This window comes from Phacochoerus africanus, chromosome 8 (assembly GCF_016906955.1).
Source record: "Phacochoerus africanus isolate WHEZ1 chromosome 8, ROS_Pafr_v1, whole genome shotgun sequence".
Taxonomy (NCBI): Eukaryota; Metazoa; Chordata; class Mammalia; order Artiodactyla; family Suidae; genus Phacochoerus; species Phacochoerus africanus.
The window spans coordinates 104971238-105215030 of NC_062551.1; the positions used below are offsets into that span (position 1 = coordinate 104971238).

Below are 243793 nucleotides of genomic sequence, written 5' to 3' on the forward strand. Positions count from 1 at the left end.
GGGCACCAAGTCCTTACTACAGGAGCCCCGGGTGGAGGTGTGGGCCAAAAGCAAGCGATTTAAGCCTAACCTCTCTCCAAAAGCTGCCCCCTGAGATTGACCATCCGTGCTTTTGCCCTCAATTGTGCTGTTCCCGTCATACCCCGCCCCCCATAGAGAAAATAACCAAAGAGCCCTAAATGCCACGTTGGCTACTGCTGCGGAGTTTACACCGATCCCGCAATTCCTAGTCAGACATGAGCACTCCTCTCCAGCACGCTAAGTTGAAAAACGTGATAATAATATAAGTCGACAGGCTATAGGCAATATTTTTTCATGGCATGAATTATTCATTGCTGAAAATGTAATCTGTCGTCCCATGGGCTTTATTAAAACGTTGCCTTCTGCAGAGAGATGCTCCGCGCAAGCCCTATGCGCTGGGTTTGTTTGGCACAAGCAAAAACTGTTTCCTTAAATGTCTAAATTTGAGGATTTGTTTGTTTCTATTTGAATTTACAGTGAAAGAAATATGACGAACGAAAAAGTCATGCTTTGAGGATGTTCTAGCCGTCGTCCCATGAAGGTTTTGAAGGCTGGTGGAGGAGGGGACTTTTTTTTTAATTATTCAAAACGGATCAGCCTCCCCGGTTTAACTGCCACTTCCCTTCCTCTTCCCATTTCCGAGCTTTCTGGCTAAACTTAAGGCGAGAACTCCGAACCTTCGCCTGAAGTAGCGGGACTGACCTCCGAAGACCCTGCGGCGCAGACGCACCTTCGGCCCCATGTGTACGCACGGACGTAGAAGCTGCGCCGCCCGCCCCACGCGCACTATCACCGACATTCACCCCGGTGCGCGCGCGCGAGCGCGATCACGCGCCGGTTAACCCTTTCGCAAACTCTTACCCCACGCTCTTGGCCATGAGCGTCTGCAGGTATTTCCTGGCGGACAGCTGGTCCAGCACCTTGCGGTAGGCCTTGTTAAGGATCCCGTGGGCGACATCTCTAATAGGAAGGCAAAGTGCGCGCCCGTCCGGGGTCACTGACTCTGTCCCAGGTGGCAGCCCCAGGCCCAAAGCTGGACATGCACGCCCCCCGGTGCTCCGGGAGACTGACTTGGGGCGGGGGCAGTTGGGGGGAGGACTTCAGAGGCAAGGTACTCCGGAATTACTCTTGGAATGTTCCCGTTAGTAACTGCCGGGACCGCAGGTGTGGAGGCCGGCCGGGGCGCGCACTCACAGCCACTTCTTGGGCTACAGACCTTTCAATCCCCACTCATCCTTATGTCCATACAGACCGGCCCGCTAACTTTCTATCACTCTCGTGGGTACCAGCCCGGAAGAAGAAAGACTTGAGGGTTTTTTTAAAAAGAACCTACTGGATGGGCCACCCCCGCCTGTCCCGCCCTCTCAGTCCAGGTGCAGCGCGGGGCGTGGCGGTACCTTTCTTCCGCTGGGTAGTAGAGCGCGTAGGCGTCGCTCAGCGTGGAGGCGGGGCCCCCCACCCCAGGCGGGTCCGAGTCATAGAAGTCCTGCAGCGGGTTTCCGTCCTCGTCGTACGCCTCGTCCTCCGGCCTGCCGGAGTAGCCGGGGGCAGAAGGAGTGGTCAGTACACGTCCGTCCCGGTCTCTGCAGGGCCGAAAACCCCAAGGGGCCCCACGATTTTTCTTCTTCCTAAAGATGCCCCTCGGAGAACTGCCTCTTCCTCTAGGGCGTGGCGGGGGTAGAGGTATGTGGGGAAAGCTAGACTCAGCAGAAATTCCTACTCCTCTCGCGGGTGAAGTGTCGCCCCGCCCGGGTCCGAGCCTCCAGTGGCACTGGGAAGCCCATGCATCTCCGCCGGCCTCACACCCCTGACCACCGAGGAGGACCGCTCCGCTGCTAGCCTGGCTTTTGAACTTCCCCCACAAGCAGCTGCGGGCGGGGGCTAAAACGGCCCTAGAAGACGAGACGCTGGCCACGCGAAGACCAGATGGGGGAGGCCCGGAGCCAGATAGGATGGATGGATGGGAAGTCCGGCGGCCAACGCCGGCAGCCACCCCCACCCAGCCTCCGAGCCCAGGGGAGCCCTTCCCCGCGCAGATGTAGGTCACGGAGAACCTCCGGCTTCTATTTTGGGCGGGAGAGGATCTGGCAGGAACATGAATAATAGATGCCCCTAAACTTAGCCTTTTGGGCAGCAGCTCATTCTGTGGCTAGTCCGCGCCCTCCGGTGCCTCTCGCCCAGAGAAAGTGACAGGCACACGGGACTTTGAAAATAGCTGGGGGTGAAATGGGACTTTTAAGTCCAGTAGGTAAATAGTTCGCACTAATCTGTTAGCGGTGGCCGGACCTCATCTCAACCTCCAGGCCAAGGGAACGGGTCAACGGGGGACTGACAGCAAACAGGAACGCAGCGATCTCGCTGTAACCCTAGCCTACAGCCTCAATCCCTGATATAGAACCCGAAAGGTGGGTTAAAATAGAAAACCACCTCGCTTTCGGCCGCTTTAGAGATTCAGAAAGCGGCCAAGACAAGTAGCGCTCGTTAGGAGGGTTCATCAGTCATACGTCCCTGAAGAGGTAAGGGCAAAGCCAGCACACGACTGCGCCCGCCCCACACCCAGCCTGTACTCGGCGACACGCCTCTCTGCCCTGGCCCGGCTGCCCGGTGTCTTTCTGGGTACTTCCACCCCTGCCCAGGTGCTTAGAATACTAATACCGAAGCCAGAACCCGTCTCTCCGGCTAAATTAATGGTCACAGACCCCTAAGGCAAGCATTCTTAGGCGCGGCTCGGAGGAGCAGCTTTGCAGGCAAAACGCGCGCCCTAGCAGCCAGGAGCCCGGTGCACCTCTGAGCGCCGCTGCTGCGCTGCGCCGCGAGCTTCCACTCTCTAGCCGACAGGCCCGGAACTCTGGGACTGCGGCGGGGAACCCGGGCAGCGCTGACCGATTAGAGACCAGAAATGAAGAAAAAAATAAGCCAGGGTTACTCCATCCTGGGGTGGGCAGGGTTGCCTTCCCGGTACAGCCTGCCAATTTGCTTTCTTTTCCTCCTTCCTTGCTCCGTTTCATCTGTATTTCCCCCTCCCTCATCCTTGTTTTTCCTTCTCTCAAATCACTTCTTTTCAACTCTACGCGGCCAACACTACCCCTCTTCAAGGCTCAAAATGCAGTTGGAAAACCTATCACTTGAGAGAAAGCTCTTCTAGCGGAAAAGAATTCGAATCGAGGTAAGAGGGAGAGGAGAGGATAAAGAAGGAGACACCGCCCCGATAGTCCGAAACATGCTGTAACAAAGCAAAGTCCACGGAAGCCTTAGTCTCAACCCCGCAACCTGGCTCCGGGAGCCCGAAGTTCTCCTTACTCAAGCTGAGAATAGGGAAAAGAAGTCAAGTTCGGTGGCCCTGCCCTGCCCCCACTCCCACGGGCGGGGCTGGGGGAGGGGAGATTGCAACACCTCACGAAGTGCGCTCCCTCCACCCTGGCCCCTCGGCAGCGGCGGGCTGGGGGAGGGGTACCCAGCCCTAGTGGAGCCTGACGCGGTCCTCCCGCTGAACCAGGGTTGGGACCCGCCGCCGGACCCAGGCTGGCGGCGGTGCAATGGGGGCGCGTAGGGGAGATGATCGTAGCCGGGACCGAGGAACTGCAAGAGGGCTACCACGACGAAGTGTCGAGGGAAGAGACGCCCCAGTCCCAGCGTAGCCGGGGTGGCTGGCACCTACCTGATCCCAGGGAATCGGAGTCCCGCGGCGGCAGGTGAGCAGTAGACGCTGCTGTGCATTATTATCCCGTAGACCAGCAGAGCCAGCCTTGCTCCGCTACACATGATCATTCTGCGCAGGACTGGAAAGAGGGCACCTAGCAGTTAGAACGCCCCTGGCCTTCCACCCTCCAACCCCTAGAAACTCTCCAGAACTGGGGGAGGGACAGAACTCACCTCCCGGTGTTGAATATGGCTTAATGGTAGCCAGGGAGCCTTGCCACTTCCCTCTCGCTATAGTTAGAAAATACGTATGTATATGCCCAGTGCCCAGTAACTCGCCAGATCTGGGCGAAGGAAAGCTAACTCGTACCCTGATGCTAGCGAAAGAATTAGCAGTCAAGGGACTTGTTTGGTTTGGTAAGATTTTTTTTTCCCCTTACCCTTCAACTCTTACCGCTGCTAGGAGAGGGTTTGCTGCCAAGTAGGACGGCGGGCAAAGGGCTTCTCCAAGTTTCTGCGCTGGAGTCACAAACCAAGGGACATCACCGTCTGGTGTTAGTATCTAAGCAGAAGCCGCAGGAACGAGCAGGAGCAGCAGGAGGAGCTGAAGGACTTGTTTGCTGAGGCCGGTATTCTGTTCAAAAGTTTGTAGACGCTCAGAACTAGGAGAGAGCGTGACACCGAGAGAAGGGGGCGAGGAGAGAGATGTGGAAGGAAGAAAGAGGAGGAGGCGAGCTAAGTGGGGGTGGGGGAGAAAGTGGCCTTAAGTCCACCCAGAGAAAGAAGTAGTAGGGAAAGTCGTAGAAGGAGAAGAAAGAAGGAGGGCCGCGGCAAAGCCGGCGTCTGTGGGAGCCGCCCGGTCAAGCAGCTGCGAGAGTCCGCAGCGCCTTCTCTGCTCAGGGATTCCTCTGGCTGCGTCTGAAGCTGCGGCTTCTTCTGCTGCTGCCGGTGGTTACAGAGGTGACCGGCCCTCTGCTCCTATTTATATGTGCAGTTAGCAGAAATCTATCCGACCATGGTTTTAGAAGAGGCTTCCTTGTCAACATCTGTCTGCCTATGGCCTTTAAGTACAGAATATTTTGTTGCACTGTTGCGCTCCGATTTTTATTCATGGAATGACTTCCTCTTTTTTTTTTTTCAGTCACGTAATGATCGGGTATCAGAAAAAGACGTCAGCATCCTAGTCCCTCAAGGAACATATTAACTATTCTGTGCTGTCCTCTTGGATGATAAGATCCGGAGTCATCGACTTCTCATAAACACCTTTCACTCATACAATACAATTTTAAAGAAGTTTAATTATTTTGATGTTTTTCAATTTTACCCATTTCTCAAGAATGAGTAAAGAATTCATAGAATTCTGAGAATGGTGAAAATCGTGTTTTTAACTGTGTCCTTCTTACTTCTTTTTGCTTTTTCAAGCCCCAACAATCAGAGCTCTGGTCTCTGGTATTAAGCGCCATCAAGGTCTCCTATTAATAAATTTAATTTAGCTCTCCTAATTTCTTGCGTATGTTCTTTTAGATAGACAATTAAATGTGGAAGTCGTTTTGTTTTTAAAGGGAAGTCTTGGAGGATTTTCAGTAAATCGCTAATGAGTCTGGCTGTCTTGACAGTCTGGCCCTGAGTAGATTGATTAGAGTTAAAGCTGCATCCTGAGAGCGGCCTGTGGAGCTGTCCAGGCTTGGAGTGCTGAACTCTTTGATCGCAGATGTTGTAAACATTGAAAATTGCCATTAGTTTAATTTTTCACCAGAGCCTCTAAATCTGAAGATTTAGTAGTGATGTCCTTAATGTGGCAATTCATTGTCCAAGCCCCCCTGCCGTTCAGATATGTTCCTTCCTTGCAGTGTCCACGAATGCCCTTAATGGTGAGCATTGCCTGACCCTCTTTTCACTCTCTGAGTAAAGAACATTTTGTGTCTTCCCTTAATCTTGGCTTTGGGAATCTCTAGATGGCCTGTTGGGGTATCTTCACACTTTCTGTGGCTCTTTCTAATTTTAAACACTGAAACTGTGAAATTGTATTTTCCACAAAAACTGAAGTTTTAAGAATTTGGGAGTAAAGAAATGCTTTCCCCCTTTATTTGCAACTTGAGTTCTGTTTGGGGAAATACCGACAGATTGGGAAAGCATGAGGATTCCCAGTACAAATTCACTTGCTGATGGTTTCTAACAGGAATCCTTCCATTGAGGATGGTTAATTTTTTTTTAATTGAAAATGACCTGGAAAGAGGAAAGCAATAAAGGAAGACCACATCCATCCCCAAGGCTTTCCAAGCCCTGAGGTTATTTAAGAAGATTCGTAAGTTTCTACTCCAGTAAGAGAAACGCTGGTCTATTTCTTTTAAAAAGGAAACAGAGCCATCAATAACCATTAGTGTGCATTTTAATTATTTGGATCTTAAAAATTAGAGGAAATGGCAATTTAGTGGGAGTATTTCCTGTTACTATGATTTAGATCTAACATTTAAACAAGCTATCTGCATGCTTTTTCTAAGATAAAATTATAATGCTTCTCATTCTCAATGCCTTTCCCGCTCTCTTATTTGAGATGTAATACTTCCTCCAAGAAGACAAAGTTTTGCTTCGTCCTGGCCATGAATGCACCAGAAATGGCCACTTCCTCTGAGTTCATTCCTGAGGATGCTCCAGATTGCCTATCTGCAATAAAGATTTAAACACCTCAACATGGAGATGTATCTCTTTGTCTCCACTGCATATGTTCACTGACTTATGTTGGAGTATTTACATGCCTGTGTTCAGCGTTCAGCTCTGCCTCTGGAGTAAGCTCACACACAAAGAGCTGGGGTTGAACACGACCAGATAATCAAGCAGAGAGAGCTTTCTTACAAAAGCGCCCAAAGCTATTACCGACTGTGGCTTTCCTGTCTTCCGCCTCGCTTCACGTCAAAGGTGAACCCGATTAAAATCCTTACTCTTTTCTCCCACGCGAATTCTGAAATGAGTTCCATCTGTAGAAATATTTGAAAATTTCCAAGACTCCTTGTACAAATTCATTACTCAACTTTAGTAAAGGGAGCCACCATGTGGGGAGTTTGTTGACTTCATGGCTTATTAGAGGGGGAAAATCACAAACACCATTAATTTTGTGAGGAGGATGATGGAACTGCTTGCTCTACCAACCCCCAGAATCTGAACTACGTCTCTGGTTTACAAAGGCTGCGCCCCTCCACTCTTCTCAGCACGCGCACTATGAGTGAGGATCTCAGGGGCCTGCACGTCAGAATCACCTGCCTCGAGGCCAGAACCCATTCACTGAAGTTAAAGACTAAGCAGAGAATTTAATTTGAGATTACTGAACTTCAAAGAAAGCAAGCTTCCAAGACCTATGCATTGCTCAGCACAATCCAAAAACCCACCCAGCCCTGACCCGTAGCTGCCTAAGGGAATGGAACCCGAGTCCCATAGAACTATCTGGCCACTGGCCTTCTCGATTAGGTGAGTTTGGTGTCCCATGAGCAAGGATGCTATCCTGTTAATGAAAGTTCTGGTCCTGGAGTTCCCGTCATGGCTCGTGGGAAACGAAATCTGACTGGGAACCATGGGGTTGCAGGTTCGATCCCTGGCTTAGCTCAGGGGGTTAAGGATCCAGCGCTGCTTTGAGGTGTGGTGTAGGTCACAGACGCGGCTCCGATCTGGCGTTGCTGTGGTTGTGTTGAAGCCCAGCAGCTGTATCTCCGATTAGACCCCCCCCCCCCACCCAGCCTGGGAACCTCCATTTGCCGCGGGTGCGGATCCAAAAAAAAGAAAGAAAGAAAGAAAGAAAAAAGGAAAAAAAAGTTCTGACCCTGGATGAGGAAAGAGAGGAACTAGAAGCTGAGGACCGGCCCGATTCAAAAATCTGAAGCTGCGCCCCTGCCTCGACAGACCCTTGGCTTGAGCGCAGGCCCTTTCTGCTCTGTATTCCATCGAGGGGAATATGGGGTGAACGATGTCTCAAAGACGAAACTACACTCAAGTGCCCTGAGAATGGTAATTTGCTTCTAACCTCAGAGGCATTCTAACTGGAGCGCGTTAACGCTGCTTTCAAGGAGCCTTTGTGTCTGGAGGCTTGGAGGAGGGGGAGGGGGAAGGCGCGCATCAAGCAGAAAGGCCAAACTGGAGAGGCCTGGCCTCCCTGCAGCGCAAGCTGACAGGGGATCCCGGTGAGGGTCGCTCGAGATACCAAGGCGGCAGATCTGGACTTGTTCACTCAATACAAATGCAAATGAGAAAGACACCTGACAATGACACAGGAAGAGGAGGGAGGGAATGAAGAAAGGACCCAAGAGTTAGAGCTTCCTATTTACTGATAACCCAAAGAAATTTCAAGTCTCCTTTCCCATAGCCCCACCCACTCACCCCCAATGTTCAACAGAAATCCCAGGAGCAAAGTTTCTTTCCCGACTGTGGAACCCAAGAATGGCATGTAACGGGAACCATGCTCTGTTAGAAAAGCTAGTCCTACCACAACCATGGCAATCATAGTGGAAGGTCTCACCTGGGTCCTCTGTGAGGCAGAGGGACAAAAAGCAGGCAGTTTCACTAAGCTGTGACCTACCCAGAAGAGACTGTTTGGAAATATTTGTTGGAAATGATCAAAGACACTGAATTTCAAACCTGCAATGTATCGACTCCTTTTATCCCATTGGTCTTTAAGATGTGAAAACATAACTCTTGGAAATGGTGTGTGCTAGCTACAAGTCAGTACTTTTCTGAATTGTTTTTCCTGGACACAGACACATCTGTCTCTTTGAAATATCAAACCTTGACCCCTCAAACAACACTTAATTTTCAAGAAGTCCTTAGCCCTTGAAAAAAGTGTTTTTTCTATTCAAACAGGAAGAATATGTCTAGAATATTTACTAAAGATGGTTTTACAGCATTAGCAAGTATCTGGCATAGATAAGACTCCATTTTCTAGGGTAAGAAGATTTCCATTACTTTCCTTCAGGCCTACCCACTCCTCCTACACAGTTTCCATGTATTTATTTTTCCTTTCTTTGGCTCTGTAGCTCTCCCATTGTCCTGTACTATCACCATCGCCATACCCTACCCCATGGGTTTTTTTTTTTTTTAACCACAAGAAAGGACTAGTTTGCACACAGCATCTCCATACTTTCCTAGTATAAATAACATTAAATCAGATTAGCAAAGTCTTATGTTTTTGTTCTATTAATTTCTAGTTAGTGCTTAGCATAAAAACAAGGTTACAGTAAGCTTTGTCAGTAAACAAGCTCAATGCAAAAAACATCATCCTTACATATAAGTGACAAACATAAATTGTAACAGTGTATTCAATTTCACTCTAAACTTTTTCGCTTCTGACTCTTCCAGAAAATATGACTAATGACTGACTTCATACCGATTACACCTGTAGGGAAACCCAAATGTTCTGCAGCAGAACATCATGGCCATCATTTACTGGTCTGCCTGCATCATGTCCTTCTGAACTCAGGATGAAGTGAGGAGCTGATGAGCTTACCCAGAATGTGTCATGGCTTCTCTGACCTTCAGAATTTAGTGCTTCACACACTCTGAAATCAATCAGCAAAGGAAGGCTTTCCAAACATATGAGCAAAAGCATCCCTCTCTGATTCAAGAACAGAATTGCATGTTCAAGGGCCAAAACATTTTGCCAGTTGTTTTAAGATGAAGCAGACACTCAAGAAGAAAAACTAGGGTGGGAGTTCCCTGGTAACCTAGTGGTTAAGGATTAAAAAAAAAAATAGGATGGAACCTTTGCTGCAGGTTTGGGTGATTTCAACTATCTCACATACATGGCTCGTCTAAGGCCTGGTTCTCTGAGCCTTAGTTTATTGGTGATGGGGTTCAGGGCAGGCTGCCCCAAATATGCCACTTTGACATATTGATTATTTTGAATTAAAACTACTTAAGAAACAGGTGGTGCAAGAAAGACACTCTGACACTCTTTGGTCTCCCTGAAAGTGGGAAATAAATTTCCCGTGTAAAAGGTACTCTCCCTGACCCAGGATATAGAAGGGGCTGCAGTATATGGAAGTTCCCAGGCTCAGGGTCGAATCAGAGCTATAGCTGAGGTCTACTCCACAGTCATGGCAACACAAGTTCTGAGCCACATCTGTGACCTAAGCCACAGCTTTAGGCAATGGTGAATCCTTAACACACTGAGCAAGGCCAGGGATTGAATCCACATCCTCATGGACACTATGTCGGGTTCTTAACCCACTGAGCCACAATGGGAACTCCTGAAGGGGTATTCCTGCCACCAAAGATAGAGAATTTAGGGCCAAGAAGTTTATATAATAAACCTTGCTACTTCTACACTAATTTACTACCCAAGGCCAAACTTCCTTTTTTTAAATCAATTCCTCACAAGTTTATTTTTTCTTTGTCCAGAAGATATAAAAACTGCCTGCTTTTGTCTTTCTTGAAGTCTTATATTTCTGTGGGCTTCTATACAGGTGAATTAAATTTGGTTTTTCTTATGTTAATTTCTCTTATGTCAAAGAACTTAGAAGGGAAGAGAGGAAAAAAAATTCCTCCCCTACCCTGGGTACAAAAAATCTATGCCTCATACTTTGCTGTGAAGAATCTTCTGGAATCTCCTGAGATTTCCAAAACATGTCCTTTTAAAAGCCAAGGAGAAGAAAGTCTTCTCTCTACTTCAGTCTAAATCTTCTGCGCATATAAGTCTTAAATGCACAAAGAAAAGCTTGGAGAGAATCCAAGAAACCCAATATCTTAATGAGTTTTTGTGACAGCCTCTGGAAAAGTTGGAAGGAAGATCTATTTGCAAAATAAAACAAAGCTTTTATGCATAAATCAAAAAAGGGATATTTCTCTATGAGCTCATAGCCTCCCACACCTCTGTCCTTTGGTTCAGACTTAGCCTTATCCACCTGTGAATATAGGTCAGTTTGTAATAATTTTGGAGCCTATGTTTTTCATTCTTCTTATTACTAGCATTTTGTGTTAACAGTTATAGCTCTGATACCTTTTTTTTTTTTTAATGGCTGCACCCATGGCGTACGGAATTTCCCAGGCCAGGGGCTGAATCTGAGCCACAGCTGTGACCTCTGCTGCATCTTTAACTCATTGCATCATGCCAGGGATCAAATGCATCCTGAAGAGACCTGAGCTATGGATTCTTAACCCACTGTGCCACATTGGGAATTTCAGCTCTGATAGTTTTTAACTAACTCTTCTCTCCACTCAAATATACACAGGCATGATTTAATTTTTTAAAAAGCTGGATACCCTGGTGGCCTAATGGTTAATGATTCGGTGTTGTCACTGCTGTAGCTTGGGTTTGATCCCTGGCCTGGGAACTTTTGCATGCTGTGGGCATGCCCTAAATAAAAAACACGTAAATTAATAAAATAAAAAGCTATCATCTGCTTCAAATCACATTTTTTTCTTCTTCTTTTTAAGATCACACTTGCAGCATATGGAAGTTTCCAGGCTTGGGGTTAAATGGAGCTGCAGCTACCGGCCTGCACCTCAGCCACAGCAACAGCAACACTGCATCCAAGCTGTATCTGCCACCTACACCACAGCTTGCAGCAACACTCTATCCTTAACCTACTGAGTGAGGCCAGGGATCAAATCCACATCCTCACAGACACTATGTCAGGTTCCTAACCCACTGAGCCACAACAGGAATTCTGAAATACAATTACATTTGCCACGAGTTTACTATTGAAAACATCAGTTATTATTTCTTTAAATTCTCTTAAGTCCTTCCTTCTAGTGGGGCTGCACCATTTTGTTACTCACAAGGCAATAACATCAATAACAACAGCAAAAATAACTATCTGTAGTATTGGAGTTCCTTTGTGGTACAGCGAGTCAAAGATGAAACATTGTCACTGCAATGGCCCAGGTCGATGCTGTGGCACAGGTCAATCCTGGCCCAGGAACTTCCACCAAAAACAAAAACAAAAACAAAACAAATAACCTATTGAACACTTACTATGATTAATGCTTGATTAGAGTTATTTCCTTTACCCTCAAATAATCTTATTTCTAGGTAATATTATAGTTCCATTTTACAGATGAGAGACTAAAACTCCAAGTGGTTAGGTAATTTGCCCAAAGTAAGTTACACAGCTGCTACTTTGTAAAGAAGAGATTCAAATTCAAGTCTCAGTGACATCAGATCAGAGAGTTGTTTTTTGTTTTTGTTTTTGTTTTTTGCCACACCCGAGGCATACAAAAGTTCCTGGGCCAGGGATAGAATCCAAGCCACTGCTATGGCAACAACAGATCCTTAACCCACTGAGCCACAGTGTGAACTCCCATATAGTCTTAATGACAGTAGTATATTCTACTAGTTAACATACTTATTTATTTCAGAGTTGTTATAAGTACAAATTACTAAGAGTTCCCGTCGTGGTGCAGTGGTTAACAAACCCCTACTAGGAACTATGAGGTTTCGGGTTCGACCCCTGGCCTCGCTCAGTGGGTTAAGGATCCAGCGTTGCCGTGAGCTGCGGTGTAGGTCACAGATGCGGCTCAGATCTGGCATTGCTGTGGCTGTGGTGTAGGTTGGCAGTTATAGCTCCAATTCGACCCTTAGCCTGGGAACCTCCATATGCCACGGGTGCGACTCTATATAAAAAAAAGACAACAAACAAATAAATATGAATTACTAATACAATATGAGCTTTAATCTATGATTTGATTTTTGATTCAAATGAGAAGAAATAGTTTTGTGTTTTGTTTGTTTTTTTTTTTTTTTTTTTTTTTTTTGGCCACACATGCAGCATGCGGAGATTCCTGGGCCAGGGATCAAACTCGAACCACTGCATTGACTAGAGCCACAGCAGTGACTATGCTAGATTCTTAACCTGCTGAGCCACAAAGGAACTCCAAAAAATAATTTTCTTTTCTTATTAATTTTTAAATTAAAAATTATATTTAATGAGAATCAAATGCTATTAATACAGCAGGAACTGTTGTGTTAAATGTATCGTGTACTTATGGGCTTTGCTTTATAGAACAGACATGCTTCTAAAAATATGTGCATTAATGGTGTACATATTCTTATTTATACATACCAAATTGTTGAAAAGGTAGAAAGCATTGCCCTCTCGAGTCATTATTTTAAATGATTTCATACTGAAAAGTCTCAGTAATGTGTTTAAGTAAAAAAAATTTTTTGTAAGATCACCATTTAATAGCCTTATATCGTCATCATAACTCATTAAATCATCAGGTAATTCAATACCACATAAATCATATGATTGCCAATGAGTCAAGACTTTTATGAGTCAAATGAGATGATGTATGTAATAATATTTTAAAACAATAGATCCTCAACCAGTATAAGGGAAGAGAAATTAACACTTACTGGGCTCCATCTTTGTCAGCAGTGACTTGCTCTTTGTTGGCAGAGTCCCATTTAACCCTCTTATTGCCCTGGGAGGTAGATTTGGTACATTTATTCTTTTTTTACTAATGGATAACCTGAGACTCTTAAAGGTGAACTAACTTGACCAAGGCACACAGCTAACAAATATGTGAGGTTACCAGGATTGGCTGTTTCTAAAATTACTATGCTTTCTCCTACCCTGTGGTCTCCCCGTTATTACTGTATAATTATGTCATTACTAAAGGAGAAGAAAGCATCAGCTTTCATAAAAGCGCATGATTATTTAAGAAAGCATAATTTTAAGGCAGTAATTGAACAATTCTTCTTGCTTTTTCTTGACATTTTAAAATAAATGAAGAAACCCAATACCCGCAGTCAATTAATCTTCGACAAAGGAGGCAAGAATATAAAATGGAGAAAAGACGGTCTTTTAGCAAGTGGTGCTGGGAACACTGGACAGCCGCATGTAAATCAATGAAACTGGTACACGTCCTCACACCATGCACAAAAATAAACTCAAAATGGCTTAAAGACTTAAACATAAGACAAGACACCATCAAGCTCCTAGAAGAGAACATAGGCAAAACATTCTCTAACATCAACTGTACAAATGTTTTCTTAGGTCAGTCTCTCAAGGCAACAGAAATAAAAACAAAATAAGCCAATGGGACATAATCAAACTGAAAGCTTTTGCACAGCAAAGGAAACCATAAAAAAAAATACAGCTTACAGAATGGGAGAAAATAGTTTCACATGATGCAACTGGCAAAGGCTTCATACTTAAAATATACAAACACCTTATACAACTCAACATCAAAACAACCAACAACCCAATTGAAAAATGGGCAAAAGACCCAAATAGACATTTCTCCAAAGAAAAATACAGATGGCCAATAAGCACATGAAAAATCCTCAACATCCCTGATTATTAGAGAAATGCAAATCAAAACTACTATGAGTTACTACCTCATAACTTTCAGAATGGCCATCACTAATAAGTCCACAAATAACAAATGCTGGAGATGGTTGGAGAAAAGGGAACCCTCCTGCACTGTTGGTGGGAGTGTAAAATGGCACAACCACTGTGGAAAACAGTATGGAGGTTCCTCAGAAAATGAACTATAGAACTACCATATGACCCAGCAATCCCACTCTTGGGCATACATCTGGACAAAACTTTCCTTGGAAAAGATACACGCACCTGTATGTTCATTGCAGCACTACTCGCAATACCAAGATATGGAAACCACCTAAATGCCCATCACAGACAAATGGATTAAGAAGGTGTGGTATGCATACACAATGGAATACTACTCAGACAGAAAAAGAACAAATAATGCCATTTGCAGCAACATGGATGGAACTAGAGACTCTCATACTAAGTGAAGTAAGTCAGAAAGAGAAAGACAAAATACCATATGATACCACTTATATCTGGAATCTAATATAGGGTGCAAATGAAACTTTCCACAGAAAAGAAACTCCAAGCACAAAAATAAACTCAAAATGGCTTAAAGACTTAAACATAAGACAAGACACCATCTAACTTCTAGAAGGGAACATAGGCAACATAGAACATAGGCATTGGAGAACAGACTTGTGGTTGCCAAGGGGGAGGGGGAGGGAGCTGGATGGACTGGGAGTCTGGGGTTAATGGGTACAAACTGCTGCCTTTGGAATGGATAAGCAATGGGATCCTGCTGGATAGCACTGGGAACTATATCTAGTCACTTAGGATGGAACATGATGGAGGATAATGTGAAAAAGAACATATATATTTATGGCTGGGTCACTTTGCTATACCGTAGAAATTGGCAGAACACCATAAATCAACCATAATGGAAAAACTGAAATCATTATAAATTAAAAAAAAACTTTAGGAAGAAACAAATAAGCATTAAAAGAAAATAAAAAGAATTTATGACCTTCCTTCACAGTTCTAACACTGGCAATAATCTTTATTAATGTTTTGGTAGATTCCTTCCAGATGCACATGTAGAGACATTTTGTTTTTAGAAAGTTGGAATTGTACACGTGTTTATAATCTGTTCTCTGTCTCTTTTTTTGCCTTGTATTTTTAATATTTTTATTAGAATATATTTGAATTATAGCATTGTGTCAATTCCTGCTGTACAGCATAGTGATCCAGTCATACATATATACATTATTTTCCTCATACTATCTTCCATATCATGTTCTGTCTTAAGAGATTGGATATATTTCCTTGTGCTCTACGGTAAAACCTATTGCTTATCAACATATTTTAAGCATCTTGTGTCACTAAAGTTTTTTCTATACCAACATTGCATTTCATCATTCTACAGTAGAATGATGTCCCATTGGAGGGATGTACTAAAAAAATTAATCAACCCCCTGCTATGGGACATTTTATGGTTGTCTTCAAATGTTTCTTATTATAATCAGTGGTGCTATGAATAGGGTTGTAGTTACTCTTTTGATACATCTATGCTTATTTCCTTAGCATAAATTCATAGAAGTAAAATCAGTGGGTCACATTTATGCATAGTTGACAAACTGCTCTCTGGAAGAGATGGATCAGTTTACACTCCTGTCAGTAGTGTTTGAGAACACGTATTTCCTGGCATGTTTGACAATACAGCATAGTAGAATACATTTTAAAAAATCATTCCAATTTGGTAAATTGGAAAAAAAAAAAAAAAAAAACCAGGAGTTCCCATTGTAGCACAGCGGAAACGAATCCAAGTAGTTACCATGAGGATACAGGTTTGATCCCTGGCCTCTCTCAGTGGGTCTGGGTTCTGGTGTTGCCTAGAGCTGTGGTTTAGGTTGCAAAGGCTGCTCAGATCCCATGTTGCTGTGGCTGTGATGTAGGCTGGTAGCTGTAGCTCTGATTCACCCCTAGCCTGTGAAGCCAAGAGTGTGGCCCTACAAAGCAAAAACAAAAACAAACCCCCCCCAGAACCCCACATTTTAATTTGCATTTGTATGACCTTTTATGCTACATAGAATAGATCAAAGGAAAAAATATAAAATATATAAATGTAAGGAAATGAACACTATTATGTACTTTCCAATGGAAAAAGATACTGGACAACTGACTATCCATTTGGAAAAACAAATATTTTGTGCAAATTTATTGGCCACATATATTTCTAATTTTTTCAATTGCCTGATTATGCCCTTCCCCAACTTTGCATTTAGATGTGTTGTCTTTTCTTTGTAGATTCATAACTTTTCTTTGTACAAGTTTATTTTTCATAAGCAATGGCAGAATTTCCCCAGACCATCTAGCTTTATTTATAAATTTAATTTAATTTTTTTTTGTCTTTTTGTCTATTTAGGGCAGCATTTGCAGCATACAGAGGTTCCCAGGAGGGGAGTCAAATCGCAGCTGCAGCTGCTGGCCTATGCCACAGCCACAGCAATGCCAGATCCAAGCTGTAATCTATGCCACAACTCAGGGCAATGCTTGATCCTTAACCCCCTGATGGAGGCCAGGGATCAAACCTGCAACCTCATGGTTCCTAGTCAGATTCCTTTCTACTGCGCCATGATGGGAATTCCATAAATTTTATTTTAACACAGAGAAATTTAAAAAATATTTTAGTCAACTTTTCAGTCTCTTACTTTTTGGTTTCTTTTAAATTGCCAGTCTTAAATTTTTCTCTCCAATGCTAAAAGCATTTCTATGTTTTTAATAGAATTTTTGTGATTTTATTTTATGTTTTAAATTTTAATCCACTGGAAGATGTTTGATATATATTTGGGGGGGGTAAATGAGAAAAAATAGCTTTATTGCCTTGCCAAGCAAAGGAGGCCACAGCAGACCAATGGCCTAAAGACTTTGCCCTCCTTTGGGAGAGAATAAGGAGGAGGTTTTATGGTTTGGGAGTGGGAAATAGAGCTACAGATAAGGATCAGGGTAGATGCAAGCTTTCATTCTTCAAAGGTGATCTTTAGTGATCCTGGGACTGGTTCTGGTGGTCCTGGAGTGAAGAAGGCTTCTTCAAGTAGTTAACATCTTCTTTTTCTTAGGGGTTTAGTTTTGGTGTCTGGACTCATTGAGATTCAGGTTCTTCATGCCTCTGTGCAGAAGGAATCATCGAGAGACAAAGTCATAGGCATGAAATAGATTTATTAGGATAAGACATTTGCGAGAAATGCAAGTGAGCAGGCAAGGAGGCTCTGCCTGAATATGTTTGATATTAGTGTAGGACATGAAAGAGTGATCTAATTTTTATTTTTTCCAAATAGATAATTGCCCTAGAATTTGATTATTTCCATTGGAAATTACATAGTAGTGTTTATTTATTTATATTTATATACTTGATATTTATTACTGATATATTATTTCATCAAAACCATACTATTTTAATTGTTGCAACTTTATCAAATTTTTAATACCTGTGAGTGCAACATTATTCACTACTTATCTTTTTTTTTTTTTTTTGTCTTTTCACCATTTCTAGGGCCGCTCCCGTGGCATATGGAGGTTCCCAGGCTAGGGGTCGAATCAGAGCTGTAGCCGGCCTACACCAGAGCTACAGCAACACCAGATCTGAGCCGCATCTGTAACCTATACCACAGCTCAGGACAATGCCAGATCCTTAACCCACTGAGCAGAGCCAGGGATCGAACTTGCAACCTCATGGTTCTTAGTCAGATTTGTTAACCACTGAGCCATGATGGGAACTCCACTACTTATCTCTTTTTAAATGTCTTTAAAATACTTACATCTAACCTCTTCATTTTATTTATTTATTTATTTTAATGATTTTCAGTTTTTCCATTATGGTTGATTTATGGTGTTCTGCCAATTTCTACGGTATAGCAAAGTGACCCAGCCATAAATATATATGTTCTTTTTCACATTATCCTCCATCATGTTCCATCCTAAGTGACTAGATATAGTTCCCAGTGCTATCCAGCAGGATCCCATTGCTTATCCATTCCAAAGGCAGCAGTTTGTACCCATTAACCCCAGACTCCCAGTCCATCCAGCTCCCTCCCCCTCCCCCTTGGCAACCACAAGTCTGTTCTCCAATGCCTATGTTCTATGTTGCCTATGTTCCCTTCTAGAAGTTAGATGGTGTCTGTCTTATGTTTAAGTCTTTAAGCCATTTTGAGTTTATTTTTGTGCTTGGAGTTTCTTTTCTGTGGAAAGTTTCATTTGCACCCTATATTAGATTCCAGATATAAGTGGTATCATATGGTATTTTGTCTTTCTCTTTCTGACTTACTTCACTTAGTATGAGAGTCTCTAGTTCCATCCATGTTGCTGCAAATGGCATTATTTTGTTCTTTTTTCTGTCTGAGTAGTATTCCATTGTGTATGCATACCACACCTTCTTAATCCATTTGTCTGTGATGGGCATTTAGGTGGTTTCCATATCTTGGTATTGCGAGTAGTGCTGCAATGAACATACAGGTGCGTGTATCTTTTCCAAGGAAAGTTTTGTCCAGATGTATGCCCAAGAGTGGGATTGCTGGGTCATATGGTAGTTCTATAGTTCATTTTCTGAGGAACCTCCATACTGTTTTCCACAGTGGTTGTGCCATTTTACACTCCCACCAACAGTGCAGGAGGGTACATTCTTCCTAAAGTTTTCTAATGAGTATATATAAGATGAGAAATAAATACAATGTTTATTTCTTAAATATAATTCATGGCTTTTCTTTATTACATTTCCAATAAATGTGTACCTCATATTTGTTGAAATTTCTTTTGTCTTATATTGAGCTAAACATTTATTTGATTTTTCTCAACAGGAAATTCTGATCTATGACTTCCACTTGGAAGGAAAGCTAAAGGCAAACCCCAACAAAAGAAGGAATAGCACCAAGGCAACACATTTAGAAAGACAGTGTAGCGAAGGCAAGTGGGAGAAGAAACACAACAGAGGAGAGAACCGGGCAATGCAGTCATCAACAGTCGCCACAGCCAGTATATGTATCAAATCCTCTCGTGTTAAGTTATCACTGGTAAGATTAATTGCATGTTTTAAATCTGTGCTGAATAAGATTGACTGTTCCTTGGAAGTATAGTTTATCTTATATTATCCAGAAGTGGATCATCTAACTCTTTTTTTTTTTTTTTTGTCTTTTTAGGGCTGCACCTGCAACATATGGAGGTTCCCAGGCTAGGGGTCAAATAGGAGCTGTAGCTGATGCCCTACACCACAGCCATAGCAACTCGGGAACTGAGCCGCCTCTGCAAACTACACCACAGCTCATAGCCATGATGGATCCTTAACCCACTAAGCAAGGCCAGGGATAGAGCCTGCATCCTCATGGATGCTAGTCGGGTTTGTTAACCACTGAGCCACGATGGGAACTCCCCAGAATTTGGATCCTTTATAATACAAGTTTGTTGTCATGTTTTATGAGACCAAGGAGGTCCAGATATCTGATTAGTGTCTCTTGACCCCCACCTCTCCTTCATAAAATACGTGGTTTCCATGCCAGGTTTCAAGGATAGATGTTATTCAGGGCCAAACATTATCTAGTGAGCAGGCTTGGTGAAGAGCCATATCTGAAGTCATTAGTCAGAATTTTCAAGAGGTGGTATTATGAATTGAACTGTGTCTTCCAAAAATATATGTCAAAGCCCTAACCTCCCAGCACCTCAGAATCTTATTTGAAATTAGGGTCTTTGCAGATGTGGAGTTCCAGTTCCTAGTCAGAAATGAATCCGAGTAGGAACCATGAGGTTGCGAGTTTGATCCCTGGCCTCAAAATCTGAGGGTTAAGGATCCGGCGTTGCCGTGAGCTGTGGTGTAGGTTGCAGACGCAGCTGGGATCTGGGGTTGCTGTGGCTCTGGCGTAGGCCAGCAGCAACAGCTCCGATTAGGCCCCTAGCCTGGGAACCTCCATATGCCTCGGGTTTGGCCCTAAAAGACAAAAGACCAAAAAAAAAAAGAAAGAAAATAGGGTCTTTGCAGATGTTTTCAAGTTAAGATGAGGTCATTAGGGTGTGCCCTAACCTAATGAAACTATTAGATATTAGATTTACAGATGTTATATTAGATTCTATAGCTCTTATATAATATGGGGAAATTTGGACCTAGACACACATATACATGACAGCAAGATTAGATGAAGAGTCATAGGGATAATGCCGAGTGAAGATGAGCATGTACAGTTACAAGCCAAGGAATGTCTGGGGCTTCCAGAAGTTGGAAGAGGCAAGGAAATTTCTTTCCCCAAAGGTTTCAGCAGGAAGATGGCCTCACAAGCCCTTGACTTGGACTTGGATTTCTAACTCTTGGAACTATGAGACAATAAATTTCTGTTGTTCTTTTTCTTTTTTTCCTTTTTCTTTTCTTTTTCTTTCTTTCTTTTTTTAATTTAATTTAATTTAATTTAATTTTGCTTTTTGGGGCCACACTTGCAGCATATGGAGTTTCCCAGGCTAGGAGTTAAATTAGAGCTGTGGCTGCTGGCCTACACCAGAGCAATGCAGGATCCTAACCACGTCTGTGACCTACACCACAGCTTACAGCAATGCCGGATCCCACACCCACTGAGCGAGGCCAGGGATGGAACCCACAGTCTCATGGTTCCTAGTCATATTTGTTACCACTGCACCAAGACGGGAATTCCAATTTCTGTTATTCTGAGCCACCTGGTTTACGACACTTTGTTATAGCAGCTCTAGGAAACTAACATAGGTGGAATAATCCTTCCCCCAAAAAAGGTGCAGGTAATTCCCAGAGCATGCTGGGAAATATTGAGGAATGCTCTGATGCACAACTGTGAAGCTAATCCTGGAGCTTAAGGACTGAGGACAGCCCCTGCCTACAAATGTAAGTAAAACCTCCACCTGTTTTATACATCTACCCTCACCCTCAACTTCCTTTTTGCCATAATTTTTCATCTTTAAATTGAGATAAAAGCCTGGTGCCCTCACAGGACTCCTGCGCAGAATTAATATCTTGTTGGGAAGCACTTTGAAAAGAAAGGGAAGGAGTTCCCTGGTGGCCTATAGGTTAAGGATCTGGCTTTTTCACTGCTGTGGCTCAGGAACTTCTGCATGCTATAGACAAGGCCAAAAGAGAAGTACATGGGAGTTCCCATTGTGGCTCAGTGGAATTGAGTCTGACTAGTATCCACGAGGATGCAAGTTCAATCCCTGGCCTCACTCAGTGGGTTAAGGATCTGGCACTGCCTTGAGCTGTGGTGTAGGTCACAGATGTGGCTCCAATCCTGTGTTGCTGTGGCTGTGGCATAGGCCAGTAGCTACAGCTCTGATTTGACCCCTAGCCTAGGAACCTCCATATGCCATGGGTGTAGCTCTAAAAAGACAAAAAAAAAAAAAAAAATAGGAAGAAAGAAAGGAAAAGGAGTACATAAATACAACAGAACCAGGTAAAGTGATAACCATAATAAACACACTGAACAGAAGAGGCTACCCTTGTAGGTTAAGGCAATTGTTAACTGGGCCTAATGCTTTTTAAATGGCTTGCAATCTCATGATACATCACTAGAGTGTTAAAACAAAGAGCTTCTGGGCCAGTTCAGTGCATAGTGTACAGACAGACTGGTCTGGGTAGAGCTGTCTGTATGGTTTATGTGCACGTGGGCAACAGTGCGTGATGGCCATTCTCTGGAAGGTCACACAAAGAAAACCTCATAAATAAAGCTGTCCCAGAAAGGCAAATGTTTTGCTGAATTAATAAAATCTCTTTAGGAAAACTGCATGACTCAGAGTGCCAGGCAGAGGACAAAAGAAGAGGCCACTGGGCCTTTTGGATGGAGCACCTGCATACCTTGATACATACAGGTCCTGAATTTAGTGAAAGATACCCTAAAATGTCTGTCTCACTGTGAAGGCAGGACCACTCATCTTCCCTCTCCAAATACCTCTGCTGTAGGAATACACACATGTTCTAGAGCCAAAGGGTTTTTTTGGGGGGGCGGGGGGGGAGTTCCCAGGCCAGGGATCAAAACCAAGCCACAGCAGTGACAATGCCAGAGCTTTAACCCACTGGGCCACCAAGGAACTCCTACCTGTTTTCTTTTATTGTAACCTAATCCTGAGCAAACTTTACATTTGGAGGCAAGCCCCTTCAAAATGTGAAGCAAATGTCCCAACAGAATTACATAAAGATTTCAACACAGTTAAAAAAAAAAAAAAAAAGATTTAAACATAGTAATACTATGTATAGCCATACACAAAGCAGCAAGAGCCTTGAGATTCACAGTGTAGCTCTCTAAGGCAACCACATAACCCTGCAGTCAGCAGATGTCTACCACACCTACTGAAGCCTAATCAAAATCAAAATATCAGCGAGTTTTTGTCAGTTAACCACATCATGTGTTGGAGAGAATAAAGAAGAAGCATAAGACATCTAAATTCTCTGCCACCAATGAAGTTTACAGTCAAAATAACTGGAATTAAAATTCATTTTTATGAGTTGTCTATTGAATTCCTGCTATGGACTGAATGTTTGGGTCCCCTCAAAATTCATATGTTGAAACCCCAATTCCCAACTGTGATGGTATTTGAAAATGAGGTCTTTGGGAAGTAATTAAGTCATGAGGGTGGAGCCCTCGTGAATGGGATTAGTGCCATTTTAAGGAGACGCAGGAGAGATCATGTCTTTTTTTTTGTTTTTTTTTTCCAGCTTTTTTAGGGCCACACTCAAGGCATATGGAGGTTCTCAGGCTAGGGGTAAAATCAGAGCTGTAGCTGTCAGCCTACACCACAGCTCACAGCAATGCCAGATCCTTTATCCACTGAGCAAGGCCAGAGATTGAACCCACGTCCTCATGGATACTAGTCAGATTCACTACTGCTAAGCCACAGTGGAAACTCCCAATCATCTCTTGCAGCTATCTGCAAACTAGGAAGAGAGCCCTCCCAGACACTGATTCAGCCAGCACCTTGATCTTGGACTCCCCAGCCTTCAGAATTGTGAGAAATAAATGTCTGTTGTTTAAGCCACACAGTTTATAGTATTCTGTTAGAGCAGCTTGAGCTAAGAGAGTTCCTTAAGTCAAATCCCCTCTACTCCTCTGCTGCTGCCCTTATCAAAAAAAATATCTGTAGATGCACACAACTGCCACAAATGTTTTTTTAAATATCCAGTAAATATTTCAGTTAAAGAAGATGAGTACAGCAGGTAAGGCATTGCCACTTAAAAGGATAACTGTTCTTTTAAAATGGCAGAGTTAGAAAATTATAAATAATAAATAAATAAATGGTAAAGTTATGTTACTGTTGGAGTGATTTTTGCAGTTTCAAGCTTCTGCTAGTCTAATTAGATGGCCTTGTGTAAAAGAAAAAAATCATTGAGCCTACAAAGACTGTACTTGGCCTACAAAATTTATATTTTCTTAGCACAGATTTTACCTAGGCTAGTCTCTCTTCCTATCCAACAACAGAGATAACAGAATAGATACATCTTTCTGTTAAAAATATCATACAACACACATGCGCTCGCGCGCGTGCGTACACACACACACACACACACACACACACACACACCTCATTTACATTGCTCTCATATCACATCAGATTCTGCCCAGGAGATGAACAATTAAATTAGAATACATAGAAGAGGCAAAATTTAAAAAGGCACTATAATTGCAACTTGATTTCTTTTCTTTTCTTTTTTTTCTTTTTGCTTTTTAGGGCCATACCTGAGGCATATGGAAGTTCCCAGGCTAGGGATCAAATCAGAGCTATAGCTGCCAGTCTACACCACAGGTCACAGCAATGCCAGACTTTAACCCACCAAACAAGACCAGGGATTGAACATACATCCTCATGGATCCTAGTCAGGTTGGTTAACCACTGAGCCAGGAAGGGAACTCCCGCAACTTGATTTCTTTTAGATATTCCTCCAAGGTCCTGTGGGGCATAAAGGCATAAACTGAAGAAAACATTTAAGTATGCTGTTTCCTCGCTTTCATGGGCTTTTGTTTTTGTTTTGTTTTGATCTTTTAAAATCTTTTTCCTTTTTACTGAGATCTAGTTGATATACTCAAAACCTTTTATGAAAGCCACATCACTCTGACATAAAAACATACAAGTGGCCAGATACAGAGATATCTGTGATGCTTAAAAAGTCGTTACGGGAGTTCCTGCTGTGGTACAATGGGATCGGTGGCATCTCTGGGAGCACTGGGATGCAGGTTTGATCCCCAGCCTGGCCCAGTGGGTTAAGAATCCAGCTTTGCCACAGCTTCAGTGTAGGTCGCAACTGTGGCTAGGATCTGATCTCTGGCCCGGGAACGCCATATCCTGCAGGGCAGCCAGAAAAAAAAAAAAAAAAAATTCGTTAAGGACTTCCCTGGTGGCTCAGAAGGTTAAGGATCTGGCATTGTTGCCAATGTGGCTTAGGTTCATTCCCTGGCTCCAGAACTTCCTCATGCCTTGGGCATGGATTAAAAAAAAAAAAAAAGTCATTAATATTGTGCCTGATACTGACCTATGATGGCAGTATAGTGGTTATGTTTAGAAGAAGGTATTGACAAGGTAGTTGCAGGAGACATTCTTCTGGAAACCTGCTACGCCTTAACCTGGGAGATGGTTACATGGATCTATAGGTAGGTTAAAATTCTCAAGTTGTAAACTTAAAATTTGTGTACGTTACTATTAGTTATACCATAGGAAACTGTTTTATTTCTACCTGTAAAGCATATTCATAACCTGCTCAAAATCAGAGAAAGCAATAACCTATTTGTTTATAATTTAATAAGAGCTAATAAAATTATTATATCTTTTTAAGTCATGAGATCCCTTGAAGCATGCAGGTAATTGCTAAATATATACCACATAGCCGTGAATATGGATTATCCATGAACCAAGGCTATTTGTTGGCAGGAGTAGAATCTGAAAGACCAATGTTTAAAAACAAACAAACAAACAAACAAACTGTTTCCTGGAGTTCTCATTGTAGTGCAGCAGAAACGATTCCAACTAGTGTCTATGAGGATGCAGGTTCCATCCCTGGACTCACTCAGTGGGTCAGAGGATCGGGTGTTGCATGAACTGTGGTATATGAAGGTCACAGACGCCGCTCAGATCTGGAGTTGCTATGGCTGTGGTGAAGGCCAGCAGCTACAGCTCTGATTTAACTCCTAGCCTAGGAACTTTCTTTTGGTTTTTTGTGGGTTTTTTGGTTTTGTTTTGTTTTGTTTTGTTTGCCATTTCTTGGGCCACTCCTGCGGCATATGGAGTTTCCCAGGCTAGGGATCTAATCAGAGCTGTAGCCGCCAGCCTACACCACAGCCACAGCAATGTGGGATCTGAGCCACGTCTGCAACCTACACACAGCTCATGGCAACGCAGGATTCTTAACCCACTGAGCACCGCCAGGGATCGAACGAACCCTCATGGTTCCCAGTCGGATTCATTAACCACTGAGCCACGACGGGAACTCCGCCTGGGAACTTTCAAATGCCACTGTTGTGGCCCTAAAAAGTAGCACGAAAAAAAAAAAAAAAAAAGTTTCCTGAAGCCTAACTCCTTTCAGTTGCATAAACACAATAAGCACAGGTAGACCGAGGCCATCCAGCTGAGCACCAGACTTCCCTCACTTCTAATTCACCCATACCAGGTTCCAGAGAGCTGACGCACGGACAGTTATGCTGCCTCCGCTGAAAACTGAGTGCAATTTCTCAGTCCCATTCAGGGCCTGAATACTGATTTCAGCAGCAGAACACACCAAGAAAACTATCCATCCCAGGAGCCAAAAAGAGAGACCAGCATATAAGAGAATATAATTCTGACTTCTGGCCAACAGAAGAAAAGTATAGAAAACCAACCCAACTTCCAGGGCCCGATTCACTCCATTCTTCCCACTATAAACCTGGAAAGGAGCATTTCTACAGCAGAAACTAACAGAACATTGTAAACCAACTATACTTCATAAAAAAAAATTTTTTTAAGAGAACTTCCTTGAAGTTGGTCCACTGCTGTGAAATAACAATGGCCCATTTATAGCTGAACTCACTCCTGTAGTGTGGCCTAGGAAAATTGAACTTTCAATCTAAATATAATCTGAAATTTTCAGAGACACTATATTAGGTTTCTAGAGCTCCTGAAACAAAGTACCATGGTCTGGAGTACTTAACAGAAAATTAGTGTCTCACAGGTATGGGGGCCAGAGTCCAAACCAAGGCAGTGCCGGGGCTAGTTCCTTCTGAGCTTCTATGGTTTGCCAGCTGTCTTCAGCAGTTCCTTGGCTTGGAGACATATCACCCGGATCTATGACATTCCCCTGTGTGTGTGTCTAAATTTCCCCTTTTTATAAGGAAACCAGTCATGTTGAATTATGGGCCACCTATATAAACACCTATATAAACTCAGCTTAACTAATTACACCTGCAATGACCTATTTCCCAATAGGGTTCCAATTCTAGGATTTAGGGCTTCAACATACACACTTTTGAAGGCTCTGACTCAGCCCAGAGCAGACTCCTGTCCTGCTAGATCTTTTCACCCTCCACTCCACCCCCAGCTCAGCTAAGGCTCTATTCCTCCTTCTCCTGGCCTCCTGCAGTGCGCTGTAACCACCTGCAGTCCCAGTTCCCTCCATGACACTCCACACGACCCCCCACATCAGCTGCCAAATCCAGATCTAGTCGTGGTACTGCTTTGGTTTCAGCCATTAAAGGGCTCCCATGGCTCACAGGACAAAGGCTATACCGATGTAGCCATGATCTAGCCCAGCAGTGTCAAATAGAAATATAATGCAACCCACAAATGGGAGCCCCATGTGTAATTTTATTTTTATCTATTTTTTTTGGCTGTGTCTGGCATGCAGAAGCTCCCAGGCCAGGGGTTGAACCTGAGCCATAGCAATTACCTGAGCCATAGCAATTACCTGAGCCATAGCAATGACAATGCCAGATCCTCAACCCACTAGGCCACCAGGGATCCCCTACATATGTAATATTAAATATACTATTCTTTTTTGTTTTTTCAGGGCCACACCTGCAGCATATGGAAGGTCCAGGCTAGGAGTCGAATTGGAGCTATAGCTGCCAGCCTGTGCCACAGCCACAGCAATAGCAACACAGGATCCAAGCCTCATCTGTGACCTACACCACAGCACACGGCAATGCCAGATCCCCAACCCACTGAGTGAGGCCAGGGATGGAACAAGCATCCTCATGGATACTAGTTGGTTTCTTAACCAGCTGAGCCACAATAGGAACTCCTGTTGGAGCCCATTTTAACCCCATGGGCTATGATATTGAGTCCAGAACCTGTACTTAGAGGACCTCTAATAGTAAATTCAGCCTTATCCAACTTTATGTTCTTTCCACTATTATCCCACAACTTTAATATCCATTCCTATGCATATTCTCCTGATTTCTGCCAGTATAAATTAGAACAATTGTTCAAGAGAATCAGCAGTGTTTTCAAGGTAGCTACCTCAGGGGAGGCCATTACAGGTTCTCCAGGCAAAGCAGGATTAACCTCCTCAGGCAGGATGGAAGCTCTGCTTCTCTTGTCAAAGCAAATTTGACAGAATGTGGTGATTAAAGATCCTCAGCTTTGGAGTTCCCGTCGTGGCTCAGTAGTTAGCAAACCTGACTAGGAACCATGAGGTTGCAAGTTCGATCCCTGGCCTTGATCAGTGGGTTGAGGATCCAGCATTGCCATGAGCTGTGGTGTAGGTTACAGACACGGCTCGGATCCCATGTTGCTGTGGCTCTGATGTAGACCGGCGGCTGCAGCTCTGATTCGACCCCTAGCCTGGGAACCTCCATATGCCGTGGGAGCGGCCCAAGAAATGGCAAAAAAGACAAAAAAATAAAAAAATTTAAAAAATAAAGATTCTCAGCTTCATTAGGATCCCCCATATGTCTTCTTCTAATTGTTAGGATCCTGGAGTTCCCATCGTGGCTCATTGGTATCAAACCCAACTAGTATCCATGAGGAAGTATGTTCTATCCCTGGCTTCACTCAGTGGGTTAAGGATCCAGCCTTGCCACAAGCTGTTGTGTAGTTGCAGATGTGGCTCAGATTTGATGTTGCAGTGGCTGTGGTGTAGGCCTGAAGCTGCAGTTCTGATTCAGCCCCTAGCCTGGGAACATCCATATGCTGTGGGTGTGGCCCTAAAAAGACAAAAAACAAACAGTCAGAAAAATTGTTGGGATCCCATTCCTTCCCAGTCAGTCTTCACTTTAAAGGGAGACACTGTGCAAGGTTGAGAACTCAATTAGAGTTGTAATTCAGCTATTTCCAGGATGATACTCTCAGCTGGTTCTCAGAAACCTCAGCTCTCAAACTGTGGGAGATAAGGGTTTCTTTCAGGGTAGACATGGAAACTTTCAGGTCATTGATGCCAAGCTTGAGCTGAGAATGTGAAGCCATGAGTTCACTTTTTTTTCCTTCCCCACTTTCTCCAGTACAGTTAGGAGCAACTAGTCAATCTCATTATATTCATCAGTTTGATAACAGTGTTCTAAGATTTCAAGTACATGGTTACCAGAACCTTACCTCTTATAGCTATTTGATTAGGAGTATCTAGTGGTATTTTGCATACCTCTATTGCTGCATCATGTCATGAACTACATGCCCTTAAAATAGTCATCCATGCCTCTAAATCTGATCTTATAGGATAGCTGGTTCCAGAAAACTCAGAAGCAGTTCAGAAAACTCATCCTTAAGATTTTGTGCCTGAGCTCCCTGGTGGCTCAGCAGGTTAAGGATCAGCCATGCCACTGTTGTGACGTGGGTTCAATCTATGGCCCGGGAATTTTCACATGCCATGGATGCAGATAAAAAAAAAAAAAAGATTTTGTTCCTCTCAAACCTCACTCAGTACCAAAATCTGTATCAGTTAAGGAAATCAGAACCAGTCATACTGTTTTCCTTGATGGATACAGATTTGGGTACCAAAAGTTGTTCTAGAGGTCCTAATATATTATTTATTAGAAACCCAGAGTCAGAGACAAAGGCAGAGACAGATACACAGAGATGTCAAGGAATGGGCTTACAGGATTGTATGAGCTGGTAAGTCAGAAATCCATAGGGGAAACTGGAATTCTCAAGCAGGAGCTGATGCCACCATCTGAAGACAGCATTTCTTCTTCCTCAGAGAAATCTGTTTTGTTCTTAAGGCCTTACAACTGATTGAATGAGGTCTGCTCACATTACCAAGAATAATCTCCTTTACTGAAAGTCAACTAATTGTGTATGTTAACCACATTCACAAAATACCTTCACAGAGACTTAGTGTTTGATTGGATAACTGGCAACCACTAGCCTCCCTAAGTTGACCCATAAAATTAACCATCACAGAATTTCCTGCCCTTCGTGTCTCAGCAGAAACAAATCTGATGCAGGTTCGATCCCTGGCCTCGCTCAGTTGGTTAAGATCCAGTGTTGCTGTGAGCTGTGGTATAGGTCACAGTCGCAGCTTGGATGTGGCATTGCTGTGGCTATGGCATAGGCTGGCAGCTACAACTCGGCTTCAACCCCTAGCCTGAGAACCTCCATATGCAGCAGGTTCTGCCCTAAAAAGACAAAAAAAAAAACCCACCTATCTATCACAATCTCTATTAGTGACTTATTTTCATTATAATTAGCAAATCACATTTGGTCATCCAATCACAATAAGACCATGCAAGTTTTGTCTAAATTGTATTCTTTGTTCTCAGTCCTTCCAAAATCATGAAGAAATTATTTCAATTTAATTGACATTGATTGTATTTGTTCTTGGTTAAACACTACTTATAGAGTCAACACTGTCAAATATAACAGCTCTACCAAGAGGGAAAAAACCCTTAGTGGTTTGTGGGTAAGATTTTGAAAATATTTATTTATAGCCAAGAATTGCCAGAAATAACGGCCAAATTAATAATTAAATAGAAAGCTTTTATTGCAAAAGGAACAAAGCTAAAATAAATAGGAACCATCTGAAATTTTTCAATATACAAATTCATAGGGCTTTTATTTAACCAAACAGTTATTACAGTAATAACTAACAACCTGACATCTTCCAAGTGCCCTGCCATTCTTGGCCTCTAAATCCGAGAAAGCTGACAGGGATAGCCTAACAATTCAGCCTGCGTGGGAGGAATAGGAGAGGAATCAATAAAAAAGTATGGAAATCCATGGGGACGGGTGGGAAATATTCTAATTCGTTTTGTGTTATTGCATAGAGAAGAATGGATTTTTACAGTCATAAAATTCAAATATGCAGGAGTTCCCACTGTGGTGCAGTGGGAACGCATCCGACTAGTATCCACGAGGATGCAGTTTGATCCCTGACCTTGCTTGGTGGGTTAAGGATCTGGCGTTGCCATGAGCTCTGGTATAGGTTGCAGACGAGTCTCATCCAACTGTTTCAGTGGGTGAGGTGTACGGTTCTTCCTTTTTTTTTTTTAATGGCCACACCCGAAGTATATGGAAATTCCTGAGCTAGGGGTCAAATCAGAGCTACAGCTGCCAGACACAGCAAGGCCAGATCTGAGCCGCATCTGCAGCCTCACAGCAATGTGGATCCTGAACCCACTGAGAGAGGCCAGGGATCGAATCCATGTCCTCATGAATAGTAGTCAGGTTCGTTACCACTGAGCCACAATGGGAATTTCCTACTATGACTTTTATCTTTAATATTGGGAGATATTTTACCCAAGCTTCATGGACCAGTATCTACAGATGGGCTCTAGGGTTTCTGTGAAGATCTGGAAGTGATACATAAAATGTTGGGCATTTTTAAGGAGAATACATCACTTTCATCAGATTTCTAAAAGTCATGACCATTGACCCTTAAAATCCTAAGAATCACTTTTGTAAAGGAGCCCTTCTCTAGGAACAGACCAGCCCTCAAGCCATTTTCCTAATTCCTCCAGAATTTATAATTCCTGCCATCATCACCCAGACTGCCTCGGTTAGCTGTTTCCACCTCCTACAGGCTTCCTGAAGCATTTATTTTTCAAAGATGTTGACTCGAGCCTCCATTCCACATGATGTCCACAGCCTCCCTCAGTGTTTCTGAGAATTCTTGGTGGGAATGCTTATGTTTCTTCTGATCACCTCCCACGCTGACTTCCCACTCCATTCACTCTCTGTGCCAATAGCGGCAACGTGGAAGAGTCCCGTCTCCTGTATTCCCCAAAGTACCATGAACATAATACAATTGCATATAACAAAACTTTGCTGAAGGTTTAGAAAAACAGAATTATGTATTAAGCATTTTCTAGCTTCTGTAAACTCAGTGCTTTAATATCTGCCCTACATGCCTTGTTCTGTACAACCCAACTATATTCGTGGGTTACCTTGTCTTGGCATCCTGTCTCCCTCAACACCCCTGCCCCAAGAGGTGACATCTGCTTGGTATCATGCCTTTAAAATACCAAGTAGCCAATAGAGTCCACACCCTCAACCACTTTTTTTGTAGGGCACTCCTTTTCTTGGCCATTGTCTACCTGCCCTAACCACCCCAGACAACTAGGGACAGTCCCTATATCCCAGAGCCTGCTAAAATTATTCGAACTAGCAAACCAGCCTCTTTACCACTTCTAAATTTCTCCTTTCCAAAGAAACCATAATAAGCACCTACCTACATTTCCTCCACCTTCTGCTTCATGACCAACCCTGGTGCTTCCTCATGTGGCCCCAGGTGGCAAAGCACTTCTCTCAGAAACTGTGAGAAATAAACTCTCTTTTCATTGGCAGTTGTTTGCTATCTGTTGGCTTTACTATATCTCAAGTTTTCTATGACTATTTTATACTTTAGAACAATATACAATGGCACATACATGTGCCAACAGTAGGCAGCAGAAAATAAAATGAAACTATCCCACTAAGGAGTTCCCATTGTGGCTCAATGAGTTACAAACCTGACTAGTATCCATGAGGATGTGGGTTTGATCCCTGGCCTCGCCCAGTGGGTTAAGAATCCAGCATTGCCACAAGCTGCAGTGTATCTCGCAGATGTGGCTGGTATCGTGCTTTGCTGTGGCTGAGTTGGAGGCTGGCAGCTGCAGCCCCCATTTGACCCCTAGCCTGGGAACTTCCATATACTATAGGTGTGGCCCTAAAAAGACAAAAGAAAATTTTTTTTGCCAAATCTGAACCACATCTGTGACCTACGCCACAGCTCACAACAACGCCACACCAGGGATTGAACCTGCCTCCTCATGGATACTAGTCAGATTCATTTCCAATGAACCACAACGGGAACTCCAAAATATGTGGGTTGCTTTTCTAGCCTTAACCTCTTCACCTAAAAATAAGGATTTGCTCATGATATAAGATTATTGTAAGGACTGAAATTAAATAAAGTGAGTCCACAGCTATCACGGTAGATTCTTCGTACATACACATTCTTTCCAACTTTGTCCTCTCTGAGTTCACATTGGAGCTCCTCAGCCTATCAGGTATGTAACAAAACTTCTCAAGACTTCATTTTTCAGGGAGTGAGCGCCAGGCCCGCTTCAGCCACTGCTGCCACTGCCACAGGGGAATAATCTGGGCGGCAGCTTGGCGCCCCAGCTAGCAGCCACGAGCCACTTCTGCAGCTGCCGAGAAGAGCAAAGGTCACCAGTCCCTTGGGGTCCCCCTTTGTGCCTGATGTCAGAAATACATTTTCAGGAAATGGCTTCTAAATCTTGGCTGAATTTTTTAACCTTCCTCTGTGGATCAGCAATCAGATTTGTTTTATGGTCTCAGCTACTTAGTATTTTGTTGGGTGAACAGAATGACGTCCAGCCTAATATTCTTCATAATGATCCTCATGCTGGGCATTGAGATGATAATGGACAGAATCATCTGGAAGGACAGATGACCTTTGGTGCAGATACTAGCCAATATAACCTCTATCAGAAGGTTAAAATTTCTTGCTAGGTAATGACAAGGCCTCACAATCTAGAGAAAAAGGCCAAACATGTCAAAGCTACATGGGCCCAGCAATGTAATAAGGTGTTGTTTATGAGTTCAGAAGAAAATAAAGACTTTCCTGCTGTGGGATTAAAAACCAGAGAAGGCGGAGACCAACTGTACTGGAAAACAATTAAAGCTTTTCAGTATGTTCATGATCACTATTTAGAAGATGCCGATTGGTTTGTTTGTTTGGTCTTTTTGCCATTTCTTGGGCCGCTCCCGCGGCATATGGAGGTTCCCAGGCTAGGGGTTGAATCGGAGCTGCAGCCACCGGCCTTCACCAGAGCCGCAGCAACACGGGATCCGAGACGCGTCTGCAACCTACACCACAGCTCACGGCAACACCAGATCCTTAACCCACCGAGCAAGGCAAGGGATCGAACCCGAAACCTCATGGTTCCTAGTCGGATTTGTTAACCACTGAGCCACGACGGGAACTCCGCCAATTGGTTTTTGAAAGCAGATGATGATACATATGTTATACTAGATAACTTGAGACGGCTCCTCTCAAAATACAACCCTGAAGAACCCATTAACTTTGGGAGAAGATTTAAGCCCTAGGTAAAGCAGGGCTACATGAGCAGAGGTGCAGGGTATGTACTGAGCAAAGAAGACTTGAAGAGATTTTTTTATGCATTTAAAACAGACAGATGTACACATAGTTCCTCCACAAAGATTTAGCCCTGGGGAGATGCCTGGAAATTATAAATGTAGAAGCAGGAGATTCCAGAGACACCACTGGAAAAGAAACTTTTCATCCCTTTGTACCAGAACACCCCTTAATCAAGGGTTATCTGCCTAGAACTTTTTGGTACTGGAACTATAAGTATTATCCTCCTGTAGAAGGTCCTGGTTGCTGTTCTGATCTTGCAGTTTCTTGTCACTATGTTGATCCGACAACTATGTATGAGTTAGAATACCTCATTTATCATCTTTGTCCATATGGTTATTCGTACAGATATTAACCTGCCTTACCTGAAAAGATGCTAAAGGAAATAAGTCAAGCATAAAAAATGAAGATCCAAAAGGAAAGTGAGAACTCTTGAAAGAAAAACATAACTGAACAGAGGTAAAATGTCTAGCACTGCACTGAAGAACTTCTCCATTTCTGGCATACAACACTGGAATCCCAGTGAGGAACTCACTTAGAAAAGTGAGCATTCCATGTTAGAAATATTTCATACGAATGACTGTAAACTGAAGCTTTAAATGAGCTGTGAAGTCTGTTAAAATGTTTTTTGATATGGATATATGTATATATGAAAAACTTTTGTTTTTAAAATGTGGCCAGGCAAGAGTTCCCTGGTGGCTCAGCAGGTTAAAGATCCAGCATTGTCACTGCTGTGGTATGGGTTCGATCCTTGGCACAGGAACTTCTACTTGCCGTGACATGGCCAAAATAAAATAAATAAATAAAATAAAATAAACTCTGGTCAGGCAAAGGGACTAGAAAAAGAGGTCTTGTAGCCTGGTTCCTGACCACATGAATTATTTTCACTGAGAAACTTAAAACAGTTAAATTTACTAAAACTACACTGCACCATGTTAGTAACCCACACAATGCTAAACAGATTTGCCTTAAAAAAAATTTAGAAGGGAACATTGTTGCCCAGTGTTGTTTATAAACTCAAAATGTGACTTTATGTTTGCAGTATGATATAGATTGAACTGAACTCTCCCCACCAACCCATACACGTGCAGGTTTTTTTTTCTTTCTTTGTTTTTAGCTTTTTTTAGGGCCACACATGCAGCATATGGAAGTTCTCAGGCTAGAGGTTGAATAGGAACTGCACCTGCCAGCCTATACCACAGTCACAACAATGCCAGATCTGAACCTCATCTGTGACCTACACCACAGCTCACAGCAACCCTGGATCCTTAACAGACAATTCTCCAAAGAAGACATATGAACGGCCAAAAAACACATGAAAAGATGTTCAACATCACTAATTATTAGGAAAATGCAAATCAAAACCACTATGAGGTACCACCTTACACCAGCCAGAATGGCCATCATCAAAAACTCTACAAACAGGGGTACTCATCATGGCTCAGTGGTTAATGAATCCGACTAGGAACCATGAGGTTGCGGGTTTGATCCCTGGCCTTGCTCAGTGGGTTAAGGATCTGGTGTTGCCGTGAGCTGTGGTGTAGGTTGCAGACGCAGCTTGGATCCCGAGTTGCTGTGGCTGTGGCGTAGGCTGGTGGCTACAGCTCCAATTAGACCCCTAGCCAGGGAACATCCATCTGCCTCAGGAGTAACCCTAGAAAAGGCAAAAAGACAAAAAAAAAAAAACCTCTACAAACAATAAGTGCTGGGGAGGGTGTGGAGAAAAAGGAATCCTATAATACTGCTGGTGGGATTGTAAACTGGTTCAACCACTTTGGAAAACAGTATGGAGATTCCTCAGAAAACTAAACATAGAACTATCATTTGATCCAGCAATCCCACTCCTGGGCATCTATCCAGAGAAAACCATGACTCGAAAAAGACATATGTACTCCAATGTTCATTGCAGCACTATTTTCAATAGCCAAGACATGGAAACAACCTAAATGTCCATCGATAGAGGAGTGGATCAAGAAGATGTGATACATATACACAATGGAATATTACTCAGCCATTAAAAGGAACGAAATACTGGCATTTTTAGCAACATGGATGCACCTAGAAATTATCATGCTAAGTGAAGTGAGTTGGACAATGAGATACCAACATCAAATGCTTTCGCTAACATGTGAAATCTGAAAAAAGGACAGAATGAACTTCTTTGCAGAACAGATACTGACTCACAGACTTTGAAAAACTTATGGTTTCCAAAGGAGACAGTTCGGGGGATGGTGGGGGGATGTGCTGGGGGTGTGGGATGGAAATCCTATAAAATGATCAATGATGATGATCATTGTACAACTGTAAATGTAATAAATTCATTGAGTAATAAAAAAAAAACAAAAGGTCATGAGTAAAATAAGATTACTCATCAGCAAGGATTAGGGTATTATAAATGTAATATTTCAATTGCATCAAAACTGTCCTTGTAAAAAAAATTTTTTCTTCCTCCATGAAGTGTAGCTTGTGTCATCCAACACACTATGGTGTTTGTTCATTGAACCATTGTCCTTCTCAAGAGATGGTTTTTCACCCCAACAAAAATAACTGTGAATCATTGATTCTATGAATATTCTCTCCCTTGTTTTGTTCACAGTATGAATGACAAATTTCAGTGTATTTCTTGCATAAGCAAAAGCTGCCATTAACCTGAAATGATCTATAGTACCAATGCAAACAGCTGCCTTTTAATTTTAAATTTAGCATAACTATTCAGTTTTAATTAGGAGTTCACAATTCTCCTAAAGGAAGGATACGAATAACAAGAGGAAAAAAAGACATTTCACAAAGAATAGAAAGCCTACTGATACTTAATGTTTTTTTCCAGATTCAGTTGTCTGTGACTTGAAATATAAGAGAAAAATATTCCTTTTGTATTTAGTATTTCCCTCAGCATTTAGTATTCTCTTAGTATTTAGTGTTAGTATTTCATATTAGTACTTGGCTTTTCTATGGCATTTATAATCAAGGGGTCAAAGAATTTTATATATGTTTCCAGGTTTTCATTTAAAAAAAAAGCATTTAACAAATCAAAACTACAAAGAGATAGCATCTCACACCAGTCAGAATGGCCATCATCAAAAAGTCTACAAAGAATAAATGCTGGAGAGAGTATAGAGAAAAGGGAACACATCTACACTGCTGGTGGGGATGTAAATTGAGGCAAACACTGTGGAAAATAATATGGAAGTCACTCAGAAAACTAAATATATAGAGTGTGATCCAGCATTCCCACTCCTGGGCATCTATCCAGAGAAAACCATAATTCAAAAGGATACATGCACCCCAATGTTCATTGCAGCACTGAAGCAACCTAAGTGTCCAGTAACAGAAGATTGGATAAAGAAGATGTGGTGTGTATATATATATATGGAATATTACTGGGCCATAAAAAGAATGAAATAATGCCATTTGCAACAACAAGGATGGACCTAGAGATTATCATACTAAGTGAAGTATTTCAGACAGAGAAAGGCAAATATCATATGAGATCTCTAATATGCAGAATCTAATAAAAAATGATACAAAAGAATTTATTCACAAAACAGAAACAGACTCAAAGATCTCAAACCAATCTTATGGTTACCAAAGGGGAAATGTTGAGGGGCGAGATGGATTGGGAGGTTGGGATTGGCATATACATACTGCTAATACATACTACTGTATACAAACGATTGATAACAAGGACCTATTATATGACTCAAGGAAATCTAGTCAATACTGTGGTATATTCACTTTGTCATATACCTGAAACTAAAACATCGTTAGTGACCTATATGCCAATAAGTTATTTAAAATAACACAAAAGAAAAGAAAAGAAAAAAGCATTTACCACAAACACACAATGCTTTTTTGTTTCCTCTGCTAAAGGATTTTTTTTTTTATAAATACCCCTGTACAATCTAATGTAACAATCAGCTTTTCCTGTGAAGCTACCACAGATAGTAATCTTTATCTCCCTGCTGCTTCAGTCTTTCAAAGAATCTTATATTTCTCTATTTAGATCGCTTACCACACATTCTTAGAATTGCATGCCCAATTCATTATCTGGCCAGAAAAGTCCCATCGCCTTGAAGGCAGATCCCATTACTGGTTCCCTCAATAAATAAACAAATTATTTAAAAGAAAATTAATAAGGAGTTTCCTTGTGGCATAGCAGGATCTGGGGTTGTCACTGCAGCAGCTTAGGTCACTGCTGTGGCATGAGTTCAGTTCCTGGCCCAGGAACTTCCACTTGCCATGAGCATGGCCAAAAAAAAAAAAAAAAGGAAAATTAATGAGGAAGTTAATTCAAGGAGAATATATATATATATATATATATATATATATATATATATATATATATTAGTTTGCATCTGCTAATCCTAAACTCCCAGTCCATCCCTTCCACACATCCCTCCTCCTTGGCAACCACAACTCTGTTCTCTATGTTTGTGTGTCTATTTCTGCTTCATAGATAAGTTCATTTGTGTCATATTTTAACAGCGATTGGTTTTAGAGTAGGACAGACCTGGCTGATTCCAAGCTTCAAAACTTACTCTGGGACAAAAGACTTAATTTGTCCTGAGCCTTGACTTCCAATTTTGTAAAGTGAAGAGAATCATCCTTGGCTTGAACATAATTATGAGGAATAGTGCCCAGCTGTCTCCTTGATCACCTCTGGAAGGGAGACCTTTCCTCTATTCCTCTTGCAAACCATCACCTTCCCAATTAAACATGGTCATGGTACTTCTCTGTCAAAGCACCCATCATAGATATAATTCTGTATTTAAAAAAAAACAACAAAGAGAATGTATATATTATATTCTTTAAATTATATGGTCTTTAATAGGATTATGACTTTAAAATTCCAATGTAACTTTTTTCAACTTTAAGATATTATTGACATATAAGATATGTAAGTTTAAGATGTAAAATGTGATGATTCGATACACATATAGATTGTGAAATGACACCACAGTAGAGTTAGTTAACACTTCATCCCTCACATTTTTTGTGTGGTGGTAAGTTTTAAGATCTACTCTCTTAACTTTCAAGTATATAATGCAATGTTTGCAATTATAGTCTTCATGCCATACCTTAGATCCCCAGACCTATTCATCTTACAGCTAGAAGTTTTTACCCTTTGGCCAACATCTTTCCATCACCACCTCCTACCCCCAGTCCCAGCAACCACCATTCCAACCCCCTATTCCTTTGAGTTCAGCTGTTTTAGATTCCACACAAGGGTGAAGACACACAGTACTTGTCTTTTTCTGTCTGATTTCCTAATGAAATTTTAAATGTAGCAAAGAGAAGGCCAGTAGTTTCTAAAACTTTTAGATCAAATGATAAAGCGCAAAGATAATATTGTTATAGACAATTCCATTATCTCCTCAACTAAAACTTCAAAGTTTTCATTCCCTATCTTGGAATTCCAGGAATGAACATCACTTCTGACCTGAAATAAGAGCACTGTTCATACATATACCATATTAGAAATATTCATATGCTTTTACAGTAAATCAGAATCAAGTTAAATGGCTTTCAGGAGCTCCTCTACTTTGCAACTGCTTAAAATCAGATCATCACAGACTGTTAGCATTTGAAAGGACTTTTGTGGTCTCCAGTCCAGCTGAGAACAGGCCAGGAAGTAGCTGCCTCACTAGTAACCTTCTAGCTTCTTCTTCAGGACCCAAGGTAGCCTTCCCACCCCCAGTTGCCAGCTCTTTACTTTTCCAGTCAATTGTCCAAAGTCTTCAGTCTCAGGAAAATTTTTATCATCCAACGGAAAACATGTATTAATATAAAATGTAAAATTTTACTTATAATCTTGACACATTCTGAATTTTTTCTTACATTTCCTTTCCAACTGTTCAAAAAAAAAAGTCTGTCCCTGTTTAGACAGACAAACAATGGCTTGTTGATATAACAAGTCATAACGTTAGCAAATGCTTAACAAAAATTCAATTGCCAGATATATAACCTATAAGGACCACCTCTGCTTGGACTGACAATGCTTCAGGGCACAAACATCAATGATCAGAGTTGTCAGCACAGAAACCCTCACAGCCCCGGAAACACACAGGGACCCAGTCTTCTGGCACTTACGGTGCAGCACCGCCGCCCAGTGGTCCTTTTGGTGTACTTTCTCTTCCAAAACTACTGCCCTTGGCTTTTCTGGCTTGGTGATGCTTTTTCCAAAGCATGGGGACCAAGATAGGGCCCTGAAATGACTTCTGCATTATGACAGGAAACCCTCTGATGCAGTTGATAGATTGCAATCTATCAAACAAATAGGAACCATCTATCATAAAGCCAGCAGAGACCAGAAACAATTTAGAGCAGAAACCTCAGTCTTCATATCTTTCACTTTAAATAAATATCTGCATTATTTAAATTGCACTTCTTCTCCCCGACTGCTCCCTGAGTAAAAGGAGGCAAAACCGGAATTGACAGCAGTGATTTGAAGTTTCACAGAAACCCTCAATGAAACAGAAAGAAGCATGCAAAAGTGAAGGAGAAAATATATAACATTTATGTGTTTGTCAAAGTTAGCGTCTTGAGTCAAGGGAGCACTTGATTATCTCTGAATGTAGTTAGGAAAGAGAAAATCAGAATTTTTTTCCAGGTTTACTTGGCTGTTAATGGAATCCTGATTTTGAACTTGAACACCCTTTCTTGTGCTATGTGTTTGTTTTCATGTTCTTTTAATGTAAAGCAAAATAGCAATTTCTTTTTGGCTGTACCCATGGCAGGTGGAAGTACCTGGGCCAGGAAGCCAACTCATACAATAGCAGTGACCCAAGCTGCAGCAGTGACAATGTTGGATCCTTAACCCGCTGAGCCACCATGGAACTCCAAAATAACATTTTTAAAAAGCCAGTACCCTCCCCCTTCAGGACACTTTGATTATTGAGGGATCGATCAAGCCTGAAGGAGCTTTCACTGGATGGAAGGTCCCAAGTCCACAGCCAAACATCTTGCTTTGCATGCCTCATCACCTGGGTAGTACATACATTCTAGCCCACATAAAAATTTGCTATCTTCTAAGGGGTCATTTCCCCCGAGGAAGACTGCGAAGAAAACTTACTTGATTAATGTAAGAGTGAATTTTGTCATTTCAGAAAAAAAAAAAAATAGAACTGCTCAACTTGGTACCTTAAAGAAGACTCAGTGATAAAAGGAAACCCAGGAGTTCCCATCATGGCTCAGTGGTTAATGAATCCGACTAGGAACCATAAGGTTGCGGGTTCCATCCCTGGCCTTGCTCAGTGGGTTAAGGATCCGGTGTTGCCATGAGCTGTGGTGTAGGTTGCAGACGCAGCTTGAATCCCAAGTTGCTGTGGCTGTGGTGTAGACTGGTGGCTACAGCTCCAATTGGACCCCCGGCCTGGGAACCTCCATATCCCCAGAGTTCGGCCCTATAAAGTGAAAATAAAAGAAAAAAGAAAGAAAAGAAAAGGAAACCCAGGAGTTCCCATCGTGGCTCAGAGGGCTAAAAACCCTACTAGTATCCATGAGGATGTGACAGGGATGGAGTAGGATAGTTCCATGGGTGGTTGTTGAGGTCCCAGTGGGCGACCATGAATGGAGAGGGGGGCTTGGGGAGTTTGGGGAGATCACTTGTGTTGGTGATTGCTTGGGAGGGCCATCAGAACAGGCAGGCTTGCCTGACTATTGGAGGCCTGAGATATGCCTCAGGTCATTGGGTGGGGGTTGGGGTGAGGCCTACATTCAGGTTCAGACCAAGGGCAGGAGTGTAAGGGCCGTCCTTCTGCTGATTTGAATACAGTCCTGGTTTGACCATATCGGGTCAAATACTCTCTTACCGGATACAGAGGAGGAGCTATTACTCAAAGAAAGAGGAAGAGGTGGTCTTTTCCTACCCCCATTTCCCTTGGATTATAAAAATGTAGCCCAGCTAATCCTCATGGCAGAGCCTCCTTGCCTGCTTGCTTGCATCTCTCACAAGCGTCTCATCTTCTCCCACAAGTGTCTTATCTTAATAAATCTATTTCTTGCCTATCACTTTGTCTCTAGCTGAATTCCTTCTGCGCTGAGGCACAAAGAACCTGAACATCAGTAAATCCAGATGCTGGGTGAGTGATTCTAATTTAAAAACCTTGGTTTCAAGTCCCAATCTGGGTTTAGGCTGGGTTCAGGCTGTGCTCGAGTCCTGGCATGTGGGTTCAAGTCCCGGTCTGAGTTCTAAATAGATTCAAATCATAAGTCTGTCAGTTTCGGATGCAGGTTCAATCCCTGGTCTCTCTCAGTGAGTTAAGGATCCTGCCTTGCTATGAGCTGCAGTGTAGTTCATAGATGCGGCTCAGGTCCCTCATTGCTGTGGCTGTGGTATAGGCCAGCAACAGTAGATCCCATTCTACCCCTAGCCTGGGAACTTCCATATGCCACGGGTGTGGCCCTAAAAAGAAAAAAGAAAAAAAAAAAAAAAAGAAGGAAACCCAATGAGTCTTGTCTGGGTTTAAATAACAAAACTATGGCTGCAAGCAAAACTGGCACAATCAGATGGTCTCCTGCTTCCCCTGACTCCTCAGTAATTATTCAGTTATGCCCAGGTGCCTCATGTTGAACTTCACCTTGGGTTTTCAGATACTGCAGGATTATGAAACCAGATCAGAATCCCACAGGAGGAGAGGGTCTGAACAATTCCTCTGCACCACCTGCGCTAATTCTTTATTTCTGCATTTCAGGAAGGAACACAGGGTTCCCTGTGGGCCTGGGTAGCCTTGTTCCGAATGAAATGCCCCAAGCTGCTCGTCCTTATTCCCCCTAGAAAGGGGTAGAGCAGAAGCACAAAGCACTGCCTGAACTGTGAGCATCACTTAGTGATCAGACAACCACGAAAAGGTGAAAAAAATCTCAAAGTTTGGTCAGTGTAGAGGTTACTCCTCTAAGAGGCCAATTCTAGGAAATTTTTCTGCAGTCAGACAGGAGCTAAAGAGAACCAAAACAGAGGCTGAAAAAAGGCTACCAAACTAGGAGAGCCAAAAAAGAAAGGGTTTGGTTTTTATCACAAGCTCCTTCTCTCACTTTTCTTAGTCACAAAATGAGAAGATAGCTCTGACCTATTGGGAATTAACTCCTGTCAAAGCTATATCTAGGAGTGCCCGTTATGGCTCAGTGGTAACGAACCCAGCTAGGATCCGTGAGGACTTGGTGTTCCATCCCAGGCCTCACTCAGTGGGTTAAGGATTTGGCATTGCTCAGAGCTGCACTGTAGGTCAAAGATGTGGCACAGATCCCATGTTGCTGTGGCTGTGGTGTAGGCTGATAGCTGCAGGCTGATTCAACCCCTAGCCTGGAACGTCCATATGCCACGTCTCTAGTCAGGAAGACCTCGCTTCTTTCATGGCCTCAAATCCAGACAGCCATCTATGGCAATTTCCTCCAGGAGAAAACGGTTGTGTCTCAAAGGAATTCGAAGGTAATGCCCTCTTCTGAATATTTTCCCCAAGCTGGTTTGGTAGCTTCCGGTCTATTTTGTTGATGGTTGTTCAGCAGTTAGTTGTAATTTTGTTGCTTTCCTGAGAGGAGGTGATCGGCCAGCTCTACTCCACCATCTTGTCTGGAATCATCCTGTTTTGTTTTGGCTTTTGACTGCAGAGTCCACCAGGAGATTGTCTGGTCCAGAAATTGGATTTCAAAATGCTTCTCTTTTCCCAACCTAGTCTGAACCACTACAGAAACAGAACTCCTTTTTTTGGTTGTTGTTGTTGTTGTTTTGCTTTTTAGGGCCATACCTGCTGCATATGGAGGTTCCCAGGCTAGGGATCAAATCGAAGCTGCAGCCGGCGGCCACAGCCACGGCCACAGCAACACAGGATCTGAGCGGCGTCTGCAAACTACACCACAGCTCACGGCAACGCCAGATCCGCAACCCACTGAGCAAGACCAGGAATCAAACCTCATGGAAGCTAGTCAGATTCATTAACCACTGAGCCACAACAGGAACTCCAGAAGAACTCCCTTTGATTGGAGAAATCACCACAGAATAAAAATTAGAAAAAAGCTTCCTCCATGTTATTACTTCTCCTTTTTCTCATTCTTCTTCTTTTTTTCAATAACTACAATTTGTAATAATATACATTTGGGGAGTTCCTTGGTGGTCTAGTAATTAGGTCTCAGTGCTTCCACTGCCCTGGCCTGGGTTCGATTCCTGGTCTGGGAACTAAGATCCTACATTAAGTCCCTGCACAAGAGTTCTTGCTGTGGCTCAGTGGGTTAAGAACCTGATTAGTATTATGAGGATGCAGGTTCCACCCCTGGCCTCACTCAGTGGGTTAAGGATCCGGTGTTGCCATGAGCTGTGGTGGTCACAGACTCAGCTGGGATCTGGCATTGCTATGGCTGTGGCGTAGGTCGGCAGCTGCAACTCCAATTTGACCCCTAGCCTAGGAATTTTCACATTCCACAAGTACACTATGGCCAAAAAATAAAATAAGATTTTCTACAAAAATTTAAAAAATAAAAAAGAATATTTATTTTGGTTTCAGGTTGAACTCATCTATTTACATTTTGAAGTTTTTTAATGCTTCATGAGCATTTTATTTTCCCTTGGTTGTCCCTGGTACCATAATGAAATGCCAGACTTTGTTGGGCAGCCTGGCTAGAAGAGGCTCTGATGAAAGATACGAAGAGAGGGGACTGTGAAGGGGAGGCCATGAGGGCACATGACTTAAAGCACATCCCACTTTTTATTCAAATGCTGTGGCCTGTGTGTTTTTGCTGTCAGGTCTTGCCACCTGGGTGCTTATTATCATTAGGAAGGAAGAGCAAATCCAGTGTCAAGCAGTTGAATCTTAGATGTTGGAAGAATGATCTGGGGTCTCTTTTACATAGCAAGCCAAAGATCTTGGTTGCTAAGGATACCTTTTCACAACAAATATGTAAAGCAGAGAGACCTTGACAAAAGGTTCAACAGGCTGAATAGAATTTTACATCAGAACGCCTATTCCTTATTATTTCTCTTAGACCTGAGAGTGCTTTTTTTTAAATGGTATAATGCTGTTAGATGGCATAACACATCCAGATTGGACAAAAATAATTCCAGGAAATTGAAGTAATCAATCATAATAAAAATCAAATTCTGCAGCCTAACCTGCAAAATTGAAATTGCTACAGCTAGTGCCAGAATTTGTACACTGTTAAAAGTGAAGTAGAAACTAGAACTGAAATCAACCAGATTGACTGCCTGCAAAGCTAAAATTCACTAAATATCTGCTAAATTTAGCTTTATTTTCTGCTGCATATTGTGGCCCAAAAGATAATTCCACACAAAGTGAAAAGGAAGGGAGGAGAGAGTAAAATAACTATAATGCTAATTTTCTTTATAAATATATTAGATGGGCTTTATTTCTTGAGCTATCCATGAAGAAATTAATCATTGAAAAGTCCAAAATGTCAAAACAAAAGCGTGATAAGCTACAACTGGTCCAGAGCATGCTACTGCTCAGAGAACATCAAGGTGAAAGATAGGGGACATAAGAAAAATAAATGAAGGAGTTCCCGTGGTGTCAGCAGAAACGAATCTGACTAGTATCCATGAGGACGAAGGTTCCATCCCTGGCCTTGCTCAGTGGGTTAAGGATCCGGCTTTGCCTTGAGCTGTGGTGTGGTTCGCAGACGCAGCTCCGATCTGGCTGTGGCATAGGCCAGTGGCTACAGCTCCAGATTAGATCCCTAGCCTGGAAACCTCCATATGCCAGGGGTGCAGCCCTAAAAAGACAAAAAGAAAAAAGAAAAAGAAATGAAAATACAAGTAACTCATGAATTTCATGAATTAAATGGAAGATTTATCAAAAAAAACACTGAACAGCATGCCGCTGGTACAAAATAGAAGAAGCAGTTCTTCAAGAGTTTCATACAGCATTGACGCAATATTGTAAATCAATATACTTTAATTTTTTAATTAAAAATTTAAAAATCGTGTTTTCTAAAAAAAGGTTTTGGGAGGGTTTGAGATCATGTCATCTGATCCCCCCTCATTTTTTTTAGTTTAACTGAGATACATTTGACATACAGCACTGTATTAAGCTTAAGGTGTACAGTATAGTGATTTGACTTACCTATATTGCGAAATGATTACCACAAGAAGAAAGAAAAAAAGAAAAGAAATTGATTTTTTTCTTGTGATGAGAACTTTTTTTTTTGCTTTTTTTTTAGGGCAGTACCCGTGCATGTGGAAGTTATCCAGGCTAGGGGTCGAATCTGAGCTACAGCTGCTGGCCTATGCCACAGCCACAGCAACACAGGATCCCAGCTGCATCTGCGACCTACACCACAGCTCACGGCAAAGCTGGATCCTTAACCCACTGAGCGAGGCCAGGGATCGACCTGCATCCCCTTGGTCCCTAGTCTGGTTCGCTAACCACTCAGCCATGAGGAGAACTCCCTTGTGATGAAAACCCTTAAGACTATAGTTAACAATGGTTAACTCTAGTCATCATTTGTGCTTTACATAGCTAGTACTTATTTATCTTATTACTGGAGCTTTGTGCCTTTTGACCACCTTTAACCAATTCCCCCTCCCTACACCCCCTACCATCTTCTTGAGAAACCACAAATCTGCAGATCCCCTCTTGCATAAACGGAAGCTAGGGTGTAGAAGATGCCTAGGCTTCCCTAAGGGGCCAAGCACAGAGGCCCTGAACCCATTCTCTGTCAATTTTATATCAATTTCAATGCCCCACATAGATCTCTCTCTCTAGTGGGCCACACATGAGGTTTTTTTAAAGCCAAAAAGTACTTTTCGTGAAGAGTGAGCCATTGTGAAAAATTGGAAAATCTCATACAAAAACAGAGCCTAGATTTCCTGCTTCTATTAGAGATCTGAAAAGACATACAGATGGCCAACAGGTACATGAAAAGGTGCTCAACATCACCAATCCTAAGGGACATGCAAATCAAGCCACAAAGAGGTACCATCTCACACCTGGTAGAATGGCAGTCATCAAGATGACCAGTGATATGGAGTTCCCGTTGTGGCTCAGGGGAAACAAATCTGACTAGCATCCATGAGGATGCTGGTTCGATCCCTGGCCTCGTTCAGTGGGTTAAGGATCCATGAGCTGTGGTGTAGATTGCAGATGTGGCTCAGATCCTGAGTTGCTATGGCTGTGGTATAGGCCGGCAGCTACAGCTCCAGTTCAACCCCTAGCCTGGGAACCTCCATGCTGCAGGTTCAGCCCTAAAAAGACAAAAAAGACAACAATAACAAAAAAGATGGCCAGTGATAACAGGTCCTCGGGAGGATGGGGAGGGTGGGGAGGGTGGGGAGAAAAAACTTGTACATTGTTGGTAGGAATGTAAATTGGAAAACAGTGTGGAGATTCCTCAGAAAATTAAAAACAGAACAGCCATATGATCCAGCAAATCCACTTCTGGGTGTTTATCCAAAGGTAATAAAATCACTAACTCAAAAAGATACCTACACCCCCAAGTTCAGTGCCACTTTATTTACAACAGCTAGGAAATGGAAGAAACCTAAGGGTCCATTGATGGATGAATGGATGAAGACATTTTGAGCCATTTAAAAGAAAAAAAAAATGGGAGAAGAAAATCCTGCTATCTGTGACAACACAGACAAAACTTGAGGGTGTCATGCTAGGTGAAATAAGTCACACAGGCTCTGGCAGTGATTGCCAAGGATAGGAAATGGGGGATGGGCAATATGGGAGGAGGTAGTCAAAAGGTCCATATTTCCAATTATAAGACAAAGAAGTTCTGGGGAATAGGAGTTTCCATCGTGGCGCAGCAGAAATGAATCCAACTAGGAACCATGAAGTTGCAGGTTTGATCCCTGGCCTCGCTCAGTGGGTTAAGGATCCGGCGTTGCCCTGAGCTGTGGTGTAGGTCGCAGATGCGGCTCGGATTCCGAGTTGCTACAGCTCTGGCTCTGGCGTAGGCCAATGCCTTTAGCTCCAATTAGACCCCTAGCCTGGGAACCTCCATATGCCTCGGTTGCAGCCCTAAAAAGACAAAAAAGTAAAAAATAAGAAAAAAAATAAAAAACGAGAAAAAAATAAAGAAGTTCTGGGGATACAATGTAGAGCACAATGACTGTAATTAACAATACTGTATATACAATATACAGTATATATTTCAATATACAACTTGAAAATCGCAGGTGGGAGTTTGAGTGAAATGAGTAAAGAAGATCAGGAGGTACAAACCTTAGTTATAAAAGGCTGTAAACCAACTATAATGGAAAAAATAAAAATCATTAAAAAATAAGTCACGGGGATATAATGTACGGAATAGGGAATGTAGTCAATAATATTGTGATAACTTTGTATGGTGACAAATGGTTACTAGATTTATCATGGTGACCAATTCATAATGTACATAAATGTCAAATCAAGAAGTCATACAGCTGAAACTAATGTATGTCAACTATACTTCAATTTAAAAAAAAAGAAAGTTGCTAAGGGAGAAAAAATTAAGTTCTCATCACAAGAAAAAAATGTGTGGGAGTTCCTGTTGTGATTCAAGTGGTTAATGAACCTGACAAGGATCCAGGAGGACTCGGGTTCAATCCCTGGCCTTGCAAGTGGGTTAAGGATCCGGGGTTGCCCTGAGCTGTGGTATAGTTTGCCGACATGGCTTGGATCTAATGTTGCTGTGTCTGTGGTGTAGTTCAGCAGCTGTAGCTCAGATTTGAGCCCTAGCCTGGGAACTTCCATATGCCAAGATGAAAAGACAAAAAAAAAAGGAAAAAGTGTGTGGTGATTTATGTTAACTAAATTACTATGGCAATCATAGTATATTGAGGGTTTTTTTGTCTTTTGGGGGGGTTGCTTTTTTTCTTTTTTCTTTTTTTTTTTTTGCCACACCCATTGCATGTAGACTCCTGGGCCAGGGATCAAACACACGCCACAGCAGTGACAACACCAGCTCCCTAACCCACGAGATCACGAGGGAATTCCTCAAGTCCTTTTTTTTCTTTCTTTTTCTTTTTATGACCCAGACCTGTGGCATATGAAAGTTCCCAGGGGGGTCAAATCAGAGCTGCAGCTGCCGGCCTATACCACAGCCACAGCAACACAGGCAGAATCCAAGCCAGGTCTATTACCTACACCACCGCTCATGGCAGTACCAGATCCTTAACCCACTGATCGAGGCCAGGGATCAAACCCTCATCCTCACTGATATTAGTCAAATTTATTATCACTTAGCCATGACGGGAACTCCAGTTTTTATGTTTTGATGATATTAGTTCCTATTCTTACAAATTGAGAAAAAATATTTTCTTTCTTTTTTTTTTTTTTTTCCATTTCCAGTTACCTTACAAATTCTTAGAAGGTAGCTGGTTCAGTCCCTAAAATTTTCTGGGTTTTTTCTAAATTACTACTTTCAGCCAAACACAAAGATGTTTCTTCTTTAACAAACCATTCTGATAAGCTCTCTGGGCAAATACAGGAAACTTGTTGGCACTTAGTTCAGTCTCCCTACATATGGTCTAATGCTCTAAGTTATGAAAGGTGTTCTCACTTAACCCAGGATGGATATGTCTGCCTCATTCTTACTACCATGGTATTACTCACAATATTAAATCTCACTTTGAAAAATTGTGTTCACTAAATTAATAAGTGAGAAAATGAATCACCAAGAAATGTTCATCTAATGCATAATTTATGGTATTACAAATAAAATTGAACTCTCCTTGTGCCTTAGGTATATGAAATGCAAACACAAAAAATCAGCAAATCTTTCTTCTTTTAGCTCAGGTTCATATTTGAAGTTATAATCACAGGGACTCTATGAATAACTTTTGCCCAAAAAGTGCTCCCCCAAAAGAATACAGAAATGACTTTTCCCATAAAAAAAAGTCTGTAAATGATGACCTCTCTTTCTTCTTCCAGTCATCATTAAAATAATTTAAATTTTTATAAAATGACTCAGAAACCTAATTTGCCAAAGATTCTAAAGGGATTGAAGACATACTCAAATCTGAATGAGGAAACCTAATGAAAAGTTATTCATTTGTGTAATTAATAGGGTCATCAACAGTGGAACACAAGATGTGTCACTGGCCTCCACTGTCAGTCCCACCTGGGAAGAAGGCACAAATCTCCTTGGCTTTGTCCTGATCCTCCCTGCCTTCTCTGGGTGAGGTTCCTCCCCATTACTCATACTCTTACTTTCTATTCTGTTTGAGACTTCCCTTCCCCAAAGGGCCGGGATAGGAAAGTCCACCAGAAAGTTCTAAGCACAAATGTGTTTATGGAATAGACAGAACCCTAGTGTGGGTTAACCAGCGAGAAGCGTAGAAGTGTAAGGTGGCCCCCGTGATTTCTGTCCCCTATTGTACACACTTTGGACAGTTCCCTCCCCTTGAGTATGGATGTGACTTGTGACTATGATGGGATAGTTGCTCCCATGGTTATATTATATCACAGGGCAGAAGGGATGTTGCAGATGTAATTAAGTTCCCTTATCACTGGACTCTGAGTTCATCAAAAGTGAATCCTTTACTATATCCTTTCATAAGAAACTGGTAAGCAATAAGTAAAGCATTTTCCTGAGTTCTGTGTGCCTCTAGCAAATGAATCAAATCCAAAGAGGGGTTCATGGGAACCTCCCATTTATACCCTTCAGGTCAGAAGCACAGGTGACAACCCGGATTTGTGGTTGGCATCTAAAAGTGGGAGAGGAGTTCCCGTCGTGGCTCAGTGGTTAACGAATCTGACTAGGAATCATGAGGTTGTAGGTTCAATCCCTGGCCTTTCTCAGTGGGTTAAGGATCTGGCATTGCGTGAGCTGTGCTGCAGTTCACAGACACGGCTCAGATCTGGTGTTGCTGTGGCTCTGGCGAAGGCCGGCAGCTGCAGCTCCGATCAGACCCCTAGCCTGGGAAACTCCATGTCCTGCGGGTGCGGCCCTAGAAAATACAAAAATAAATAAATAAATAAAAGGGGGATAGTGGGAGGAGCAGTCTTGTGAGAGTGAGCCCTCAACCTGTGAGATCTGACTCTATCCAGGTAGATAGTGTCAGAACTGAGTTATATTGTAGGATACCCAACTGGTGTCACAAAGAATTGCTTGGTGGAGAGAAAGTCCCACACATAAAATACAAATAGAGATACAGATACATCCTATAAAGAAACAGATATAGTCTCCTGTATCTGAAAAGAAAGACTTTCAGAGTTCCTGTCCTGGCTCTTTGGAAACAAAACTAAAATCCATGAAGACACAGGTTCGATCCCTGGCCTCGCTCAGTGGGCTAAGGATCCAGCATTGCCATGAGCTGTGGTATAGGTCGCAAACGCGGCTGGGATCTGGTGTTGCTGTGGCTCTGGCAAAGGCCAGCAACTGCAGCTCCAATCAGACCCCTAGCCTGGGAACTTCCATGTGCCACGGGTGTGGCCCTAAAAAAGACTAAAATAAAATAAAAGTAAAAATGAAAAGAAAGACTTCCCCCAGCAAACATCCAATTTTGTGAAACAGACCCTAAACAATGAGAAAAGAAAGGAATACCTGTTATTAATGCAAGATCAATTAAAGCAGCGCTAGAAATTAGTAAAATGGCAGATTAGCCTAACAGCATTGTTTTGTCACTCCTGTAAAGCTATTTTTAATTACACATACACACAGAGTCAAGAACCTAACATAATACAGGCCAATAACTTGGAGACCTGGGAAGAAGAGATAACCATAATTCCCAGAAATTTTTTTCGAACTCTCCCTTTTTCTCTCTCTCTTATCAGATGTCACAAGCAAACTTCTGGCACGGGCTGAATTGCAATCAATTCATAGTGACAAATGACTAAAATGCCAGTCTTCTGTGTTGATGCATGGAGGAAAATACATATGCTTTGGATCCCAGATGGGCAGATGGCACAGTTGAAAGTGTTGGGAAAATTTAGGAACCTGATTTATATTCTTGCCAGAGACAGAGCATCCTGCTTTCTCAGGGAAGCTCTCGGAAACCACATTTTTCCCCCCTCAAAATACAGCTTTGGATTGTAAAGGAGAAAAATGTTGCCTGCCATTCCAGTTCTACAAGGATCAAGACTTTAGTCACTGCAGTTGCACCAACAGTGCCCCCGAGGGGAATTCAGGATGAAGGAAAACAGGAGGCAGGCTGCACCTTGGCTATGCTGGTCTCCAGGTAGATAAGATACATATCTAAGGAAATTTTCAGTGACTCCAGATTCTTGCATCTTCCCATACTTAGAAAATCACTCAAATCATTAACTTGAGAGGTCTGTTCTTTGGAATTAGCAATAAGAGCAAATGAGTTCATCTGTATCCTGGCTCCCCCCTACCTCTTCAGAGAAGATCCTTGGGGCTCTCTGAGAGGTGGTGTCCTGGACTATCATCCTCAGTTAGGTCCCCAGATATAACCTAATTCACATTTTTTTTTTTTTTTTGGCTGTCTCAAAGTATATGGAGTTTCCTGGCCAGGGATAAGATCTGAGCTGCAGTTGGGACCTATACCACAGCTGGGGCAACACTGGATCCTTAACCCACTGTGCTGGGCTGGGGATGAAACCTGTGTCCCAACACTCCAGAGAGGATGCAGATCCTTTTGCACCACAGAGGGAACTCCTTAATTCACAAATTGCACATCATGTGTTTTTATTTCAGTCAATGGGATAAACTCAAGAAAAAAAAAGTGTTGACAAATCAGTATCATAAAACATGGAAGGGAGTTCCTGCTGTGGCACAGCAGGTTAAGGATTCCCGTCATCTTTGCAGTGGCAGACGTTCAATTCCCAGCCTGGCCAGGTGCAGTGGATTAAAATATCGCCCAGCAACAGCAGCTCAGATCTGATCCTTGGCCTGGGAACTTCCATATGCCGTGGATGCCCCCCAAAAAATAAAGAATGAAAATAATAACTAAGTCATGGAAAAATTGCTATGTCTCAAAATGTCTAACATCTTTGGAGTACAGAAAACTATTTTAATTCCAGCTCTAGTATCTACTAATTAAGTAGCCCTGAACACGTCCCTAATGTCTCAAAGTTTCTCCTTCCATATTAGGGAGCACACCTACCAGAGCTGTTGTGGGTAAAGAAAATAACCTCAATAAAAGTGCTCAGAGCTGGGTAAGCCCTTCGACCCTGCAACTGGGTTCAAGGTTCAGTGGTCCAACCACACCAACCCTGAAGCTGTGCTCTCTCTCTAGCTTCTCTCTTCCAGATTCCCCCTTCCCCCCTCCCCACCCCACCCCACCCCAATCCTCTCTGCAGGCTGCCTGAGGAGCATACCAAGTGGGAAGGAACACCCCAGGGTGGGGGGAAAGACAGTGGCTCTTTGTTAACAGCTGAGCAAACCCTTAGTATACATTCTGTTAAAGTGGGCCTGGAGAAGGGCTTAGGTCTGAGGGTAAAGGGGAGCTTCTGTCTGCTCTCCCCATACAGATCTGCCCATTTCTCTTGCAAATCCAAGGGCAGATGGAACTATTGCGGTGCCAGGAAAGGCCAACTGGGAACACCTGCATTCCAGGTGCCAGAGCAACCTGCAAATCTGCACGAGGCTCCGTCACTTTCAGCTGCCCCAGATGCTGCTGACTTTGGCCCTCTAGCCTGGGGCTCAGGCAGGCGCTCTTGCAGTAGGAAGTGAAGGAGGAAGGGTGAGCTCCAGCACGTGACCCACCTGCTGGAAAATCCTGCCCCGGTGGGATGCGAGGCTCACACAGACTGCTCTCTCCTCGTCCCAGGAATAGGTTTCTCCAACACCGGCCAGGGTGGCGAGGAAGTCAAGGTCTCCTGTCTGAGAGCGGCGGTGGAATCTAGGTAGGGGGAGAAGAGCTTTATCCTCAGAGGCCCTCTGACCACTGAAGGATTTCTGATGGCTTCCATGCCTCCAGGTTTTCAGTACATCTCTGTCCTTGCGGGTTCATCATAATGACTTGGTAGTGGAACGTGTTAGGTCTTTGGGAACGGAAATATCGAATCGTGTTTTATAAAAGCAAAAATGTGGCAAAACTCTCCATCCTTCAAAGAGGGTACAAGTGGCGTTTGGAGAGGGAGGGTATTTGGTTGTTCTGGGATCCCATGCTTGGCAGAGTCTTTAGCATCCCCCATCCCAAGACACTAAATGTCAGCTGTACCTCCCATTCACTGTGACAATCTTAAAGGGCCCTCACGTCCCATGTGGTTCCAAAGGTCCCTTGGCCAGCGCCCCATACCTGACTAGGAGTCACTGGCTGATGGTCAAATGGTCTTGTTGATAACAGTTAATCAAGTTATCATTCCTTCTTTTAACTTAAGTTTGTAAAATAAGCCGAGTGCTTTCATGATATTTGTCTACTTGTCGAAGAGAATAAATGCCATTTATATAATAGTTTTACATAGATAAGTTAAAGCACTTAGTATAGTGCTTAGCAAATTGTGAACACTCGGCAAATAGTTACAATTTTCTTTATTAGCCCTATTGTTAGCTTTTTATTATTAAATATTAGTTATAAGGAAAGTCAATGTTATAAGACTTAAATGAGACTGTGTTTATGAGTATTGATGAGTGATAGCAACTACACAGTTTTTTTATTGTTGTTATTATTTTAACAGATGAGGAGAAAAAATGGGGGAGGTGGACAGAGGAGGAAGACCCCAGATAGCTTCCAAAATCTCTCTGTAATCGAATTTCAAACATTAATGGGCATGCTACACACCAAGGACTCTTGTTAAAATACAGATTTTGATGCAACAGGTGAGGGTGGGGGAGGGGCCCTGAGATTCTGCATCCAACAAGCTTCCTGAAAGAGACTTTAGAAGCTGGACAGGGAGTTCCCTTCGTGGCTCAGTGGTTAACCAACCCGACTAGGATCCATGAGGACTCAGGTTCGATCCCTGGCCTCACTTAGTGGGTTAAGGATCCGGCGTTGCCCTGAACTGTGGTGTAGTTTGCAGACTCAGCTAGGATCTGGCATTGCTGTGGCTGTGGCATAGGCTGGCAGCTATGGCTCCAATTCAACCCCTAGCCTGGGAACCTCCACATGCCATGGTGTGGTCTTAAAAAGACTGAAAAAAAAAAAAAAAGAATCTTGACAGATCTGGGTTTGCATCTGATTCCACTGATGACTGTGTGATAAGTTATCTGTGAAATTTGTTCCCTATCTGTAAAATGGTCATAATAATACACACCTTACATACTGTAAGCATGATAATTATATAATACAGCGTACATACAAAGCAAGTGCCATATTGTAGGCACTTGGTATCGTCTGCTTTCCTACCCAGAACTTGTAGAGAGTTTGGGAAAGACTGATCAAGCTAACAAACTTTCATTTCAGTGGTACAGATTTACCTTTCTATAAAGGAGGTTGTCATTTATTGGACTATCTGTTCAAAATATTCACTGCCCCTCCCTGTGGGAGGGTTACTTCTCCCCCCTTCAGTGAGACCAGACTTGGCCACGTGATGGATGTGAGCCAAGGAGGTGTGAAGAGAAGTAATTACTCCATTGCTTCAGAGCCCACATGAAGTTTCCCCCCCACCCCCACTTCCATCACTCTTTCCCTCTCTCACTTTTCCTTCAGCCTTCGTCCTAGACTGAAGGCGGGGTGTAAGAAAGAATTGGTCTGGGTTTTGTCCAGGGTGCCTGGCACAGGGCTTCTAAAACCCTTGGGATTTCCTGGGTGACAGGAGTGTCTTTATTATGCTAAGGATGTGACTTGGGCAGCCCCTAAAGAGCTCCAGAGTGGAGCCTGGGCACCAAAATTTTCAACCATGTGGTTAGAGAGTTTGGACCAGCCTGACCTGAGGAGTAGATGGGGCCTGGAGATTGAGTTGAATCATGTGGCTGTCGTGGTCTGTGCACACGGGTTGGAAAGAATTTTCTGGCATGACAAGGTGAAGAGAAAGAAAAAATTTATTGAGATGAGAGATGCTGCTGGCACAGCAGGATGACTTCCTGACAATCAGAGAGAGAGGACCCTGGGCGAGTGGTCATTTGCTTTTATAGCCCAGGGAGAAAGGAGAGGTCTTACAATACACCTGCTGAGCTGCTGATTGGTTGAGGAGAGAGGGGTCTTAGGACACATTTGCTGATTGGTTGGGGGTATCTAAGGGCCTGCGGGCTACATGCCTTTCCTAGTAGAGGGGGCAGGGAGGAGTAGGTCAGGTTGTTCAAAGTGGGTGAAGGGGCATTACAATGAGATGGGTGGGGCAATGATAAAGATCTGGTAATGCTTTTTTTTTTTTTTTCCTGCTTTTTTAGAGCTGCACTCGTGCCATATGGAGGTTCCCAGGCTAGGGGTTCAATTGGAGCTACAGCTGCCAGCTTACACCACAGCCACAGCAACGCCAGATCTGAACTTCGCCTGTGACCTATGCCACAGCTCACAGCAACACCGGATCCTTAACCCACTGAGCGAGGCCAGGGATTGAACCTGCATCCTCACAGATCCTAGTCAGGTCCTTTAACCACTGAGCCATGACAGGAACTCCTGGTCTGGTAATTCTTATCTTAGCCAGAGGCTTTGAGTTCATTCTTCTAGAAGGGGCCTTAAAGCCCACCAGTAGCCAATGCCTTAGTCATGGCTCTGTATCAAAACCCCAGTAAAAACTCAAGATACCAGGGCTCGGTGGAACTTGGTGGCTGTGGCCATGGGGAAGTGGCAGGAGCGAGCTGCACATGGCCTCCTCCAGGAGAGAGTACGGAAGCTCTGCCTTCTCCCAGACGTCGCCCTGTGTGCACCCTCTGTTCTACCCTCTGTGGTAGAACTGTTGCCATCAGAATAGTACTTTCTTGAGTCCCGTGAATCCTTTTAGCAAGTTATCAAATCTGAGAGAGCTGTGGAAACCTCCGAATTGGCAGCCAGTCGGTCAGAAGAGTGGGTGGTGGCCTTGGGGCCCCTGAAGTCTGTCCAGTGTCTGAAATAAGAACAGTCTTGTGGAGAAATGAGAACTTATGAGGTCTGACCCTAATGTGGGGGCGGGGGGGAGTGAGACAGGTGTGCAGTCCCCTCCCCTGAGGGTGAAGCAGAACAGGAGGGACCCAGAGCTGAGCTCACCAGCATCAGTGTGACAGAGGATAAGGCTTCCATGTTGTTAGTCACGGAGATCTTGGAGTTGTTTCTTTGGGAACAGCATGTCACCTCATCTGACTGTATTTAGATTCTATTCCTAAGGGATTACATCTGATTAACTAACTCGGTAAGGAATGCAGTGCCCCATACAGGGCCTGCAGGGGGCTATGGTCCATCTTGCATGTTTTCCCCCCATTCCTCTGTGTCCAGTAACTGTGCTCAGTCCATCTTGGGACCAATTGTTCTGCAAGCTTGGCCAATCTTAGTCCCTGCACACGAAGATGGGAAGGGATCCACACGAGCCATGTCAGGATATTTCCCTGGGCTGCTAAGCTGGGAGGCAGCAGAGACCCTCATGGACCCCCTTTCTCAGCCTGGGAGAGAGCCTGTCTGCAGAAGGAAGCTGAGCAGAGATGGCAGAGAAGGAAGACAGGCATCCATGAAGAGTGACCTCGTGGCATTGAACCTCCACTTCAGGGCTCAAAGCCCTGGTTCCTGCAGCTCTGCCTTTAATTCCAGGAGTCAGTCCAGCACCCCCCACACACACACACACACAACAGCTGCCTAAGCCTTGCAGTGATCATTTTTCTTTAAGCTGATTTGAGCTGGGTATTTGTTGCAAGAATTGAAAGAGCCCAGACTAATATAAGCTATGACTGAAATGCCCCTGGCTGTAAGAGAGCTCTTTTCTAAAAAATTAAAATATAGTTGATTTATAGTAGTGTGCCAATTTCTGCTGTACAGCAAAGTGACCCAGTCATACATATGTATTCATTCCCTTTCTTATATTATCTTCCATCATGGTCTATCCTAAGAGACTGGATATAGTTCCCTGTGCTGTACAGCAGGACCTCATTGCTTATCCATTCTAAATGTAATAGTTTGCATCTACTAACCCCAAACTTCCAGTCCACCCCATTTCCTCCCCACTTCCCCTTGGCAACCACAAGTCTGTTTCTCTATGTAAGATAATTTTTTGATGGGCTTTGTATTGTATTTTGCTTTAATTGATTGAATTACTATACTGCTGGGTTTTCTGAATTCTAGCTAACCAGAACCTTGGCATCTACCAAAGGAAGAGAGAGAGAGACAAAGAAATCGGACTCTTTTTTAATTTTTTATTTATATATATATTTTTAGGGCTGTACCTGTGGCACATAGAAGTTCCCAGGCTAGGGTTTGAATCAGAGCTACAGCTGCTAGCCTATACCACAGCTACAGCTACACCAGATCTGAGCTGTGTCAGTGACCTGCACCACAGTTCACAGCAACTCCGGATCCTTAACTCCCTGAGCAGGGCTAGGGATTGAACCTGCATCCTTATGGACACTAGTCAGGTTTACTTCCACTGAGCCACTGTGGAAACTCCAGTAGAACTCTAAAGTGAATGAAAAGATTGTCTCTCAAATTCCTCCTGGTTAGGCATGGCCATGAGTGACAGTCATCTAAACATGCAAATAGCATTACCCCAACAGCTAAGCCCCAATCATCTGATGACAAGTCTCATTTTCCAGAAGAATTTGCTTTTAAAGGACTAGAACTTAATAAGTTTGTGTTTGGAGTTCCCCTATGGAGCAACAGGTTCAAGATCTGGTGTTGTCCCTGCAGCAGCTCAGGTCATTGCTGTGGCATGGGTTCAATCCCTGGCCTGGGAATTTCCATATGCCACAGACGTGGCCAAAAAAATGTGAGTTTGTGACTTTATCTAATTTCCATTTGAGGAATTATTTCACAAGCTTGGGATTTATTTTAACTCCTTGGCAGTTCTTTTTTTTTTTTTTTTCTTTAAATTATAGTTGATTTATCCTTGGCAGTTCTGAGTCAAGAAAAAACAAGCACAATTATCCATAATGTCCAAGGCAGGCAGAATACATGTTTAAAGCTAGACAGACCTTGGTCCAGGTCCCACATTCCTGCTTTCTGCCTGTTGGGCCTGAGGCAAGTTACTTGCTCCTCTGAGTTTCAGTTTCTTTACCTGTAAAGTAAAACTGGAAACTACCCTGTATTTACAGCATACAGATTACATGAGCCACAGCTCATGTAAAGTACTTAGCACATATATTTAGCAGCACATGTGTTGTGTTCTATGCTTAACAACTGACAGTTGTTATTGCTACTACATCAAATAATCTAGGCTGCTTCCTGACTGTCTAAATGTTGTGACCGTATAAAATGGAATCCTTTGCCAGAAATACTTTGGGTGGAAAGTTATTCATGGAACTGGAAAGATGCCTACGTCTTCCTAACATTTTTATCATCCTTATCTTACTATTTGGGTTACGGATGGTCAGATGCACTTTTGTCCGCTGATGCCAAATAGAAACATGGAGACAGAGTTTTGGGCAAAGGAGAAAAAAATAGCCTGAATTGCTTTGCCAGGCAAAGGAGGCCACTGCAGGCTAATGCCCTAAAGACTGTTCCCCCCTTGGAAGAGATTAGGAAACGGTTTTATACTTTGGGAGTAGAAAATAGGGCCACAGATAAAAATCAGTGTAGATGGAAGCTTTCGTTCTTCTTCAAAGCTGCTGTTTAGTGGTGTTTAGTGTTCTGGTGGTCCTCCTACTGTCTGGAATGAAGAATGCTTCATAACATCTTTCACTTGTTGGGGGTTTGAGTTCTGCAGAAGAGCTCAAAATGCTATGTTTATCCCTGGAGGAAGAACCAGGTCCCTGCCCCAAGGCTACACTGTTGCTTCAGGACTGTTCCTCCCCTCCCTGATGAGCAACTCTTTGAACCTGCCCTTTGGGAGGTCTTGGAGGTTGAATGAGGCCAATTTCTTACAGAAAAGAAATGGGAACACAAAAACTTTGGTGCCCCAGAAGCCCTACAGGGCCCTGCTTGATTTCAAAAGCAACAATATTAAGGGGTAGAATATATTTTAAAAGGAAAATGATCACTTATAACTTGATCTAAAATATCTACCTCAGGGACTTCCCATTGTGGCTCAGCAGTTAACGAACCTGACTAGCATCCATGAGGATGCGGGTTCCATCCCTGGCCTCACTCAGTGGGTTAGGGATCCAGCATTGCCGTGAACTGTGGTGTAGGTTGCAGACATGGCTCGGATCCTACATTGCTGTGGCTGTGTATAGGCTGGCAGCTACACCTCAAATTGGACCCCTAGCCTGAGAACCTCCATATGCCACTGGTGCAGCCCTAAGAAGACAAAAATAAATGAATAAATAAATAAAAATTTAAAAAATATCTATCTCAAATTCCCATTGTGGTTCAGCAGTAACGAACCCAACTAGTATCCATGAGGATGCGGTTCAATCCCTAGCCTCACTCAGTGGGCCCTAAAAAGAAGATAGATAGATAGATAGATAGATAGATAGATAGATAGATAGATAGATAGATAGATCTATATACCTAAAACTGAAATAAGTTAAAAATGCCTTCAATGGACTAAAGTGAAATTTTTTCCCAAAATCCTAGCCCTTTAAATCTACATGAAAATATACAATGATACACCAGACATTAGAATAACACTGTAGGAGTTCCCATCATGGCACAGTGGTTAACGAATCCGACTAAGAACCATGAGGTTGCGGGTTTGATCCCTGGCCTGGCTCAGTGGGTTAAGGATCTAGTGTTGCCATGAGCTGTGGTGTGGGTCACAGACACGGTTCAGATCCCATATTGCTGTGGCTGTGGTGTAGGCCAGCGGCTACAGCTCCGATTAGACCCTTAGCCTGGGAACCTCTATATGCCGTGGGTACAGCCATCAAAAAGACACACACACACACACACACACACACACACACACAAATCATGTGAAATGTTAACATTGTAAATCAACTGTGGTTTAATTTTTAAAAATGAAATAGAATCCCCCCCCAAAAATGGACAAAAATTTGAATAGACATCTCACCATAAACAATAAACAAATGGCTGATAAGCACACACACAAAAATACAATGTTATTAGCTCATGACAATAAAGTCACTTGGCCAGATGATTTCCATTTGCTTCAGGCAAGTATTCCCTGAGGAATGGCCCTCATGCCATGGTTGAGGCTTAGAGCCAGCCAGGGCACATCCCAGCGCCAAAAGTTATTGAGCAAGCAAATGAGGGCTTAGGAGACTGTTTGATTTGTTCCAAAGTTCTGAAGTTCTAAATGCATAGCAGTAAGAGGCGTGTGTATTTTCAGGCAGGACTAAGCAGAAATATGGACTGGAGAAATCACATGTTCTTGGTGTTAATTAAGACCATCCTGGCCATGCCAACCACCATCACCACGGACTTTTCCACATGAGCGAACAAGGAAAAATCCAAAACTTTGGGCTTGGGATTTTGTTTGGCTTGGTTTGGTGTCCTTAAATTGTTCCTTAAGCCCATCTCATTAAAGACCCAGAGGGAGTTTAGAGACTGGGAGGTTTGACTTCCCCTCCTATCACAAAAGAGGAAACTAATCATTAGGCAATGACTTCCCAGTCACCTTCAGAATCAGAAAAAACCTCATCCTCACCTCTGTCAGGCAGGGATTTGCTGTGTTACTGTTACTGCCAGGATCAGAGGTCTGCCCTGCACTGGTGGGCAAGACTTATAGAAATGCCGAGGAGCAAGGCAGCCAGAAGTGTCATGGTCTGTGCACGTAGGTTGGAAAGAATTTTCCAGATCCAAAGCAAGGTGAGGAAAAGACAAGTTTATTGAGGTGAGAGATGCTGTTAACACAGGGGGCTGATTTACTGATGATCACAGAGAGAAGACACCAGCATGTGGTCCTGTCTGTTTTTACAGCCCAGGGAGAGGATGGAAGCTCCCTGGCCATGGGTTGAACCCATGCCACAGTGGTGACCTGGGCCACTGCAGTGACAATGCTGGATCTTTAACCTGCTGCATCAAAGGGAACTCCAGAGTTTGATTATCAAAAGATACCTAGAAGGTTGTCTTTTTTTTTTTTTTTTTTTTTTTGAGCTGTACCCACTGGCCTATGCCATAGCCACAGCAACACAGGATCCAAGCCATATCTGCAACCTACACCAAAGCTCACAGCAATGCTGGATCCGTAACCCACTGAGCAAGGCCAAGGATCAAACCTGCATCCTCATGGATACTAGTCAGATTCATTTCCAGGTAGAGCACAGAGGCAAGGCATGCCCAGCTCAGTGAGCCAGACAAAGAATGTTGATTTTATTCTACATATAATGAAATCCATTGGAAGATTTTTTAACTTATTCAGGATTCCTTGGTTGCTTTCTGGTATAAACCAGTCTTGCAGCTACATTACTCCCTTTCATTAAATATTTTATGAGAGTCTAATATACACTAGTCACTGTTCTAGGCTCTTCAAGTTAACTGTTGAACAAGATAGACAAAAATCATTTCCACGACCAGTGTGGATGATATCTTTGGACAATTTTTTTTTAAGACAACCCTTCAAGTGGGTAAGTAGAAGCAGATTTTAGCCAATTCAGTCACCTCAACCAGGCAACCTTGTACAGTGCACAACCCATACAAATGTTCATGGTGACCCTGGGCAAGTGACTTGACTTCAATAGCCTTTTTCCTTTTTTTTTTTTTTGCTCACACCCACAGCATGTGGAAGTTCCTGGGGCCAGGGATCAAACCTGTACCACAGTAACAACCCAATATCAGATCCTTAACCCATTGTAGCTGAGGAAACTCCTCAATGGCCTTATTTCTTAAGTGTGGGGTGTGGGCAGACAGGCAATAACCAATAAAACACAAAATAATTACAGAGGATGGTGTGATGGAGAAAAACTAAAGAGAAAAAGACTTCTACAGATAGGATGATCAGGAAGGTTTTCTGAAGAGAAGGCAATTAGGCTGAAGCGTCATCTGAGGAGGAGCCTTCTGTGGTAAGAACATTGCAGTAAAAGAGAACAGCATTGAGAGTTCCTGTTGTGGTGCAGTGGAAATAAATCTGACCAGTATCCATGATGATGAGGGTTTGATCCCTGGTCTTGCTTAGTGGGTTAAGGATCCAGCATTACCGTGACCTGTGGTGTAGGTTTCAGACGTGGCTGGGATCTGGTGTTGCTTTGGCTGTGGTATAGGCCAGCAGCTGCAGCTCCAACTCCACCCCTAGCCTGGGAACTTCCATATGCTGCGGGTGTGGCTGCAAAAAGTGGAAAAAAAAAAGAGAGAGAACAGCATGTGTGATGGTCTTCAGGCTGGTGAAGGTTTAAGAGGTGTGACGAGGAAGAGGTGCTATAACGTCAGAGGGTAACAGCTTAACCTGAAGACAGATGACCCTGGGTTTGAATACATTATTTAACCTCTCCAAGTCTCAGGTTCCTCACATAAAATGGGGATGAAAAACACCTACCCTATGGAGTTCCCTTGTGGCTCAGTGGGTTAAGGATCTGGTGTTGTCATTGCTATGGCTCAGGTTCAGTCCCTGGCCCTGGAACAGCCACATGCTGTGGGATATGTGGCCAAAAAAAATAAGTACAATTACTACAAACTTTAACTTACCTTATAAGGTTATTTGAGGGTTGAATGAGCTAATGTGTGCAAATTATTACAGTGCCTGGCATTTAGTTAGAGGTCTGATAAATCACAAGCATTACACGCACCCATAAGCCTAAGAAAGAAACTGAGAAGGAATTTCTAAAGAGGAAGAGTCTGGGAGAGTGGTATCACCAGAGTCAGGAGGAGACAGTTAAAAGATGGAGTTCCTACTGTGGTTCAGTGAGTTGAGAATCTGGTGTCTCTGCAGCAGAGAAAAAGAATGCGTATATGTATGTGTGACTGGGTCACCTTGCTATACAGTAGAAAATTGACAGAACACTGTACACCAGCTGTAATGGAAAAAATAAAAGTCATTTAAAAGAAAAAAAAGAAATGTCATTAGAGATATCAGTCTTACCCCTGTGAGACATGTAATCAGTAGAGAGAATGTCCTCAGGATGTTCAGGAGAGAAAATCCCAGCATGAAGATCTGATTGTTCTGGCATCTTGACATGCAGATATGTAAGTGGGGCCAGAAAAGCAGCCACTGAATCTGGCTATGGTAACTTTGGCAGTACTTTCACCAGTATGGTTGAATTGAAGCCTTGTTACTATCATGAGGAATTATTATGCCATGTGGGGAATGTGGAAAGACAACATACCTACCCTGTCAAGACAGTCAGTCAGATCCGGATGGCACCTAAGACAGTAACCAAAGAGCTGAGGACAGGATGAGTTTGCATCTGTTTAAAGATGTGAATCACATGTCATTACATATGCTCAGGAGGAGATGCTAGAAACACAGAAGAATATGATAGTTGATGTGGAGGGAGAGGTAAGAGCTCACAGGATGCACACCTTTTGTGAAATGAGAAGGAAAAATGAATGAGTATAAATATCGTAAATATTAAAGATGGGAGGAGAGTGTTTCCATTCCTCACGGGGTACCCTGGGTGACTGGGAAGTTAGATCTGAGACTGAGGGGCAAGGGGAGGATCACAGGATGGACCTGCAGAACTACAAAAGGGGGTGATTGGTGTTTGTATCAGCCTACAACAGTTTTAGATGCTATAGTTTCTCATCCACAGATTTCTTCATAAAGCAAATAAATACTCTCCCCAGAGACCTTCTGAGCAAATTTTTGAAGCCAGCTCTTTGTTGTTGTTGTTTTCTCTTTTTTTATGGTATTTTTTGTATTATAGTTAATTACAATTTGTGCCAATTTCTGCTATACAGCAATGTGACCTAGCCATATGTATATACATATACATTCTTTTTCTCATATTCTTTTCCAAGCCAGTTCTTTGGAGGGTAAAATTCAGTCTGAAGTTTCTCTGAGAAAATAAAGGAAAAAAAAGTGGGATTAAACCTAGGGAGAGGGTATGAGCAGTCCCAAACCAGGGGCATGGCTCTCATTCCTCCAGAGTCCAAGAATCTGTGAAATGACAGACTCCCTCTGACTTCCGCTGTATTATCATATTATTGTATTTGTTTCCTGACTGCCTTTGTTGCAGACACTCTCTCTGCCCATGTAGGAAATTTCATAAGCCAAGGCCATTCCCAGAAGCTTTTGTCCCAATAACTTTTCTGAATCATACACCAGGCTCTCCAATATTACTAATATATCATTTAAAAAATCCTTCAGAGACAGAAGAGGCTGTTGTGTGTTAGACCCTGACTTCCTCTCAGCAAATGCCATGACATAAACAGCACACATACAGAGCAGTTTTATAACTATACTGGGAAGCTCGTGAGACAGGCCTGACTGTTAAAACTGAGTCATTTTCAAGGTCACTGTTTCAATAAATAAAAGCCTAACCGAAGTAAGCAGGTTCCAAGTTTTGGCCAGTGTCCTTGGCCTCTCCAACAGGCTAAACAAGCCTTAAATTATTCACGTGTGTTGATGAATTAGTCCGGTTGCCGTGATGAGATTCTGGCTACTGTGTCACATCCAGCTCATGCTCCATTTATTCTAACAAGAGAGCACTCCCACCCTGGATAGGGACCCCGTCCCGGGAGAGCTTTTTCTGTCTGTACCTAAAAACTGCAAAGCTGGGTCCCAGGGTCTTAGCCTTCCGGAGCCTGCGGACAGCACTATCGATTTATACCACAAGGTGGCGCCAGAGCGCCTAGGAAAGGCTAAGAGCGGCTGTGCTTCTGATTTCCAGCCTCCCAGAGCTTGAACCAGAGGTTGTCAGAGCAGACAGACCTGTCATTCTACAGTATCTCTATGTTTAAGATAACTTTTGGAAACCAGTATTTTAAATATTGAGGTAGGAAAGGAAAAGCTTAATGATACGTTTTAAAATGATACCTTTTAAAATCGCACCCCCCAAAATTAAATACCTTAGGTATAAACGTAACCAAGGAGGTGAAAAACATATGCTGAGAACCGTAAAACATTAATCAAGAAAGTCAAAGAGGATTCACAGAAATGGAAAGATATTCCATGCTCCTGGATTGGAAGAATTAATATCGTTGAAATGGCCATACTACCCAAAGCAATCTACAGATTCAATGCAAGCACTATCAAATTGCCCATAACATTTTTCACAGAACTAGAGCAAACAATCCAAAAGTTTATATGAAACCATAAAAGACCCATAATTGCCAAAGCAATCCTGAGTAAAACAAACAAAAAAACAAGCAGGAGACATAACTCTCGCAGAATTCAGGCAATATTACAAAGCTACAGTAATCAAGACAGTGTGGTACTGGCACAAAAACAGACATTCAGACCAACAGAATAGAGAATCCAGAAATAAACCCCAACAGCTATGGTCAATTACTCTTCAACAAAGGATGCAAGAATAAAAAATGGGGAAAAGACAGTCTCTTCAGCAAGGGGTGCTGGCAAAACTGGACAGCTGCATGTAAATCACTGAAACTAGAACACACCCTCACACCATGCACGAAAATAAACTCAAAATGGCTTAAAGACTTAAACATAAGACAAGACACCATCAACCTCCTAGAAGAGAACATAGGCACAACATTCTCTGACATCCACCTTACAAATATTTTCTTAGGTCAGTCTCCAAAGGCAACAGAAATAAAAATAAACCAATGGGACCTAATCAAACTTACAAACTTTTGCACAGTAAAGGAAAGCATAAAAAAAATAAAAAGACAACCTAAGGAATGGGAGAAAATAGTTTCAAATGAGGCAACCAGCCAGGACTTAATCTCCAAAATATACAAACAATTTATACAATTCAACACCAAAAAAACCCAAAAACATGAGAGTGGCTCAGTGGATCAACCATGAGGTTGCAGGTTCGATCCCTGGCCTTGCTCAGTGGGTTAAGGGTCTGGTGTTGCTGTGAGCTGTGGTATAGGCCAGTGGCTACAGCTCCGATTAGACCCCTAGCCTGGGAACCTCCATATGCCATGGGTGTGTCCCTAAAGAGACAAAAGACAAAAAAAAAAATGCTGGAAAGGGTGTGGAGAAAAGGGAACCCTCCTACACTGTTGGTGAGAATGTAAACTGATACAACCACTATGGAAAACAGTATGGAAGTACCTTAGAAAATAAATATAGAACTACCATATGATCTAGCAGTCCCACTCCTGAGTGTATATCCAGACAAACCTTTCATTCAAAAAGATACATGCACCCCTATGTTCACTGCAGCACTATTCACAATAGCCAAGACATGGAAATAACCTAAATGTCCATTGACAGATGAATGGATTATGAAGATGTGGTACACATACACAATGGAATACTACTCAGCCATAAAAAAGAACAAAATAATGCCATTTGCAGCAACATGGATGGAACTAGACATTCATACTAAGTCAGAAAGAGAAAGGCAAATACCATATGGTATCACTTATATCTGGAATCTAATATATATGTCTGAAACTATCTTCAGAAAAGAAACACACTCATGGACATGGAGAATAAACTTGTGGTTGCCAAGGGGGAGGGGAAGGGAGTGGGATGGACTGGAAGTCTGGGGGTAGTAGATGCAAACTATTGTATTTGGAGTGGATAAGCAATGAGGTCCTGCCGTATAGCCCAGGGAACTATATCCAGTCACTTGTGGTGGAACACGATGGAGGATAATGTGAGAAAAAGAATGTATATATATATATGTATAACTGGGTCACTTTGCTGTTCAGCAGAAATCTACAGAACAATTTAAATCAACTATAACAAAAAAAATTTTTTTTTAAAGTGGGAGTTCCCGTGGTGGCTCAGTGGTTAACGAATCCAACTAGGAACCATGAGGTTTCGGGTTTGATCCCTGGCCTCGCTCGGTGGGTTAAGGATCCAGTGTTGCCATGAGCTGTGGTGTAGGTTGAACACGTGGCCAGGATCCCTGTTGCTGTGGCTCTGGCGTAGGCTGGCAGTTACAGCTCAGATTAGACCCCTAGCCTGGGAACCTCCGTATGCCACAGGTGCTGCCCTAGAAAAACACACACACAAATAACTTGGAGTTCCCCTTGTGGCTCAGCAGAAATGAACCGACTAATATCAATGAGGATTTGGGTTCAATCCCTGGCCTCACTCAGTGGGTTAAGGATCCAGCGTGGCCGTGAGCTGTGGTGTAGTTCGCAAATGCGGCTTGGATCTGATGTTGCTGTGGCTGTACTGTAGGCCAGTGTCTACAGCTCCGATTAGACCCCTAGCCAGGGAACTTCCATATGTCGCAGGTGCGGCTCTAAAAACACAAAAAAGAAAAGAGGAAAAAAAAAAAAAAGAAGACTGGGTTCCTGGGTCTTAGTCTTGAGGAACCTTTGGGCAGCACTATCTGTTTATACCACAAGGTGGAGCAAGAGAGCCTCGAAAGGCTCAAGCAGCTGTGCTGCTGAACCCCAGAGCCTGAACCAGGGGCTGTCGAAACAGACAGACCTGTTACAGCATCTCTTTACTTAAGATAACTTTTAAAAGCTAGTCTTTTAAATATTGTTGTAGGAAAGGAAAAGCTTAATGGTGGAACATGCTCATACTGGAGGCCAGAAACTACAGTTGATTATCCCCACAACACCATTAGGTACAGGGGAAAAAACTTCCTTTGAAAAGTGGAGCTTTGCCAGACTTAATGAAAGGTATACATGACAAGATATAGTGGATATATAGGCTGAGGACACAGATGACCAAGGGTTTGAACAATTCTCTGTCTCTCTAATCTAGATGTGCTAGAGGAGTTCCTGCTGTGGTGCAACAGAATCAGTGGCATCTTGGGACCATTGGGACACAGGTTCCATCCTTGGCCAGGCACAGTGGGTTAAGGATCCAGTGTTGCTGCAGCTGAGGCTTAGGTCGCAACTATGGCTCAGATCTGATTCCTGGCTGGTAACGCAATATGCGGGGGGGGGGAGGGGGGCTGCCAAAAAAAGAAACAATTTTAAAAAGAATGTGCTAAAGATTGTAGAAGGCTCTCAAAACATGTATTAATTGGAGTTCCCGTTGTGGTACAGTGGAAACGAATCTAGCTATGAACCATGAAGTTCCGGGTTCGATCCCTGGCCTCGCTCAGTGGGATTAAGGATCTGGTGTTGCCTTGAGCTGTGGTGTAGGCCAAAGACATGCCTCAGATCTAGCATTGCTGTGGCTATGGCATAGATCAGCAGTTGTAGCGCCGACTGGACCCCTAGCCTGGGAACCTCCACATGCTGTAGGTGCAGCCCTAAAAGGCACAAAAAAAAATTAATTACTGAAGAAAATTAATGGAATATTGTCAAAGATAAGCCATTATGAATGGATAAACAAAATGTGGTATAAACATACAACGGGATATTATTCAGCCTTAAAAAGAATGAAGTACTGACACATGCCACAGCATGGATGAATCTTGAAAACATGCTAAGTGAAATAAGCCAGACACAGAAGGACAATATTGTATGATTCCACTTATGTAAGGGACATAGACTCATTAAAATCATAGAGACAGGAAATAGAATGCTTGTTGCCAGGGGCTGGGGAGAGGGGACATGGGGAGTTAGTGTTTAATGGATACAGAGCTTGAGGTCAGGATGATGAAGAAGTTCCCAAGAATATACTTAGTGCCTCTGAACTATACACTTAAAAATGGTTAAAGTGGTAAATTTTCTGTTTTATATATATATATATATATATATATATATAACTGTAAAGTTTCCTTAAATCATTATTTTTCCTGACAATAGATAAAATTTGCAAAATTTCATGAGTAAATGCAATATACATCTCCAACATGGAACATAAGTAAGCAGAACAATGTGGGGAATAGTTTTCAAATATATCCAAATTAAAATTGGAAAGAAGTCATTAAAAAGGAAAAATTGTAGGGGGAGTTCCCATCATGGCACAGTGGAACGAATCCGACCAGCATCTATGAGGATGCGGGTTTGATCCCTGGCCTCCCTCAGTGGGTTAAGGATCCAGCATTGCCATGAGCCATGGTATAGGTCACAGATGCAGCTCAGATCTGGTATTGCTGTGGCTGAGGTGTAGGCCAGCAGCTGCAGCTCTGATTCCACCCCTAGCCTAGGAATTTCCATATGCCATGGTGCAGCCCTAAAAAGACCAAGAAAAGAAAAGAAAAAGAAAAAAAACAGAATATAAAAGTCTGTCCCCACTTTTCTGTAATTTTGAGTGTCATGTTGAAAAATGAAGAATTAGGAAAATTAGAATTGCTCTTGTTATTCTCTTTTCAACTGAATAATCTCCTTCAGGGAAACCTCAAATCAAAAGTATTTCCCAAAACAATACAGCTAAAACATCTAAGATGTTCGTTCCCAGCTGTTCTCAAGACCTTTAGCAGAGGCAGCTGGTCCATCAAGAAATCTCTGTGCCTCTCCACGTCTTCCAGCTTCCCTGCCACTGGGGTGGGGCCAGGGGACTAATTCCAGTCAGTAGGAGATGGCAGGGTGACATGAATCATTTCCTTAAAAACCAGGCTGCCTCCTATCTCTGTCCCACTGTCCCACTATGTCTGGCAGCTGACACGGTGGCAAGCGTTTAAAAGATCAGGGAGCATGGCTCCCTAAGGTGCTGCTTGTAGACAGGCAGGGTTAGCCTGCACTGGACATTCTGGGAGAAAAAGGAAAAAAAACTTGTTTTTTTCAGCCACTGAGATTTGGGGGTTTATTTGTTATCACAACATCGCCACCCTTCTACTGACTGATACAGATGATAAAGTGGGAATCCTTATTATCTTCCCTACTCATTGAATCAGTTCTGTGACTTTTTAACTACGAAGTAGCCGTCATTAAATAGGAAGGAACACTAGAGGGCGCAATTGCGTTGTGGAAAACTTGGGCCAGTGCTGTAAATGAAACAAGGTATAGAATCCGGCAAAAATTAAAGGCAACAGAAAAAAACCATTTGCGCCCGTTTTCTTGGCAAATCTTAGCTACATTTCGCCATATGAGATCATTGAATTAAAAGGGAATTTACAACACTTTCATCTTAATGCAAAACCCAATACCAAAAAAGGACGTCACGCAGATACTTTCCAAACGTGAATACTTAGAACAGAAAACTAGTGGACGTGGTCTCAGTGTAAGAGATGCCTTTGTTTTCCATCTGTAATTTTTTTCCTTCATCAGATGTGCCCGCCTGCCGTCATGGACTGTTAGGCCATGGAATCCTTACAGACTCTAACCTGGTTGCTTGAGAAAGCTGATTTCTAAGTCTCATCCTTCTAAGAGGTGACCAGATGTTGCAAACATCAAGCTGGGACAGGAAGCTCCCCGCCCTCTGCAATGTCATCCTGCGTGCAGAGCAGACTTCCTTTCCCGTTTCCTTTTTCCCCTCTCTCTCGTTTTTTTTTTTCTTCAAAGTCTATTCAAAAAACTCCTGCCAAAATTCTCTTCCCCTGCTGTTGTTCTGGTGACATCATTCCCTTCCTTGTCTTTGGTTTCCTTGACCTGCTTCATGCCCGCCCCCTACTGCCTTCCTCTGCTGTCTGGGGCTTCTGGCCACCTCTACAGGGGGCGGTCAGTCTTTGTGGGTGGGTGTGTGTCTTTTTAGGCCCACACCCGAGGCATATGCATGTTCCTAGGCTCAGGCTACGTGTCCAATCAGCAACGCCAGATCTGAGCCACATCTGTGACCAACACCTCAGCTCACAGCAATGCCCAATCCTTAACCCACTGACTGAGGCCAGGGATTGAACCTGCGTCCTTATGGATATCAGTCAGATTCATTTCTGCTGAGCCACGCTGAGGAATTCCCCAGGATGGTCACTCTTGATGTCCCAGTCTTAGTGTATCTATTCATCTTTACTTCTAACAAAGACGATATCCCCAGATCTCTTTCAAACTAACTACCTTTATGTATTCATTACTCATGCACATATGAAGCGCCTTCTGCATGCATGGCCTGGGTCTACGTACTTTAAGAGGGTCTAGGAAAGAAGTGAAAGACGTGGCCCTAAAACTCAGAACTACCAGGAAGCCTTTCAGAGAGGGGCTTTGGGAAACCAAATTGGGGCTTAAATAGCAGGAGAAAATGAGGCAGCAATTCCAAATAACTGCCCCATCAGAGTGGTCGACTTGGGGTCATGCTAATTATTTTATCACCTTGTCAATATTATAGTTACAACTAAAAAAGATTTGAATCTTAAATTGCCATTAAGGATATGACGCTTACACCAGAACACAAAAACTATTATGTCCACTGCATATCATGCTCCTATTAAAAAATTCTTGCCATGGCTCAGCAGTTAATGAACCTAGCTAGCATCTATGAGGACTCAGGTTCAATCCCTGGCCTTGAGCAGTGGGTTAAGGTCTGGCTTTGCCACAAGCAGCATAGGCAGCAGATGCAGCTCAGATCCAGAGTTGCCATGGCTGTGGCATAAGCCTGCAGCTACAGCTCCAATTCAGACCTTAGCCTGGGAACTTCTATATACCGCAGGTACCATCCTTAAAAAAAGAAAGAAAAATACAGTTGTGTCAAACCCAAAACTCTAATGTGAGAAAAGTTATCATCTAGAACATACGATATTATTTAGGGAAGAAAACTACCTTAAATAATAGTCAAGAGTAATAAATTAGTTACTATGATTATAATTTCCTGGTATTGATGTGATGTGTAGAAGATCTACTTTAGGTTTGTATTAAAATAAAAATTTGATGGAGTTCCCGTCGTGGCGCAGTGGTTAACGAATCCGACTAGGAACCATGCGGTTGCGGGTTCGGTCCCTGCCCTTGCTCAGTGGGTTAACGATCTGGCGTTGCCGTGAGCTGTGGTGTAGGTTGCAGACGCAGCTCAGATCTGGCATTGCTGTGGCTGTGGTGTAGGCTGGCGGCTACAGCTCCGATTCGACCCCTAGCCTGGGAACCTCCATATGCCGTGGGAACAGCCCAAAGAAATAGCAAAAAAAAATAAAAATAAAAATAAAATAAATAAAATAAAAATTTGAGATTTTAGCATAGGATAAACAATGCCTAATAATCATTAATTGAAGGAAAATCACTTCTAAACTGAAGACCTTGCTACCTAGGAGAGTGGAATTTAATTTAATGAGCTTTTGTGTATTAGAATGCATGCTAAGTTAAAAGCTTCTAGTTTAGCCCTTAATTTGATGCTTTGCATTAGGTACACTAATTTGAAGTTCTCATTTCTAGTTTCCTCATCTGTGAAATGAGGATAATAACATCTACTTACCCACTTTACAAAATTGTTTTAAGAATCAAATGTGAGACCAAGGAGGTAAAGGACCTATATGCCCAGAACTATAAAACTTTAATCAAAGAAATCAAAGATGATGTAAAGAAATGGAAAGATATTCCATGTTCCTGGATTGGGAAAATCAATATTGTAAAAATGGCCATACTACCCAAAGCAATCTACAGATTCAATGCAATCCCTATCAAATTACCCATGACATTTTTCACAGAACTAGAACAAACAATCCAAAAATTTATATGGGACAACAAAAGACCCAGAATCGCCAAAGCAATCCTCAGAAACAAAAACCAAGCAGGAGGTATAACTCTCCCAGACTTCAAGAAATACTACAAAGCCACAGTCATCAAAACAGTGTGGTACTGGTATCAAAACAGACAGACAGACCAACGGAACAGAATAGAGAACCCGGAAATAAACCCTGACACCTATGGTCAATTAATCTTTGACAAGGGAGGCAAGAACATCAAATGGGAAAAAGAAAGTCTATTCAGCAAGCATTGCTGGGAAACCTGGACAACTGCATGCAAAGCAATGAAACTGGAACACACCCTCACACCATGCACAACAATAAACTCCAAATGGCTGAAAGACTTAAATATACGACAGGACACCATCAAACTCCTAGAAGAAAACATAGGCAAAACACTCTCTGACATCAACATCATGAATATTTTCTCAGGTCAGTCTCCCAAAGCAATAGAAATGAGAGCAAAACTAAACCCATGGGACCTCATCAAACTGAAAAGCTTTTGCACAGCAAAGGAAACCCAAAAGAAAACAAAAAGACAACTTACAGAATGGGAGAAAACAGTTTCAAATGATGCCAACCGACAAGGGCTTAATCTCTAGAATATATAAACAACTTATACAACCCAACAGCAAAAAAGCCAATCAATCAATGGAAAAATGGGCAAAAGACCTGAATAGACATTTCTCCAAAGAAGATATACAGATGGCCAACAAACACATGAAAAAATGCTCAACATCGCTGGTTATAAGAGAAATGCAAATCAAAACTACCATGAGATACCACCTCACACCAGTCAGAATGGCCATCATTAATAAATCCACAGATAACAAGTGCTGGAGGGGCTGTGGAGAAAAGGGAACCCTCCTGCACTGTTGGTGGGAATGGAAACTGGTACAGCCACGATGGAGAACAGTTTGGAGATACCTTAGAAATCTATACATAGAACTTCCATATGACCCCGCAATCCCACTCTTGGGCATCTATCCGGACAAAACTCTACTTAAAAGAGACACGTGCACCCGCATGTTCATTGCAGCACTATTCACAATAGCCAGGACATGGAAACAACCCAAATGTCCATCGACAGAGGATTGGATTCGGAAGATGTGGTATATATACACAATGGAATACTACTCAGCTGTAAAAAAGAATGACATCATGGCATTTGCAGCAACATGGATGGAGCTAGAGAATCTCATCCTGAGTGAAATGAGCCAGAAAGACAAAGACAAATCCCATATGATATCACTTATAACTGGAATCTAATATCCAGCACAAATGAACATCTCCTCAGAAAAGAAAATCATGGACTTGGAGAAGAGACTTGTGGCTGCCTGATGGGAGGGGGAGGGAGTGGGAGGCATCGGGAGCTTGGGCTTATCAGACACAACTTAGAATAGATTTACAAGGAGATCCTGCTGAATAGCATTGAGAACTTTGTCTAGATACTCATGTTGCAACAGAACAAAGGGTGGGGGAAAAAATGTAATTGTAATGTATACATGTAAGGATAACCTGACCCCCTTGCTGTACAGTGGGAAAATAAAAAATAAATAAATAAAATAAAATAAAATAAAATAAAAAGAATCAAATGTGAGGGAATTCCCATTGTGGCTCAGCAGCTTAAGAACCTGAGTACTATCCATTAGGATGCAGGTTCAATCCCTGACCTTGCTCAGTAGGTCAATGATCTGGCATTGCTGTGAGCTGTGGTGTAGGTCACAGATGCAACTCAGATCCTATGTTGCTGTGGTTGTGGTGTGGGCCAGCAACTGTAGCTACAATTCAACCCCCAGCCTGAGAACTTCCATATGCTGCAGGTATGGCCCTAAAAACCAAAAAAAAAAAAGAGTCAAATGTGATAGTGTATTTGAATAATTTGAAAATTATAAAGTATTATTCAAAGAGTTCCCTGGTGTTGTCACTGCTGTGACGCGGGTTCAACAGGTTCAGTCCCTGGCCCAGGAACTTCCACAGGCCATGGATGCTGCCAAAAAAGAAAAAGTATTATTCAATGTAAGGTACCATTATCATTATATTTATGCTACTGAGATTTTAAAATGTAATGCAGGGAGTTCCCTGGTGGTCTAACGGTTAGGATTGGACACTTTCACTGCTATGGCCTGGGTTCAATCCCTGATCTGGGAACTGAGATCCCAGATTGAGCCACTGCACGCTATAGCAAAAAAAAAAAAAAAAAAAAAAAAAAGGTGATGCAAACAAATCATTTACCTTAGTGACTGAGTGAACTAAAAGTTCATGTCATTTATGTTGTTTATGGAAACATAGACTCTTGGGGTTTATAACACAATGTAATTAACACATATTAAATAAATGAAAAAACCTGGCCCCACTCAGTGGGTTAAGGATCCAGCATTGCTGTGAGCTGGAGTGTAGGTCTCAGACGTGGCTCAGATCCCTTGTCGCTGTGGCTGTGGTGTAGGCTGGCAGCTGTAGCTCCAATTTGACTCCTAGCCTGAGAACTTCCATATGCCACAGGTGCAGCCCTAAAAAAAAAAACAAAAAACAAAAAAAGAAAGAAAGAAAGAAAAAAAAGCTGACCTTTCCCCCAAGTAAGGGCAAATTCCTCCAGGAGTGCCTTCAAACTGGCATTTTCGTTTTTGTTTTTGTTTTTGCTGTCCTCAAATTCGAACTGAAACAGCTCTTTCTGTTCTCAGGTCTTCCCACTTGAACAAGAACCTACACCATTGGTTCTTCTAGGTCTCCAGCTCTCTGACTCACTTTGCAGACCTTGGGACTTGTGAGCCAATTCCTTATAATCTCTCTCTCTCCAAACACACACACAAACATATCCCATTGGTTCTGTTTCTCTGGAGAACCTTGAGTAATATAACATTCTTAAGGTCCACTCAAGAAAATTTCCAAAAAAGACAAGGAGAATGGGAAAATGATGATTCTGTAACGTTTTATAGTTCATGTCTGAATAGAGTAAAAACAAATGGTTTGCGTCACCCATAGCTCACTCTCTAGTTGTTTAACCTTGAGTGATTCGTTAAATCTGAGAGCATTCATTCATTCATTCATCCACTCAACAAATGCTTGTGGAAGGCCTTTTCTGAGCCAGGCACCAAAAGTGCTGGGTTAGCACTGAAAACAGCAGGGTAGATAAGATAAAAGCCCCACCCTGGGAAAGTTCAGTAGTGTGAGAGCTGGAAGCATTTGATAGGAAAATTCCTGTTTAAAGTCAAATGTGGGAGTTTCCATTGTGGCTTAGTGGTAATGAACCCGACCAGTATCCCTGAGGAAACAGCTTCGATCCCTGGCCCCTCTCAGTGGATTAAGGATCCAATGTTGCTGTGAGCTAGTGTAGGTTGCAAATGCGGCTTGGATCTGGTGTTGCTGTGGCTGTGGTGTTGGCAGGCAACCGCAGCTCCGGTTTGACACCCAGCCTGGGAACTTCCGTATACCGTGGGTGCAGCTCTAAAAAAGACCGGAAAAAAAAAAAAAAGTCAAAAGTTGTAGGAGTTCCTGCTATAGCACAGTGGGTTAAGAATCCAACTGCAGGGGCTCAGGTCACTGTGGAGGCAGGTGTTCAATCCCCAGCCTGATACAGTGGGTTAAAAGATCTGGCATTGCCACAGCTGTGGTATAGGTCATGGCTTCGGCTTGGATTCAGCCCCTGGCATGGGACCTTCCATATGCCGTGGGTATGGCTGTATAATAAATAAATAAGTAAAGTCAAAAGTTGTAAATGTTATCAATGGAGTGGATAAACAACAAGGTCCTATCCTATCACACATAGAACTATATTCAGTGTCCTATGATAAACCACAATGGGAGAAAATATTTTTTAAAAAGTATATATGCATAACTGAATGCCTTGCCGCACAGCAGAAATTAACACAACATTGTAAATCAACTGTAATTCAATTTTAAAAAGGGTTTTTTTTAAAAAAGCTGTAAATGTTGGATCATCAGGGACCTTTATCTCCGTGCTACACAAACCCTCTGCTTTTGGCACTGGCCGCATTCTATCTTAACACATGTTTTGGGCTCTGAAACTCTGCTTAAGCCCTCATCTGTCCTTTGAGGAATGACTTTATAGAATTGTCTTTCCTAATTATGTACCACTACCTTTTCAAAGCTTTTTTTTGTCTTTTGTCCTTTTAGGGCCGTACCCGAGGCATATGGAGGTTCCCAGGCTAGGAGTCTAATCAGAACTGTTGCTGCTGGCCTACACCACAGCTCACAGCAATACTGGATCCTTAACCCACTGATCGAGGCCAGGGATCAAACCTGCAGCCTCATGCTTCCTATGCAGATTCGTTTCTGCTGTGCCATGACGGGAACTTCTCAAAGCTCTTTTTAACTGCCTTGCCCAACTCAGATTTTCTTTTTTTTCTTTTTTTGTCTTTTTTTTTTTTTTTTTGGTCTTTTTTGCCGTTTCTTCTGCTGCTTCCACAGCATATGGAGGTTCCCAGGCTAGGGGTCTAATCTGAGCTGTAGGAGCCTAGCCGCATCTGCATACAACCTACACCACAGCTCACGGCAACACCAGATCCTTAACCCACTGAGCAAGGCCAGGGATTGAACCTGCAACCTCATGGTTCCTAGTCGGATTCGTTAACCACTGAGCTCCCCAATTTAGATTTTCTAACTTTAAATTCCCAAAGGTTTTCTTCTCTATGAGGTAGGGGTGGGTGTGTGTGTGTGTGTGTGTGTGTGTTTAGGGCCACACCGGTGGCATATGTATTGAAGTTCCCAGGCTAGGGGTAGAATCAGAGCTGCAGTTGCCAGCCTATGCCACAGCCACAGCAACTCGGGATCTGAGCCACGTCTGGGACCTACACCACAGCTCAGCTCATGGCAAAGCCAGATCCTTAACCCACTGAGCAGAGCCAGGGATTGAACACACGTCTTTAAGGATATTGGTTGGGTTTGTTACCGCTGAGCCTCAACGGGAACTCCCCTTTTCTGTGTTCTTCAATAGCATGTATCAAATATGAGCTGTTATTCATCTTTGTATATGTTATTCTAATTGTTAAGCTTCTAAAACCAGAATATAATTTTATATTTCTTTGTTTCATTCAGTACAATAAGCATTTCTTGAGTAACAATAATGATTTTCTACTGTTGACTCAGTAAAAGAAACTGGGAAATCATTTCGATGTCCTTATTTTTCATAAGCTACACAGTGAGGGAAATACTTGATAGGGGTTTTGAAGTTTATAATGTGATTTTTCTAAAATATGTTTTATAACCTATCAAAGGGCTAAAGTTCATGTCTTATTTTAGGCTTTATACAAATGCTTTTTCTTTACATCACTTCTTTGTGGAGAGCATTATCTCAAGCATGGTTCCAAGAATAGGATTATAGTTGGGTTGTTGTTTTTTGGTTTTAACTCAACCTGGGGTCTCCTTTCTCTTGAAGTTTCAGGATGAATTTACAAAATTCTGTCTAAATAGCTACTTTATTCCTGGCCCATTAGGCATTAGCTTCAGGATTTAAATTTAACAATTTGTAGCAAAGGATTAAAAAAGAAATGTGAAAATCTGCAAATAAGGAAATGGTGAAGATGAGCTGAACCATACAAGGTAAAAGAATAAAAGTTGCTGTGTTAAATCTTCTAAATAGTCTATATTAGTAAAGCAGATTCTATAGCAGATGGAAGCTAAAAAATAGAAATGTCTGGTAAATAATTTATTTCAAACAATCATAACAACAGAAACCATACTAAATACACGTATATACTAAATGCTGTGAGGGAAATGCACTGGGGGAGGGGCAACACTTCAGAGCCAAACAGTAGGAAAAACTACCAGGCGTGGCTCAGAGAAACTGGGGCTTAGCTTAAGCTAGTTCATTTTTTGTTAGTTTCTTTGTTTATATATTGATTTTTTTTTCATTATAGCTAGTTTACACTGTTGTGTCAATTTTCTACTATACAGCATGGTGACCCAGTTACACATACATGTATACATTCTTTTTTCTCACATTATCATGCTCCATCATAAGTGACCAGACATGGTTCCCAGTGCTACACAGCAGGATCAAGCTAGATCATTTAATACTGAATTATTTTAACTGAGTTGCAGATTTTAAAAAGGAGAATGGGAGTTCCTGTTCCGGTGTAGCAGATAAAAGATCTAGCATTGTCTCTACTGCAGCTCAGGTCACTGCTGAGATGCAGGTTCGACCCCACCCTGGTGCCATGGGTCAATGATCCAGTATTGGTACAGCTGTGGCATAGGTCACATCTGTGCCTCGGACCTGTTATTATTATAATCATAATTATTATTATTTTTTTTTTTAGGGCTGCACCCACGGCATATGGAGGTTCCCAAGCTAGGGGTCCAATTAGAGTCACAGCTACTGGCCTACACCATAGCCACAGCAATGCCAGAGTCCACTGAGAAAAGCCAGGGATAGAACCTGCAACCTCATGGTTCCTAGTCAGATTTGTTTCCCCTGTGCCACGATAGGAACTCCTATCATTATAATAATTAGTTTGCTTTTTTTTTTAGGGCCGCACCTATAGCATATGGAAGTTCCTGGGTTATGGTGGAATCTAAGCTGCAGCCCTGGCTTAGGCCACAGCCACAGCCATGCCAGATTCAGCTGCATCTGCAACCTATGCAGCAGCTCACAGCAATGCAGGATCTTTAACCCAGTGAGTAAGGCCAGGAATTGAATCCGAATCCTCAAGGATACTAGTCAATTTCTTAACCCAAGCTGCAATGGGAACTCGCTGGTGCTCAGATTTGATTCCTGGCCCAGCAGCTTCCATATGACACGGGTGCAGCCAAAAAAACTTAAAAATATAAATAAACAACAGTTATCATCATGGTGCCCCAGAAACAAATCCAACTAGGAAACATGAGGTTGCGGGTTTGATCCCTGGCCTCACTCAGTGGGTTAAGGATCCAGTGTTGCCCTGGAGCTGTGGTGTAGGTCGCAGACGTGGCATGGATCTGGCACTGCTGTGGCTGTGGCATAGGCCAGCAGCTATAGCTCCAACTAGACCCTAGCCTGGCAACCTCCGAATGTTGTGAGTCTGGCCCTAAAAAGCAAAAAAGAAAAGAAAAAAAAAAGGTATATTTATATATACACAAATAAATAAATAATTTTAAAAGGGAGTAATCTCACAGATTGCGATGGAAAACAATTAAATAGTTACCATATAAATCAGGGCAAGTGCCCAGTAAAAACACTTAACAAATGATAGTTTCCAGTTTTTCTTGCCAAGAGATTGGAATCTCCTTGAGAAGCATGTCAAAAATATTTTGTGTTTGTTGAATTAGCAGAAGAGGGAGTATGTGTGTGTGTTACAGAATACAGTTATCATCAAAAAGAAAAAAGATAGGAAGACAGTGAATTCAGCCTTTTGTTGCTCTTGTTTTAAGTTATTGCATTGACTTCAGTGCTTAGTCTAAATTCTGCTTCTTATTTCTCAGGCTTCTTATTGTTTGCTTTCCTTAGAAGCTGATTGGAACGATTCTGATCTAAGGAAAAACACTAGACAACTTTGTGGCCAAATTCAACTGAACTAAAATTGAAGAAATCTTTAATAGAATGAAACAAACTACAGACAAAAGTGCCCACTTACAATCCTTATTCAACATAGTATGGCAGTCCTAGACAGATCAGGCAAGAAAAAAAAATTAATGTAATTCTCAATGGAAAGAACAGAATACTGGGACAACTGATTACCCATTTGGAAAACAAGAAAAATAAGTTCAATGCTTCATGTCCTACAACATCAAACATACACAAGTGGACTAAATTTCTTAATGTAAAAGAAAATTAGAAAAGTGCTAGGAAAAAAATGCAAATAATTTTAGGATTGGAAAGGACATTTTTAAGATTGGTGATTTAAAAGGGGAGTTCCCCTGTGGCTCAGCAGTTACAAACCCGACTAGCATCCATGAGGACCTGGATTGGATCCCTGGCTTCACTCATTGGGTTAAGGATCCGGTGTTGCCATGAGCTGTAGTGTAGGTTGCAGATGTGGCTCGGATCTGGCATTGCTGTGGCTGTGGAGTAGGCTGGTGGCTACAGCTCCGATTTGACTCCTAGCCTGGAAACTTCCATGTGCTGTGGGTGTGGCCCTAAAAAGACCAAAAAAGAAAGGAAGGAAACAAAAAGGATGAAATTGATAAATTGACTAAAATATTTCTCAATTTTCTCTGTATTAAAAGAAAATCTACAAATAAAGTTAAATGGCGTGTCAAAACTGGGGAGAAATGTTGCTATGGTTTATAAAAAATAAAGAATTCAAAACAGAACTCTTAGAAATTCATAAAAAAAGACAGGGAATTCCCATTGTGGCTCAGTGGTAATGAACCCGACTAGTATCCATGAGGATGTGGGTTCAATCCCTGCCCTTGCTCAGGGGGTTAAGGATCTGGTGTTGCTGTGAGCTGTGGTGTAGGTCACATACTCAGCTCAGATCTGGCGAACTGTTTTGGCTATGGTGTAGGCCAGGAGCTGCAACTCTGATTCAACATATACCCTGGGAACTTCTGCACATATACCATGGGTGTGGCCCTAAAAAAGAAAAAAAAAAAGAAAAGACACTCACACCTAAATGCATAGTTGGTAAAGGACAATTCACAAAATGAAAAATGTGAATGGCCAGGAGTTCCCTTTGTGGCTCAGCAGTTAACAAACTCGACTAGGATCCATGAGGATGTGGATTCAATCCCCAGCCTCACTCAGTGGGTTAAGGATCTGGCATTGCTGTGAGCTGTGGCTATAGGTCGAAGATGCGGCTCAGATCTGCGGCTGTGATGTAGGCCGGCAGCTGCAGCTCCGATTCAACCCCTAGCCTAGGAACCTCCATATGCCGCGAGTACAGCCCTAACAACCAAAAAAATAAATAAAAATATGAATGGCCAATAAATTTGCACCAAATCTTCAAAAGAAATTTTTCTTTCTCCAAATAGATAGTCATCCCAGTATCCTTCTCTTTCCATTGGAAAGTACATTACAGCACTTGTTTCCTTACATATATGTACTTTAATCTTATCCTTTTCATCTACTCTGTGTAGCATAAATGGTGTTGGATGTGCTAACTAACCTTATTGTGGTAATCATTTCACTATATATATGTGTGTGTATCAAATTTTCATATTGTGTACCTTAAACTTACACAATGTTATCTGTCAGTTTTATCCCAATAAAGCTGTGGAGCAGGGGAGGCTGGAGATTACATACTTAGAGAGGGGTATACAATTCTGGGACCAGAATTTCTTCCAATCAAGATATAATTTACATGACATAAAATTCAATCTTTAAAGTATAACAGTGCAGTGATTTTTTAGTATATTCACAAAATTATACAACCATTACTACTGTCCAGTTACAGGATATTTTCATCACCTCTAAATAAACCCCATACCCACTATCAGTTGCAGCAGAATTAATATTTACTCCCAGTCCAAACATCTTTCCACTGTTGTAGCTTTATAGGGGTTTTCAAACTGATTGTATAAGGTAAGTAAAGTTTAAGAAGTGCTTATATGCCCAATGACCAAATTTATCAAATATTTGCTAGGACTTTGCATAATTCTGTGCTGTTAACAATCTCAAGATTTTATATACATTTCTGTATTCTTTCTGTTTTTGGGTGTTTTGTTTTGTTTTTAATATTTACCAGATTCTTGAGGGTACATGACAAACACTTAGAAACTGATCCTATGTACTCTAAACAGACTCAGGAAATGTTTTGTTCTTTGAATGTATAGCTCATCATCTCAAAGGAAATGAGACTGGTGATTTTTAAAGAGAATATGTGAGGCTTGGAGACTTTAACAAAAGGAGGATTTTTTTTTTTTCTCTTTCAAGGTTTTCAAATAAAATCAACTAGACAATAGGTTCTTAAAGACGTCTTAGGAGAATCTAAATATTTTCCCGAACACAAGTTCAAATAAATTTTAAAAGGACCTCACTATAATATAACCAAAATTTCCATTCTGGTCTTCAAAACATCCGTTCCTTGGTTTCCAACTCTGCTTCTACTCTATCTCGTTGGAATTAATTTTACGTAAAACAAGCATGAGGGCCTATTTTCTACTTTATGCCAAAATTACCAGGTGTCCAAAAAGAAAGTCTCTACTTTAAAGTTAGTCATATTTGGATTATTTAAATATCCTCTAAAGTGCGAATCACTGTATACTCTTTTATTCTTCAGTGCATGGCTGTTGATTCTTTAGAAAACACAGTTTCGAGTATTCAAAAGGACACAGGCCCACAGGAATTAATGACCAGAACTCAGGGCTCAAATTTTTTTTTTTATTTTTCTACTTTCCCAACACATTATTTTTTTCCCTACTGTACTGCATGGTGAACCTAGTTATACATACATGTATACATTCTTTTTTCTCACATTATCTTGCTCCATCATAAGTAGCTAGACATAGTTCCCAGTGCTACACAGCAGGATCTCATTGCTAATCCACTCCAAAGGCAATAGTCTGCATCTATTAACCCCAACCAAAATTTTGAAATGGTTGTAGATTTAGTCCTCTATAAAGAAATGAAAATGACAATAAAGCTAAAAAATAATTTTTAAAATAGTAGTTAGCTCTTTAAAGCAAAACAAATATTATTACAAATTAAATTAGGTATAAAAAAGTAAAAACTGATTTTACTAGTGTCTAATGAAAAGGTCCAAAAGAAAACTATGTATTTTTACATTAAATCTGATAGGCTATTAATTCCTTTGTCTACGTTAAAAAAAAAAAAATCCACATAGGAGTTCCCCTGTGGCACAGTGGGTTAATGATCCAGGGTGATTCTGATGATTTGGTAAATGATGCAGGTAAAGCACCTAGCATATGGTGAGGCCTCAGTAAGAAACAGTCAGTTGTTGTTATCAATCCTAGGCTCTGTACTGCCAATCACATTAATTCATTGACATGACCTAAGATATTTCATCAAAGCATGGATGTTATATTAGATATTTGTTGTGTACTTTATTCCCTTAAAAAGAAGAGCAATTAAGTAACTATTTCAAGTATTCAAAAGCCCTCTTCATAGACAAGTAAAGAAGCATAAATACACTTTTCTAAAGGATTAAATGAATTATGGTTCACATCCCATAATAAGATCTTGTCAGATTTTAATTGCTGCAACACAAATGCAGAAAATAATGATCTTTACCACTGAAAATACAAAAAGAAGGCCTAACTTTAAAAAATATATTAAATGGGTTTTCAAAAACAAAGATTTATTCTTTTTTTGGGTGTGTTTTTAGGGCCGCACTGGAGGCACATGGAAGTTCCCAGGCTAGGGGTTAAATCAGAGCTGTAGCTGCCAGCCTAGACCACAATGCCACTGCAACGCCAGATCCTTAACCCACTGTGTGAGGCTAGGGGTCGAACCCACTGTGTGAGGCTAGGGGTCGAACCCACATCCTCATGGATGCTAGTCGGGTTCATTGCTGCTGAGCCATGACGGGAACTCCCCTGATTCTAATTCTTTGTTTCTTGATCTGATATCTAAACCTAGAAAGTATGTAAACATTCTAACTTTAACTTCTTGCCTTCCAGCAAAGTTATGTTCTACTTTTTATAACCCATTTGTAAAGAGTTCCAGGAAGCAGCAATCTGGTAGCAATTTCAGTCTTGTTCAAACTCAGTGTCAGAGACCTTGACTTATTATGACCACATATCAGCTTAATGTATCAGGTTAAACACTTGGTAATGGCTACAGGAATTGCAAATATAGATCTTGGGAGGAAATTACAAGCCTCTCTGCCTTAGCAGAGAGATCAAATTGGTTTCAACTATCAATTTCGGGTGTTTGCTGCCTGAATTGTTGAGAAGATTTTGAGGATAGAGTTAGTGCTCTGGGAGAAAGGGTGTGTGCTGTGCTGGGGTCGAAAGGCAGCAGGTGGAGGGGCTTGTTTGCTAGCTCTACTTTTGGGGTCTTATATATGGCTTACATGTGGCTCAAGGCAACTAGTTTCCATTGGGGTCCTATAGTCTCTCATCTCCAATTCTCATGGTGCTTCTGCTTCATCCTCTGTCTGAAAACCAGCACCCCCACCCCTCGCCCACCCCCGCTATGTGCAGGGAGCAGGAAGTACTGCCCTCACAGCATGAGTAAGTAGCAGAAACTAATAGTGGCTCTGATTTGCAAAGAACAGGTCTCTCTCTTTTTTTTTTTGGTCTTGCCCACAGCATGCAGAAGTTCCCAGGTCAGGGATCAAACCCATACCACGGCAATAACCACAGCCCCAGCAGTGGCAATGCTGGACCCTTAAACTGCTAAGCCACCAGGGAACTCCAAGGTTTTTTAATTTAAGCAGAAAGAAAATTTAAAAAAAAAAATTTTTTTTTTTTGGCCACACTCGTGGCATGGAGAAGTTCCCCAGCCAGGGATCAAATTGATGGTTGAAACCAATTTGATATCTCTGCCTTATAGGCTTGTAATTTCCTCCCAACAGCTGTGGCAATGCCAGATCCTTAACCCACCACACCACGTGGGAACTTCCAAGAGAATTTAAGTTTGGAAGTTCAAAGAATGGACAGGAAGATTGGTGGAGCAGCCTCAGACAGGAACCAAGGAAGGTGGAGTCAAGTTCAGATCCTGGCATAGGGATGGTCCCCTTGGGATGTAGGAACCAGCAGCACTGGACATTTGTTGCCTACTGCTACTGGACTCCCCTACCCCTGAACACTCACCTTCTGCCACTGGACCTCTCAGTCACCTTTGTGTCACTCCCTTAAAATTAAAAAATTCCAAGCTGGAGTCTGAGAGAAGTGGCGCTCAGACCAAAGCGCTACACTCTGGCTATTGGGGAGGACTGGTTTTCAAAGAAGAGGAACTTGGGTTAAACAGACACCCTCAAAAGGTATCCACTGCATTCGATATTCTGCCAGGCAGGGGGTGTGCATGTGAGAAAATGCCAACTGCCATCTAGCTTAGAAACTACTTTCACAGAACAGAGCGAGGAACTGAGTTGAGAGCATGAAAGTTTGCAGTTAATGGCTAAGGCTAAGAGCAGGCAGAGTGGTTCCAGGAGGAGCTAGAGTTGCTGACACTAACTAGTAGGGACTTTGCTGGATATAACACACCTGGGACCAAACTGCAGGAGAATTAGGAAGTCAGAGAAATAAACTGAAATGACCCTGAAATATATTCCAACAGCAAAGACTAGATTTCCAAAAAATAGTCCTCAAGCTGAGGAGGCACACCAGGTACAGGTTGGAATTCTAAGACTGTAGATCAGGTAGCCAAGGAGTTGGATACTGGAGAGAGCAATGAAACAGCAAAAAGATGGGCTGGATTTGCTGAAGCTCATACAGGATCGCCATTTCTTTTATTTGTTCACTGTAGAAAGTGTCCTTACACATCCAATAAATTCATTCTCTGGTTTTTGTTTGTTTTGGCCACACCTATGGCACATGGAGATTCCCAGGCCAGGGTCTGAACCTGCCCCGCAGCTGCCACAATGCCGGATCCTTAACCTGATTCATCAAAAGGGAACTTCCTGAATTGGTTCTCTTAGACCTTGCCTAGTTGAACACCAATCCTTGAGGCGATGCAGGCATCAGGGACATCACAAGTTGATGGGTTATTGCTCTTCTCCACAAGGGTTGGCAAAATGAGCCTACCATTTGAGGGTGAATACTTTCCACTTACCTGATTTTTCAAATCTTTGCTTAGAGGGCTCTTCACATTTGCCCTAATTGGGCTTAGGAATAGTTTTGGCCCGGTGTAGATAATCTGAAGCACTGACTGGACTTGAGGAGATACAAGTTTGGGTGGTTGGGTGGTTAGTTCAAGTCTGGTGGAAGGTATTTGCGGGGAGGGGTTGGCAGCAGAGATTGTTATTAAAGAGCGGAGACCAAGGCGGCTCCTCTAGTTACCAGGAAGAGAAATCATCATCACAGCCTCGGTGACGGAAGCTGCAGCAGATGATTGACAGCAGAGAGGTTTCTTCCAAACAAACACTTCCTGGCAAAATCGTAAGTTCCAGGGTTGAGGGAGTGGCCCTAGCTAAACTCCAAATCCTTTAAACTTTCCATCAGCCAAATAATTGTAGGCATTAATAAACTTAAATGATGAATTTCACTTTTGTAGGGACTTATATTTCATTAATTTATTTCAAGCTGTCCCCTAGCTTTCTCATGTAGCAGACTGGCCCAGAGATTCCATGATTTAGGTTCCTCATCACTCAACACATATGTACCAGATATCTATGCCGTGGGGGAGGGACACTGGGTGTGGGGGGTGAGGGGGCTTCTTCATTTGTCCTTTTCACAAATGAAGAGATTGTCACTTGAAAGCAATTTTTATTATACCAAACTCAGTGAGACTTTGGAGATTTTTTGTCTCTTTTGTTTTTATTTTTTGCTTTTTAGGGCCATACCCATGGCATATGGAGGTTCCCAGGCTAGGCGTCTAATCGGAGCTGTAGCTCCCAGCCTACATCAGAGGCACAGCAACGTGGGATCCGAGCTGCGTCTGTGACCTACACCACAACTCAGAGAAACGCCAGATCTTTAACCCAATGAGCGAGGCCAGGGACTGAACCTGCGCCCTCAAGGATTCTAATCGAGTTAACCACCGAGCCAGGACGGGGAACTCCTGTCTCGTTTGTTTTTAATATCCGTGGGAGTCAGTGAACTACTGAGTTTAAGACTGAAGCTTAACATTTGTACCTAGATGAATATTCCAAAAGGGAAAACAGGGTACCTTTTATGAGGTAACAAAAATAATCAAAATGAGGGTTAAGAGAAGAAAATTCAGTGATAAATAACAAAATACTTTATAGATTTTGACACACACCTCCTCTTCCCTTTAAACCTTTGTACCGAATATCTTTAAAGTCACTTCACCCCTTAAACTGAGGTAAACAAGTATTTTAGCATTGATTTTTTTTTTTGAGGCTGTGAGTTTAGGACAAGAAAAATATCTCAGGAGTCCCCACCATGGGACAGTGGGTTAAGAATCTGACTGCAAAAAAAAAAAAAGAAGAATCTGACTGCAGTAGTTTGGCATCCGTCACCACAGAGGTCCAGGTGTGATCCATTTGGGGTGCAGAGGTTAAATGATCTGGCATTGCTGCAGCTGTGGCGTAGGTTGCAGCTGTGACTCTGATACAGTCCCTGGCCTGGGAAATTCCATATGCTGGCCATACAATTGAAAAAATTTATCTCAGAATTCCCTGTGGCTTCTGTGTTAAGTATCCAATGCTGTTACTGCTGTGGCTTGGGTCACTGTTGTGGCTTGGATTTGATTCCCCCACGGGTGAACTTCCAAATGCCACCAGCATGGCCAAAAACAAATCTATATGAAATTTTTTTTTACATGAAAATTTTATTGCCCAAGACAATTAAGGGCAAATGATGTTTCAGAAGCTAAATCAAATAATAAAGCACCATGTTATATGTACCTTTTAATGTGAATGCCTATGCTTATCTTTGGTACATTTAATGAGCTGAAATTTTTTTTTCAAACCCTTATATGCATTTACTAAGTTCCTAGAATATCAGAATACTGACACGTGATGGTACTACTTCATATTTGTCGAAGATGATTTTGAATTTCGCTAAAAACCACAAAGGAAACCAACAGTCCCAACATTAATTGTTGTGATAACCCCACCAAAGAGGAAATACGAAGAGGAAGTTAATCTGAGTCTGAGAGGGCAGAAGTGATTTTAGCAGAAGATTCAGCCCTTTCAGACACTGACTGACCCTCACTTTTAATCTCAGCTTCTTCGGGACCCTCTCCTTTTCTTCTCCATCGGAGACTCACTACAAGGCCAGTAGGAAAAGGTGCTTGGATGCAGGTGAGCAGGATTACAGTTGGGGCTGCTCCGCGTTCGTCGGGGTGGCAGTCTCAGTTTCCACAACTGTCGAACAGGACAATACCTGTCCCGTTCCTTCGTTGGAATCTTGCCACGATCGCCTAAGAATACGGTCTCCTAAAACAAGCCAAAGCCACCATTACTGGGAGAGTCGCCAACAGAACTCGGCTTGGGTTCCCTCTCTCCGCAAGGCTGGTTCGACCAATAGTCAACAGGAAGCTCCTGGGGCTGGGACAGGATCCCTGGATCGGAAGGAGGCCAGACGCGAACGTTTTTTGGACGGCAGTCAGGACCGTGATGAGGGTGTTAGTAACGCCCCTCTGGCTCACGCGGCTGGCTGAGATTTTACTACCAACGACAAAGGGTGCGGAAGCATAGCGCTGAGGGGCAAGCACCCAACTCACCATTTCCCACCCCCTACCCCCGTGCCTACCCCGCAAAGACAAAGCCCCCGGCAACTATAGAGAGTCTGGCGAAGATAAGGGGAAACGACGACGGGGTGGAAGCGAACCCCCGCTCCATCTCCCGCCGCAGCCGAGCGGGCTGCCACAAGGTCCGCGGGTGGGGAGGGGGCGCTGTGGGACTGTGCTCCTCGTGGAGAAGCGCCTCCTCCTCACGCCCCCTTAGCCTGCGCCGCCTCGGGAATCCGCCCCGGACCCCGCCGCCATGTTGGGTCGGGAGAAGTAACTCGGACTCGCCGCTGACCCCGACCGCCGGAGGGCGGCCAACAGCCCAGGAGGGGCGCGTGCGGAGTCCGGAAGGCGGGGTCGCTGGAGCTCCGCGCCGCGCGAGTTCCGGTGACCCGTCGGCAGTGCAGGTAGCCCTCGCCCCCGCCCCCGCGCAGGGGGCGGAGCCTGGAGTGAGGGCGGGCCCCGCACGGGGAGGAGGCGGAGCGTGAGGCCGAGGGGTGGGAGAGCCCGGGAATTCCCTCCTCCTGAAGTAGCAAGTCCTCCGCTGGCTGTGCAGTCGTTCCTGCCGCCGGGCGCCTGGGACGAGGAGGTGGAGGAGGGAGAGGGCCCCGCGGGCCTCGCCTCCGCCCGCCGCCCCCTCCCCGCCAGCCCTCCACGCCGTCGCGGCGACTCATGCGAGCGCAGCTGGAGGGCAGGTAAGGACCTTTCGGGGCCCCGCAGGGGGAGGTGGCCGACCCCGGCCCACAGCACTAGGCCCCGGCGCCCGGAGGCGCCGCCGCTCCCCGCCCCCGCCCGCTCCGAGTCGGGAAGTTGGGGAGAAACTTCTCCCCTCCCCCGGCCCCGCTAGCCCGGCGGGTGTGTCTACTTCCCGGCGCTACCTGCTTGCCCCCTGCCTGGGTCTCCGCCCCGTCCAGCCCTTCTCCATCCCGCCCTAGTCCGCCCTAAGGTCCTCGCTGCGCTGGGAGACCCGCACCCGCGTCTATAAGGTCGTGCGGGCCGTCCGCCAAGGGGGCAGCGAGGTTTATTTTGGCCGAAGTTAGGGGTGAGGGCTATGGCCTCTTTCCGACCCAGGGGTCGGGGGTCTGCGCGTTGGCGGACGCCGGGTGGCAACTATGCCGGGAGAGCGGGCGTGGTTGGGGGGAGCGAGTGGGTGAGCCTCTCGCTGCACTTGGTTTGATTGAAAACCGCAACATGTTAAAGTTTTCCTTTGTTTTGGGTTGGGGGTTGGGAAATATGCCGTTCTGCGGGCACTTTTACATTGTTTTGCAGTTCTGCTTCCCATTTGGTTCGGTTCTCTGTCCGCATGTGTTAAAGAAAATTTTGTTTTTAATATGTTTTTCTTTTTGGTGATTGCTTTCCGCTTTTGCTTCATTGGACATGGGGCAGCGTTGTTTTAAGAAGCTCTTCGAAAATCAAGTCCGATGTAGAGACTGCTTTAATTTTTGCTGTGTGGTGGGTGGGAGCCAACATAGTTTGGATGTGGTTGAATTATTTTCTGCTTAATTAAAACAGGCATGGAATGACAATTCATAAATTATTAAAGAAATGAAAAGTTGAGTCTCCATTCGAATAAAACTTTATGTTCATGCCATTATTATGGGAACATACATAGTTTCCACTGGTATGTGTGTTCACATAGATGATTTCACATATACCTATATGTGATTGTAGTATATTCCTGTATTGCAGCTGCAGGATTGCAGTACCAAAGTTATCTTGATAATTCTAGTGTGTTTAAACCATCCTGTTAAATGTTTATAGTTAAATTACATGATGAGGAAAATATTACTATATATGTACATGTGACTGCATTTAAAGCAAAGAAAGTATGTGGCAAATCTAATATCTTAGCTAGCACAATGGTTGGCACACAGTGGACAGGAAACAACATTTTGAATGGACAGGTAATGGAGTGTCTTGTATTAGAAGCCAAGGATCTTGTATGTGTCACACATGATTTTCATATATTGGTCTAATATTGTATGTCAGCCATATTTCTGTTTTGTTAATACTCTAGACTTCTGCCATAGCTGACCCTTTAATAAAAGAAAATTTAATTGTACTTTAATTTTTGGACATTAGCTAAACCTCAGTGGAGATTTTGAATGCTGGTTGAAAATTCATTGGTTCCTAAACTTGGGGAGAAAAAAAAAGACTGCGATCTGATTCCAAGTACAAGACAGTACAGTTCATATCTATGTTTCCAGGATAAAATATGAAAGCGCTCTTAAAATATGTATTCTGCTGTAACCACCATAATGTTATAATAGCTTTAATTTTGCAGTATGCTTTTGCTGACTTCATAAACCACAAAATTGACTCCTTTCTGTTCAACCAAAAGTGAAATTACAGCTTTGACCTATCTTCTGGGATAGGTGGAATTTGTCTTACAGCTGATGTATAATATTAATGTATGGTTCAAGTTTTTTTTTTTAAATCAGTAAATCCTCAAATTGAAAAATAATCGTCTATACAAATCAGTCTCCTTCATGTTATGTAACGTTAAAAGAATAAATATCCTAAAGGAATAGTAATGACCCATTGTAATGAAATATTACCAACACATGGTGTAAGACTTGTTTATATAGAGTTGAAATTTGCATCTTTTTAGGCAGTAAATAATTTATTAATGTGAGTAATTTTTCTTAATATATTTAGCTCTTAACCTAGTGATTCTGTTTAGCATAGATATCATTAGTTCCTATTAGCATTATATTTAAAAAAAGCCTAATATAAAAAAGTTTTGGTACTATTTCTTTTTATAAAAAACTTTTAAAGAGAGCGGTATTAAGGTTTGAGGTCTAGGAATGCAAACTTGGGTGATAAAGCTATGTATTTTTTAAGAATCTGCAAAGAAGTGATTTCTGTAAAAAGTACTGATAAGAGAGGAAGGAGGAAGTTGTGATTGGGACCTGGCTCCTGAAGTGGTGGCAAAGTTCTACCTGATGGTGGTTGCAAGGGTGTTGGCTTTCGTGTGTAATTCATTAAGCCGTATGTTTATTCTGAGTGCCTTTCTGTGTCTGTGGTTTAGTTTATATAAAACTGCCCCCCCCCCTTTCAAGACGCCTATGTATAATGTACTTTGTAAGGTTCTTCCACTAAAGGACTTAATATTTGGTGACCGACTTAAGAACACTGCCTGGGCTGCCCTTTGCCAACAGGATTAGACCTGTTAAATCACAACTAGCATATGCCAGTAGTTAGTGTATGTAACTACTTTCACATGTGAATAGCGTGTTAATTATGTTAATATTTTGAGGGAAGACTCCAGGTTTTACTAACTTTAATTTCAATTTTTGTATGTTGTGACAAATGGTAATCAAAAAATGTTTATTAAACTAGTGGACACTGTTCTGTCATCAAGTATAAAATATCCCCTATTTTTCTGAGGATTGTGTATGGTAACATGACAGTTAAAACCTACAACTTAACTGTGGCATCAGAGTAGTAATTCTTTCATTTGTTTTCAGTTTCCTGACACAGTAATTGTTCAGGTCAATAATTGCAGCCTGTGTTTTGATATTCTTAAGGGTGTCTTAAAGTTCTCAGCATAAAATAAGTTTTCGTGTACCTAAAGGAATAGTATGTTTTGTTTCAAGTGACAAAAATGCTGTGAATCATTGCCTTATGCTACTTTACTTGCTTTATGTAATGGCTTGCTGTTTTAGTTGTTGATGTTGCTTTGCATTGTTGTAGAGTTGAAGAAGAAATCGTTTTGTGCCAAATTCTTACACTGCAGGAACTTTCAGTCATGTTATAAAGGTGATGTTTGTGGCCCTGGCTTTGTTGTGTGAATATTTACAGGAAGTTTTAGTTAAGATCTTCCATTGTTCAGAAACTTACATGGCTTAGGTCACCTTCAGTTCACATTTAAACAGGTCTGTAATACAAATGCAAGTTCTTCCAGCGAGGTGAAACTGCTTTTTAAAGGAAATCATCTGTTCCTGTTAAAGTATCTTGGTATCTCATTGGTAGTGTGTGTGGCAGTTTGTGTGGCCGTGGCGGGGTACGTATTAGCTCTTTTCTTCCTCTCAGCTGCTCCAGCGCCACAATTAGGCTGCCTATTGCTCAGCTGCAGCTGCTGGGTGATTATGATCCATCCAGCTCCTGTCTAAACTCAGAGGCAGATTTAGCAAAAGGAGCTATAGTAACAGCAGAGGGTGAAAGAGAAGAGCCGGTGCCTCTGCCAGTATCATTTTAACAAGTCTGTGTGCCAAGGAATCGTTGGCTGCAGCAGCACTACTGTTGTCTTGGAACTGGCAGACTTGATAGCAACACATCCTGGTCTGGGTTGGGTTTACCTGGTGTTGTTCTTTAAGATCTTAATGCTCATTCTGGGAAAGAGAGGGAATCTTGTAATTTCAGAGTACAGGATAATGTACCTGAGATTACTGATGAGCCAGGCTATGCCTCTGCTCCCCCTTTCCCCCATCAGTGCCCTTCACTTTTCCTTGTTTGAGTATATATGTGATTTCAGGTTCTCTGAACCATATATATTCTGCGATGCTTTAAGCTGTGTCTCCTAGAAGTGCTGCTCTGTTACTGTTATCTGGTGGGTGACAGAGCTGATGTACAGATTCTTTGGACTCCCTACTTTTCTTCCAGGAAGTGGAAGACCTTTAGGAGGGAGTATTCTAGAACTAGCTGCACATGACATAGCCCGTGGCTGCTTGAGTTTTGTAAGTAGGAACTCTAGATTACTTTTCCTATTGTTCTTTCTTCATTCCTGGGGTATGAGAAGATGGATATCAACGAACACAGATACAGCATCAGCAGCAAGCCCCAGACTGGAAGGTGCTATAGGCAAATTTTGTTTCTTCTGAAATGTTGTTCAGTTTATAGTCATGGCAAGTGAAGAGCAGCAGCATCTCGTTGTCTTTTTACCACTAGAAAATCTGGACAGTTCTCCTGCTAATTCTGGCTTTGGAATTTAGTGGTTCAGGATTTAGTTAATTTGGGAATAAGAGAGTATTGGGAGAAGTAGCTCTCAGACTTGTGTAACCGGAAGGAAGAAAGAAGCCCAGAAGACTACACTTAAACATTGCAAGTACACAGTCATCGCGGCACATACCTAACAAGACAGTGGTGTATTGACCCCCTTCCTTTTTTTTTTTTTTTTTTTGCTTTTTAGGGCTGCACCCATGGCGTATGGAAATTCCCAGGCTAGGGGTTGAATCAGAGCTGTAGCTGCCAGCCTGCGCCACAGCCACTGAAACATGGGATCCGAGCCTCGTCTGTGACCTACATCATAGTTCTTGGCAATGCCAGATCCTTAACCCACCAAGCGAGGTGGCTGGGGATCCAACCTGCATTCTCAAGAATGCTAGTCAGATGCATTTCCCCTGTGCCACAGCAAGAACTCCTGATCCCTTTCTTTGTGATCCCACAAAACCCTGGTATCTAAGCACATTTCTCTCTCTCTGTATTCCAATTATTTCTTCCTGTGACTGTGATATATTTGACACTGTGTCAAGGAAATGTTTTATATGAATTTTTGAGAACAGTTCCTAGTATAATAAACCCTTAATAAAATTTGAATTATATACAGAGATGTGGTTCTGTATATATTTATGAGTTTATATATATAGACTTTCTCCACACACAACATGTTTTTAAGGAATACCTGTACTAAAATTTGACAAAAGTAGCTAAATGCTACTTTAAATGTGAACTTAAAAGTCATTTTGATACTTCTGACACAAACCGGAAACTCTTTGTAGTCGAAATGAAGCTAGTCTCTAGTAAAAATTTATTTTCAATAAATGTTTTTTAAAATTAGTGCATATAGAAAGCCCAAGAGCCTAGATTTTAAAAAATACATTTAGTATCCTGTCATGTTATTAGTGACAGTCATTATCATAATTATGACATAATTTTCACATATTCCAAAGACAGAAAGTAGTCTTGATTTTCTTGATACAACGTGTGAAAAAAAATGCATAGTTCACAGGGTATATCTGCCGAATTGTTGGGGGTGGAGACAAAGTACTGGGAGGAAAGACTGACCACTGAAACTTAAAGATTGGTTTCAGCCTCTGTTTCTAGCAGTGTGTAGACCTCAGGTTTGTTTTCTTTCTTTCTTCCTTTCTTCCTTACCACACCATGGTAGTGACACGAGCCACTGCAGTGACAGTGATCCTTAACCTGCTGAGCCACACGGGAACTCCAGGTTTTCTTAAACTGATTACAGAGGCTAGTCACTTCTCTAATTTTTTTAATAGACCTTTTAGTTTCTTAGCATTAAGTAGAAATTGGGGTGGAGTGGAGAAAATTGGTGGCTTTTGCTGCATAAGTTAATATAACTCTTCCATGGCAAGTTTATTGATTTCTTGATTCTAATGCAATTAATATTTTCCACATTAAGGATACTGTTAAAATAGTGGGAAGTTCCTGTGATGGTGCAGCAGAAATGAGTCCGAATAATATCCATGAGGATGTGGGTTGGATCCCTGGCCTCGCTGAGTTGGTTAATGATCTGGCATTGCTGTGAGCTGTGGTATAGAATGCAGACGTGGCTCGGATCCCACGTTGCTGTGGTTGTGATATAGGCCAGCAGCTACAGCTCCGATGGTAGACCCCTAGCCTGGGAACTTCCATATATCGCCGATGTGGCTCTAAAAAAAGAAAAAAGAAAAGGCAGTCAGGCATTTGAAAAGCAACAAAGAGGGTAACATGGAGCAGTAAAGACAGGACTAAAAGGTAGAAGAAAACCATCTGGATTTTAATTCCACTTCTGACAGTGAAGAGCTATGTAGCCTTGGTCAATTCATTGAACTCCTTAGGCCTCCGTCTCACCATTTAAGACAGGAGGTTGGGCCAGATGTTTTTTTAATATCCTTTCATAAATGTGTGAATTTTATATAAATGTGTGTTTTTACTACAGCTGAAGTCTTTATATTGATAAAATTTTAAGGAAATGTTTTAGAGTCTAGAATTTGAAATAGAATTAGATATCAATAGGAGTTCCTGTCATGACTCAGTGGTTAACGAATCTGACTAGGAACTATGAGGTTGCGGTTCGGTCCCTGGCCTTGCTCAGTCGATTGAGATTGCTGTGAGCTGTGGTGTAGGTCACAGATGTGGCTAGGATCCTGCGCTGTTGTGGCTGCGATTAGACCCCAGCCTGGGAATCTCCATATGCTGTGGGTGCGGCCCTAGAAAAGACCAATACATAAATAAATAAATAAAGACATAGAACTAGATATCAATAAGTAAAAGAGTAAAAAACTGACTGCATAGACTTGACACTGGACTTTTAGTGTTATTCCATTCGTTAAGTGGACATTTTTTTTCTTTTTTTTTAGGGCTATACCTGCGGCATATGGAAGTTCCCAGGCTAGGGGTCTAATCGGAGCTATAGCTGCTGGCCTACACCATAGCTCATGGCAATGCTGGATCCTTAACCCACTGAGTGAGGCCAGGGATCGAACCTGCAACCTCATGGTTCCTAGTCGGATTTGTTTCTGCTGCGCCATGATGGGAACTCCCTAAGTGGACATTTTTTTAATTCTAAATTTTATTGTATTTATAGTTGTACAGTGATCAAGTGAACTTTTTAAAATTTTTTATAATTTTTATTTTTTCCATTATGGTTTATAGTGTTCTGTCAATTTCTACTGTACAGCAAAGTGACCCAGTCACACACATACATTCTTTTTCTCACATTATTCTCCTTCATGTTCCATCTTAAGTGACTAAATGTAGTTCTCTGTGTTATGCAGCAGGATCTCACTGCTTATGCACTCCAAATGCAATAGTTTGCATCCATTAACCCCAGATTCCCAGTCCATTCCCCCCTCCACTTGGCAACCATAGGTCTATTCTCCAAGTCCATGAGTTTCTTTTCTCTGGAAAGGTTCATTTGTTATATATATTAGATTCTAGATATAAGTGATATCAGATGGTATTTTTGTTTCTCTTTCTGACTGACTTCACTTAGTATGAGAAATCTCTAGTTCCATCATGTTGCTACAAATGGCATTATTTTGTTCTTGTTTATGGCTGAGTAGTATTCCATTGTGTATATATACCACATCTTCTTAATCCGTTCATCTGTTGATGGACATTTAGGTTATTTCTATGTCTTGGCTATTGTGAATAGTGCTACAGTGAACATATGGGTGCATGTGGCTTTTTCAAGGAAAGTTTTGTCCAGATATATGCCCAAGAGTGGGATTGCTGGGTCATATGATAGTTCTATATTTAGTTTTCTGAGGTACCTCCATACTGATTTCCATAGTGGTTGTACCAGTTTAAATTCCCATCGACAGTGTAGGAGGGTACCCTTTTCTTCAAGTGGACATTTATTAAACTGGTGGCCAAGTACTATGGCAGTTTTTGATATTATAAAAATGATTGTAGCATGACTGCTGCCTTCTAGGAATCCACTGTTGGGTGGAACTGTCTATAATTAGGAGTCTGTTGTAAATTTTTAGATTGATCTTTTCAGTGTGATAATCCATTAGAATACTTCCCTGGTTTTTGGTAATATTAGTGTGCAGTACATCCAAAACTTTAATAAACCTCTTTGCACTGGATGGATTTAGCTTCAAGTAAACCAATTCAGTTCTCCAGGCAGGAAGACTTAATTTGGTGTTTTTTCAGATACTCATTTCAGATATTTGTGATTCACAAACACAGGCTCCACACATCTGTATAGAAGTTTTACCATAAGAAGACACGTTTGAAAGCAAGGGATTAAGTTTTTTTTTTTTTTTCAGATTTATTTTGCAATAAAATTAGAAAAGTAAGGAGGTAATTATTCATTAAAGCACATGACTGTGATGTCACTTAAAAAGTAATCATGCCTGGATGACAGCTTTGCCACATTGTATCAAGAAAATAGCCATTAACATTAAATAAAACAGGAGTTTCTTCCCTGGCCCAATGGGGCTGGGAACTGTGAGGTTGCAGGTTCGATCCCTGGCTTCCCTAAGTGGATTAAGGATCTGGCGTTGCTGTGAGCTGTGGTGTAGATTGCAGATGCAGCTCGGATCTGGCGTTGCTGTGGCTGTGGTGTGGGCCAGCGGCTACAGCTCCGATTAGACTCCAAACCTGGGAACCTCCATATACTGTGGGTGCGGCCCTAAAAAGTAAAAAAAAAAAAAAAAAAAAGTAAGTAAAACATGTACTTTTTAAATTGACAAAAACTCAGACTAATTGTTTTGGCATTAAAAAATGGTTAGCTTTTTAAGGTTTGAAAACTAGATTTTGTGGAAGGAAGAAAAAGAAATTAAAATTATAAGGTTGAAAATAAAAATCTTTTTCCCTTGGAGTTCCCGTCGTGGCACAGTGGTTAACAAATCCAACTAGGAACCATGAGGTTGCGTGTTTGATCCCTGCCCTTGCTCAGTGGTTTAATGATCCAGCGTTGCCGAGAGCTGTGGTGTAGGTTGCAGACGCAGCTTGGATCCAGCGTTGCTGTGGCTCTGGTGTAAACTGGTGGCTGCAGCTCCGATTCCACCCCTGGCCTGGGAACCTCCATATGCCGCAGGAGCGGCCCAAGAAATAGCAAAAAGACAAAAAAAAAATCTTTTTGGGAAAAAGATTTTTTTTTTTTTTGCTTTTTAGCATATGGAAATTCTCAGGCTAGGGGTTGAATCAGAGCTTCAGCTGCCAGCTTACATCACAGCAACATTGGATCTGAGCTGCATCTGTGACCTACACCACAGCTCACGGCAATGCCAGATCTTTAATCCACTAAGCGAGGCTGGGGATCAAACCTGTATCCCCATGGATACTGGTCAGATTTGTTGCTGCTGAGCCACATCGGACCTCCATGATTAACCTTTTTTGGTTAGATTTCTAGACAGCCATTGAAGTTTACCTGTAAAAACCCAACATACAGATATTACAGTGTTTCAGTGGTAAATATCTTCTGATTATTTCAGGTTTGGGAGTTTGTTTTTTTAACTCTTCTGAGTTCTTTGAACAAATGAAATACTTGGCCTACTAAATGCTGTGATTATTCAGTGGATGATCCTGTAACCTTGTCAGTTACCATCCCTCCCCACCTTCCCAGCTCCTCCTTAGTTAAAAATCACTGTTGTAATTAGAATGCTAGGACTCTCTCTTGCTGTTAAGCTTAATTTAAGGACAGAAGCTTCCCACCTGCTTGCTCGGCACTGTGAAACTTGCCTCCTACTCTGACCCTGTAGGACACTGTGAGGAATAGAAGCATTTCAAAAGATGGAGATTGAGAAACCAAAAAAAAAAAAAAGTAAAGTAGAGAGGGAAAATGAGGAGTGGATGTAATATGGAATTTATGGTTTTCTTTTTTTGCAACTTTTTTTCCTATTTCCCACTCGTTCAATTCCTTCTCTTAGGCATTGGGTAAGGAAAGTTTATGACAGATGCTTTGCTGTATGTATATATGCATCATCACATTTAGTTTAAATCTTTGAACTGTCTTTCTAAAATACACAGAAAAATCATGTGTAAGATAGGTTTTTTGTTTTACACACAAAATGAGGATCAGGGAGTATATGTAATTAGCTAAGGTCACATGACTGGTTGATATGGTAGAACTGATTGACAGCAAGACTGTTCTCTAAGACGGCTTCCTTAGGGATGGCGGCAGTGATGGAAAGGGGGATTTCTTTAAACTACATTTGCGTTGGGGCTGAGAATTTTCAACCCTTAATACTTTTCCTTTTAATGGAAGTAACTATGTGGTGCCTATTTCAAAATAGGTGTCAGGGTCAGATATGGTATGATGGATTATTACAGTAACTAAATGTAGCAAATGCTTTCCTTTTGTTAGTTTGGCTTTGTAATAGAAAATTAATACACAATTTTCAAAGCATTCTTTATCTTTTTGTAAAATGAGATGTATGGCCCAGATTAACAAGGAGGCAGTGTTCACATGTTTTTCCAATCAAGTTTTTTTCTATCTAAATTTATCAGAAGAACAAAGAAGCATGGAAACATACTAACTAAACTGTAGTAATGCTATTCTGAGTTTGGGTTTGTGAAGTGTATATATAATCTCTGTATGTAGTCAACCTCTCCCTCTCTCTCTTTCCCCCCTTCCTCTCCCTCTCTCGCAGTCTATTTATCTGTCTGTCTGCAGTTTGTGCTCAAATCAAAAGCTGGGTCAAACTGTACAATATTGTCTTCTAATGTGTATATAATTTATTCCTAGGTGAGTCAGTAGAAATAGCTGGAAGGTTTACATTGTGTAAATTGTCCTCCATCACATTTCAGGCACATGGTGCAGAATGAGAGCATACTTTCCAGTTTGCCCCGTCAGTAGGATGGTGGTTTCCTGCACCTTGGTACAGACTTACCAACAGTCAGAGCTGCACTTCCTTCTAGAGGAAATCCAGTAGGATTCTTCCATACTGACTTGTTCCTTTAAATCTTACTGTTCCATGAATTCCTCACTCTGGATGGAGAGTCTCATCTAAAGCTCCAAATGGAAACTTTGCTCCTCTTTTGCCACTATGTTGAGTTCCATTGACAATGATTTCCTTCACCACCTTAGAAGCCTTTTCTTTTTTAGCTGCCTTTTATTTCTTCCATTGTGTCTAAGAATGTATTCTTTGTCCTCTCTAATAAGCTGGAGCATTGTTTTCTGGTGGGAATACAGCTTGATTTTGTAGTATTATTATCCCACATAGAACATTTACAGTACAACTCCATCACGTATCACTCCCAACAGTTCCGTCACTGCTTGTGTTTATTGAGTCTACATAATGGTTGGCAGATAGGTTTTAAACTATAGCGCCACCTCTAAATGGTTGGAATGACTGCCACTATAATGTAAGTTCTGTGAGGGTAGACATCTTTATTTACTGAAGTTATCCCAAGCATCTAGAATAATAACACATAGTAGGCACATATTATGTTTTTTAATTAAATTTCTTAAATTTAATTAAAAAAATTTTAAACGTGGGAAAGTACAGCAGTCCACTGGCAGTTTTGCGTACCGTGGCTATGGGAGGAAGAAATGTCAACAACTAGTGAGCTCCTCACTGAAAACTCATGCAGTAATCACTGATGTTTTTCATTGAGGTGCTAAACTATGGCATTAGTGCTCAGGATGGAGCAAATAAACATTCTTTACTAGAATCTAATGAAGAAACTGAGGTTTGATTTAGCAGTGACTTTGTTTTTTTAATTTTTTAATTTATTTTGCTTTTTAGGGCCATACCCATGGCATATGGAAGGTCTCAAGCTAGTGGTCTAATTGGAGCTGCAGCTGCCAGCCTACACCACAGCCACAGCAACTCAGGATCTGCCTGCATCCTCATGGATACTCATTTTCACTGAGCCACAATAGGAACTTCTATTTTTTATTTTTTTAAATTAAAGTGTAGTTGACTTACAGTGTTTCTTCAGTTTCTGTTGTATAGCAAAGTGACCAAGTCACACACAGTTCCCTATGCTATACAGTAGGGCCCCATTGCTCATCCATTCCAAATGTAATAGTTTGCATCCAAAAACCCCAAACTGCCTTTCCATCCCACTCCCTCCGCCCCCTACCCCAACCACAAGTCTGCTCTCCTTGGCGGTGATGTATTTCTGTTTTGAATTTAGGATCATCTGTTGATTTAGTGGTGACTTTAATTGTTAAAGAGAAGTAAGAAAAGTTCTTTTAGTAAGTAGATTTCTTTATATCTTAACTCTAAATAGATCTCTAACAACCATGCTTCTTAAAAACTCTGACACATATCAGTTCCCCCTTACACTGACTGAATCATATGCATGTATCTAATTGTAAATAGAGTTGGGAAGAATAGTCCTTGGTTGGCAGGGAAGCCTTGTTCCAGTGACAACTCCATATCATTGAAGGGGAAAATGAATTTTTGGTAGAGAAGTAGCTGTCTCTGCCGTGGAAAGGAATGGGAAATAACCTAGTAGCTGAATGGGTTAGACATATGGAGATAAAACACTATTTAGTTTATTAACGTGGTTAGAATATTCATTTGAAAGGTATCTTAGATAGTATCTGCTTAACTCAGGCAATAATATTAGTATAGAAGCGAAGTAATGATGATAGTTTTAAGATTCTGATGGGCAGTATACCACATAATGGAATGAAAAATCTAAAAATGCTCCAGACTTTTTGGTATGAAAAGTTTGGGAAGCAAACTGATAGGGTGCAGGGGTCAGAGCAGAATGGAGCTTTTATCTGCGTTTATGTAGCACTTTGAGTTAACTGAGAAAAGATAATAATTGGCCATGTCAAAGAATTTGGTGGATGTAGTGGCAGCTAGGAGATTATGTCCAAGCTATATCCTCCTTTCCTCAATCTCACCTTATACCTCCCCTTTTCCCTATCTCCTTAAGCCACTACTGCTGGGGCTTACTTTTGATTAATTTTTTTTTTAATGAAAAGAAGTTAGAAGGAAGACCTTGTAATAAAGGTCAAGTAGAAGAGAGGGTCAGGAACCCCTTAGGTTATTGTCAGAGGATGAATGGGATTTTTAGAGTGATTGAGGCTTAGCAGAAGGAAAAACTAATGACAGCAGAGATGATTCGTAGAGATAAATTCACACTAGAAATAAGAAAGAAGCCACAGATCCACAGCTTCAGAAATTTGAAATAATAACAAGGAACATCTAGCATGAATTCTTTTTAATCTCCTAACTTTATAACAAGAGGATGTTCTTTAATAGAAAAACTGCAAGAAAGAGTAAAATAGTAGGTAGAGGGCATCTAGCTTTAACTGATTCCAAGTTTCTAGGTCCAGAAAAATTCCATTTGAAGGTTCTGAAAGACATTTCTGATATTCCCAAAGGCCCACCAGCAATAGAAAGAAATCATGGAGACAGGTAGACCTTTCAAAAACAAAAAAACAAAAAAAAAAGAAAAGAAAAATGATTAAATGATTCCTTAAAAGGTGAATTTTAATAAATGCAGACACTGAAAGTTGCCTTTGAATCTAGACAAATTTCTGTATCAGTTTATTAAACATTTACCATTAAGAACAGTTGAAAAGTGCAGTGCTTTATTGAATTGTTGAATGACCTTTTTGGAGTTTGAGTAAAGGCTGGGTCTACATCATCTGTCAGCAGTACTTTCCTGTGTTGGTGAATGCTTGGACCTGATAAAGCCTACTTTCCTTAATAGTAAGGGTTAGTGATTCCGTTTCCACTTTTTTTTTAATCTCTTTTATTTTCCTCTTTCTGTAAATAAGTCTTCTAATGGCACTGTAGACACTTTGTTTCATCTATTTGATGATATTCAGTCAGGGATATTAACAGATTTAGAGCTCTTTTTATGTATTTCCAGATTTTTTTAAAAAAGGAAAATTAAACTGGAGTGTATAAGCATGTGTGCTTACCCCATATCTGTGAACGTTGTTTTTGTTATATATGTGAACAAAGTTACCCCAGAATTATCTTAATTTGCTTTTTCAGTTGAAGAATACTGTGCATTTTTCTTTGTGGTAAACTGCTTGCTCATCACTTTTGCCAATTTTGCTGTTGGGTTGTTGTCTTTTTCTTAATAGTTTTTTTTTTTTTTTGTCTTTTTGCCATTTCTTGGGCCGCTCCTGTGGCATATGGAGGTTCCCAGGCTAGGGGTTGAATCAGAGCTGTAGCTACTGGTCTACACTACAGCCATAGCCACACCAGATTCAAGCCACGTCTGTGACCTACACAACTCACAGCAACACCGGATCCTTAATGCACTGAGCGAGGCCAGGGATCGAACCTGCATCCTTGTGGATACTAGTTGGATTCGTTAACCACTGAGTCACAATGGGAACTCCAAACCATTTTGTTTAATGAAAGGATTTTCTTCCTTTTTTTTCTTCAGATGCTTCACAAGGTGCTGCCCGTGTGTGCTGCTAAAGCAAGCAACTGAGTTAGTTATTCTCAATATCTTTATTTTTACAGATGAAGAAATAGGCTTTGAGAAGTTATAATTTGTTCAGGTTACAAGCTAGGCCTGTCATTAAATCTCTGACTCTAGAGCCTCTTAGCCCTGAGGTTGCGATTACTAGTGGGACAAATTTCCTCGTTTTTCTTTTTTTCAAAATTTCTCAGCTGTTCTTACTCATTTACTTTTCCGTATGAACATTGTGATTTTGATCTAGATAATGACTTACTCAGGTAAGAATGGACAGCTTTAAAATAATCTTACTATCTAAAAATAAGTGGTATTTTTCCATTTATTGAGATCCTTTATATCCCACAGTTTTATTTTAATATAGATTGAACATTTTTTGTTAAGCTTATTCATAGGTATTATTTCATGTGTGGTTTTAGAAAAACTTGTTATTTGAAAATAATTGCGGTTACAAGATCTGCTAAAATAGCACAAAGAATTCCTAGAGCTTCCTTACCCAGATTTACCAGTTGCTAACATTTTGCCACATTTGCTTTTGTCATTCCCTCCTTATATCCCTTTTTTTTTTTTTTTTTTAATGGCCATACCCATGGCAGATGGAAGTTCCTGGACCATGGATTGACTCCAAGCCCCAGCTGCAACCTGTGCCTCAACTGTAGCAATGCTAGGTTCTTACTCTACTGCACTACTGCGGAAACTCCCATTGACCGCTTATATCTATGTGTGTGTGTGTACATCCCCCCACCTTGAAAGTCAGTTGCAAACATTAGTCTCATCACCATTAAATACTTTTGGTGTATATTTCCTAAAAACAGGGAAATATACAGGCAAACATTAGTCTCATCACCATTAAATGCTTTTGGTGTATATTTCCTCTCAGTACAATCAGTTGAATTCAAGAAATTTAACATTATAATATAGTTGCTGTGGCTGTGACATAGGCCGGCAGCTGCAGCTTCGATTCAGTCCCTAGCCTGGCAACCTCCATATGCAGCACATGCAGCTTTAAAAGGCAAAAAAAAAAAAAAGTGTTATTTCAAATAGAGGAAAATAAATTATTAACAAAGAGTAGCCCTAGGAAACTAATGCAGCAGTCTATAATGAAAATTTTTCTCCTTTCCTTCCTTCCTTCCTTCCTTCCTTCCTTTCATCTTTTTAGAGCCGCACCCACGGCATATGAAGGTTCCCAGGCCTAGGGGTCACATCTGAGCTATGGCTGCCAGCCTACACCACAGCAATGCCAGATCTGACCTGCGACTTACACCAAAACTTACTGAAACACCAGATCCTTAATCCACTGAGGGAGGCCAGGGATCAAACCTGCATCCCAAACCTGCATCCTCATGGATGCTAGTCAGTTTCGTTTCTGCTGAGCCATGATGGGAACTTCTCAAAATTTTTCTAGTTGTCCCCACAATGTCCTCTATTAGGAGAATCCAGAATCCAACCCATTGCATTTAGTTATGTCTCTTTAATCTCCTTTAATCTAAATAGTTTTTCAGCCTTTATCTTTCATAATGTTGATATTTTTGAAAAGTCAGAGTATTTGTTTTGTATAGTGTACCTCATTGAGGATTTGTCTGTGCTTTCCTTGTGATTGGTTTAGATTCAGATTTGAATTAGGGCAGGAATACTCTGTGAGGTATTGTGTCCTTCCTAGTACAGCCCATCAGGAGGCACACTTTGTCCATCTTTCTCGTTATTGGCACTATTAACTCTGCTTAGGTAAGGATATCTGTCAGGTTTCTCCACTGTAAAGTCAGCATTTTTCTCTTTTTCATTAATAAGTGATATACTGAAAGTAGTTTTAGACTCTGTGAACGAGTCTTGCCTGAATTGATTATTAAAGTGATAATCGCAAAATAGTACTTCTCTAACTCTGTACTTCCTTCAACACTTATATTAGTTGAGATTCTGTAGGAAAGTCTTCCTTCCTCCCTCATTTAATCAGAGTGATTTTTGGATTTTCTTTTCAGTCAACAGATTATAATCTTTTAGTGTCAGTCTTCATTTTGATGCTCAAATTCATCCTATATTTGGCCAGCAAAAGCATCTTCAAGATGGTTCCTGTATACTTTTGGTATATCTGCATCTGCATCATTTTTTGAATACTACTTACTTTTTTTGGTGTAAGATGTCCCAGACTCTGAAACGAGCAGAGGGCTCATGTGCCTGCAGTGCAAAAAGCCGAACTCTGATGGCAAGAGTTTACTGCAGAGTAAGGATTTGTTGCAGGGCACCAAGCAAGGGAGTGGAAGACAGGTCTCAAATCTGCTCCAACTTGGTCTTTGAGTTTGGGGTAGTTTTAAAGGGGGAGAACAAAGAGGCTAGAATTAATCATGGTCTTATGACATTTCTTAATCATAGTTTTGGGAGTCAGGATGTTTCTGGTTTATGATTCTCTGGCCAGGTGGTCCATGGCTCTGGGATCTGTTAGCTTATCTTGCCCTGGAGAAACAACCTGAGTTTGTATGTTACTGGTGATATCTACAACAGAAATTTAAGGTATCTGACTCTGGGTGATTAGTGTTCAGTTAGCACAGGATCGAGGTCAGAGGGGACAAGAAGGGGAATAAAGTTTTGGATAGAAAGAGATTAATCAAACTTGGTAGAATTCCCTGGTGGCCTAGCAAGGATTCATCCGTGTTGTCACTGCACTGTCTTGGGTTCAGTCCTTGGCCTGGGAATTTCTGTCTTCTGCCTGCCCTAGGAGCAGCCAAAACAAACAGACCATCATAAACTTAGTAATAGAACTTGGTTTTTAGGGGGACTTGGCTTCATTTCCTACTCCTGTTTTAACTTTGCTCAAATCTTTGAGGGAATGGCGAAACAGCTTCTCTGGCTACTTCCTGCTGAAACAGGGTGGAGTTCTGCCTCAGCTTGGGGAATAGAGATATTGTATATCAGGTTTCAAAACACTTGGTCAAATAGGATTATAGGTCACTGTGAAACAATACTATTCACTTAAGCAAAGTCACAGTAAACGATTTCAAATGCAAATGCAGAAAATAAAAGGTAAAGAAACTTAGCAGTTTAATATCCCCCCCCCCAGAAAAAACCCCGTTTGTTCTCTTAACAAAGAAAACAAATCCAGGTTTTGCATTACCTTTAATATTAAAATTCATTGACTCAGTCAAATTCATTGTAATCTTACTCTTGACCACACAAAGAATTCCTTTCTAAAGATTCTTTATTGGAGTTCCCGTCGTGGTGCAGTGGTTAATGAATCCGACTAGGAACCATGAGGTTGTGGGTTCGATCCCTGGCCTTGCTCAGTGAGTTAAGGATCCGGTGTTGCAGTGAGCTGTGGTGTAGGTTGCAGACACGGCTTGGATCCCGTGTTGCTGTGGAGTAGGCCAGTGGCTATGGCTCTGATTTGACCCCTAGCCTGAGAACCTCCATATGCCACAGGAGCGGCCCAAGAAAGGCAAAAAGACAAAAAAAAAAAGATTCTTCATTTTCTTTTAAAAATTTTCTATATCTATATTGTCTCCTGTTTTCTTTCCCATTTAGAAATAACCAGCTTCAGGAGTTCCCGTCGTGGTGCAGTGGTTAGCGAATCCGACTAGGAACCATGAGGTTGCAGGGTCGGTCCCTGCCCTTGCTCAGTGGGTTAACGATCCGGCGTTGCTGTGAGCTGTGGTGTAGGTTGCAGACGCGGCTCGGATCCCGCGTTGCTGTGGCTCTGGTGTAGGCTGGTGGCTATGGGCTCTGATTAGACCTCTAGCCTGGGAATCTCCATATGCCGTGGGAGTGGCCCTAAAGAAAGGCAAAAAGACAAAAAAAATTGATCTTTTATTGTAGTTGATTTCTTTTTTCCTTTTTTTAGGGCCACAGGTGTGGCATATGGAAGTTCCCCCGCTAGGGATCAAATCAGAGCTGTAGCTGCTGGCCTACACCACAGCCACAGCAATGTGGGATCCGAGACTCATCTGTTACCTACATCACAACTCAGGGCAATGCCAGAACCTTTAACACACTGAAGGAGCCCAGGGATCAAACCCACATCCTCATGGATACTAGTTGGGTTCATTACTGCTGAGCCATGATGGGAACTCCATTTTTTTGCCTTTTTTAATGTGGTTACTAGAAAATTTAAAGTTCTGTATGTGACTCCTTTTATATTTTTATTGGATAGTACTGCTCTAGAGTCAAGCTGTCTTGGAGTTATCTGTGATTTTCGGCAAATTACATAATCTCTATGCCTCAATTTTCTCATCTTTAAAGGCAGTGTAAAAGTAGCCTTTAACTTATAGAGAAGCGTGTGCAAGAGTACTTAGAACAGTGGGTGTTGTAACTATTCCCAGTAAGAGTGCTAACTGCTTCAGGGCTGGGACTTTGTTTACTGCTTTATCTCCACCTTTTAGGCTCTCAGTAAATATATTTTGAATGAATGAGTGAATGTGTAGAATTTTAGAGTAACCTAGGTAATGATTGGGAAGGAGGTCCCTTCATAACACAGAATGTCTGTTGAAAAATACACAGCCAACAGAATTGCATCCTTAAAAGATAGATGGCCTTAGAGTTCCCACCGTGGTACAGTGGATCATGAATCCGACTGCAGTGGCCCAGGTAGCTGTGGAAGTGCTGGTTTGATCCCTGGCCTGGGTTAAAGGATCTGGCCTTGCCATAGCTGAGGCTCAGGGTCATCCCTGGCCCAGAAACTTCTGTAAGCTGCGGGTGTGGCCATTAAAAAAATAAAAGAAGACAGTGGCCTGGACTTCTTTCTTAGGAAGAATCTCTGCATTAGAAGGTTAGAAAAAAGAAATCAGATGTTTTGATATTAAAAAGAAAATATGCATTATTATTTGCACTACATTTTCAGAACTGGCCTAGACGCAATAAAAGTTCTCTAAATCTGCCAAAAAAAAAAAAAACTCAAAAAATCCTGAAACAAACACCCTCCCCCCAACGGTACTGTAGTCAGTGATCACGCATCTTGCAGTGGGTGAGGACAGAATACTGCTGCTGGTCCTTGGTGGCTGTGGTAAATTAAGGGCTTTTCAGCACAGTTATTTCCCCAGAAAAACCTCTAATTTGCTAAAGCTGATGTTCACTAGCGTCCAAGAGAGGTTGAGTGTGGGAAGGTTTATCTGACTCAGACCTCTTCACTAGATCTTTCCTATTTCACCAGCTTCTTGACTCCATGGAGACCCCAAACCAACTCTCTCAGGATTTGGCTGTTAGCAAAAAATATCTGAATGCCTTGGAAAAGGTTAAAGTGTATAGAACTAATTCATTCATTTTTTTTTTTTTTTGGTCTTTTTGCCATTTCTTGGGCCACTCCCTCGGCATATGGAGGTTCCCAGGCTAGGGGTCGAATCGGAGCCGTAGCCACCAGTCTACGCCAGAGCCACAGCAACGCAGGATCCGAGCCGCGTCTGCAACCTACACCACAGCTCACGGCAACGCCAGATCCCTAACCCACTGAGCAAGGGCAGGGATCGAACCCGCAACCTCATGGTTCCTAGTTGGATTTGTTAACCACTGCGCCACGACGGGAACTCCAGAGCTAATTTATTCTTGACAGGTGTCAGATAATTTACCCGTAAAACATTTAACACTTAAGCTTTTTTTTTTTTTTTTGATGAAATTTTTGACAGAGTTTAAACTCTTCATGTTTATTGACTTATTTAGGTCTCCCATCTTTTTACTGAGTCAATTTTATTAATTTCCATTTATCTAGATAGTCATCCTTTTCATCTGGGTGTTAAAACTTTGTTAGAAGAGGGAGTTCCCGTCCTGGCTCAATGCATCTGACAAGTATCCACGAGGTCGCAGGTTTGATCCTTGGCCTCCCCTCAGTGGGTTAAGGATCTGGCGTTGCCAAGACCTGTGGTGTAGGTTGCAGACACAGCTTGAATCTGGCATTACTGTGACTGTGGTTAGGCCGGCAGCTGCAGCTCCAATTCAACCCCTAGGCTGGGAACTTTCATATCCCCTGAGTTCGGCCCTAAAAAGACAAAAAAACAAAACAAAACGAAAAACCCCTTTATTAGAAGAGAGTTGTTCAGAGTTCATGTTTATAGTTTTTTCAAATTCTCTGTTGCTCCATCATTCTTCTCACACCGAATACTATGTGCTTTCCCATTTCATTTCTTTTTTTTTTGGCTGCACCTGTGGCATGTGTGAGTTCCCCGGCCAGCAGTCGAACCTGTGTCATGGCAGCAACGTGAGCTGCTGCAGTGACTACTCTGGATTTTTAACCCACTGCACCACAAGGGATCACCTCCCTTTTCATTTCTTAAGACTAAATCTAGTAATTTGTCTGTTTCATTGATTTTTATTTATAAATCATACTGAAAGTTTTTCAAGTATAATAAATGAAAATTTAAAAATTAGAAATAATAGGAAAATAAATCTCTGTATGATTTACAAATAAAATACTTCTTTGGGGGTTTATTTTTTTTTTCCCAAATTGTAAATACTTTGGTTGTTTTTTTGCTTAATAGGTGTGTAGGCTATGAATTTTGCTCTGAATACAGCCTTTACTGTAGCTCATTGATGTGGTAGAAAGTTATTTTTATTTTATAATTTCAGTTTGTATTTCTTCCTTGTTACAAGAGTATTGAGGATCATGAAAAACCTTATGTATTCATCTTATTAGGAAAACTTGAAAGAACACTCTTGTGTACCATTTCTTTAGGATTTATAGCACATTGTATTTGTTGTCAGTACTCAAAAATGATGAGAGAAAATTGTTTCCAGTCAGAAGTAATTTATCCTTATATAGGTAACTTGGTTCATGGAATTTTAAATATCTACTCTCCAAATAATACTGTAAAATATGGACTATAATAATACAACTCAGCTTTTTTATATAATTGCTGTAAACAAGCAGTTAATGTTAATACTACTGTAATATTCTGGTAAGAGCACAAAATAGTAGCAGGATTGCAGAAAATCTTATCCTATTATAGAGTTTTTGTGGCTCTAGGTGGAAATTTCCCTCCTTTATATGATAAACCTTAAAAATCAAGTGCGTTCTTTTAACTTTTAAATGAGATGTTTTAAATGTAGGCATATATACATAGTTATTACATACGTGTTTTTAAAAATGACTTTAAGGAAGTTCCTGTTGTGGTTCAGTGGGTTAAGAACCCAGCTAGTATCCATGAGGATGCAGGTTCTATCCTTGGCCTTGCTCAGTGGGTTAAGGATATATATATAGCATTGCTGCAAGCTGCAGCATAGGTCACAGACATAGCTTGGATCTGGCATGGCTGTGGCATAGGCCAGCAGCTGCAGCTCCAATTTGACCCCTAGCCTGGGAAATTTCATATGCCACAGGTATGGCCATAAAAAAGAAAAAAAGAGAGAAATCTAGCAGTATACAGTCAACTTTCAAAAAGCATAACTTTTGTCTCATTAATGGAAATCTTTTCTATCAAAATATTCATATGCAGTCAATTTTCATTATTTTCAGTAGTTATGTTCTAGCAGGTCACCTTGAACACTGATTTAGTGAATGCTGAACCATTGTTCCTAGAGGAAACACAAGGTTAGGTTCCTGCAAGCCTCTAGTTAGAACATTTTGTCAACTGATTAACTTGTAATCTGTTTTATGTGTGACTTATGTGTAAAGACCAGTGTATATTGTTGATGCCGTAACATGGAACTCACAAATAGCACTGTAACTCATGTTTGAATGAAGATTATCCAACACACATTTTCTCCATCAGGCACAACACATTTGTGCTTAGAAATGCTAGACTTGGAGTTCCCGTCGTGGCACAGTGGTTAACGAATCCAACTAGGAACCATGAGGTTGCGGGTTCGATCCCTGCCCTTGCTCAGTGGGTTAAGGATCTGGCGTTGCCGTGAGCTGTGGTGTAGGTTGCAGACGCGGCTCGGATCCTGCGTTGCTGTGGCTCTGGCGTAGACTGGTGGCTACGGCTCCGATTCGACCCCTAGCCTGGGAACCTCCATATGCCGCGGGAGCTGCCCAAGAAATAGCAAAAATAAATAAATAAATAAATAAAATAAAGAAATGCTAGACTTTAGCACTCAAGCAGTAACACCTGAGATGCCATTTGAAACAGTGATATCACCAGCAAAAAGCATAAAAATACAAAAGAAAAAAAATGGGAAAAAAAGGTGGCATTAGATAGACTATGGAGAGAATGCTTGTTTACAGTATTAGAGTCTTGTTCACCCTAAGCCGGGCATGTGTGGATCTGGCAACTTACTTTTCACAGTTCTGCTCATGCCTACAAATGTCTACCAAAAGCACCATAAGTGTATTTTGGGAGTTAGAAATAAATCTTAATGAGCAGGCTAATTTGCAGATGTGGAACCCATGATAATAAGGAATTATTAATAACTTTTTTATGGCCCTACCTGGGGTGTATGGAAGTTTCCCAGCCCAGGGATTGAATCTAAGCTACAGCTGTGATCTAAGCTCTAGCTGTGGCAGTACCCATTCCTTTAACCCACTGTGCTGGGCTAGGGATTGAACGTGTAGCTCCACAGCAACCCAGGCCACTGCAGTTGGATTCTTAACCTACTGTGCTACAGTTGAAACTCCCAATAACATTTTTTCAAAAAATTTTATTACAGTTGTTTTACAGTGTTCTGTCAATTTCTGCTTACAGCAAAGTGACCCAGTCATACGTATGTGTACATTCTTTTTCTCATGTTATCCTCCATCATGTTCCATCACAAATGACTAGATATGCGGTTCCTATAACTGGATATAGTTCCCAGCAGGACCCCATTGCTTATCCTCTCCAAATGCAATTGTTTGCATCTACTAACCTCAAACTTCCAGTCCATCCCACTCCCTCTCCCTCACCTGTGGCAACCACAAGTCTGCTCTCCATGTCCATGAGTTTGTTTCTTTTCTATAGATAGGTTCATTTGTGCCATATTTTATTTTTTGTAAGATTTTAATTTTTTCTGTTATAGTTACAGCATTCTGTCAATTTCTGCCATATAGGAAAATGACCCAGACACACACACACACACACATATACATTCTTTTTCTCACATTATATTGCATCATGTTCCATCACAAGTGACTAGTTATAGTTCCTGTGTTATACAGCAGGATCTCATTGCTTAGCCACTTGTTTGTGCCATGATTCCACATATAAGTGATATCATGTGGTATTTGTCTTTTGCAGACCTACTTCACTTAGTTTGAGAATCTCTAGTTCCATCCGTGTTGCTGCAAATGGCGTTACTTTGTTCTTTTTATGACTGAGTAGTATTCCATGGTGTATCAACTTCTTAATCATTTTTTTTTTGATGGACATTTAGGTTATTTCCATGTCTTGACTATTGTAAGTAGTGCTGCAATAAACATAGGGGTGCATGTATCTTTTTGAAATGTGGTTTTTTTCTGGATAGATGCCCAGGAGTGGGGTTGCTGGGTCATATGGTAGTTCTATGTTTAGTTTTCTGAGGTACCTCCATACTGTTTTCCATAGTGGTTGTACCAGTTTACATGCCCACCAACAGTGTAGGAGGATTCCTTTTTCTCCACACCCTTTCTAGCATTTGTTATTTGTAGACTTAGTGATAGCCATTCTGACTAGTGTGAGGTGGTACCTCATTGCAGTCTTGATTTGCATTTCTCTAATAATTAGTGATGTTGAGCATTTTTTCATGTGCCTGTCGACCATCCATTTGTCTTCTATGGAGAAATGTCTATTCAGGTCCTCTGCTCGTTTTTCAGTTGGATTGCTTGTTTTTTTGCTGTTGAGTTATATAAATTGTATACTTGTTCATATATTTTGGAGATTAAGCCCTTGTTGGTTGCATTATTTGAAACTATTTTCTCCCATTCCGTGGGTTGTCTTTTTTTTTTTTTTTTTTTAATGGTTTCCTTTGCTGCGCAAAAGCTAGTAAGTTTGATTAGGTCCCATTGGTTTATTTTTTGTTTTTATTTCTGTTGCTTTGAGAGACTGAGCTAAGAAAACATTTGTGCAGTTGATGTCAGAATGTTGTGCCTGTGTTCTCTTCTAGGAGTTTGATGGTGTCTTGTTTAAGTATTTAAGCCATTTCGAGGTTATTTTTGTGCATGGTGTGAGGATGTGTTCTAGTTTCATTGATTTACATGCAGCTGTCCAGTTTTGCCAGCACCAGTTGCTGAAGAGACTGTCTTTTTCCCATTTTACATTTTTGCCTCCTTTGTGGAAGATTAATTGATCATAGGTGTTTGGGCTTATTTCTGGGTTCTCTGTTCTGTTCCATTGGTATGTCCAATAACTTTTTTTTTTTTTTTTGGTCTTTTTGCCATTTCTTGGGCCGCTCCTGTGGCATATGGAGGTTCCCAGGCTAGGGGTCGAATCGGAGCCGTAGCCACCAGCCTGTGCCAGAGCCACAGCAACGCGGGATCCGAGCCACGTCTGCAACCTACACCACAGCTCACGGCAACGCCAGATTCCTAACCCACTGAGCAAGGGCAGGAACTGAACCCACAACCTCATGGTTCCTAGTCGGATTCGTTAACCACTGCGCCACAACGGGAACTCCCAATAACATTTTTATAGTGGTGAATGTTTGCAGAATATCTTCTGGGCTAACTACAACAAGGGATAAAGATCCTGTTTCAGATTCCTTAGCTCTCTTGCATATGGCATTCATTCTGTATTCCCATGCTAAGCAACGCCCCCTTGTCCCTCTCCATAGAGGGGGATAAAGGAAAATGCATCCATATTTGGTGTTCTGTCAAGGATGTTAGACACTCATTTAGTCTCCCATCGTTAGGTCCTGATGATTTTGGTAATTGCTGCGCTGAGACCATCCCTGCCGCATTCCCACTCAGGGGGATATTGGAAGAACAGTTGGGTCCAGAATGTCATCCAAAGAGACTGGCCATAATACCAGCCACAGCCCAGTTACTACCAGGTCTCAGACTTTTTACAGTGCTCCTCTCTTCTTCCAGCCACTTAGAGCCAGGCCAGCCTTACTTGTTCTTATTTCTTCTTCATGGCTAGTACTTCTCTTTTGCTATGTCTTACTGGCTTATTTCCTTTCAAGAGCTAGTTAGATGAATGAACTGTTAATTCAGTTGACTCAACTGCTTTGTTTTATTAGTTAAATAAATTAAAGCATTCTCCTAATTTAGCAAAGTTACAATTGCTTAGTACAGAATTAACTTTAAATCATGACAAAACTCTAAACCCTAGCAGATCAGTATAATTTTGATAGTGTATTGATTACATGTGTGGGCTCTGTGGAAGGCAGAATTAGGGCTTCACAGAGTTATCCCATCCTTATTCCTAGAACCTGTGAATACCTTAGGTTACATGGCCAAGGGAAATCACAGATGCAGATGGAATTAAGGTTGCTAATAAACTGGACTTTAGAATAGATTAGGGAGTTCCCCTGTGGCTCAACAGGTTAAGAACCCAACTAGTATCCATGAAGATGAGGTTTTGATCCGTGGCCTGGCTCAGTGGGTTAAGGATCCGATATTGCCACCAGCTGCAGTGTAGGTCACAGCTATGGCTCAGATCCAGCGTTGCTGTGGTGTAGGCCAGCAGCGGCAGCTCTGATTCAGCTCCTAGCCTGGGAATGTCCATATGCCACAGGTGTGGCCCTAGAAAGAAAAATGAAAAAGGAAAGAAAAAGATTAGGGATTCCCTTGTAGTACAGCAGGTTAAGGATTTGGCACTGTCACTGCTGTGGTTCAGGTTCAGTCCCAGGCATGGTGCAGTTTCCATCTGCATGCTAGAAGTGCAGCCAGAAATAAATAAATAAATAAATAGATTAGCCTGGATTGTTCAGATGGGTCCAAAGTAACAACAACAGCTTTTAAGAGTGGAAGAGGAAAGCAGAAGAGTCAAAGGAAGAAATGTAATGGCAGAAGCAAAGTCAGAGGCATTGTTGCTGGTTTTGAAGATGAAGATGGCAGTCTATGAGCTACAGAATGCGGACAGCCCTTTGAAGCTGGAAAGGGCAAAAAAAACCCAATTCTCTTAGATTTTCCAGAGGAGAATGCAGCAGCCCTGCTGACATTTTGATTTTAGCCCGGTGAGATGCATGTCATACTTCTGAACTGTAAACTAATAATTTTGCATCACTTAAAGCCACTGTTTGGAATTCCCATTGTGGCTTAGTGGAAACAAATCTGACTAGTATCTATGAGGATATGGGTTCAATCCCTAGCCTTGCTCAATGGGTTAAGGATCCGTTGTTGCCTTGAGCTGTGGTGTAGGTCACAGAACCGGCTCAGATCTCACATTGCTCTGGCGTAGGCTGGCAGCTGCAGCTCCAGTTTGACCCCTAGTCTGGGAACTGCACATGTGGCCCCAAAAATTAAAAATGTAAAAAAAATAAAGCCGCTAAGTTTGTAATTTGTTAGGGCAGCTATAGAAATAGAAAACACTGAGACAAGATCTACTGAGTTCATTCTCAACTTTTGGCTTTGTCACTTAATTAGTTTTATCACAAGGAGCCAAGTTAGCCTCAAAGGCCTCAGTTTCCTCTTTGTAAAGCAGGGATAATAATAGGACATATCTTCAGTGGCTATTATCTGGATTAAATAATGCACCCAACAACTTTTTACTTTATATTTATCATTTAAATTGTATTATGAGCATGTAGAAAATTTACAATTAAAAAGAAAAAATAAAAACTTTAATACAAGAAGAGATTAGAAGTTATATTTAGTAAATGTCCAATTACAAAAAAAGTTATGGGTATAATGTGGCAAAGTATACCTCAAAATGGGCATTTTTTTGCCAATATGAAAGTCGATTAAAAGACCTAGTAATTTATCATGCTTATTTTATTATCCTTAAAGGAAAAAGCTCAAAAACTAAGTATATTACAAATATTAATATCAGGTGAAAAATTAACCATCTTGAGATAACAAGCTGTGAAAAAATCTGTTTCGGGACAGGAAAGCAGATATTAACTCACTTCTTACTGTTTTTTCCTGGTTTTTCCAATCAACTAAGTTGAGCTTTCGAATTCAGTTTTGTTAAAACTTTGCATCCATATTTATTGCTAGAGAGCTGTAAAAGGTTATGTGATGATTTTTCCTGCATGGTTTTTCCACTTAAGTTTTCTGTTTAATTTGTGATGAGGTATGGGGAAGGCATTTAGAGTGTACTAGTTTTATTTAAACTTTATGTTTTTGAGGTCTTTTGACTTTCTCTTTGGATCTCTAGCTAATGTATGCCATGTAATTTGAAAACTTTCTTAGAATAGTCTTAAATCCTTTTCTTTATTAAAAAATGTTTACTTTTATAGTCTGTTCTACATCATTAGCTCTTGAGATCAGAAGTTTAGGAAGTTGGAAGTTCCCCTGTGGCTGCAGTGGGTTAAGGATATGGTGTTGCTGCAGCTATGGCACAGGTTGCAACTATGGCCAGGAAGTTCCTGGCCTGGGAACTTCCATGTGCCATGGGTGTGGCCAAAAAAAAAAAAGAAAGAAAGAAAAAAGTTAAGTAGGTTAAAAATAAATGGACAATAATCCTTTTTATATATGCTGATACCATGTTTTCCGTTCATATAAAATTTAAAGTCAAAGCGTAACTTAAAACTCGACCAATTACTAATATACTCTTATTGCGGCTAATTCACTCAAATTCCCTTGAAACATTAATAGCTATCACTTGATGGGAGTGATAAGCATCAAGTGTTTTGATTGCTTGGACGCTCTCATTCTCTAGGACCTTCTTCTCCACCACCTCATGGTTAGAGTAGGATCTGCCATTTCTGTTGGTGGTCCCACCTCTTGGCTAGAGAGCGCTGACCCAGAGAGACAGGCAGCTGACCCAGTCTGGGCCAGGATCCTTTAGAATTTGGAATTGATACTTAGAATCCCTCTGTCTGGCTTTTAAAAGAAGATCAGGAGTTCCCGTTGTGGTGCAGTGGTTAACGAATCTGACTAGGAACCATGAGGTTGCTGGTTCGGTCCCTGCCCTTGCTCAGTGGGTTAACGATCCGGCGTCGCCGTGAGCTGTGGTGTAGGTTGCAGATGCGGCTCGGATCCCATGTTGCTGTGGCTCTGGCGTAGGCCGGCGGCTACAGCTCTGATTCGACCCCTAGCCTGGGAAACTCCATATGCCGTGGGAGCGGCCCAAGAAATAGCAAAAAGACAAAAAAATAAAAGAAGATCATAACCCTGGAGCCATTTTTTGTTTTTGGTTGTTTTTTTTTTTTTTTAATATTTTTTTGCTTTTTAGGGCCGCCCCCGTGGCATATGGAGGTTCCCAGGCTAGGGGTCAAATCAGAGCTGTAGCCACCGGTCTACACCATAGCCACCTCAGATCCAAGCGGTATCTGCGACCTACACCACAGCTCATGTCAATGCCAGATCCTTAACCCAATGAGTGAGGCCAGGGATGTAGCCCACAACCTCATGGTTACTAGTCAAACTTGTTTCCACTGCTCCAAAACGGAAACTCCAACCCTGGAACTGTTGACAGCCATGTTCTGCCATGTGAAGTACAGAGCCAGAAGGCCATTCTGCTGCAGTGGAGAAGAATGAGAGAGATGAACAGAGTAGCAGAGGTGAAAGATGGAGAGGGACTGAGACAAACAAGGAAGGGAATGGAGACAGGGGGGAGTAGATAGGCGGGGAGGAGAGGAGGAGATGAGGAAAGAAGAGGGGTTTGGGAGGGCCTGGGTAGAGAGGAGAACCCAGGAGAAGGAGAGAAAATGAACAAACTAACTTTTTATAGCTTGGGTTCCTGATTCTAGTTTTTTATGAACTTGGATTGGATTCCATGAGAGACTGCTGTAACCTTTATTAAAAATCCCCCTTTTGCTTCATTTACCTCTAGTCAGTTCTGTCCTTGTAACTGGAAAAGTTTTTTGTTTTTTTGTTTGTTTTTAGGGCAGCAGGTGTGGCATGTGGAAGTTCCCAGGCTAGGGGTCGAATTTGAGCTGCAGCTGCTGGCCTATGCTGCGGCCACAGCAATGCCAGATCTGAGCTGTGTCTGCAGTCTGTACTGAAGCTCACGGCAGTTCGGGATCCTTAACCCACTGATTGAGGCTAGGGATCAAACCCTTATCCTCATGGATACTAATTAGGTTTGTAACTCGCTGAGCCACAGCAGGAACTCTCGGAAAAGTCTTAAGCAAAGCAAACACTTTGTTTTGTTAGGGTATGTGCTAGCTGTTCTGCATTCAATATCAGTTAATTTTTACAATTTTGCAAGATAGGTATCATTCTTCCGAAAAAAAAAAAAAAAAAGAGGGAACCAGGGTATAAGAGAGATTAAATAGTTTGAGCAAGGACCTCAGTAGCTAGTAAGTGACAGAACCAGGATTCAAATGTAGGTCTAATTCCAAAGTTAATTCTTAATCATTTCTTTCTAAAAATATTTATTCATTGGCCATCATCCATGGTTGAGACACTAGGCCAGGCTACAATAGAGACAAGAAGAATTTTCTGTTACACAGTTTACATTTCGAGGAGGATGGAGACAGTTACTTCAGTGACAATTTAGTAAATGCTGTGGAGAGCGAATAATGTGCTATAAGAACACGTGAGAGGTCGGGGAAGATGATTTGGACATTTAAGCTGGGGGCTGAAGGTTGAGTGGTTTTAAGCCAAGCATAAGGAAAGCAATAGTTTGTGACAAGCATTTATGAAAAGAACATGGTGCATTTGAGAATCTAAAGGAAATTCTGTATGCGGGGAGCATGGTATGCAAGGAGATGGATGGAAAAAGATGAGCCAGGAGAGGTAAATAAAGCAGATCTTGCCAGGTCTTCTATTTCATATTAAGGAATTTAGACTTTATATTGGGAGTAGTATGTGGACAGGACCGTTGAAGGCTCCTAATCAGATTTTCTCTTTAAAAGGTATAAACATCCTTCACACTAGCCAAAAAAGACTGGAGAAATAAATTCTAACACTAGAGGCATGAAGGTCAGTGAAGGAAGCTTTTGCAATAGTACAGTAAGTGATTAGTAGCCTATGGAAGTAGTAATTAGTTGAGGGAAAAGTGGAAGAATGTTGGAGATTACAGAGCAGTGTGGTCATATCCTGGTGACTGGATGTACAGGGCATGGGAAGGGTGTGAGTTAAGAGTGACTCTCAAGTTTCTGACGGAGGCAGCAAGATAGACTGGAGCAGTCTACCCTCCTTTCATTGACACTCAGGTGACAGAGAAGGAGGAGTGGATTTTGATGGGAAAGATGGCAGGTCCATTCGGGACATGATGCATTTGAGATTCCTGGAATATGTTCTGGTGGATGCCCTGGACGATGGCTGTCCCAGCTAAGATGGCCTTCTGTGGAGAAGGGGCTATTTTGACAAAACAGAACTGGTCTTTCATCTTCACCCTTTATGTTTCTGGAGGGGAACGCCTGTAGATATCTAATACGTTTTTATATTTTAGAGGATCTGAAAGGCTTTTTCCATTAATTTAAAAAGTAAACTCCTCTTCTTATGAATTGCTAGAAAGTCATTGCTTGTCTTTGCCATTCGACTGTATAATTACCTTATTCTATAGACTTTATTTTTAGGAAAAAAAAAAAGACCTATTTAAAGAGAAAATTGGTACTTCCACATATCCTTTTACCTAGTAGATACCCAGAAAATTATACTAACTTCACTGAAAATCAGTGCCAAGAAAGGTGAAAAATAAGCACTTATTAAATGCATATTGTGTGCCAAAACCATAGTTAAAAAAAATTTATTGCTGACAAGATAGAATCTTCCTCATGGAACTTAACTTTTTTGTTTGTTTGTTTGTTTGTTTTCTAGGGCCACACCTGTGGCATATTGGAGGTTCCCAGGCTAGGGGTCCAATCGGAGCTACAGCTGCCGACTTACGCCACAGCAACACCAGATCCGAGCTGCGTCTGTGAGTCTGTGACCTACACCGCAGCTCACGGCAATGCTGGATCCTTAACCCACTGAGCAAGGCCAGGCGTCGAACCTGCAATCTCATGAATGCTAGTCGTATTTATTAACCACTGAGCCACAATGGGAACCCCCTCATGGAACTTAAATTAAAATTAAGATGTCTTTTAACATATTTGGTAATTCAGATTTTGAAGCAAAATTTGAAAACACTGCTTTAGACTCTAACAAAACTACAATAACTATTACTTCATGTTGTCATACAACATCTTGTTTGAGAAGGGATATTAGGCAGCAAAATAAGCTAAAAAGGAACAGTTTTAAAAGTTGTAATTCTTCCATACATCTGAGATTATTTTAAAAAAATAGGGTGTTTTTTGTTGTTTTAGTTGAATGGTGGTTTTAAACATATATAATATGCACAAGTTACAGTTAAATTCTTGGGTACCAGTCAAAAGTTGTATTTTTAAAAACTTCTTTCTTACTACTAGAAATACTAGCCTGAGTTTGAGAGGTGAGGATTCAGCTTCTGCTTATTCCTGCTAAAAGGCTAGTGATTTAACAAAATACAAGAGCTGCACTAAATGGCATCAAAAGTTGGAAAGATTTCTAGAGTGGCAGCCGATTGAACTGATTCACTTCTCATCTTGCTTTCATTGTCATGTGATTTATTTTGATTTTCAAACGCATCCAACTATTCCTGCTCTCACTTCTATTGCCAAAAGCTCCCTCTTCTCAGATCTGCATTAATTTCATGTTTACGATTATGTATTTGTTTTGTTTTGGGGTTTTTTTGGCCAGTTAAGCTTTTAAGGTTTTTTTTTCGGCTTTTGTCTTTTTTTTTTTTTAGGGCCACACCCACAGCGTATGGAGATTCCCAGGCTAGGAGTGGAATTGGAGCTGTAGCCGCTGGCCCCAGCCACAGCCACTGCAACACAGGATCCAAGCTGTGTCTGCGACCTACACCATAGCTCACAGCAACATCAGATCCTTAACCCACTGAGTGAGGCCAGGAATCGAACCCGCATCCTCACAGATACAGTTGGGTACGTTAGCCACCAAGCCATGATGGGAACTCCAAGCTTTTAAGTTTTAAATCTATTGACTAATATATTTGAAACTCAAGATTTTGTTACAGCAAAAGCATAGTGAAAATAAATATCACAGGGATTTAGGGAAAACTAAAGAGCTTTGGGTCAGTTTTATAAACTGATGTTTCTAAAAATGTGTGTATAGTTATTTAGTTTTAAAAAGTTAAACAGGGAATTCCCATGTGGCTCAGTTGTTAACGAATCTGACTAGGAACCATGAGGTTGCTGAGTTCAATCCCTGGCCTTGCTCAGTGGGTTAAGGATCTGGCATTGCAGTGAGCTGTGGTGTAGGTTGCAGACGCAGCTCGGATCTCGTGTTGCTGTGGCTGTGGTGTAGGCCGGTGGCTACGGCTCTGATTAGACCCCTAGCCTGGGAACCTCCATAGGCCACAGGTGCGGCCCTAAAAAGACAAAAGGCAAAAAAAAAAAAAATCCATACAGTGTCTGAGGAACATTTGACTTCCATAAGGACTTAAGAGTAGTATCTTATTGTTTACTGTAATTTCTAGGTCAAAAATCTTGACAAAGGGCAGTAGGTAAGGTGTGAAAATCTGCAAGGATAAAAAACCTTAAGATAGGTATAAAATCAGCTTATTTTTTCAAGAGTTCATTGCATTTGTACACAGACTGATGCCTAGTAAATATTTTACAAGTGCCTTTCTACTAAGAGGCTCTTTTATCCCCCCCCCCCATTAGTGGGATGTGGAAGTTCCTGGGCCAGGGATTGAATCCAAGCCACAGTAGTGACCTGAGCTGCTGCAGTGACAATGCCGATCCTTAACCCACTGTACTACAAGGGAATTTCCACTAACAGAATTTTAATAATTACTTGAAGTGGCCAAAGATATATAATTTTTCTGGGATCTTCATAATTAAACTCTCTTCTATGTTGAATTTAATAATTTCTTTTAAAACTTGGGGCTTTGCATTAATTTTTAATTTGTTACTATATTTTCTAACACAGTAAGTTTTAAGTGTGCTTTACAATTCTTTACATTAGGTCCTTATGGCTAATCCTTTGCCAGACTTCATTAAAGAAACCATGAGTAAACCACCTGGAATTTAGAATGAATTGGCTTTTTAAGGTCACTTGTTTGTATTTAAGTACAAAAAGAGAAAAAATGATGGTAGAAAATTTTTTCGGTGAGACTGCAAACTCAGTTTTCCATTGCTCACACTTTCTGTTCTCATTTGACTCTTGGAAAATTAAGTTCTTTGTTTGCTTTTACAAGACAGAGTACACACCCGTCAGTGTGATGTTTCCTCCCCTCCGTCTGTTTTCTATTCTGTCTTGGTCCTGCCTATCTTTTGTGCTTTAGGCCAAAGAGAGGGGATTTAAAAATGAAAGGAGTTTCCATTGTGGCTCAGTGGTGATGAACCTGACTAGTATCCTGAGGATGTGGGTTCAATCCCTGGCCTCTCTCAGTGGATTGAGGATCTAGTGTTGCTGTGAGCTGTGGGGTAAGGTGGCAGCTGAGCTCTGATTCAACCCCTAGCCTGGGAACTTATATGCTTTAGGTGCAGCCTTAAAAAATAAAAATAAAAATTAAAATGAAAGAGAAAAAAAATCATAGACTATGTTTATGGTCTGTAGAGCACTGTGACTTTTGGAGATTGATCATTTCATATTTTATAAAATTAAGTCTATAAATTTATTTCCCTGGGATTTCTTAAAGATTTAAAACTCTTAGTTGTAAATTGGAACTGTTTGGGCAAAGAGCCAAAGTAGGGCTTTTTTTAAAACCCCCTTCCTGGAAATAGCCTATAATGTCACAGTTGGTTAGCTTGGTAGAGTTAATTTATAGAAATAATGTACATTTAATTTTTTTAAGAGCTCAAAAATATGTTACGTCATCTGAGAATTTTTAATCGCTACTAATAATAAAACAACATGGTTGTGGTGGAGAGGGGCTGGATGCTGTTTTCACAGTCAGATTTGTGTTATGGTGGAGCAGTGAGGATGGCTGCCAATAATGTTATCATGTTTTTAACATTTTTTAAAGGGCTGATGTTTAGTAACTTACCAAAGAACAGAAAATGTTCAACAAAAGCTTCCCTAGGGGCTGTCGGAGTGGTGAGAAGTGTGCAGAGTATAGCGCAGACCCAGGTCCCTAGTGGTGCTCACTTCCAGCTTTGTCTCCTTGAGCCAGTGACTTAACCTGCTCAGACTCCAGGTTCTTCAAATATAAGATATAGAGATTGTACTTACTCCCCCCCCATAACATTAGGACTATTACGGGATCAAATTAAATAATAAAAAAGTACTTTGGAAACACAAAACACTGTCAAATTGTAAAATACTATTAAAATACTTTAACATAGTGTATCCTATAAAGTGTTACCTGCTAATAATTGAGCCTCATGCATTTAAAAAATTATTTCAAATTTTACTCCAGCTCTACCAAACATAGTGTTACATAGCAGGTTCTGATACAGTATAGAGGTCATTTTGATATATGACTGCCTGATGTAAAGTTGAGAAACTTTTGTCTGATTTATGGATAAGTTAAGGAAATAATTGAAAAATCTACAAGTATGTCTAGAATACTTGCTGTGCTTGGCCCTTTGGGGAGAAACAAATGTTAGGCAGGTTGCTGGAAAGAATTAGTCAGAATTGGGTTACAATTCATTGATTTATTCTTTCAACAAAAATTATATGAACGCCCATACATCTAAAGCAGTTTGTAATAAGTGGAAGGAAATATAAGATCCTTATAGTATAGCTCTGTTCCCTGTTGCTGCTGTCATCTTTCCCCTTCTTACTCTTCCACATTGTACGTCAGCACCAAACTACTTAAGGTTTCAAGAGCCCACTTTGAGAGTTCTCATTGTGGCTTAGCAGATTAAGACCTGACAAGTATCCACAAGGATGCCGGTTTGATCCCTGGCTTTGCTCAGTGGGTTAAGGATCCCTGGTGTTGCCACAAGCAACAGCATAGGTCCCAGATGCAGCTTGGATCTGACATGCCTATGGCTCAGACCTGCTGCTGCTGCTCTTATTCGATCCCTTGCCTGGGAACTTCCATATGCCGCAGGTGCAGCCCTAAAAAGAAAACAAAAAAAGAGCCCGCTTTGTTTTCTCTGGTCTGTGGGCTTTTGCACATACTGCTAGTTCTGCCTAAGAGACAGTCTCTGTCCCCTGATTTGTATAGTTAGCGTTTTTTGTTTTTTGTTTTCCCCAGCCCCAGGTCTGTGTTTTGGGAGATTAGCAGGTGGTAGGAAGGCAGGCTGGGAAAGTAAATTGGGGATGTTAACCTGGAATATCAGGTTAAGGAGTTGGGATCTTATTCTGTAAGTAGTAGGAGACCATTGAAAGATTTATCCTGAAGAGTGTTCTAACAGAGATTTCCTTTATAAAGATTAAGTGGTTCACTTCTTAGATTGGATTAGAGGTTGAGAATCACCATAAATTATCCAGTGAAACAGAGTTGTGGAAACAGATGATTAGGATCTGAAGGAAAACAGAGCAAGCCTTCACTCTATTTTATTTTTTTAGGGCTACACCTGCAGCATATGGAAGTACTTAGGCTCGGATCAAATCAGAGCTGCAGCTGCTGGCCTACACCCCAGCCACAGCAACTCAGAATTTGAGCCACATCTGCTACCTATACTGCAGCTCTCAGCAACGCCGGATCATTAACCCCACTGAGTGAGGCCAGGGATGGAACCTGTATCCCCATGGGTACTAGTAGGGTTCTTAACCTTCTGAGCCACAACAGGAATCTCTAAAAAGTATTTATTGATGCTTATTATGTTCAAGGCTCTGTTCTAGGTTCTGGGAATACTAGAGAGAATGCCTTATAGATTAGCAAGAAAAACAGACAATCCTATGAAAAAAAGTGAATAAATGTTTTTTGTTGTTGGTTTTTTTTTTTTGGTCTTTGTCTTATAACTGCTCCCCATGGCATATGGAGGTTCCCAGGCTAGGGGTTGAATTGGAGCTGTAGCTGTCGGCCTATGCCACAGCCATAGCAACTCAGGATCTGAGCTGCGTCTGCGGCCTACACCACAGCTCACGGCAACTTCGGATCCTAACCCACTGAGCAAGGCCAGGGATCGAACCTGTGTCCTGATGGATGCTAGTAAGATTTGTTTCTGCTGAGCCGCAATAGGAACTCCTGACTAAGTGTTTTGAATAGACATTTTACGGAAGAAAATGGCCAATAAACATCTTTGAAGGTGCTTATTACTTCGGTAATAATTATGAACATAAAATTGGAAACACGGTGAGACCACCACACACCCTCCAGAACAGATTCATTTTAAAAGGTTGAAAATGCCAGGTATTGGTAAAGATGTAAAGCAGTGGCAACTCTTACAGTCTGCTGATGGGATTGTAAACTGGTGCAGCCATCCTGGAAAACTGTTTAGCAGTACACACTCTGATCCAGTAATCTACGGCAAGGGGGTTGCAGGCAGTTAAGTATACTTCTTGATCTGTGTGGTGAGTGTATTGGTGTTTGGTTTGTGCTAATTCATTGAGTTGACCATTCTATTTATTTTTCTGTATATGTTTCTGCATATGTTTTCTGCATATTTTCAATAAAATTTAAAAAATTTGCTCATTCTTATATTCAGTATTGTTGAGTTAGAGATGGTGTGACTTAGACCAGGTTAGTAGTGGAGGTGGAGAGTTTTCAAGATTCTGGATATATTTTAAAAATAGAGTTGAGGAGGTTATCGAGAAGTTGGATGTAAGATGTGAAATAAACAGGATAATAGGGATACTTCAAAGTTTTTGTCCTGAACAGCTGGAAGAATGGCCTTAACATTTACTGAGATGGGGAGGATTGCAGGGGCTGATTTGGGGAGAAAGATAAGGAAATGTTAATTTGAGGTGCTTTTAGACATCCATGTGGGATTATTGCGTAGATATTTTAAAAACTATTCTTGCATGGCCAAAAAGAAAACAAAACAAAACAACTGATCTGAAGTTCAAGAGAGAAAATTCAAAGTCTGTAAAGTTATAAATTAGGTAACCATTGATATGTAAATGGTATTTAAAGATGTAAGACTGGATGATTCCAGCAAAGGAGTGAGTATTGATGGAGAAGACCTTCCTGCAGCACTCTGTGCTTAGATGAGGAAGGTGAGGAGGGACCAGCAAAGACGACTGAGACGACAGGGAAGACAGGTAGGAGTGGTGTGTCCTAGAAACCAGGTGGAAAGGGAAGGATCGCTGAAAGGTCAGGTGTGGTGAGAACTGAAAATTGATTTAGCAACGTGAAGTGAATTTGGGACCCTCCTGGGCAGTGTTGATGTAGTAGAAGCAGCAGGCATGGTCGGAAGTCAAAATTCAGATTATAAGTGAGTATGAGAAACACAGGAATGTTAGAATATATTTGGCTAAAATAAGTGGGATGTGTGGAAAGAAAAGAAGAGGGAAAGTTGAAAGGGACAGGATTATGAAAAGCCGGAGGAAAAGAATGCATGACCATCTTAAATAACTGATAGCATTTCTTATTGTTGTCACTACCTTATCAATTCTCTATTTTTATAGGATTTTGAAGCAAAAGGATTTGAAGTGCTATAATTTGTTCTTTTGGGAGATAAGAAGACAGCCATATAAGAAATAGGAAAGGGGCCATTTTACTTCTCTGCTTCTCAGAATTTGCCCTATCCGCAAAGCTCTGTTGATATTTTCAATTCCACTCACCTTCTCTTGCCCATTATCCAGGGTGTGATGAGAGATCAGAGTAAAACTTTGTATTTGTTAGCTTGACTCTACCCTCTGGTAATGGCTGGTGACTTGGTGGAGCTAGATCAGCCTTATGCATTTATCTTACAGATCTCTGAATTCATCTCTGTTTAAAAAAAAATCTAAGGCTGAAAATTTTTTTTTTTGTTTTTTTTCGGTTTTTTTTTTTGCTTTTTAGGGCCGCACCCACAGCATATGGAGGTTCCCAGGTATCGAATTGGAGCTACAGCTGCCGGCGTACACCACAGCCGCAGAAACTCGGGATCCGAACCGCGTCTGTAACCTACACCACAGCTCACGGCAATGCCGGATCTTTAACCCACTGATGGAGGCCAGGGATGGAACCTGCAATCTCATGGTTCCTAGTTGGATTCATTTCTGCTGTGCCATGATGGGAACTCCGAAATTTGCTTCAGTTTGAAAAAGTTTTTACTTTTAGTACGTTTTGCTAACCTGTATGTATCTACACTAGGTACTAAAGTTAGAGCTTATGCTATCCTGGTAACTTCTAGGCCCGAAGTCTCTTGGGTAAGCACCTCATGGCCAAACTATAACTAATCAGCAGGTTAAGGCAAAGAGATAGCAACTTAAATAGAATAGAAATATTCGGAGTCCCTGTTGTGGTGCAGTGGAAAGGAATCTGACTAGTATCCATGAGGATGCAGGTTGAATCCCTGGCCTCACTCAGTGGGTGCTCTGAGCTGTGGTGTAGGCTGCAAACACAGCTCAGATCTATTTCCCAAGAAATAGAATATTTCTTTCTTTTCTTTTCTTTCCTTTTTTTTTTTTTTTTCTTTGGCTGTGCCTGCGGCCAGGGCCAGGGATCAGACCTGCCGCACAGCACTGACAATGCTGGATCCTTAATCCGTTGAGCCACCAGGGAACTCCTGCAACTTATATTCTTTCACTTTGACTTTTGTTCATGCCAGTGCAAACTCAGAAATAGGTGAATCAGGCAGTGGCTGGGGGCAATTAAGGGAACCTGGAATAGACCACAAATGAATCAGAATTATGAGTAAGTAGGATTAGAGATGGAGAACAGCCATCACAGTAGAGAGAAGTAGTTGGCTAAAGCATCAGGGGTACAGAAATAGAGATGCTGAGTGCTCATATGCTAAGGAAGCAGTAAGCTGGTAACAGTAAAGCAGTGATTACTAATATCAAGACCTACCTTCAAAGTGGAACACTGCCAGCCAGCCTTTTGGGATTAATCTGTATGATTATTCTGTAGTTTCTGATTTTTCTGAGACTCTTGCCTCTTCCATCTTATCATTTTTATCTCTAGAATGAAAGCCTTTATTGAGGCCAGAAGAGCCTAACATAAGCTGAGTATAAATTTTAGGCTTACCAAGTAGGTACATAAATGATACTTTAAAAATTGTATTTCTTTCTTGAAATTAAAAGAGAAAACCACCACAGAGCACTTTAATCAGTTACAGTAAAACACTTAAAAAGTTAATTTGTTTGAAAGTTGTTATTATATGAACCTACATACAAATGATTTAGAAATAATACCCTCTGCATTTTAATAATATTAAGGCCAAGGAATGAAATGTTCTTGTAGGGATTAACTTTTAACAACATTTTAAGTGGCCATAAGGGATTTACCATCCCCCCCCCAAAAAAAACCCCTGGATATCTGAACAAAAATATGTGGAACAACTGTTTTTAGACATTGGACAACAGCAATACAGGACTGTAATCCCTGAAAGACAGGAAATAAGGTAAACTGTACCTTCACCCCACCCAGTCATCCCAGCTGTCTGCCTGGAGGCAGAGTCTGAATTGCAGAGCAGGGATAGGGATCTTGGGCAAAGGGGAGTGGTCTTAATAAGTTGAGGAGGGAGTTCCCGTCGTGGCGCAGTGGTTAACGAATCCGACTAGGAACCATGAGGTTGCGGGTTTGGTCCCTGCCCTTGCTCAGTGGGTTAACGATCAGGCGTTGCCGTGAGCTGTGGTGTAGGTTGCAGACGCGGCTCGGATCCTGCGTTGCTGTGGCTCTGGCGTAGGCCAGTGGCTACAGCTCCGATTGGACCCCTAGCCTGGGAACCTCCATATGCCGCAGGAGCGGCCCAAAGAAATAGCAAAAAGACAAAAAAAAAAAAAGTTGAGGAGACAGATCAGCATTCATGGAGGCTGAGGCAGCTCGAAGCTGTAGGGCAGAATTCCATAAGAAGGACACTATTTAGAAAAATAATAACACAAGTCTGCATAGGAATCTGACTTTTTGCTGAATTCTGGAGTGTACATGCAAAGAATGAGACTAAGACAAAGAGCAAACAGGTTGATGTGAGTTGATGGCGCTTTGAAATCAGGGAAGGTTGAAGCATTCGAGTTTTTGCTAACGGAGTTTTTGCTAACCATAGAGGAAATGTCCTTGTTGATTACCTTGGACTTTAAATAGAAACCATAAAAGGGTGTCATGCTACCTAGATTAATAAAGGAATATTATGAATAGCTTTATGCTAATATGAGTTTAATGACTTGGGTGGTTTGGACAAATCCTGAAAGATAAAAGTTACCAAAGTAACACAAGAGAAATCAAGAATATGAGTAGCTTTATATGTTAAAAATATTCAATTTAAAACCCAAAACTCCAGGCCCAGAGAGCTTCACTGGTGAATTCTTTTGAATGTTAAGGCGGAAATAATATTAATCATAAACTCTTTACAATGATAGAGCAGGAAGGGACCAAGTCCCAACTTCATGAGATCAACATTACCCTGATGCCAAAAACAGACAAATGATAAAAAAAAAGAGCAATATAATATCCCTCTTGACCATAGACATAAAAATATTGAAGAAAATATTAGCCTTCAGGAATATATGAAGAGGGTAATACTGTGACTTACTTTTATTCCAAGAAAGCAAAGGTGCCAAGGTGGGGGTTAACACTCAAAAATCAATTAATGTAATACATTCACCTTATCAGTTGAATAAGGGAGAAAACTCAATTGGCCATATAAGTAGATAAAATATTTGACAAAATAGAACACTCATTTGTGACAAAAACTCTTAGCAGTCACAGAATTTGAAGGCAGAGTTCCTCAGTCTGATGAAGGTCAGCTACAAAAGATCTTACAGCTTGGAGTTCCCTTGTGGTGTAGTGGGTTAAGGATCTGGTGTTGTCACTGCAGCAGCTTGGGTTCCTGCTTGGCACAGGTTTAATCCCTGGCCTGGGAACTTCTACCTTCTGTGGGCACAGGACCCCCCCCCACCCCCGATAATAAAAATCTTACAGCTAATACACTTGATGGTGATAAACAAAATGCTTTCTCCCTTCAGATCAGGAAGAGGCAAAGATGTTCTTTCCCCTCACTCTGTTCAGCATTGTGCTAGAGTTAAGATAGCGGGGGAAGGAAGTATACACCTTAGAAAGGAGAATGAAAGTGTTTATTTCATATTACCTTGAGTGTAGAAAATCCTATGAAATCTACAAAAAGCTACTGGAACTAACATGAGCTTGACAGGGTCACAAGATATGAGGTCAGTACATAAGTATCAAGTATTATCAGTATATTTATATAGGTAATGAACAATTAGAAATAAAGTAGGAGTTCCCGTCGTGGCGCAGTGGTTAACGAATCCGACTAGGAACCATGAGGTTGCAGGTTCGGTCCCTGCCCTTGCTCAGTGGGTTAACGATCCGGCATGGCCGTGAGCTGTGGTGTGGGTTGCAGACGTGGCTCGGATCCCGCGTTGCTGTGGCTCTGGCGTAGGCCGGTGGCTACAGCTCTGATTCAACCCCTAGCCTGGGAATCTCTATATGCCGCGGGAGCGGCCCAAGAAATAGCAACAACAACAACAACAGGAAAAAAAAAAAGAAATAAAGTAATGCCATTTATAGTAATATCAAAAAAACATGAAATGTGAGGAAAATGTTTAACAAAAATTGGATAAGACCTATACACTAAAAACTATCTACAAAACATTGCTGAGAGAATTTTTTAAAGTTCTAAATAAATGGGAGTTTGGTTGTGGCTCAGTGTGTTATGAACCCGACTTTATACATGAGGATGCAGGTTCGATCCTTGGCCTCACTCAGTGGGTTAAGGATCCAGCGTTGCCATGAGCTACGGCATAGGTCACAGACACGACTCAGATCCAACATTGTTGTGGCTGTGGTGTAGGCTGGCAACTGCAGTTCAGATTCAAACCCCCAGCCCAGGAACTTGCATATGCCATGTGTGCAGCCCTTAAAAAAAAAAATTCTAAAGTAAATGGAGTACTACATTCTTGTATCAGGAGATCAGTGTTTTTAAGATGTCATTTTCTGGAGTTCCCGTCGTGGCACAGTGGTTAACGAATCCCACTAGGAACCATGAGGTTGCGGGTTCGGTCCCTGCCCTTGCTCAGTGGGTTAATGATCCAGCGTTGCCGTGAGCTGTGGTGTAGGTTGCAGACGTGGCTCGGATCTTGTGTTGCTGTGGCTCTGGCGTAGGCTAGTGGCTACAACTCCGATTCGACCCCTAGCCTGGGAACCTCCATATGCCGCAGGAGCGGCCCAAGAAATAGCAAAAAAGACAAAAAGAAAAAAAAGATGTCATTTTCCCCCAGATTGATCTGCAGATTCAATATCGTGCTAGTTAAAACCCCAGTAGGCATTTTTGTAGAGATCAATGAGCTGATTCTATAATACGTATGGAGGTGAATGACCCTCGTGCGCCAGCAGACTAACATCCAGGCCAAATCTGGCTGCCTGACTGTTTTTGGAAATAATTTTGTTACAACTCTGCCACATTTAGCATTTGTGTATTGTCTGTGACCACTTCTGCATTAAAATGGCATGGTCAAGTAGTTGTGACAAGGACCATTTGGTCTGCAAAGTTTAAAATATTTACTCTCTGGCCCTTTCCAGAAAAAATTTGTTGACCCCCTCCCTAAAGTATCTAGAACAATTAAGAAAAGATTTCTTTCTTTCTTTCTTTCTTTTTTTTTTTTTGGTCTTTTTATGGCCATACCAGCAGCACATGGAGGTTCCCAGGCTAGGGATTGAATCAGAGCTGGAGTCGCCCGGTCTATACCATAGCCACAGCAACTTGGGATTGGAGCCATGTCTGTGACCTACATCACAGCTCACGGCAATGCCAGATCCTCAACCCACTGAGCAAAAAGCCAGGGATGAAACCTGCATCCTCATGGATAATAGTCTGATTTGTTTCTGCTGAGCCACGACGGGAACTCCAAAAAAAGATTTTAAAAACCTGGAGGATTTATTTTATCTAGTTTCAAGACTTATAAAGCTGTAGTAATGAAGACAATGTGATAATTTTTTTTAAATTTTAATTTCATACTTTTTATTTTATGTGAGAAAATTTTTATTGGAACTTTGTATCTTACAGTTTTTTTAATTTTTTGAAGTAATTCGATTACATGTGTAGTTGTACAGCTATCATCACAATCCAATTTTTTTTTTTTGCTTTTTAGGGCCGCACTTGCGGCACATGGAGAGTCCCAGTCTAGGGGTTGAATTGGAGCTTCAGCTACTGGCCTGTGTCACAGCCACAGCAACGCCAGATCCGAGCCATGTCTGTGACCTACACTGCAACTCATGGCAACACCAGATCCTTAACCCACTAGGTGAAGCCAGGGATCTAACCCGCAACCTTATGGTTCCTAGTTGGATTCCTTTCCACTGGGCCAGGACAGGAACTCCTGTACCACATCTTCTTTATCTACTCCTATGTCAGTGCACATTTACATTGTTTCCGTGTCTTGGCTATTGTATATAGTGCTGCAGTGAACATTGGAGTACATGTGTCTTTTCAAGTCATGGTTTTCTCTGGATAGGTGCCCAGAAGTGGGATTGCTGGATCAAATGGTAGTTCTACTTTTAGTTTTCTGAGGAATCTCCATTCTGTTTTCCACAGTGGTTGCACCAATTTACACTCCCACCAACAGTGTAATAGGGTTCCCTTTTCTCCATACCCTCTACAACACTTACTGTTTGTAGACTTTTTGACAATGGCCATTCTGGCTGGTGTAAGGTGGTACCTCATGGTGGTTTTAATTTGCGTTTCTCTAATAATTAGTGATGTTGAACATTTTTTTTTTGTCTTTTTGCCATTTCTTGGGCCGCTCCCGTGGCATATGGAGGGTTCCCAGGCTAGGGGTCGAATCGGAGCTGTAGCCACTAGCCTACGCCAGAGCCACAGCAACACAAGATCCGAGCCACATCTGCAACCTACACCACAGCTCACGGCAACGCCGGATCATCAACCCACTGAGCAAGGGCAGGGACCGAACCCGCAACCTCATGGTTCCTAGTCGGATTCGTTAACCACTGCGCCATGACAGGAACTCCTGAACATCTTTTGATGTGTTTTTTGGCCGTCTGTAGTATGTCTTTGGAGAATTGTCTGTTTAGATCTTCTGCCCATTTTGTGATGGGGTTGTTTGCTTTTTTTGGTATTGAGCTGCAGAAGGTGTTTATAAATTTTGGAGATGAATCCCTGTCAGTTGATTCATTTGCAAAGATTTTCTCCCATTCTGTGGGTTGCCTTTTCATTTTATGTAGGGTTTCCTTTGCTATGCAGAAACTTTTAATTAAGTCCCATTTGTTTGTTTTTATTGTCATTACTCTAGGAGGTGGATCTGAGATGTTTCTGTGGTTTATGTTGGAGAGTGTTTGGCCTGTATTTTCCTCTAAGAGTTTTATAGTATCTGGTCTTATATTTAGGTCTTTAATCCATTTGGAGTTTATTTTTGTGTATGGTGTTAGGGAGTGTTCTAATTCCATTCTTTTCCATGTGGCTGTCCAGTTTTTCCCAGCACCACTTATTGAACAAGCTGTCCTTTCTCCATTGTATAGTCTTGCCTCCTTTGCCATAGATTAGTTGGCTGTAGGTGCGTGGGTTTAATTCTGGGCTTTCTGTCCTGTTCCACTGATCTATATTTCTGTCTTTGTGCCAGTACCATGCCGTTTTGACGACTGTTGCTTTGTAGTATAGTCTGAAGTCAGGGAGCCTGATTCCTCCAGCTCCATTTTTCTTTTTCAGGATGTTTTTGGCTATTCTGGGTCTTTTGTGCTTCCAAACAAACTTTAAAATATTTTGTTGAAGTTCTATGAAAAATGTCCTTGGTATTTGATAGGAATTGCATTGACTCTGTAGATTGCCTTGGATAGTATAGTCATTTTGATAATATTGACTCTTCCAATCCAAGAGCATGGTATATCTTTCCATCTATTTGTGTTATCTTTGATTTCTTTCATTAGTGTCTTATAGTTTTCAGGGTATAGGTCTTTTGTCTCCATAGGTAGGTTTATTCCTAAGTATTCTTTTTGATGTGATGGTAAATAGTATCATTTTCCTAATTTCTCTTTCTGATCTTGCATTGTTAGTGTATAGAAATGCTGTTGATTTCTGTGTATTAATTTTGTATGCTGTTACTTTGCCAAATTCATGGATGAGCTCTGACAGTTTTCTGGTAGAGTCTTTAGGATTCTCTAGGTATAGTATCATATCATCTGCAAATAGGGATAGTTTTACTTCTTTCTTCCCAATTTGGATTCCTTTTACTTCTTTTACTTCTCTGATTGCTGTGGCTAGGACTTCTAAAACTATGTTGAATAGTAGTGGCCAGAGTGGACATCCTTGTCTTGTTCCTGATATCAGCAGGAATTCTTTCAGCTTTTCACCATTGAGAATGATGTTAGCTGTGGGTTTGTCATATATGGCCTTTATTATGTTGAGGTAGATTCCCTCTGTACCCACTTTCTGAAGGTTTTTTAATCAGAAATGGGTGTTGGATTTTGTCAAAGGCTTTTTCTGGATCTACTGAGACGATCATATGGTTTTTATACTTCAGTTTGTTAATGTGGTGTATCACACTGATCGATTTGCAGATATTGAAGAATCCTTGCATCCCTGGGATAAATTCTTGCATCCCATATACTTGATCATGATGTACAATCCTTTTAATGTATGATTGGATTCAGTTTGCTAGTATTTTGTTGAGGATTTTTGCATCTATGTTCACCAGTGATATTGGCCTGTAGTTTTCTTTTTTTGTGTGTAGTATCTTTGTGTGGTTTTGGTATCAGGGTGATGGTGGCCTCATAGAATGAGTTTAGGAGTGTTCCTTCCTCTGCAATTTTTTGGAATAGTTTCAGAAGGATAGCTCTTCTCTGAATGTTCAGTAGAATTTGCCTGTGAATCCATCTGGTCCTGGACTTTAGTTTGTTGGAAGTTTTTTGATCACAGTTACAATTTCAGTACTTGTGATCGGTCTTTTCATCTTTTCTGTTTCATCTTGGTTTAGTCTTGGAAGATTGTACTTTACTAAGCATTTGTCAATTTCTTCTAGGTTGTCTATTTTACTGGCGTATATAGTTGCATGTAGTAGTCTCTTATGAGCCTTTGTATTTCTGTGATGTCCCTTGTAACTTTTTTCCTTTTTCATTTCTAATTTTATTGAGTCCTCTCTCTTTTTTTCTTGCTGAGTCTGGCTAAGCGTTTATCAATTTTTTTTTATCTTTTCAGAGAACCAGCTTTTAGTTTCATTGATCTTTTCTATGGTTTTCTTTGTTTCTATTTCATTGATTTCTTTTGTTTGTTTGTTTGTTTGTTTTTTGTTTGTTTTTTGTCTTTTTTTTGCTATTTCTTGGGCCACTCCCACGGCATATGGAGGTTCCCAGGCTAGGGGTCGAATTGGAGCTGCAGCCACCAGCCTACGCCAGAGCCACAGCAACGCAGGATCCGAGCCGCATCTGCAACCTACACCACAGCTCACAGCAACGCCGGATCGTTAACCCACTGAGCAAGGGCAGGGACAGAACCCTCAACCTCATGGTTCCTAGTCAGATTCGTTAACCACTGCGCCACGACGGGAACTCCCTATTTCATTGATTTCTGCTCTGATCTTTATGATTTCTTTCCTTCTGCTAACTTTAGGTCTTGTCTGTTCTCTCTCTAGCTGCTTTAGATGTAAAGTTAGCTTGTTTATTTGAGCTTTTTCTTGTTTCCTGAAATAGGCTTATATTGCTATAAACTTTTCTTTTAGAACTGCTTTTGCTGCATCCCATAGGTGTTGGAGTGTTGTATCTTTGTTGTCATTTGTTTCTAGGTATTTTTTGATTTCCTCTTTGATTTTTTCAGTGATCCATTGGTTGTTTAGTAGCATGTTGTTAAGTCTCCACATGTTTGTGTTTTTTGTAGTTTTTTCTTGTTGTTGATGTCCAGTCGTATAGCATTGTGGTTGGAAAAGATGCTTGATATGATTTCAGTGTTCTTGAAGTACCAAGGCTTGATTTGTGGCCCAGAATGTGATCAATCCTAGAGAATGTTCCGTGTGCACTTGAGAAGAATGTGGAATGTCCTATAAATACCTCAAGTCCATCTGGTCTAATGCTTCATTTAAGGCCTGTGTTTCCTTGTTGATTTTCTCTCTGAATGATCTGTCCATTGCTGTAAGTGGGGTATTAAGTCCCTCGCTGTTATTGTGTTATTGTCAATTACACCTTTTAAAATTGGTAGTAGTTCTCTTATATATTGAAGTGATCCTATGTTGGGTGCATACATATTTACAATATCTTCTTCTTGGATTGATTCTTTGATCATTATGTAATGTCCTTCCTTGACTCTTATAATCTTTATTTTAAGGTCTATTTTATATGATAGGAGTATTGCTGCTCCAGCTTGCTTTTGATTTCTCCTTCAAGTCTGAAGGAGAGCCTTGAAAGTAATCTTGGTTGGAGGTTTTTTCCTTTTATCAGGTTAAGTCTATCATGCCACTTCCTTCTGGCCTGCAGAGTTTCTGCTGAAAAATCTGCTCATAACCTTATTGGGGTTCCTTTGTGTGTTATTTGTTTCTTTTCCCTAGCTGCTTTCAGTATTTTTTCTTTAATTTTGGTCACATTGATTAGTATGTGTCTCAGGGTGTTCCTCCTTGGGTTCATTTTATATGATACTCATTGCACTTCCTGGATTTGAGTATGTGGTTCCTTTCCTGTGTTAGGGAAGTTTTTGGCTATTATCTCTTTGAATATTTTTTCTGTCCCTTTCTCTCTCCTCCTTTTGGCACCTCTATAATATGGATGTGGTGTGTTTAACGTTGTCCCAGTGTTCTCTTAGGCTGTCTTCATTTGTTTTCAATCGTTTTGCTCTTTTCTGTTTCACAGTAGTCTGTCCTCCACCTCGCTTATTCATTCTTGTGCCTCCTGTATTCTGCTGTTGGTTCCTTCTAATGAATTTTTTATTTCAGTTATTGTATTTGGCATCTCTGCTTGCTTAAGTTTTAAATTTTGTACTTCTTTGCTCAGTATTTGCTGTAAATTATCAATCTTTGCCTCTACTTTATTTTCAGTGTCTTGCATCTAAAGTCATTTTCCTGGAGACTGATAATCTCCAGATCACCTAGCTGTTTTTCTGGGTTTTTTCTTGCTCCCTTATCTGAGTATAGTTCTCTGCCTTTTCATTTTTATAGGTTTTTGGTGTGGTCTCTTTTTTGCAGATGATAAAGTTGTAGCCTCTGTTTCTTCTGAAGTCTCTTCCCCTTGTGGCTGAAGTTGGTACAGGGGCTTGCTGTAGGCTTCCTGATGGGAGGGACTGGTGCCTGCCAACTGGTAGGTGGGGATGATTCTTATCCCTCTGCTGTGGGGGTGGGGGGTGTTTGTGGGTGAGATTAGAGGCTGCTGTGTGCCTGGGGGATCTTTAGGCAGCCTGTTTACTGATGGGCAGGGCTGTGATCCCACCTGGATTATTGTTTGGCCTGGGGTCATATTTTCCCAAAACAGCCACCTCTAGAGGAACACATGCTGATGAATATTCCCGATACTTTTGCGTCCAGTGTCCTTCTTCCACAATGAGCAAGAGTCACCCCCTGTTTCCCAGAAGATCCTCAAGAACTGCAGTCAGGTCCGACCCAGATTCCTTTGGAGTCTCTGCTTTGCCCTGGGACCCAGTGCACATGAAAGCATCTGTGTGCCTTTCAAGAATAGGGTCTCTGTTTCCTCTAGTCCCGTGGAGCTTCTGCACACAAGCCCCACTGGCCTTCAATGCCAGATGCTTCTGGGGCTCTTTTCCCAATGCCAGATCCCCAGGTGTGGGGACCTGAAGTGGGACCCAGAACTCTCACTCTGTAGGTGAGTGTGTAGGTGAGTGTGTGTGTTACAGTTACTTTCCAGTCTGTGGGCTGCCCACCTGGCAGGTATGGGGTTGCTTATATTGTAGTCACCCCTCCTACCGTGTTGATGTGGCCTCCTCTTTGTCTTCTGGAGTAGGATATCTTTTTGAAAGTTTCCAGTCTATTTAGTTGAAAGTTGTTCAGCATTTGGTTGTAATTTTGTTGTTTTTATGAGAGAAGGTGAGTTCCAGTCCTTCTGTTGACAGTATGATAACTGACATAAGCATAGATATAATAATACAGTGGAACTAAATTGATCCATATATTTATAATTAATTGAGCATGCAGAAAAAAAAAAGCTGAAGCTTCTAGATGAAAAGAGGAGAAACTATTCTGATGAAGCATTCTCAAATAGGACACATAGATCATAGACCATAGAGTTAAAAAAACATTTTTTTTTGGCTGCCCCACAATATGCGGAAGTTTTTGGAATAGGGATCGAGCCTGTGCCACAGCAGCGACCTGAGTTGCTGCAGTGACAGTGCTGGATCCTAAACCTGCTGTGCCACTAGGGAATTCTTAAAAATTCTAAATTGGACATCAAAATTAAAAGTCATGGAAGTTCCCTGGTGGCCTAGTGGTTAAGGGTCTGTCATTGTTGCTGCTGTGGATTGAATCACTCCTGTGGCTTAAGTTCTATCCCTGGCCCAGGAACTTTTGTATGCTGTGGGTATGGCCAAAAAAAAATTTTTAAATCATGTCCAAGAATATAATTATTCAAATTTAAGGCAACCTATAGGCTGAGAAAATATTTTATTGGGCAAACCACTTGATTCTAGAATATGCAAAAAATGTGATAGTATTATAATAGTAAATATTTCCAGAATATAACAGAAGACCACCTAATTAAAAAATTGATTCGAACAGATACTTCACCATGGTAGATAATGAGTAGCAAATAAGCACATGAAATGATGTTTAATATCAGGTGCTTAGTCATTAGTTAAGTGCAAGTTAAAAGGACAACAATAGCACTATACACCAAAAAAAGAACAACCTTACAAAAACAAGTATTGATGAGGATGTGAAGCAACTGGAACTCTCATTTTGATGGTAAGAATGCAAAATGTTAAAAGTGCTTTGAAAAAGTGTTTGCAGACTTCCCAGACAACCCAGCCATTTCACTCCTGAGTATTTGTTCAAGTCAAGTGAAAACTTACATTAACAGGAAGGTCTGTATGTATGTGTTCATAGTGGCTTTATTTGTGATTTTCAGAAACTGGAAACAACTAAAATAAATGTCCCTCAACTAGGGAATGAATGAACAAACAATGGCATATGCATACTATTCAGCAGTAGAAGGGAATGAACCGATTCCTCCAAAAACGTGGGTGGATTTCAGATGTATTATGCTAAGTGAAAAAAGCCAGAATCAGAAAGCTACGTGCTATGTGGTATCTGGAAACAGTGAACCTATAAGAAAAGAAAACAGATTAGTGGTTACCTATGGTTGAAGGGAGAGGATAACTACAAAAAGTGCATGGAAGCATCATGGGGTGGGAGTAGGGGTGAGGATGGAACTCTTCTTTATCTTCATGGAGGTGGCAGTTGCATGACTGTATACTTGCAGACATGTACACTAATAAGGATGAGTTTTACACATTTATGCCTTGTTTTTTTAATAATAGGATTTTAAAAGAGTGAGAAATTGGCCTGTCGGTGCATTAAGATATGAAAGAATCATCATGGTATCATAGTGGTAACCATGCACTTTTAAATTGCCATTGATCAAATATAAGTGTAGAAGTAATATTGAACTTTAGAGGGCAGACTCGAGGTTGAAATGCCCTTGAGAGCACTGGCAGATTATTTTTATTTTTAATTTTTTTGGGGGGCCATACCTGCAGCACATGGAAGTTCCCAGCCTAGGGATCAAATTAGAGCTAATGCCGCAGTCCTACACCACAGCCACAGCAATGTAGGATCCAGGCTGCATCTGTGACCTGTACCACAGCACATGGCTATGCAGGATCTTTAACCCACCGAGCAAGGCCAGGGATCGAACCTGCATCCTAATGGATGTTACCACTGAACCAAGACTGGAACTTCCAGCACAGGCAAATTAATGGTTGAAAAATGTTTGGCAGTGACCTAGGTTCTGACTATTGTTTATATCACTGAACTAGAATCAGTGGTAAATCAGCAGTTCTGATTTTTTTTTTTGTCTTTTGTCTGTTGTTGTTGTTGTTGCTATTTCTTGGGCCGCTCCCGAGGCATATGGAGGTTCCCAGGCTAGGGGTCAAATCGGAGCTGTAGCCACCAGCCTACGCCAGAGCCACAGCAACGCAGGATCCGAGCCGCGTCTGCGACCTACACCACAGCTCACGGCAACGCCGGATCGTCAACCCACTGAGCAAGGGCAGGGACCGAACCCGCAACCTCATGGTTCCTAGTCAGATTCGTTAACCACTGCGCCACGACGGGAACTCCCAGTTCTGATTTTGATAATGTCATGTTGTAAACGTGTGTAGCATAAACTCAGCCATATGCATTTTTATTGTCAGCTCCTTTTTTTTCTTGGCCACATCTGAAGCATGAAGAAGTTCTCAGGCCAGGAATTGAATCTGAGCCACAGTGACAATGCCAGATTCTTTAGCCACTAGGCCACTGGAGAACTCCCACCAGTTACTTTTTTTTTTTTTTTGTCTTTTCAAAGGCCGCACCCGCAGCACATGGAGGTTCCCAAGCTAGGGGTCAAATTGGAGCTGTAGCCACCGGCCTGTGCCAGAGCCACAGCAGCGTGGGATCCAAACCAAGTCTCAACCTACACCACAGCTAATGGCAATGCTGGATCCCCAACCCACTGAGCAAGGCCAGGGATCGAACACACGCAACCTCATGGTTACTAGTTGGGTTCGCTAACCACTGAGCCACAAGGGCAACTCCCATCAGCTACTTTTTGATATCAAAAGATTTCAATTGTCAAAGTTTTTTAAGATAGAATAAAATGTCAAAGAGCTGTACAGACCATTTGGATCATATCCAAACCCAAGTGAGTTTCTGAGAAGGAAAAGAAAGACATAAAAGTGTTGTCAAGAATATGAAGAATGGAGTTCCTGTCCTGGCTCAGCAGTAACAAACCCATTGTCCCTGGGTGTCTCTGAGGATGTGGGCTCAATCCCTGGCCTTGCTCAGTGGGTTAAGTATCCTGTGTTGCTGTGGCATAGGCTGGCAGCTGTATCTCCGATTCGACTTCTAGCCTAGGAACTTCCATATGCCGCGAGTGCAGTACTAAAGAGACATTAAAAAAAAGGGGAAGAATGAGTTCACACTTATTACTGGTGGGGACACAAAATGGTACAGTCACTATGGAAAACAGTTTAGTAGCTTTTTATAGTAAGGGTATAGCGAGCCCAGCGATTGAACGTGTGTCCTCATGGATTCTAGTTGGGTTCATTACTGCTGCACCACAACAAGAATTCCTGTCTTTTTCTTTCTGATTTACCTCATTTATGATAATCTCTAGGTCCATCCATGTTACTGCACCTGGCATTATTTCAGTCTTTTTTATGGCTACCTGGCATTATTTCAATCTTTTTTATGGCTGAGTAACATTCCATTGCATGTATATGCCACTTCTTTATCCATTCCTCTGTTGATGGGCATTTGGGTTGCTTCCATGTCTTGGCTGTTGTAATAGTGCTGCTGTGATCAGTGGGGTGCATGTGTCTTTTTGAATTAGAATTTTCTCCAGATATATGCCCAGGAATGGGAATGCTGGATTATATGGCATCTCTGTTTTCCTGTTTTTAAGGAACCTCCATTCTGGTTTCCATATTGGCTGCACCAGTTTATATTCCCACCAACAGTGTATGAGGGTTGAAAAGGGGGTTTAATATATTAACCACTGTCATGTGATTTGAGTAGTTTATCATTTAAGATCCTTTCAGCTACAAGTAACAGAGAACTAAACAAAAGCTGGCTTTTACCGTAGGTATATATCTCACATAATAAGATTCCTGGAGCTAAATTGTGTATTAGGGTTATTAGAGGTTTGTTGTTTTTTTTTTGTAGTTAATTTCCTAAGCAGCAGCATCAAGGACCTGAGTTCCTTTCATCTTTCTGTCCTACCATTCTCAGTGTGTTGATGTCCTCCTTTCAGATGGATTCTTTATAGTCTGAAATTTAGTTATCAACAATGATAACATCTAGGGAATGAAAATAGAATATATCTGTCTTGTATTCCTTTTTACATATGAGGAAAACGCCCTAGAGTTTTTCTCTAGGGAGGAAACTCCCATGTGCTCATGGCTTAAACACAGTTAATTGGCAAAGGGATAAGACCATATGAGTGGTTTAAATCCGTCATTATTTACTACCTGGGACTGGGCAGATACAGGACTTGCCAAGTGGGAGGAAGGTGAACAAAATCAGAATTCTTTTATCAAGGCAGAGGAAAATGGCTGTTGAGTAACCAAGCATCTGCTGAATTATATTACACTAAGACTGCAAAGGAAGGATCCTTGAACTAGACAAAAATCATAGAAAATGTCTTGATGAAAAGCATTTGTTTCCAACTTTCGAAGATGTTGAATTCCAGAATTCTCCATATTTTCATGGTCTAGTTATTCATTTATTACTCAGCTTTTATCTTTGTAACACTAAGAAATGTTCTTGTGAAAAGTCATCAGTGAATTCTGAATTATCAATCAGCTGACCTCTTAAAATCAGTTTAGGAGTTCCCCTTGGGGCTTAGCAGGTTAAGAACCCAGCATAGTATCTGCAGGGATGCAGGTTCAATCCTTGGCCTCATTCAGTGGGTTAAAGATCTGTTGTTCCCACAGGCTGTGGTTGCAGTTGCAGTTCTGATTTGACCCCTAGCCGGGGAACTTTTTTCTGTATGCCACAGGTATGGCCCTAAAAAGAAAAAAGAAAAAAATAAAACCAAAAAACTAAAATCAGTTTAAATACCACATGGTAATGGCTTTTACAATTATTAGCCATTTTCTTCCTGAAAGTCTCCTTGTTGCCATTGTATTTTTCTGTATCTTATTAAAACATGTATTAAATACTTCAAAAAAGAAGCATTTGTATTGCCCACATTTAATATGTTAACATTTTTCTCTTGTTTGCTTCGTGTTTCTTTTAAGAAAAAAGATATAGTTGAAACCCTTCCCCAACCCATTCCACAATCTGGAGTTAATGATTATCTTTTCCAATTATGTTTTTATATTTATAAAAGTACTCCCAACTCTTTATTTTTATTATTTTTTTTCTTTTTAGGGCTGCACCCATGGCATATGAAAGTTCTCAGGCTAGGGGTCCAGTCGGAGAGAGCTACAGCTGCTGGCCTACACCACAGCCACAGCAAGGCCAGATCCAAGCTGTGTCTGTGACCTACACTACAGCTCATGGCAATGTCAGATCCTTTACCCACTGAACGAGGTCAGGGATCAAACCTGCATCCTCCTGGATATGGTCGGGTTTGTTACCATTGAGCCACAATGGGAACTCCTAAATTTTTTTTTCTTTTTTTTTCTGCCCCACAGCATATGGAGTTCCTGGGCCAGGGATTAGATCCTAGCTGCAGCAACGCTGGATCCTTAACCCACTGTGCTGCACTGGGCTCAAACATGCATTGTAATGCTCCCAAGAAGTGCTCCCAACTCCTAATTGCTGCTTCCTAATTTCCTTACCTGTCTGTCCATCATCTGTAGGTGTCCTGCTGCACTGTATTAATTTTTTTGCACCCTTCTAAATTTGTACCTTGGGTGACTTCTGTTATTTCCAAAAAATGTGGTCTTGCTGTAAAAATATTTTTAACTTTTCTCTGGTTTCTGCCAATGAGTTCTAGACTTATCAACTCCCCCTGCCCCCACGGCACTAGACTTTACAACATTATGCCTCACAGGCACCTAAAACTAACATCTGAATTGAAACTCATTGGTCCAGAAAAACCTGTTTCTCTTTTCTCTCCCTTAGTTATGGCATTACTTTCCATTTAGTTCATACTAGAAACTTTAAAGTCATCCAGCCCTTAGCACACACATAGTAACTACGTGCAAAGTGTTCAGTTAGTTGTGCAGAGTAAATATCTGTACAATTTTCTTCACATCTCCTCCACCCATACCCAGCTGATCATTAAACTTGATTATTCCACTTGGTGTACGCTGCTCATTTTCCACTCATCTTCAGTCACGTAATGTTCCTACTTTTTTCCTTCCTTACATGGGTCATTGCGGTAATCTTATAACTTGACTAACTGCCACCATTCTTTCTTTCTTTCCTTCTTTCCAGTCTTTAATTTATACTCTTACTATAGTTATTCTAAAACACATTTTCTGCCATTCATCTTTTTAAGAATCTTAACTTTCCAGTGCTCCCTGGATACATCTAAAAGTTACTGCTTGGTAAATAATCCTCTGTGTGTGTAAATTCTCCCCTGCTTGTAGCCATGTGTCCCACCATTCTCAAACACAGCCCCTTGTACTCCTGCCACAGAGTTTTCTGTTCCCCAAATACGCCATACTTTTCCATACATCTGAGCCATATCATTTTTCCTGGAATATCGTATTTCTTCTTTCCTAAATCTCTAAGTGTTCAAGACCTAGCTCAGATATTGTGGTCAACACAACTTCCTTGCCCAAGCACTCAAGGCAGAGCCAATAGCTTCTGGTGTATTCCCATAGTGTTCCATATATACCTCCGCTCTGGCATTTTTCACAATACTGTTTTTTTGTCTGCACTGTTTTGTAACCTTTTTTTTTTTTTTTTTTTAAGGAAAGGAACCATTTCTTGCTTAGCTTCAAGTAACTACTGTGTTATTAATAAATATATCAGTAAGTTAGTAGCTTGTAACTTGAAAGAGGCTTTGCCATGTAAATATTTTTAATATTGTTACATTTTTAAGACATCCCATAAAAATCTGTTTAACTCATTGCACCTGAAATTTACTTGAAAATTAAGTCGCATTCTACATTTACAATAATGTTTCTAAAGGAGATAGGCAGGAGTTCCCATTGTGGCTCAGTGGTAACGAACCTGACTAGTATCCCTGAGGACGCCAGTTCGATCCCTGGTCATGCTCAGTGGGTTAAGAATCTGGCGTTGCTGTGAGCTGTAGTGTTGATGGCAGACTCGGCTTGGATTTGACATTGCTGTGGCTGTGGTGTAGGCTGACAGCTGCAGCTCCAATTCGACTCCTAACCTGGGGACTTCCATAAGCTGCAGGTATGGCCCTAAAAAGGCAAAAAAAAAAAAAAAGAAAGAAAAGAAAGAGCAGCAGGATGGCTCTTGTGTATTGATACTGGGGTGCTGTTGGAACGGGACAGAAAAGCATGGCCTTTCCTGGAGCTTAATGGAAAGAACAGGTGAGTGGATGTGATGAGGTGGACCAAAGATTGTGAATTAAGAAAGGAGGCTGGAGGGCAGGTTAACCATAGTAATGGAAAACTGAAGGTGGAGTTCCTGTCGTGGCTTAGTGGTTAACGAATCTGACTAGGAGCCATGAAGTTTTTGGGTTCGATCCCTGGCCTCGTTCAGTAGATTAAGGATACAGCGTTGCCCTGAGCTGTGATGTAGGTCGCAGATGTGGCTCGGATCCTGTGTTCCTGTGACTCTGGCGCAGGCTGCTGGCTACACCTCTGATTCGATCCCTAGCCTGGGAACCTCCATATGCCGTGGGTGCGGCCCTAAAATGGGCAAAAAGACAAAAAAAAAAAAAACCAACAACACTGAGGGTGAAGGGGGAAAAGGTGTGACTTTTGAAGGAAGAGGAATTAAGTTAGTGACGTCTTGTGGAGAGAAAAGATGTGAGCCAGGATCCTGACTGTGGAAGAAGGTAAAAATGAGGGATTAAAGAAGCTGGAAATGGAAATAAGTGTGGACAAATAGTTACAGTAACCTTGGCTATGAATTGATGTTTTCAATTGATCTGTTACCAAACTTAAAATAGCATAGGAGTTCCTGCTGTGGCACAGTAGGTTAAGAATGTGACTGCAGCAGTTACTGTTGTGGCTCAGTGGAAGCAAATCTGACTAGCATCTATGAGGACACAGGTTCGATCCCTGGCCTTGCTCAGTGGGTCAAGGATCTGGTGTTGCTGTGAGCTGTGGTGTAGGTTTCAGGTGTGGCTCGGATCCTGAGTTGCTGTGGCAGTGGTGTAGGCCAACAGCTATAGCTCTGTTTTTACCCCTAGCCTGGGAACCTCCATATGCCTAAAAAGACAAAAGACAAAAAGAGGAGGAAAAAAAAAAAGAACGTGACTGCGTGCAGCAACTTGGATCACTGTGGCAGTATGGGTTCAATCTCTGGTCTGGTGCAATAGGTTAAAGTATCTGGCATTGCTGTAGCTGTAGCTCAGATTTGATCCCTCGACCAGGAAGTTACATATGCATGGGTACGGCCATAAAAAAATAGTTACTGGCTTTAGTAATTTTTTTCTCCATCATACAAATGCTGTTCTTTCAAAGTATATATAATTGTTAATATATTTTCTTAATATTTAGACTTTGAATATAGGTAATATTGAAAATCTTTTGTATAGATTTAGTTTTTTTTCCTTCTTAAGTTGCATCCTTAGCATATGAAGTTCCTGGGCCAGAGATAGAATCCAACCTGCAGCCGTAATCTGTGCTACAGCTCCAGCAATGCTGGATCCTTAACTACAGCACTGGGCTGGGGATCGAACCAACATCACCACAGAGACAATGCCAGATCCTTAACCTGCTGTATCACAGTGGGAACTCCCTAGATTTTTAAAATATTTTTGCAATTAGCATATTTTGTGGACATATATATTGATTGTTGACTAAAAATTCACTTTTCAATCTCGGATACTAAGTGAAAATAAATTTGCCAATCTGATAAGCAAAAATGTTATCTTTTAAATTTTACATTTATTAGAGGACTGGGATGGTTAGACGTAATCCTCATATGCTAATTGGTCTTTCGTATTTCATTTGTGAGTTGTCTTTTTTTTAATTTTTGCTTTTTAGGGCCATACCCCTGGCACATGGACGTTCCCAAGCTACAGATTTGAATTGGAGCTATAGCCACTGGCCTACGCCACAGCCACAGCAGCATCAGATCCTCGTCTTCGACCCTACACCACAGCTCACGGCAACACTGGATCCTTAACCCACTGAGTGAGGCCAGGGATTGAACCCGAAACCTCATGGTTCCTAGTCGGATTCGTTTCTGCTGCACCATGGCAGGAACTCCCCAGATATATTTTAAATTAATATTATGTAGTCAGGTTTATAAAAATGTCCAGTCTTGTCAGAATTGATGAGGTAGTCATCTTATCACTCACCTGTTTCCTTTTGAATGCCATAAAAAGAAGGGGAAAACTGTAAAATAAGAATGACCTTTAAAAGTACATTAATGATGGAGTTCCCATCGTGGTGCAGTGGTTAATGAATCCGACTAGGAACCATGAGGTTGCGGGTTTGATCCCTGGCCTTGCTCAGTGGGTTAAGGATCAGGCGTTGTGAGCTGTGGTGTAGGTTGCAGGCTCAGCTCGGATCCCAAGTTGCTGTGGCTCTGGCATAGGCCAGCGGCTACAACTCCGATTAGACCCCTAGCCTGGGAACCTCTATATGCTGCAGGTGCGGCCCTGGGAAAAAAAGGCAAAAAGACAAAAAAATAAAAAATAAAATAAAAATCTCCCCAGAAGTGCGTTAGACGTTTTAAGGAAAAAGATATTTTACTGGTTATAGTGAAAGCCTGAATTGTTAAAGTCACATTTGTAATGATCATCACTGAATGGATAAATTTTAGCAAGTAGAGAAATGAGGAGAGTATTATGGACAGAAGAGGTTTTAGGAGAGAAGAAACTCACAAAAATGGGAAGCAGGAATTTTTTTTTCTTCTGTGCATAAGGTAAGTGAAGAAATAGGAGATAAAGTTGGAAAGATAGATTGGAGTCAAATTTGGTAAGCATGGGGCAGGTGGTGTATCTCTCAACAGGGAAGAGAAAAGCTACAGCATTGTGCCACTAGCTACAGTGAGCACCTGAAATGTGCTTGGTCCAAATTGAAATGTACTGTAAGTTTAAAATAAACACTAGAGCAAGTTCTCTTGTGGTGCAGTGTTAAGGATCCGGTGTTTCCAGCGTTGTCACTGCTGTGGCACAGGTTCAGTCCCTGGCCCTGGAACTTCCGCATGCCACGAGTGTGGCCAAAAATAGATAGATAAACAAACACTGGATTTCTAAGATTTAGTAAAAAATAAAAAATAAAAAAATATAAAAATCTCATTAAAAATTTTCATATTGATGACATGTTGTAATAATTGTATTTTAGATACATTGAGTTAAAATATTAAGTTTGCCTGTTTGCTTTTATTTTTTTTAATGTGTTTTTACTAGAAAATTTAAGATTGTGGATGGCTCAGATTTTATTTCTATTACACAGTGCTAGTATAGATAGAAGGAAAACAACCAGAATTTGCTGGTACTTACTCTGTGCAAGAGATTGTCTAGAAATTATAATGTAAGCTTAGTCTTCATAGAAAACCTGTGAAGTAGGTGATAATATTGTTCTCCTTTTTCGAGTAACTGAGGTGCAAAGAAGTTAAGCAGCATACCTGAAATCACTCCACTAGGAAGGAGGAAGCCAAGATTCAGACTTTGGCTGTTCTGGCTTCATAGCCCATGGTTTCCTCAGTACACTAGTGGCGTGTTGTCATTGGACCATTAAAGGGGAATGAGCTGGAGAATGACATGACTGGAATAATACGTTACTAGACATATTAAAGATAAATGAGGGAAAGAGACTTCATTTTCAGCTCTCCAGTTTTTATTTTGTTGTTGTTACTTTTTTTTGCAGGAGAACAATGCCTTGTATAAAGACAACTTTTGAATTGGATCTTTTTGAAGGATCCTTTATATCAACTGCTTCTCCAAAATTTGCCATATCTCTTTTGTAGATTTGATAATGGGCTGCATTAAAAGTAAAGAGAACAAAAGTCCAGCCATTAAATATAGACCAGAAAACACTCCAGAACCAGCCAGTACAAGTGTCAGCCATCATGGAGCAGAGCACACTTCAGCAGCACTGTCCTCGTCCACCAAGAGCACGTCTGTTAATTTCAGCAACCTTTCCATGACGCCATTTGGAGGATCCTCAGGGGTGACACCTTTTGGAGGAGCATCTTCCTCATTTTCAGTGGTGCCAAGTTCATATCCTGCTGGTTTAACAGGTGAGATTTAAATGGGCATTCCTGTTGTTGGTTTGAGAATGTGACCTTGGACAGAACACACGCAGTGTTTACCTGCTATAAGGAAAATAACTCACTAGGGGACTTGATGTGAAAATTAAAGTCTGCAACATAAAAATTAAAGTCTTATTGTATACATGGGTATTATTCTGGGAAATTTGGTGGTAATCTGATGGGGAATGTGTACTGAGTTTTACCATTATTTTATTAATTCAATTTTCTAGTAATTATTGAGTGCCGACTCTGTGGCGGGCACAGGGAATATATAAATTAAAAACATATCCCTCCCTCAAGAGTGTTACAACTTATCAGATTGTAAAGTGCTTGCCACTGTTAAGGTATTAGAGTGTGGTTACTTGATAAATGTTAAGTAAATGTCAGTTTAGTGACAATAATACAGTTTTTTTTTCTATTAGATACTACTGACTTTTGAAAAAAGAAAAATCCTGAGGCTCAGAGTTCAGTTGATTTTTTTTTTCCCCAGAGTCCAGGTAACGAGCAGGAGAGCACAGATCTAATGTCCTATTCTAGAACTTCATTTATTACACTATGATATCCTTTCAGAGAACAGTGAGAAGTGACAGCCGACAACCTTTTTTTTCTCTCTCTTTTTTTCTCTTTTTGAATTATAGTTTTGTCTGGATTGGGCATATTTGTATTTTTATTTTTTTATTACTCAGTGAATTTATTACATTTATAATTGTACAATGATCGTCACAATCCAGTTTTATAGGATTTCCATCCCACACCCCCAGCGCATCCCCCCCACCCCCCAAGACTGTCTCCTTTGGAAACCATAAGTTTTCCAAAGTCTGTGAGTCAGTGTCTGTTCTGCAAAGAAGTTCATTGTGTCCAGGTTCCACATGTAAGTGATAGCATTTGATATTGGTGTCTAATTGTCTGACTGACTTCACTTAGCATGATAATTTCTAGGTGCATCCATGTTGCTAAAAATGCCATTATTTCGTTCCTTTTAATCGCTGAGTAATATTCCATTGCGTATATGTACCACATCTTCTTGATCCACTCCTCTGTCGATGGACATTTAGGTTGTTTCCACGTGTTGGCTATTGCAAATAGTGCTGCAACGAACGTTGGAGTACATCCGACAACCTTTCATGGAGCCAGAAATGCTCTAAAAAGTAGTCAGATTGTTCTTTTGTGAAGGGTCCCCTATCAGGATGCTTTTCCTTTGAGTACCAAAACCCAATTGGCTTTAAAAGGTAGGGTGAATTCCAGGGTTCTTTGATTCAGCAGTTCCTCTGTCATTAAGGACTCAAGTTTCTTTGGTATCTCTCTCTCTTGTAGCCCTTGGAGTGTCCACTCTGTCCTTTGGCTTGGCAAAACAGCTGCCAGCATCGAATTGAGCATCACGTGGACAAAAGAGGAATCTATTCTGTAATTCTATAAGCATGGATTATGATTTTGTTCCTTCACTCTGCTCACCTCTGGACCAAAAGTAGTGACCAGAGAATGCCATGCATTAATTCTGTTAGACTATTCATTTGAGGAGCTATGGACATCGAAGAGTCAGTTACATTCTGTTTTTTTTTTTTTTTTTTTTTTTTAGGGCTGCATTGCAGCATATGGAGGTTCTCAGGCTAGGGGTCTAATCAGAGCTAGAGCTGCTGGCCTACACCCATAGCCACAACAATACCAGATCCAAGTCGAGTCTGCAACCTACACCACAGCTCATGGCAACTCCAGATCCTTAATCCACTGAGCGAGGCCAGGGATCAAACCTGCATCCTCACGGATACTAGTCAGATTCCTTTCCACTGAGCCACGACAGGAACTCAGAGTCATTTACATTCTTAATTCCAGCCCCTTAACTCTAAATAGAGTTAAGTCAGTAATAGATGGCTGTGATGATATTTTCTCAGTCATCAGTAAAAGTTGAAATTATTTCAAGGATTATATGTTCAGGAAAGATAGTAATCCAAAATAATTAAATATTGAAAAGATAGACTTTAGTTATCTAAAGCTGTATATTTATGGGAAATAGTCCATTCATGGGTATTCATTTAGAAACAGATATGGAGAGTGTCTTTGTGCCCAGGTATTGAGAGTTGTAAGCAGGAGAAACAAGGTTTCCGCTCTAATGGAGTTTACATTGTAATGAGAGGTGGACAATAATTATGGAAACAACTAAATAGGATGATTAATGGTGCTGTACCTGTGGCCCTAAAAAGCAAAAAAAAAAAAAAAAAAGAATGATTAATGGTTCACAAATACTATGAAGGAACTATAAATGGAATGGTTGGGGAAGACCCTTTAGAGGATCAAGTAAAGCCATCTTGAGATGAAATCATTTGAGCTGAGGTTTGATTGATGAGAATGACCCAAATATTTGTTGAACCTGAGACAAGAGCCTTCTGGGGAGAGAGAATAACAAATGCAGTTTGGAAACTACAAGTGGGAGTTCCCTTCATGGCTCAGCAGTTAATGAACCTGACTAGGATCTGTGAGGAAGTGGGTTCAATTCCTGGCCTTGCTCAGGGGGTTAAGGCTCTGGCATTGCCGTGAACTGTGGTGTAGGTCACAGACATGGCTTGGATCCTATGTTGCTGTGGCTGTGGCATAGGCCAGCAGCTCTAGCTCTGATTTGACCCCTAGCCTGGAAACTTCCATATGCCTCAGTGCAGCCCTAAAGAGAAAAAAAAAAAAAAAAAAGAAAGAAAGAAAAGAATAGAAAAAAAAAAACTACGTATAGACTTGACAGATTTAAGGACTAGCATGGGCAGAGGGTAGAATTATGTAACAAAGGATTGAAGAGTCAGGATTTCTCAGAACCTAATAGACTAGTAGTCAGATTGAGTTTTATTCAAAGCCAGAAGGAAGCCACTGAAGAGATTTCATTAAGGAATTTCAGGAGTTCCTATTGTGGAGCACCAGAAACGAATCTGACTAATATCCATGAGGATACAGTTTCGTTCCCTGGCCTCACTCAGTGGATTAGGGATCCGGTATTGCCATGAGCTGTGGTGTAGGTCGCAGATGTGCCTCGGATCCCTTGTTGCTGTGGCTGTGGTATAGGCTGGCAGCTGTAGCTTCAATTCAACCCCTAGCCTGGGAACTTCCATGTGCTGTGGGTGTGGCCCTAAAAAGCAAAAAAAAAAAAAAAAAAAAATTGAATTATCTTAAAAAAATAAACAGAAAACTCTCTCTGGCAGCCCTTTACAGAAATGGATGTGGGGAAGCCGATACTGAAGTAAATTAGACTACTGCTCTTAGTCCCAGAGGTTGCAGTGAGGGAACAGGGACTTGGATTGGGTGGAAGCACTGGAAATGGCAAAGGAAGTAGATAAGATATTTCAGAGGTAGAACTGATGGTGCTGGTAATGGACTTGGCTTGAATACCTGATTGGCTGGTGGTGTCCTTTGCTGAGAAAGAAAGATCTCAGTAATACTGGTTAGAGGAGAAAAGTCAACACCTTTATTTTGTTCTAAGAAATTTAAAATGTTTGGTAGACATTCAAGATGTCAAATAGGTAGTTAACATATGACTGGGCCTTGGGAGAAGCCAGGTAAATGAGATTCTGTCCTTTTGCTTGAAGATAATGGTTTGGCTGTTTAAATTGCTGTTCTCTTAAGCATCAACATACAGTGCTTAAATGACAGAATTGTTTTTGGAATTTATAATTCATATCATTCAAACCATTTAATTTCTAAGAAAAACAGGTCATTTTAAATGTTAATGTAATAAATAATCTTAATAAAACCCTAATTATTATCATTAGTGATTACTCTTAAGGATGGATATATTCACCTCTTATTTATAAAAAATTGAAACTATCAACACCAGTAGTTTATAGTATTTGTTAATGCTTTTTCTGCTGAAAAATTAATTTGAACTTTGTCTTTTCAAGCTAGAGATGTTGCAGCTATGAATCAAGATTTAAATTTGTTTCTCTGGGTCTGTAGAATTTTAGAATTTGTAGAGTACAGTAGTTTCATAGAAGGCCTAAAGATAGCATATTAATAACTTGAAAACTTCTGCTGCCCAAATCGCCAACTTTTAAAAACAGATTCTGGAGACTACGAAAAGAACTGTGCTTAATTAAGCCTTTTTTTGTTGGCATTGTTTTAAAATTTCTCTTTTGTTAATTTGTATGATTTACCTTGGTCTTTTTTTCCTCCAATAGGTGGTGTTACTATATTTGTGGCCTTATATGATTATGAAGCTAGAACTACAGAAGACCTTTCATTTAAGAAGGGTGAAAGATTTCAAATAATTAACAATACGTAAGTGTTATGAACATCTTATGAGGGAGAAATACTGACTGCAGCCTAATTCACACCACTGCCATCGCACTAGTTGATGATTCAAAGATGAGAGTCGTAGGACGTGGGTCTCTGCTCTCTGGGTTGGACGATGCATTTGGTTTCTTTAGACACATGGTACAATACTGCTGCTGTAGCCAAAAGTTATTAATTCCACAAATTGGGTTGCTGTGGTTCTACCATAAACAGAGATTTAAGAATGAGGATTTTTTTTTTTTTGCTTTTTAGGGCTACACCCGTGGCATATACAGGTTACCAGGCTAGAGGTCAAATCGGAGCTGTAGCTGCCTGCCTACGCCACAGCCACACCAACAAGCATTGCTGGATCCTTAACCCACTGAGTGAGGCCGGGGGGAAAACCTGAAATCTCATGGTTACAAGTTGGATTTGTTTTTGCTGTGCCACAACAGGAATTCCTAAGAATTAGGATTGAAGGAGTATATACTAGTAAGTACATTATTTTAAAAATTTTTTTAAAAGAAAAAGAAAACCTTTATAAAGAGCGTTCTGTGTTCATGTTTATCTAAGTACCAGATGGTTTAAAGATCTTAGTCTCGGAGTTCCCATTGTGGCACAGCAAAAACCAATCTGACTAGTATCCATGAGGATGCAGGCCTTGCTCAGTGGGTCTGTGATCTGGTGTTGCCATGAGCCATGGTGTAGGTCACAGATGCAGCTCAGATCCCGAGTTGCTGTGGTTGTGGTGTAGGCTGGCAGCTGTGTCTCCGATTCAACCCATAACCTGGAAACTTCCATCGACTGCAGGTGCGGCCCTAAAAAGCAAAAAAACCCACAAAAAAACAAAACAAAACTTAATCTCCTTCTCTTAAAAAAACAAAGGAAAAATGCTTAGGAACCCTTGTAGTCCCAAACTGGCCATGTTAAGTTGCTCTTTCCTTATATGACTCTCAGACGTTTTGTCATTTAGTGGCCCACCATAGAAAATTCAGTGCTTGTTATGGAAAATAGATTCCATAATTTCATTAGCAGTCATAGCAACCACTTTGTAACTTCTCAAAATAGATATTTATGGTCTCTTTGTGTCCAGTCATGTTTCCTTCCATCCTTGTTCTCATTTGCTACCAGTTATTGTTCAAGGACATGAAATATGATTATGTGATTATGTCTCTCTGCTTTAAAGCCCTTTAATAGCTACCAGCTGCTGTCAAGATAGACAGCAGTAAGAGTAGGCATCATTCATTGAGCTTCTTCCCTTTCTCACTTCACTGCCCAGCCATGGTGAATTACTTGAGATTCTGAATACGTTCCTCCTTCATGCCTTCACACACGTGATTTCTTTTTTCTAGAATGTGACTTCTTTCCATTTTTCTTCCTTTATCTGGCCAACCGTAGTCATCCCATGTCCTTTCTCAGCGAAGCCTTTTTTGATATTCTACCTTCCCTGCCTGGCCCAGTTCCCTCCCACCTCCTGCTGGATTGGGTGTTTCTTACCTGTTCACATAGCAACCTGTGCAGACCTCGATTATAGCCGCCATCATAGTTTTGAATTATAATTTATCACATGTCTATCATTCTTTTGGACCAGTGGGTCTCAACCCGGGGCAAAATCACCCGGAGAATATTTGGCAATATCTGGAGACATTTTTGCTTGTTACAGTCAGTGTGCTACAATTTTCATCTGGTGGATAGAGGCCAGGGATATTGCTCAACATTCTATAGTGCACAGGGTGGCCCTAAACAAGAAAGAATTATCCAGCCCAAAGTGTCAGTAGTTGAGAAATCCTGCTCTAGGCTAAGTTACTAGAGGGTAAGGACTTTTTGCCTGTTTCCATCATACCCTGTTGTAAATTCTGTCACTCAACAGGTATTCACTAAATGTTTAAATGGATCAGTGAAAAGTTAGCAGGATCAGAGTTTTGCATATCTGAAAGTACTTAATGTATACTAGGAAGCCGCAAGTCAAATGTAAGAGTTTGTAAGCACTTGAATTATCAAAGGATTTTCCATTTCATTTTTTATTTATATTCTTTTTCCATTTCATTTTTTAGAAAGCAAATTCAACTCGGGCATTTATAAAATTTCAGTGTAGACAATTTATTTTTATTTTTTATTTTTTTGCTTTCTAGGGCTGCACCCACAGCGTATGGAAGTTCCCCGGCTAGGGATCAAATCAGAGCTACAGCTACCAGCCTACACCACAGCCACAGCAAAACTGAATCCAATTCGAATCTTCAAATACACAACAGCTTTATGTCAATGCCGAATCCTTAACCCACTGAGCAAGGTCAGGGATCAAACTGCATCCTCATGGATACTAGTTGAGATCTTAACCCTCTGAGCCACAATAGGAACTCCCAGAAGAAGAAAACATTTAATCAAAATGAATTTGAAAGTTCTACTTCCCCAAGTTGTTTTATTCAGTATAGTTTATTCAGTATAATAATCAGGTTGAAGGGTTAGATTAAAAAAGGGATCTTATAGGAGTTCCCGCCATGGCATAGTGGGTTAAGAATGTGACCGCAGTGGCTCAGGTTGCTGCAGGAGCATGGGTTTGATCCCTGGCCCAGCATAGTGGGTTAAAGAATCTGGCATTGTGTGTAGGTCGCAGCTGAGGCTTGGATTCAGTCCCTCTCCTGGGAACTTCCATATGCCCTGAGTGTGGCCATAGAAAAAAAAGAGAGAGATTATAACTAAAATTAACGTGGAGTTGTTTTTGTTTTTGAAAGGGTTTTTTTTTCTTTGGTTTTTTTGTTTTTTGTTTGGAACAGAAATGTGCACTTGTGATTTTGCTTAACCTTATTCCCTTAATCCATATAACATTTTTTAATTTTTAAAAATATTTTAAATATTAAGTATTTTTAACATTATTCTTTGAGTTTATTTCTTGATCAGATCAATGCATAAGTTAAAAATGGAAGTAATACTCTTTTCTGTTTCAGATTAAGACAACACTGCAATAGATCATGTCTTGAGCAGCAGTCTGCCTTGTGGTAATTGTTGTTTTATGTGTTGCAGGGAAGGAGACTGGTGGGAAGCAAGATCAATCGCTACAGGAAAGAGTGGCTATATCCCTAGCAATTATGTAGCCCCTGCAGATTCCATTCAGGCAGAAGAGTATGGCATTACTTCATATTTTATTCATTATTTTGACTTTTAAAATACTTTAATGCACATTCTCCTTAGCCACAACTTTACACACACACAGTTACATACCAGTCTTAATACAGCTAATGTATCATATTAATAGAAGATGTTACTTAAAAGTTAATAATTAATACCATAGTGTTTGCTTACAGTAGGATCATAAGCAAATCTGTATTCATAATACTGCATTGTGCCTCGTCCCTATTCTTTATTTTTTCACTTTCAAAAATTTTCATTAACCCTTTTTATATTTCTCACTTCAAAAATTTATCCTCAAAGTTCCGTGGTGGCCTAGCGGTTAAGGACTCTTGAGTTTTCACTGCTGTGGCTTTATTACTGCTGTGGCTCAGGTTCAGTCCCTGGCCCAGGAACTTCCCTGTGCCACAGGTGTGGCCAAAAAAAAAATTTCAGTTGATATATTGATGTTAATTTCTTGACTTAGGTGCTTGTTCCATGCTTATATAGCAGAGTATTCTTATCCTTTAAGAGGTACACACTGAAGTATTTAGGGGTGGTGATTTCAACATGTTTGCAACTATCATTCAGTTCAGAAGAAGATACACACCCACACAAACACATATACAGTAGGGAAGAGAGAATATGACAAAGCAAAATGTTAACAGGAAACCTGGCTGGAGGGTATACGTGAGTTTTATGTACCGTTCTTGTAACTTTTAAAAAGTTAAAGTTTACCTTCAGTGACACATTACAGGCATACCTCAAAGACATAGTGGATTTGGTTCTAGACAATCACAATAAAGCAAATATTGCAGTAAAGTGAGTTTTCCCAGTGCGTGTAAAAGTTATGTTGATAGTATACTGTAGTCTGTTAAGTGTGCAATAGCATGTGTCTAACATAACAATGAATATACCTTAGTTAAAAATACTTTATTGCTGAAAAAGGCTAACCCTCATCTAAACAGCCTTCAGCAAGCCATAATCCTTTTGCTTGGTGAAGGGTCTTGCCTTCATGTTGATAGCTGCTAACTCATCAAGGTGGTGGTTGCTGAAGATTGGGGTGGCTGTGGTAATTTCTTAAAACAACGAAAAGGTTTGCTGCATTGATCAACTTCCCTTGAACACTCTGAGATCATTGCAGGGTTATTTATTGGCCTAATTTCAGTTTTGGGTGTCTCAGGGAATCGAGAGGCACAAGAAACAGGAGAGAGATGGGGAAAACTAGTCACGCAACATTTACTAAGTTTGCCGTCTTATACAGGCACAGTTTATGATGCCCAGAACAATTATAGTGGTAACAGCCAAGATCATAGATCACCACAACAAATATAATAATAACGAAAAAGTTAGAAATAATGCAGACTTATTAGCAAAACGTGACACAGAGACACAAAGTTATTATCAAAGACTATTGGAAAAATGACTGACTTATTCCACGCAGAGTTGTCACAAACCTTTAATTTTAAAAAAGATAGCATCTTCATAGCACAATAAAGTAAAACACAATAAATTGAGTATGCCTGTACTTTTATATCAAGGCAGGTTTATTTGGCAGCCATAAATTACCACTTTACTTTCATGTCACAAATCCTTGAATATAGTAGATGCTCTGTTGGTATTTGTTTGCTTTTATTAGTGATGTGTAATTTGTTTGTGTAAGTCTGTTCTGTCTTGGCACTTGTTACTTTCATTTGGCCTTTTGTCTTTCTTCTCCACTGTTCTGTGGCTCCTCTACAGCAAAAATCATCATTTTTATTCACAAAACTATTAAATCAAACCCCACCAATTTAGAGTCCCTAAAAATTTGGATAGGTTTACTTGCATCTCACTGAATACAGATGATCACACTGTTGCCAAAGAACCACTTTGATTTTTCTTACTATAGTCTCAGTATTTCTGTCACTGTTGCCTTTCCTTCTGCACTTAACTGTTCCTGTCACTGCTGGGTGGCATTTAAAAGAAACATTGAGTAGTAAAAACATGAAAATGTTCTGACAGTATATTCTGACAGTAATACTTGTAATAGGCTTAAGAGCTAAAGGTCTTTTATTCTGTCTTACTGTATGTTAAAGTCATGTTTAAAACTGTTTGTCATCCTCCCTGTCCCACTCTATTCTTAATAATATCTAGGTTTAATTTTTATGATGCGTACACCTTTCTAAATCAGAACACTACTCATTTTTTCCCCCAGATGGTATTTTGGCAAAATGGGGAGAAAAGATGCTGAGAGATTACTTCTGAATCCTGGGAATCAAAGAGGTATTTTCTTAGTAAGAGAGAGTGAAACTACTAAAGGTATGAATATTGTTATTAATATAACATTTTTCTTGGGCAGTGTTCTGAGAAGGATAGAGTAAAAGTGTTCATTTTCCCCTCCAGGTGCTTATTCCCTCTCTATTCGTGATTGGGATGAGGTGAGGGGTGACAATGTGAAACACTACAAAATCAGAAAACTTGACAATGGTGGATACTATATCACAACCAGAGCGCAGTTTGATACGCTGCAGAAGTTGGTAAAACACTATACAGGTGTGTGGGTTTTTCAGAGATGAAAATTATTCCCTCATGTTCAGTTTGATGAGTACAGAATCCATGTCTCCAATGTGGCTAAAAGTTTAACATGCTACACAGAGTCTGTTCCCAAGGTACTCTGGATTAAAATGAGGAACAATAATACTTATTGTTATCTGAGTTTAGTTCCTGGATGGTATGCTAAGTCAGACTACCATCATTTGTGTCCTTACATCTTATAGGCATAGTGTTTACATTGGCGTTCCATTTCATAACAACCTAATACCAAATAGATGTGACAGTAAATAAAAAAGGAAAAATTTTATTTAGGGACTCTTATTAAGTAGGTGAAACTGAACACTTAAAAAGCTGTTTCAAGTGCCCATATGGCTCAGCAGGTTAAGGGTCTGGCATTGTCACTTCAGTAACTCAACTCAATTCTGTGGCATGGGTTCGATCCCTAGCCCAGGAACTTTCCTGTGCCACAGGTACAGCCAAAAACAAAACAAAAGCTGTTTCACCTATCCTGTTGGGTTACTTCCATATCATGGGCTGGACCATAAAAGACTTCGTAAAATATAAGTCCAATGAAATTTGATCTGAAGATGCATTTTTTCTTTTCATGGAAAATTAATGTATAGCAACTATAGACATTCATCAATCTTTCAAGGACCTTTGAAAGGTATTCAGTAGAGTCTTCTGTCTCAAAAATTTTAATCACCAATTTGACACATGAATGCCTCTGAAAGTCTTTAAATGATTAATACTAGGGGCAGGGAAGTTTCCATGACAATTTCTCCTTCAATGACAGCTAGCAGCAAATGAGTCTATCAAGTCAACCACCGGTTTTGACATTGATAAAACATGTTACCAAGCAGTGGCATCAGTGGTAGTTACACTTGTTAGAATGTTGATGTGTGTGTGGTTACTTGTTGAGAATGGAAGAGAGCAATCATATTTACAATAAGAAAGATTGTATAAGCAGGATCCAAAGTTAAGCCATTATGAATTGGGGGTTTCCTATCTCCTTTATTTAAAAATCAGTGCTGGAGTTCCGTTCATGGTTCATCGGTTAACAAATCCAGCTAGGATTCATGAGGATGTGAGTTTGATCCCTGGCCTCGGTCAGTGGGTTAAGGATCCAGCATTGCTATGAGGTTGGGGTATTGGTCGCAGACGTAGCTCTGATCCTGCGTTGCTGTGGCTCTGGTGTAGGCTGGCAGCTAAAGCTCTGATTCAACCCCTAGCCTGGGAACTTCCATATGCCACAGGTGGGGCCCTAAAAAGCAATAATAATAAAATAGAATAAAATTAAATTAAATTAAAATAAATCAGTCCTCTAAATAAAGAAGTTTCTCCTTGATTTTCAGTGTCCTGCTTAGACTAGTGGTTATTAAGAATAACAATTAATGGTAGTATTCTCTGGTAACAATAAAGTACAGTAGTCAAAAGCAAAACTTTGGAACAGCCAAATCTAGGGTTTGAAACTCATCTCCATCAAGTTACTGGGTGACCTTGAGAAAGTTGCTTAAGTTTTCTAAAACTCCTTTATTTACATGAGATCTTTGTAAAGTGCTAAATTAGCACAATGGCTGGGATGTATTAAGTATTCAGTAAATAATAACTTTAAAAATGTATTTAACAAAATCGCACTTCTAGTTTTGCTTCTTTTATGCAACTCCTTTTTTGTGTTTGTGCTTTTGTAATAAAATTGAAAAAACATTGTTTTTATTCCCTATAATTTAAGCTAAAAATTTTAAGAAACACTGGTACAACTATATGTACATTAATTTTTTTAAGTCATTTTACAGTGTGGTTTATCCATTTATCTAGAACATGCTGATGGTTTATGCCATAAGTTAACAACTGTGTGTCCAACTGTGAAACCCCAGACTCAAGGTCTAGCAAAAGACGCTTGGGAAATCCCTCGAGAATCTTTGCGACTAGAGGTTAAACTAGGACAAGGATGTTTTGGTGAAGTATGGATGGGTAAGGAGCCTCAACTTTTGTTTTTTGACCTTGTTTAGCCATAGATTAAAATGCCACAATTCATGGTAAGATTGTTGAAATATTTAGAGTGACTGCTTTTCATTCAAGTGTGTTGTAAATCTCTTAAAATATAGATTAAAATAGTGAAATGTGTGTTGTTTCTCTAGGAACATGGAATGGAACCACAAAAGTAGCAATCAAAACACTAAAACCAGGTACAATGATGCCAGAAGCTTTTCTTCAAGAGGCTCAGATAATGAAAAAGTTAAGACATGATAAACTTGTTCCACTATATGCTGTTGTTTCTGAAGAGCCAATTTACATTGTCACTGAGTTTATGTCAAAAGGTACGTGTGTATTAGTATTTCTTGGGGTGTTCATGTTAATACATTTTAAGTCTTTGTCTCTTTTTATACATACATATTTTTATGTGTAGTAGTTTCTATTTTAAGATTTTTATGTAGACATCTGAAGAGAGAAAATCTGACATTTTGTTTAAGGGAATAGTTAATGATTAGCTCTAGTTATTCTAAAGGATAGTACAGAGTTGGAAAGGAGAATAAAGCACTGAATTTATTTTGTAAATAAATAGTCCTTCATTCCATTTGACTAAAGACAGTAGAATAGCTGGGAAGGTAGAGTGAACCACTGTAGTGCAATGGGCTAAGGACCTGGTATTGCTGCAGCTGTGGTGTAGGTCACAGCTGTGGCTCAGATTCGATCTCTGGCCCAGGAACTTTCATATTCCACAGGAGCAGCCAAAAAACAAAAAACTATTTGCACTAATTGAATTAAAATAATGCAATTTGAAAGATACTTGTATCTTCAGTACTAAAGCATAGAAAACAAGCGAAGTTAAGGAAATTAATTTTATGTCAATTTAATACATTTTAATAATAATCCCACTCAGGACTTCTAGGAACTTCTTTTTTCTACTACCGTCAACCAGAATTTCTCTGTTCTCCTAGATCCCAAGGTGTGGCATCTTCAGGGAGAGTTGGTTAGGGCAGGAAAAGGAGAGGGAAGGTTGTTGCTCTTCCATCTTTTTCCCTTTTCTAATGATGCATTAGAAGAGGAATGAGTAAGTCACCAAGTATGCTTGCTGAGCAGACTACTTTTTACCCTCTTGAGTTTCATCTACTCTTTTTTTTGCTTTTTTTTTCTGGGCCGCACCATGGAGGTTCCCAGGCTGGGGGTCCCTGGGCACCCAGTCAGAGCTACAACTGCCGGCCTATACCACAGCCACAGCAATGCCAGATCCGACATGCATCTGTGACCTACACCACAGCTCACGGCAACGCTGGATCCTTAACCCACTGATAGAGACCAGGGCTAGAACTTGCATCCTTATGGATACTAGTCAGATTGGTTTCCACTGCGCCGCAAGGGGAACGCCTCATCTACTCTTTTTACTCTTTTTTTTTTTTTTTGTCTTTTTGCTATTTCTTGGGCCGCTCCCGCGGCATATGGAGGTTCCCAGGCTAGGGGTCCAATCGGAGCTGTAGCCACCGGCCTACGCCAGAGCCACAGCAACGCGGGATCCGAGCCGCGTCTGCAACCTACACCACAGCTCACGGCAACGCCAGATCCTTAACCCACTGAGCAAGGGCAGGGACCGAACCCGCAACCTCATGGTTCCTAGTCGGATTCGTCAACCACTGCGCCACGACGGGAACTCCTACTCTTTTTACTCTTAACGAGTCATCCTTAGGTAAGCCACTGCGGGTGTCACCCCTCTCCAGGAGTCCATCTTGGCCAGTGATGTAGTTCCATCTAGTGGTGGCAGGACCAACTACAAGCTACACATTTACTATGAGAAAATATTTCCCCCCAAAAGAAACAGAAAAATCAAAAATTAAGAATTGACATAGCCCTACTAATTGATAGCCAAAACATTACCTAGAACCCCCAAAGCAAATGGCACTTTTGGCAAGAAATCTCTACTTCAAACAGCTGCCAAATATCCCATCTCAGACTGTATTAGATGAACTAGAAGGGGAAAAGGGACAAGGAAGAAGTGTAAAATCAAAGTCTTGATGGTGTAAGAATATAATGGAGATAAAGCTCATGGTCCCTAAAGGGACCATGAGCTAAAGCTTTGTATATTGAGTTCAGGAAGTATTTAATTGGGGAACATGGTGGAAGTCTGTGTTTTCAGATTGCTGGGTTAGGATTATTTCTAGATAGGAATTTGGGGTTTTGTTGTTGTTTTCTTCCACCATACCTGCAGCTTATGGAAGTTCCTGAGCCAGGGATTGAATCTGAGCTGCAGCTGTGACCTGTGCCACAGCTGTAGCAGCGCTGGATCCTCAGCCTTTTGTGCCACACCAGGAACTCCTAGATGGGAGACTTAGGATACAGGATCACACGTGTCCCTTCTAGTTTTGAGCTCTGTAATTCCCCATCTTGCTCTTCATGTACTTAGCCCTTGGCCCTCCATAATCCATCCAAACTCATTGAATTTGGAGAGAGAAGACCTAACCTAATGACTATAAAAGTAAATAACAGCTGACTGTAAACAAATTCTCTGTCAATATTTGCATGCTTACATGTGTTTTCTAGAAGGAGTATCCATAGTTTTCATCAGTTTTTTAAAATAACTCAGGACCAAAAAAAAAGTTAAGCACCACTGATATCCATACTGCTCTGATGCATGGATATAAGAAATATTTAAGGGAAGGGGATTTTTTGTAATTGGTCGAAGATCAGGGAGAAAGAATTGTCAAAATGACACACATTCCAGAGTTCCTTGGTGGCCTAGCGGTTAAGAACTTAGTATTGTCACTGTTGTGGCTCGGGTTTGATACCTGGCCTGAGAACTTCCACATAATAGAGACACAGCTGCTTTAAAAAAAAAAAAAAAGACGCATTCCAATTCTGGATTTCTGTGCTCTGCAGCTTTTACACTATTTTAGCAATTACCATTACACTGAATGATGTTCTACTTAGTGCACTGATCATGGCACCTTATCTAGATTGTAAATCCCAAAACGACCTATATCCCTTGCTTCTTGCTGTATATTCCACATGTCATGCAGAGTATTTATTCGACATTGTCTATCTTACAGGCTAAGAAAAAGGAGCGGCTCTTTCTCTGTTTGAGGACAGTTCTTTCACTGCATTCTGGATCCTCCCTTTATTTAAAAAGCAAACCTTCCTTTAAGTCCCAACATCTGCTTCTGCTTCCTTCCTAAAGAACAGGCAGTATTCCTTGTCTTTACTTCCTAACCAGTCATTTTAATATTTTATTATTTTAAATTATGGACTATTTCAAACATACTAAGAATACCATGACACCCATGTCCCTACCATCCAAATTTAATTAATGTTGATGCTTATTAACGTTCCCATCTCCGTTTTTCATGTTGATGTACTTTTATTCACATGTGTTTACCTATCTGCAGCATATGGAGTTTCCCAGGCTAGGGGTTGAATTGGAGCTGTAGCTGCTCACCTACACCACAGCCACAGCAATGCCAAATCTGAGCCATGTCTGCAGCCTACACCACAGCTCACGGCAATGCTGGATCCTTGTCCCACGGAGGGATTGAACCCACATCCTCATGGATACTAGTCAGATTCATTTCTGTTGAGCCACAGCAGAAACTTAGGTATATTTTTAATTTAGGGAAATAACTAGCTGTATTTTCATTCAACATTATGTGCTTGAGGGGTTCCAGCTGTGGTGCGACAGTCAACAGCGCCTCTGGAGTGCTGGGATGCAGTTTTGATCCCTAGCCTGGCATAGTGGGTTAAGGATCTGGCATTGCTGTAGCTTCGGTGTAGGTCACAGCTGCAGCTCGTATCTGATCCTTGCACCAGGAACTGTATATGTGACAAGGAAGCCAAAAAGAAGAAAAAAAGTGTTATGTGCTTGAGATGTATTCATGTGGATAAGGGAAGATCTCATTTGGGTACTTGTAACTGTTGAATGAAATTCGGTATGAGTATTCCATTATTTTACTCATTCCTTTCCAAATGAATATTTTGGTTGCTTTTAGTTTGTCACTGTCGCAGGCAGTGTTGCAGTGAATATCCTTGTCCTTTGTGACGTGTGCAAGAGTCTCTGGCAGCAGCCTTAGCATCACCTGGAAACTTGTTAGAAATGAACTCTGGCCATGAGACCCAGCAGGTTCCACCTCCCCACCTGCTTGTGTAATAATAGTCCACTGATGGCTATTTATCCCATATTAAATCTCTCTAGAAGTGTTCCTCTTTGCATTGTTCCCCTGCTGTTGTTGCTAGATTTAACAAAATAGTCTCAGCCGAATTTCATTCTTCAAATTGAAATGGTTGCTCTTTCATCATAAATGACCAAAGCAAAACAAGCGAACAGAAACCTTGTATGAAAAAGATAAAGTCCATGTATGCATTGCTTTCTGTGTTTTGGCTCCTTCTGTAGCCTCATTCTTACCAGTTCCCATCCTTGTTGTGCCTGTGTTCTTGCACAGGAGGGACAGTGCCTTGAACATACTGTCCTGGTTCCTGAATACTTGTTTCTATGCTTGTTACTCTCTCTTCCTGGAGATTCTTTTCTGCCCCCATTCTTCCTCAAGATGCATCTCCTCTGTGAAGTCTTTTCTAACTTTTCTGTAGAATTAACCAGATCGATTGTGTCGCCACTGTAGTTTTTGTAGTAACTTTTATTTTGGTCTTTTTTTAGGGGTTGGGGACACAACTGTGGCATATGGAAGTTCCCAGCCTAGAGGTCGAATCAGAGCTACAGCTGCCGGCCTACACCATAGCCACAGCAATGCCAGATCTGAGCCTTGTCTGTAACCTACACCACAGCTCACAGCAAAACAGGCTCCTTAACCGACTAAGCAGGGCCAGGTATTGAACCTGACTCTTCATGGATGTCAGGTTCGTTACCAATGAGCCAGGACAGGAAATCCCTTTTACAGTAACTTTTGTAACAACTACTGTATAATATTTGTTTGCATATAGTTTCTAGATCTATACATTATACTTTTGTACTAGATCAAGATCCTCTTTGTCCTTGCATGTTCTTCTGTGCCTCTTATAGTCTCTTAGTAAATATTTGTTCTTTTTTTTTTTTTTTTTTAGGGCCACAGGTGCAGCATATGGCAGTTCCCAAGCTAGGGGTCAAATTGGAGCTGCAGCTGACAGCCTATACCACAGCCTCAGCAAGTGCAAAATCTGAGCTGTATCTGCAACCTGCACCACAGCTCACAGCAACACTGGATCCTTAACCCACTGAGCGAGGACAGGGATCAAACCCACGTCCTTGTGGATACTAGTTGGGTTCGTTGCCGCTGAGCCACAATGGGAATGCCTCTTAGTGAATATTTGAAAGGGCAGATAAATGGACAAACACAATAATGTCCTCCCTGCCAGAGACAGAAGAGAAAAAGATGTTCTCTGTCTATAAGTGAAGAGACTAAGTCATGCCTCCTCATTGTTTTCTTTGCCTTTTGTTTTGTTTGTTAGAGGGTTTTTTCTTTTTTGTTTTTGTTTTTTGGTCTTTTTGTCTTTTTGCCATTTCTAGGGCCGCTCCCGCGGCATATGGAGATTCCCAGGCTAGGGGTGGAATTGGAGCTGTAGCCTCCGGCCTAGGCCAGAGCCACAGCAACTTGGGATCCGAGCCGCGTCTGCAACCTACGCCACAGCTCAAGGCAATGCCGGATCGTTAACCCACTGAGCAAGGGCAGGGACCGAACCTGCAACCTCATGGTTCCAAGTCAGATTCGTTAACCACTGCGCCACGACGGGAACTCCATGTTAGAGGGGTTTTTGTTTGTTTTTTGCTTTTTAGGGCTGTACTGAGCCACAGTTGGAACTCCTTGTTTTTCTTTGAAATACTTTCAAGCTTATAGAAAAGTTTAAAAATAATACAAAGAATTCCTATATATGTTTCAGCTGATTTGCTAATTATTATATATAAATATAATGAGGGTTATTTTCCTGAACCATTGAGAGTACATTGCAGATATTATGCTCACTTTACCTCTGAATACTTCAGTTTATCTCTTAAAGACAAGAACATTGTCTCACAAACCACAGTACAATAAATGCAGGAAGTATAACATAGATACAGTTATGTTGCCTAAAGCACAGTTCCTACTCAGATTTCACCAGCCATCCCAGTGATAATTGTAGCAGTTTTCTCCCAATCTAGTGTCAAGTCTGGTCAGGCACTGCTTTTAGTTGTCCATTCTCTTTAGTCTCCTTTAATCTGGAGCAGTCCCTCAGCCTTTCTTGTATTTCATAAAACTGTTATTTTTTGAGATAAATTAAAGTTGTTTATTATAAACTGTGCCTTAATTTGGAATTGTCTCATATTTTCTCTTGATCAAAATCAGGTATGTTTGCAACCAGTAACAGAGTAGCCTCTTGTCCTTTCCAGCATTTATCTCTGCTGTACTGCAGAGTACTTTGCTGCTTTGCTGCTCCATGCAGCATCTGCTAAAATGGAGAGAAGTTGGTTGGACTAACACATCCATGTCAACTTGTTTAGCACTTATATTTAGTTTTAGGTACCCCAAGATAGTCCCAAGTTGTCTGAACTCTAGTCTCAGACTGGCTTAAAAATAGAAGTATCTATTTTTGACTAAAAATTGGGACTGATGTTGATCAAAGCAAACAAGGAAAGAATGCCTATAATCTCGTGAGAGAATGGCATCTTCTCTTTTTCATGTTTTCAGGAGTTAAAAAATTTCATTTTAGGAGTTCCCGTCGTGGCTCAGCGGTTAATGAATCTGGCTAGCATCCATGAGGATGCAGGTTCGATTCCTGACCTTGCTCAGTGGGTTAAGGATCTGGCATTGCTGTGAGCTGTGGTGTAGGTCACAGACGGGGCTCAGATCCTGTGTTGCTGTGGCTCTGGCATAGGCTGGCAGCTACAGCTGAGATTGGACCCCTAGCCTGGAAACCTCCATATGCCATGGCTGTGGCCCTAAAAAGCAAATAAATAAAACAAACAAAAAAAATCACTTTAGGAGCTTTTTCTAGAATCTTAAAAATATTCAGAAATTCCAAAGCTGCAAAAAACATTGAAAAATAAAAAGCCAAAAGTTTTGTATTATGATGTGATTTGTTTGGAATTAGGGGAACATTTGTTGCAATTCTGATTTAAGATTTGCTTATGTTTGAATGTCTTGCTATCTTTTATAGGGAGCTTGTTAGATTTCCTGAAGGAGGGAGATGGAAAGTATTTGAAGCTCCCACAACTGGTTGACATGGCTGCTCAGGTACTTATGTGTTTATGCTCATGTCCGTTTGAATTGCAAGTGTACATTTAAAATGTTAATTAATCTTAGTAGAATACAGTTGTTTATGTAGTGAAATTATACAATTTTAGAGTTGGGAGGAACATTACAGAAAATCCAATCTGATCTCTTTATGTTATGACAAAGTAGTGTCTGAGGACCCAGGTATCTAATTTCAGTAGATAAATGTTAAGACAGTGAATAATTGCTATTCCAGAGAAGATATTAGACATCTAAAGTGTGAGTTGAATTTTTTATTTAATACAGTCCAAAATTATTAAAATGGCAGTGTGTGTACAGGTAAAGATGAGATAGTTTTACTCTTCTAAATTTTTCTTTTTAAATATAAATGAAGGAGTTCCGGTCATGGTACAGAGGAAACAAATCCAACTAGGAACCATGAGGTTGCAGGTTCTATCCCTGGCCACGCTCAGTGGGTTAAGGATCCTGCATTGCTGTGGCTGTGGTGTAGGCCAGCAGCTACAGCTCCGGTTAGACTGCTAGCCTGGGAACCTCCATATGCTGAGGGTGTGGCCCTCAAAAAAAAAGACAAAAGACAAAATAAATAAATAAAAATTAAATATAAATGAAAACTATTACAAGTTTCTATTCCGATGTGTGCGTCTCCTTTCTCCTACCGCTTTATCCCCTTTCCTTCCTACTCTTTCTCCCCCTCCTTATCCTCTTTTTCCTTCTCCTCCACTAAAGGTTTTCCATTTTTCCTATTTTATGCTGGACTAGGCCCCTTTACTATCATCTCATCAAGATACATGATTATTCAGTGTTCTAACTTAATATTGACCAAAACTGTCCTCCCTCTCCTTCCTTTTATATCATATCTTTTTTTTCTTTTTAAGATTGCTGATGGAATGGCATATATTGAAAGAATGAACTATATTCATCGAGATCTACGGGCTGCTAATATTCTTGTAGGAGAAAATCTTGTGTGCAAAATAGCAGATTTTGGCTTAGCAAGGTTAATTGAAGACAATGAATATACAGCAAGACAAGGTAAATGACTGTTTAATAAATGTTTGTAGCCTCATATTTTTAGTGGATTTCTTTACTCTTCTTTTGAGTATACAGGGTTTTGCAGAATAAGAACAGCTCTTGTTCTACTGAGAAGAGTCAGAAATAGGAGTTCCCATCATGGCTCAGTGAGTGGTTAACGAATGCAACTAGGAACCATGAGGTTGCAGGTTCCATCCATGACCTCGCTCAGCAGATTAAGGATCCAGCGTTGCCGTGAGCTGTGGTGTAGGTCACAGACACAGCTCGGATCTGGTGTTGCTGTGGCTCTGGTGTAGGCCGGCGGCTATAGCTCTGATTAGACCCCTAGCCTGGGAACCTCCATATGTCTTGGGTGCAGCCCCAGAAAAGTCAAAAAGACAAAAAAAAAAAAAGGAGTCAGAAACATTAATTTTTATTCATTAAATTATACACAATGTATAATACCATGGATTTCTGATATTATTTCCCCCAAGGAAGAACCTGCCTGTGGGTGTTCTTCGCTTATAATTATAGCAAGTGGTATTCTCTTCACACTTCCTTTGTCATGTTAACAAATAAGAAACATTTTAAAATTGCTTTTGTTGGAGTTCCCGTGGTGTTGCAGTGGTTAACGAATCCAACTAGGAACCTTGAGGTTGCGGGTTCGATCCCTGCCCTTGCTCAGTGGATTAAGGATCTGGCGTTGCCGTGAGCTGTGCTGTAGGTTGCAGATGCGGCTCGGATCCACCGTTGCTGTGGCTCTGGTGTAGGCTGGTGGCTACAGCTCCGATTAGACACTAGCCTGGGAACCTCCATAAGCTGCGGGAGCGGCTCTAGAAAAGGCAAAAAGACAAAAAAAAAAAAAAAGATTGACACTCTGAAGAGCGAGGGAAGGAAGCTTGTAGAAATTCACATAGGTCGATTCCTTTAGCGTCTGTCTCTAAATTCTCATTCAGTACACATTTAATGACATATATAATCTGTGCATATGGGAAGAGTATGGGGTTTTGAGTCCCAGTTCCATCTCTTATTAGCCTAGAGATTTCAGTCAATTTATGTAACCATTTTGACTGGTGCTCACTCAGTCTATTTAAAAAAAATTTTTTTTTTTAAATTGAAGTATAGGAGTTCCCATTGTGGCTCAGGGGAAACAAATCCGACTAGGAACCATGAGGTTGTGGATTCGATCCCTGGCCTTGCTCAGTGGGTTAAGGATCCAGCGTTGCCATGAGTTGTGTAGGTCGCAGACGCGGCTCCAATCTGGTGTTGCTGTGGCTGTGGTGTAGGCTGGCAGCTACAGCTCTGATTAGACCCCTAGCCTGGGAACCTCGCTGTGGGTGTGGCCCTAAACAGCAAACAAACAAAAAAAATGAAGTATAGTTGATTTACAGTGTTTTGTTGGCTTCTGATGTATAGCAGAGTTGATTCAGTTACACATACGTACAAATGTGTGTGTATAATTTTTCATATTCTTTTCCATTGTAGGTTATAACGACATATTGAATATATAGTTCCTTATGCTATGTAGTAGGACCTTGTTGTTTATCTGTTTTAATATAATCATTTATATCTGCTAATTCCAGACTCCTAGTTTATCCTCCCTCTGCCTCCTGCCTCTCCCCTTTGGTAGCCATAAGTTTATTTTCTATGTCTGTGAGTCTGTTCCTTTATTGCAAACAAGTTTATTTTTTAAATTTATTTTTTGGTCTTGTCTTTAGATTTCTTCCATGTCTTGGCTATTGAAAATAGTGCTTCCATGAATATAGGGTACATCTATCTTTTCAAATTTGAGTTTTCTCCAAATATACGCCCAGGAGTAGGATTGTAACCCTATTTTTAGATTCTTAAGGAACCTTCATACTTTTTTCCATAGTGGCTTCACCAATTTCAATTCCCACCAACACTGCAGAAAGGTTCCCTTTTCTCTATAACGTCTTCAGCATTTGTTGTTTGTTGACTTTTTTTGTTTTTGGTTTTTAGGGCCGCACCCGAAGCATATGGAGGTTCCCAGGCTAGGGGTCCAATCAGAGCTACAGCTGCCGGCCTACACCAGAGCCACAGCAACGTCAGATCCGAGCCGCATCTGCAACCTACACCACACCTCATGGCAACATCGGATCCTTAACTCGCTGAGTGAGGCCAGGGATTGAATCTGCAACCTCATGGTTCTTAGATTCCACTGTGCCACAACGGAACTCCCTGTTTGTAGACTTTTTAATGATGGCCATTCTTACTAATGTGAAAAGGTACCTCACTGTAATTTTGATTTGCATTTCTCTAATGATTAGTGATGTTGAGCATTTTTTCTGTTGGCTGTAGTACACCTTCTTTGGAGAAATGTCTATTTAGGTCTTTTGCCCAGCTTTTGATTGGGTTGGTTTTTTTGTTATTGAGTTTTGTGAGCTGTTTGTATGTTTTGGAAGTCAAGCCCTTGGAGTCTCATCACTTGCATATTTTTTTTTCCCAATCTGTAGGTTATCTTTTCATTTTGTTTATGGTTACCTTTGCTGTGCAAAAGCTTATAATCTTGATTAGGACCCATTTGTTTATTTTTGCTTTTATTTCCATTGCCTTGGGAGTCAGTCTCCTTACTTACAAAGGTTAAATGGTAATACTTTTCAGGATTGTTATAAAATTTTAATGAAGTAAACAGATGTATAGTGCTTGACATTACCTCACATAGTGGATGCTCAGTAAATATTAGAGCTTACATTTTAAGGGACAAGGTAGAACTATATACAAATAACTGTAAAGCAAGTTATTGTATACTTAAAGTCCAAAGAATATCTAGAAAATACTGTAGGAAAGTGGAGAGGAAAGAAAAGCTATCACAGAGATGATGGCTCATGAACAGGGCTTTGAAAGAGTTCCCACTGTGGCACAATGGGATTGGTGGTGTCTCTGGAACCCCAGGACACAGGTTTGATCCCTGGCATGGAGTTAAGAATACAACATTGCTGCAGCTGTGGCTCAGTTCACAACTTTGGCTCTAATTTGATCCCTAGCCTGAGAACTCCAAAAAATAAAACATGGAACCATTAGTCCTCTGTCCTTAGCATATTTATTGCAATTGTTTTGAATTTTATTTCCTTTTTTTTTTGTCTTTTGTCTTTTTAGGGCCGCACTAACGGCATATGAAGGTTCCCAGGCTAGGGGTCTAATCAGAGCGGTAGCTGCCAACCTACATCACAGCCACAGCAATGTAGGATCCGAGCCGTGTCTGCAACCTACACCACAGCTCATGACAATGCCTAATCCTTAACCCACTGAGTGAAGCCAGCGATTGAACCTGCAACCTCATGGTTCCTAGTCAGATTCGTTTCCACTGTGCCACGAGGGGAACTCCTGTTTTGAATTCTTGATCTGAGACATGCAGCATCTCTGGCATATCTGAGTGAGGTTCTGATACTTGCTGTCTCCTTAGGTTGTGGGTTTTGTGTGTGTGTGTGTGTGTGTGTGTGTCTCCTGGTATGCTTTGAGAACTGATCAAGATGTACTGCATAAAAAGCTTGAAGTAAATAAGCCCTTGGTGTGAGGTTTTACATTTATTAAGGTAGGAGTTAGCCTATATTTATTGTTTGCTGTAGCTGGAGGTGTCAAAGGCTGAATTTTCCTCTGGTGTCATTGTTCTTATCTCCTCCATTGTCTTTTAATTTCCCTGTAGGTTTCTTCTTAAATAAGATTAGGCGTGCAGTTCTTTGCACTGTAGTCCCCTTTTGTTATACAGGAGTTCTATTGACATGGTAGTAAGGTATACAGGCATACCTTATTTTATTGCACTTAGCTTTATTGTGCTTCATAGATGCTGCATTTTTTTTTTTTTTTTTTACACATTGAAAGTTTGTGTCAACCCTGTTTGGAGCAAGTCTGTGAGCATCGTTTTTCCAATAGCATTTTCTCACTTTGTGTCTATGTGTCATATTTTGGTAACGATCATAATATTGCAGATTTTTCATTATTTTATATATGTTATGGTGATCTCTAATCAGTGGTCTTTGATGTGACTGTTGAAATTATTTGGGAGAGCCACAAACTGCACCCTTGTAAGGAAGTGAACTTAGTAAGTGTTATTCTGACAACTCTGTCTCTCTCTCTCTCTGAAGAAACAACAGTATTGAAATTAGACTAATTGATAACCTTACAATGGCCTCCAGGTGTTCAAGTGAAAGGAAGAGCCACATGCCTCTCACTTTAAACCAAAAGCTAGAAATGTTTAAAAGCTTAGTGAGGAAGGCATGTTGAAAGCCAGACAAGCTGAAAACTAGATCGGTTGTGTCAACAGTGAGCCAAGTTGAAAATACAAAGGAAAAGTACTTGAAGGAAATCAGAGGTGCTACTGCTGTGAACACGTGAATGATCAGAAAGAAGAGCAGCTTTATCACTGATAGGGAGAAAGTTTTGGTAGTCTGGGTAGATGAAACCAGCCACACCATTCCCTTAAATTAAGCACAGACCTAATCCATAACAAAGCCCTAACTCTCTTTAATTCTTTAAAGACTGAGAGAGGTGAAGAAGCTGCAGAAGAGGTTTGAAATTAGCAGAGGTTGGTTCATGAGGTTTAAGAGAAGAAGCTGTTCTGTAACATAGAAGTGAAAAGTGAAACAGCAAGTGCTGATGGAGAAGCTGCAGCAAGATTATCTGGAAGATCTAGCCTAGATAATTAGTGATGGTGGCTACACTGAACAGCAGATTTTCAGGGTAGATGAAACAATGTTATATTGGAAGATGCCCCCTAGAACTTTCATAGCCAGAGAGGAAAAGTCAAGGCCTTCAAAGCTTCAAAAGACAGGCTGACTCTCTTGTTTAGGGCTAACACAGCTGGTGACTTTACGTTGAAACCAGTGCTCATTTACCATTCTGAAAATCCTAGGGCCCTTAAGAATTATGCTAAATTTACTCTCTGCTCTGTTAACAGCATATCTGTTTATTTTTTATTATTTTTATTTTTTTTGTCTTTTTGCCATTTCTTGGGCCGCTCCCGAGGTATATGGAGGTTCCCAGGCTAGGGGTCTAATCAGAGCCGTAGCCACCGGCCTATGCCAGAGCCACAGCAATGCGGGATCCGAGCCACGTCTGCGATCTACACCACAGCTCACGGCAACGCCGGATCATTAACCCACTGAGCAAGGGCAGGGACCGAACCCGCAACCTCATGGTTCCTAGTCGGATTCGTTAACCACTGCGCCACGACGGGAACTCGCAACAGCACATCTGTTTAAAACATGGTTTACTGAGTATTTTAAGCCCACTGTTGAGACATACTCAGAAAAAAGATTCCTTTCAGTTACTGTACTTTGACAGTGCACCTGGTCAACCAAGAGCTCTGATGGAGACATGCACAGTGAGATTAATGTTGTTTTCATGCCTGTTAACACAGCATCCATTTTGCAACCCATAGTCAAGGGAAAATTTAACTTTCAAGTTTTATTATTTCAAAAACAAATTTCATAAGGCTGTAGCTGCTACCCACTGATAGTGATTCCTCTGATGGATCTGGGCAAAGTCATTTGAAAACCTGCTGGAAAAGATTTACTGCTTTAGGTGCCATTAAGAACATTCATGAGGAGTTCTGTCGTGGCACAGTGGTTAATGAATCCGACTAGCAACCGTGAGGTGGCGGGTTCGATCCCTGGCCTTGCTCAGTGGGTTAAAGATCCAGCATTGCCGTGAGCTGTGGTGCAGACGAGGCTTGGATCCCACGTTGCTGTGGCTCTGGCGTAGGCCAGCGGCTACAGCTCCGATTAGACCCTCTAGCCTGGGAACCTCCATATGCCGCAGGCGTAGGCCAGCGGCTACAGCTCCGATTAGACCCTCTAGTCTGGGAACCTCCATATGCCGCAGGAGCAGCCCTAGAAAAAGGCAAAAAAAAAAAAAAAAGAAGATTCATGATTCACTGGAAGAGGTCCAAATAGCAACATTAATAGGGGTTTGGAAGTGGTTCCACCCCTCATGGATGACCATCAGTGGAGGAAGTAACTGCAGATGTGGAAATAGCAAAGGAACTAGAATTAGAAGTGGAGCTTGAGGAGTTCCTGTTGTGGCTCAGCAGGTTAAGAACCGGATTAGTATCCATGAGGATGTAGGTTCAATCCCTGCCCTTGCTTGGAGAGTTAAGGAACCAGCATTGCACAGGCTACAGTGTAGGTCATAGACATGGCTCACATCCCGAGTTGTAGCTGTAGCCGGTGCTGCTGCAACTCCATTTCAACCCCTAGCCTGGGAACTTCCATACGCTGCAGGTGTGACCAGAAAAAGTGGAGCTTGAAGACATGACCGAATTGCTGCAATCTCATGATTAAACTTTAATAGATGAGTTGCTTCTTATGAACCTGCTTGGTAAAGATGCTATGAAAAATTGTTGAAATGACAACAGAGGTTTAGAATATTATATAAACTTAGTTAATAAAGCAGTGGCAAAGTCTGAAAGTATTGCCTCCATTTTTTTTTTTTTTTTTGTATTTTTAGGGCTGTGCCCATGGCATATGGAGGTTCCCAGGCTAGGGGTCAAACTGGAGCTGTAGCTGCCGGCCTACATCAGAGACACAGCAACGTGGGATCTGAGCCATGTCTGTGACCTACACCACAGCTCACGGCAACACCAGATCCTTAACCCACTGAGCAAAGTCAGGGATAGAACCTGCGTCCTCATGGATACAAGTCAGATTCATTTCCGCTGAGCCATAATGGGAATTCCTGTTGCCACTTTTTAAATGAAACCTTTTGCATTTAAATGAATTTAAATGCAAATTGATCTTCTCTTTGTCCAAACACCTAGAAAACTATTTTAAACATTATATATATAATGTATACAAATAACTTCAAGTATGTAAGACACCTGTAATCTTATTTTCACTGTAAGTGTATAAACGTCCCAGACGCTGTGCTTTTATATCTTGGGTGGCATAGTGCCTTATGCGTAAAAAGCATACGCTAAGTATTTGAGTGCATACGCGAAGTATTTGAGTAAGTTAATATATGCTTGAAAAATTATAATAAAATTTTCCAGAGAGATGTCATAAAATAGACTATGACCAAAAACCAGTAGACATTAGAACCAACAAAAATGTGCCCTTATCAACAGATGGCTATAGCCACTAGGAGCTAGACTTACTTAAAAATTATAGATTTTGGAGTTTCCATGGTGGTGCAGCAGAAACGAATCCAACTAAGAACTGTGAGGTTGCAGGTTCGATCCTAGGCCTCACTCAGTGAGTTAAGGATCTGGTGCTGCCGTGAGCTGTGGTGTGGGCTGCAGATGTGGCTCGGATTTTGTGTGGCTGTGATATAGGCTGACAGCTGTAGCTTCAATTGGACCCCTAGCCTGGGAACCTCCATATGCCGCAGGTGCAGCCCTAAATAGCAAAAAAAGTGTGTGTGTGTGTGTGTGTGTGTGTGTGTGTGTGTGTGTATAGATATATATAGATCCTTTGATACATGTGTTTGGTCACTTATTAGAGTTTCTACCTCTATTTTCTTGACCAATTTTCTGTTCCCACCAGCCCTGTCTTTATGTCGTTGAATATCTTAGGAAGAAATGTGATTTATTTTAACACGCACTTTAAATACTATTAAAGAAATTTTCCCTACGTATCTTGTACTTTTGAATAATTGAGCACTGATAGCATGTACAGTAAGGGTATTGGTAAAAAAAAAAAAAAATAGCCCCGCCTATGTCATATTTATACAAATAGAAAAAAAAAAAAACAGCTTACAGAAGCAAGATTGTCAATACTGTTTTAGGTGCAAAATTTCCAATCAAATGGACAGCTCCTGAGGCTGCACTATATGGTCGATTTACAATAAAGTCTGATGTCTGGTCATTTGGAATTCTCCAGACAGAATTGGTAACAAAGGGCAGAGTGCCATATCCAGGTAAGCTTGCATTTCATATAACAAGTTTATTAGGCGCATGAGGGGGAGGGGAAGGCCTTTATTTTTCTCTTTTCTTCCCTCCCTCTCTCACCCCTCCCTTTTTTGGGCATTGAATGGGGAGAAATCTAAGAGAGTCAAAATCCTGGAGCTAGGGCAAGGTATGTGCAGCTTCTTCCCTTTTGGTCATTTTCTAAAAGAGCCTTTTAGCTCTGTTATTCTCCCAGGTGATAAGCATATCTAGATATCTCAGGCCATCTCCTTCCCCTCCTCCCCCAAGTAATTGAGAGTATACTTATAGCCTGGGATAACACAGGTGAGCTGCTGATGAGGTGGGTGGGGTAACACTAGGATACAAGAAAGAACTGTGTAATAACTTGAAGAAAGTCAATCAGGTGACATTAGACAACAAAACTGTTTCAGGGAAGTGACTCCAATATAAAGTAACATAATTAGTGTATTTGGCAAAACCAGGACTTGAACTCTTCTGAATTTCTATGTAGAAGTTCTTTCAGACACTTATCTTGCCACTGTTCCTTATTAGCCCAGGTTTGATCATTATTAACTGTTAATATCAGAAAGTATCAGTACCTCAAAGTAGCTCTCTTATTTCTCATTAATCAAATGGAGTTGGCTTTTCAAAGCATTTGTGTTAAAAGCAAAATTTTAGGGAGTTCCCTGGTGGCTCAGAGGGTTACAGACCTGGTGTTGTCGCTTGGGTTCAATCCCTGGCCCAGGAACTTCCATGTGTCTTGGGTACACATGTGTCTTGGGGTGAAAAATACTAGATATGTTGAAACATGAACATTTTCTAAGCTCTTGTTTATGTACTTTGGCATTTAAAGTTTATTTCTTTGTTGAAATAATTGTTTCAGTAAATAAACCTACTCAAATATACCTCAGAATAGTTAGTGGTTAGGAGATTTGTTCTGTTTTGCTGCTGGTGTTTGGCATCTCTCTCTCTCTCTCTCTCTTTTTTTTTTTTTTTTTGATGTGTGAATCTTGTATGTTAGGTATGGTAAACCGCGAAGTGCTGGAGCAGGTGGAACGAGGGTATCGGATGCCTTGCCCTCAGGGCTGCCCAGAATCCCTGCATGAATTGATGAATCTTTGTTGGAAGAAAGACCCTGATGAAAGACCAACATTTGAATATATCCAGTCCTTCTTGGAAGACTACTTCACTGCTACAGAGCCACAGTACCAACCAGGAGAAAATTTATAATCCAAGAAGCCTGCCTATTTTATATGCACAAATCTGCCAAAATGTAAAAGAACTTATGCAGACTTCCATACATACAGGAATCAAAAGAAGAAAGTCTTCACTCTGCATGTTTTTGGTGGTAAACTGGAATTCCAGACATGGTTGCACAAAACCACTTTTTTTTTTCCAAGTGTTAAACTCTAAAGTACCAATGATGAATTTCCAACTTATATCAGGGTCCAGAGAAAATATAGTTAAGATATTGATGGCAGTGTGAGTGATAGCATGACAATGAAGAGCAACAGGCTACTGTTTATAAATCACTCCCTTTCTTTCATTCCCCAAACTTATAATTAAGAGAAATTTATCAACCATTATAGATAAAACTTGGGAGATTAAAAAGTTATATACCATAATAAAATCCAAAATGAAGGAACTTCATGGGACCAAACAGTTTCATTCCAGTTTTACAGAATTTCTTGCATTTATTCTCAAGTTTTTCAAGTTAAACAGTTAATATACAATCTTAATACATGCTGCCTTCTGCATGGAAATGGTCCAAGTTTTTAGAAGCAGAAAGGAACCATAAACAGCATCTAAAACTTGATTAAATGTTACACCACAACAGTGGAATTTGTATAATGCACCGTGTTAATAATACTGTGTACTCATAGAACTGGAAAGTAAAGAAATTTTTCACTTTAATCATTTTCTGAATAGCTCAGTTTAAAATAATGAAGGTAACTAGAAAGTGAATTAGTATTTTATAAGGTTGCATTGATTTTTTTAAGGCAATATATAATTGAAATCATACTATCCAATCAAAGGGGAAATCTTTCAATCTTTAGATAGCATGAAAAAAATAAACCCACCATTTCAACAGTCCTTGTTCAAAAACAGAGTAGTACTGTGAGATACTGCTAATATATACTTAATGATGATTGATCGGTGCCACAAATATAACATATCACCAGGTCAGGGACTTGAATGCGCTTTTGCTCTTACCGAATGTAGAATAACAGGGGGAAATATATTTAAAAGAAATATGAGAGAAGAAGATGTGGACGTTTTACAGGGAGAGAGACGGAATGTTATGTTTGGTGTTGATGTTATGGAGTAACAAAATGGCTTTGCTGGCACTCAAAGCTCCTCACTTATCTATTTTCTGAGATTTTAAGAGTTATAAGGATGACTATAAAACTAATCTTTCTTAACATAAACACTAGATGAGTGTTAGATCCTCAAAGTAGCTAAGTTAAGGCTTCCCACTAATTCCAATGATACAGCTTTTACACAAAACATTTTTAGAACTTCAGTTTTCAAATCCATGTTTGAATCTACATTCATTCTTTCAGTATACTTAATGATGATCATTTTTACCCTTTTAGAATTTAGTTGATTTGGGGAGGAAAATTTATTCAGAACAGTATCAGTGGTGAAAAGGAGGGACAGCTTTTGCCTATTTAAAGTGCAGAAGTGGAACATACAGAATAATACTGATGTTTATGACTAACTCAAAAAGAAAATTCCAAAATATGAATTTGAATAAGCAGCATTACTGGTTTTAAGTGCCTAGCAAAGGAGCTGAATCTGACAAACAAAACTCTGATATTTATGTTTTTAAATACGCTCTTTAAGTCACACCTTAAATAAAGCAACATATCACATCCCAATATTTGGGGAATATTATTTCTAACTACCATCACTTACCAGATTTTATCATTAAATTTAAAATTCTGTGCTGTGGTATCTGTGCTGAAATTCAGACCATTTAAAATGTGACAGATGAACTTCATGCAAGTTGGCAACAGCTCTGGTACTAAAAATTGTGGTGGTTTCTTATGTTTACATGACCTGCTTAGTATCGAATCCCTATTCCAAGAGGATCTTCCCAAGAAGACTGCAGTCATCATTTACCTTTAACGTCTTCAACCTGTGACTTCAGATTTTTAAAGGGCTTTGTGTGAACTATGATATTACAGTTTTTCTAAGCATTTTAAGAAGGATAAAATTATACATTTATGTACTAATTTTCTTCAGAAAAATAAGCCAGAAAAAGTTGGTGGTATTCATTAGGTTTTAACTGGATGGATCAATTCCTCATAATATCAATTGTATAGTTAGGAAATAAAACACTAACTTAATGTGTATTCAGTTTAAATGGTTATGTATTTTTTAATTGCTGAGAAAAATAAACAACTTTGTATATTTGAAGTTTTCTTCCAACAGCTTTTCTTCTTCAACATCTTAATGTGTTTTCCTTACCAGGAAAGGAAGTTGGCAAAAAAACAACCTTCTAGCACAAACACGTTTTTTTAATGAATAATAGTAGCCTAAAACTTAATATTTTTATAGAGTATTATTGTTTTGTGGATAATTGAAATAAAAATTCTCATTGAATGCACCCTTTTATCTTTTTAGCCACTATTTATACTTTCTCATCAGTTGTTTTAAAAATTTGTATTTAAAGCAAATTAAATGTTTCTTCCATTAGAAAGTGTTCAGTTATGACTCTTGAGCAGAGTTAAATCAATCCTTTATTAAATTCTGAACATTATTGAACTCATTCTTTGTCAGGTGAGTGACATAAAATTATATCAGCAATTACAATTTTAATGTACAGAGAAACTGAAGTGATTTAAAAATGTGTAGCTATTAACAGAAAATTTGTGTGAAGGATATAAAATAGGATAACCTCTTTTGATCTTAAGGGATTTAATTTTCTAAAAATGAAAAAGTCTTATTTCTATGTGTTTTATACTTCTGTTATAGGTATAGTGAAAATAAGTTTATCTAAATTATGATAGTCAATCAAAAGCATTTGTTATTTTCAATAAGGTAATAAATAGTATTAATTGCCTTTTACTATTATGTAAAATCACTAGCTTTGTTTTTCCCTAATTTCAGAAGAGTAACATTTAATCAACAAACACATCGTTTAGTAACACTTATTAAATATTTTTATACGGAATAGTAAGTTTCCCAACTTAATGTTTTCTAGTTTGCTATTTGCTTTTTAATTTTGCATGTAATTTTTTGACATTTAAGTTGTGCATTTGTATGTCGAATCTTTTTTATGCTTAAAAAATCCTTTGTAGGCTGGATTAAATATTCATCTCATCTGTTATTTTATGCTTTTGTGTTTTACATCGTTCTTTAATTCATTTGGAAGTTATTTTAGTATAAAATGTAACTTAAGGGTCTAGCATGATTTTTTTCCCATACATATAATTTTTGCAGCACCAATTATTGATTAATCCATTCCCACCCCACTGGTTTAGAAACTTCCCTTTATTACACTCATGTCTACACATAATCTGTTTTATCCAGTTAACTTCCCATTCTTTTGTCAGTTTAACACTATCAACACAACCAATCACTTGATAATCATTTTAATACTTTAATAATTGAGCTATAGCCTTTGTAATTCCTTTTTTTTTTTTCTTTCCTATTTGGGCAAATTGTTGATGAAGTTTCATACTTCATCCAAAAAATTTAAGAGTTTGGTTAGGATTATACTATGATTAGAAATTATTTTGGTAAGAAACAGCATTTTTCCATAGTCTTCTCACTCATCCCATTTATGCAAATCCTTTTTTTTTTTTAAGTTTTGGTCTTTTTAAGGCTGCCCCCAAGCATATGGAAGTTCACAGCTAGGGGTCGAGTCAGATCTGTAGCTGCTGGCCTACACCACAGCCATAGCAGCGCCAGATCCTTAACCCACTGAGTGAACCAGGCCAGGGATCAAAACCTTCATCCTCATGGATACTAGTCAGGTTCGTTAGTGCTGAGCCACAGTAGGAACTCCATGATGAGCTCATTTCTTGTCTGATTATACTGTTCTAAAAATACCACCCCAGCACTGCTGGAGACCAGGTCCCCACTTAGATACTAAATAAACCAACATGCAGAGATGAGGAAGAAAGTGTGTTCCTCAACAGCATTTATTTTCCTAAAATCAGTTCCTCTCCAGCCTTTCAGTTTTTTTTGTTTTTGTTTTGTTTTGTTTTTTGTCTTTTTGCCTTTTCTAAGGCCGCTTCCGCGGCATATGGAGGTTCCCAGACTAGGGGTCTAATTGGAGCCGTAGCTACCGGCCTACAACCAGAGCCACAGCAATGCGGGATCCGAGCCGTGTCTGCGACCTACACCACAGCTCATGGCAACGCTAGATCCTTAACCCACTGAGCAAGGCCAGGGACCGAACCTGCAACCTCATGGTTCCTAGTCGGATTCGTTAACCACTGTGCCACGACGGGAACTCGTTTCGTTTTTTTTTTTTTTTTGGCTGCCCTGCAGCATATGGAGTTCTGGACCAGGGGTCAGATCCAAGCCACAGTTTCGACCTACGCCACAGCTGGGGCAGTGCAGATCCTTAACCCGCTGTGCTGGCCCGGAGATTGAGCCTGTGTCCTGGTGCTGCAGAGATACCGCTGATCTCATTGTGCCACAGCAGGAGCTCCTCTTTCTTTTTTAAAGACGTCAAGTTGAGTTTCTGGCGCAGCAACCAGAGTCCTAATTAATTAATACTCAGGTTGTCAGTACAGAAAATACTTCCAGAGTTCCCATTGTGGCTCAGTGGGTTAAAAACCCAACTAGTGTCCATGAGGATGTGGGTTCAATCTCTGGCTTCACTCAGTGAGTTAAGGATCCAGTGTTGCCACAAGCTTCCATGTAGGTCACACATGTGACTCTGGATCCATTGTTGCAATGGCTGTGGTGTAACCTGGCAGTTGCAGCTCCAATTAAACCCATAGCCTGGCAACTTCCATATGCCATGGGTGTGGCCCTAAAAAGAATTAAAAGAATACTTGTGATTAAAGCGAGCAACTAGTTCCTGGTATCATCTGTGTGTCCTTCCACAGCCGGCCTCTGCTGGAAGGCTGACCTATACTCAGCAGGGTCTTCCCTTGCTCTGGACCCTTCTTGGGCTAAGCCATCGAGGAGCTCTAACAAAAGACCAGAAGAAACCTGGAAGAGGTCAAGGTATTTATTCCCCTGGTTCCCTCCCTCTATGTCTTCCATTCAAAGCTTCCTTTCTGCATGACCTCCTCTCCAATTAGGATTGTTAACAACTCTCATTCTCTGTGCTAACTTTGGTTACCATCTTAATTTTTGTGGTCCCTTAACCCTGCCCTCCTCTTCGATTTATCTTAGTTTGTGTCATCTGTTTCCAGTTGGAACCCTGACTGACACTCATCATGCTACCACTAGCTGTGTCAATAGAAAATAGGAAACTTGTAAATTATTGTGCCAAAGTGAGAGTTTATAGAAAACAGTAGCACTTTTGGTACAGTAGCAACATACAATGTTCTGCGAAAGGTAAAACTAACGTTAAGACCTTATTAGCTGGAGAGAACATGCTAAATGTTGAGCACATTCAGAGCTCCAGTTCCTTTTTCTTTTTCTTTTTCTTTTTTTTTTTTTTTTTTGTCCTTTTACGGTCACACCCACAGCATATGAAAGTTCCCAGGCTAGGGGTTGAATTGAAGCTGCAGCTGCTGGCCTACACCACAGCCATAGCAACAGGAAATCTGAGCCTCTCTGTGACCTACACCACAGCTCACAGCAACACCGGATCCTCAACCCACTGAGCAAGGCCAGGGATGGAAAATGGGTACTAGTCGAGTTTGTTACTGCTGAGCCACAAGGGGAACTCCCAAAACTGGCGTTTCTAAACTGGAATCTTAAGAATTTTTGCTTAAATTCCTATTGTGCAAAAGTTGGTAAACTACAGTAAAATTCCATTAAACAGAATGGTTACATGTAACACTCCAAGAGTGAATGAGTTATTCTGTTCATGAATGGAGTGAAAGATGAATAGGAATAAGGGGTTGGGAGTGCTGAGCTAAGAGAAAAAGAAGTGGAAGAAAAAGAAGGTACCCAGGAAATTAGTAAAACAACGAGAGCCAAGTTTGGCATAATGTGAGAATCCCCCAGTAGCAGGAATGGCCTTTCAAGAAACAAGATGTCTAGGATTCAGTTATTATCAGCTCTCCTCTGTTACCATAAATTGTCCTTCACATCTGCTACACACCCTGTGTCGGTGGTATTGAGTTAAGGGGGTAGAGGAATGTCCAGAAAGGTTGCCAAGTATGAAAAAGTGGAGGGTGGACCTTCCACGTGAGAAGAGTTTAAATATAGTGAGTAAATAAGGAATTCAAATGCAGAAACTGAATGGAGTGGGTGGGAGGAAAGTCTGCCAAGCGCTTTGGAGACATGGGAAGGGACACGGGTAACCACGTGTGTGAGGTAGCAGACCAGCTTCAAAGGTCAAATCACCATGAATAAGCTGGAGGACTTTGGGAATCCAAAGTAAAAAAAATTGCCTCCAGCCTAAATGGTAATAGGGATGAGAGAAAAAACTTTGTGGTTGGCTGAAAGGAGTGACAGTGATCCTAAGAGAAAAACTGAATTATTTAAAGTGGTTTGTCCCTTAAAGGATATCAAAGTCCTTTTACTCACTTATAATCGCACTGTTTTCAAGGACAGCCTTGTCTCCTAAAACACTGAGAGAATATACTGTGGGATTAGACAGGAAACTACATGCGTGATTTTATGTCTTCCCAAACCCTTTGAAAGGATCAAAGCTCTGAGCTGTTGGTTTGTTTCTTTTTTTATAATTCTTACCACAGCTAGAAAATTACAGTGACATCAACCCAGAAATTTTGAGAAACTCCTGGAACCAGAAGAAACTCAAGTCGAAAACCAATATAAAAGAAAATTCCTGCAGAAGTTTTAATGAAATTCCTGAGAATCCAAGCTCAAAATCAACAATTACAAAGAGGAAGAGGGAGCCCCCAAACAACCTTTTTTGTTTGTTTTTTGAGGTATAAGATACATAAAATAAAATTCACCATTTTAAGAGTAAAATTAGGAGTTCCCATTGTGGCGCAGCGGAAACAAATCAAACTAGGAGCCATGAGGTTGCGGGTTCGATCCCTGGCCTCTCTCAGTGGGTTAAGGATCAGGCGTTGCCATGATGCTGTGGTGTAGGTCGCAGATGTGGCTTGAATCCCACTTTGCTGTGGCTATGGCGTAGGCTGGCAGCTGTAGCTCCAATTTGACCTCTAGCCTGGGAACCTCCATATGTTGTGGTGTCACCCTAAAAAGCAAAGAAATAGATGAGTCTTGACAAATGTATGCAGTCATGAAACCACTACCAAAATCATGGTCTAGAACATTTTCATCATTCAGAAAAGTTTGCTCATGCCCCTTTAGTCTCAGTCCTCTCCCTTCACTCCCTTCCCTAGCAACTGCTAAGAGCTTTCTGCCCCTACAGTTCTACATTTCTAAAATTTCACATGAATGGAATCACACAGTATGTGGTCACTTGGGTCTGGCATCTTTCTCTGAGCACAATGCTTTTGAAATTCATCTTTTTATGGCTCAAATATTCCATTGTATGAATGTACCACAAAATTTGGTTTTGTCCATTTACCAGGTGATAGATGTTTGGAGCTATCTATCATGAATGAGGCTGCTATGTTAAGAGTCTTTTCATAAGCTTATTTCAAATTCATAGATCTTCTCTGATGGAGTGTCTGTTTTGCACCATCTTTTGCTTTTTAGTGGGTGGTTGTTTTTAATTTTGTTTTTGTTTTCCATCTATTCCCATAGCATAAGGAAGTGCCTGGGCCAGGGATCAAACCTGCACTACTGGAGTGACCTGAGCCACAGCAGTGACAACACCAGGTCTTTAACCCACTGCACCACCAGGGAATCCCTTGCCCCATCTTTTGATACCAATTTGTCATCTTATTATTGAGTTGTAATTCTCTCAATATTCTGAATACTTTATTGGATATATGTTTCATAAATATTTTTCTCCATTCTACACCTTGCATTTTCATTCCCTTAATGGTGTCTATTGAAAACATTTTCAATTTATCATTTTTTTCCTTTTATGATTTATGCTCTTTGAATCTTAAGAAAATTTGCCTTACCCAAGTTCACAAAGATTTTCTCCAGAAGTTTTATAATTTTAGCTCTCACATTTACATATACATTGTAAGATAATTTTTGTGTACAAGTTAAGGGCCAAGTAGCGTATTTGTTTGTTTTTCCATACAAATATCCAATTGTTTTAGCACCATTTGTTGAAAAGACTTTTATCCATTGAATTTCCTTGGCACTTTTTTCAAATCACTTGACTGTTTATATGTGGGTCTGTGTCAAGACTCTTTTCTGTTTCATTATCTACATGTCTATCATTATGCCAATAAAACGCAGACCTAATTAGTGTAGCTTTATAATAGCTAGGTCTTATTTTTAAATTTTTTTTAAATTTTTGCTTTTTAGAGCCACATGTGTGGCATATGGAGGTTCCCAGGCTAGGTCAAATCAGAGCTGTGGCTGCCAGTCGACACCATAGCCACAGCAAGGCAGGATCCGAGCCATGTCTGCAACCTACACCACAGCTCAAGGCAACCCCAGATACTTAACCCACTGAGTGAAGCCAAGGATTGAACCCAAATCCTCATGGTTACTGGTCAGGTTCATTCTGCTGAGCCACAATGGGACCTCTCCTATAGTAGCTAGGTCTTAAAATCAAGTAGTTTATGGCGTTCCCATCGTGGCTCAGTGTTAGCAAATCCGACTAGGGACCATGAGGTTGTGGGTTCGATCCCTGGCCTCACTCAGTGGGTTAAGGATCTGGCATTGCCGTGAGCTGTGGTGTAGGTCGCAGACATGGCTCGGATCCTGTGTTGCTGTGGCTGTGGCATAGGCCAGCGGCTACAGCTCTGATTCGACCTCTAGCCTGGGAACCTCCATATGCCGAGGGAGCGGCCCAAGAAATGGCAAAAAGACAAAAAAAACCCAAACAAACAAAAAAAAAACCCAAGTAGTTTAAATTGTTTGGCTTTTTTTGTTTTTGTTTTCTTGTTTCTTTGGCTTTTTTTTCTTATCCTTTTTAGAAATTTTTAATTCAATGAATTTTATTACATTTATAGTTGTACAACATCATCACAACCCAATTTTATAGTATTTCCATCCCAAATCGCCAGCCCATCCCCCCCACCATTTTTTTCAGTTTGTTTTTGTTTTTTGTTTTTTTTTTAATTTTTTAGGTCCGAACCTGCGGCACATGGAAGTTCCCAGGCTAGGGGTTGAATCAGAGCTGCAGCTGCTGGCGTACACCATAGCCACAGCCAGATCCAAGCCACATCTGGGTCCTACATCACAGCTCATGACAATGCTGGATCCTTAACCCATTCAGTGAGGCCAGGGGTCAAACCTGCATCCTCATGGATACTAGTTGGGTTCTTAACCCACTGAGCTACAATGGGAACTCCTGACTGTTGTTTTTCAAGGTTATTTTGGGTATTCTAGTTCTTTAAATTTCCATATGGGTTTTATTTTATTTTTTGACTGCATCTGCAGCATTTGGAAGTTTCCAGGCGAGGGACTGAATCTAAGCCTCAGATGTGACCAGTGCCACAGCTGTGGCATCAGATCCTTAACCCATAGAATAGGAGCAGGGATCAAACCCAGTTCCTCATTGAGCCACAATGGGAACTCCTTTTTTTAAAAAATTGAGGAGTTCCTGTCGTGGCGCAGTGGTTAACGAATCCGACTAGGAACCATGAGGTTGCGGGTTCAGTCCCTGCCCTTGCTGAGTGGGTTAACGATCCGGCGTGGCCGTGAGCTGTGGTGTAGGTTGCAGACGCGGCTCAGATCCCGAGTTGCTGTGGCTCTGGCATAGGCCAGAGGCTACAGCTCCGATTCCACCCCTAGCCTGGGAACCTCCATATGCCTCGGGAGCAGCCCAAAGAAATAGCAAAAAGACAAAAAAAAAAAATTGAAGTATAGTTGATTTACAGTGTGGTGTTAATTTCTGGTGTACAGCACAGTGATTCAGTTTTATATATATACTTTTTCTTCATGGGTTATTATAAGATATTAAATATAGTTCCCTGTGCTATACTGTAAGACTTCGTTTTTTATTTCATATATAGTAGTTTGTATTTGCTAATCCCAAACTTCTAATTTAATCCTTCTCCCAACCCTTTTCCCCTTGGTAACTATAAGTTTATTTTGTGAGTCAAAGTTGATTTTCTATAAAGACCATTAATCATGTCATCCAAGAATGAAGAATCTTACTTTGTTCTTTCCAATAGGCCTTTTATTTCTTTTTCTTGCTATATTAAACTAACTAGGACATTCAGAACTATATTGAATGGAAGTGGTGAAAGCAGATATCCTTGCCTTTTTCCTAATCTTAATCTCAGGGGGGAATGCATTAATTTTTTACAATAAAGTCAAATGGTAGCTATAGTTTTTTGCAAATGCCCTTAATCAGGTTGAAGAAATTTCTTCTATTGCTACTTTGCTAAAAGGTTTTTGTTTCTGTCTCTGTTTTAAATTTTTGGCCATGCCAGCAGCATGTAGAAGTTCCCAGACCAGCATTAATATAATAATGAAATTTTAAAAGACTTGTGTATATGATCATGAAGAATATTGTTCTGCAGTTTTAATTTTCTTCTAATATCTGTTTTTGTATCAGAGTAATGCTAACCTTTTTTTGTGTGTGTCTTTTTGCCTTTTCTAGGGCCGCACCCATGGCATATGGAGGTTCCCAGGCTAGGGGTCTAATTGGAGCTGTTGCTGCCGGCCTAGGCTACAACCACAGCAACGCCAGATCCTAGCCGCGTCTTCGACCTACACCACAGCTCACGGCAATGCCAGATCCTTAACCCACTGAGCAAGGCCTGGGATCAAACCCGAAACCTCATGGTTCTTAGATTCATTTCCACTGCGCCACGATGGGAACTCCTAACCTCTTTTTTAAAAGCTGGGAAATGGGAGTTCCCATTGTGGCTCAGCAGTAGCAACCCAACTAGCATCCATAAGGATGTGGGTTTGATCCCTGGCTTTGCTCACTGTGTTAAGGATCCAGTGTTGCTGTGAGTTCCTGTATATTTGCAGATATGACTCAGATTCTGCTATGGCTGTGGTGTAGGCTGGCAGTTGCAGCTCTGATTCAACCCCTAGCCCAGGAACTTCATATGCCCTAGGTGTAGCCCAAAAAAAAGCAAGAAAAAAAAAAGCCCAAAAAACAAAAAATACCAACCTAGGAAATGTTCCCTCATTTGAGAAGTATCGAACATTATTTCTTAAATGGTAAACAGTGAAGCTGAGACGGCCTGGAATTTCCTTTGAGGGAAGATTTTTCACTTTGAATTAGATCTTTAAGTTTTGTGAAAGTTATAGGACTATTTAAGAGATAATATCTATTTCCTCTTTTTCCCCCTTTTTATGGCCACACCTGCAGCATATGGAAGTTCCTGGACCAGGGGTCAAATAGGAGCTGCATCTGCGATCTATACCACAGTTTGCAGCAATGCTGGATCCTTAACCCACCGAAAGAGGCCAGGGATCAAACCTACATCCTCACAGAGACAACGTTGGGATCTACAGTGATGCCTCCATTTTTATCTGTGATCTGGGTAATTTGTGTCTTCTTTCTTTTTTTTTCTCATTAATCTAGCTAGTGGCTTATTAATTTTAGTGCTTTGTCTCAGAGAACTAGCTTTTGGTTTCATCGATTTGCTCTATGTGTTTGTATGGTCATGTGTGTGTGTGCTTGCCCTTGTGCATGTGTGTACTGTTTCACCGATTTTTTTTTCTTTTTCTTTTTTTGTTTTTTTTGCTTTTTAGGGCCCCACCCACAGCATATGGAAGATCCCAGGCTAGGGTTCAAATCAGAGCTACAGCTGCTGGCCTATACCACAGCCACAGCAACAGGGGATCTGAGTCACATCTGCGACCTACCCCACAGCTCATGGCAACACCAGATCGCTGACCCACTGAGCAAGCTCAGGGATCAAAACCACATCCTCATGGATACCAGCTGGATTCATTTCTATTGCACCATGACGGGAACTCCCCTGTTTCACTGATTTCTGATCTTTATTAATTTCATCCTTTTGGGGTTTATTTGCTCTGTCATTTTGAAGTTTACTCTTCTTTTTCTAGTTTTTTAAGATGGAAGCTTAGATTATTGACTTGAAACTTTCCTTTTTTTTGTCTTTTTTTTTTTTTGTCTTTTTTTGCCATATCTAGGGCCGCTCCTGTGGCATGTGGAGGTTCCCAGGCTAGGGGTCGAATCAGAGCTGTAGCCTCCGGCCTACGCCAGAGCCACAGCAACTCGGGATCCGAGCCGCGTCTGCAACCTACACCACAGCTCACAGCAACACCGGATCGTTAACCCCCTGAGCAAGGGCAGGGACCGAACCTGCAACCTCATGGTTCCTAGTTGGATTCATTAACCACTGTGCCACGACGGGAACTCCTTTCCTTCCTTTTTAATACAAGCATTTAGTGCTATAAATATCCCTTTAAATACTGCTTTAACTGCATCCCACATATTTTGATTCTTTTTATCATAATTCAGTTCAAAATATTTTCTAATTTCTCTTCAGAGTTCTTTTTTGAGCTGTGGGTTATTTATATGTTTACTATTTAATTGTTAATTATTTGGGGATTTTCCAGATATCTTTTAATTAATTGTAGTTTATTGCTATTTTGATCAGAGAACATACCTATATGCATGCATCCTGCTTTTGTCAGCTAGAGTGTTCTATAAATGTCAATTTGGTCAAATTAACTGATAGCATTGCTAAATCTTCTATATTCATATTGACTTTCTGTTGGCTTTTCCTATCAATTACTGAGAGGAATGTTGAAATCCTCAACTATAATTGCAGATTTTTCTAGTTCTCTCTCTCTCTCTCTCTTTTTTTTTTTTTTTTTTGCCACATTCCCAGGCCAGGGATTGAATCTAAGCCACAGCTATGGCCTATGTCACAGCTGTAGCAATACCAGATTTTTAACCCACTGCGCTAAGCCAGGGATCAAACCTGTACCTCACCAGTGACCTAAGCCACCATATAGACAATGCCAGATCCTTAACCCACTGTTCCACAGTGGGAACTCCTCTTTTCTGCTTTTAATCCCATAGAGTATATTTTTTAATCTCAGAAATTCTAGCTTTCAGTTTTTTTTCTTTTTTCTTTTTTTTAGGGCCACACCTGTGGCATATGGAAGTTCCTGGGCTAGGGATTGAATTGGAGCTGCAGCTACCAACCTACACCACCACAGCCACAGCAATGCATGTTCTGAGCGGTGTCTGCAACCTATACCACAGCTCTCGGCAACACTGGATCCTTAACCCATGGAGCAAAGCCAGGGATGATGGATACTAGTTGGGTTCTTAACCCAGTGAGCCATGACAGGAATGCCTCATTTTTTTTCTTTTCTGTAGTATCTTTTATACCTCTCCTACTTATGTGTATATTTCCTCTATAATCATGATTTTAGGACTGTTGGGTCTGTTTCTATTCATTGACCTTTCTCTTGTTCATGGGCTATATGTCCCTTCTTTTATATGTGCCTAGTAAATTTGATACTGTGCTGAACACTATAAACTGTAGTTTTTGGTTGCTAGAATTTGGAGTGGGGGGAGGATTCCTTTAAATAATGTTGAATTTTGATTCATGTACATTTTCTACTTTGGCTGTAGGGACAGGAAATATTCTAAGCCCTATGCAAACTCCAGGGTTTATTTTATCTATTCTTAACTTGGAATCAGTTGAATCCTTCCAAGGTTTTCATTCAAACTCTGTTAGATCCAAAACAATCTTTAGTCTTAGGAGAATTTATTTCCACTAATAAGGCAATACCCTGTTGAGGATTATACCTGATGCCCCATGTATTAATTACTAAAGCTTACTCTGGCTGGCAGGAACAGGTAATATGCCTCACCTTGTGCAACTTCCAAAAATTTTCTTGCCTATTCCTCTCTGATGGCTCTTTCCTCAAACTTGAGTAGTTTCCTCTCATTCATGTACATAACTATACTCAGCCAAAGATAAGAGATCCTTCTCTGGCTCCCAAATTACAGCTACTCACACTAATATGAGTCTTCTCAAGTTAGCAAGACTGCTGGGCTCTGATTAGGATCCCCCCTACCCACACACAGCTTGCACTGTAGCCTGCAATCAGCTTCTAGACAGCAAGCTGGAACAACTGCAGGGTGCTTTGTCTGTTTGCCTTTCCTCCAGAATCACAGTTCTGCTCTCCTTGTGGTCCAGTGTCTGAAGTCTCTTCTTCCACATATTTTAGCTGACTTTCTAGCTGTATCATATGGGAGTATAAATCCTGTCTCTTTTACCTTATTTTTCTTAGGAGTAACAGAGCTATCACAGTGATTTTTTTTTTTAGGGTCATTAATTAAAGGGCAGCATTTGGAATAGCTGGGTAGCCAGGCCTATCCCTGTATAATAAACTGATAACAGTACAGACAATTTTCTTTTTTTTTTAGATTTTTTTTTTTTTGTCTTTTTGCCATTTTTTGGGCCGCTCCTACGGCATATGGAGGTTCCCAGGCTAGGGGACCAATTGGAGCTGTAGCCACCAGCCTACACCAGAGCCACAGCAATGCGGGACCCGAGCCACGTCTGCGACCCACACCACAGCTCACGGCAATGCCGGATCATTAACCCACTGAGCAAGGCCAGCGATCGAACCCTCAACTTCATGGTTCCTAGTCGGATTCGTTAACCACTGCACCACAACGGGAACTCCAGTACTGACAATTTTCTAAACAAAGTTCACATTTTGCCTTTGAAGATTCCTAGATGGAATCTAGGGGGATGGTGATGAAAGCAGAGTAGATCCTCAAGTAGATACTAATCATCACAAGGAAAAAAAAAATGGAATAATTTATTCTGACCTTTCCCCTTGGATCCAGCCCTGAACACAACTCTGAAATGAAAGCTCAGAAGAGACAAATCCATCTTCCCTAGAGGAAAAGCCCCACGTTCCACCCCTCCTCCACAATCACCAGAGACAGCTTATAAGGATCTAACTTCACAAAAAGGCAAAATGTGATTCTAATAGTAAATACCAACAGACTAATGTGAAGAAAACCAGGAAAAGAACTAAAATCAACAATCAAGAACTAACACTTGAGGAACCAAACTTAATAGAAGAAACAATTTTTTTTTTTTTCCGGTGTAAGGAAGTTACCAGGATTGACTCTGAACTGGAGCTGCGACCTATGCCACAGCTATAGCAACATCCGGACCCCTGCACCACAGCTGGAAATCCAAGGACAGAGTGTTTTGAGAAGATAATATGGCATCTATTTTTTAACAAGAAATGATGATACTATAAAAAGAAACCTTAGAAATTTAAAATAACACCCAGAAAAAATTAAACATTTGGGGTGAAAGTGTTGAAAATCAAATCTGATCTGGAATCCTAAACCAAAGATATACCCAGAACCAAAATAAGAAGTCAAAAAGTTTGGGGTTGTTTTTCTTTTAAGGCATGGATGATAGATTGAGTTTTAATATCAAACTAATGTAAGTTTCAGATGAAGAAAACAAAAGAATCAAGAGGAAGAACTAATAAATAAACTAGAGAAAATTTTCCACAGAAATGCATTGCTTCTGGCTTGAAAAAAATCCATCAGTTGTAGAGTAAGGTTAATATTTAAGTTAATCATAAATATATATTAGTAATATTTTAAAACTATAAAGAGAAAGTAAACATTTTTCTAGAGAGTAGGGGGAAAAAAAATCCCTCTTATTCTTTAAAGAATGGGACCTAACATTACTTTTTTTTTTTTTTTTTTAGGGCCGCACTCAAGGCATATGGAGATTGCCAGGCTAGGGGTCTAATTGAAGCTACAGCTGCCAGCCTACACTACAGCCTGTACAGCCAAGCCAGATCTGAGCTACGTGTGTGACCTATACCACAGCTCACGGCAATGCCAGATCCTTAACCCACTGAGCAAAGCCAGGGATTGAACCCGAAATTTCATGGTTCCTAGTTGGATTTGTTTCTGCTGCGCCCCGACAGGAACTCCGACTTAACATTAAAAAGTATTCATTCTTGAACTAAGAATTCTATACAATAAAACCATTCAAATCTGGAAGAAAAAGACATCTTCAGAACACAAAGTACTCAGAATATATCACCTAGGCCAGAGACCCATTCTGAAAAAAATGAACTGAGCCTATATTCTGGCCACATGCCTCCCCCAAAAAATCAAGAAAGCAGGAAATAGTGGTAAACAAATGGGTAACACAAGAATTAATGTTGATCCATGTGTAAAGTTATCTCCATATGGCACGTGAGTAGGGCAGGACAAGGGAAAAGAAGGGCTATTTCCTATTAACATTTGCATTTCAGACTTCACTTGGAAAATGGTAAGATGCAGCCATCTGGCCTCCAATTCTCACAGGGTCATAATCAGCTGGAGCTGACTGGCTACCCCTTAGCTGCAGCAAATGCCTGTTTCTCACCCCCTTGCATCCAGGTGTCTACCTAGCCCTGGTAGGCATCTAAGTTAACCATCTCAGTCCTGAGCCAAGGAATTCATCCAACAGGGCTATATGTATGCATCCTTGAGCAGCAGATGACCTGGGTATCCCTGAGAACACCCCTCCCACATCCTCAGGAACACATTTCAATGGACTCTTACCTATATAGTATTGCCTCCCAAACATTTAACCCTCCAAACAGTCCTCAGTGGTGGTACAAGGCAAAGGGTTGTGACCCCACCCCCCCAAAAATAATATAAAAACACTGTGCATACTTGGTGGGGGGAGATGTCCATAGCCTCCACCGTGTTGTCAAAGGAATGCTACAGCTCTGAGCCTCAGAGTCCCTGCAACTCTAAGAATAGAGCCCTTGAGTTTGCAGCCAGGACACTTAACTAGCTATATGGCTTTGGGCAAGTAATTTACATCACTTAATCTCTCTGAATCCCCAATTCACCAATAAAATGGGCATGACCTGCCTTCCTTGAAGTGTTAGGGGGATAAGAGGTAACATATTTAAAGTACTGCATCAGCAGGGATGTAATAAATGGTGACCCACCTCTTAATTTATCAAATAGGCTGAGGTCACTTAAAGACACAAGATTTTCCAGCACAAGGCTGTCTTGGCTGAGCGGCATGGACCTGCAGACTGAGGTCAGGAATTGAGCCCAGGGCCGAATCTGCGGATTGCACTCTGACCAGACTCGGCTTCTTTCAGGGTGCTGCTCCCGGTACGGTCACTTTGCTTGTTTCTAGTCTGGGTGGAGCAGGGTTCTGCTGGGGCACTGACTCGGTGTGGGGTCGGCCGAGACCCTGAGCGAGTCTACCTGGGGGCGGGCAGGGTGGCAGTAGGCAGCACCCCCACTGCGGGACGGGAACTTGGCGCAAAGAATCGCGAATCGAGGACCTAGAGCTGAGCTGGCCCCTTGGGTCGGGCCAAGTTCTCGAGCGCGGCCACGCCCCCGGGCTGCGCGGCCAATCAGCCCCCGCCAAGCCCGGCTGTGCACCCTTCCGGCTGTGCACCCTTTCAGCTGCGCACACAGTATCCTGCAGGGTTGGCGTCTCCCCGGACACAGGGCGACATGGTGCGTGGCAGGATCTCCCGACTCTCGGTCCACGACTTGCGCTTCCCCACGTCGCTCGAGGGCCACGGCTCAGACGCTATGGTAAGTGCTGCCCAATGCCTCTGGTCTCGTCGACGCCAGGGCCCTCCTTGGCGCGGGGCACCCCGCGGGCCTGGAAAGGTTCCCAACTTTGGAACTGTTGCTTTTGTGAGTGGAGAGGCCGGGAAGGGGAATGAAAGTTTTTAGAGATTCTACACTCTCCTAGCTTTTATTTTTTTCTTACTGTTTTTTGCTTTGCTGGCGTTTAGTATTTCCTGTTTTACTTTTATGACTTGCATTTTGCTGGAAATGGAGTGCATGATATGCAACAACAGCAAAACGGTGGTGATGTCTCTCCATCAAACCTTAGAGCACAGCGCTGTGCTCTAAGACTTGACATGGTTCGCGGTAGTGGAAACCAGAAAGCCCCTGGCAGGGTGATTTAGGTGGTGATCCTGCCTCTGCCACAATTTGCAGTGACCAGAAGATCCTAACCTCTCTGTGCTTCTTGGGCTTATCTGTGAAATGAACAATTCACAGTCTGCCTGGGAGACCAAACAAGCTCGTAGTAACAGGTGGTTTGAGAGGAGGCTGAAAACATGAATAGAGAGGATGTGTCACTGTGAACAGTTAAGCAGATGTGAATCTGTGGAAATACAGTAAAGTACACACTGAAGGACATTTTTGCTCTGAGACACCCCACACCAGCACCACCTTCAAGTGCAGTATTTCCCAAACACATGAGCCCTGTGCAGGGTCTCCTCCAGCCTGTCCCTGGGACACTGCCCTTCCAGGCCCACTCGTGAATGGCCACACTAGAAAAGTGTGGTTATGTAATGAACATGGGAAGCATCCAATTTAGGATAATGATTACCCATTACTTGTAGGACGTGGGGAATGGATACCTCAGGACTGACTTTAACTGTACTTTTGAGCTGGGTGGATGTTCCTCACATTCCTTGTCCTTGGTGTACTTGAAGTGGTTTCTTGTTAAAAAGTGCTGAAGTTGGAGTTCCTGTCCTGGCTCAGTGATAACAAGCCCCACTAGTATCTGTGAGGACTCAGGTTCCATCCCTGGCCTCACTCAGTGAGTTAAGGATCCCCTAATGCTGTGGTTGTGGTGTAGGCAGCAGCTATAGCTCCAGTTCCACCCCTAGCCTAGGAACCTCCACATGCTGCAGGTGTGGCCCTAAAAAAAAAAAAAATGCTGAAGTTCTTTTTATTTAATTTTTATTTTTATTTTGTCTTTTTGCCTTTTATAGGGCTGCTCCCACGGCACATGGAGGTTCCCAGGCTAGAGGTCTAATTTGGAATTGCAGCTGCTGGCCTACACCACAGCCACAGCAACACCAGATCTGAGCCACGTCTGCGACCTACACCACAGTTCATAGCAACACCAGATCCTCAACCCACTGAGCAAGGCCAGGGATTGAACCCGCAACCTCATGGTTCCTAGTCAGGTTCCTTAACCACTGACCCATGATGGGAACTCCTTTTTTTTTTTTTTTTTTTTTTTTAAACACTTGACGGCACCTGGAAGTTCCCCAGCCAGGGATCCAACCACAGCCACTGCAGAAGCAGTGCTGAGTAGTTATGCTGTGAGCAACAAGGGAAGTCCTGAAGTTACTTTAAAGAATGTCTTTTATTCTGAGAATAAATTCTTCCTGCTTTAAAAAACCCTTATGTGTCCTTTCTCATTTGATGTTATGGTAAATGACAAAAAAACACCCATTGGGCGATCTTTTGTGAATCTCCAAACAAATCTTTTGAAATTTTACGAGCTTGTCAAATGCAAACGCCTGACCTAGTGCAGCCCCTTCCACCCTTCTGAAGCGGGGGGCAGGTAGGAGGAAACCGCACAATCTCTCCAGGCCTAGGCTTTCTCATCTGTAAGATGGTATAACAATATCAGCCTTCTACATGTAGATGCGATGCATGTAGAGAGCCCGACACAGAGAAGGCCATCGATAAATGTAGCTATAATTACTATTTGCATATGAAGAAACTGAAGCAGAAGAGTCCCTGACCTCCACCTTCCTCTTTGAATTTGTGAAGTATTAAGGCTGCTGGCTTACTATGGAATAAGAAACGAAATTTGTCTCTGGCCTGAGTGATTTATGGCCTTGGGGTCAGGAGAGATTGTACCTGATACCTGCATTGCAAGCTCATGAATACTTGAATATTGTGTCCCAGAGATGTTGTGTGCTGTACGCTGATTCCCTCATGGGTTTTTTTTTTTTTTTTTTTTGTCTTTTTAAGGCCAAACCCACGGCATATGGAGGTTCCCAGGCTAGGGGTTGAATCGGAGCTGTAGCTGCCAGCCCACACCACAGCCACAGCAGCACGGGATCCCAGTCGAGTCTGCGACCTACACCACAGCTCATGGCAATGCTGGATCCTTAACCCACTGAGCGAGACCAGGGATTGAACCCAAATCCTCATGGATACTAGAAGGGTTTGTTACCACTGAGCCACAACAGGAACTTCCCCATATGCATTATTAATAGAAAGTGCTGCTTGGCCATTTTCAGCGGTGCTGCTGGGGACTCCTGAGAAGGCTCCCTGCACCCTCACTGCACGCTGGATTCAGCAGTTCAGCCCCGCCGCACTTGGCAGCAGAGCCAGCCTTCCTGATCACAAGTAGAACATTTTTTTGTTTGTATTTTTAGGGCCACACTTGAGGCATATGGAGGTTCCCAGGCTAGGGGTTGAATCGGAGCTACAGCTGCCAGCCTCAGCAAGGCAGGATCCGAGCTGCATCTGCAACCTACACCACAGCTCATGGCAACGCCAGATCCTCAACCCACTGAGCGAGGCCAGGGATGGAAGCCAAAATGTCATGGTTCCTAGTCAGATTCATTTCTGCTGTGCCACCATGGGAACTCCAAGTAGGACGTTTTCATGAAGGAGCCCTGAAACTGTTCCCGTATTTGTTTGAGTGCAGGGTCCCGGTTACGATTTCTTACCAGCCGTTTAAGAAACACAGAACGCTCAGGCCTGCAGTGTTCATTAGTGCCAGAGCTTGCTTGTCCAGGCACTTACCAAAGGTCCTGAGTGCCCACCTGCAGCTGAGCCCGCCACCTCCTGGCCATACTTTTTTTTCTTTTCCATTATGTATTTTATTACAAGATACTGAATACACTTCTTTGTGCTGTACAGTAGGCCCTTGTTATCTGTATTATATATAGTAGTTTGTACCTGCTAATCCCAAACTCCTAATTTATCCTTCCCCCATCTCCCATCTCTCCCCTTTGGTAACCATCAGTTTGTTTCCTATGTCTGTTAGTCTGTTTCTGTTTTGTAACTAAGTTCATGTACATCATACTTTAGCTTCCCAGGGTCTTTAGTCCTGGAGTCTCCCTCTGAGCCTCAGGTCCCAGCATCTCCCTTGGGAACCTGATGGCCAAACCTGGCTGGGCACCACCTCTTGGATGCTCTCCCATATTCCCTTTCTGTCCCTCTACTGACCTCACTGCCACCGTTACCTCACCTGAGATGTTCCTCCCTCCCAGATCCTCTGTCCCTCCCCTGCTGCTGAGACACTCCTGTCCTCAACCCACCAGCTCAGCTTCTCCTTTCATCAGAAAGTGTCCTCCAGCTTTGAGAGCGTTTGGCCATAGTGCTTTCTGCCTGGCTTCCATCGTTTTTATCTCTCCCAGAGACTTGCCATGTTCTGCCTCATACTGTTAGAGGTTCTGTCATTATAGCATCTAAACTCTAACTTACCCAAGTCACCAACCTGTGCACTTGCTGGCTCAGCGATGCATCCACAGAAGCCCCTTCCCTGTGCCTCCAGCCGGACACAGGGCTGCCTCTCCCTCCCTGAACATTGGGATTTAAATCCTGCCTCTTGAAACTCAGTTTCCTCATAGCATCTGCTTTATAACATTGGGAAGATTAATTCATGTAAAGCCTTTTACATGGAACAATAAATGTTATATTAACAACAGCACTAATAAATTGTCATATCTCTGTGAAATTCTTTTTTTTTTCCTTCATTTTTTTTGTCTTTTTAGGGCCGCACCTGGGACATAGAGAAGTTCTCAGGCTAGGCGTTGAACTGGAGCTACAGCTGCCAGGCTACACCACAGCTGCAAGCAACGAGGGATCAGAGCCAAGTCTGTAACCCACACCACAGCTCCTGGCAACACCAAATCCTTAACCAACTGAGTGAGGCCAGGGATCGGACTTGAATCCTAGTGGATACTAATCAGATTCGTCACCACTGAGCCACAATGGGAACTCCTGCAAAATTCTTTTTAAGCAAAAAAAAAAAAAAAAGTTGCATCTTCATTCCTTACCACTGCATTCCAATTCTCTGCCTGGCTTTGGGGGTTCCCGTTGTCTTCGCCCACACCACCTGTCTGGTATCATCTCCATTCCCTGCAAACCAGTGCCCTCACAGCCTTTTCTGACTCACAAGGCCTCAGGTTTGTATTGCTCTCCTTGCCTGGGCTCCTTCATCACCCTTGGGCTTTGTCTGTGTGTCCTGGTCTCCTGCTTCCTCTTTGCTTTTCTCCCCTGAACTTCCATGGTACATCCAACTGACCACACATCTCTGCATGGCCTTGTCCTGTCTTAGCAGCTGTTCTCATCTGGTTCTCATGTTTTGGCTTTTTCTCCCACCTTGTGAGAAATCTCTGAAGATAGACTTGTTTTTCACTCTGCATCCCCTGTATCGATGAGTAGTGTTGAATTTCATAATAATTGGTCAGTAAACCTATTATAAAAATATAGTGGAAAGTTTAAAAAAAAAGAGCAACACAAAAAATGAATTGTCTTGAAGTTGTTTTTATTTAATTTTTTTCTTTTTATGGCCACACCTGCAACATACGGAAGTTCCCAGGCCAGGGGTCGAATTGAAGCTGCAGCTGCTGGCCTACGCCACAGCCACAGCAATCCCAATCCTTAACTCACTGAATGAGGCCGGGATGGAGACTGCATCCTCCCAGAGATAACCTTGGGTCCTTAATCCACTGAGCCACAATAGGAACTCCTGGGTTGTCTTGAAGTTTTCTTTGTTCCCCCCACCCCAGTGATCTCTGAATTTGTGTCTTTTCAGCCCTGCTATAAACTGCAATGAAGATAAGTCCAATTTTATGTAAGAGCTTTCCAAAACATTGGCTTGCTCAGTTTTAACCTGCTTGTGCATATAACTCTGTTCCAAAAGCTGACAGAAACAGCTGCAGGTGCAAACTCCTGGGTTTAAGAGTGAGCCGACTGTCAAAGGAAATGTAACTGCAAACCGGCATTAAATACACACATTGTACTTGGTAAAATAATTTGAGTCTTTCAGGAGGACATTCCTTTTGTCCATTCAGAGTTCCCTTTGGGGAACATGAATGCTTCCATCAGATTGGAGCTCTTCTTAGGAGTTCCCATTATGGCTCAGCGGGTTAAGAACCTGACATAGTGTCTGTGAGGATGAGGGTTCGATCCCTGGCCTCACTCAGTGGGTTAAGGATCTGGCATTGCCACAAGTTGTGGTGTAGGTCGCAGACGTGGCTTAGATCTGACATTGCTGTGGCTGTGGTGTTGGCTGGCAGCTGCAGCTCTGATTTGATCCCTAGCCCTGGAACTCTCATATGCCTCAGGTGTGGCCCTAAAAAGACACCCCCCCCCCCAAAAAAAAGGATTGGAGCTCTTCTTGCATTTTCTGTTCTTTCATGATGTCACTCCCAGGTTTATTTGGCACTTTCTCATGTTCTCGGGTTTGGGTGGGGTCTTTCCCCTGCAGCACACAGACCCTGATTACTCGGCTGCCTACGTTGTCTTGGAGACGGATGCAGAAGATGGACTCAAGGGCTGTGGACTCACCTTCACTCTGGGAAAAGGCACTGAAGTTGGTGAGTTGAACATTCTCTGGAGGTACATGAATGCTTCAGTTTCATTACATTCCAGGTCTGATCATATTTTCTCTGTATTTACACTGCTTGAAGAGAGCTGAAAACAATGTTTGATGGTTTATTTATGTCACTGGGAAATAAAACAAAAATGGAAATAAAAATGGCAGAATTTGGCCTCTCTCCTGGTGGTCATCTGTAGACTGCAGGAAAACCCTTGAATCTTGGGTCCATTTCTCTGCAGGGCTCTGAGTACCTGAACTGGGTGTGTGACTGAGGGATGTAAGGGGGAAGTAGTGCGTTCATGGAACAAGGCTTTGTGTGCACAGAGTCTACTTGCTTTTTTTTTTTTTCCCCACACCCAAGGCATATGGAGGTTCCCAGGCTAGGGGTCTAATTGGAGCTATAGCTGCCAGCCTACACTACAGCCATAGCCACGTGAGATCTGAGCTGCGTCTGCAACCCTACACTGCAGCTCACAGCAATGCCAGATCCTTAACCCACTGAGCAAGGCCAGGGATCAGACCCACAACCTCATGGTTCCTAGTCGGATTTGTTTCCGCTGTGCCAAGATGGGAAATCCTCTACTTGCTTTTTAAATACTCCACACTGAGCTGGCTTCCAGTTCACTGCTCTGCTTGGCAGCAAAGGCGTAGGTCCTGCACAGATTCCAAGCTCTCATCTGGGAAGAGAGACAGCTATGCTGCACACTGAGCCAGGAGTAAGCCTTTCTTTTCTCAGAGCTGGACGATGGCTCAGCGGAGGTCATGAGCCTCCCCATTTTTTGAAATAAGGGAACTGAGGCCCACACAGCAGCTTGGCTATCCCTGCAGAACCTCCTGATGGCCTGAAGTGCTTTCTTGGTTTTTTTTAACTTTTTTTTTTCTTTTTAGGGCCACACCCATGGCATATGGAAGTTCCCAGGCTAGGGGTCGAATTGGAGCTACAGATGCTGGCCTACGCCACAGCCACAGCAATGTAGGATCCTAGCTGTGTCTGTGACCTACACCACAACTCATGGCAACAGCCGGATCCCCGACCCACTGAGAGAGGGATCGAACCTGCATCCTCATGGATCCTAGGCAGATTCATTTCTACTGCAGCATAACAGGAACTCCAAAACTCATAACTTTTTAAAAATGCATGCACAGCGTACAAAATTCAGTATGTACAGAAAGAAGACCTTTGCCAGATCAATTTCAACAGCTCATTAGAGGCTGAAGACACGTCGTGATAAGTTAAAAAGTGAGGGTCTGCGGAGGAAGTAGATCCTCCAGCCTTGCGCAGGGATATCCACACTATCAGCTCTCCTAGTTATAGAAGAAAAGTCTTGACCTATTGAGTGATGTTATTATTGTGTGTGTCTGTGTGTAGGACAAGGGAACATTTCTTTTTATTTTTTTCTTTTTTCTTTTTTTGTCTTTGTAGGGCCACACCCACAGCATATGGAAGTTCTCAGGCTAGGGGTCCACTCGGAGCTATAGCTGCCAGCCTACACAGCCACAGCAACTCCAGATCCGAGCTTCGTCTATAACCTACACTGCAGCTCATGGCAGCGCCAGATCCTTAACCCACTGAGCAAGGCTAGGGATTGAACCCATGTCCTCATGGATACTAGTCAGGTTCATTACCACTGAGCCACAACAGGGAACTCCAAGGGAACATTTCCTGAGCTTTATGTGGACACCATCAGGCTGCTCCCCTCTCCCAGGGCTGCTGTCTAGTCACGCTATTGGCTGGCCAACCACAGATGCCTAGGTGCTCCTGTGTACAGGCACTGTGACAGGCCCTGGGGATGTGACTTTAAAAAGATAAAAAGAGAGAAAGGGGACAGAGTCCCACGTACAAGGATACAAGGAGAAGGAATGCACAAATTTCTCAGGGAGGCAGACATAAAGAAACAATAATGCAGTGTGAAAAGGACTATTTTATTAAAAGTGAATACAGGCCTACACGGAGGGTTGGGTTTTTGTCCAGGAGGGTCAGAACAGCTTCAGAGCAAAGGTGAGGTTTTGAGATGAGCCTTGAAGGGTAACTGGGAATTGGCCGGGCAGAAGGCAGCCACTCGACCCTGATTCCCTGCCTGTTTCCCCCAAGTCAGCCATTCCCTGTCGTTAACTTTTCCCCAAGGCAGTGACCACTGACCGCCCCAGGTCTGTGAGCTGTGTTTCAGCTTCTCCTGCAACTTTAATTCTCTGGTGTAAGTTGGGCACTTTATGAAGTTGCATTCTCCATCCTGCATGCCAGGCAGGCAGTCCCCAAAGGTTGCACAAAACTCATCAAGCTTGCAAAACACGTTCTGGGACAAGCCATCACACAGAACCCCTGTTAACAGCCAAGGCGTGGAACCTGCTACCTCAGGCGCAGTGGAGGGGCCCTTTGCCTCATGTGTGGTCCTTGAGATGAATGTGAGACTCTTCTCCGAGTGGCTGAGTTCAGTGCCAGAAGGTCTCCCTGCCCCTTCCCCCTGCTGGCAGGATAGGCAGGAAAAGTCTCATCCCTCTGTGCCTGGAACAAATGGCGCTTTTGTGGTGATGCAATTGGCTTCCGCCTGTTTCAGACCGCAGCATGACAGAACCCATTTTAATTTTAGCCTTGCTCCATTTTTCAGGTGACTCATTGCTGTCTCGCAGAACCCGTTGCATGGTGTTTGAATTTGAATTCAAGTTGAAAAAAATTCCATTAGCTTGTCACAGTTCTCCTGGGGCTTTTATCAGCTTACTCGCCTAATTTTTTTTTTTTTTATGATCCAAGAAGTCAGTGCTTCCTTCATTACTGTGAAGAGAGCACTTATATATGAGGGAGAGAGGTTATGGTTGTTTTTTAACGTATAGAATAGGTCAATATAATTTTTAAATTTTTTTGTTTATTTACTTTTTTGGCTATGCCTGCAGCATGCTGAAGTTCTCAGTCCAGGGATTGAACCCACGCCACAGCAGTGACCCAAGGTGTTGCAGTGACAACACCGGATCCTTAACCTGCTGAGCTACAGAGAACTCCTTATGGTTTTTATTTGTTGTCTTTTTAGGGCCACAATAGGAACTCCCGCCATTGCTTCATTGTTAAAATCCTTAGGTCGTTTCATAGGGTCCTCGTAGAGGTGCAGTTTTCCTATCAGATCTTAGGAGAAAAACGTTCTGAAAGCACTTGAAACATGTTCTGGGATGTGCATGGGCCCTCTGTTCAAAACAGCCCTCAGAAGATTCGTACTTGCTCTCATATGGAGCATTTAGGGCTGACCCACACCTTCTGTGTTCTCCAGGGCTTTTGTGAATGGGATGCAGAATGATTCCAGGTCAGATATTCATCCCCCAGAACTGTGAGTGACAGTCTTCCTTGCTCCTTGATGATTGATTAAAGATGCCTGAAGAGTAAGTCAGTGACTCAGAGAGACAGGAATCATTATATACATCAAACATTGGTCTCCTCGAGAAGGATGGTTAGAAACCCCAGCTGGTTTGTATCATAGTAGCAAATACATTTATCAGATATTGAGGATGAGTTCATCTTTACTGCTCTAAGAGATGCTCTAGCAACACTAATGTTCTCACCTGGAGGGTGTGGATTCTCCTTGCTCAAACTGAGGCCACTGTAAGAAATTTACTAAAATGTGATGCCTTCCATAAATATTTGGGTTGTGGTGGTCTCCACATTTTTTTTCTCTTAAATTCTTTTTTGGGGAATTCCCATTGTGGCACAGTGGTTAACGAATCCCACTAGGAACCATGAGGTTGCAGGTTTGATCCCTGGCCTTGCTCAGTGGGTTAACGATCCGGCGTTGCTGTGAGCTGTGGTGTAGGTCACAGATGAGGCTCAGATCCCGCATTGCTGTGGCTGTGGCGTAGGCTGGTGGCTACAGCTCTGATTAGACCCCTAGCCTGGGAATTCCATATGCCGAGGGAGTGGCCCTAGAAAAGGCAAAAAGACAAAAACAAAAAAACAAAACAAAAAAACCCAACTTTTTTGGGGAGTTCCTGTCCTGGCTCAGCAATTAACAAACCTGACCGTCATCCATTAGAACACAGGTTCCATCCCTGGCCTCACTCAGTGGGTTAAGGATCCAGTGTTGCCACGAGCTGTGGTATAGGTCACAGACATGGCTTGGATCCTGTGTTGCTGTGGCTGTGGTGTAGGCCGGTGGCTGCAGCTTCAGTTGGACCCCTAGCCTGGGAAACTCCATATGCCTCAGATGTGGCCCTAAAAAAAAAAAAAAAAAAAAAAAAGTATATATTGAAGCAATGGCTACACCAAACAAGTCAATCGAATTTTTAAATAATATAGTCACTGTTGGGCTCCCTCTGTGGTGCTGTGGGTTAAGAATCTGACTGCAGCAACTCAAGTCACTGCAGAGGTTCTATCCCTGGCCTAGTGCAGTGGGTTAAAGGATCCAGCATGGTCACAGCCGTGGTGGCAAAGGTCAAATCTGAGGCTTATGTTCAATCCCTGGCCAAGGAACTTCCATATTCTGCGTGTGAGGCCATAAAAAAAAATAAATAAAATTCACTGCTCTGGGGCTAAGTTGATGATTTGATTATTTTGACCATTTACACGTGGACTAAGTGTTTTCCAGACTGAGTCAAGGATAGAAGGGTCTTTGCCATACAGTTTGTTACTTGCTCTTCATCTGAGATAATCCAATAAAGCCTCTTCTAAGTAAAATACCAAAAATAAGTAATTGATGGTAATGCTGACCCAAATTGCAGATTCATTTCATCTTTAATAATTATGTTGTGAATTCAAAATATTTTCTATGCTTTACACTAATGAAAAGGAATTTCAAAAATTCTATAAATCATCTTATTTCCTAGGAACAATGAACTAGCAAGGTTTGTTTTTTGTTGTTGTTTGTTTGTTTTTCAGGGCCACACCCATGGCATATGGAAATTCCCAGGCTAGGGGCTGAATGGGAGCCACAGCTGCCAGCCTACACCACGGCCACAGCAAAATGGGATCTGAGCCACATCTGTGATCTATACCACAACTCACATCAACTCCGGATCCTTAAACCCAGTGGGTGATGCCAAAGATTGAACCCAAATCCTCATGAATACTAGTTGGATTTTTTACCTCTGAACCACAACAGGAACTCCGAAAGGTTTAGTTTTTGTTTGTTTGTTTGTTTGTTTTTGTCTTTTTGCCATTTCTTGGGCCGCTCCCACGGCATATGGAGATTCCCAGGCTAGGGGTCGAATTGGAGCCGTAGCCACCGGCCTACGCCAGAGCCACAGCAAAGCCCGATCCAAGCCGCGTCTGCAACCCACACCACAGCTCGCAGCAACGCCAGATCCTTAACCCACTGAGCAAGGCCAGGGATTGAACCTACAACGTCATGGTTCCTAGTGGGATTCGTTAACCACTGCGCCACGACGGGAACTCCCAAAAGGTTTAGTTTTAAAGCTGAATGTCCAGACACTTTGCAAAGTGAATAGGAAAATGATTTTGGAACATGATTTAAACTTTCAGGTCTAGGATTCTGGTTTTTTACGTGGCAGACAAAACGTCTTTGCTCTGTTCAGAAATTATGCTGAGTAAATGGATTAACAGCTATTCTACTATGTGATACTAGTTATGACAACCACAGAAGACATATTTTTAAAGGCATTTACTTTTTGTATTTAAAATTACTTTTCTAACATGTCCATATTAGACTATTTGTGGTGCTTGCGTGTCTTAATTTATTGACCTCCCACCAAAACTAAGAATTAAATCCTCTTTTAATAGTTGTCTGTGCTGTGAATGCCTTGGCCCCCCACCTGCTTAACAAGGACCTCGGGGATATTGTTGGTGACTTCAGAGGCTTCTACAGGCAGCTCACTAGCGATGGGCAGCTCAGATGGGTACGGTGCCTGTTTTGTAACACGCATCTATAAATAATGTTACTGAGGTCTCAGATGTTCTTTGATCACAACAACTGTGAAAATAGAAACAGGTTTACAATTTTTTGTGTGTCTTTTTTTAGGGCCTCACCCTCGTCTTATGGAAGTTTGCAGGGTAGGGGTCCACTGGTCAAATCTGGGGCAATTCAGGCATTGAAATAAATATGGTAGGGATGGCTTGTAAATCCTTGAATAACCTAAGAATCCTTGAGTCCATTCACATAGCAACCAACCAACCAGCAAGGGAGAGCTTGTCATTATAATAGACTACAAGCTAATAAAACAGAAATGATAGCATTAGAAAACTACCATATTGTAACCTTCACAGCTAAAATTGATTGAGGCAGGAATTATCAATGGGTGCTAAACCTTGGGGTCAGTATTAATCTCCTTACTTAAAAAGAGAAAATGGTAACCTCACAGTGGGGAAGGCTAAAGGATACTAACTTACTTATGTTCTGAAAGATAATAGCCCTAACAAAAAACCAGAATGGCAGAATCACAGTCCAATCAGCCCAGATTGGGGAACACTGTGTAACTCAGCTGGCCTGTACTCTTTAAGAATATTGATATCTTTTTTTTGTTTTTGTTTTTGGCCTTTTAGGCTGCACATGCAGCATATGGAGGTTCCCAGGCGAGGAGTTGAATTAGAGCTATAGCCACCTGCCTATGCCACAGCCACAGCAACACGGAATCCAAACTACGTATGTGACCTACATGATAGGTCACAGCAATGCTGGATCCTTAACCCACTGAGCAAGGCCAGGGGTCAAACTCGCATTCTCAAGGATACTAGTTAAGTTTGTTATTGCTAAGCCACAATGGGAACTCTGTTATCATTTTTAAAAAGAAGAAAATATGTTCCAGATAAAGAGACTAAAGTGACATGTCAACTAAAAGCAATATGTGGAGTTCCTGTCGTGGTGCAGCAGAAACAAATCCGACTAGGAACCATGAGGTTGCGGGTTCCATCCCTGGCCTTGCTCAGTGGGTTAAGGATCTGGCATTGCTGTGAGCTGTGGTGTAGGTCTCAGATGTAGCTCGGATCCGGCATTGCTGTGGCTGTGGCGTAGGCCAGTGGCTACAGCTCCAATTAGACCCCTAGCCTGGGAACCTTCATATGCCATGGGTGTGGCCCTAAAAAGACAAAAGATAAAAAAAAAAAAAAGCAACATGTGAATAAAAGAAAGTATACTTTTGGATTATTGATGAAATTTGATTATAGATTGTCGTTGTAGGTAATTGTGTTCTATCAAGGTTATATTCCCTGAATTTGATCATTGCACTGTGGTTGTGTAAGAGAATATCCTTGTTTTTAGGAACTAAACTCTGAAGTTTTTAAGGTTATGTGACATGACATCTGTAACTTCCTCTCATATGATTCAGTAAAATAAATTTATATTATGTATTTTATGTATCTGTATATATATGTAGATACATATACACACATATGGATAGATAGATATCTATATAGATATGTTTGGTGGGGAGAATATGCAGGAGTTCTTTGCACTATTCGTGCAAATCTTCTATAGGTTAGAAAGTATTACAAAAAGACCAGAAAAAAAAAAAGAAAAAGAAAAAAATATTAAGAAAGAGCTTAACCTCTAAGTGAGTGTCCGTTGCTGCCTTTAATCCATGAACCATGTCCCTGGCTAGGAGACTATAATGTCTTTTCTAAGAAGTGCTCATGTGTTTTGCTTCCCAACCAGATCGGTCCTGAGAAGGGTGCAGTGCACTTGGCCACGGCGGCCGTGCTCAATGCCGTGTGGGACCTGTGGGCCAAGCAGGAGGGAAAGGTAATTCTTGGAGCTGCACTTCAGTGACTCTGCAGAGCCACGTGAAGGGCCACAGAGGAGCAAACACTTCTTCTGTGAGTGAGGACAAAGGCACAGGAGGCGCCCCAAGAACATACGGAGAATTGATTGTTTTTCTCCACTGAGAGATGACCAGCAGTCAGGGAGTTTAGGGAATAGGTTAGAAAGGGCTGGGAAGGGAGGGGCACAGAGGTGAGGGGCTCCAGGACAGGTGGGCGGGTGTTAGTCTGATAATCGGAACCTGCCACACGAGCCTTCTCTGCGGGGAAACTGGTGGGTATTTCAAACTTGTTTTACAAATTTCTTCTTTTCTCCTTCAAGCCTCTGTGGAAGTTGCTTGTTGACATGGTAAGCAAATTCATTAATATGCTAATTGTTTCTGTAAATGAAATGGACCTCATGGATTACTTGCCTTTTGATAACCAATAGATACATTCAGGACTGCTCTGGATCAATCACTGTCGTGCTGAACAAGCAGAACCCAGTAAAATCTGTTATTCCTTTCTTGGTATTTGAAGTAACCATGAGTTGTGCTCATGCAGGCAGGGTGTTCACATGGGAAGTGCTGAGGTTAGGCGCCCCTGCGCCCCCCTTGCCCCCAAAACTTTGGTGCTTTCCTCTGCAGTGATGCAGATTCTCCAGCTTCCATTTCCTAACTGTGACGGAGGATAATCCTAACTGCTCTAGGAGCACCGTAGAATTGGAATAAGACCACATGAGAAAAGTGCTTCACAAGCTCTGAAGAGCAGAATGTTATTATTAAGCTATCTGGTCACCTTGACTGCAAACGCAAATGGAAGTGGCCCAGTGATGGATTCTAAAGATATGCACCTGCTGTTTCCTTTCTCTTGGACCTGTTTATACTTGTGAGCATCTGACTGCCAAGGTGGAAAAAACTCTGGGCAAGTTAAGGGGAGTGAACTTCAGCCACAGGCAGAGCTGGCTTTGAATCTGGACCCCACCACTTCTGGCTGTGTGATTTTTTTTTTTTTTTTGGTCTTTTTAGAGCTATACCTGCAGCATATGGATGTTTCCAGGCTAGGGATCGAATCAGAGCCATAGTCACTGGCCTATACCACAGCCACAGCAATGCCAGATCTGAGTCGCATCTGTAACTGACACCACAGGTCATGGCAACGCCAGATCCTTAACCCACTGATGGAGGCCAGGGATTGAATCTGTGTCCTCATGGATCCTAGTCATATTTGTTTCCACTTAGCCATGACAGGAACTCCCTGGCTGTGTGGTCTTGGGCATGCCACATAACCTCTCTGAGCGTCAGCTGCCTCAGGATGATGCCTTGAAGGGCTATTGAAAATCTGGTGGTCAAAAGGCCCTTGTTATTATTTGCCATCACAATTAAGGGAAAAGAAAGAACACCAAGGCTTTGAAGACTGCTGGACAGCAGACATTGTCCCTTCTCTGGAGGAAAGTGAAAACGAGAGGATGTTACCTCTTCTCTCTGACGTGGTTGTGGGTGACTTGGGGGCACCATCTGAAGGGGAAGGACAGGGACCTCTTGAGTTCCCTGCGGGCTTCAGACTAGCCTCTCAGAGGGATGCCCAAGGTGGCCCCCAAAAGTGAATGATTTGAGGGCCACTAGGAAGGTGCCTGAAATCCCACATGTGGATTTTTCATTCTTTTGGATCCTGTTCCCTATTTCAATGCCAGTGATCTTGCATGATTCTTGGTTTTGAAAGAGCTTGTAGGATATTTAAGGGTCGCAGAGGAGTACGGCTGGTGTCAATACAACCTGAGTGGGAGTGGAGCTGCTGATTGCTTCCTCCCAGAACGTGGGCTCCCAGGGAGGCTGGAGCTCCAGGCTGGGGGAGGGGGAGATGGGGAGAGGGCAGCCGGGGATGCTCCAGGGAGTCTTCGCACCAGGCTCTCTCACATTTAATCCACTCTTTCCCTTTTGGTGAAGTGAATTGTCCCTATTTGGCAGGAAATGGCCTAAAGTTACACTGCTAATAAACAGTGGGCACAAGGCTCACCCTGGGTGGCCTGGCTCTGAGACCCACCCTCTCTCTCCCTTGCTAAAGTGCCCTGGAAAGAGGTCAGCCCTGAAGTGAGAGTGACACTAGGCCCGTTCATCTTTAATTTGTGCTGAGTGCTTGCCTCACTCCAGGCTCTCTTGCCAGAAGCCCTGTTAGCTAAGGTAGTCAGAATCCTTGTTCCACAGAGGGAGTGAGGGGCAGGTGCCTGAGGGCCTGGTCAGAAGGCAGCAGTGAGTCCTTGAAGGATGCTGCACCAAGGAAGGATAGAAACGATTGATCACAAACCCGAAAGGTCCTTTCCCAGACAGAACAAGCCCCTGATTCTGCCTATGCAGATTCTAAGACACACGATCTGCTGGGGAATTGACGTTGGCCCTTCCTACCTTCTGTCCCGCCCCAGGACCCCAGGATGCTGTTATCCTGCATAGATTTTAGGTACATCACCGATGTCCTGACGGAGGAGGAAGCCTACGGTGAGTAGCCTACAGGCGATGGCACTGGGGGGTCCCTGGTCCATGCTGATGTGGCAGCAACAGGGCTGCCGCTTTGTCATCTAAGAGTAATGATGATTCTTTATTTTTTCCAGAAATACTGCAGAAAGGTCAAGTTGGTAAAAAAGAGCGAGGTAGGTCATGACGACACTCCATTCATTATTTTTCCTATCTTTGTACACTTTTGAGTGTTCCCGCCCTGTGGGAGATCACCCCTCCCACCCCCACCAGCAGCAGACCCACTAAGTCTGGAGGAAGCAGCCTTCTGCTTTGACCTTGGGCATCAGAGTTCAGTTTGGCCACTGCTAAGGGCAGGGCTGGCTTTAAGGTGACCCCCACATGGCACAGGAGGGCTCTGCCATCGGGGGCATCCCAAAGGGCATCCTGAGCCCTGGGTGTAGCAGGAGGGACAGGCTCGGGATTTGCAGGGCGGGTCCTGGGGTGCGAAGGTGGTGGGTGGTGGCGCTTCAGCCGCAAGCAGCTCTTAAGCTAAAGATCCCCGCAGACACAAAACATTAACAAGTGTTATGTTTCCACAGAGGAGCAGATGCAGACACAGGGCTACCCCGCCTACACCACTTCGTGTGCCTGGCTGGGGTACACAGACACCAGGCTGACGCAGGTGCATGCTGGAATCGGGTTTCAGAGACAGGCTTTCTCGAGGAGACAGTATTTTCCTTTCTTTTCTTTCCTTTGTTGTTGTTGCACCCACAGCATGCAGAAGTTCCTGGGCCAGAGATCAGACCCCCACCATAGCAGTGACCCGAGCCACAGCAGTGACATCACAGGATCCTTAACTGCTGGGCCTTGAGGGAACTCCCTGTTAGCCTTTCTGCATTCGTGGATCCAGCCTTGCCCTGGAGGGTCTTGTCCTGGAGGGGCTCGTGCACGAGCAAAATAAAGGTGTTTCCCTGGCTCGGTCATGGAGCAAGAGCCCCGGGCGCTGGTGGGGCTGATTACCTGCGGAGGCAGCGGCGGCGTGTAGTGCCATGTTGCCCCTCACGGTGCTGAGCGCTGCTTCCTCACCATGCAGAGAGGCGGTCACTGCTGTCAAGGGTGCTTTGGAGGATCCCCATAGATGTTGCAGGAGATGTGACCCTTACAGTACGGGGTGGCAGGGGCAGCAGTCAGCCCCTGGCTGGTTTAGTCCCCTTTCTCATCACTCTGCGCACACTGCAGCCGAGGGAAGGAGAATTGGGACCTGCTTCTGTTTGTTACTCTTTCATCCATTAGATCCATGGATGCTACAAAATAGCCCAGCTTTAAAAAGAGGGACAGAAATGCCCCATTCCCCATCCAGGAATGTTGGGTCAATTCATGAGATGGTTTCCATAGAGACAGAGAAAGAAAGTCACCCATCATGCTTTGTTGACTAGGCTGTTTCTGCTCTGAACTTCAGCAGCACATGGTTGTTCCTCTGGTTCATGGTACAGTCTAGTGTTTGGGAAGCCAAATAAGAGATGACCAAGATGCTGCTTAGACCTAGGAGGGTGTGTGGTGATGGCTGTGCTCCTTTCCCCACAGCTCTGCAGTGAGGCACTGAAGGACGGCTGGACCAGGTAACTTACTTCAGTGATAATGAACTTAACTCTCCCAGTTAGCAAGTGAGGCTGATCTGTGGAGAGGAGCCAGCATCTAAAGGCACCAAGGAGGCCAGGATTCACCCAGAAGCAGCCTGGTGTGTAGGGACACAGAAGAGAAAATTCTACTGAGGCCAGGCTCTTTCTCCAAAGATGCCATGTGACTCTAGTTAGAATCCTGGGGTGTCAGGAGTTCCCATTGTGGCTCAGCAATAACGAACCTGACTGGTATCCATGACAATGTGGGTTCAATCCCTGGCCTCACTCAGTGGGTTAAGTGTGAGCTCTGGTGTAGGTCGCAGATGTGGCTCAGATCCTGCATTGCTGGGGCTGTGGTATAGGCTGGCAGCTGCCGCTCTGATTCAACCCCTAGCCTGGGAGCTTCCATATGCTGTAGGTGCAGCCCTAAAAAAAAAAAAAGGAAAAGGAAGAATCCTGGAACATCAGAGTTGAAAGAGGTCATTGATTTCAAGCACCAATCTAGACTAGAAATCCACTCTTTACTAGAGTAACAAGCATTGATTTAGCTTCTACATAAAAACCACCGGAGGTAGCAAGCTTTGCAGGGAACTTGTGCATTGTTTTATGTTTGTATGTTTTTCTTTTTTGTCTTTTTAGGGCTGCACCTGCAGTATATGGACGTTCCTAGGCTAGGAGTTGAATCAGAGCTGCAGCTGTCAGCCTACGCCACAGCCACAACAGTGCAGGATCTGAGCCTTGTCTGCAACCTACACCACAGCTCATGGCAACACTGGATGCTTAACCCACTGAGCGAGGCCAGGGATCAAACCCTTGTCCTCATGGATCCTAGTTGTGTTCTTAACCCGCTGAGCCACAACAGGAACTCCCACTTGTGCATCATTTGAGGGCTCTGCGTGTTCGAACTTCAGTGTAGTGAACTCTTTGCTTATCCATATAACTTCTGGCTACTGGTCTTGATAATTCTGCAAGTTCTCCCAGAAGCCAGGCTCCTCCTCTTCCCTAGGCCACTTCCTCTCCAGACTAACCATGTGTACTTCTCCTGTCCCTCTCCTGTATGGTTATGGACCCTGGGCATCTTGGGGTCTCTTCTGGGTAAACTGTGGTTGTCAGTGGCCCCAAATCCTGATGCCATGCAGGGCACAGAGGGACCATCGCCTCTCAAGCTGGTCATTGTGAGTCCATAAGTACAGCTCAAGGTGGACCTTGTGCCTGTGCCGTATCACCAGGCTATGACACATGACAGTCTGGCTACCCAGCCTCCTGCTGCTCAAAGTGTGGTCTATGGTCCAAGAACACCAGTGTGCCCTGCTGCTGCTTGTGGGAGGAATTTAGTAAATGATTTATGTAGGTTGCTTAGTGAATGATAGGGACCAAATAAAGGTCTCTGATCATCTTCAAAAAAAAAAAAAAAAGCAGAATCTTGGGCTCCATCTCAGACCGGCTGCATCAGAGTCTGCATTTTAATGAGATCCCTGAGGGATCTGCATGCCCACTAATGTTTGAGAAGAACCGAATTCTTGTTAACTCCTCAGCTAAGAAGAGGGTTGAGGAGAGGGATCTTGGAGGCAGCATGAAGCTGTGGCAAGAGGCCTGGGATGTGGTGGATTTGGAATCAACACCTTGCCTGTCCCCTTCATCCCTTACAGTACTACCGTGTGGTCCTGTGTGAAGTGCTAAACCTCTCTGAACCTCATTTTCTCTCTTCATAAAGTGGGAATAATAGTATCTCATTGTTCTCCTCAAAGTTATTGCCCCTGAAAAGGACCAGCAGTTGGGGCTAGTAGCAGGTGATCAGTAAGTGCCCTCACCTTCACCCCTGTACACACCAGGGACAGGCTGGCGAGGTCCCTGCTCTCTGTGAAGAGCTAGGGCTCTGAGCAAAGGAAGCCCGGCACTCAGAAGCTGAGGCTCCCACCTGGGGGTACAGATGTCATCTCTGATGTGTTTGGTGCTGAGCACAAGGGAGAGAACAGTAGAAGATGTGAGAGGGGCTTTTTGTCAGCACAGAGGTGGGCATTGTGGAAAGCAGAGGCAGGGCCTCGGGCAGTCCCAGGCTCAGGCTGGCAGCCTGAGCTCCAGTGCTGGGCAGACAGGCTGGTGAGCACGGGATGCTGGCCACCTCCACATGGCAGTGTTGCACTTAGCCCAACCACGTTCTCCTGACAACTGAATCTGTGTCCTGGGGTCGTGGGGACAGGTATCAGACCTGGTCTCAAGAACAGTGGGCCAAGTCAGATGAAGGGAGCCACCTGCCATCGGTCCACTGTGCCGTGAAGGAGCCTCAGGCCCAGCCCTGCTGGTCCCTTGGCTGACCTCTGCTGCAGTGGGTTTAAGACAAGCCCTCTTGTCAAGGGCCAGGCAGATGGAGGTATCTGATCAATCGTCCTGTTCACTCAGGATGGAGCGGGACACTCTCTGGGCTCCCTTCCCAGTCTGCTTTTCTCTGCAAGGCTGACAATGCCTTTTTCAGTCTTTATTCCTTTTCACAGCACAGTGGAAACTCAGTTAATGCTATTAAAGATCTGGCTGCTCTCTCTGTTCCTTGAGGTCGGCAGGCAATTCAGTTGTTGCCCTGATACTGAGTAAAGAGAAACCTCTTACAGGGTTATTTTTGTGACATCTGAAGATTGATTGGGACAGGGGAAGAGTTTACTAGAAAACATGACTTGTAAATTACTGACAGAAAAAGTCACTTCTGCAGAAAATCCAAGTCAGGGGACAGATCTAAATTACGAGACCAAATTTATTTTGCAGGTTTAAGGTAAAAGTTGGTGCTGATCTCCAGGATGACATCCGTAGATGCCGACTCATCAGAAATGTGATCGGACCTGAGAAGACCCTGGTAAATACCCTCCTGTGCCACTGAGCAGTAAGCAGCCTCAAATGAGGAGCCTTTGTCCGGAGCCAAGATACAACTCATTTCAAATAAGGATTAAAGAACACTGGGAGTTTTTTTGTTTTTTGGTCTTTTTAGGGTGGCACCCATGGCACATGGAAGTTCCCAGGCTAGGGGTCAAATTGGACCTGCAGCTGCTGGCCTACGCCACAGCCACAGCAGCGTATGGCAATGCCTGGTCCTTAACCCACTGATTGAACCCTTGTCCTCATGGATACTAGTTGGGTTTGATATCCCTAAGCCACAATAGAAACTCCCAGAACATTGGGAATTTTAACACCATATGTCAGAGGAAGTACAGTTTTGAGGTCTTGGAGTAGGCTCTTTTTTTCTTTTTTTATTACTCAAAAAAAAAAAAAAATATGGACTGCTTCACGAATTTGTGTGTCATCCTTGCGCAGGGGGCCATGCTAATCTTCTCTGTATCGTTCCAATTTTAGTATATGTGCTGCCGAAGTAAGCACTAGGCTAACTCTTTATGTGTAAAACATTTTCACAAAAGAAAGTCACACACACATAAAAAAAGAGACACAAGGAGCTCCCATTGTGGCTCAGTGGTAACAAACCTGACTAGTATCCATGAGGATGTGGGTTCAATCCCTGGCCTCGCTCAGTGGGTTAAGGACCCAGCGTTGCCATGAGCTGTGGTGTAGATCACAGATGTGGCTTGGATCCTGCGTTGCTGTGGCTGTGGTGTAGGCTGGCAGCTGTAGCTCCAATTGGACCCCTAGCCTGGGAACTTCATATCCTGTGAGTTCGGCCCTAAAAAGACAAAAAAAAGTCGCAATAGGATGTTTTTAGTTTTGGAGGCATGTTTTCATGTATTAAAATAGAAGTTTGAGTCCTGGGCTTAGGATCAGAAGTCCCATTATTTATACATGAATTTATGCTACTTTAGTCTTATGAGGTCATCCTCATCTGAATAATTTACAACAGAAAATGATTCTGGGCGTACTGTCCTCTGGCTCTCACAACATCCCATGGGGGACCTCTTAGCACTAAGCACATTATACCAGAGAAATCCATCTCTCCTCCAGGCTGATGATGTCAGGGATGGAGAGGCCATTTCTCCTCTCTGCACACCCAGCACCTGGCTTCCGGGAAGGCTTGCTGTGCACAGGGCCAGGGCCTTGGAGAAGCCTGGACTTGACTCACCATTTACTTGACTTATTGTCCTTGAGCAAATTACTTCTCTGCATGTCAGTTTTCTTATCTGTAAAATGAGTTACTGTGAACTGCCTCATAGTTATTATAAATATAAATGGAACAAAAACATAAAATGCCTGGTGGAGTGGGTGCTTAATTAATGGTAGAGTTGAGGTTATTCACCAAACACATAGCAGGCAATAGCCAGTATTGCCTATTGAACAAACTCAGAATTAACTGCGCATGATTCGTAATGTGGTGAAACAGTTTCTATGAATAAGTCCTGCAAGACAAACATATTTGGGTGGTTTCTAGATGCAGATCAGGCTGGAGCTCCTGTGCCAGAGGGCACTTCCACCCCTCACAGTGGCTCCCTGAGCGATTTGTGTCTCCTCTGGTGACAGTGGCTGGAGCCAGAGTTCCTTTGGTGGCTGCTCTCGGGCTCCCTTTGTCATGACTGTATGCTGGGCCTCTGCAGTCGGTGGCCTCTCTGCCCTGGGGACCTCAGGCCTGCAGCAAGACCAGTGCTGGGCAGACCTCTCCGCAAAGGTCTCTCCTCGCAGATGATGGATGCCAACCAGCGCTGGGACGTGCCTGAGGCCGTGGAGTGGATGGCAAAGCTGGCAGAGTTCAAGCCGTTGTGGATTGAAGAACCCACTTGCCCTGACGACATCCTAGGACATGCTGCCATCTCCAAGGTAGAAAAACGGCTGCCACCAGTGTGGTCGTGATAGATCCTAAGACCTGGTTCCCATATTTTGTAAACATAGAAATCTGACTGATATTTAAGTATTTTACTCACCCAGATTGAAACAAAGTATAAATTCTACTAGCTGATGTGCTAGCAAAGGTTTGCTTAGCTAATGTCAAGGTCAGCCTCCCCATAAGGTTGCTCATCTCTTTCCCTAGAGCCCTGGAATCAGGGCACTTCCTGGGCACATCCACCTGAATTGGGGGCTGCTTTTCTCCCTTTCAGGTGTAGGAAGAAGCTGATACATAAATAGAACATCTGAGAAACAGCCCATCTCTCAGGGAGAGGCTCCCATTAGCCAGGCTCACAGCACTGATCTATAAAGCCAGTATGTCAGGTGGGTCACGTATAAGTACAGCTTCTGGGAGCACTAGATTTTTGTCTTTTTATGGCTGCACCTGCAGCATATGGAGGTTCCTGGGCTAGGGGTTCAATGGGAGCTGCAGCCGCTGGCCCACACCACAGCCACAGCAACGCCGGATCCGAGCTGCATCTGCGACCCACAGTTCATGGCAACGCCAGATCTTTAACCCAGTGAGTGAGGCCAGGGATCAAACCCATGTCCTCATGGATCCTGGTCAGGTTCTTAAGCCGCTGAGCCACAATGAGAACTCCTGGGAGCACTGGATTTTTGTCTCCTCAGAGCTACTCCATGAGTAGCCGTGTTAAACCAAAGGCTACTGGGTGAGTGAGAGGTTAGGGCAGGAAGGCTGTGGGTCTGATGTGATGGCATCAGACCAAGAGCACCTGGCACATCCGTCTGACAGTAGAGCGTTACCTTCTGGCTCCAGACGTTTCTCACAGTGAATCAACATGGGGTTTTCTTAGATTGGATGCTCTACAAGAGCCTGTGTTTAGGGAACTTGACACTTTACAGTCTAGCTGAAGAAAAGCTAAGACATTGAAACACAGGCAGGTGGAATTCAGGGCAGGGGCGCAAGTGTGGGAGGAAGTTTACTGGTGGGGGAGATAGGCACAGGGGGCAGGGAGGGACAGTGGGGGACCACAGTTCAGAATGAAACCTCCCAGGGAGTGGGTCCACAATGAGAATCTGGGTGGGAGGCCATGGGGAAACCAGACTTTTTGTCTTGGGCTCCTGTGGGGCAGCCTTGGGACCAGAACCTCTGCCTGCCCAGGGTCCCCTCAGAAGCTTTCTGAGCGTGAACCCACTGAGGAACGGTTTGCATGGAGGCAGCCATCCTCTCAGGAGGCATCTAAGGAAGGGGACAGATGAGGGGGAAGTTGGAGAGACAGCAGGCACAGGCAGGGGCTCTGGAGTCCACCTGTTCAGAAGATGCAAACACAGTGAGCCACTGCAGGTTCTTGAGTGAGAACATGAACTAAAGGTGGCTGACTGGTAGCAACATGTGGGATGGATGGAGAGGGTACACAGGTGAGGAGTGGCAAAAGGACACGGGGCAGGGAGAGGAGCCTGGAGGTTTTCCCAGGAATCTGGGGAGGGAGAGGGGGAAGATGGAAGGAGAGGGTGGCTAGAGTAGAGCAGATCCTGAAGTATTGGAAAGGAGGAAATAACATCTGGTAACCATTCAAATAGTGCTAGAATCACACAAACTTTTTTTTTTTTTGGTCTTTTTAGGGCTGTGCCTGCGGCATATGGAAGTTCCCAGGCTAGGGGTTGAATTGGAGCTGTAGCCACCGGCCTACACCACAGCCACAGCAACTAGGGATCCAAGCTGTGTCTGTCATCTACACCACAGCTGACAGCAACATTGGATCCTTAATCCCCTGAGTGAGGCCAGGGATCGAACTCAAGTCCTCATGGATATTAGTCGGGTGCGATAACCACTGAGCCATGACAGGAACTCCCAAAGTACACAATCTTCTAAATGCTAGAGTGAATAGATCAAATGTCTATAAAAAACCCAGTACACTTGTGTTAGAAGTTTCAGGAAGCATGAACTGATAGCACTAGAAGGCACTCAGTGACCATCCGTTCTGACTCCTGCCTGGTGAGCAAGAAGCCCTGGCCATACCTCATCCAGTCCACATAGCCCACAGGCAGGACAGGTGGCAGAATCAGGGGCACCTGGCACCTAAGTTAAGGAGGTCTCTGCAAGGCAGGTGCCCCACCTAGTGATTCAGATGCCTCCACTGGCTCTGGAGTCAGCCCAGAGTTCAAGCGTCGGCTCTTCCCTTTCTGGCCTTATGATCCACGGACAGTTAGTTACAGGCCCAGTGGGTGGTGATAAAGTTTTTCAGCTGGAGTCTTGCACGGCGCTGGACAGGTGCTTAAGAAGAGCTTGGGAAGTGTTAGCTGTTAGTGTCATCAGCTAAGGCAAGGGGAGTGAGTGGCACTGCAGCCTGGTGGGGCGCAGGGTCATGGCTCAGAGCCCGGGGTGGGGGTGGGGCAGGGAAGGGGGCAGGTGGGAGGGCAGGGAGTAGCAGCGCTGTTACAGAGAAGACTCCACACCTCCACAGCTGAGGAACCTCTGAGCTGAACTCCTAGGATCTAAGGAGCTTGAAGGAGAGAGGTTAGAATAACCACCCAAGGGGGTCATCAGGGGGACAAGGAAATAAAGGGAGAGACAACCTCTAGGAAGGAGTTAGCCAGAGGCTGGACCCGTGGGCTGCTGCGGAGTGGTCGCCCCGGAGAGGAGGAGGAAGGTGAAAGCCATTCACATTCGAAGGGGCCCGGAGTGGAGTGGGAGCCAGGAGGCTGCAGAGGAAAACCTGCAGCCCCAGCCCGGAGGGGACCGAGAACGGCTCTGCAGACACACCTCCCCCTCATGCTCACAGAGCCTTGACTGCTTCCTTTTTCAGCTCTAAATATTTTTAAACGTTGGGAGTCTCAGTTCACAAACTCAGGAAAATAACTTTAGCTTGCCTTCTGTCTTACAGGCACTGGCCCCACTGGGAATTGGCGTAGCCACGGGAGAACAGGCAAGTGACATCTCTTTGGGGTTGGCACACACTGGCCACCGCCTGAGAACATGGGCATACGTTGGGCTATTTCACCTGTGTCATTTTGATCTGGGAGACATTCTTAAGCTTCGAAATCAGGTCATTTTACAACACTTCAGAGTCTGGTCTGGAGTAAGATGTAGTCAAACATTTGTATGTTTTCTACAATTGCTATGACTAAGGTCATTTACATTTTTCATAGTGTCTCACTGAAATTTACAGGACAGCAGTTTAAGGTGGCAGGGTGTAAAGGCACCATGCTGTTTTAAGGAAGCCAGCTTCCAAATCGAGTAAACAGGAGCACATCCCCTTTCTGTGCTTATAAACGAAGCACAGTGCCTGCCAAAACCTGCAGCAGACACCCCAAGAGCAGAGCCGCACGAAGGAACAGATTCTCAGCTTCCCTAGCAAAAGGAGCAGCGCTTCTGTTTTGTCGCCTGTGCCACCTGCTCATCGCTGTCCCCAGATTTCATCCTGATGCTCATTCCCACTTACCAGTCACCATGGCAGTTACGTCCTGATACACGGTGAGCGGTGTGACTTTAATGTGACACGTGGTTCCACCAGCAGATTTGTTAACTGAGTGGAAGGTCCCCACCTGGCCTCTCAGGCTGGCCTTGTGCCACGTGAGAACAAGGAATGAGTCCAGTCCAGGCTTCCTCGAGGCCACTGACGAGTGGTAGAACTGGCACAGGGTCAGGTTTACAGATCCTGAAAGCCAAGGCTGACTCCTCTGTTGGTTTCATTTTAACTCTATTTCCAGTGCCACAACAGAGTGATATTTAAGCAACTCCTACAGGCGAAAGCCCTGCAGTTTCTTCAGATCGACAGCTGCAGGCTGGGGAGTGTCAACGAGAACCTCTCCGTGTTGCTGATGGCCAAAAAGTTTGGAGGTAAGGGCATCGAGGAGCTGAGGGTCAGACACCCATTTCCTCGCCCATCACATACCCTGATTCCCTCTGGAGTTTGCCATTTTGCCTTTTTTTCTAACTCTCGTTTAGGCTTAATCAGGGGATCTTTGATGATTTTCATCCTGGAATTTCATTTCTGTTGATTTAATTCCCTGCAGGTAATAAGCTACAGGTTCTTCCCCACTCCCTCTCTGCCCTACTTAGTGCTAACAGAAATGTTTCATTTTCAGTTCCTGTGTGCCCACATGCTGGTGGAGTTGGCCTCTGTGAACTGGTGCAACACCTGATCATATTTGACTTCATATCAGTCTCTGCAAGCCTCAAAGACAGGTCAGTAATGTGGCATTAACACCAGTACTGTTGCTCATCCAGTATCGCAAAGGCAGTTTTGCTTCCCCTTTGCCACATGGGGCAGTAACAATGGAGACCCACCACTGAGCAGTCTGAATCGAGTCCTTTTTCTTTCAGAAGGTGGGTCCCTGGTAGCCAAGCTCGTTTTTTAGGTACATTAAGTGGGTGCAGGCAGGCAGTTTGCAACCAAATGAAAACCAGAACCAACTCCTTTTCTGACTTTCATCAAATGGCATCTTCTCTACTTCTGTTCAATCTCTTCCCACACTGGGATCTCCATGACCTGGGCCTTTTAGTTCTATTTTATTTCTGAATATGCTCCAGGAGACCTTCACATTAGGACAGTCTGCTTCCAGCCGCCCGCAGACATACAGCCTTCTTAGGCTTTCCCTTCCTCCTGGAACTGAATGTGGTACTGCAGTAAGATCCCTCGGAGTGTACAGTGAAAGCATAAAGATGTGTGGGAAAGTGGGACATCGAGTTCAGTTCCCCTGCTCATTCTTCAAGGCTCCCTGTCCTCGGCCAAAGGGCCAGTTCTTCACCAGAATACACACAGCACATTCTGTCGTTGACACCCTGGTGTCAGCCTCTGAAACCACGAGGCCCTCTCTCGCCAGTTCCTTTCCCCAGCTCTGTGCACACAGCCTGACTGCCGCAGCTGTTCATTCCCTGATGGCTGAAATGAGGCAGTAGAGTTAGGTGCCTTGGTCAGGCCACAAAACTAGCCAGCGGCAGACACCAGATCTGAGCAGGTTAGTCTGATCCTAAAACCTGTGCTCTTCTAAACCATTCGTGTAGCTGGCAGAAAGCTTTCATGTGGTAACTTTATTCATCTTAACTTTTGGCTAAAGGCACCCAAATAATCCCAGATACTTATGGAGTCTGAATTTGATGCCTTCTGGGTCAAAAGCCTTTAGTCCAAAGAGAATCATGGTTCATTGCATCCAAGTCCCCACACTGTTTTACAGATGAGAACCCGAGGGCCACAGGTTATGGGATTTGCATAGAAACACAGCATCGGCCAGGCCTTGGGCGAGTCCACCTTACTTGTGGTGCTCACCCCTTTGCCTTAACAGCACACGACTATCTGACTTGCCCCACCCCCGTTCCTCCCTCCTAGGATGTGTGAGTATGTTGACCACCTGCACGAGCACTTCAAGTACCCTGTGGTGATCAGGAAGGCTTGCTACATGCCTCCTAAGGTGAGCCTGGCCGTCCTCCTTGTGAGCTAGTTCCTGGGGCTCAGAGCTTTGTCTCCTTTGAGTCTGTTTTCCACATCTGGAAATAAACGGCTCGTTAGGCCTGATTTGGGGGTGAAACTGCCCTGACAAGGCTTCTCTAAATGCCAGGCTACCTCACCAACTGGATCAAACAATATGTACTCCTTGCCCCCCATGCCAAAAAAACTCCCAACAAAACTGGCAGCACCTAGCAAGTTAGCGAACTCAAAGGTTTTAACTGCAGCTGTGTTACCAGGGCTACTTATCTTCCTGTTCAAGAGCTCGGGGCTCATTTTCACCAACAGAGGTTGAACTGTCAAAGGAAGTATCATTGGTTAATCCTGAGGTGGAGACAATAAAGTGTCCCCCTTCCCCATTTCTAACAATCCGAAACCCTATTTTTAAAATATTAATTCAGTTGCCTCTGATCTAGATTGAAAAGCATTTCTGGGAGCAGCAGAATGCATAAAATAAATGACTTTTGTTGTAGGTGCTTATTCGCATGACTATCTTTGGTCTTTGCTAGGATGCTGGTTATTCAACAGAAATGAAGGAGGAATCTGTACGGCAACACCAGTACCCAGATGGAGAAGTCTGGAAGGAGCTCCTGGCTGCTCAAGGGAATTAAGCATTTTCCTTTAAAATTTAAAATTTTAAAATTTAAAACTTTAAATTTAAAAATTTTAAAGCGTTTTGCTTTACGTGAAAAGGCTTAAAATTTCTTGGGTATGGTTTTACAAAAATAGGGAGAAAAAAAATCATCCCACCAATCAAAACAAGTTCGGCTGAAAATCATACCAACCTCAGGCATCAGCTTAGTTGTCATTTCTTTATTCTTTTAACAAATCAACACATATTCTCCTACATAATCCTCAAGCAAAAATAGATCCAACTCAAAGTCCAGGCAGACACTATCCTAAAATTTCTATCAAGTGCTGGTACCTAGACATTAAACTGTACTTTGAAAATAAGCAGCATGTTGGAATAATTCTTTAAAAAAACAACAACAAAAAACTGTTGTCATAAATTAGCATATACCCTACCCATCTAAGCAGCATACAAACAAGAACACAGCGCATGTGTTTATTTAGGAGGGTTCAGTTAAATCTATTTTAGGCAGGAACTAAGCAGATAAATGGCAACATGGAATTAAAAAAACAAAAACAGATGAATACAGAACATTTATTATAGCAAGATATAAAACATAGTTTGAAATGTTCATAACCACACCAGGCATTATCCTAATGGATGGTGTTATCTGAGTTTGCTTAAATTTGGGAGAGTAGTTAGATATAATTCTTGAAATTATAAAACATCTTTATAGAAACATAATTCCTGAAATTATAAAACATCTTTATAAAAACATGAAGTTTGAATTGGGACGTTTGAGTATGGTATTGAGAAGCATATACATATTTTTCTTCAGAGTATATAAATTCTGTCTCCTGTCTTCATTTGCAATCTGGACACTATCACACATTCTCAGTCTATCACACATTCTCAGTTTAACCAAACTAGAGGCCTTATATTTACTAAGAGAACCAGCACAGTTCTAGTTGCCAGGGGAAACACCCTTAAAAGTTAATGAATAATAACTGATAGATCACCAACAGGTTTTTGACCCAGTTCCTTCCTCCTTTAGAGCAAAATGAACTTTTACCTGGGCGTAAATATCCTTCAAACAACTCCTTTAAAAGCACTCTAAACAGCCATTTCCATTTTAATAGTCGGATGAGGATTGTAGCCTTCGATCTGAAAGTCTTCAGCCTTGAAGTCATCGATTTTCTCAACTTTTCGAAGGATTTTGAGTTTCGGGAAAGGCCTTGGTTCCCGCTGAAGCTAAAACCAGCATTAAAGGCCATTATTTTGCCAGATCCATACAACCTGCTTTAATTTGGCTCCCTGTGGCCCTTCATGAAACAAATACAGTATTTTACCAACAAAGTGTTATTCTGGGAGTTCCCATCATGGCTCAGTGGAAACTCCGACTAGGAACCATGAGGTTGCGGGTTCGATCCCTGGCCTTGCTCAGTGGGTTAAGGATCTGGCATTGCCATGGGCTCTGGTCTAAGTCACAGATGCGGCTCGGATCTGGTGTTGCTGTGGCTGTGGTATAGGCCGGCAGCTGTGGCTCTGATTGGACCCCTCGCCTGGGAACCTCCATATGCCGAGGGTGCGGCCCTAAGAAAAAAAAAAAGTTATTCTGCAGGGGTGAAATTAATACTGCAGGTGCTGTGTCCCTGGTTAGTCTGCACTGCTGACCAGTCCTCTCGCCCACGTGGACAGTAAAGGGTATTCAGTGGGATCACTGGTCTCAAGAGCCTTGGTGTATCACCAGGCTCTTATAATCGACTGTTCTTGGTAAACTTACTGAGGACAGGAGGGACATAGTCTCTTACTTTAATGAAAATAGTTACAGGATGGTTACTTGAGTTCCATGATCCCATCCCAACTGTCCCTGGCAGAAAGGACATGACAAGATGACACGTGTTGATAACTAACAGAAAGGGATGCTGGCCAGGATTCCTGAATGAAGAGACAGGGGCAATGAGGACCTGGCCACAGGTCACCACCTCACAGTATCCTGTGCAGCACGACTGGAGCAGACTGAACAGGTTGCCAGAAGTATCTGGATGAGCCCAGGAGTCACCTCCTAATAAAGGCAGCCAAGTTCCCTCAAAGACTCTTCCAAATTCAGATCTAATATGGAAGGAGCTAAGAGGTTTTAGGTTTGAATTGCTTTTTCTTAGGTTTCATTAAGCACAAACCCGTATTTTTATTGCCATTTCAAATCATCCTTTCATGGCTGCTATAATTTATAGAAGCAAACACAGACTTTTGAGAGTTCAGACCTAAGTCCTCACCATAAAATTAAGTGAAAACATTTTCATTTAAATGCTCTTCCAAGTAAAAATACAAGTTAAAATGCCAACTCTGGGAGTTCCCGTCATGGCTCAGTGGTTAACGAATCCGACTAGGAACGATGAGGTTGTGGTTTGATCCCTGGCCTTGCTCAGTGGGTTAAGGATCCGGCGTTGCCATGAGCTGTGGTGTAGGTTGCAGATGCGGCTCGGATCCTGTGTTGCTAAGGCTGGGGTGAAGGCCAGCAGCTACAGCTCTGATTAGACCCCTAGCCTGGGAACCTCCTTATGCCATGAGAGTGGCCCAAGAAAATGGCAAAAAGACCAAAAAAAAAAAAAAAAAAGCCAGCTCTGGGAAGGTCCCAAACCTTCTGGTCCAAAGGTGGTCCTTCCTCTCTGGTTCTGTACTTAGTACCTCACAGCACCTGTCATGTTAAGGTCCATGGCTGCTGAGGTGGGTGCCCCGTCCCTGCCCACTGCTGTCTGAAAACCGAAGGCCAGCAGTGGATGCAGGTCCTCGTGTCTCTGTCGGTGCCAGTGGGAATGCCTTACATGAGGAATGTTTCCCACGCTGAGCTCTTATCAAGAGAAGGTATCAAATTCTAAAGCATGACACATGCATTTCTTTCTTTTTTTTTTTTTTTTTCCCCCACTGTACAGCAAGGGGGTCAGGTTATCCTTACATGTATACATTACAATTACATTTTTCCCCCAGCCTTTCTTCTGTTGCAACATGAGTATCTAGACAAAGTTCTCAATGCTATTCAGCAGGATCTCCTTGTAAATCTATTCTAAGTTGTGTCTGATAAGCCCAAGCTCCCGATCCCTCCCACTCCCTCCCCCTGCATTTCTTACCTGTATTTTCAGTGGCTCAATGTGATTCAGGTAAATGTGGGCATCTCCCAACGTGTGTACAAAGTCACCTGGCTAAACTCCACAGGAAAAAGCAAAACAGTCAGTGCTTTAGTTTGAATTCCTTTAAAACATATCATGTAAAAAACTCATGATATAGAATATGCAGACATCCCAAAGCTTTTCAAAAGGAATCTAACCATCGTCACTTTTGAGAAGTTGACTCATAAAATTTATAACAAACAACCTATACAATCCCATTAGTTTATACAGCGCATGAGGACAGAAAGCTCCAAGGTAATTACAGAGTGACCCAGGTCATTCCTCATTTACATATATCGTGTTTAAATAATCATCAGAGGAGTTCCCGTTGTGGCTCAGTGGAAAGGAATCTGACTAGCAGGTTTGATCCCTGGCCTTGATCAGTGGGTTAAGGATCCAACGTTGCCATTAGCTGTGGTGGAGGTCACAGACTCGGCTTGGATCTTGCTTTGCTGTGGCTGTGGTGGAGGTCAGTGGCTACAGGTCCAATTCGACCCCTAGCCTGGGAACCTCCATATGCCCCAGGTGCAGCCCTAAAAAGACAAAAACAACCAACCCATCAGAAACAGAATTCTCTGCAATGAGTTCTTCTACACTACAGGATCTAGGAGCTCAGTGCTTATAGCTGGAGACGGCCGTTCCTCCCCACAGCAGCCCACCTTCAGGCCTGTGATGTGTGCGATCATGTAGGTGAGCAGGGCGTAGCTGGCGATGTTGAAGGGCACACCCAGTCCCATGTCTCCCGACCGCTGGTACAACTGGCAGGACAGCTCCCCATTTACCACGTAGAACTGGCAAAGGGCATGGCATGGGGGGAGGGCCATGAGAGGGAGATCTGAGGAGCCAGCACAGAGGAAAGTTAGGAGGGGGGTGGTTTTTAAAGAACAGAGCCCTAGGCCAAGTTAAATAGAAGTCACCTCCTAAGGGGAGAGGGTGAGAAAGAGCCACGGGGCCAGTGACTCAGGGATGGCATAAGGCCAGTGGAGACCTGTCCATCAGCGTGAGACTTTGGTGGATGTGTGGTGACAGATGGAGCAATGCTCTCTCATTCGAGCCAAATAAATTACTTGTGCTACCTTTGAGGCACCAAACTATAAGTACAGGAACAATGAATTTACCTGCAGGGGCCACAGGATATTGACATCTCAGACACAGCCTTCCTGTATTCAAAATCTCTATCCTAAATGCAAATATTCCATTCTGGGTACTTAGTACACCTTGGGAGAGTTTTTTTTTACAATGCAATTGTTTAAAATGTCCAAAACAGTGAGGTCGAGGTGATCTGAAGTTTCATCTGCCCCGATTTAAAGTGTTAAATTTGCACGTATGTTTTTATAGGCAATTTAAAGCCCATAAATGCACAAATTAACTTTATCTGGGCCCAACCCCACCTCTAAAGGTGAAAATGGGACCTTGTGTGACTTGCCCACTGTCACCCCAGCAGCCATGCAGCAGGGGGTGAGTTCCCAGGGCCACCTCCCATATGCACGAGGCATAGTTAGGACAAGGGAGGATGGCTCTCAACCTTTCGGATTCCAAGCACACAGGATGATTCTTCTGTCGTCAGGGTTGGTTTTGATTGTGTCGATCACTTTTTGCAGTTGGTCTACTCCTTGCTCTGAATAATCTGCAGAATTGGCAAGAAAAGAGAACACCACACATGGTAACCACAGCTTCCCATGAGATGGCCTCAGAGGTTGCAGATCACTCTGTCCTCCCACAGCCCCCTGCTGCCCATGGTTACATGATACCCAGGAAATAATACAAATTTCTCAGACTTCATTAGGTTATGTTGAGTCTGGGCCCCTAGGTCTGCCCTCTGGAGCCATAACAAAGTCCATTTTTTTAATCTACTTAGGAGTCCTTTAAATACGTGGCCGAGCTGTCCATCATCCCTCCTCTCCTTCGCTAACCTTCATCCTTGACAAACTTTCTTCCAATGGTCCCCACGGACTTAAGTCTCTACATCATCAACTACTCTTGTAGTTATACTTTGCTGCTGGCACAGTGCTGCATCTTCAGTGGGATGTACCCTTCACATGCACAGTCCAGCTAACAGAGGACAACTCGCTTCTGTCTTCTAGACACCACCCTTACTATCCCCCCCTTAAAGTTACAATTTAACAGCTAAACACCTGCTGACTTGTAAATATCAGGAAATCTCTCTAATTATTATGCCACCTTGTACCTTTCTCCCATTTCTGGTCTCTGGACTTTAATTCCTTGCCTCCTTCTGAAAGGGGCCTGGAATTGAGCTGTGCGGAACGACTTATCCCCTCTGGTTAAACTTCTGCTTATTGGAGAAAAAAGTCCTGTCCCAACCACAGTTCCAAAAACATAACATCAAAGATTTTTAAAAAGATGAACTGGGGGATGAGATTAAGTAAATGGCAGAGTAGAAGGATCGCAGCTCACCTTCTCTCATGAAAACAACAAAATTACAACCAACTGCTGAACAACCATCAACAAAACTGACTGGAAACTACCAAAAAAGATAGGCTGTGCCAAAAGACAAGCCACATCAAGACAGTAGGAGGGGTGCCTATGTGATAGAAGCAATCCTATACCTGCTGGGTGGGCAACCCCAGACTAGAAAGACTCACCCACAGGAGTATTAGAGTTCCAAGCCCCATGTCAGGATGTTTGGCATTGGGAGGAGGAGCCCCTGGAGTATTTGGCATTGAGGGCGAGGAGGGCTTGTGCACAGGAGCTCCACGGGACTGGGGGACAAAGAGACTGCACTTTTGAAAGACACACAGAGGCTTACATGTGCACTGGGTCCCAGGGCGAAGCAGAGACTCCATAAGAATCTGGGTTGGAACTAACTGCAGATCTTGGAGGATCTTCTGGGAAAACAGGGGGTGACTATGGCTCATTGTGGGGGAAGGACATTGGAGGCAAAGGTCTCAGGAATAATCATCAGCGTGAACTCCTCTAGAGGTGGCCATTTGGAAAAAATCTTGCCCTACCACCCATCAGGGCTGAGAAGCCCCAGGCAAAACAACAAACTGGGTGAGAACACAGCCCCACCCATAGCAAACAGGCTGCCTAAAGACCCTCCAGGCACACAACTGCCTCTAATCACACCCAGAGACAAAGCCCCACCCACCAGAGGGTTAGCAATCACCTCCACCTACCAGTGGGCAGGCACCTGTCCCTCCCATCTGGAAGCCTGCAGCAAGCCCCTGTACCAACTTCAGCCACAAGGGGCAGACATCAGGAGCAAGAGAGGCTACACTATTTATTGCCTATAGTAAGGAGACCACACCAAAAAAATCTACACAAAATGAAAAGGCAGAGAATTATGACCCAGATAAAGGAAAAGAGAAAAAATGCCAGAAAAACAGCTAAGTGATCTGGCTAAGCAATTCCCAAGAAAAAGATTTTAGACTAATGATAGTAAAAATGATTCAAGATTTTGGAAATAAACGAGGCAAAGACTGATAAATTATGAGAAACATTGAAGAAATAGAAGATTTAAAGATTAAGCAAGCAGAGATGCAAAATACAGTAACTAAAATAAAAATTCACTAGAAGGAACCAACAGGAGAATATAGGAGGCAGAAGAACAAATACGCAAGGTGGAGGACAGACTGGTGGAAATCACTGATGTGGAAAAGAGAAGAAATGAAGACAGTCTAAGAAAACTCTGGGACAACATTAAATGCACCAACATCCGTATTATAGAGGTGCCAGGGGAGAAGAGACAAAGGGCCAGAGAAAATATTTAAAGAGATAATAGCAAAGATTTTCCTAACATGGGAAAGGAATCACTTAAATCCAGGAAGCACAAAGAATACCATATAAAATAAACCCAAAGAGGAACATCCTGAGATGCGTATTAATCAAACTGACCAAAATTAAAGACAAAGGAAAACACTGAAAGCAGCTAGGGAAAAGAAACAAATAACATACACGGCAACCCCAATAAGGTTCTTGGCTGAGTTTTCAGAAGAAACTCTGCAGGCCAGAAGGGAGTGGCAAGATATACTTAAAGTGATGAAAGGAAAAAACCTCCAACCAAGATTACTTTACCAAGCAAGGCTCTCATACAGATTTGAAGGAGAAATCAAAAGCTTTACAGATGAGCAAAAGCTAAGAGAATTCAGCACCACTAAACCAGCTTTATGATGAATACTAAAGGAACTTCTCTAGATGGAAAAGAAAGGGCCACAACTAGAAACAAAAAAATTATAAATGACAAGCCTCACCAGTAAAGGCATACATATGGTAAAGGTGGGAAATCATCCACACACAAATATGCCACCAAAACCAGAAATCGAGAGGAGAGTACAAATGCAGGATACTGGAGAGGCATTTGCAATTTAGAGATCAGCAACTTAAAACAATCTTGTGTGTGTGTGTGTGTGTATTCCTATATCAAAACTTCATGCTAACTGCAAACCAAAAATCTACAATAGATACAAAAAAGAAAAAAACCCAAACACAACATTAAAGATGGTCATCAAACCACAGGAGAACAAGAAAGGAAGAAAAAAGACCAACAAAAACAAATCCAAACAATTAACAGTATGAGCATCCATTATCAAGAATTACCTTAAATGTAAATGGACTAAATTCCCCAACCAAAAGACACAGACTGGCTGAATGGATACAAAAACAAGACCCATATATATGTGGTCTTCAGGATACCCACTTCAGTTCTAGGTATACATATAAACTGAAAGTGAGAGGATGGAAGAAAATACTCCATGCAAATGGAAATCAGAAGCAATCTGGAGTAGCAATACTCATATCAGACAAATTAGACCTTATACTATAAGAAATAGACCTTTTATTATATTATAGAATGTTGTAAGAGACAAAGAAGGACATTACATAATGATCAAAGGATCAACCCAAGAAGATGTAACAACTGTAAATACATATGCACAAACACAGGATCACCTCAATATAAAAGGCAATTGCTAACAGCCTTAAAAGGAGAAATTGACAACAACACAGTAGTATTGGGGGACTTTAACATCCCACTTATAGCAATGGACAGATCACCCAGACAGAAAATCAACAAGGAAACACAGGTCTTAAATGATGCATTAGACCAGATGGACTTAATACATATTTATAGACTATTCCATCCAAAAGCAGCAGAATACACATTCTTCTCAAGTGCACATGGAACATTCTCTGGGATAGATCACATTCTGGGCCACAAATCAAACCTCAGTAAATTTAAGAAAATTGAAACCACATCAAGCATCTTTTCCAACCACAACACTATGACTAGAAATCAACAATAAGAAAAAAAACTACAAAAAAACACAAACAAGTTCCTATTGTGGTTCAGTGGTAATGAACTTGATTAGTATCCATGAGGTTGTATGTTCAATCCCGGGCCTCATTCAGTGGGTTAAGTGGCTCTGGCTTTGCTGTGAGCTACAGTGTACGTCACATACAGGACTCGGATCCAGCGTTGCTGTGGTGGGCAGCTTTGATTGACCCCTAGCCTGGCAACTTCCATATGCTGCTGGTGTGGCCCTAAAAAAGCAAAAACACAAACATGTGGAGACTAAAAAAACACGCTAATAAACTACCAATGGATCAATAAAGAAATCAAAGAGGAAATTTAAAAATACCTAGAAGCAAATGACAATGAAGACACAACAATCCAAGACCTATGGGATGCAGCAAAAGCAGTTCTAGAAGGAAAGTTTATAGCAATGCAAGCCCACCTCAGGAAACAAGAGAAAGCTCAAATAAACAACCTAACTTTACACCTAAAGCAACGAGAGAAAGAAGTACAGACAAAACACAAAGTTAGCAGAAGGAAAGAAATAGTAAAGATTAGAGCAGAAATAAATGAAATAGAAACAAAGAAAACCATAGAAATGATCAATGAAACTCAAAGCTGGTTCTGGAACTTACGTCATGGTTCAATGGTAACAAACCTGACTAGTATCCATGAGGACGAGGGTTTGATTCCTGTCCTCTCTCTGCGGGTTAAGGATACGGCCTTGCTGTGAGAGCCGTGGTGTAGGTCGCAAATGCAGCTCAAATCTTGTGTTGCTGTGGCTGTGGCATAGGCTGGCATCTGCAGCTCTGATTTGACCCCTAGCTTGGGAACTTCCATACATCATGGGTGCAGCCCTTAAAAGCAAAAAAAAAAAAAGGCTGGTTCTTTGAAAAGATCAACAAAATTGATAAACTCTTAGCCAGACTCAAGAAAAAAAAGAGGACTCAAATCAATAAAATTAGAAGTGAAAAAGAAGAAGGTATAATGGACGTCCCAGAAATACAAAGAATCATAAGAGACTACTACAAGCAACTATATGCCAATAAAATGGATAACTTATAAGAAATGGACAAATTCTTAGAAAAGCATAATCTTCCAAGATTAAACTAAGAAGAAATAGAAAAGATGAAAAGACCAATCACAAGTACTGAAATTGAAACTGTGATTAAAAACTTCCAACAAACAAAAGTCCAGGACCAGGTGGCTTCACAGGCAAATTCTATGGAACATTTAGAAAAAAGCCAACACCTATCCTTCTGAAACTATTCCAAAAAAATTACAGAGGAAGGAATACTCCCAAACTCATTTTCTTTTTTTGGGGGGGGAGACACACTCACAGCACATAGAGGTTCCCAGGCTAGGGGCCCAATCAGAGCTATAGCTGCCGGCCTATGCCACAGCCACAGCAACATCAGATCTGAGCCTCGTCTGTGACCTACACCATAGCTCACCACAACGCCAGATCCTTAACACACTGAGCGAGGCCAGGGGTGGAATCTGCAACGTCATGGTTCCTAGTCGGCACTGAGCCGCCATGGGAACTCCCCGAACTCATTCTGAGGCCACCATCACCCTGATACCAAAACCAAAGATACAACAACAACAAAAAGAAAATTACAGGCCAATTTTACTGATGAACATAGATGCAAAAATCCTCAACAAAATACAGCAAATCAAATCCAGTAATATACTAAAAGGATCATATACCATGATCAAGTGGGATTTATCCAGGGATGCAAGGATTTTTCAATATCTGCAAATCAATCAGTGTGATACACCACATTAACAAACTAAAAAATAAAAACCATATGATCCTCTCAAGAGATGCCAAAAAAGCTTCTGACAAATACCAACACCAATTTCTGATAACCCTTCAGAAAGTGGGCATAGAGGGAACCTACCTCAACATAATAAAGGCCTTATTGTGACAGACCCACAACTAACATCATTCTCAATGGTGAAAAGCTGAAAGAATTCCCACTAAGATCAGGAACTAAGAAAAGGATGTCTGCTCTCACCACTACTATTTAACATAGTTTTGGAAGTCCTAGCCATGGTTTTCAGAAAAGAAAAATAAAAGGAATCCAAATTGGAAAGGAAGAAGTAAAACTATCACTGTTTACAAATGACATTTTACCTAGAAAATTCTAAAGATACTACCAGAAAAATGTTAGAGCTCATCAATAAATTTGGTAAAGTTGCAGGATACAAAATTAATACACAGAAATCAATTGCACTTGTATATACTAAAATGAAAGATCAGAAAGAGAAATTTGGCTAACAGTCCCATTTACCATTGCATCAAAGAAAACAAAACAAAACCACAAAAAAACCCTTAGGAATAAAACCTACCTAAAGAGACAAAGACCTGGTTTCTGAGAACTATAAGATGGTAATGAACGAAATCAAAGATGACACAAACAGATGGAAAGATACACCATGCTCTTGGACTGGAAGAACGAATATTGTTAAAATGACTCTACTACCCAAGGCAATCTACAGATTCAATGGAATCTCTATGAAATTACCAGCTGCATTTTTCACAGAACTAGAACAAAATATTTTAACTTTTTTTTTTTTGTCTTTTTGCCATTTCTTGGGCCACTCCTGCGGCATATGGAGGTTCCCAGGCTAGGGGTCTAATCAGAGCCGTAGCCACCAGCCTACACCAGAGCCACAGCAACGCGGGATCCGAGCCGCGTCTGCGACCTACACCACAGTTCACGGCAACGCTGGATCTTTAACCCACTGAGCAAGGGCAGGGATCGAACCCGCAACCTCATGGTTCCTAGTCGGATTCGTTAACCACTGCGCCACCACGGGAACTCCAGAACAAAATATTTTAAAGTTTGTTTGGAAGCATGAAAAACTCAGAATAGCCAAAGAAATCCTGAGAAAGAAAAATCAAGCTGGAGGAAACCAGGCTCCCTGACTTCTGACTACACTACAAAGCTAAGTCATCAAAAAGTATAGTACGGGCACAAAAACAGAAGTATAGATCAGTAGAACAGGATAGAAAGCCTAGATTTAAACCCACACACCTACAGTCAACTAATCTATGACAAAGGAGGCATGGATATAAAATGGAAAAAGACAGTCCCTTCAATAAGTGATGCTGGGAAAACTAGCCAGCTACATGTAAAAGAATCACATTAGAACACCCCCTAACGCCATGCATTAAAATAAATTCAAAAAGGATTAAAAAAATTAAATATAAGACTGGATACTATAAAACTCTTAGAAGAAAACATAGGTCAAACACTCTCCAACATAAACCTCAGTAATATCTTCTCAGATCTCCCTCTTAAGAGTAATGACAATAAAAACAAAGATAAACAAATGGGACCTGATTAAACTTAAAAGCTTTTGCACAGCGAAGGAAACTCTAAACGAAACGAAAAGACAGCTCGTGAATGGAAGAAAATATCTGCAAATGAAGCGACTGACAAGGGATTAATTTTCAAAATATATAAATACCTACTGCAGCTCAATACCAAAAAACCAAACCTTATCAAAAAAAGAGCACAAGATCTAAACAGGCAATTCTCCAAAGAAGACATACAGATTTTCAACATCACTAAGGATCACTATGAGGATGCAGGTTCAATCCCTGGTCTCGCTCAGTGAGTTAAGGATCCGGCATTGCCGTGAGCTGTGGTGCAGGTCACAGATGTGGCTTGGATCTGGCGTGGCTGTGGTGCAGGCTGGTGGCTACAGCTCCAATTCAATCCCTAGCCTGGGAACCTCTGTGGGTGCAGCCCTAAAAAGACAAAAAAGATGAACTGTGATGGAATAGTTCTGTATCTTGATTGTGGTGGTGATCACTTAAATCTACATGTGCTAAAACTGTGCACATACAAACAATCACATGTAAAACTGGAGAAATCTAATAAGCATTGTAGGTTTTACCAATGTTAATTTATGTGAGAGTTTACAAGATTTTTTTGTTTTTTGTTTTTGCAACTTCCTGTGAATCCATAACTATTTCAGGGTGAAAATTAAAACAAAGAGACAAATTCGTATACTGAAATCCAACAGCTAAGCATTCATATAACTTTAAAGCCATATCTTCATTCGGCCCTCCAAGCTAGAATAAATAATTGAACACTAGGCAGGATTTAAGGCACAATTAAGCCAGGGGTATAGCCTCACATCTGAGGGAGGTCCTAGGATAGACTGACCACTGGACCATTGACCTGCAGAAATAGTTTGGCCCACACAGCTTTTTTTGGTGTGTGCCAAAATTTATATAATATTACATTCATCGTTTTAACTGTTTCAAAGTATGCATTAAGTACATTCCCAATTTTGTGCAACCATCATCACTATCCATTGTAGATCTTCTTAAACAACAACTCCCCACCCCTCCCCCAAGCACCTGGCAAACACCTTCCACTCTCAGTCTCTGTGAATTTGCCCTAGACCAGGTCCGCACAGGATTTAACTTACTGAAGTTGTCAACTTCACGTTTTAGGCTATTAATGAAGAACTTGACAATGTCAGGCCCAGATCCCTCCAGCTGGCTAAAGCTAAATGACTGTCCCATTTAGATGGGGTATGCCCTCCAGGTCACTGCCAAGCCAGCAAACTGTTATTTCCTGTGTGCATGTATTCATGCATACACACACTCACACCCCCTGAGGCAGGCATTTGCTTTTACAACTCCTGACTTAAGGACAGGGGGCCAGGAAGAGTCAAAGGACCTGGGCTGGGCTCTGTGACACTCAGCAAGTGGTGACATCAAGTAACAGAGGGAGGACATCCAGGAGTGAGATGTTTCATCTTCCTCCATCCCAGCAGGGCGGGGAGGAGAGGGTGACCTAAAACTGGTGCTGTCACTCAGCACCAAATAGTGTGCTGGGTGGCTCAGTCTTGAAAAGGGAGATCATAAGGTGGCCACGAGGCAATCTCTGGGACTCTCACTCCCCAACACAATGACCAACTACCAACCATGTCACTACCTGCTTATGAAACAAGGTACAGAAGGTGCTGAGACCCAGCAAGTGCTGACCGCCAAGTGTGTGATCCCAGCTCCTCACAAGGTCAGAGTGACACTGCTTCCTATCCCCCAGACTTCACGTGTAACAATATAGCAAACTCAGGCCCTGACAGGTACTCAGGAAATCCAGGATCACACTCTTGCCTCACCTGAATTCATATCTTTGTATTCAGCTCCAAAATGCCTCCACTGAAAGCCATAAACAGGGCCTAAATCCCCTTCTTCTCTGGAGGAGAATCCCAGGCTGTCCAAGAAATCTCGGGACCCATTGGCATCCCAGATTTTCACTCCCTTGGAGGACAGTTCCTTAGCGTTTGTGGATCCCTGGAAGAGATGAGAGGTAACAGGCATCTGGTGACTTCTGTGCCATCAGGAGTCGATCCCCCAAGAGCCTACAAGCCTGTGCTGATGGAAGACAGGCACCGTCAAGCAGGCTGGTCCCAGCCCGAACTTTCTGGGGGCCCCAGCTCAGTCTGATCCCTTCTTTGGGATCACTCTCTCCAATCCCTTTAACTATTCCCATCTCATCTAACAGTTCTATGTCTAAATGTGATACCCCAGAATGAGTCTAATGCCTCACATGCAATCTGCTTGTATCGTAGGCCTGGTGTATAGGATACTTCCACCTATTGGCCTAATCAGTATCTGCTTTTCTGGCAAACATATCATTCATATATCTTACAAGTGCCACTATCAAGTTATGCTTGCCCCCTACCCATACTTGGGTTTTTGGAGGGATTTTGGGGGTGCCAAGTACAAGCTTTCTTTTATGTTTCTCATCTCATTAGATTTGGCCCGTGCTATCCTAACCTGTATCCTGATAGTGCATCCAGATCAAGTACAGAGCCCACTGCCCTCTGGGTATGATGTGCTGTAATGGCTACAAGCAAGGCTACGAGGATGCATACACCTGGGCTCCATGCCTGCCCTCTCCTCCCTCCTCTTCTGACCAGCTCTCTGCCCCCTCTAGCCTCAATGTCTGCATCTAAAAAAGAGCACAGCAGTAGTAATCCCCATACATATCACAAGGAGTAAGGAGTAGATAATATGACCTATTTCCACCTTGCCCAAAGATCCCAGCTGAAGTGTAGATACATTCTGACTCCTGTATTTTTTGAGTCATCCATGGAGTGACTACATCGGAGGCAGGACTGATATGTTCCTGGTAAGGATTTATTAGAATCCTGCACTCAAGCTTAAAAATAAAACAAGTGAATGCATTTTATTTCTGGGCATTTTAGTTCCTCACTTTCTGTTATTGAGTTTGTACCAGCTTTTTTTTTTCCACTTCCAACAACTCATTTCTCTTTCACATGTTGCTTCAGAAGTTTCCCCTTCCCATCCATCCAGACTGGGCTCTAGCTGGTTTATAAATGTCCTCTTCCAAGACTTGTGATGATATATTTGGATGTTAAGACTCATTGTCAGATGAGAAAGGCCAACAGAGAAGAAAATGCCCCAAGAATATAGAACTGAGGAAGATTAAATTGGATCCAAGTTTAAACCTTTTCTAGGAGTTCCTGTCATGGCTCAGCAGAAGTGAATCTGACTAATATCCATGAGGACGCAGGTTTGATCGCTCAGTGGGTTAAAGATCCTGGCATTGCTATGAGCTATGATGCAGGTTGCAGACGTGGTTTGGATCCTGTGTTGCTGTAGCCATGGTGTAGGCCAGCAGCTACAGTTCCAATTCAACCCCTAGCCTGGGAACCTTCATATGCCGTGGATGCGGTCCTAAAAAGGCAAAAATAAATAAACCAACCTTTTCTAAAGTGTGTTAAGAGGTCTTGGGACTGCTTTGGCCCAAGACTATACAAGCCACAGAAGTGCCCCTGACCCCTAGCCTGGCCCACAATAGAGCCCATCTCCTCAGGCAGCCTCTGGCCAGTGCAGGCCAGGATATTACTAGTTTGAACCAGGAGATGTAGCGAGAGGAAGCTCAGGTGTGGCTGCTGCCTGTCATCACAGCGCTGTAGCTTGTTACTCAAGAGACCCTTCTAGCTTTCACACCAACACGAGAACATAGCTGGGGTCCATATTCAGTGATCAATCCATGTTGAGTGCCTACTGTGTAGCAGGCTGAGTTCTAGGGGATGCAACAGTGGACAAGAGAAATAAAGGCTCTGCCCTCATGGAGCTTATAACACAATTTAGTTATATATACCATACATACAGAGGAAACAAGGGGTGGGAGGATAGGGTATGGGGGGTGATCAGTCTTAGATGGAGAGGTAGGGAAAGCTCACTCACTGAGCAGAAGCTTCAAGATGAGGGAGTGAGTCATGCTACATAGTGGGGTGAGGTCCATGGAGCTCCGAGGGTGCCCAAGCACCAGGTGGCAATGTCCCAGTTTGCTCAAAGACTAGCAAAGAGGCCAGGGTGGGAGAAGCAGAGTAAGCAGGACTCTGGCTGAGGCCAAAGCTGAGACAGGATGATAAGGGCCTTGTCTTCTACTGAGTGAGATGGGAGCCAGTAAGGGCTTTAAGCCAGGAGTGGTATGATGTGACTTCTTTTTTTTTTTTTGTCTTTTTGCTATTTCTTGGGCCGCTCCCGCGGCATATGGAGGTTCCCAGGCTAGGGGTCCAATCGGAGCTGTAGCCATTGGCCTACACCAGAGCCACAGCAACGCGGGATCCAAGCCGCGTCTGCAACCTACACCACAGCTCACGGCAACGCCAGATCCCTAACCCACTGAGCAAGGGCAGGGACTGAACCCGCAACCTCATGGTTCCTAGTCGGATTTGTTAACCACTGCGCCACAACGGGAACTCCCTGATGTGACTTCTAAAACAATCTCACCGGTGCTATATTGAGAACAGACTACTGATTTCCAACAGCAGCAACTTCTTTACCTTGATAAACCACAGCAACTCCTCCAAAACACCCTTCCAGAAAACACGTTTGGTTGTCAGCAGAGGAAACTGATCTGGAAAACAGATTGCCACATAATTTCAAAATGGGGAAACAGAACATGCCATCCACCTTTCTCTGTGGAAGCCAACTGCCCCAGAACCTAAGGCCCTGGGGTAACCACAGAGCAGCTGGAAAATTATAATAACTTCTGCCCTGTGGGCGCCCCTGAATCAGCGTGGAGCTCCCAGGCTGCAGCCTCAAGTCAGTGACACAATTCAGACTGAGATCACGAGACCCAGGAATTCCACAGAGATGTGGGGGGGGGGGGAAGGCAGGGATGCCCATGTGGACAGGGAAAGAGCTACCACCCACCACCCAGTAATGTGGACCCTCTGTAGAGGTGTGAAGATAACCCACAAATGTGCCCCAGGACAAAGCCTGAAGGCTCCTATTCTCTGGCTACCCTACCAGGGAAAACTTGCTCACCACCAGGGGGTAATGGCTATTGCCTTGGCCAACTAAATCATTAAGTATTTGCAAGGAAAACTAACCTCAAATTTTTTAAGTGTACTAAAAACAATTACCTAGGAGTTCCTGTCGTGGCGCAGCAAAAACAAATCTGACTAGGAACCGAGAGGTTGCCGAGTTTGATTCCTGATCTCTATCTGTGGGTTAAGGATCTGGCATTGCTATTACTGCGGTGTAGGCCAGCAGCTGTGGCTCTGATTCCACCCCTAGCCTGGGAACCTCCATATGCCGCGATGCAGCCCTAAAAAGAAAAAATAAAATAAAAAACAAAAAAATAAAAACAGGAGTTCCCATCGTGGCTCAGTAGTTAACGAATCTGACTAGGAACCATGAGGTTTTGGGTTCAACCCCTGGCCTCTCTCAGTGGGTTAACGGATTTTTTTTTTCTTTTTATCTTTTCTAGGGCTGTTCCCATGGCACATGGAGGTTCCCAGACTAGAGGTCTAATCGGAGCTGTAGCCGCCGGTCTACACCACAGCCACAGCAACTCGGAATCCGAGCCGCGAATGCGACCTACACCACAGCTCACGACAACGCCGGATCCTTAACCCACTGAGCGAGGCCAGGGATGGAACCCGAAACCTCATGGTTCCTAGTTGGGTTCGTTAACCACTGAGCCATGATGGGAACTCCAAAAAAAACATTAAAAAAAAAAAAAGTTACCTGTTTAAACACTTGATATGCATGATCCTATTCAATCCTCAAAACAACCCTCCTTGAGGCTCCATTATGATCTCAATTTTACAGGCACCAGGACGGGTAATACATTAAGTTTGCATCATCCAATAGAGACAAATGTAAAAGCTCATCTCTAAATTCAGTATCTATTCAGTCCACATTATCAGCTGTACAGGTGATATTCATGTGACAAGGATAGCTTCTTCGAGCACCTATTCCCCTCCATTTTGAGGATTATTTCCTCCATTTTGAACAAACGAGGAAGTTGAAGATCAGAGAGGTTAAGCAACTTGCCCAAGGTCTAAGCAGAGAGGCTGGAGTAAAAATAAGGTCTGTGGCTCACAGGAGGCCACTGAACTGGAGCCAGCAGGAAGGTGGATCCCCAGTGCCCAGAATAACCCCCCCTCTAGCTGTGCAAGCCAGAGCGACCACTGCAGCCCTGTATTTTCCAGTCTGCAGAATGGGTGTGCGGTGCAGAGTTTCTCTCCTGACCGGAGTGAATCTGCTTCAATTAAGAGGGTTCCCCCACTCAAAACCACCCTCCACACCTGTCTCACCGACAGACGTCCGGTGCCGACCCCCATCCTGCCCCCTGAAAGCCTGACCCTAACAACCCCAAGACACACTCCTTCCTGGAAGCCACCCTGTTCAAAGCTAAAGACGAACAAGAATCCCACTAGGACTCTCACGTTCCAGTTTCAAGGTTTAAGAGGGATCAGGTGGGAAAACTGGAGCCACAAGTTCCCGCCCCCACCTCCCAGTTCTCCCGCCGCGGCCCCGCCCATGTCATCTTCGTTCCAATTTTTAAAAACTTGCAAAGCGGAGCGGCGGAGGGAAGAGGAGGGGCCCTGCAGCCCAGGCCTGGGTCAAGCCCGGGCAGATCCTCTCCCACTCTCTAGTCTGGGGCAAGAACTGCAGGGTAGTGGCCACCGTGGGGAGACAGCTTAACAGGGTGATTAAGAGCCAGAGGACCGAGTTTTACCTCCCAACTCTATCCCTCCAGGGCGTGAGACCCTACGCAAATCACTTCTCAGATCCAAGCTTCAGTTTCGGGGGCCAAGGCCGCTTCCCCTCCGCATGGAGTTAGGTTAGGACTAAGCGTGGGCGGGCCTAGCCTCTCCCGCCCGCTCCCCTCCCCCACCGCAGCACCGCGCGCACCGGGCGCGCTCGCCGGCTGCCCGCCGCCAGCCCGCGTCACCTCTCAGGCTGTAGCGCGCCTGCATGCCGAACACCGACAGCGTGCCGGTGCCCGTGCGGTCGTCCTTCCGGAAGCCGCAACGGAGGATGTGCTCGATCTGCCCCAGGTACTGCAGCTCCCCGTGGGGCTGCGGCCGCGGCTCGGCGCCCTGCTCCTGCGCGGGAGGCGGCGATGGCGGGCGCGGCAGTTCGGAGCCGGCAGCAGGCATGGCGTGGGTGCTGGCGCGGCTGTAGGCACCGTACCGCTGCAGGCAAGGAGAAAGGACTTTTTCCCGACGCCTCTTTTCCCGCCAAAGCTCCGGAGACTCCGCCTCTTCCCGTGCCGTTAGGTGGTGTCGGCCTCCGCCCAGAACCGTGGGGCCCCGCCCCTCGCGCCAGAAGATGGCTTAGAGCCGGCCAGAAAGGCATCGCATTTACCCCCTTTTACAAGTCGGAAGAACCTTTGGTCCAGAAGGAAATAAAAAGACGCTCTGTTTGGAAAGTTTTGGGATCGGCCGCGCCTTTCGGTGGCCTGGGACAATTTCCACGTGTTGGTGAAATCTGAAAACAAACAAAACCCTGTGGTTTTGATGTGAGGGGGGCCTGCTGCAGGTG

General features: G+C 42.3%; 4 protein-coding genes, 1 non-coding gene and 1 pseudogene across 13 annotated transcripts in view; 3 read left to right on the plus strand and 3 right to left on the minus strand.

The window, feature by feature from the left end:
* The window catches only part of ADCYAP1 (adenylate cyclase activating polypeptide 1), a 6561-nt gene extending 1855 nt beyond the window's left edge, over positions 1-4706 (minus strand). The window contains 5 exon segments of the mRNA XM_047793845.1: positions 883-981; positions 1419-1550; positions 3680-3790; positions 4101-4395; positions 4577-4706. Of these exon segments, the coding sequence (XP_047649801.1) occupies positions 883-981; positions 1419-1550; positions 3680-3790; positions 4101-4395; positions 4577-4706 (767 nt within the window).
* Positions 4707-32546: 27840 nt separating this feature from the next.
* LOC125133360 (glycoprotein-N-acetylgalactosamine 3-beta-galactosyltransferase 1-like) lies at positions 32547-51578 on the plus strand (annotated as a pseudogene).
* A 37881-nt stretch (positions 51579-89459) lies between these two features.
* YES1 (YES proto-oncogene 1, Src family tyrosine kinase) lies at positions 89460-181845 on the plus strand. 2 transcript variants are annotated; one of them, XM_047793846.1, is made up of 12 exons: positions 89460-89628; positions 149292-149564; positions 153728-153827; positions 156843-156941; positions 159121-159224; positions 159309-159458; positions 161274-161429; positions 161597-161776; positions 168564-168640; positions 169516-169669; positions 177389-177520; positions 178531-181845. In XM_047793846.1, exons 2-12 carry the CDS (start codon positions 149300-149302, stop codon positions 178737-178739), a joined length of 1626 nt encoding a protein of 541 aa, XP_047649802.1. In that variant the 5' UTR covers positions 89460-89628; positions 149292-149299; the 3' UTR covers positions 178740-181845. The 2 variants fall into 2 exon arrangements, with proteins under 2 accessions (XP_047649802.1, XP_047649803.1); XM_047793847.1 differs by lacking the exon at positions 89460-89628 and adding an exon at positions 145788-145793.
* Positions 181846-196022: 14177 nt separating this feature from the next.
* ENOSF1 (enolase superfamily member 1) lies at positions 196023-224906 on the plus strand. Of its 8 annotated transcripts, none has more exons than XM_047793862.1 (16): positions 196032-196215; positions 201890-201998; positions 207717-207832; positions 209584-209670; positions 210010-210036; positions 212086-212158; positions 212272-212310; positions 212716-212798; positions 213701-213735; positions 216493-216580; positions 218185-218478; positions 221391-221432; positions 222217-222346; positions 222595-222694; positions 223836-223917; positions 224462-224906. In XM_047793862.1, the coding sequence occupies exons 1-16, from the start codon at positions 196132-196134 to the stop codon at positions 224561-224563; spliced, it is 1491 nt and encodes a 496-aa protein (XP_047649818.1). In that variant the 5' UTR covers positions 196032-196131; the 3' UTR covers positions 224564-224906. The 8 variants fall into 8 exon arrangements, 7 of the variants coding, with proteins under 7 accessions (XP_047649821.1, XP_047649818.1, XP_047649820.1 ...); XM_047793864.1 differs by having other exon boundaries at positions 196036-196215; positions 218344-218478; XM_047793865.1 differs by lacking the exon at positions 223836-223917 and having other exon boundaries at positions 196030-196215; positions 224462-224561.
* LOC125134853 (U6 spliceosomal RNA) lies at positions 216991-217098 on the minus strand. Its single transcript, XR_007136840.1, has one exon. It is a non-coding gene; the product is annotated as a U6 spliceosomal RNA (small nuclear RNA).
* A 197-nt stretch (positions 224907-225103) lies between the features above and the next one.
* Positions 225104-243511, minus strand: TYMS (thymidylate synthetase). The gene is made up of 7 exons (XM_047793869.1): positions 243201-243511; positions 240796-240869; positions 238093-238267; positions 229216-229317; positions 228350-228525; positions 227652-227723; positions 225104-225774 (listed from the first exon to the last, which is right to left on the minus strand). Exons 1-7 carry the CDS (start codon positions 243406-243408, stop codon positions 225637-225639), a joined length of 945 nt encoding a protein of 314 aa, XP_047649825.1. The 5' UTR covers positions 243409-243511; the 3' UTR covers positions 225104-225636.
* Positions 243512-243793: the final 282 nt, after the last annotated feature.

Coding starts and splice junctions, on each gene's coding strand:
- YES1 (XM_047793846.1), top strand. CDS start 149,300: ATGGGCTGCATTAAAAGTAAAGAGAACAAAAGTCCAGCCATTAAATAT. Junction 161,777..168,563: donor CACTGAGTTTATGTCAAAAG/GTACGTGTGTAT, acceptor TATCTTTTATAG/GGAGCTTGTTAGATTTCCTG. Junction 177,521..178,530: donor GGGCAGAGTGCCATATCCAG/GTAAGCTTGCAT, acceptor CTTGTATGTTAG/GTATGGTAAACCGCGAAGTG.
- TYMS (XM_047793869.1), bottom strand. CDS start 243,408: ATGCCTGCTGCCGGCTCCGAACTGCCGCGCCCGCCATCGCCGCCTCCC. Junction 228,526..229,215: donor GTGTGCTTGGAATCCGAAAG/GTTGAGAGCCAT, acceptor CTGGCTCCTCAG/ATCTCCCTCTCATGGCCCTC. Junction 227,724..228,349: donor CACACATCACAGGCCTGAAG/GTGGGCTGCTGT, acceptor TGTGGAGTTTAG/CCAGGTGACTTTGTACACAC.
- ENOSF1 (XM_047793862.1), top strand. CDS start 196,132: ATGGTGCGTGGCAGGATCTCCCGACTCTCGGTCCACGACTTGCGCTTC. Junction 212,159..212,271: donor GACGGAGGAGGAAGCCTACG/GTGAGTAGCCTA, acceptor TATTTTTTCCAG/AAATACTGCAGAAAGGTCAA. Junction 216,581..218,184: donor TCGGACCTGAGAAGACCCTG/GTAAATACCCTC, acceptor CTCTGGTGACAG/TGGCTGGAGCCAGAGTTCCT.